General features: G+C 49.6%; 3 protein-coding genes, 1 long non-coding RNA gene and 1 pseudogene across 23 annotated transcripts in view; 2 read left to right on the forward strand and 3 right to left on the reverse strand.

Annotated features, from left to right (window-relative positions):
• Positions 1-45,100: 45,100 nt before the first annotated feature.
• LOC140849073 (uncharacterized) lies at positions 45,101-58,016 on the reverse strand. The gene is made up of 2 exons (XR_012130578.1): positions 57,736-58,016; positions 45,101-51,447 (listed from the first exon to the last, which is right to left on the reverse strand). It is a non-coding gene; the product is annotated as an uncharacterized lncRNA (long non-coding RNA).
• Positions 58,017-67,488: 9,472 nt separating this feature from the next.
• Positions 67,489-207,157, forward strand: KSR1 (kinase suppressor of ras 1). 17 transcript variants are annotated; one of them, XM_073235144.1, is made up of 21 exons: positions 67,495-68,038; positions 144,192-144,332; positions 166,766-166,913; positions 170,705-171,164; positions 173,339-173,343; positions 175,871-175,931; positions 179,412-179,495; positions 181,080-181,141; positions 181,239-181,345; positions 184,354-184,522; positions 186,637-186,678; positions 189,084-189,138; positions 189,940-189,988; positions 190,746-191,125; positions 193,267-193,363; positions 195,672-195,805; positions 196,584-196,715; positions 197,823-197,958; positions 199,879-200,012; positions 202,035-202,115; positions 204,019-207,157. In XM_073235144.1, the coding sequence occupies exons 1-21, from the start codon at positions 67,808-67,810 to the stop codon at positions 204,095-204,097; spliced, it is 2,787 nt and encodes a 928-aa protein (XP_073091245.1). In that variant the 5' UTR covers positions 67,495-67,807; the 3' UTR covers positions 204,098-207,157. The 17 variants fall into 17 exon arrangements, with proteins under 17 accessions (XP_073091237.1, XP_073091245.1, XP_036858098.2 ...); XM_037002203.2 differs by lacking the exon at positions 202,035-202,115 and having other exon boundaries at positions 67,498-68,038; XM_073235136.1 differs by lacking the exons at positions 173,339-173,343; positions 175,871-175,931 and having other exon boundaries at positions 67,489-68,038; positions 193,237-193,363.
• On the reverse strand, positions 197,965-199,870 carry LOC118969083 (integral membrane protein 2B-like; annotated as a pseudogene).
• A 25,305-nt stretch (positions 207,158-232,462) lies between the features above and the next one.
• On the forward strand, positions 232,463-247,818 carry LGALS9 (galectin 9). Of its 2 annotated transcripts, none has more exons than XM_017660251.3 (10): positions 232,463-232,614; positions 237,858-237,949; positions 240,605-240,806; positions 241,683-241,793; positions 242,889-242,984; positions 244,440-244,481; positions 244,921-245,009; positions 245,146-245,308; positions 247,084-247,230; positions 247,670-247,818. In XM_017660251.3, the coding sequence occupies exons 1-9, from the start codon at positions 232,576-232,578 to the stop codon at positions 247,228-247,230; spliced, it is 981 nt and encodes a 326-aa protein (XP_017515740.1). In that variant the 5' UTR covers positions 232,463-232,575; the 3' UTR covers positions 247,670-247,818. The 2 variants fall into 2 exon arrangements, with proteins under 2 accessions (XP_017515740.1, XP_036858207.2); XM_037002312.2 differs by lacking the exon at positions 232,463-232,614 and adding an exon at positions 232,730-232,924.
• Positions 247,819-249,277: 1,459 nt separating this feature from the next.
• NOS2 (nitric oxide synthase 2) overlaps positions 249,278-284,251 on the reverse strand; it is a 35,835-nt gene continuing 861 nt past the window's right edge. Inside the window, exons 2-27 of one of the 3 annotated variants that reach the window (XM_037002310.2) lie at positions 283,461-283,632; positions 276,170-276,254; positions 275,291-275,413; positions 274,281-274,429; positions 270,892-271,054; positions 269,988-270,079; positions 269,083-269,224; positions 268,850-268,989; positions 267,360-267,534; positions 267,166-267,267; positions 263,886-264,080; positions 262,804-262,886; positions 262,276-262,420; positions 261,299-261,403; positions 260,337-260,386; positions 259,803-259,977; positions 258,886-259,018; positions 258,047-258,125; positions 257,136-257,317; positions 254,839-255,002; positions 254,089-254,296; positions 252,448-252,535; positions 251,833-251,954; positions 251,384-251,532; positions 250,295-250,489; positions 249,278-249,732 (exon numbers count right to left, since the gene is read on the reverse strand). In XM_037002310.2, coding sequence (XP_036858205.2) covers positions 249,655-249,732; positions 250,295-250,489; positions 251,384-251,532; positions 251,833-251,954; positions 252,448-252,535; positions 254,089-254,296; positions 254,839-255,002; positions 257,136-257,317; positions 258,047-258,125; positions 258,886-259,018; positions 259,803-259,977; positions 260,337-260,386; positions 261,299-261,403; positions 262,276-262,420; positions 262,804-262,886; positions 263,886-264,080; positions 267,166-267,267; positions 267,360-267,534; positions 268,850-268,989; positions 269,083-269,224; positions 269,988-270,079; positions 270,892-271,054; positions 274,281-274,429; positions 275,291-275,413; positions 276,170-276,254; positions 283,461-283,570 — 3,432 coding nt within the window. In that variant the 5' untranslated portion in view covers positions 283,571-283,632 and the 3' untranslated portion in view covers positions 249,278-249,654. Of the gene's footprint in view, positions 249,733-250,294; positions 250,490-251,383; positions 251,533-251,832; positions 251,955-252,447; positions 252,536-254,088; positions 254,633-254,838; positions 255,003-257,135; positions 257,318-258,046; positions 258,126-258,885; positions 259,019-259,802; positions 259,978-260,336; positions 260,387-261,298; positions 261,404-262,275; positions 262,421-262,803; positions 262,887-263,885; positions 264,081-267,165; positions 267,268-267,359; positions 267,535-268,849; positions 268,990-269,082; positions 269,225-269,987; positions 270,080-270,891; positions 271,055-274,280; positions 274,430-275,290; positions 275,414-276,169; positions 276,255-278,970; positions 279,157-283,460; positions 283,633-284,251 lie in introns of those variants that run through there. The other 2 variants (XM_037002311.2, XM_017660238.3) reach the window with 2 other exon arrangements.

Genomic DNA, 284,251 nt, shown 5'->3' on the forward strand with positions numbered 1-284,251 from the left:
TCAGAGATTAGAATTTAGCAGAACTTAAAGAAGCCTGCAGAGGCAGCTGTGTGCTTCCTGCATTCTGATCCATTGGTGTAGACAGAGGACTCAGTCTCTACTTCAGAAGTAATGCCTTCTTTAATTACATCACTGGAGTGTTCCCCCTCACTGCCTGGAGGTGTTTATGAGTAATGAGGAGACCAAGAGGTGGCAAATGAGGCCTGCGAGGATTGCTAAAGACTCACTACCTGGAACACTCCAAGTCAGTGGTACTTTGGGTTTGTTTGTTTCTTGCTTCCTCAAACTTGTAGCTTACTCTGTTCAAGGAGGGACTCACATTCTCTCAGAAAAGTGTAGCTGGGGTTTCTCTAACTGGTGTCATGTGATTTGCTATTAACCAAAGCAGAGCCAATTCAGGTGATTCCTTCACTGCTAGACTAAAGGACATGGTCACCCAAACCTGCTTGAATAGGAACTCTACTTTCTTAGCCAAAGAGGACTGAAAAAGTAGTGATGCCATCAAGTAGCGATGAGGAGATGAGAAAGAAGCAGTTTTCTGAGAGCCTGTGATCCCAAAGGCCATGGAGGAGAAATAGTTGAGGGCTTAGGTGTTAGTGCTGTGGGTCCAAGGGAGTTAGTGGAACCTGGACAAGGGCTGTTCTGCTGTTCTGAGACCTTCCAGGCTATACCGGAAAAGGTATACGTATGTGTACCCACCCCCTGCAACCAACCATAATTTCTCCAAAAGCTATTATCTTAAAAAATCAGAGTCCCATGGTATCTGGCCTAGAGACATGATCCAGATTTAGTCCTTAGGGGCCCTTTCAGCAGGGTGGGGAGGGGAGAGGTGAGGGGTGTTAAAACACCACGGGGCTGCTTCCACTTTGCTGTCAGTTCTGAATAATCCTACAGTCCTGCATATGGAACTGGAGACCCTAATTAATGAAATCCCCACTGCACCAGGTGCTGGGGGAATGGGGGTGGGGTGTCAGACATTCTTCCTCATCAAGCATCATGCAGAGGCTGTTACCCAGCAGTAGAATGGCTTCTTTGGATTTCATTTTTTTGTTATTTCTCCTGATCAGAAATGGTGAAAGAATGTTAGGTGAGGAATGTGGGGGAGGAGGAGCTAGGTAATTTTTCCAGGACAGAATAACATGCCTAAGACAAATGAGTGTTATTTGCATTTCAATTTAGATTCTTGGATAGTTCATTTTCTTTTCATTTGCTCTATAAGAACAAGGCTAGGCTAAGATTATCCAAACCTAAAATTGTAACCCCAGGAATTCCCCATACCAAGCCTCAGATATGGCTTTTGGTAAACATCTCGCCTCTTTAAACTGCTTCGTTGTTTGCGAGGCCAGGATGGAGCTTCCTGTCAAAGCAGGTGCCCTCTTTCTCAATGACAAATTTAAATTTCATGGCAAAGCTCTTAGCTACACATGGCTCCAGATGTCCTATTGTAGTGTTTAACGGCCTGACCGAAACCGGGGATATTGGTCTGTAATTTTCTTTTTTTGTAGTGTCTTTACCTGGTTTTGGTATTAGAGTGATGCTGGCCTCAGAGAATGAGTTTGGGAGTATTCCCTCCTCTTCTACTTTTTGGAAAACTTTAAGGAGGTTGGGTATTAGGTATTCACTAAAAGTTTGATAAAATTCAGCAGTGAAGAGGAAATTCTCAAGATGGCAGTGTGGGTAGGGTGGTGGAAATCTCCTCCCCAAACCATATATATTTTTAAAATACAGCAAATACAGCTATTCCTAAGAGAGAGCCCAGAAGATACAGTACAACAGCCAGGCTACATCGACATCTGCGAGAACTCAGCATCTCGTTAAAAGGGTAAGATACAAAGCCATGACCTGGCGGGACCCGAGCACGCCCCCCACCCCAGCTCACCCGTGGGAGGAAAAGAGCCAGAGTGGGCAGGGAGTGGAAGCACAGGACTGCTAAATAACCAGCCCTAGTAATCTGCGCTGGGAGCACAGGCACATTGCATGGTGTAATGGATATTAGAGAAACAGAAAAGTAAAATCTGAGACTAAGACTGCAAATAGGTCCCCACAGCTGGCTGCCCTGGGACAAAAGAAAAGCGGGTGCTTTAAAAGTCTTAAAGGTGGGCCAGGCGGAGAGGGACAGGTATCAAATGATTTCACTCATTTGGGGAGCATAAGAACAAAGAAAAAAGCTAAAGGAACAAAAGAGCAGCAAACTCACAGAACCCAAGAATGGACTAACAGTTACCAAAGGGAAAGGGACTGGGGAGGGTGGGTGGGAAGGGAGGAGTAAGGGGACAAAGGGGCTTCATGATTAGCACACATAATGTGGGGGTCATGGGAAAGGCAATATAGCACAGAGAAGACAAGCAGTGATTCTATAGCATCTTAATGTGCTGGTGGAGAGTGACTGTAATGGGGGGGGGACTTGATAATGGGGGGAATCTAGTAACTACAATGTTGTTCATGTGATTGTATATTAATGATACCAAAAAATTAATTAATTAATTTTTAAAAAGGTCTTAAAGGGACAAGGGTTTAACAGGTGGACAAAATTGTCCTGGCACACTCAGCCCAGCAGGCTGGGAACTATAAGGAACTTAAGGTGCCCTAATCCCCTGGGTGGAAATGCAGCTCTGAAGCCCCTCATAGTGATAAGCAGCCTGCCATTCATTACTCCCTGCCAGCACTGCAAGCAAACTGGCTGACACGCCATTGCTGCGGAGTAGCTGGGGAGCAGCCCTGCCCACAGCAACCACACAGTCTTCTCCCAGCAAGCAGCTAACCAGGCCAGACCCAGAGGCTGTCCCCTGTGTGCAGCTTCCTGGCACAGACAGCAGAGAGACAGTGCAGAGCCTGGAAGGCACAAAGGGGCTTATTTTCACAGCAAACACATGCTGCTCAACTGCAACCCCCACCAGTGCCCTAAGCCATCCCAAAGGCCTCCTGCCCAGTGCAGCTCAGAGGATTAACCCAGAAGCTTCCCCCTGCACCCAATTGACTGACACAGGCAGAGGAAGCCAGTGCAAAGTCCAGAAGGCATGTAGGGACTCTGCTCTTGCAGCAAACACATGCTGATTGCCTGCAACTCCTGCCAGTGCCCTAGCCAATCCTGAGGACCACCCTGCCCATGACAGCTCAGGGGATTAAACCAGAGGATGCTACCTGTGTGCAGGTAATCAGCACAGGCAGCAGAGATGGGCAAGGTGATAAGCAAACAGGAAGAGACTTTGTGCTCTTAGCTGACATACACACGCCACTTGCCAGCAATCAATTCCATCACCAAGAAAAGGCAGAAGTATCTGATTCAGTCCAAAATCACTCAAACACCAGACAGAGGGTGTGGTGAGACTGAACTAACCGATCTTGCTGAAAAAGAATTCAAAACAAAAGTCACAACCATGCTGATAGAGCTGCAGAGAAATATGCAAGAGCTAAGGGATTAATTCCAGAGGGTGATAAGAGGAATGAAACAAACAATGGAAGGAATTAAGAGCAGACTGAATGAAGTGGAAGAAACTGTTAATGGAATAGAAATCAGAGAACAGGAATACAGAGAAGCTCAGGCAGAGAGAGATAAAAGGATCTCTAGGTATGAAAGGATATTAAGAGAACTGTATGACCAATCCAAACGGAACAATATTCTCATAGGGGTTGCAGAAGAAGAGAGAGAAAAAGGGATAGAAAGTATCTTTGAAGTAATAATTGCTGAAAACTTCCCCAAGCTGGGGAAGGAAATGATCTCTCAGACCATGGAGAGACCCAAGGAGGGGACCCAAGGAGGACAACACCAAGACATATAATAATTAAAATGGCAAAGATTAAAGACAAGGACAGGGTATTAAAAGCAGCCAGAGAGAGAAAAATCACCTACAAAGGAAAACCCATCAGGCTATCATCAAGCTTCTTAACAGAAACCTCACAGGCCAGAAGAGAATGGCATGATATATTTAATGAAACAGATGGGCCTTGAACCAAGAATACTCTATCCAAACCAAGAAATTGGTTATCATCTATGATCTGCCAGTTCAAAGATAGCTTCTATTAGTAACATATTTCCAATCTCTAATTCCTTTTTTTTTGGTATCATTAAGCTACAATTACATGAGGAACATTATCTTTACTAGACTACCCCCCACCAAGTCCCCTCCATACCACATTACATTCATTGTTCATCAGCATAGTAAGATGCTGTACAATCCCTACTTGTCTTCTCTGTGTTGTACAGCCCTCTCCGTGACCCCACTACATTATGAATGCTCATAGTAATGCTCCCCCCAGCTTTTTCCCTCATCCCTCCCTTCCCACCCATCCTCCCCAGTCCCTTTCCCTTTGGTAACTGTTAGTCCATTCTTGGGTTCTGTGAGTCTGCTGCTGTTTGGTTCCTTCAGTGTTTTCTTTGTTCTTATACTTCACAGATGAGTGAAATCATTTGATACTTGTCTTTTTCCACCTGGCTTATTTCAATGAATATAACACCCTCTAGCTCCATCCATATAGTAGCAAATGGTAGGATATGTTTTCTTCTTATGGTTCAATAATATCCCATTGTGTCTATGTACCACATCTTCTTCATCCATTCATCTACTGATGGACACTTAGGTTGCCTCCATTTCTTGGCTATTGTAAATAGTGCTGTGATAAACATAGAGGTGCATATGTCTTTTTCAAACTGGGCTCCTGCATTCTTAGGGTAAATTCCTAGGATTGGAATGCCTGGGTCAAATGTTATTTCTATTTTGAGTTGTTTGAGGAATCTCAATACTGCTTTCCACAATGGTTGGACTAATTTACATACCCACAAGCAGTGTACGAGGGTTCTCCTTTCTCCACATCCTCGCCAACATTTGTTGTTTCTCTTTTGGATGGTGGCCATCCTTACTGGTGTGAGGTGATAATCTCATTGTGGTTTTAATTTGCATTTCTCTCATGACTAGGGATGTGGAGCATCTTTTCATGTGCCTGTTGGCCATCTGAATTTCTTCTTTGGAGAACTGTCTGTTCAGATCCTGTGTCCATTTTTTCAATGGATTATTTGCTTTTTGTTTGTTGAGATGCATGAGCTCTTTATATATTTTAGATGTCAACCCTTAATTGGATCTGTCATTTACAAATATATTTTCCCATACTGTAGGATGCCTTTTTGTTCTATTGATGGTGTTCTTTGCTGTACAGAAGCTTTTCACCTTGTTATAGTCCCACTTGTTCATTTTTGCTTTTGTTTCCCTTGCCCAGGGAGTTATTGTCATAAAGAAGTTGCTCATGTTTACAACCAAGAGATTTTTGCCTATGTTCTTTTCTAAGAGTTTCATGGTTTCATGACTTACATTCAGGTCTTTGATCCATTTCGAATTTACATTTGTGTATGGGGTTAGACAATGGTCCAGTTTCATTCTCTTAGATGTAGCTGTCCAGTTTTGCCAGCACCATCTGTTGAAGAGACTGTCATTTTCCCATTGTATGTCCATGGCTCCTTTATCAAATATTAATTGGCCATATATGTTTGGGTTAATGTCTGGAGTCTCTAATCTGTTCCACTGGTCTGTGGCTCTGTTCTTGTGCCAGTACCAAATTGTCTTGATTACTATGGCTTTGTAGTAGAGCTTAAAGTTGGGGAGTGAGATCCCTGCTACTTTATTCTTCTTTCTCAGGATTGCTTTGGCTATTTGGGGTCTTTGGTGTTTCCATATGAATTTTTGAACTATTTGTTCCAGTTCATTGAAGAATGTTGTTGGTAATTTGATAGGGATTGCATCAAATCTGTAGATTGCTTTAGGCAGGGTGGCCATTTTGACAATAATTCTTCCTACTGAAGAGCATGGGATGAGTTTCCATTTGTTAGTGTCCTCTTTAATTTCTCTTAAAAGTGTCTTGTAGTTTTCAGGGTATACTCTTTCACTTCCTTGGTTAGGTTTATTCCTAGGTATTTTATTCTTTTTGATGCAATTGTGAATGGAATTGTTTTCCTGATTTCTCTTTCTGCTAGTTCATCATTAGTGTATAGGAATGCAACAGATTTCTGTATATTAATTTTGTATCCTTCAACTTTGCTGAATTCAGATATTAGTTCTAGTAGTTTTGGAGTGGATTCTTTAGGGTTTTTTATGTACAATGTCATGTCAACTGCAAATAGTGACAGTTTGACTTCTTTGTTACCAATATGGATGCCTTTTATTTCCCTGTGTTGTCTGACTGCTGTGGCTAAGACCTCCAGTACTATGTTAAACAACAGTGGGGAGAGTGGGTATCCCTGTCTTGTTCCCAATCTTAGATGAAAAGCTTTCAGCTTCTCGCTGTTAAGTATGATGTTGGCTGTGGGTTTGTAATACATGACCTTTTTTATGTTGAGGGACTTTCCCTCTATACCCATTTTGTTGAGAGTTTTATTCATGAATGGATGTTGAATTTTGTCGAATGCTTTTTCTAGCATCTATGGAGATTATCATGTGGTTTTTGTCCTTTTTGTTGATGTGGTTGATGATGTTGATGTATTTTTGAATGTTGTACCATTGTTGCATCCCTGAGATGAATCCCACTTGACTATAGTGTATGATCCTCTCTATGTATTTTTAAATTCAATTTGTTAATATTTTGTTGAGTATTTTTGCACCTATGTTCATCAGGGATATTGGTCTGTAATTTTCTTTTTTGGTGGGGTCTTTGCCTGGTTTTGGTAGTAGAGTGATGCTGGCTTCATAGAATGGGTTTGGAAGTATTCCCTCCTCTTCCATTTTTTGGAAAACTTTAGGGAGAATGGGTATTATATCTTCTCTATATGTCTGATAAAATTCTGTGGTGAATTCATCTGGCCCAGGAGTTTTGTCACGACGGACACCACAGAAATACAAAGAATTATTAGAGAATACTATGAAAATCTGTATGCTAACAAACTGGATAACCTAGAAGAAATGTATAACTTTCTAGAAAAATACAGCCTTCCAAGGCTGACCAAGAAAGAAACAGAAAATCTGAACAGACCAATTACCAGCAACGAAATTGAACTGGTAATCAAAAACTTCCCTAAAAACAAAACTCCTGGACCAGATGGCTTCACCGCTGAATTTTATCGAACATTTAGTGAAGACCTAAAGCCCATTCTCCTTAAAGTTTTCCAAAAAATAGAAGAGGAGGGAATACTTCCAAACTCATTGTATGAAGCCAGCATCACTCTACTACCAAAACCAGGCAAAGACACCACAAAAAAGAAAATTACAGACCAATATCCCTGATGAACATAGATGCAAAAATACTCAACAAAATACTAGCAAACTGAATTCAAAAATACATCAAGAGGGTCATACACAATGGTCAAGTGGGATTCATCTCAGGGATGCAACAATGGTACAACATTCAAAAATGCATCAACATCATCAACCACATCAACAAAAATGACAAAAACCACACGATCATCTCCATAGATGCTGAAAAAGCATTTGACAAAATTCAACATCCATTCATGATAAAAACTCTCAACAAAATGGGTATAGAGGGAAAGTGCCTCAACATAAAAGAGGTCATATATTACAAACCCACAGCCAACATCATACTTAACAGCGAGAAGCTGAAAGCTTTTCATCTAAGATTGGGAACAAGACAGGGATACCCACTCTCCCCACTGTTATTTAACATAGTACTGGAGGTCCTAGCCACAGCAATCAGACAACACAGGGAAATAAAAGGCATCCATATTGGTAACAAAGAAGTCAAACTGTCACTATTTGCAGTTGACATGACATTGTACATAGAAAACCCTAAGGAATCCACTCCAAAACTACTAGAACTAATATCTGAATTCAGCAAAGTTGAAGGATACAAAATTAATACACAGAAATCTGTTGCATTCCTATACACTAATGATGAACTAGCAGAAAGAGAAATCAGGAAAACAATTCCATTCACAATTGCATCAAAAAGAATAAAATACCTAGGAATAAACCTAACCAAGGAGGTGAAAGAGTATACCCTGAAAACTACAAGACACTTTTAAGAGAAATTAAAGAGGACACTAACAAATGGAAACTCATCCCATGCTCTTCAGTAGGAAGAATTATTGTCAAAATGGCCACCCTGCCTAAAGCAATCTACAGATTTGATGCAATCCCTATCAAAATACCATATCATTCTTCAATGAACTGGAACAAATGGTTCTGAAATTCATATGGAACCACAAAACACCAGAATAGCCATAGCAATCCTGATAAGGAAGAATAAAGTGGGGGGGATCTCATTCCCCAACTTCAAGCTCTACTACAAAGCCATAGTAATCAAGATGATTTGGTACTGGCACAAGAACAGGCCCACAGAGCAGTAGAACAAATGGAGAGTCCAGATATAACCCAAACATATATGGTCAATTAATATACGATAAAGGAGCCATGGATATACAATGTGGAAATGACAGCCTCTTCAGTAGCTGGTGTTGGCAAAACTGGACAGCTACATGTAAGAGAATGAAACTGGATCATTGTCTAACTCCATACACAAATGTAAACTCGAAATGGATCAAAGACCTGAATGTAAGTCATGAAACCATGAAACTCTTAGAAAAAAGCATAGGCAAAAATCTCTGGGACATAAACATGAGCAACTTATTCATAACATATCTCCCTGGGCAAGGGAAATAAAAGCAAAAATGAACAAGTGGGACTATATCAAGCTGAAAAGCTTCTGTACAGCAAAGGATACCAACAATAGAACAAAAAGGCATCCTACAGTATGGGAGAATATATGCATAAATGACAGATCCGATAAAGGGTTGACATCCAAAATATATAAAAAGCTCACACACCTCCACAAACTAAAAGCAAATAATCCAATTAGAAAAGGGCAGAGGAGCTGAACAGACAGTTCTCTAAAGAAGAAATTCAGATGGCCAACAGGCACATGAAAATATGCTCCACATCTCTAATCATCAGAGAAATGCAAATTAAAACCTTAATGAGATACCACTTCACATCAGTTAGGATGCCCACCTAAAGACAAACAACAGCAAATGTTGGCGAGAATGGGGAGAAAGGGGAACCCTCCTACACTGCTGGTGGGAATGTAAATTAGTTCAACCATTGTGGAAAGCAGTATAGAGATCCCTCATAAGATGCAAAATAGAAATACCATTTGACCCAGGAGTTCCACTACTTGGAATTTACCCTAAGAATGCAGGAGCCCAGTTTGAAAAATACATAAGCATCTCTATGTTTATCGCAGCACTATTTACAATAGCCAAGAAATGGAAACAACCTAAGTGTCCATCAGTAGATGAATGGATGTAGAAGATGTGGTACATATACACGATGTGATATTATTCAGCCATGAGAAGAAAACAAATCATACCATTTGCAACAACATGGATGGAGCTAGAGGGTGTTATGCTCTTTGAAATATGCCAGGCGGAAAAAGACAAGTATCAAATGATTTCACTCATCTGTGGAATATAAGAAAGGAAAACTGAAGGAACAAAACAGCAGCAGACTCACAGAACCCAAAGGAAGAGGAACTGGGGAGGATGGGTGGGAAGGGAGGGATAAGGGGGAAAAAGGGGCATTATGATTAGCATACATAATGCAGGGGGGTGGGCATGGGGAAGACAGTACAACACAGAGAAGACAAGTAGTGATTCTACAGCATCTTACTATACTGATGGACAGTGACTGTAACGAGGTATGCCGGGGGAACCTGGTGATGGGGGAGTGTAGTAAACTTAATGTTGCTCATGTAATTGTACATTAATGATACCAAAAAAAATATCAATCAGATGCATAAATAGAATGAGTGCCAGCTGTGGAAAACAAAACACACCTGGCTTCCATTTCCTCATGTGTGAACTCTAGATTAAAATGCCTCTTTTCGAAGATGACTGTGAGGAGTAAATGGAATGACATAACCTATGAAAACTACAGAGCACAGGGCCTGGTCTAGGGTGGTGTGCTGAGCACAGCAACCATGCTATCTTCATCATGTAGCTGTGCCATCTGGAAAATGTGGCCACCACCAGGCAAGAGGGACCAATGCTGGGTGCAGGTAAGATCATTTCAGAGTCCCAGGCCACTTCCTCTATCTCTGAAGAGTGGTGTGACCTCAGATGGGTCATGTCCCTTAGACCTTGGTTTCCATATCCCTGGAAAGAAGTGGTTGCATTTAGGGGATTGCTAGGTGCTCTGCTGGCTCTATAGAGATCTAGGGAGAGTCCTTGTCCTGGGATGGACACACACACACACACACACACACACACACACACACACACACACAGAACACACACACTTGTACTCACATGTATACACACCCAGTCATACATATTCATACACATATACACACATGCTCACACATACACACTGCAGAGAGGGAGTGTTTGCATATTTGCTTCAGACACTTGAGTCACCTCCATAGGCCACTCCAGAGTCACCTCTCCAGGCTCTGCTGGCCTTGAAAACAGTCTAGAGAACAATACTGCGTCTGGAAAACATTCCAGGCATTTCATGTGTGAAAGCTGTTTTCTTCTTAGGCCCCTCCTCTCTTTTGTCACTTTGTAAATGTCTGTGGCTGTTGCACCAAGTCTTGGGATCAGGCCACCTCTTTATCTTGAGGGCCAGGTCGTGGGGCACAGGGACCTTGAACGATCAGCCTGACACCTCCTTTCCTTATTCCCTTGTCCCAGCACCCCAAGAATCTAACTGACCCAGATGAAGAAGGAAGCTTCCCCCTCAACACTTGATAGGACTCCTAAAGTGGGGCTCCACGCTCCCGAGGCAGCCAAAGTTGGGACAAAACCGCAGGGCAGATGAGGCCTGGAGAGGCAGCAGCGTTAACCACAGAGGCCCAGAGGGAAGGCAGAGAGGGACACAGGGCGTTTGCAGCCCTGCTCCGGGCTCTGGGTCTTAGGTCCACAGGTGGGTCTTCTCTTGGTGCCCAGATATCTCAGGAAGACAAGAAATAGAACTTCGTTTCCTACTAACTGTGCCTCATTTTTGACTTCCAGTCAGTTTCCATTGGTCTGGTGGGGAAAAATATATAATTCCTTCCCGGAGTTCTGTCATGGTTCAGAGGTCTTAATGCAGTGCTGCATGGCAGGAGGGAGACATTTTGGTCTCTGTAAAACAGCCCCCAAGTCACTTCTGAGGCTGTCCCACGCTGTCCACAGGGCCCCTTCAGGTCTGACATTTTCCTGTCGATTCATCGCGGTCACTCTCTGGCCTAGATGCACCTCCAAACCATTTGTCTGGGCTCCAGCCTCCCTTGCAAACTGCTCTGCCCTCTGTCATTCTTCTTCAGGCCAGGGTCCCCTCCTGCTGGCCCAGAGGGGGTCTCCTCTCCCTGCTGCTCTGGCCAAGGTGCCTGGAACACTCGCATAAATCCCTTTCCCTCTTATCTCCTCTCAAAACTTACTTCTCCTAGGGGCTCAGGCCTCTGAAAGGGTTTGAGGTTATTACTGCTCCCCTTCCTCTTCCTCTCTGCTCGGCTACAACCCTCAGAACTGTTTGAACATGGGGAAGGAAAAGGAAACATGCAGGGAGAAAAAGGAACATTGACGGGTTTCTCAAAATGATATCCGGCCATATACATTATCCCATCTAATCTCTTCTCAGTCTTCTGATGTTATCCTCATTTTATAGATGAGAATATTGAGGCTTAATAACACCACATAACTGATCAGTGTCTCACTCACATATGTACCCAAGCCACTTGTAAAGTGGGTGTGCACTATGTCAGTGAACTAGATCCCCAACTTCTTGTTGTCGGTGTGCAGAAGAACGCTTTAATCAATCTTCCCTGGAAAACCTCAAAGTGTGTCACTGCTCTAGGCTTAGGACTGATGGCTGGGAATGTAGCCTCCTTCTCCCCATCACCCCTGGGAGGCACCTGGGGCACTTCTGGGATGTGGAGGCTCCAGGAGCACATTTGCCAACCCCCCACGCCTGGACGGTGACACTTCTTGTTGCCTGGCCAGCAGATTTCCTTGGAAGACACTGGCTTCATGGCACACACTGTTGAAACTTCCCGCTTGGTTCTTCCCTTGAGACTGTGGGGCTCCACTCCTGGATGCCCTGTCAGGGCCAGATCCCTGGCTTCCAAACCAGTTTGGAAGTCAGTCCACCCCCTGCTGCCCAGTCTCTCCACTGTACCAATGCAATCAGCCAGAGCTGCATGGGGCCAATTGCTTTAAATAAAGGTTAATCTTGCTCAGAGCTAGATTGACAGGGCCTTTGGAAAGGGCCAGAGGGAACAGGACTACAACTTCTCTGAGACAAATTGTCTTTTTCTTTTCAGCAGGAAACCTCTTTCCCAATCTCTTCATTGAGTTGGCTGTCATCTCATTTCCTTTGATTAATAAAATTGATGTTTCAGGAGACACTTATAGCCCTTGGGCTTCCACAGCTGGTCATTCCATCCATTCACTCACTGCATAAACATTAGGGGAGCATCTACTGAATAACTAGGTTCTGTGCTAAGCACCAGAGATGCAAAGGTGGGGAAGGTGCATCACCTCCACAAGCTGCAGGTCCCAGGTCCCAGGTCCCAGGTCCCAGTTCATGCCTCTGTGCTTTTCTAGCCCTGGAAAATAGGAGTGGACATTTGTGGCTCTTGGCCACTCAGCATTCATTTCCCCTAACAGCTCCCTGGTTTCCTTTCCCATGACCTGCCCCAACATGTACAGCCTTGCTGAGACAATAAATCGGTAAAACTTGCCCTCTCCTCATGGAAGCCAAAGGGCTGTCTGGAGGATCTCTGAGCCACAGTTGTTCCTCTCTCTGGAGGACCAAAGCCTGGACACACAGCCTAAGTCCTTCCAGTTAGACCCTTTCTCAGGCCTTTGAAATAAGGTGGGGGAGAGGCTGTGATGTCAGCTGGCTTCTTCACCCCAGCAGCATGACCTGGCTGCCTAGGAACTTCTCTTAGGCTTCCTGTGCTTCTTCCAAACCTACTTCTCCAGGTTTCCTGTGGATTTGGGCATCTCTCAAGTTCTCTGTTCTTTGGTCTTCTTTTCTTTTCTCTTCTTATCGCCAGAACTGATTTCTGTTTTTGCAATGAAAGAACGTGACCCACACACCAGTTTCCAGTTGTTACTTCAGCTGCATCCAACATGCTTGAAACATACGTTCCTGAACACCTGTTCTGGGCCAGGTGTTGTGGACACATCAACCTAGAGGAAGCTGGACGAGCCAAAGATGAGTGCTTACTGTGTGAGAAATGTCGTGGGAGACAGGGAACAAAGGAGGAAGAGGGCAGGAAGGGGCTGGGGAAGTGTCATGGAGCAGGTCATGCGGACTGAGATCCCTGCTCTTGCCCTGCCCCCAGCTTCACCCTCCCAGCCTTCTCACCCAGCAGCTGGAGGGATCCTTTGCAAATCAGATCAGGTCATTGCTGGGCTCCAAGCCCTCCAATGGCTCTCAATCTCACAGAGTGAAAGCCAAAGTCTTACAATGGTCTGCAGGCTCTGTCTGGCCTCGTTCTCCAGCACAGGACTCTGTCTCCCATTCTCTGTGGAACTGGGTAGGGCCAAGGGCCAACTGCTCACCAAAGGGATGGGACCACAGGTGGTGGGTGAATATTCCCACCTCACTTGCCTAAGAGGGAACGCTGGACTTGAATTTCTTCACTTCCCTTTCTCACCTCTGACTAAAATGGCCATAGCCAGAGCAACCTGGAAATCACAAGATGAGGGTGGCTCCTGAATGACCATGTGGAGCAGAGCTGCCATCTGTTTACAAAATGCAAAGCTGTACCCATAAGGGTCTAGAAGGTTCCACTCTGCTACCTCTTATATCCCTGTATACACTTTTGAAATTCGGACTTTTCTTTATTATATACTTAGTACCAGCATGCTTTCTTCTCTGCTGAGTTGGAGTTTTACTTTGCTGTAAGCTAGCAAACCAGACAATCAAGTTTCTTATATAGTGACTAGAGCAAAAATAAGCAGTTTCGGAGGGAGGCCTAAGGTTTCCTGTGACAAAAGTGTGTATAATTTACTGTGTAGATTCTGGGGTGTCTATAGTTTCTCAGGGACCTTTATACCTCTTCTTATTTTCTCTTATGTTCTAGACATTGGAGATTGTGGAAAAGTAACCTCAGAATGAGTGAGGTGTGACTGCCCTCTATCTTTTGGAAAAAAATGTGTTCTTTCTTCTTACTAATAGGGAAATTGTGGTCCACAGATAATACTAACCAAAACCCAACTCTGTTTTCCTATAGAAATGGACACATTTTCCTTTAATTTATATAAATAAGTAAAGGCCTAAAGTGCCAAGAATAATTAAGACACTACTAAAGAAGAGTAAGGAGGGAGGGGGCTGTCCTGCCATTCATAAAGATTTATTATTAGCAAAGCTAGACAGCTCAGTGAATTAAATAGAAGATCCGGAGATGGACCACATATTGATGGGCTGTGCTATTACTACAAATCAGTGGGAAAAGAAGAGACCGATTGGTCCAGATAGCAGAACAACTGGCTAACATAGACAAAATATAAAATTAGATCCCTTCCTCACACCGTACTCAAAGATAGATTCCATATACATTAAAAAAAATAAATATAAAAGGTCAAACTTTGAAACTTAAAAAAAAATCTGCAAGAGTTTATGTTCATGAACTTGAAGTGGTGAACTTTCTTAAATAAAACACAAAGGGCCCACATCATAAATGAGACTATTGACAAGTTTGACTACCTTAAAATTTTAGACTCCTTTATGATAAAAGTTGCCATAAATATGAAAACCAAAATATCTATAATTCGTTGCAACTTGTTTGTATCCAGAAAGTGTAAAGAGTTCGTATACATCAATAAAAGGAGAACAGTTTAAGAGAAACATGAAATTCATAGAAGTTGAAATCTGAATGGCCATAACCAAATGAAAAATATTCATCCTCACTAGTAATCATGGAAATTTAAATAAAAATAATGAGACTCTATTTCATGCCCAACAGATCGGCCAAAATTAAAAAGTCTGATAATACCATGTTGGTGAAGATATGGGGAAAGAAGAACTCATAAATTTCTGATGGGAATATAAATTGCTACAAGTCTACAATCCTTTGTCTGCTATCCCCAAATCCAAAAAGTTCTGAAAACTGTTTTTCCCCTCCTAAATTTGATTTAAACTCAGTTCATGACAAAACCTGATCTAGAATTGAAAGCAGATGTTTGTATACCCATGTTCATAGCAGCATTACGTGTCCACCAACATATGAATGGGTAAAGAAAATGTGGTATATACATACAACAGAATATTACTCAGCTTTGAAAAAGAAGGAAATTCTGTAATGTACTATATAATATGGATGAACCAGAAGGACATTATGCTAAGTGAAAAAAGACAGTCACAAAAAGACAAATACTGCATAATTCCACTTACATGAGGCACTCAGAGTTGCTAAAATAATAAAGGCAGAAATTATAATGGTGTTTGCCAGGGCCTAGGAGCAGAGCAGAATGGTGAGTTGGTGTTTCATGGGTACAGAGTTCTAGTTTTACAAGATGCTACGATTTTTGTGAGTGGATGGTGGTAATGATTGCACAGCAGTGTGAATGTACTTCAAACCACTGAACTGGACACTTAAAAATGGTTAAAATGCTAAGTTTTGTTATGTGTATTTCACCATAATTTAAAAAAAGAAAGAAGAAACAAAAAGCTGATCTGAATTAATTTGCAGTTATTTATAATCTTAATGTATCCAACTTAATGTGTTGTTTATATATTTTGCTGAAGAAATATTACTTTTTAATTATGTTGTGCTACTCTAAACCCCACTGGGGATTTTAGGTAATATGCAGTATATCCACCATATTAGATTTGGACATTTTTATTTTTTAAATAGTCATGTGGTAAAACTGACTATATGACAATTTTTCCTTTCCTTTTTGTACCGTCTTAAGAATTTTAAGTCATGTGTGGATTTATGTAACTACCATCATGATCAGCATACAGAACAACTTCAAACATTCCCTAGTTCGCTCCCTTTATAACCATCGCCTCCCCTCCTCATCTTTACCCCTGGAAACCATTAATCTGTTTCCATCCACTAGAGTTTTGTTTGTTCAAGAAGAAATGGAATCATTCAGCATATTGTATTTTTAAGATCAAAATCATTCTGAAATTTAAAACAATATGGCCCTAAGTGTTGCAGAAAAACACTGGAGAGAAATTTGGCAATATCTAGTATTAACTGAAGAAATGCATGTAATATCATCCAGTGACTGTATGGTTAGAAAAACCCCCACATTTGCACAAAGGACACGTACAACAATCTTCATTGTGGTGCTGTGTGTAATAACAGGGAAACAGCAGCCTATCCATAAGAGAATGGATAAATAAACTAAGGCTTATTCATACAGTGGAAAACTACATATATAAAGCTTTTAAAAAGAATGAATAAGATTTACATGTATCAACATGGGTGAATTTCAAAAACATAATCATGAGTGAAAAAGCAACTTTCAAAGGGATTTTCACAGTATAATACTATCTATAAGCACATATTGTTAATATATGTATTATTTGTACATATATTACAATTAGATAGTGTTTATGTAATATGCATGTTATTAATATAATATTGTACATATTGATACATAGCTATGTTGTAAAAGCATATATGAGTGGACATCTATTAACTTGAGAGTTAATTAACTTATAACAAGCTAATTGACTCTATTAACTTGAGAATAGTGGCTATCTAAACGGGAGGAATGGAAGGGACTTGGATTTATCACCGTTTTTTCTTTTTAAAGAAGAAATATGAAGCAAATATGGCAAAATGTTAACATTTGTTGTATCTGTGTGGGCAAGTTACATGGGTGCTGTTACCGTGTTTTTGTAACTTTTTATTGAAAATACTTTACCATCAACTTTACAAATTGATTAAAGAAAAAAGAAAGATGAAAATTTAAAACCAGGCAAAACCTTGGCATCTTGCCCTTTCCCCACTTTACAGACAATAGAGATATAGAGAAATTCTTCCTGGGAAATAGAGGCCCAGGAAGAGCAAGTCCTTTGTCCAAGGTCATGGAGTAAGTGCAAAACTGGAAAAGAATGCAGGTCTGTGGATTGGTTCAGTTTTGCCATAACGTATGCCTAAGGGTATGTGGGGTGTTCCTGGCCTAAGGCTGATGCTCAAATCTTGTGTCCAGATTTGAAGAACTCTGCTGAGCTGTTCACCCCACTGCACCAGGTCAGTGTTGTGTGTTTTTTGTTGTTGAATCACAGGAGTTCTTTACATATTCCAGATATTCCAGATAATAACACCTTATCCCATATAGAATTTGCAAATAGTTTCTTGTATTCTGTGAGTTGCCTTTTTACTCTGTCAACTGTGCCCTTTGATGCCCACCATGGAGATTTTAAAGGGTTGGGTTCCGAATCAGAGTCTGGGTGCCAGTAGAGTGAGTGAAAGCTGTTTCAGTCAAAGGAAATAGCCTGTGCAAACACACAGGAAAGAAACAACAAAATGTAAGAAGTTGAGTCTTACTAGAACAGGTGTGGAAGGGGTAGGGCGTGAGGAGAGGGGGCGCTGGAGGACCCGCGTAACAATCGCCCAGCCAAGTGCCTCGGCCTTTATTGTAAGGTGTTGCTGCTCAAGGAGTGGTCCCAGGACGCCTGCCTCAGCATCACCTAGTAGGAGAGTGTTAAAAATGTACATTCATGTTCCGAACGACCATCTCTAAATTATCTCCGGGGTGGGGCCGGGGTTTTAACGAGGCCCTGGGATTATTCTGATGGGCAGTCAAGTTTGAACGCCCTGTTAAGGGCAATGCAGCGCCACCGAGGGGTCCACCGAGCTGTTGGAAGGCTGACCGAACTGTCCTGCAGGCCGGAGGCCCGGCATCCTCCTCGCGCCCCGCAGGGCCCGGTCAGGGGCCAGGGCGGCGGGGTCGGGCCGCGCTGCTGCGTCCAGGCCCACATTCCTCTCGCTTTCCGCCATTGTCCCGGGTTCCTGTGGCCGCGTCTTCGCACTGGCCCCGGCCGCCGGCCGGCCCCGGGGGGCGGTGACTCATTTCCTTTCTCCCCAGTGACAATCCTGCGGCAGCTCGGCCAAGCGGCCGCCTCCCCGGGCGGGCTCAAGGCGCGGCGCTTCTCGGCCCGCAGGGGGCGCCGGAGCCCGCAGCGCCGTCTCGGGGCTCCTGGAGCCCGACTCCCTCGGCCGCCCGACTCACCTCCCGGGGGCCGGTTGGGGCCGGCGAAGCCGAGAGCCCTCCCACCCGCTCTGCCCTACCAATTGCCCGGTTGGCTCGGAGCCAGACCCGCGACTGTCACGGATGGGGAAACTGAGGCCGGTGTGGGGTGAGAGGTTTCCTGACCAAGGCAGTGCAGCCCAGCCTGGGGAGTGCGGGGACTGGAGTTCAGCCCTCTTGGTCCCCAGGCCCGTGGTTTCCCTACAGATGCGCAGGTGTTAAATTTATCTTCCTCGCCGCCCCCTCCCCCTGCCAGGTGTTTCCAGTACAAAGTTTGCAAACAGTAATATTCCATGAATCATTTGTGGGCTCTGAAACGTGGTCACCCCAGAGCCAGCAGGAGCTGAGGGCAGCTGAGCGCCACCAGGCGAGCACGTGGAGCCTGCAGTTATTGGCCTGTGCTCCCTTCCCCAGCTCTTCCCGGGCACCTAGCTGACTGGTTTTGTCCCGGGCACCCCCCGCCACGACCCGGACTCCCTGGCTCCTCTACCACAGTGCTGGCTCCTCTGGACCCGGTCCTCTCCCCTCTGCTTTCCCTCCAGGTTTCAGGGAGTCGAAGATTGGATTGATCACTCCAATCAGGGCAGTGCAGATATTTCACAAGACAGACAGGCATCCGAGGGTGTTCTAAAGACACAGAAGGACGAATGTGAAGTGCACACAGCGAGCTCGTCCAAACCACACCTGTCCTACCTCAGACCTCTTCACCTCCATCATGCTGCCCAGATAATGAGCACAAAATGCTGGCCCAGGGCCTGACATGGTGAAAGGGCACAATGCATGGTGATGGTGGTTATTACTCATTAAGTTATCTACTGCTCAGTGCCTTAGTTTCCTCACCTGTAAATTGGGTGTAGTAATAGTTTATCTCAGAGTTTTTATAAGGATTAAATGAGCTCATGCGTGGAAGGTGCTTCTAGCAGCGCCTGGGGCCTGATAAGCATCGGATAGCCTTCCGGAACTTGAGCTCCATGAAGGCAGGGGTCCTGTCTGTCTTTGTGCTCTGCTTTCTCTCTAGCACCTAGAACACTGCCTGGTACAAAGAAGGAGCCTAACGAGTATTTGTTGAATCAATGAGTATTAGCTGTTGTTATTGCCGAAGCAGCCCTGGTAGACTGGAGGGAAGATTCTTGAGGGTCTATTTGCACAAGCGATAGAGGGGTTTCTGGGGAGAAGTCATCCAAAGGAAAGAGTTGAAGAGCATTAGAGAGGCTTCAGGAGAGGGTGAGGGGAAGAGGGAGAGGGTCCTTGACGCGCACCCCTGAGACCCAGGAGCACTGCATACGGGCATGGACAACTCCGTGAATGTCCCAGAAGGAGCAGCAGAACTGCTGATCAGTAGTGCTTTTCTGACTGTCTGGTGGCCTCACACCTCCTATAGGCACTGAGGATTTGTTTTTCAAAGCCCCACACTTGTAATGTGGGAGGTGGAGATCTGGGAAGCGCTCTCCAAAGGCAGAGTGCCTGTGAGACGCCCGCAGGACATTCCCAGGAAGGTGTGAGGAACTGGGGGCACAATAGGATGTGTGCTTGGACTCAAGGTTACTGATTGGAAGCAGAAAAAGCAAAGCAGGGGTCACCTCTGAGACCACCCATTCCTGGTCCTACTGTCATGATGTCCTAAAGCAGAGGCTCATGGGTAATGGAGTTTGCTCACAAGCATTCTGGGGAATTGTTCCTGGCTTGTTTTCACTTCCTCCTGAGGGGCAGGACAGCTTTGACCCAACCTTGCCCTCCCACCTGGTGGTCTGACTGCTCCCCGATGAGACAGTGAGTTGTGGAAGGAGCCTCAAAGTCTCTGGAGTCAGCCAGATCTCGGTTCAAATCCCACCTCCACTACTTCCTACACAAATCCTGTAACTTCTCTGAACCTCCATTTCTTCAGCTATAAAATGAGAATGAGAATATCCACTTCTCAAGAGTTGTCGCAAGATGATGTGTATACAATGCGTGGTACATAGTAGGAGCTTAAAGAACATCCATTCCCTCTGACTTGCTTCAGCTCAGGGGCCAGGCTGTGCCCTCTTGGGGAGAGATGAGAGCATTTCTGAAAAGAATGTTGAATGTGGAACAGGTCAGGTGGGATCTTGGGCAACTCCCTTGAAGTCTCCAGCCCCAGTTTTTACACTTTTAATATGAAGAAAGTGGGAAGAGGATTCTCTAACACCTGCTTGAGAGTCCTGTAGACTTCCCTGATATGGAAGAACTTTGAAAATCATGAATGCTATAGGTCACATCTTAGCTTACCTCTCCAAACGAGTCTTTCCACTCCTTGCGGCCTCAGCCCTGCCTAGATTACTAGCATACTAGCAGTGGTGGGAGGACATGGGCTTTGGCACCTTGCAAAACCCAGACCCCCAATTCCCTCATCTGCTTGCTTTGCAACCCTGGGCAAGTCTCCAAGTCACAGTTTGCCAACCCCAAAATGAGGATAGTGACAGCTGTTTTGCGGGGTGCTGAGTCAAATGGGATTGCATATGCAAGGTGCTTGCCCTTACATAGTAGGTGCTTAATAAATGGTAATTCATGCTTTTAAAGTGCTTAAAATGGTGCCTGGCGCATAGTAAGTGCTATATAAATGTTTACTAAACAACTAGAAATGTAGATAGATTAAATCAGACAGATATAAATTGACAGATGCATAAACAGATATAGAGATAGCAGCTTGATCAAGCTTTCCCTTCCTACACCTCCGTGTCTTCTGAAAACTTCTCTGTCAACCTCTTCCCCTCCCAGTTCTGGCTCCAAGTTCCTCTGGCCATGCCAATGAATTCAAGTTTTGGGGACTCTAAAAGATGCTTCTTATTCACAAAGAAGTTGAAGATAGCGAGAGGTGACCTCTAAAGTGTGTTCCACCCCAAAATACCCATCTAACTGGCATAACTGGGGACCCCTCCTTTGTGATAGCATCTTTGAAGACATTTACTCACATAAACTCCTATTTGTGTTCTTCCAATGACCCCCAGAAGGTGTGGTAGGGATAAAGAAGAGCCACTGCTTTTCACAAAAGGGAACTGGAGAGACATGGCCATTGCTGGGGTTTCCCCACCTTGAACCATGAGGTCACATCCTAATAATCACCATTAGTTAATGGGTGGCCCCTACGTGCCATTTTACAGCTGAGGAAACTGAGGTCAGAAGGGTGGAGTGACTCAAGGTCACACAGCCAGTAACTGCCAAGTGGGGATTTCAGACCTAGGTCTGAGGACCCTGAAGCCATTGTCACTCGATTCTGGTGTCCTGACACTCTCTGCTGGGGAAGAAAGGCCTGGCTCTTCCTGGGCCAGGTTCAGACCCGGGGGCATGAGCCACTCAGGCCCCTTCATTCACCTTCCCCAATCCTGAATTCTGCCTGGGCTCTGCCTCTGCACCCTCCGAGGCAAAAGAGTCTGTATCAGAGAAGCAGAACTGCTTCCAGCTCTGTAAAGGTATTTGCTACGGCCTTTGATATTATGATTAATTGTGTAAACAGTCTCTGTAAAACTGTTCATGTCCAATGCTGGAGCTTTGTGTCTGCAGGGTAAGGCATTTAGGAAGGGACAATGGATGTAAAGTGGGGGAGAGCCATGACAAGCTGAACCCATGCGGATGGACTAGACCCATGCAGGTTCTTCTTGCCTCTGATCTTGATGGTGGAGGTACCCTGCAGCAGCTGACACTCTGTTGAGATGCTAAATCCACCCCGAGCCCGAAACGTGAGCAGCTGCAGGAGAAGCTGGGAAAGCCAAGTGGTGGCAGGCTGGGCAGCTACCCCAGTGTCAGCCAGCAGATAAGCCATAACTTGTGTAAACTACAAAAGTGCCTGCTCTGCCTCTCTCGGCATTGCATGGTGTTTTTGCACTAGTTGTCTATTGCTGTAACAAATCATCCCAAAACCTCGCATGCTAAAACAACGTAAGTTCACTAACTCACACAGTTTCTGTGGGTCGGGAATTTGGCAGTGCCTTAGCTGGGTGGTTCTGGTTCAGGGTCTCTCATGAGGGGACCGTCAAGCTGTCAGGCACGCCTTTAGTGAACTGAAAGCCTGAGAGGGGCTCGAGGACCCACATCCCATATGGGTCACGCTCGTGGTCTCGGCAGGAGGCCTCAGTTCCTTGCCACATGGACTTCTCCACAGGGCTGCCTGAGTGTCCTCACGACATGTCAGCTTACTTCTCCCAGAGTGAGTGATCCGAGAAGAAGTGAGACAGGAGCCATGATTTCTTTTATGACGTAGTTTGGTCATCATGAACCATCAATCCTGCATCCATTTGTTACAGAGTTCATCACTGTTCTGTATGGGAGAAGACTGTGTAAGAGTGTGAATACCACAAAGTGGGGATCACTGGGGCCATCTTGGAGGCTGGCTGCCACAAGGGACTCCAGGGCCCTACTGGGATCAAGAGGCCCCACAGAGTCTTCCCAGGTGCCCTGCCTTCCCAGCTAGCTGGAGAGCTCTGAAAGTCATGGACAGGCTCCCACGTCCTGACTTCTCCCCAGCACCACGGTGCCTCAGCATCTCCACTTGAAAGTCAGAGAGGCATCTCAAACAAACCTGCCCAACACTGAATTTCTCCCAAAACTTTCCCTCTCATACTTTTTCCCATCTCAGAAGGGACAACTCCATCCTTCCAGTTACTCCATCTAAAACTGTGATATGATTGCTCTTCTCTTTGTCTCATTTGCCACATCCAATCCATCAGCAAATCCTGTTAGATCTACATTCAAAGTATATCTGGGACCCACCTACTTCTTTCTCACCAGCTCGGCTGCCACAGCTGGTCCTAGCCCCATCCTCTCCACCTGGGTCGCTGTGATTGCCTCCTGATGTGCACCCCACCCCTGCTCCTGCCCCATAGAGTCTCTCCACACAGCAGCCAGTGTGATCCCATTAGAAGCAAATAAGGTCATGACACTTCTCTTCTCAGACCCTGAGACCCAGGCTCCCACTGACTCAGAGTAAAAGCCAGTCTTCATGAGGGCCTGCAATGTCCCGCACCATCTGGCCCCCAGTTCTTCACCTGCATGCCCTTGTTTTGACCACATCTCTTCCCTCCACTCCTCATCCTCCTGCCCCAGCGCAGGGGACTCCTCCACGTGCCAGGCCCCCTCCACTTAGTGCCTCTGCTCTTCCTTCCATCTGGAACCACTTCCCTCAGAAACAGCCAGGGCTCCCTCCTCCACTTCCTCAGGTTTCATCTCAAACGTCAGCCTCTCAGTGGGGCCTCTCCCACCACCCCATTTAACCCAGCAACCCTCACACCTCCCACACACCCTACCGTCTTCCTGATTTATTTTCTTCCACTGTGCTTCACGTTTCCCCATCTATTACCTAACTTGCTTCTTTGTTCACGGTTTTCCCCTCTGGAATGTAAGCTCAGAGAGGGCTGGGACTGCGGTTTGTTTTGTCCACTGTTGTGTCCCCAGAGCCTACAGTAGTGGCTGGTATGTGCTCAGAAAATGCTGGTCAAGTAAATGGCAGATCCTCAAGAACATTTCTGAAAGAATAAATGGAGGGAGATACTAGACAATGTACTACTTCCAAGCCTGTGGCATTTCGAGTCACCTCCCCTCTCTGATCCCAGGACCAGACACAGGCTTATTATCCTCAAGGATCTTGTGGTCTTCGGCCAGGCTCGGGGCTGTTTGGAGCCCTAGCTGCAGTGGCCCTGCCACTTGCCATAGTGAGACCTTGGGGAGGTCACTTCTCTGCCCCTTGGTGTTCCCTCTGTAAAATGGGGATAATCATAATAAACATCCTAAGACAATGTCCTGAGGATAACATGAGATTAGGGACCAGCCCAATACCTGGCACACAGTAGGTCTTCCCAGAGAGGAAGGTGCTCCATCCTGCGTACTCCAAAAGTCTTCCTGCCCTGGTTACAGGACAACTGTGCATCCAAGTCTCTTGGCCTCTGGAATTTTCCAGAACCTGGAGCAAGATCTATTATGATTTTCCACAGTGAAAACCAGTCCCTCTGAATTCTGCCCTTGGGCATTCAGGGAAGGCAGGAAAGGCTCACAGGGTAGACCTGTCCACTGACAGACTCTGTTAGGAGAGAAGGATGCCTCATCTGTGTGACTGTGGCTCTCAGTGACGACCTAATCACACACACACTGAATCACAGAAATCACTCTCTATCTTCAGACACTGTGGACGTAAGTTTGTTCAGAGGCTGCAAACTGGCGCCAAGCACTGGATGGGCCTCGGGGATGAGGCTGTTCTGTTTGGTCTGCACCACATTCTGAAAACAACAGAATCTCAATGCCCGTACAGTTTGGGAGAGTCAAGGCCCACAGACCTCACCACTCCCTCCTGCTTCACACCCAGTCAGATTCGCATATTTGCTTTGTTGCTTGGACCCCTGAGCAAGCCATCTGCAAATGTCACAGTGAGGCTGCAAGACTCCTTGGGAAATCACCTCAGCCTCTTGCTCCAGAGTCATTTTGGATCCCTATCTAGCCAGCAGTTAAGAGCACAATAGTCTGTATCATGTAAAACCATGAGTTATCACCAGACCCATTCTCTTCATTTCCTGACCTGTCCCCCTCTTTCTAATACTCAGCTCCTAATTGTGTCCACTTCTTTGTAAGAGGGGGGAGCTGGGCTGGCCATCCCCTCGGCCAGGAGTATCCTCACTCTGAAGCCTGCCTCATCAGCACCTGCTTGAGGCCCCTGCTCCTGCATCATTGCCTTTGGAAAGCCTCCCCTGACTATCCCCTTGACCTGCCCTGGTCCCCGTCCAGTCTGACCTGGCCACGTTGTTGCCCAGACAGATACCTATCAAGGCCCCTTCCCATCTAGATTTCACTGATTTGTTTATGGATCTGCTTCCCCCACCAGACTGTGAGCTCCTTGAGAGCAGGGGCTATAAATTACTTAGCTTTGTGTACCGATGATATGGGCCCTCAATAAATGGGTCCTGAAAGTGTGATAAAAGAAGGCATGAACAACATGGATGGAGCTAGAGGGTATTATGCTCAATGAAATAAGCCAGGCAGACAAAGACAAATACCATATGATTTCACTCATTTGTGGAGTATAACAATGAAGCCAAACTGAAGGAACAAAACAGCAGCAGATTCACAGACTCCAAGAAGCAACTAACAGTCACCAAAGGAGGAGTGGTGGGGAGGGTGGGTGGAAAGGGAGGGAGAAGGGGATTAAGGAGCATTATAATTAGTACACATAATGAGGGGGGGCACGGGGAAGGCAGCTTAGCATGGAGAAGACAAGTAGTGACTCTATAGCATCTTACTGTGCTGATGGACAGTGACTGCAATGGGGTGTGTTGGGGGGACTTGATAATAGGGGTGAATATTGTAACCACGGTGTTGCTCACATGAAACCTTCATAAAATTGTATATCAATGATACCTTAACAATAATAAAAACAAGAATGCATGAATAGATGAAGAAAGGAGGGAGAGCAGGTAGGAAGGGATTCTCTGATTAATTTGCTCTTTGCCTTCCACACATTTGCCTGGCAGGGTCTCGCTGCTGTAAGCACCCACCCTCATCTGCTGGGAGGGTGTCAACCACACTCAGGAGGAACCCTGGACCTGGGCCATCTGTAAATGACTCTCATCTCCCCCGCTACCCCCAACCACAGCATCACACCCACTTTCTGTTTGTTCTGGTTTTTGTTGTTAATTTTTTAATATACATGCCAAAATCAGCATACATTTGGGTGAATATTCAAAGTGAACACACCCATGCAAGCAGCACCCAGTTTGAGCGTGAGAATGTTAACAGCCCCTCCTGCAATCTCTTCCAGTCACTACTTCCCTAAGGGGCAACCATTATTCTGGCTCTTATCACCACTAATTTTTCTGCCTTGTACTTTATGTAAATGTGAAAATATAATGTATACTTTTTTGAGTCTGGCTTCTTTTACTTAATACTTTACTTTGGAGATTTATTCATGTTGTTTATTCATCCTTATTGCTATATACTATTCCATGGTGTAAATAGGCCATAGTTCATTTGTTTAGCTGCTGATGGGCAAATATTTGGGGTACTTTCAGTTTGGGGCTATTCAAACAAGTGCTTTCATGAGCTTTCTTGTACATGTCTTGGGGACCATTTGCACACCTTCAGTGTGTGGAAGAGCTGGGTCATAGGCAGGGCCTATGCTCTGTTTTAGTAGAGGCTTGCCATTTTCCAAAGCAGTTGGGATAATTTTCACTCCCACCAGCAGAGTATGAGAGTTCCAGTTGCTCTACATTCTCAGTGAGGCTTGGCTTTATCTATCTTTCCACATCCCGATATTCTGGTGGGTGGATTATTGCATTTTGACCACCTCATTGGCAGTCTGCTCTAGCTCTCTCACTTTGTATGGGCTCTAGAGAATCAGCTTCTCTGGTCCTTGACTCTCTCCCTGCAGTTTTTATCTATAGCTCATGCCTATGCCTGCAGATCTGTAACAGGCCTCTCAACTGTGTTCAAGGACTCCCTTCCATGGTGAGCACTCCGTGGTCAAATGATGGCACTCCACAGAGCTTGGAACACTGGTGATGAGGATGCAAAGGGGAGGAAAGGCATATGGAAGCTTTTCTTCAAAGCCTGCACAGGCCCTGCCCACACCACAGCTTACTCACTTGGCCACCTGTAGGCCCTTTATAGGTGTTATCATAGTCAAAACCTGCACAGGCCCTGCCCACACCACAGCTTACTCACTTGGCTACCCGTAGACCCTTTATAGGTGTTATCATAGTCAAAACATTGAGTTGGTATAAAAATAATTAAATAAAAGGCCTAAAATGGTAAAAAACTATACAAGAAAACAGGGTAAATCTTCATGACCTTGGATTTGGCAATGGTTAGATGTGACATCAAGAGCATATGCAACCAAAGGAAAAAATAGATAAACTGGACTTCATCAAAATGAAAATTTTGTGCTTCAAAGGATACTATCAAGAGAGTGAAGACTACCCACAGAATGGAAGAAAATACTTGTACTTACCTGATAAGGGGCTTGTGTTTAGAATATATAAAGAACTCTCAGAACTCAATAACAAAAAAGACAAACAATCCAATTAAAAAAATGGGAGATGGCTCTGTATAGACATTTCTCCAAGGAAACTATACAAATGACAAAAAGTAAATAAAAAGATGCTCAGCACTATTAGTCATCAGGGAAATGCAAATCAAAACCACAGTGAGATACCACTTCCCACCCACTAGGATGGCTATAATGGAAAAGATAGATACTATCAAATGTTGATGAAGATGTGGAGAAATCAGAACCCTCATATACTTTTAGTAGGAATGTAAAATGGTGCAGTCACTTTGAGCAACAACGTGGCAGATCTTCAAAAAGTTGGAGTTTCCATTTGATCCAGCAATTCCACTCCTAGGTATACACCCAAGAGAAATGAAAACAAATGTCCATCCAGAACCTTGTGGCAGCATTGTGCATAAAAGCCAAAAGGTGGAAACAACTCAGGTGTCCATCAACTCATGAATGGAAAAGCAAAGTGTGATATAATACAATAGAATATTATTTATCCTTATGAAATACTGAAACATACCACCACATGGATGAATCTTGCAAACATTGGCAAATCTATAGAGACAGAAATAGAATAGTGGTTGCCTAGGGCTGTGGGAGATGGGGGGATTGAGGGTGACAGCTAATGGGTACTAAACTGTTGTAATGGGGGATGATGAAAATGTTTAACAGTTGTGACAGTTGTGTAACTGTGAATATACTAAAAACCATTGAATTACACACTTTAAATGCATTGAATTGTATGGTGTATGAATTAAATCTCAATAAAGCTGTCACAAAAAAATAAGTTAAAAGTGATTGAAATCTTCACCATTGTCCACTGAGAAGATGCTGAAAAGAAATGTAGTGGGTTAAATGGTGGGCCCCCCAAAAAGATATGTCCACACCCTAACCCCTGGGACCTGTGAATGTGAGACCTGATTTAGAAAGGGGTCTTTGCAGAGTAGTTAAGCATCTGAAGATGAGATCAACCTGAATTATCCACCTGGGACCTAAATGCAATGACAATGACAAGTGTCCTTGCAAGAGACACATAGAGGAGAGAGACATAGAGAGAAGAGCCATATGAAGTCCTGTGACAATGGAAGCAGAGATCGGAGCCACACAGCCACAAGCCAAGGAGCATCTGGAACCACCACAGCTGGAAGAGGCCAGGAAGGATTCTCCCCTAGAGGCTTTGGAGGGAGCGAGGCACTGCCAGCACCCTGACCTGAAGCTTCTGGCCTCCAGCACTGTGAGAGAATAAATTTCTCTTGTTTCAAGCTGTCAAGATTGTGGTAATTTGTGATGGAAGTCCTGGGACACTAATATGGGAATTATTCTGATAATGCAGCAAAATGTTTAAAAGCCTGTTTCCCTAAGTGTCTCTGACCTTCTGTTTTTCTGCATGTGTCTCTATGCTCTCTTTGTTCTTGCATGTCAGGCCTCCTTTCTCCCCACCTCCCAACTTGAGCACATTCCATGGAAATCCAGCTGGGGCTACGGCAGTCTTCTGCCTACCCCCAAAGCCCAGGGACTGAGCCTGAGCTTTCTTAGCGGTGGGAGGAGGAGAAGGAGGAGGCCCATGCTTGCTTTCCCCGTCCATGCCTTTCTCAGGGAACAGCCACATGGTTCTCCCAGCCGCTCTTTGACTTCCACTTCCCTCTTTCCCAACTTCTTCTCCATCAGTGTTTTGACTGGAATCATCCTGTGGTAGGAGGCCAAGGAAGCCAAGGACATAGTTTCTGTTGAGGCTTCAGGAATGTAGAGGAATCACAGGGTGCTTGGGTGCTTGAGAGTGAAACAATGTAACAATGTATTCCCCCCCACCGGGACTCAGTGGTGTGGAAAAGCTGCTTGACCATAGTCACGGAAGCCCATTAGTTTGTAATACGGTATCCAGGTAACCTTTACAGAGATAGATTAAAATATAACTAGCATCGTGAATACACCTATAATGACCTAATGGCTGCCACTGCAATGGTTCCTGGGTGCTGACTTCCCCCTAACCTTGTAGTGGGTGTATAAAAGGCATGGCCCTGCTGTGCTCGGGGCTCAGCCTTTGGATAAGAATCCGCTGAGCCCCTACCGGCACTAATACTGCTGCTCACCACATGTCCCCGTGTCCGGCTCCTTGTTTGTAGTTCCCACGGTTCCTGCAACAATCCCACTTCTTTCCATCCCTTTGCCTCTTCTTGGCCCCAGGCTACCAGCAGCCCCCCTGGACCACTGCCATACTTCTGGCACACCACCTCCTCAACCCTTCTGTCTCAGTCCTTCAGGCTGCTGTAACTAAACACCAGAGACTGGGTGGCTTGTAAACAAGAAATTCACCTCTCACGGTTTTGGAGGCTGGGAAGTCCGATATCAAGGTGCTGGCAGATTCAGCGTCTGGTGAGGGCCTGCTTCCTGTCCCACGGACAGCCACACTCTTAGTGTGTCCTCACTTGTGGAAGGGACCAGGGAGCTCTCTGGGGTCTCCTTTGTAAGGGACTAATCCTATTCATGAAAACTCTGCCCTTATGGCCTGATCACCTCCCAAAGGTCCCATTTCCAAATATCATCACATTAGGATTTCACCAGATGAGTTTGGGGGGACACAGACATTTGGTCTACAGCACCATCCCTCACACTGCAGCGAAGGAGAGTGCTCCCAAATGCCCGCCTGAGTATGCGATGCCCTGGCTCCCACCCCTTCAGTGTCTTCCCTCTGCTTCAGGCCCACGTGCAGTCCTCAGGATGACTTGTGAGGGCCTCGGCCTCCATCCTTCCAGCCCCATCAGTGCCATATCCCCAGGCCCACTCCTCTCCACCCATGCTGACCCGGGTTCCTCAAATAGCTGCTTGCTTTTGCAGAGGGTGTTTCCTCTTCCACCCCAGTTACCACACTATCTCCTCCTCAGCCTTCAGCCTCACCACAAACACTCCCTTGGAGAGCCCTAATTCTCTGTGTCAGGGTTCGCTGCTCCTTCTCTGCGTCTCCGCAGAATTTATATTCATCTCTATGGTTACCTTATCACACTCTATAACTGCTGGGACTTCATGAAAGCAGTTTCTATGTGTCATTCTGAACTTCTACTGCCCAACCCTGGAACATTCTAGGCAGCCAGATAGTGCTCACTTATTTAATCAGCTGTGGGGGTGGGGACAAGGAGTGGATGGTTGATTCACTATCCAATTTGAGAAGGGCAGTATGGAACAAGATGAGATTGACTTTGCTGGAATAGTAATAATAAACATTCATTGAGAATCTTATAAACTTTAGGAGCATTTAAACACATTTATTCATTCCACAAACATTTGACTATCTGCTGCGGATCAGCTACTGAGCACATGCATATGAACAAGACAGTGCTTGTCCTCAAAAGGCTCATAAGCTAAGGATCTAACTCTGCTGAGCCCTACCATAACCTGCTGAATTGCGTATTATTAATCTGGGTTGATTAGGACGTTTTTGTTCCAAGTAACACAGGACCCAACTCAAATAGGCCTGAGTGAAAAAGAGAACAGACTGGGTTGTGGGATGGAAAAGTCAAGGGGACAGATCTGGCTTCAGGTGTGGCTGGGTTCTGGCTCAGACATTTTCCCTGGGCCACACTGCCTGGATTCTTGGTTCTTCCTCTGCAAGGCGGCCGCCCCAGCAGCCCTGGGGCCTCCTCTCATGGTCTCCATACTGCCGCAGGTCTGCACCCCAAGGGCTCCAGTGCGAGAGCACAAACCTCTTTCCCGGGAGCTCCTTCAAAAGTCCAGCCATGCACCCTGATGACCAGCTTGGTCACTGGTCTGTCCCCGAGCCTCTTGCTCTACCAGAGAAGGGCAATGTCCCAGTGGTGGAGGTGCCTACCAAATATACCCCCGGATGAGGATTAGGTCTCCCCAGACCTCACAGACTGGGAGCAGGGGAGGGGTGGGCCTTCTAAGTGACAATGGAGGGGTACTTCTATAAGAAGGGGGAGTGGAAGCCAGAGGGGTGGACAATAAACATTTACCAGCCTCTCTGCTTTATAGAGGTAGGGACACGGGCACACAGAGAGATTAAGTGTGCGGAAGCCACAGTGCCCGTAACCTGGTGGAGCTAAGACTTGAATCCCTGTCTGCCTGGCCTCAGGTGCTCTTGCCACAAGGCTACCCCATCCAAGGGATAGCCTTAGACACAGGAAGGAGCCTGGAGTCCCTACTCAGAGACCTTCCTTTTCAATCATAAGGCATCGGGCTGTCCTTCCCACCCACTGGGCTGTGGTCAGTGGCTCTGCAAAAGGAAAACCCTGTACTCTTTGCCCTGGGAGGCTTCTTCTATTTCTTTTCTTCTAAGAAAAACTCCTCTCCCTCCCACTTCCAGCCCCTGCCAAGAGTCCTTCAGCTCTAGACTGAATTGCTGCTTTAAGGATGGGGTCAGTCTGGCTGCGCTGGGATCCAGAGTGTCTTACAGAGCAATGCTGTGACCTGCCTGGTTCACTGCAAGTGGTTAGGACGGGCCTGGAATCTGCCGGCCTCTCTCCTGGGCTCCCTCCTCTGGCTGTGCCGTGAGCCCTCCTGCTGGCTAAGGACAGCCAGCGGCAGCCAGGAAAAGCACAGACAGTCTGGTGATGAAGCACAAACCAGGCTCCCTTTGGGGCTCTGTCCCTGTGTCTGGGACAATTGGGCCTTCTCCTCGGGCCTGGCCCAGCCCTCCATCGCACTCTGCATGAACAGTTTATACCCCATGTGCAGCAATTTCTGTTCAGCTTCCTCCTGCTGAATTAGTTTCTACTACAGTTGGTATGGGGGTTGCTGTGGGTCGAACTGTATCTGCCCAAAAGGTATGTCTTAAGTCCTGACCCTGGTACCCTCACTGAATGTGACTTCATTTAGAAATAGGATTTTGCTGATGTAATTAAGTTAGGATGAGGTTATACTGGATTCGGTTGGTCTCTACATCCAGTGGCTGGTATCCTTGTAAGAAGAAATTTGGGTGCCAAGACATCACAGAGGGAAGACCATGTGAACACACAGATATAGAGCAAAGGCCATGTGAAGAGGGAGGCTGAGACTGGAGAGGACTGCCAGCGACCACCTCAAGCGGGAAGAGGAAGGAGGGATTGTTCCCCAGGGCTTTCAAAGAGAGCAGGGTCCGTTGACACCTTGAGGTCCAACTTCCAGCCTCTGAAACTATAAGAGAATCAATTTCTGTTGTTTTAAGTCACCAAGTTTGTGGTAATTTGTAAACAAGAGCCTTCAGAAACACACAGGGGCAGAGAGAGTTAACAAAGGGGTGCTGAGCATATGGAACCACAGAAAGACCTGACAATCCTGGGTTCAGACAAATGTTTGTTCACTTAGATGTGTGAACTTGGGCAGGTAATCTTACGTCTCTGAGCCCAGATTTCTTCATAGTGATTGTCAGTAAATTTTAGGCGTTGGCTGGGGCACTTGCCTGGGAGGAAAGAAGATGGGGCGGGGGTGGAGTGCGGGAGGTGATGAACACAGTCTTCAAACACTTGAAGGTTGTTGTGAGGACAAGGCACTCAGCCTTTTCTGTGTGACAAGAACCTCAGGGAAGAAGTGAAACTGAGGAAGGACAGGCTTCAATCAGGGAAGAACTTCCTATCAAGGAGACTGCCCAGCAGGAGCAGGGGCTGCAGGGAGAGGTAATGAGCTCCCTGTAACTAGAGGAAATGACAATCATTGAGAAAGTTGCCCACTACCCGGAGTGACTCCCCTCTGTGACACAGCCAGGATTTAACCCTTAGCTGCCTGACTTCGAAGCCCATTTTTTTTAATCCTCCCCATCCCAATCCCATTTTCTTAACTATTAGCCTTGTCTTTCTCATCTGTTAAATGTGTGGACACAGTGAAAATTCAATGTTTGAGATCCTTCCTAGTTCTCAAGTTGTTTTTTTTTTTCTTGTGAAACTCTTCATGTTTGAGCCTCCTCTAGTTTATTCCACAGGTCATGGGAAGGGTGGTTATTTGGAATCTAGAACAAAGTTCCCTAAAGAAACAAGTCAATATTGGGTTTCTCAGGCCTCTCTTCAAAATTCATAACCCATCAGAGGCCTGAGCCAAAGCTCCAACCCCCCGAGCTCTAAGCCCTTAGAGGGGACTCCATGGGGGTCCATGATAACCCCCATCATGCCCTGGGCTCTCTCCTTCCGGTGTCTTCTGTCATACAGTGACCAATGGTCCCAGTTTGCAAAAAACGGAGTTCACTGGGACACAGGACTCTGAATGCCAAAACCAAGAGTCCTGGGCGCGCTGAGACAAGGCTCCCCAGCCGGGTCTCAGGCAGACTGGGAAATCCTGGAGTGGGTCTGCAGGTGGAGGCCAAAGGGGCTGTTTCTCCCACTGACTTTATGAGCTATATGGGGGCCCAAGTAGTCCTGTTTTGGGGTCTGGTGAGAAGTCCAGCACACACTTGAGGGAAAGGGGCTTCCTGTCCTTCAGCTGAACATGGCTTGGCTCCAGCCTGGTGAGGCCTGCAGAGCCAGCAGCTCCACGAGGCCTTGGGAGGCTCTGCTCACAGCACCAGCCGCCACCAGGTGTCTGCAGGCAGACACAGGGGCTCATCCTTGAATTCTCGTTAACTCCCACTTGTAGGCAGGGTGGGATCCTGTGGAGTTTTTTGCCAGGGTATCTCTGGAATGTTTCTGATCTTGTCCCCAACTGCTGCCAGGCAAGGAAAGGAGGGCTGAAACAGAGGACTGTGGGAAGGGACCTTCTACACTGTGGGAGCCAGGCAGGCAGGGTCAAGCCTGGGTCTCTGAGGTCATCTGGATGCGTAGAGTGCCCGTCCACTGTGACTGGCCAACATCAGCCCACTCCTGCGGGGCTGAGGGTGAAGCTGCCCCGCCTCTCCTCCTCCCCTTCCTCCACCAGCCTTATTCAGAGGCCCAGCAGCCACTGGAGTCTCTCTTAATCTCATGACAGCTCAGCACCCTATGTGCCACATGACTATGTGATCTCCACTTACAGGTGAGGAAGCCTCCAGCCCACCTTCTTTTGATTTATTTATTAGTGTGTTTTTTTAATTGAAGTATAATTGATTGATTGATTTGAATTTATGTAGAATTCCATTTTAATTTATCTGTTGTTCTGCATATTTTTAGTGGTTTCTCTAGGGGGTTACAATCCATATCTGCTATGAACTGAGTATTTGTGTGTCCCCTCCACCTCCTCCCCCCAGCATCCTGCCGATTCCTATGTGGAAATCTTTACCCTCAAGGTGATGGTATGAGCAGGTGGGGACTTTGGAAGATGATCAGGTCACAAGGACAGAGCCTTTATAAAAGAGGCTCCGAGACCCCTAGCCCCTTTCACCGCATGAGGTTCCATCTAGAAGGCACCATCATGACCCAGAAAGCAGGCCCTCACCTGACACTGAGTCTGCCAACACCTTGATCTTGGACTTCCCAGCCTCCAAAATTGAGAAATACATTTGTGCTGTTTATAAGCCACCCAGTCTCTGGTATTTTATTACAGCTGCCCTAAAGGACTAAGACAATATCCTTACTTTTTCAGTCTGCTTCAAGTTACTATTGCACCATTTCACATTTCCAACTATTTACCCTTACCATCATTCACCACCTTCCTGTCCTTTATGCTGTAAGTGTTGTATCACATCTACATACTTTATATACTCTACAAGATAACATGATAATTTTCTCTTTAAATCATATCTTTTTAAAGAAATTAAGAGGAAAAACTGTCTTTTTATGGTTACCCAGGGATTTGCTATTTCTAATGCTCTTTACTCCTCCCTGGTTTCATTTCCCTGCAGCCTGAGCACTTCCTTTGCCATGACTTACAATGCAGGTCTGGGGGGTTCTGATAATGTCTTTACTTCACCTCCATTTTTGAAGGGTATCTTCTTTGGATATAGAATTTTATGTTAAATTTCCTCCACCATTTAAAGATGTCCCACTGTCTTCTAACCTTCATAGTTCCTGAGACAGCTGTCCATCAAATTCTTGGTGCTGGGGAGGCAGCATTTTCTATCCTTCTGGCTGCTTTCTTTTTTTCTTTGGTTTTCAGCTTTTAGTTTGATGTGACGTGCCTAAGCATACTTTTCTTTAAATTTATCTTACTTGGGGTCTGGTGGGGTTCTTGAATTGTTAAATTTCTCTTTCATCATATTTGGGAATTTGATTTCCATTTTTGGCCATTTTTCTTCAAATACTCTATTCTGTCTTATTCCCTCTCTTTGCCTGGGACTCTGATTACATAATTACATGGATATTAGGCCTTAAGATATTGTCCCACTAGACCCTGAAACACTGTTGGGTTTTTTTTAAATCTTTTTTCTCTCTCTTCTTCAGATTGAATAATTTCTTCTACTCCTCTTCCTTCAAGTTCATTGGCTAGTTTCTCCTTCTTTTCCATTCTGTTGTTCAATCCATCCAGTTAATTTTTTTTTCTGCTGAGCTATTTCAGATATTGCATATGTATGTTATTGAATTTCCATTTGTTCCCCCCTTCCCTCCCCAATATGGTTCTATACGTATATATATTTTTCCATTTCTTTGATGAGGTTTCCTATCTTTTCATTCATTCATAGGCAGAAGGTTTTAATTTAATAAAGTTCAACTTGTGGATGTTTTATAGGTCATGTTATAGGTCTTGCTTTTGGTGGTGTCTGTAAAAACTAATCACCCAAACCAAGCTTCCTTAGATTTTTCCCCTGTGTTTTCTTCTAGAAATTTTATAGTTTTGCTCTGTATATTTAGGTCTGTGATCCAGTTGGAGAATAATTTTTGTAAAAGGAGTAAAATCTATGCCTACAGTCATTTTTTTTTTTTTTTGCATATGGATGTCCACTGGCCCAGCATCATTTGTTGAACAGACTATCCTTTCTTCATTGATTGCCTTTGCTCTTTTTGTGTGGGTCTATTTCTGGGCTCTCCATTTTGCTCCATCCTTCTCTGTGTCTGCAGGCGTAGCTCAGAGATACTGCAGTTCAGTTCCAGACCACTGCAATAAAGCAAATATCTCAATAAAGGGAGTCAGATGAAATTTTTGGGTTCTCAGTGCATAGAAAAGTTATGTTTACACTGTACTTCAGTCTCTGCATGCATTGTCTAAAAAAAAGTACAAACCTTAATTAAAAATGCTTTATTGCTAAAAAATACTAACCCATCATTTGAGCTTGCAGCGATTCATAATAACTGATCACAGGTACCATAACAAATATAATAATAATGAAGAGTTTGAAATATTGTGAGAATTACCAAAATGTGACACAAAGAGCCATGATGTGAGCAAATACTGTTGGAAAAATGTGCCAACAGAATTGCTCCATGCAGGGTTGCCACCATCCTTTAATGTGTGAAAAACGCAGTATCTGCAGGGCACTATAAAATGAAGTGTGCCAATACAGCAGCACTCCCTTATCTGCAGTTTTGCTTTCCGCAGTTTCTGTTTTGCGCAGTCGACCATGATCCGTGATCCGGAAGCAGATGATTCTCCTTATGACCTATTGTGGGAAGGTCAGTAGTAGCCTAATGCTATGTCACAACGCCGAAATCATTTGCTTCATTTCATCTCACTACATAGGCGTTTCATTACCTCACATCATCACAAGAAAGGTGAGTACAGTACAATGAGATTTTAAGAGAGGGAGAGACCTTGTTCATGTAACTTTATTATGGTATATTGTTATAATTGTTCTATTTTATTGTTATTGTTGATCACTTTCTGTGCCTAATTTATAAGTTAAACATCATCATAGGTATGTTTGTATGGGAAAAAACAATTATCTATGGTTTTAGGCATCCACTGGGGGCCTTGAAACATATGCCCTGGGGATAAGGAGGGAACCTCTGTATTATGCTTATTATTATGATAACTGTAGCTTTATGATAAGTCTTGAAGTCAGGTACTGTCATTCTTCCAACTGTGTCATTGTTCTGATGCTTTCTTTTTTGTTGGGTTAATTATTGATTCAATTTATTTAACAGATATAGGCCTATTCATATTTTCTGTTTTTTCCTGTGTGAATTTTGGTAGTTTGTATCATTCAAGGAATTGGTCCATTTCATCTAGGCTATCGTATATCCTAATATACTTTTATTATCCTTTTAACATACATGGGACCCGTATTGATGAGTCTCCTTTCATTTCTGATTATTAGCACTTTTATTAATACCCTTTTTACTTAGCCTGACTGGAGGCTTATCCTTTCTATTGATCTTTTCAAAGAACAAGCTTTGGTTTTCATTTACTTTTTCTATTTATTTTCTGTCTTCAGTTTCATTGATTTCTGCCCTATATTTTTATTATTCTTGCCTTCAGCTGTCTTTAGCCTTACCTTGTCCTTCTTTCTCTAGTTTTCTAGGTGGAAACTTAGATGATTTTTGTAATATGTTCATTCAATTCTATAAACTTCCCTCCAAGCACTGCTTTTGCTATGTCTAACACATTTTGGTAATTTGTATTTTCATTTTCATATAGTTAAAAATATTTAAAAATTTCTCCCAAGGCTTCTTCTTTGACCTATGTGTTATTTAGAAGTGCATTGTTTAATCTCCAAATACTTTGGAATTTTCCACCTATCTTCCTGTTACTGATTTCTCGTTTAATTCCACTGTGGTCTGAGAATGTGGGAGTAGGATTATATCCTGGACATTTGCACATTTTGTTGTGGGGGCTCTGGATTCTGTTTTGTTCTCAGAAGGTGTTGATTTTTTGTTTTATTAGACAGTTAACTTCAGACTCTGCTCATGGATGGCAGGCTGATTCTCAATTTAGTTTTTGCTTTCTTTTTCCCAGCTCAAGTCATTCTCATGCATTTGTGGATCAGAAATCAGCCAGAGATTTGAACCGAGTTCATACACAGGATCTGGGCTCTCCCTCCTTGTGTCTCTTCTTTTTGTTTCAGAAATGAAAGCCCCCTTTGCTTTTCCCAGTGTCTATGATTGGTCTGAATCTTGTCCGCTGGGTCTTCAGGCCAGAAGAACCACAGGTTTTCTGTGTGTGCCGTGATGACTGTGGCCTGCTCTCATGACCAAAGCCACAAAAATTGGGTAACTTCTCCCTTGCTGTACCTTCTAGAGTCTACTTGCTTCTATTCACTCTTCATGCCTTTCAGAGTGTGTGTATATGTGTTTGGGTGTTTTCTCAAGAGTTATTATCTGTGAGAGAGCCAATTTAGTAAGATCTTAGTTTATTATAGTGGAAGAGAAACACTCAAAACTAAGTCATAGAGAGGTAACAACCCAGCTCAAGGCCACCCCGCTAGCAAATTGAAGAACTGGCTTTCAGACCCAAGCGTAACCAGCTCCAGCCCCTGTGTACACTTTTTATCACACTTATCTGGCTTCCACCCCCTATTCGCCAGCTGATAGTCCCAGAACTTGTTACTGACTAGGTGACAGTAGTGGGGCCTTCCAGAGTCTCTGAGTTTTCCTTTGCAATAAAACCCATCCAAATTAAGAAGATTTTATTTATTGCCTTTTTTTTTTTCAGTTTGTACATTTTCTGTCCTGAGAAAGAAAAGTGATCAAAGTGCATCAGCTTTGAAGTTAGAGAAATCTGTGTTCCAATCCTGCCTCTGACATGTATGTGACCCTGGGCAAGTCACTTCAGTTTCCTCATCTGTAAAATGGGGAAACAATGCTTTTGACCTGCTAGGGTTTTTTCCTATCCTGAGATAGGGGAGGCCACCATGGGATGCTACACAAAGCATTTTTCCAAGAGAGAGGGCACAGCAGGGGCCTGAGCCTAGGACGCTGCTGAGAGGACACTGCTGACACCCCTGGCCTGGCAGGGCTTCTGTCGCATACCTGAGTGCCACAAGAGCCTTGAGTGGGGTGAGCTGGTCCATGCTTGGGGGAAAAGACAAACAAGCCCAGATTCACTCCCTGCTGAGATCTGAGCAGAGCTGGGAGGTCAGGCCAGCTCCCAGGTTCTGCTCCCTACATCCATGGGATCTTCACTGCAGTGAACTCATCGGGATGGGGGCAGGCAGGCTCTCAGGTGGCGGCCAGTGGATGCAAGGGCTTCTTGGAGTCCAGACGATGGGCTGTGAATGCTGCTACAGTAGAGGAGGGGTGAGGAGGAGGTTTCTACATTATTCTTCAGCAGGATGGAATGGTTTCTAGAAGGAACACAAAGAGGCAGGGAAGTGGCTAAATGAAGGAAAGGGATGGCGGGTGGGGGGAGCTGGTGAGGGGGAATGGAAGGCAGGAAGAAAGTGAGAGGCTGCAGCTGGGATGGGGGCAGCACTCGATTCGGGCCTGGATGCACTGGGAAGCAGCCAGCAGCCAGCACAGCAGCTTTTAGCTTGTCTTGGGGGAGCCTGCATCACACTGTGACAGGAAGAGAAGGCAGAGAGTGGCATGGGGCAGGGGTGGGGGTGTGCCTCTGCCCGCCCACCCCTGCCTTTCCAAGGAAATGCCCATGCAGTGAGCATAAACCATGTTATGCCCTTTACCCTTCTAACCTATTTAATTTTCAAAAAAGCCTCTGCGTAGTGGCCATTAGTACCTCTTCTTAGTAGATGGGTATCATGAGGCTCAGAGAGGTTAAATGAGGAGCCCGAGGCCACCCAGCTTGCAGGTAGCAGAGCTGGGACGCTCCTCGCCTTACACCTGCTGCCTCAACCATCCCAAGCTGTGGCTTGGCTAGGGGTGGAGAGGGCTGGAAATGACAAACCATGGCCTTCTTAGTCTTGTTCCTCTGTCCACACCTAACAGGCTTTCTCCAAAAGCCATCTTCTGTCATCATTTAGTCGCCCATTCATTCATTTTGAGCATTCTGGGAGGACCACATTGAACCATCTAGATAGTCCTTTTCTCCCAGAGCTTATAGGCTAGTGGGGTCCCTGAGGCTACACAGTCACTTGGGGTAAATTTTAAAGCCAATCCCCCTCCCCCCAACTTACACACACACACACACACACACAGTCCGCCTGCCCTTTGAGTATAATGAGAAACATAACCTGCTTTTAGCCCTCAGCCCGGCCGAGCATCGCTCCCAGGCCACCCGGCCACCAGGGGGCACTGTAAGGGTGGTGAGCAGGGCTCCTCAGGCTCTAGCCCCATTGGCGTGGCAGGCGCCCCTTCACCAGGCCCCTCAGGGTTGTCTGGGCTCCCCAGCTGAGCTTCATGCTGGCCTCTTGGGCCGCCCTTGCTTCTGCTTCCTGCTCCAGGCCTGTGGGGAGGGCCTGTCCACTCCATGACACTAGATCTTGATGTCACCACAAAGCCCTTTGGAGGCGGTGTCTGATCAGAGTTGGCAGGAGGTCTTCGGATCAGGCCTGGGCATCAACTCTCAGCTGGGGACTTACTTCCTTCTGAAAACTACAGACTTCCTCTCACAGGCACATTCTCCCCATCATCCCTTCTCCCCATCATCCCTCCTCCCCATCCATCCCTCCTCCTCCCCATCCATCCCTCCCCATCATCCCTCCTGCCCACAGGCCTAAATGTCTGTGTAACTCAGGCTCTCAGAGCTGCTGCTGCCCTTGATTAATAGACCAGCTCCAAACCCAGCAGTTCAGGTGGGGAGTCCCCAGTCCGCTGACCCTGAAGCCAAGGCTCTATTTCTCAGGTTGATCCCCTTTCCAGTGAAAAATCATGGGGAAAGCGGGAGGAGCTATGGATTCACACCTTCAAGCTGTGGGTCCAGAGATCGATGTTTCCGGGGAGGTAGAAGGAAGTCAGGCGCAGCAATCGCACGTCAGGTGCTGTGCTGCAGGAGCGGTATGAACTTTTTCTTAGTCCTGATGGTGGTCTGTGGACTATTTTTGTATCTTACCGGGTGAGAAATGGACGCTGGGAATACAAATGTTGGGCAGGGAGAGCAGAGTCCAGCTTGCTCCTGGGCTGAGAAACATGGAGTGGGAGTTGGGGGACAATAGCTGGTCGGGAACCAAACTTGAGGTTTGCTAGAAAGATCTGTCTCTAGCAGCAGCTGTGAGAGAGATCTCAGTCCTGAGCTGCCCTGGGTTGGGAGCCTCTGCAAGACCCTGCAATTCACACGTAGCCTGCTCTAGTAACCAAAGGGGCCCAACTCCATCCTGGATGACCATGCCCCCTTCCCCAGGGGAAGGATTCTCTGAGGTCTCTGCCTATGGGGAGGAAACTCACAGGCATTAAGCACTATAGGTGTCGGGCCCTGGGCATATCATGACATCATTATTGAAATAAATGCATGAATAGCAACCACCTTTTGAGTAGCTGCTCTATCAGGAAGCATGTTAAGCACTTTAAATGTAATGATAGTGTCATGTTTTGATTCTTAACCATAACGGTAACACAGGAACACTGACTACAATTTCTTGAGCACCTTCTATGCTTCAGGATCTGGTTTGAGCTTTGCAGATCTTCCTCATCAGGCTGCCATGTGTTATCTCAGAGCAGCTGTGTTCAGCATTTATTAAAGACTTCGATTTGTCTAGTTTAATTCAATCCTTACATCTCTCTTGTGAGGTAGGTATTCTTACCCCTATTTTACAGATGAGGAAACTGAGGCACACAGAGATTAAATGACTTGCCCAAAGTCCCTTGGCTAGGAAGTGGCAGGTAGAGATGTGAATTTGGGCCTCTCACTTCAAAGCCTTAGCTCTTCCCACCACATCTTTTTCCTATGTAGCAGAAGCTGAGAGCCGCTTGTTAGTTGAATGAATGAATGAACGAATGAATGGGCAAAGGAACATGCGTCTGCCCAAGGTGACAGGTGGAATTTCAAGCCCTGAGAGGTTAAGCGGGTCGTTTAAGGTCACAGAGGCAGAGAGCAGCAGAGTGGGTAAGGAGTCCTAGCTCTGGCCTCTCGCTGCAGGCTTCCCTCCCAAACCTTCTTGCTACTCGAAGCAGAAGCAGCCTCTTGGCAACTGGTTTGCCCTTACTCATGCCTTGGTTAATCAGTGGACTCTGATTTCCAGGCCAACTCACTTCCCACCCTTCAGAGGCCTGGGGCTTGACCCCGCCCCTCCCCACGCTGGCAATGGAGCGCAACTGGCCAGCTGGTCACGGAAGAGTCATTTTCTCATCTCCCCCTTTACTCGAGGTTCTTCCAGCAGCTGCAGGCTTGGAGTTCCTGCTGGGTGGGAAGGTGTCCCCTGGGACCTCAAGACTGGCTGGACACCACCTCCCCACCCAGTCTTCTGGGAAGTCCACCGCTAGTGCCTGTGCAGTGGGGTGGGGACAGATTGGTGGCCTTGGGCCAACCAAAGGCCCTTCTCCACGTGTCAGTTTTACCCATTCCCCCAATAGGAGGATCAAGTGACGCAGCTTTCGGGTCTCACTCTGCTTCCTGGGCTCTTTCTGTGATGAGCCTTCCGGGAACCATCTGCAGCTTCCCGAGCCTCACTCCTGCTTGGAAGCAGACCGGGAGGAAAGGAATCAGGGCCTCCTGCCAAGCTGCCTGAAGAGTGGGAAATGAGTCGACAAGGAAATTAGAATTTGCTGTAATCCAAGCACGAGTAAAGGCGAACCAGTTGCCAGAGGCTGCTTCTGTTCCAAGTTGCAAGAAAGGCTGAGAGGGAAGCCTGCACTGAGACCAGGCTCCTTCCCCACGGCTGCTGGGCTTCCCCTCTGCCTCCGGTGTCTGCAGGGAACAGAGTCCTTTCTCTTTCCTTTCAGTGGTGCTTCTCCAAAGACTGTCGTCGAGCCCTTCTGCACCTCCTCATCTACCCTCCCACCTCTTGCAGTGGAGTTACTGCCTCTGCTCTACTGCCCCATCCTCAGCTTCCCCCGCCTCCGCCCGTGACCACTCTGTGGCAGTTGACCTTTCTGACCCACTGTCACTATTGTAACCCCCGCTCTCCAATCTTGCTGGCCACATTCTCTCCACCCCTTCCCATCTCTCAAATATGAGTGTGCTCAGAGACAGTGTCCTTCACTCTCTTTCCTTATGCTTCCCCTACCCCACCAACCCCCAAGCCTCTCATCCAAGCCCAAGACTCTGTATTCAGCCCTCACCAGTCTTCTGGGCCAGGACCAATAAAAACCCCAATCTCCCAACATTTACTCAGGATGGCCCACAGCCCCTCAGACTCAAAATGTCACAGCCTGGACTCATCCTTTTCTTTCCCCAAACCTGAATGCCTTCTGCAGGCACCATCATCCACCTGGTTGCTGAGGCAGAACTGTTCGATACATTAGGTCCCTTCTCTGTACCCCACCACTTCCCAGCCCCTTACCCCCTCCCTTCTAATCTGTCTTCAGGGGTGCTTCTATTGCATAAGTAGCTGTTTGCTCCAGCTCCTTTCCACCTCCTCAATTCAGTCCCTAATTTCCTCTCACCAGACCCTTTCTCCACCTAGTGGCCCCAGTGACTGCTCTAAATACAAGTTGGATCATAACTCACTCCCAGCTCAAATCTCTGCATGGCTCCCCCTGACTCTTGGGACACAGTGCAAAGTCCTTAGGTGGAGTCACCCAGGACTGAGCTCTTCTCTGCCTTTGCATCTCCCTCCCCTTGCTTACTTTCCCCTACATAGTCTCTCTTCAAGGTTTTTAAAAAGTTTTATGAAGCATATAATTTATATACAGTAAAATGTACTCATTTTAGGTGTAGAGTTTGCTGAATTTTGCTAACTGTACAGTTACATATACATTGCCACTATCCTAAGTTTCCTTGAATCACTTTGCACTAGTCTCCCAGCCTCACTGATCTACATTATGTCACTATTGTTTTGTCTATTCCAGAATTTGATAGAAACGGAATTATACAGTTTGTAAGGTTTCGTGTTTGACTTACTGCATTTAATGTAATGTTTTTGAGATTTGTACATATTGTTACATGTGTTAATATTTCTTTTTATTATTGAATAATATTCTTTTGTATGAATATACTACAATTTGTTCATTCATTCATGAAGATTGGAGTCATTTACAATTTTTAGCTAATATGAATAATGGTGCTATGAACATTACTGTATCAGTCTTTGTCTGGACATAGGTTTAAATTTCTCTTGATAAATACCTAGGAGTAGAATCACTGGGTCATAGGTTAGTATGTGTTCAATCTTATAGGATACTGTTATACTGCTTTCCAAAGTGGCTACAGTATTTTGCATTCCCATTGGCAACATATGAACACTCTGGTTGCTCTACATCCTCTCTGACATTTGATATTGTCAGTCAATTTATACACTAGCCATTCTAATGGGTGTGCAGTGATATTTCATTTCCTGATGATTACTGATGGTAAGTGCCTTTTCGTGTGCTTATTAGCCATTCATATATTTTCTTTTGTGAGGACCTATTAAAATCTTTGTTTTCTTTTTTATCAGATTCTTCTTGTTCTCAGTTTTTGTTTCATTTTTTGAGTTATAACAGTTCTTTACATATGCCAGACACAGCTCTTTGTCAGCTATGTTTTGCAAATATATTTTCCAGTCTGCCACTGTAGTGGCTTTTAAACTGCTGATTCATTGATGAGTTATGAAATTAATTTCATGGGTCAGGACCAATACACATTTTTTAAACAAAGTAGAATTGGATAGCCACTTGCAGGAGGCATTGCACAGGATAAAGCTAAGCATTGCTTCACACACTTTCAGTGTGTGTGTGTGTGTGTGTGTGTGTGTGTGTGTGTGTGTGTGTGTGTAAAACACTGGTCATGAAGTAAGATGTATTCCTTCCTATGGTCATGAATGTTTGAAAGCCTCTGCTCTAGCTCCATAGGTGCTCAAACTATGTATATTTAATAACCAAAGAAGCAAATGAATGGACCGGCCATGGCCTGAGAAGGTCTTCAATCTCAAGATTCTTAACATTTTTAGCTCGAAGGACAGTCCTTCCAGTGGCAGCAGCAGGAATGGGAGCTGGAACCCTCTTTTGAACCCACTTCCTTTCAGTTGAGATTCCAACTTGGCAGCTTCTTTTCAGTCAAGTCACCACTGTTTTCCCAACCTTGACACACAAAGGACTTCTCTCTGTGAAGGGCTGTGAGGGAAATGTGGGAAGCACTAGGTCAAATAAAGGTAAACAGTTGCCTTTATTGCAGGACTTCTCAGAGCCTTTAATATGCTAAGAGACATGTGAGTATCCAAGAGGGAGACAGGGCTGGCATCATGTCCCAAATTTATTTGAACACAAAAACTTCCTTTGATCATAATAACCAAAAGGTGGAAATAATTCAAATGTCCATCAAATGATGAATACACAATCAAAATGAGGTATAACCATACAATGAAATACTATTCAGCCATAAAAAGGAATGAAGTACAGTAGTGATGCATGATACAAAATGGCTTAACTTTGCAAACATTACACTAACTGAAGAAGCCAGATACAAAAATACCATATACTATATGATTCCATGTATGTGAAATGCCCAGAACTGGCAAATCTACAGGGGCAGAAAATAGTGGTTGCCTGGGTTGGGGGGATGGGGAACGAGAGGCTGATAGCTGAAGGGCACAGAATTTCCTTTACAAATGATGGGAATGTTCTCAAATTGGTAATGGTGATGGTTGAACAACTCTGAATATACCAAAAGCCATTGAATTGTACACTTTAAATGTGTAGATTGTATGATATATTAATTATATCTTGATAAAGCCTTTCCTCTAGTTGCTGTTTGAAGAACCCATTTCCGAGGAACTTGGGACACAAAGATCTAAGTTGGTCCCCCTGGTGGCCTGGAGGATGAGGTTCACCTGTGGGTCTCGAACTTCCTCCCAAACCAAGTTGACGGGATTTTCTTTGCCAAGAGATCCAGAGTCAGAGTAATGGCCTGCACAGTCACACTGCCTCCTGAGGGTGCAGGGGCAGAGCCAGGGCTGGCTACATGTGAGGCACGTTTGTACCCCTCTTTGTGACCTGGACAGAGATAACGGGCCCTTCAATGCTTCTTTTCCAGCTTCACCTGGGAGGCAGCAGGCAGTGCCAAGCCGCCCCATAGGCGCCCTCTGTCCTGGTGGGGAGCTGGCCCAAAATAGCACAGTCTGGGACACCAGTTGGGAAAGCAAATGGGAGAGGCTGGGGCTTGGGAAGGAGAGATGTGGGTTTGTTCCCAGTTCTGCTGCCTGTCTATGTGACCTTCGGTGCAGCCTGGGCTTTGGTTTTCCTACTCTGGAAAAGAAGAGATGAATTTTGTCTCTTCTCCCTCAACAAGGCTTCCGGAGGAATCCAAGCTGAAGACTGTTAAGGTTGGGAAGGACTTTGATGTTGCATCTGCTCTGTGCTCTCCCTACCAAACCAAACTGCTTAAAGGCTTCCAATGCCAGGGAGCTTACTACCTCCTGTTTAATTTGCCCAATAGCTATGGCTGAGGCTGTCAGAAGTCCTTCCTTATGTTGGATTGACTTCCATAAGCTCCTTGCATTAGCCTGACTTCCCTCCTGAGGGCATCATGGAATGTGACTAACATGTCTGCTATGATGCTCAGCAGAGCCCACCTCTTTGGGCCCTCTGATCCCCTTAGGTGCCAGGAAGCCCCTCCCTACCCAAGTAAGCTTGCACACTCCTGCCTTGTTCAGAGCCAGTGTCCTGCACCATTCTAGCCCCTAATCTGCCACCCTGTCCTCACGTCCCTGGCCTGGGCCATCTGTCCCAGCCTCCCATCACCTCTCAGATCTGCTGCTGTATATATGCTCAGGCTGCTCCCCTTCCCAGAAGCAATCTGCTTGCTGCTTAGGAAAACACTCTTCCTGAACTCTGTGGAACCCTCAGCACCCACCTGGCCCCAGGAGACACCTCCCCACCCCACTGAGCCAGTAGCTGGCATTCCCTTGGGGCTGTCCCAGCTTCTGCAGAGGGAGTCTGACACAGTGGACAGTCCACCATGTCTTTGGAGATAGTGATTATGCGCATCTGTGTTCCTATCCAATGGTGAACCCTGAGTCCATTGCCCCCCCTGCCCTCTGCCACCAAGAATGCAGTGCCCTGAGCTGACTGCAGGCCTCCAACACAATCTGATCAGGTCAGCTTGGCCTCAGGAGGGCCAGGCAGGGCAAAGGAGCATTTCCTGTCTCCCCTTCCAGAAGTCACCTTCCCTTAATGCCCAGATGTGTAAGGTCACAGGTAGGGAAATCCCTTGGCACCTAGGAATACTATCCTCCGTAGGTGGGTCGGTGACCCATGTGGTGTCTCCCTTGTTCCTCGCCCTGATGGGTGTGATCGCCCACCAGATGAAGCCCCTCATGACGTGGTTCCCTCCCTCACTAGCTTTTACTTCCTAGCCCTCAGGCCTTCGTTTCCTTCTCTGCATGGTGAGAAGGTGGGGTCTACTGCTGGCAAGTCTCTCTGGTTCTTCCAGGCAGGTTGGTGGCCAGGTCATCCTCACGCCTACATCAGTCATCTCTGCTTGGTTGGGGGTCTCAGCCTACCACGGCCCCTTGTCTGGCTGGCTAGAAGCAGCATGTGCCTTGTGACACGACTGCTGTCTCAGTTAGTCACTGCACACGGCATGTTTATTAGGACGGTGGGAACTCATTTTGCCAACTTTGGAGCCACGGGAGCTGGCTAAGTTTAGAACAAGCCTTGAGCATGAGGACGTTGTGTTCCTTTTCCTTCTGGCAAAACATGAGACTGGAGCTATTCTTTTCATCTCATTCTCCCAGACAAGTCCTAAGCTTCATTTACCACTAGATCTGCCTTCTTCCAACACAAACTCCTCTGTAATTAAGGGGGGAAACACCCCCAATCATCTGAAGGTTGAAAAACATCAGCTCATTGAAATGTTTCAAGGAATATAACAAAGGCTCTGAAATATACTTAAGGCAGAAATACTTAATCCAGTTTTTGGAGGTGGGCTTCACGGGAGGCACAAACCTCCTAAATTCTTGTGTGACTGTGCTTTTCCCTGGGGAAAGGGTTCATAGCTTTTATCAGATACCCAAAGGGGTTTGTGATTCCTGCTAAAATTGACAAATCTCAGATTTAGAAAAGATGACTGCCTTGTGCTGGCTTTGTAGAGTCCTCCCCAGCTTTGGAGTTTCATTATTAGGTATTAGATGCCCTCTCAGGATCTGCACTGGGAGTGAAACCCCTAGGGCCTGGGTCAGGCTGAGCTGAAATAGCACTGCTGGGAGGAGGATCCTGGTCTGGTGGGATGAAGGGAGGTCTGGTGCATTCAATCTGGAGGCCAGTGAGGTCATCAGTGGAACTTGGGGAGTAGGTCAGATGGGTCAGGGTGAGCAATTCAGGACTAAGAGGTTAATAAAAGAAAGTAGACCAGCGGGGATGTGTTTCCAGCTAAGTCAGACAGTGAGGTGGGTCCAGTTTGGGCACTTAAAGGTCCAAGTAGTGTTGGCCTGTCCATTCACCTTCATTTATTCTAGTAACCCTAATTTGACATTTTCCAGGCTGGAGAACCTGCACTTCAGGCTTTATGGCACATTTATTCTCCTGTTGGCTGCTTTAACTCAACTGAGTTCCTTTCTGTCCCCTGATCCAACTGCCTTAAACTCACATGTCCTGCAAACATGGAGTATGTGGACTTGACATGAAAGTTCATGTGAATGTAACTGAGAACCTACATAACTGGGAAGGTAAGTCCACTATCAAAAGAAAATAAGTGATGTATTCAGGTGTCAAATGCCTGTGACCTTAAGTTTATCTATATCACCTGCATACCTCCCTCCTCCCCATAAAATTAATAGAGAGTTACAGGTATCCTGCTATAGGTCTCCAGGTGTGAAATGGGATACAGGGAGCATCTTCCTAACTAGTATCCATTACCGTCAGCATATGAGTCTCTGTGCTAACACCTCTGCCTTCCCCTGCACAGTCTGGCCGTTTCACTGGTGGCTTCTGTCTGCACTAAAGGCAACTTAGGCTCAAAAGGCCAGAACTCAAAATTGAGATCTGCCATTTAGGATGGCCTTGGGAAGGTCAAAGTACCACTCAGAACTTTATATTCCTAAAATAAAAAATGGGGACAAAAATAAACCCATGCCTAAACACCCCCAAGAAGAAGTATTCGGGAGAAAAAGGAACTAACATGTATTGACTATCCACTGTGTGTGTCAGGCTTTCTGTTTATAATTACTATTCTTTTTAAGCTTTACAATCTCAAAAAAAAAATCTCCTGGGATTGCTGTAAGAGCCCGCTAAGACCAAATGCTCAACAGATGTCTAGTAAGCACTTCATTCTTGGTCCTGGGGATACAGCAGTGAGCAAAGGAGGCAAAGCCCCTGCCTGGTGGAGCTCACATTCTAGTGGAGGAGGCAGACGATGAGTATATACAGTGTCAGGTGGTGAGAAGGGCAGTGAACAAAAATAAGGCAGAGAGGAAAGAGAAGGGAGGGCGTGTGTACTGTTCTCTGATAAGGGACATTGGAGCAGAGAACTGAAGACATCTAGGAGCAAGCCAGATTCTGGGAGAAGAGCATTCCAGACAGAAAAGAGCAAGCCCAAAGGCCCTGAGATGGGGACGTGACTCGCTTGCTTGAGGAACATCAAGGGGTCAGTGGAGCTGGACTGGAGAGACACAGGGGGAGGTGGTACAGGAAAAACTGGTGAGAAACTAGAGATCTTGGTAAGGGATCTGTGGATATTGGAACCATGGAAATGAAAATGTACTGCCAATAGTTGAGCACGATGCATAGTAGATGCCTCTCCCCATTCATCAGCCTTTGAGAATTTGGGAGTCTTCTAAACCTTTTTCAAACTTCACATTCTTTTTTTATAGAGGTATATTTTACACACAGTAAAGCACTACAGATTTTTAAGTACCATCCAATGTAACCACCATGCAAATCAAGATATAGAACATTTCCATGACCCAGAAAGTTCCCTGGTACCCTTTTCCTGTCAGCATCCCACTCCCCAGAGGCAACTGTTGTTCTGATTTCTATCACTAGACATGAATTCTCCCTGTCCTTCATATAAATAGACAGGAATCATGCAAGTGTATGCTTGCACAACTTCTTTCACTGGGCATAAAATGTTTTTGAGATTCATCCATGTTGTCACATACAGCTGTAATTCATTCCTTTTCATTGTTGAGTATTATTCAACCTACTCAACGCTTGGATTCTCAGTCTTTTTACTCTGACTCATTGTCAAAGATATGAAGTGGCAACTCATTGTGGTTTTAATTTGCATTTTCCTGATGACTAAAGATGTTAAGCACCTTTTTTATGTGCTTACTGGCCATATCTTCTTTTGAGAAGTATCAGTTTAACTCTTATGCTCATTTTTACTACAGATTGTCTATCTTTTTATAATTGGTTTGTTCTTTATGTGTTCTGGATATGAATCCTTTGTCAGATACGTCTCATGTGAAAATTTTCTCCTAGTCTGTTCTCTGCCTTTTTATTTTGCTAATTGAGCCTTTATGTTTTTAACTTTGAAGATGATATATTTATCTGCTTTTTGTGCTTAGTGCTTATTGTCCTGCCTAAGGGAAGCTTTTCCTATCACAAAGACAAGAAGATATTCTCCTATGTTTTCTTCTTGAAACTCTATTAGGTTTAGTTTTTACATGTAGATCTGTGATCCATCTTGAATTTATTTTTGTGTATGGTGTGAGGTAGGGATAAAGGTTCTTTTTTTTCCCCATATGGATACTGATTTATAGAAAATGGAAATCTTTTTGATTGAGTCTCACACATAAATCGTCATGGGTAAGTTACACTTGTCTTATAGACTCTACCTTCCAAAACTGATTATCCAGTTTCCTCTAAAGCTCTAAATAGGCTTAGAAGTTGAAAGATGATGGTGAAAGAAACAAGTTCTTAGATTGAGAACAGAATGATCAGGGGAAAAAAAACAAAAACCAATTGCCCATTTGTAATTTTTCCCAGCCTTTAGCATCTCTCATTGTCCAAGCTGCATTTGCCTTCCCATGGCTGGAACCAAGGAGAGCAGAGGTGAAAAGGAAGCAAAGCTTGGGGCAGGATGAGGACAAACGCAGAAACAAAGTCCCCACGGCTGAGTCAGCCTGGGTTGGAAGCTGGCTGGTTCTTTGGGGCCCTGAGTTGGAATACTGGTTGCCCAGTTTCTCTGTCTTTCCTATGATTAGCAGAGATTTAATATTACATCTCAGAGGTGTAAGGCATATGAGTGGGCTTGTGGGCCAACCCCTCTTCCTACAAGGCTGGATAGAACATCCTCTGCAGTATTCAACCTGTTATCTGGAAACAGAGTAGAAGGACCCCAATTAGTTGAACATCTATGCAGCAGATATCTTCACACTGGGGGCTTATGTGTATCCTCTTATTGTTTGCCCTACCCCCTTGGGAGGAAGATACAGATTCCTCCTAATTTTATAGACGAGGAAGCTGGTGATCCAAGAGGTGATGTACGCTTCCCAGGGCTTCACAGCTCATAGGTGGGGGAGTTAGGATTCTCCTTTCCAGTTTCCTCTCCACTGCACCTTGTTTCCACTGTGATCCAGCCCTTCCCAGTCGTGTCCTGCTGAGGAAATCAGACCACTGCATGCCCACAGTCCTTCTTCCTGAGGAACCTGCAAGCCAGCAAAAAAGGAATGCAAATGGGTCATTCCCTATTGACATTTTTTCCAAAATAACCTCAAATTCCTATGGTACAAATTGCCTTCCAGGCCCAAAGTGAGGATTTTTTTTTTTTTTTGGTAGACAATAAAATCCAATACAAAACTATTTCTGTGAAGTAAAAACATTTGGATATTCCTTTGGACTTCATTGACTCAACCAAACCTCTTGAGATGGTAATGAAGAGCTGCCAAGCTTTTTCGCACAATGCCTTAGTCCATTTGGGTTACTACAACAAAAACACCATACATTGGATAGCTTAAGCAGCAAACATTTATTTCTCATAATTCTGGAGACTGAGAAAGACTAAGGCGTCAGCAGATTCCATGACTGGGAAGAACCCACTTCCTGGTTTGTAGATGGCTGTCTTCTTGTATTCTCACAGGGTGTAGAACAGAGAGAAGCAAGCCCTCTCCTGACTCCAAAGAGCCCTAGTCCCATTCATGAGTGCTCTGCTCTCGTGGACTCATCTTACCCTAGTTACCCACTGAAGATCCCACATCATAATATCATCACATTGAGGGCTACGATTCCAACATATGAATTTTAATGGGGACATAGACCTTCAGTCCATAGCACTGCACCTCTGCCCACGTGGTGCCCCTTTAGCAGAGTCCTTCTATTCAGCTCCTCTTTGTTCATGTCTTCCTAGCTCCCAGTGCAGGCTGAGTGCTCTGATTTGTCCTTGCACAGCCCTTTGTCCAAACCTCAATTTCTAGCAGCTCCTGGGCTATACTTACTGTCTTCATGTCCCTATTCCCTTTCAGATTGTGAGTCATTGAGGCCAGAACCTGTTATCTTTGATTTCTGTATCCAAGTGCCTATCGCAGTGCCTGGCCAACTTGCCCTTAATCCAAGTTTGAAAAGATAGGTCAAAGAAGGTGCCAGAAGATGAGAAAGAATAGCTGAGTCAGTCCAGGAGAACTTCCTAAAGAAGGAGCTCAATTAACGGCCTGTATGTGTTTGTAAGATGCCAGGCTTCTTTCTAGCAATGTGGTGCCTCAGTTTCCTCATCTGAAAAAAGCAGATAATAGTGGTACCTGCTTTGTAGAGATAGGGTGAGGATAGAATGAATTAGCACATGGAAAGTCCTTAGAACAGTGCCTGCTATGTTTCAAACTCAATGAATTTTATAATTTTCATAATCTTTGTCATTATCATGATTAGAATGAGAGTATCTTGTTTGAATGAGAGTATCTTGTTAGAATGAGAGTCACAGGCTGTCGGCTCCAGCCTGAGTGGCTGACCATGGAGGGCCCACACCCCGGGCACCTTGCCATCGATTTCACCTGGAGAGGCACCTGGGCCCAGAAGAAGCAGTAGGGAAGGTGAGAAGGCATCAAGTGCCTCATGCCAGGAGGTGCTGAGTGATGCGCAGACCAGTGGAGGGACTAAGATGGTCTCACCTGAAGGGGGAAATGTGGGGATCTACAGCCAGGACATCCTGAAGCCCACTGACTGTGCAAAAGGCCTCAGGGCTGGCCAGCCACCCAGCCATGGACCAGCCTTCTTCAGCCTTTCTCCCATACTGGGACCCTACGTGGCTTTTGGTATTTCAGTACCTCAGATAACACTGGAACCAACATCTCTGAATATAAAGCTTCCATCCCTCCATGTTGGAATTACTTGCTTAAAATAGGTTAACAAAGAGTGGATTTACTGCATCAAAGGTTACAAGATTTTAAATGACTGAATTGTTCCCCAAAAGTTAGTGATAATAGTGCATCCTGAATGCAGTAGATACGTTACTTTTTTTGTCTAGTAACAAATCAACTGTTTTTCAGTCCATCTGATCCTGGTAGGCTGTTATTACAGCTGCCCACCCAGGTTCCCTGTGTCGGAAGCGGGCACACCACCCAAACTGGCTGACCAGAGGCCCTCCAGCCCTCGGCTGCAGTCATTGTTCTAGAGCAGATATATGTCCTAAGCGGGGCTAATGAGAATCTTTTTTGGGGTATACAAAAATTCTGGGGGCGGGGAACAACTTTAGATTTATAGAAAGTTACAAGTACCATACAAAGAACCTTTTATTCCCCTGAACCATTTGAGAATAAGTTGATGATACATTGCTCTATCATATACACTTCACGTACTCTCCATGTACACTTCAGTGCATATTTTCTACACGTAAGGACGTTCTACTACATCAACTATCAAAACCAGGAAATTAATGCTGATTCCTCACTACCATTGACTCTACAGATCCCATTCAAGTTTCACCAAGCATCCCAATAATGTCCTTTAGAGCGAAAGAATCAGTTCAGAGCCACACTTCACTTGTATTTACTTGTCATGACACTTTAGTCCCTTCAATCTGGAACAGTTCCTTCATCTTTCCTCAACTACCGTGACCTTGACTTGATCCCTATGTAGATTACCAGCCAGTTGTTTTATAAACTGTTCCTCAATCTGGGTGTGTCTGATGTGTCCTTATGATTAGATTCAGATTATGCATCCTTGGCTGGAATATTACGGGCAGACAGCAGTGTTCTTTTCATGACATCCTCTCAGGTGGTGCAATTTTGACTTGTCCCATTTCTGGTGATGTTCACTTTGTCACTTAATCAAAGTGCTGTTGGCCACATCTCTCCACTGTGAAGTTACTCTTTTCCTCTTTGTAATTAATAAGCATTTTGTGACAATGTAAATATCCCATTTCTCATTATTTGTTTATGTCTCTATGGACTCATTGCTTTCTGTTTTATCCAAGGGGTTATAACATCTTACTCTCATTATTTATTTTGATGCTCAGATGATCTCAGATTAAGCCAGTGGGAGCTTCCAGTCAGCTGCTGGTTCTTTTTACCCTGTCCCCCTCATTCTTTAAGTGCCTCCTTGCTTTCTTGTTTAATAAGATGTTTTAGGTTCATCTTGTACTTTCCTAGCCTTGGTCTTGGAATCAGCCATTTCTCTATGGAGTTCTAAGTCCATTTTACAGATTACATTTAAGAAACCAAGCTCTATGCTCTAGATGTGCTCTTTGTGGTTGGGGACACACTCTCTTTATATTAAAAACCATAAGTTTACATCTGTTTGGAAGTTATATCATGGACCCTGAAACAGATCTGTATCTGGAGTTACAACTTCTCAGACCATGTAAACCCGGAGCTGCTGGGAGCCATCTCACCACCGCTGAGTAAGATCCGGTTGGGGAATGAAGTCAAGCAGAGGCAAGTGGAGCTGAGAGATAGAGAGACATAGGGTCCCAAGACACTGGGCACATTTGTATGGTGCCCAGATCCCTTGAATTTCTTGGTAATATGAGCTAACATGTTTCTTTTTCTTTAAAGCTAGTATGAATCAGTTCCCTTATAATGCAGGAGTCCCAATCAATATACTAAATAGGTTATGGGTGACTAATCTGTAACTTTATGGTATGGGATCTAGGCTCCAGCCTTCAAGGTTTGTTCCCCTCCAGTGTTGGGGAATAAGGGGGACGATCGCTGCCTGCTCCCCCATCCATCAATGCTTGAGCCTTGACTACATTGTTATATGGCTCCTGACAGTCCCTTGCTGCTCCGCATAGCCCTCTCTCCTGTTGCTGCTAGCCTCCCTGGAAATGATACTGTACCGTCTCACAAGCCACGAGACTGAGGCAGTGTGGGGAGGGCCATCGGCAGCTCTGTGGGTCTGTCCCAAGGATGGACACTGGTTGCTCTTTAATGTCCCACAGCAAAGACTAGGCAGCAATGGTGCTAGTGCCTCATTCTTTAAGTGCCTCCTTGCTTTCTGGTTTAATGGAAATTTGTTGACAGCAGGAGGGAACCGCAAGGTTGGAGAAAAACACTTGAACCTGGAAGCTAATGATGACTGCTCCTGGAGAGGCCTCACCAAAGTCCCACCCTCAGCCCTGCTGCTAGCTTCTTTCACTCTCCTGGGTATCTGCCCTTTCTCCTCTTCCCCAGATACAGAGGTAGAGCCTCTAACCTCTCTGCTTTGGATCCACATTCTCTGCCTATAGATTTGCCCTTTTCTAGGATGACTGGCTGAGGGACTGGATGGCTGCTTCCAGAAACAAAACTACTCTTCCCAGAACAAGCTAGGAGAATCCAAGTGTTTGCACCCATATGTGACTAAAGCCTGAGGTTTCCCTCACCGTCTGGAATGACACCACGAGTCTCAGCATAATAGTCCAGGGGTGCTCAGCACTACCAACACAGTCCTGAAGGCTTCTGTCACCAACAGGAAATGAAGATACACCTCAGAGTCTTGCCTGAAAATATGGGCCTGACCCCTGTACAGAAGGCACTCCACTGTGCACACACATGTGCACATGCACACACTCACACACATATGTAAATACTCTTTTCCTAAGAACAAACAATTTTCAAAGGAGTGCAATCCATATCTATATGTCAAGTGGGGTAGGATGGAGGTCTGTTCCTAAAGAAAATGCCATGCAGCAAAATTCCCATCTGTGCACCTGTGGCTGCCCTGGTCCTCTGCAGAATATGATCTGGCCTAACCCCTGGTCAGCCAAGGCTCATAGAAGTGTTTCTCCCAAAACAAGAGGAGCCTGTGCCCCAAAGGATAATTTTAAGACTTTTCCTCCCCCCACAGAGAGAACAAGGAATCTTTAGAGTTAGTAATTTTTTTCCCCTAAGAAAAAGTTTTAAAAGTCTCAGTTAAATGCCTTAGACAAGGTTCAAGGGTAAAACAGCTGGTCTTCCCAGGGTGCCTGCCCCTCCTGTCCCCTCCATATGTCTCTGCAGGTAGGAAGCTGTGCCCAGCCCAGCCCTGCTTGGGGGGAAAGGAGAGGAGGGGGAGAGTGCACCCTCCTCTCCAGGGTGAACCCCAGGGCCTCGGGTCTCAGCGCCTCTGTTCGCTGTTTCCCCGATCTACCACCTCCCGTGTCAGGCTGTGCTGAAGGGCGGTACTGATTCTCAGATGCCAAAGGAGGCTCAGGACGAAGTAACCGAGGGTCACGCAGTTAGCGACAGGCTGAGCTAGGATTCCAACCCAGGGCTGGCTGACCCCAGAGCCTAGAGCTCTTCGGTTGAACCAGCAGCCTTTCCTGCAGCTGATGTCGGAGTCTGCAAGGCTCCTCACCCAGGCAGCCCACAGCGACCTCGGTCCTCCCCTGAAGGAAGCCTCCTTTGGTCAGCCTGACTTCTCCCTTGCTGTCCCCCTTGCCTGTTTCTCTTCCCAGAGCAGAACCACTCCTCACCTGGCAGCCACAGGCCCTTCTGACCATACCTACCTCTTGGCTCTGTCTCCCCGCAAGCAAGAGCTCCGGCCTCATGGCCAGGGGTTTCAGATGAAGCCTCCATCCCAGGCCTTCCGCTGCTCTCGCCTTGTTTCTCGGCACTGGCTCCTCTCCACCTCCACCAAGAGTCCCCCTGGCCCTGCTCTGCGCTGCTGTGGCCCCAGGCTTGCTGTGGCTTTCTCCTCCACCTCAGCCATTACACATCCTTGGGCCTCTAATTCTGTCTAATTCACTAATTTAAATTCTTCTAAAATTTTCTAATTTACATAAATCATATAATTCAACTGTTTTTTCCATTTGCTCTGTTCTAGGTTCCCAGAGCCCCCACCGTGAGCATGTCCTACAGAGGTGATGGTTTCTGTCTATCTAGGGCAATGGCAAGTTCTCAGGCCTGCAAGTTGGCCCTGAACTCTGCCTTGGCCTCTTACCAACTCTGTGGCTCTCAGGGAGTTGCTGACCCTCTTTAAATCAGTTTCTGGAGACTTGTGAAGATTAAGATAGATGTTTCATTCATTCCATAAATATTTGCTTTTTTAATGAATGTGAGCATCAGGCATTGCAGCCCTCCCTTCAGTTTTGTAGTTGACAGTCAGGCAGGTCAGGCACCTAGTGTAAGCGCCTGACACTCACGAGGTGCTCAGTAAGTGTGTGGTCCCTCCTCCCTCTCCAGATGGGAAGGGATCTCTATATTTATTGCACTGGAATATTTGCCATTTCCCTGCAGTTTCCCAGGAACAAGCAGTCTCTTGTGGGCTTTGCAAATGAGTACATCCCTCCACAGATGGCAGACCTCAGATCAGAGAAGTACACTGTGGGTACAAAGTCACATGGCAGGCTGGTGGGTGGGTGCCCACCATGGCGCCACATGGAGTTGGAAGACTGTTTCCCCTCTCCTCCCTGTCCTCTTCTGTCCTGCTTGGATAGTTCCAGGCCTTGCTTGCTCCTGATCCACCCTCTTGCCCTCTCCACCCTGGTGTGCCCACTTTTCTCCAGCTTACACCTGCACAAATCAAAAAGAGAATTAGTTAACATGTACCTGGGAAGTCCAAGGGCAGTTCAGCCATGACTGGCTCCAGAGCTCAAACAAGGTCTTCAGGGAGCTCCCAGTCTTAGGTCTCTTGTTTGTGTCCCTCTCTCCCCCTTTGCTGGCTTGAGTCCCCAACTGACTTTCAGGTGGCAAGAAAGATGTCCCAGCTCCAATTCTGTTTCCTACTCAGCACTTCTGTATGAAAGACCGTCTTTCCCAGTAGATTCAGCCTAAAACTCCAAGGAAGGCCCTGCTTGATCACCCAGTCTGTTCCAGAACAAGCGACTGTGGCTGTGAGGATGGCTGTTCTTATGGGACATGTGTCTACCTTTGGGGGTGGGGGTGAGGAAGGGGCAGGGCCAGCTTACCAGAACCTCAAAGAATGAATTTCCTACTGGGAAGAGGGGTGTGTTGCCAAAAAGGGGGAGGGCTGTGGCACAGATGAAAACAGGAGGATTGGCCAGTGAAGCCTTCACTTCCAGGCCTCAGTACTATACCCACAGCTGCTGGGGAGGCCTCTGCCTCTTGTTTGGAGAAGCTGCAGGGAGAAAAGCACATGGTTGTTGAGGTCAAGTAGATCTGGGAGCAAACTCTACTTCTGCAACCAGAACTTTGATTATGGAACTCTGTGACATGAATCAAATTCCTCAGCCCATTGGAAGCTCAGTTTCCTCACCTATAAAATGGGGATACCAGGTCCTCCCTCACAGACTTTGACAGTGTAATAAGCCAACCACTAAGTCCAGCACTTGGCATGGAGAAGATAATCGATCTACATCTGATCTCCTGGCTTTTGTTTCCTGACTTCCAGATTGGCTTCTGGGTCCTAGCTCCTGAACCCAGACTAGGTCTGTCTGTACTTTGGGGGCCCTACCTGCTTCTCCTGCCTGGATGGAATTCACAGAGGGGTTCATGCTGATGAAGGGGCATGTGGTTTTGTGTGTGTTTGCTGTTTCCATCTTGATGAAAAATGTACAGGTTTTACACTGTCACAGAACAAACAGAACCTTGACATATGGACCTCTATTTATGTGCCTGGTCTAATTAATAATGTTTCATGTTCCATCATCTATGTTTCTCAGGGCCCTTCCCTCTCTCCCTCCAGTCCTCCTTTCTCTCTCTCTTTCTTTCTACAAATACTCCCTTAGTGCTCACTTTGTGCCAGGCTCTGCTTGATGCTGGGGACCTGGTGGTGAACAATACAGACACAGCCCTACCTCCACCAAGTTTACAGGGGATTATAAATGATTACTGTCATTTAAGTACAATTATGGCAAGTGCTAAAAAGAAGGAAGGCACAGGCTTGTGAGAAAGCAGTTTGGACTAGTCTGAGGGTATCCTGAAGGGCTTCCTGGAGGAGGTGACATTTGAGCTGAGCTCCTTAAAATACGTGGGGATATCCAGTGAAGGAACTGATTGTGGAATTGAATATGAATCTCTTCACCTAGTAGTCTCTTAATTGGTCTCCCTGCATCTGTCCCTGAGCCATACAGTGGCTCCCCATGACACAGTGCTTGACAAAACATGTTGCCTGTGGAAAAACCTTCCTTGCTCCTGTGTGTGCCCTGATGGGAGAACTGGAGGAGGGCTGACTAGAAGCAGTGCCTCCTAGTGATTAGTTAGGGAGGCATGTTTGGCCTTCCCTGGTTGGTCCTGAATTGGGAGAAGGGACAAACATCAGGGGGGCGGGCAGTTACCACTCAGGTCCAGGCTGGTTGGGGCTGGCTGCTGCAGGGGCTGTGGTTGGCCTTCCTGGGCCCTTGCTGCAGGCTATGGGGCAGAGTTCTGGTTTTATGGATGGCCCTGCCATCATCCGTTAGTATATTCAGTCTGTTTCACACCAGACTTCTGTAGCCTCCTACCTGCTTTTACCTGCTCACCTGCCCCTGCCTATGGCTGCCCACCGCACTCAGCGCAAACTCCAGTCTCCACAGTGGCCGGCCTTCGGGCCTCCTGAGAAGTCCCCACATGCCCACCCTGTTCCTGTCAGAGGCACCGCATGTGTGCTGTTCCCTCATGTGCACTACGGCGTGGTTTTTCAGTTTGAGGATCATTTATTGACTTTACACTGTGCGTGACGAGATTTAGCCTTGCATCTTCCCCTCCCCCTCCACCACACACGACCTCTCTGCCCATCCTCTGAGTACCATTATATTCTAATTTTGCTTGGGTTGATATTCAGTACTTCTGTTGTTATAACTGTAGATATGTTAATCACAGCTGAATACAAGGGTAGCAAACAACAATTGCTTTTCCTGTCCTGCACTGTTTTGTTTTCTCTGGAGTTCACTGGCACCTCATTTTTCTGTTTGGTTGCTTTTAGTTTCACTAAATCCTTTTCCACTGGCTCATCAGCTTTTCAGTTTCCAACATTTTATAGCTGTTGTCCCCTCCCCTGGAGAGAAAAAAAATACCTTTACTGTAGTTCTAGCAGACTTGAGGGAGGGCATAAAGTTAAATGCAAGTATTTCCATTCCAGTCCGTAGCTTGTCTTTTCACAATTTCTTAAAAGTATCTTTGGAGAAGCAAACATTTTGAATTTTGAAAGAGCCAAATTTATCAACTTTTTCTTTTATTAAGTCATATTGGGATATACATATATATGTTTTAAGTCTAGCCAAAAGGATTTGCTACTGTGGGGGGGAAGAAAGGAATCAAGAATGACTCCAGTGGTTTTGGCTGAGCTAGTGGCAGGATGGTGTTGCCATCGTCTGAGATGGGGGAAGACTGTGGGGGCAGCAAGCTGTGGGGTGGGGATCAAGAGCTGCGTTTTGGACACACTGAGTTTGAATTTTTCTGTTAGAAATGAACGTGGAGATGAGGAGAGGCAGGTGGAAGCTGGACCTCAGGGGTGAGATCAGCTTATGGATGGGATGGCGGAGTGAGCCGGGCAGGAATGGAGGACCAACGCCTGCCCCAGGCCTCTGCAGACCCAGGAGGGAGGCTGAGGAATAGCCAGGGAGATGCAGTTAATCTTCCCAAACTTCAGCTTCCTTATAATAACTAGGGATTAGCAGTTAATACTACTTTGCTCATCAGGCGTTCGTGAGGATCCTGGACTATGCATTAAAGGCACTCAGAACAGTGCCTGACACATAGTAAGTGCTTAGAATATGTTAGCTAAAAATAAGCAGCTTATCTCTGACCCTTCAAAAGAATTGCTAAATTTGGTGTAGGGGAGCCCAACCCCACCAGGTCGTCCGAACACTTGTCACCCAGGGCTGGCCCAGGCTCTGTGATGATCTGGCGGGTTTGTACAACAGGCTTGGCTTCCAAAGGGGAGGCCTAGACACCCTCAGGGACAGGGCCTGGCTGAAGACTGTGATTAAGGAGGGTGAGTGTTGCAAGTCCATGTTATTGTGCTATTAAACAGAAACATGACCTCATTGTATGCTCCTGAGCTGTAAAGCCCTCTCAGATACTCAGGGCACAGGGTAGATGCAGGTAGGCTTGCTGCATTTCAGCCTCTGTCAAATGGGGATAATAGCTGCAAGTATAATTGTAGGAACTAAAATCTTCAGTAGTACCCTCCCCTCCCAGGTACTAATCCATGCACCTCACTCTAGTCCCATCTAGGAGAATAAGAATGACAGTAGAAGATGACAACAGACTATTCTCAAATGGTGGCATTTTAGGGATCACAGTTATCAGAGTCAGTGTTTTGTTTATGGGTGGGCAGAGGTGGTAGAAGGGAACTTCTCCAAGTCTTTTGTCTTTTGTCTGGACTTGGTTAGTGCTGTCTCTATTTCCAGTTAGACAAGTCCTCTCAGGATAGTAAATCCATCTTGAGAAAGATCTTTACATTAATGAAATTGCCTAATTTGACTCAACAATGAACCACAAACCTTCTGGAGTATATTGTGCTGTAAGCAAAGGTCCTTCCCTCCGATTGCCCCCAGTCCAGTGCAGAGGGCAGATGAGGAAACAATGTTTCAAGGCGGGTCTTTCATGATGCTGGGGAGAGTGCTTGAGGACTTTGGCAGCATGGAAGAAGCGAGCAGGTCCAGCCTGAAGGTGAGGGAGGGATTCCAGGAAGAGGAGGCCTCTGACTCCTGAGTGGAAAGTTGGACTGTACGAATAAAAGGTGAGTGGTCTCTAGGCAAACAGTAATTTGAAGGTCCTTTGGCTTGTCATTTGATACATCCAGGGACCAAGGGTACATTTCTAGTTACTCCGTGAATGTTGGGGCAACACTTAATTCCTCTGGATTTAAACCCAGGAGCCACCATCCACATCTGGAAGATGTGGATCAATAGGAATGTAATGCATTTTATTGCCATTAATTATATTATAGATGTGGGAATTATCTCTTGGCACTCAGATCCCAGGAATTTTTGAACCTGGGATGAAATGTGTGCTGGATGACTTTGAGGTCACTTGAACCATCTGAGTGAATTCTTTTACCTGCCAGGACCCTACCTGATACAGAGGGAAAATTTCCCTTCTTCCACCGTCCCTGCCTTTCTCTCTCTCTCTCATTTTTTCATGAAGGGAGATATTAGAATGTGTGCAAATGAGAATAACAGGAAAGAAATGGAGAAAATGAAGATGCAGAGAAAAGCAGGATGCTTGCTAGAGGGGAGGCCTCAAGCCTGCTGGAAGGGATGGATAGGCCCAGAGACCGAGCAGAAGGTAGCTGGCTGTAGGCTGGAGCGGGATACCCCTTCTATGATTGCAGGAGGAGGGGCAGGAAGCACAGACCTAGAGCTGGTAGATTTGGTCTCAGGGCTTCTAGTTTCTCAATGAAGCATGAGCCAAGAACATCAGCTGAGGCATGCAGGGCAGTTTGTAGGAGAGTTAGAATGATGTATGGAATGGCCATCTCTGGGAACAGGAAAGTGAACTTTCTAGGAAAGGTTGGTAGGCTTGCCAGGCATGAGCACTGCCAATTGAGGTTTGTGGTCATGAATTTAAAGAGCAACCCGTCAGCGGGGCTGTGTGCTTTTCTTCAGCATCATTCAGCTGCTCTGGCACAATGGAGAAGGTGCAGGTTTGGTTCTTACGAGGGTTCGGACTCAGCCAGATTCATGTGCTGGAAAGATAGGGGCAAGTTAATTGAGGGGATTCGTTAGGAAGTGATAGTCATGATGGAGCATGGCATCTACATGGGGTAAGGAGGGAAGGAAGGCCTGAGCAGGTGATGCTGGAAAAGGTGATGATGCAAATGGATGAGAGGTTTTGATGAAGTACAGGGGTGGAGAGGAAGGCGCAGTCAAAGTGACTGGGAGACTGGTACAAGAAACCACAGGTGGAGAGCATGTGTGCACCCTGATGGCTTCAGAAGGGCAAGGATTTGAAAATAGAGGAGGGTAAATGGTTTGGAAAAGGTAATTGGGAGCAAAGTTCAATTTACCCACATCACACCCTGTACCCACATCAGCCCCTGGCCTTCCTTGAGCCAGTTTCTCCCTGCACCTTGCAGAGTAGTTCTCTCTAGCCAGGTTGTCTGAAAAAGCCCATGACAACTGGTTTCAGGGTTGAGAAGTTTCCTCTTGGCTCCTTCTTGTGACCTGACCCAGAGCTGGTTCTGAGCACATGGCACAGTGGGTGGTGGAATCTTCTGGAATGAGCATCTACAGCCACACAGGCATCAGTATTCCTAGAGAGAGGCCCTGGTTTCCTCACCTGTAAAATGCAGTCCTTCATTTCTTTGTTCAAATAGAAAGCAGACCCACCTACTTTATTTCCTGCCCCCTCTCAGCTGCCCTCAAGGGAGAAATTATACTCATTTTCACAGATGAGGAAATAAAACCTCAGAGAGGTGAACAGGTTTCCCAAGGTCATATGGAGTCTATTTGAGTCCAAGAAGCTTTCTACCCAGTCAGGGAGACAAGTAGGGAAAGAACCCAAACTATGTGACATGTGCAAAGTTCTTTGGGAAAATGGAAGTTAGAAAGATTAATTCTGGGTTTTTTTTGGCAGGGAGGCATGCAAGCTGCATCTATAGGGTGAGTAGAAATGCAGGTTGGGGAGACAGGAGGAAGGACTGTGGGCAGAAGTGACAGCCTGAGAGCAAAGGCATGGTGACATGACCCTCCATCCTGTGACCCAAGATTGTGGAGCACAGGCAGTGGGGACCCATAGGTTCCTAATCATGTCTGCAGCCCTTGGGGTTCATGGATACCCTTTAGGGGGGCCCACAAACACCCTGAAGTTGTATCCCAATTATAAGCATATATGTATTATTCTTTTCTGGAAAGATACTTTTTATTTTCATCAGATTCTTAAATTGGGACATTGACTCGAGAAAGCTTTGGGTGGCAGAGGAGCTCGGAGAGGTCGGCAGGGCCTGGTAATAAAGGACCTCACAGGCCTTGTTCCAGGAATTCCTACTTTACTCTGAGGTCAACGGGGAACCCATGAGGTTTTCTCGCTGGAGTGCAACATGGCCTAAAGAAGACAACCCAGGTTCCTGTGAACTTGAATCAAAGGAAAGTCCCTTTATAAACTATAAAGTGATGCACTGTTTACTGCTCTATTCCCAGAGCCTAGCCCAGTGCTGAACACTTATCGGGGGCTTAGCTCATTGCTGAATGAATGAACGAATGAGCACAGGTGTATGTAATGATAATGGAGTTCATTTCTCCAAAGTGTGACTCCACGCATTTCCCGGACAATTTAACTGAAGGTGAAATGCAGGAAACCGAAACACCCTTGCACTGCATTAGGTTCTGAGGAAGAAGGGAATTGGGGTAGAGGGGAGGTGGCACCCAAGGGTTTGGCCACACCTGACTGCAGGGGAGGCTCCTCCCACAGTGCCCAGCAGTGCCTTCAGAGGAGCAGGGGCTACACGGCCCAGGTGGCCCAGATCCTGCCCCTGCCTACCATCCATTTCCCATGTGGTGGCCAGAGGGGTCTTTAAAAACACTTAAGTTGCAAGAACTGTGGCTTTCTTTCCATGTACTTGGCTATGCTTCTAAAACTTTACCATACATTTGTGTCATATGGGGATCTTGTTAAAATTCAGGCTGTGATTCAGTTGATCTGGGTTGGGGCTTGAGATTGCATTTTTAACAAGCTCCCAGGCAATGCAGTAATCTTGGACCACATTAGGAATAACAAAGACTTAAGAGAAAAATCCAAACTTCCTGCCCATGTCCTACTTTATCTGGCCCCTGCTCAGCAATCCCACGTCATCGCTAACCAGTTTTCTTTCTCATCATGCGGTAGCCACATTGGCCTTCATTCTATTCCTGTAGTGTGCCAAGTTGCTCCTGCCTCAGGGCCTTTGCATATGGTGTTCCCATTGCACAGAATGCCTCTTCCTGGGGTTTCCACATGACTTGCTCCCTTTCTTTATTTAGACCTTGGTTCAGTGCTTGGCCAGAGTATTTCCCTGACCCCTTTGTCCAATGAAGCCCCTCATATCCTGGGACTTGCCATCACTCCGCTTTTTCCCTCACTCACCACTCTTGCTCTTCTTTGAATTTATTTTGGTGATATATTTGCTGACTTGTTAATTTCCTGTCTTGACTTTCACACACATGAATAAGGACTTTGTTTCCTTCACTTGGCCTATCCCAGAGCCTGGCACGTGGTAGGTACCTTCTCCATGTGTGCTGGCTCTGTACGTGTACATGCTTGCATGGCTGCAGTGGTGTTGAGATGCCTGCAGCAGGGTTCAAGCTGTGTGGACACTAATGCAGGTGCCTGAGGCAGAGCGGAGGGAGAGAGGAAGGAAGGAGCAAGCTTTCTGTCCTGAGAATGCCACAGAAAACGTTTCAAGAACCTGGAGATAAAATTGAACCTAAGAACAACACATAATAGATGATCTCATCTCACTAGAAGAGATTCATTCTGGAAGGTGGGGAGGAAAATAACTAATATTAGTGAACTAAGACATTTGGAGCACTGCCTGCACAGAGTAAGTATTTATCAAATAAATAAAAATATGGGGAATCCTTATTCGGGACCATTACTCTGCATGATTATCTTTGTGCATCCTCACAACACATAACCTCTATCCTGCAAGTGAGGATCAGCAACATCAGCATCACCTGAGAACTTGTTAGAGATGAAATTCTCCAGCCCCATCCTCAGCCTACTGAGCAGAAATGCTGAGGCCCATCGCTCTGTGTATCAGCAAGCCCTCCAGAAGATTCTGATACACACTCAAGTCTGAGAACCACTGTTACAGTTTGTCTTTCAGAGCATTAATTACCCTGCTGCATGGGGGTGGGGTGGGGTTAAGGCAAGTCAGGGTTGGGGGCTTCATCCACACAGTGTGGGGCATCCTCTTATAAACTGAGGACTTGATCTGTGATTCATAGTGAGAAGGGTCAGGAGTGGGGGAGGAAGCCCCCAGGGTTTCAGAAAATCTCCAAATGAGAGCTTAGTTTGCAAAAACACATTTTAAAGTTATCATAGGTTTGCTTTTTAAACCGGATATTTAGTATATTGTGAAATTTCAAATGACATTAAAGGAAGGTGTAATATAAACTGCCACCCAGTACTGCCACCCTGTATGTAGCATTCAGGCAGGATAATAATGCTTGGACCATACCTCCTGTTCAATTCTCATTTTCCAAACAACAACAAAAGTGTATTTTGAGAGAGACAGAGACTGCTAAAATGCCTAGGCCTGAGCTGGCCAGAAAGATAGGAGAAACTCAGCCAAGACCTGCCTAAAAACTCGTGAAATGGGTTGCACAACTTCAGGGAGCCCCACCTGTGTGCCAGCTACTGTATTTGGCTCTGTGAAGAGAATAAAAGGCAAATTAGCCAGCCACTTCTGCAGCCAAGGAGCTTAAGAGAAAAGTCAGAGGAGAGGTGTTTCTTCTGGTTGACAGACATTGGAGGTGTGGATGTGTGGGACCTGTGATCAGAGTCTTGGCTTTTCAATTTAGCTGGGTAACGGAGCACATAGGAGGTGAGAGGGTAAGGGAGGGTATGGGTTGGGGTTTGAATGCTGAGTTAGGAGGCACAGAAAGGCCCAGACAACTACCAGTCTAGTATTGTACGCATGCCCTCTGAAGGGTCTGGGGCCACACTCAGTAGCTCTGAGGCTGGATACTGCTAACATTTTTCCAGAGACTACATGTGACAGTAATCAGTCTAAGTGCTGTATGTACATTAACTCATTCTTTGTATGAACTCTATGAGATAGGTACTATTATCACCCCATTTTTACTGATGAGGAACCTCAAGACACTCAGAGGTGAGCTAACTTTGCCCAAAGTCACACATTAGGCAGTGGTAGAGTATGAATTGAACCCAGGCTGTCTGCTCCTGGCGCTCCCGAGAGCATGACAAATCCGGGCTGGCCTGCTGGACTGGGATAGTGGAGGATGGGGCACTTATTAGGTGGGCATATAGGATTCAGAAGTAAGCCCTGAGGTCTTTCTCCAAGCCTGAGCGTTCCCTTTGACGTAGGCAATCTAGAGTCCAGTGCTTCGCGAAACAGCTCAGGACAAGTACTTTAGGCCCCTTCCCACTAGATGGCGGCCCCTAAACCCACGCAGAAGTTCTAGAACCGCCACCGTCCCCATCTTTCGGGGTTGGGTTGCGGCTGAATTGAATAGTTGCAAGATGCACCCCTCCTCCCGTCAGGGGTCCACCGACCGCCCCTTGCCCCTCCCCAGCCGGGGATCGGTGAGCCCCAGGCTGGAGGAGGAAAGCTGGGAGGAGGAGCCAGGAGAAGAGGCTCCCCAGACTCTGGGTGCGCGGGGTAGGGGCCGGCGCGGAGCAACCGCTCCGGGGGCGCGGAGGCGGGGCGCTCCCGCCCAGCCAGCTACCAAGAGGAAGGCCAGGACCACTAGGCGCGGGCGGAGCCGCGAGGGCGCGGGAAGAGCGGCAGGTGCTCGGCGAGGACTACAAGTCCCAGCATGCCCAGCTGCCGCGGCCCGGCCCCCGCCGCCGCTTAAAGGCTCCGGGAGCCGCAGCCGTCGGGTCGCCGCGGCTTTCACTTTGCCGCCGCGGCTGGGCGGGAGAGAGCTGCGGGCTCGGCGGCCGACTCTCCTCGCGTCCCTGCTTCCGTAGCGCCGAAGGGCGCTCCTCGCCCGGCCCTGCCGGCTCGCGGATTCCCTTCTGAGGCGCCCGCGGGCTCCCCGCCTCAGCCACCCCGCGGCCCCGATGCCGAGGCATGGATAGAGCGGCGCTGCGCGCGGTGGCGATGGGGGAGAAGAAGGAGGGCCGCGGCGGGGGGGGCGCGGCGGCCGCGGATGGGGGCGCCGGGGCCGCGGCCAGCCGGGCGCTGCAGCAGTGCGGGCAGCTCCAGAAGCTCATTGACATCTCCATCGGCAGCCTGCGCGGGCTGCGCACCAAGTGTGCCGTGTCCAACGACCTCACCCAGCAGGAGATCCGGACCCTGGAGGTAAGGGGGCCTCGGCGCCAGGGGGTCGGAACCCGCGCTGGGCGCTAGGACACAGAGGTCGGCGGCCCGGGAAGCAGCCCCCAGCCTCTTCCACGCTACCTCAGTCGCTGGTTCCCAGATGCATCCTTGAGCCGGGGTCGCTCCCTTTGAGGCTTCCTCCCCTCTTTTCTGGCTGCTGCGGCAGCTTGAGGACCCAGGACCAGCCCCTCACCTTGTGCGGGATTTGCGGGGAGGGGTGGAGTGGGAACGAGATGGAGCACCGAGGAGCCCGTGGGCTGGGTGGGCTCGCGCGGACGTCGCCTGCCTCCCCACCTCCGCCCCCACCCCATCTCCAGTTTGCGGGGCCGCAGGACTCATTCTGCCACTGAGTCACGCGCTGGACTTTTCCCTGTGTGACTGAGCCGAGCAGCCGTGGGCCGGGGTGCCGTGGCGGGGGTGGGGGCAGGTTCCCCTGAAGGGTGAGCACGGGCCCACCGCCCGCTGCCTTGCCCTCAGTCCGCAGGCTCCGTCTTGTCCCTTCCTTTCCTCTCCTCCAGGTTGTCTGCCGCTTTTCAAAAAGCATTTGCTGAAACTGCATTTTTGTTGTTCAGGCATTTGGTGCTTTCCTTTGGCACAGCCACAGCAGTTCACTGCTGAAAATGTAATTTCCCACCGATTCCCCCCATTCCTCCCCAAACATTGGATTTGGTTTAGGAAGGATTGTGCTGGGGAACCAAAGCCTTTGGTGGGAAGATGACACTATTTAAGGGGTTCTGGTGGAGACAGCCTCTAGTGTGAAGCAAGGTATGCCACAGGCCCTCTTCTCTCAAATTACAGCCGGGAAATGCAGTATTAAAAGGACCTGAGCAACCAGCAAAACGGTTGTTGTATTCTCAGAAGGGGGCGTCTCCCACTCCCCAAACACAATGGAGGGAAACTAGTGCCTTCCCAACTTGCTTTTGTCCAGAGACTGGGGAAGGCTGTGAAATTCCAGGGGCCAGGGGATAGCTGCTCAGTCTTGAGGAAGGGGGCGTCTTTCCACCTTGCATTGTCACATCTGGCCTTCTGCAGATCTGGGGATGTTTTGTTTCATTAGAACCTTAATTTCTCATTGCCCTGCCCCCCAAATTGCTAATTGCCTCAGCCAGCTGTCATAGGGCCAGCCAGTGATTTGTAGTAATTATGAGACCCAATCCTCCCTCTTCCCTGCACACCACAAGCCTGAATCTGATCCAAAATGTTTTGGGGGTGACTTCTCTCCTTCAGTTTTCTTTTCTTAAAAGCTACCAACTCAGGGACATTGGAAGCATCCAATCAGTGCTGGCTGTTATTATTTTTGTTATAGTTGCTATAGCAGTTCTGACCAGGCTTTGCATAAAAAGCAAACCAACTAACAAAACCCCCCACAGCTGTCCCTTCTGCATGCATGCTGCTGTTTTCTAAGTGGTGAGAGACACTGGTTTCCTGAACACAGCCAAGAGTGTTTGCCCAGCAAAGTTCAGTTTTTAAACCGACACAATAGGGGGCCTGTGTGGCTTAGTTCCGGGAGGAGGGGTTGTTGTCCAGCATGTGTCTGGTTGGGCTGCTGTGTTATCGGGATGAGAGAACATTCTCTGTGCTCGGATTGTCCCCATGTCACTCTGAAGTGCTCCTGGTTTGCACGATGAATATAGGAGAACCGTTTGCTGTTCATTTGCTGGAAATGGCTTTACCCTCTAGGTGTCCTGACTTCCAAAGTCACTTATTCTGACCAAGGTATGATAGCATGACACCACAAAGCATCTAGCTGTTTAGGTCTCTGACTTGGGTTTATTCAGTGGCCTCCCTTCTGAGTGTTTGTTGGATGTTTGTCTCTGGCAGCTGGAAACCCAACTGAAGGTCCAAAGGGGATTTGCAGTGTAAACAGAAGCCAGTACCCTGCTCCCTGCCTCTGAAGTGTGATGTGGATTTGGGTCCACCCACTCCCTGGAAAGGCAGGGTCTGGGTTGTGTTTGGGGATGAGAATTTAGACCTCTGGAGCTAGTTCCCTGGGGCTGCCACTAGCTAGTGTAGATGAATCACTTCATTCTGTAGGCCTCAGCCTCCTAACCTGTATAGGAAGATTGGAGTAATCATTACAGGCCTCTGGCAGCTGCAAATTCTGTGGTTCGTTGAAGGGGCCTCAGTTGGGTTGAATCAAATTTTTGTTATACATGTCTCTTTTTAAGAATGGTGTTAAAATCCAGATTGACCAAACTGATAACTTATGGGGGAAGTGTATTTGTTACTCAAAGAATCCTGATGACAGTGTGGCAGACGGAAAGCCCACAACTTTGAATTTGAGCCTGCAGTCTGTCTGTGTGACTTAGGGCAAGTCTCATGACTTTTGATTCTCAAGCTTCCCAATCTGTAAAATGGGGATGAGACTGTATAGCTCTGCAATGTTGTTGTAGAGTCTGTAAGTCCATGTCTTACTACTATACTAAAAGATTTGCTTATAAACTTTTCCTTAGTGAGAGTCCAGTGGCATTCATGCCACAGGCCACCTTTAGGGGATGGTACCTTCATATAGCTGGCTTTTATCTCCTAGAGGTGGGTGACTCAGGCCAGCAGACAATCCCAGCAGCATGTGGTGAGGTCAGACAGGGCAGTGATGATGTCCATTCTGACTTTCCGTCCTATTCTGCAGGCTCCTCTCACATACCAAGCCAGGGCCCCGAGAGACAGTGCTTACAACATTGGATTCCTGGCTTTTGAAGAAGGGGACGACCAGAGGACAGGCTTATGTAACCTCACCAGACTTCTCCCAGAATCTTGGGAACCGCAGTCCACTCTGGCCCTCCTTGAATCAGCAGTTAGTGGGAGAGTCAGCACATGAGATACCCCTGGAAGTCCCTGACCTGGGCCCAGCTGCTGGTGCCCGGGATGGCAGGTTGTGATGGTGTGCGTGTCTGTCTGCCCTGTGGTGACTGTTCTCTGTACAGTGGTCCAGTTTGGGTCCAAAAGATTAGGAGGAGCCAAGAAGGTTTAATGTTTGCCTCCTAGCTGCCAGCCTGTGCTGGACCCTTCTCAGTCTCCTAAGATTTTTCTAGAAATTAACCAGCCTTCATCACACACATTTTTTTTCTCTGCATGGGAAGGGATGGAAACAAAATCTGAACCCAGAGTCTAACTAAATTTGTAACCAGAAATTGTGAGTCTCTTTCATCCTAGCAAAACCTGGTGCCCTGTCTCCATCAGACCCTCCTACGGGTCTGAATTCCACTGAGGCAAGACAGAATGTTCTCATTCCCCAGATGTGCTCACACAGGGACCCCTAGTTGGCCTCACAGCTGGGCCTGGAGCTCCATGCCAGTTCATTTCTTTATTTCTTCATCATCTGTAGGCTGAGTCTGTGCTGGGTGCTGGGTAGACAGTGGTGCCTCATGAATGTTCATGTTAGTGGATATTGTAACTCTCCTGCCAGCCTACAAGTACTTTCCAGAATAGGCCCTGCCACACCAAGTCTTCCTACCCTGTACTTTTAGAGAGAGAAATCCCTTCTAAGCAAACTGACCTTGAGCAAGGGGTCCCCATAGGACCTAGTGCACAGGCCCTGACGGGACGGTACACTCCAGAGCTGTGGCCGGCACAGTCTCTGTACTCTGGCCACTTTCCTAAGGAGTTGCCCTGGAGCCAGGAGGCAACCGGGGGAGGGGCTGCTGCTATGGAAGATCAGGGGGGCTTGCCCTTCACCTGGCTTATCTGTGGCAGGTCAGAGCTCTGCTGTGTGGAGGACGTGAGGTCTCCTTGGGGTCCCCTCTCCTGGCCCCCTATCTGGATAGTGGAAGTGCTGGGAAGGGAGGGGGTGCCATATGTCCTCGCAGACCATGTGCTTGGGGCTTGCATGGGTATGTCTTCACTCAGTAAGTCTTTAGTTATAACTGGCTTGCCTGCTGAGCTTCTAGCTGCAGCCACACTGGCAGGGACTCAGAGGTAGGTAGGATGTGCTCCTGGTCTTTGTGGACACTTTCTGTGTAATGGGGAGCCAGGTGGGTGAACAGGAGTGACTCCAGGAACACAGCCTGCTGAGTGCTTAGAAATTGGGAATATGACCAAAGGGTTGGCCACTCTAACCTCTTAGTTTTATGGGAAATATTCCCAGCGTCTTGGTGGTGACTTGTCCCGAGTCATACGTCTCTGGCAGAACTGAGAGTGAAACTTGGTTTCCCTTTCCCCACCCAGCCATGGCCTCAGAGCATGGCATTTCTCTCTTCTGCTGCCCCACCATAGTTTTAACCTCCTGCCAGAGGGATTCACCTCCCAGCCACCCTAAAGGGCTGCAGAGATGGGTCACTGTCCCCTTTAGTGTCTGCTTTCACCTAGACAACTTTTTCCCTGGTGAAACTCACTACCAGTACTCCCTGGAGGCAGCCTGGAAGGGGAGCTGCAGATTCCTGAGGCTGGGGCAGGCTGGGCAGTGTTGCAGGGAGGCCTTAACACACCTGCAGCCTGGGTTAGTGTAAATGCCAGGGGGCTGCTGGTCTGCTGCCTGGGGGCAAGGATGGGAATGGCCTCCATCCCCTGTGGGTTGGCTCAAAATCCAGGAAAGCTGCATTCCCCCCACAAGTATTCTGGACTGCCTGTTGGCTGTGGTCTGGAGAGGGACTGCAAACGCCCTGGTCCTCGGTGGCAGCTTCTGTAGTGAGAGGGAAGTAGCAGCCTGCGGCCAGGTCTCCGTAAGCTGAGCTTTCTAGAAAAGACGTCCTTTCAGAATTGGCTAATTGGAGTCTTTTTTTACATTCAGTTTAAAGGGAAAGCTGTGTAGGTGCCTTGGAGGTTGTGGGATGACGTTCGAGCATAGTGAGGGCAGACATGGATGAAAAACATTCTTGGCCACCTGTTCTGTGCAGAATACTCTGCTAGGCCCTGGGCATATGTTGACCCATTTAATGCTCACAAGGACCTCCTGAGGTTTTATGCCCACTTTGCAGGTAAGGATATCGTGGCTCAGAGGGATTAAGAGGCTGAGTTAGTAGATGCTTGAACCTGTCTTGACTGGGTTCAGAGCCTAAGTTCTGAACTTTGCAACTGCCTCTAGCAACTGTGGTGGGGGGTTTCCAGTCAGGGTCATGGCTGCTGAGCCCCAGGTAGTGGCCAGTAAACAAAAAGGGCTGGTCCAGGGGTATGTGGGGGCTCAATTCCAGATGACTGGGCCTACTGGTGGCCACCCCAGGCTGTGCAGCCTCTGAGCTCAGGCCTGGGGCTGCTTCCCTCAAGTGCAGCCCAGCACATCCTCAAAGACAGGTCTCTGCCAGCAAACTGTGATGCAACCAGCTCTGTGTTGGTGCCATTCTGAGAAACGAGAAGCCGCCTAGAGATCAACTTACTCATAATTTTTTTAATGGATACTTGCCTTATTCTTTCTGAATAACTCTTCTTATAATAAATACATTCATTAACTTTCTACTTTTATAAAAGTATTTTTAAAATACTCATAATGACCTATGTTCACTATAAAAAGGAGACAGATGAACAAAATTGAAAAATCACCCACAATGCCACCTCTTGGAGTTAATCCTCATTAACATTTTGCTGTATATTCCTGTAGTGTTTTTATCCTCTGCATATGCATACAAATGTACACATATTTCTTTGTGGAGCATACCGTGTATATTGCCTTACAAGTCTTCTGTCTACGTCTGTACATGTAGGTATTCATCATCATTGTTAGTGGCTGTGCTGTGTGGTCACACCGTCAGTTTACCCGGCCAGTTCTCCCATGTTGGCCATTCAGCTGTTTCAAGTCCTGCTGTCATAAACCATACTGCAATGAGTCTCTTCCTAGAAGTGGAATTTGCTGGGTAGGAACACGTGTATTATCAATGCTATTCTTTAAAATCTTCAGGACATAATACATTGCCCCATCCCCAGCAATAACGCCAGGATTCATAAAATGGCAGCCTTTGGGCATTTACCCCTTTGCCGTTGTATCTGTATCTGTATCCACCTTGAAGGCAAAGAGTACAATCTGGAAGCAGGTCATGTTCCCTGTGTTCTCACTTAGGTGTCATGAATTATGGGTTCTAGTTTTACGGTTGCTTGTGGCAGACGTTCTGAGTTCTGTGTTAAGGATTATGGGTTCTAGTTTTGTGGTTGCCTGGTGCAAAGTGGGGGTCTCCTGGGCCAACCACTAGAAGAGGGACCTTCCTTTGCTCTAAGACACAGGAGGCAGCGCATAGCCATACAGTTTAGGTCTTCACTTCACCTGCGGCGAAGCTCATGAAAGGCTCCTCACTGAACAGTAGACTTGTTTTCTTCACCAACTGAAAATAATAATCAGAGAGCTATTTAGGTGCCTTGGCTCTGGGGCTGATTTGGTGGAGTCCTAGATTCGTAGGGTAAGAGGGCTTCAGAAGATTTTTGGGGTTTCATCTGGCCCACCCCTCTCATCGTGCAGGTGAGGAAGGTGAAGGTCCAAATGGGGAAGTGACTTGCCAGGAACCCTCATTAGAGAATGACTTAAAGGATGGAGAAGGGACAGGAGCACACAGCTGGGCGTCACACTGGGGGCTCCTGCCCTAGAGTGAGACATTACACCACCTTGGCTGACGGCAAGCAGCAGCCTGCCGATCACCTTCCTGTGATGGTGGGGGCCTTGGCCTCAAGGAGTTCCCTGCAGAGGAAGCAAATGGATTTGAATTCTCAGCCCCATCTCAATGTCTTGGGGACCCTGGGGACTGGAGAGATTCCTGGGGAGCAGTCTGGGGTGTTGTGTTTGAGGGGCCTTTTTTGAAAGCCAGCATACTCAATGCACTGGCCCAGCCTCAGTGGACTGTCTGAGTCTTTGAACCTGACTGTGTACTTCTAAGGGTTTCTCATCCTTCCCCTGAAAGATCCCCTGGGACTTAGGTGTGTAAACATTTATTCCTATAGGACCTAGTGTCTGTCTTAAATTTGTGCAGATTGTGCATTCTATATCTCCATACATTGTTGTTGGTTTTAAAGTGAAGATAATGTTATAAATGGTTTATGATCACTTCTAGAAGATACCACCTTTTAATCCAGTGTCTTTGTGTTCACCTTGGCCTTTCTCCCCCAATTCCAGACCCCGGGTGGATATGCAAGGATATATATATATATTCTGGGGACAGATGTTGGGATCGAAAAATGCTTTGTCATTTGTTCCCAGGCATGAGTGTTTTTCATCTGCATTGAAGAAAAGTCTCAATTCTGCTGCCACCACATATAAAACCTATATGTTTATTTACATCTGTCTTTCTCTGTTATCCTGGTCTTGGTGGGCGGCAGTGTGTTTTAACTGAGTGGATTGCTTTTCAAAGTAATGGAGCTGAAGTCGTCCTGTTTGCTTGCCATTTGTCCCCCTTCCTCTTTCATTTTTCCACCCTCAGAATAATTGCAAGAGTTAATTAAGACTTGTGTTTAAAATTTAAAAAAAAAAGGGAAAGAAAGCATAATGCAGTGTATAGAATAGACCAGCTATGCTGAGGAAACTTTTCACACAGAGCATCAACTATACACTTGAATCTGCAGCGTACTGATCATAAAGGTTTTGCTTTCTGCAAATCTAATGAGATAAGCTGCTTTTAGAATGGTAGGCATTCTTTGGCGTGGCACCTGGAGGTTTTCAGTCCCAATTTAGCCAATTATTTTGGGTTTGGTTATGATATGGATAAGCAGCACCAGCTTCTCTCATGGTGCAGTTTTGCTAGCTGGAAATAAAATTACAAGTCATATTTAACAAGTGACCTTAGCGTTCTCAGTCATTGGGTACTCTCTTGAGGATCCCCTCACCCCTGCCTGGGACTCCCGAAAGGGCTTAACACAGCCTTTCCCATATTATATTCTGCCAGGTGCTCATGTTAGAAGAGGGCTTCAGGTCATTGGGAATGTGCCCCATCATCCATCTCCCTCCTGGACATTCCTGATGATGAAGATTAATGATTTAAAGACTCCGAGAAGTCCTGCAACAAGGGTTCCCAAACTTGTTTGTCCAGGGGATCTTTATTCCACTGAACACAGCTGAAGAAATACTGCCTTAAGCCATGAACAGGGAAAGAGACAAATTGTAGGCTTAGTTTCAGCTACTGCTGTTTTATGTTTTATGTTTTTATAATACTGAGGTCACACATGAAGTTCCAGTTAAGATCAACTGGGTTGAGGGGAAGCTAGTGACACCATAGACAAAGCAAGCCATGCGAGGTTACCTTTTGCTAAGGGAGGTGCTTTACAAAGGAAGATAGTATGTGTTCTGGGCACCACACTAGCATTTAAAGCAAGACGAGGTGAACATGCATGGAGAGGTTTGTGTGCCTGGAGTCCTTGCGTCTTGCCTCCTCTTGGCCCTGGGTGCTAGTTAGACTGGTGCCAAGGGCATGCTCACTAGGGGTCTAGTAGGAACCTCCTGACCCCGCTGGTGAGCAGGAACAGTCCCAGAGAAATGCAGATGGCTGTGGGTGTGTTTGAGCGTCAGGCTGCTGAGGGCAGGGGAAGGGCTGGGCTGCAGACAAGGAATGCTTTTTAAAACAAAAAAGGAAACGCTGGCTCAGAATGGAAAGGAAAGGAAGCAGCTTCCTGTTTCTGGTCTGGCTTTTTGAAAAGAGGAGCTGAGCTCTCTCTAGCCCCTTGGCCAATGAGGCCTGGGCTGGCTGGGGCCACTCTAGGTACAATGGACCGGTGTGGCTCCCACACCACTGCCTGAGATCTCAGAAACACCCTGCTAGTTTCACCCCTTCTCACTTTCTCCAGGTAACTGACCGAATGTTGAGTGGTTTCCAAAATGAATACCTGTGTATGTTACAGAATGGATGTTTCATAGTATCTGACATTTACTTTTACTTAGAGCTTACTCCATGCCTACCTGCCTTGTTAAGAGTTTTATGTGGCATTTTACTCCTCACAGCAACTTTGTCAGGAAGGTCCTGTTGTTATTCCCATTTTACAGGTGAAGGAACTGAGGCACAGAGAGGTTAAGTGACTTGTGCAGAGACACACAGCTGAGGAGAGACCAAGCTGTGACAGTCTTAATTACCTGCCTGTACTGCTTGACTTGCATTTGCAAATGCCTCTCCCAGCTGGAAAATCAGTTAGCAAAGGATAATTACTTAAGGCTTTGATAGCCTTTGTCTGGGGTCAGGAGGGTAGCCCCAAAGCCTGGTCAGGCCCTGGTGATTTTTACGTGAAATGTCTGCATCTGAGTTCACATTTTTAAAAACTCTGTCATGGAAATGTTCAAACATATACAAAAATAGAGAAAATGGTATGATGAACCCCCATGTAGTGATCCCCCAGTTTCAGCAATAACCAGCTCTGGCCAGTCCTCGGTCGCCTATGGCATTTACACGCCAAGTAACCTGGTCTTGACAATGGTGGCACCACGTGGTCAGCCTTAGGGAAACAGAGTGACCCCGGAGGTCTTCTAGTCCAGCCCTCTGCCTCCAGGAATCTCTATACCTTTTCCTTGAAATGACCTCTGCAGTTTTCCCCTAAAGCTTGTCTGGCATGTGGCAGCCTTTAGAGAGCAGTGAGGCCTCCCCACTATCTAAGCCAATCTCCTGCTGCATCTGAAACCTGCTCTCCATTGTTGGAGTCAAGAATGGCACATCCCCTTCCTTATTCCCACAGCCCTGCCCGAGACTGACGTGAGTGGCTTTAACAGCAGGCGGGCCACCAGACCCTGCAGAGGCGCCTCATGATGGTCCCTGCTTCCAGTCCACTCTTCTCCCTGGCTCTAGGATCTCTTCCTCTACCTTTTCTCTTGCTCTGTCCACGCATCAGGACACATGTGTATTTTAAATGACATCTGTTGAGTGCCACTGCACGTGGGCCCTGGGAGAAGAGCCGAGAATAGGCAGGTGTCTAGCAAACCCTTATCTGGGTGTCCCGGTTGGGAAATGGGGTTCAGCACCCGCTGAGGGGCCGCCTTTCTTCTCATGGTTCCTCCCTCACGGCTCTGCGCAGTCCTTCCCACGGCCTGGTCTTGCTGAGCCCTCTCATTTCTTCTCACCGTGGTCTCTTATCCCCAACAGATGCTGTTTGCTTTCTTGTTTTGGTTTGCTTTGCTTTTTGCTGTGTTCTTGCTAGTGTTTCTCAGGTGCTGTGTCACTGTTGACTAGCTGCTTCACATCCCTGAGTTCTGGCCTCCTGAACATAATCGTGGTGTCATTACAGGGAAGGACAGTTTCAAGCACTAAGTAGGACATTGAGGGCGCAGTGAGGACTCGGTGTGCAGGGGCTCTGCCAGGAGAAGGCCATGTTCACATCTGGGCTCTATTCTTTGCCAGCTCTGGGACTGGGGGCAAGTTCTGAACCTGTTTTCTTGTTAGTGAAAAAGGGGTAAGAATAGGTTTGTTTTTATTTTTATTAAAGAATAGGTTTATTTTAGATTCTGGTGAGGAGCTGCTGAGATACAGAAGGAGTGTTGGACAGTGTCTGGTACTTGGAAGGTATTCAGTGTTTTTTAAACCCCTCCCAGCATTATTCTCAAATGCTTTCCTGTGTTTCCCTATTGTCTTCCCTTTTGGTAACTTTAATTGCTGCATGATATTCCATGCCATGGATGTGTTGTAATTTGCCAAAGCATTTCCCCTGTTATTGGACATTTCGGTTGTTTCCAGATTTCTGCTGTTATAAACAGTGTGACTGGAATCATCTTTTTATAGGGATCTCTTTATTTTTGTTCCTATTCTGAGTTCATTTCCTTGGGATAATTCCCAGGAATGGAACTCCTGGGTCAAAGAGCGGGGATATTTTTTGTGATGAGAGTTGCTAAGCTGTTCTCCATTTTATGCTTTTTGAATGATAGCCATTTAAAAAAATGTACACCCAGGTGAATATCTCATATTTCTTTGCAATCTTCTTTGGCCTCTGTGCCTTTCTTCTTCTCCCCTGATCTGTTTTTTGGGGAGGTGGGGGGACTATTAAATTATTCTCCATCTTTCTTTTTTTTGAACAAGTATAATTGACAGGAAAATTGTAAGCTATTTAAAGTGTTCAAATCATTCCCCATCTTGAATTTGCTGTTTATTTCTCTCCTCTGTCCATTTATTCAATGACTATTTATTGAGCATCTCCTGTGTGCCAGGCACTATTTCAGGTACTAGGAAAAGGGCAGTGAAAAAGACAGAGCAGTTCCTTTAATGGAAAGAAAAAGATAAAAAACAAGCCAACAGACAGAGAAAAGTAGCCTGAGAAAAAGAAAACTAGAAATGGGTCAGAATGATGAGGGTGGGGAGAAGGTTGCTACTTTAGATTGGGTGGCCAGGAAAGGCTTCCTTCTGAGAGAAGGGTATGTTTCATCTGAGTCTTGACCGGTGAGAAGGCAGCAGCCTTGTGGAAACCTGGGTGAAGAGCATTCCAGGTAGAGTGACCAGCATGTATAAGAGCCCTGAGGCAGCCATGAGCTTGGTGTCTAAGGACTGGTAAGGAGGTGGGCATGTCTGGAGGTTGTTGGGGAGTGGTGGTGAGGACTGTGGTTGGCCTTGAGGTCAGGGAGTTAGGCAAGGACGCTTGTTTCCCTAAATTTATAAATTTCCCTAAATCCTTGGGTAAGAAATTAATGCACTAATTCAACAAATAGCTGTTGCTCCCCTACTTATGTGCCAGGCACGATTCTGGGATAAGTCAGCTTGTGTGGGGGAGTCTGTAGATGAGTAAATCAGTAGAAGGTACTGGTAAGGTGTGAATGAAGGCCCGTCTTGCTGCCCTGCTGACTCATCTCTACATCCTGAGGTGTGCAGGGACTCGGGAAGTGTTTCTTGATTTGAACCAAGCTGTGTTCTGTGCTGTTGGCCTTCACCGTGTTATCTGAAACTCAGTTCCCTGTTCTAAGGCCTGGCAATCTCAGCCTACCGGGCAGGGGGACCCTGGGCCTCTGCCAGGGAAGGGGCCCTGAGAGCTGAGGTTGCCAGCTCGGATGTACGGCTGCTGGTACCAGTACCAGGTATGAGTGTCAAGGCACCACTTATGGGAAACAAGCTGAGAATTGACATGGGAAACCCCCTTCTTACCGAGCTGCTCTGCCCCGCCTCAGCCTTCCTTGACTAGGGACTCTCATCTGTGAGTCTTTTTGGAAACACAGACTCGGGGACACTGTGCTTTTCAATATTTTCTCCCCTCAGGGTGAGCACAGAGAGGGGTTGTGAGGCCTGAGTAGTCGACTTTGGGAGAGCCTAGAATGCATTCACATAGTGAGCTGTGACCCTGCGGCAGTGCCAGGAAACGGGCTGGTGGAAGGTGTTGGCTGCCATTTGTTTGAAGGGGACTAGATGACTCATAAGCTGTAGGGTGCTCTGATACCATGAATTGGGGGCCAGCTTTGGCCAGAGTTAACCAGCCCCCTGGGTTTTTGGTATGTGAGCTCATTGCCAAATGGGAAGAAAAGGCCAAATCCTAAGAATCTAATAACTTGAGCTCCCCACATCCTCCTCCCTCAGTTACAGCTAACCTGAAATAGACTCGCCCCGTTTTAACAAATCAGGCTTTTTACAGGTGTTCTCTCAGTGAACTCCTCAGGAGTGATAACTTTATCATCCCCTTTGTGGGTGAGGAAATAAGGAGCAAAGGCACATAGTAGTTGGGGGAGCTGGAGTTCAAGTCAAGAATTATCTGAATTCACATCTGTGATCATTTCATTGTACTCTTCAGAAATCTGCTTGACCCTGGGTCTTGTCCAGAGCAGAGGTCTTGTCAGAAAGGGCTTTGGGAATGTTTGGTATTTTGGAAGAAATAATGCCGGGTGGGAAAGGGTTTAAAAACCTCCTCTTTCCCACCCCATTTGAATGGGGTTACTTCAAAGTTGTAAACAGGGCGAGATGACCAGAGTATTGGAGTTGGATTAGCTGGTGAACCATTTGCAGAAGAAAGGAAGCAGAGCAAGGGGTGGGGCGGCTCCTGTTTGAGAAGGAAGATGGGGAGAAAGCATCCTTGTGTTTGAGGTGGAGGAGGGGCTTCAGTGCAAAGGCTCTCATATGGTTCCTTCTCAAAGAACTTGGCTTCTGTTTTGAAGAGCTCTGGTTAGGAAGGAAAGTAGTCAGTAGCTCTTGGGCCTGGTGGGGACAACTTGCAAGCACAGTTGTATTTTAAATGTTGGTGGCGTATCTTAGGAGAAAGAAGGTGACCAGGCCATGGGGAATGTCCCCTCGGGGGCCCTGATTCACCCTGGCCAAGGGACAGACAGAGCAAGGAAGAATCCATCAGCAAATGGAAAACTTTTTCTGTGTGGTTGGCCTGGTGGTTTATGAGGAGAGGTGAGCCTTAGAGACAAAGCGCTGGGCCAGCCTTTTTTGAAAGTTTTAGGAAGCAGTTAAAAAAGAAAGAAAAAAGAAACCAAAAGCCAAAGACGTCGTTTACTCACTGATACCTGTGTGCAGACAGCCATGTGCGCTATGATTTGCCACGTGACTAATGGAAACTGGTCCATTTGCACTAGTTCATTTTGCGCCCTCCCTCACCTAGGCCCCTAAGCCAGACGGGGCTTCTGACTATTCTTACAAAAAGACTTAGGTGGCCTCAAATGACCAGACCTTGTCTCAGGCATCTAACAGCTTAAACTAAACTTCCTTTCTGGTCGTATTTGGTTTAAGCAGTTTCCTGGTCTGGCAGGATTTGTTTTCTTAGCACCCTGCTTGTCAAAGCCCCAGTCTCACCTGTCAAACAGCAAACTGGCCCCTGTCACTCAGGGCTGCCAAACTAGGCTGGACCTGTGTTCTGCAAGGCAGACACGCTGTTCCCCTGGGGAAGTGGGGCAGGAGCGGACTCCTGGTGTCCGCCACCTAGGCATGCCGCTCCTGTCTCTTCTTCCCCATTTTGATCACTGGGTGGGTTCTTGGCCTTGTCCTGGAAAGTTCTGCCATATTTGCAGAGACTGCTCCTGTATTTGGATGAAAGGCCAGGATGGTGAGCAACACCCTGTAGTAGGAACAAGCATAGATTCTGGCACTCGATAACTTGGGTTCAGACCGTACTCCTTTCCTCGTTAGCTTTGTGTCTTTGGACAAGTTGCTTAACCTGTCCGAGCAACAGTAAAATCCATCATCTGTAAAACAGGGATTATAGTAAGATTGCTGTTCCCAGTAAGTGGGATGAACCCTGCTAGGCAATTCAATGCCTGGCACGGAGTAAGAATCTTTTTATATTATATCACTATTTGTTTCTTAAACAAGTATTTAATTAATGGGTCGGGTACCCACTGTGGGCTTGGCATTATTTTAAACTTGGGGAAATAACAGTGAACAAAATGGACAAAAATGTCAGCTTTTTGGTTTTGGTGTTGGGAGATGTTCAGACAATAAATAAGTGAATAAGTAAAATATGTTATTTGTTGAGTGATGAATTGCTATGGAAAAACTATGAAAGCAAGGAAAGCACCCAGGTGAGGAGTGGATAATTTTAAATGAGGGGTCAGGACAGCTTTGCAGAGAAGGAGCCTATGTGGAAGAGTAAAGGCCTGGAAGGGTGGAGAGGGAGGCCACGGGCATGTACCTGGGAAGCTGAGGCCCAAGGAAGGGAGCCTGGGCTGGTGGAAACCCTTAGGAGGCTGGAGGGGTGGGGGGACTGGGTGAGATACTTGAGAAGCCCAGCTCTCAGGTGCCACCTGCACGCACGTGACCCTGAGCCTGGAGAGAGTGATGAGAACAGGTCGTGAGAGGGTACCAGGGCCGTGGGCTCTTCAGTGGGCCCTGCCTCCGTCCTATAGAATCCTACAGGGATTTTGAAACTCAGCCCTCATTTCTTACTGAAAAATGGAGTTTGGAGCTGGTATCCTCACTGACCTGCTACCAAAAGCCTTATTGCTGACTTACAGAAAGTACACTTGGGAGCAAGTCCTGTTTCTGACCATGTGGGTGGGTGGCAGCGTGCTTGCTGGGGCAAACTGCGGCCACTTTGCTTCATGCCACAGGCGTTTATTGAGTACCCATGAGAGTGGATCATGCCTGCATGCTCCTGGTCCTCCTCTCCTCATCTATAATGTGGGGACTATAGATACCCTTTGACTCAGTCCTTCCTTCTAAGGGAGCTTATCCTAAGACAATCATTCAGTAGAAAAGAAAGACAAAATGTATGAAGATTTATTTGCATTTGTTTGCAAAATTTATTTGCAGTATCTGTAATACAGATAAAAAAAAAAACACATGTCCAGCAGTGAGGGGATGGTTAAACATTCTGTGGTATAGCACACAATGAGCTGTTATGCACACAGCTGTTCACTAGGAAGACTGGGTATAAACATGACTGTATTATGATATTACATTAAGTGAAAATATACAGAATGTAAAATTCTGTGTATGCAGCATTTATAGTTTACATAAATATGTAAAACCATGTCTGCAGATGGAAAAAAGTAAAAGAGAAATTAGTTGTGTGTGTGGGGAACTGTTTTGGGGAAAATTTATATTTACTATGGTCTCTCTTCCATCCATTAAAGTAGTGAATATGTGAGTGCCTGCCATTCTTGAGGCACTGAGCTGGTGCTCAGATAGGTGATGGACCCAACCAGAGATCCCTCTCCCTTGAGGTCACTCTTGGAGGCCCCTTCCCTCCCAGTGCTTGAAGGCTAGCAGTGTGGTGTGGTGCAAAACTCAAATCTTCTGGAATAAAAATGAGAATTGGTCCTGCAGCTTCTCCCCCAGGGTGTTCAGGCCTCTGTTGAGCCAGTCCTGGATCAGGTGAAGAAGCAGAGAGGTTTCCAGAGGTCCCATCCCTTCTGAGGATAGCATGGTATTTCTAGTAAGCAGTCCTGTGGTAGTGGAGCCTGCCTAGCACAGAGAGGGCTCCCCAAGTCTTGACTGCCTAACTAGAGCAGCGCTGGGGCACCCAATCAGTGAGTTAACATCTGGCCTTCCAAGGGAGCACCCCATCCTTCTGACTGTGAGGCCCTCTGTGTGAGGGGTTGTCCCAGAGAAAGAATGGCTGCTGTGGGCTTTGTCTCCTAGGTGCCAAATGCTCACAGGGTAAATACTGCCAGTGACACTGCCCCAGGAAGCTGGTGGTTGGCTCAGAGACACTCATGTGGAAATGCTGGGTGACCCCTTATGGTTCTTGCAGCCCACATTCTGAGAAAAGTCTTTGAGGTGTTTGGTTTTGGATAAGGAGGACATTTATGACTAGAGCAAAGATTTATTGAACTCTGTCTGGGCTCCAGGATAGCCCCTAGAATACCATACCCCACCGGTTCAGGACCCCCTGGGAGGGTCATGCAGTTCTCACCTCCATTGCAGAGGAGGGAACTGAGGCCCAGAGAGGTAGCTGAGCCTCCTAGTGTTGCGGCGATGGGGACAGAGGTGAGATTCAGAGGTGGGGTCTGGCTGATTACAGAGGCTACGCCTTTGCATTTTCGGTGTCATGGTGTAACTGTGGTGTCTCTGGCTGCCCAGAGAAGAGTCCTGGTCCTCCTGGCAACCAATGAACTCTCTCTGCCTCCCTCTCCCCCTCCCCGCCTGCCCTTCCCCAGGGCCACTGCCTCTCCCCTTGCAGCCTCCTCCATTCACCACACAAATGCTTCCAGGACAGATGTCTCTTCTCTAAGAAGGATGAGGAGAGCCCTTTTGTTTTAAAGGAAGGATTTCCTGTCTTTTAAAGGGCAAAGACAGTGTGTGACTTCTTTATCCAGAAGTTTCAGGGCCTAGTCCAGTGCTTGGCACATAGTAAATGCTGAGTAATTAAATGAGGGTGCATTGTAATCAGTGCTAAATTAACCTCATGACATTCCTAGAGAAACAATGTGAATCATTGTAAAAGACCATCCAGGGCAGGAGTTGGAAAAATGGCCTCTGGGGTCAGGCATCCTGGCTTTGAATTGTGTCTGTGCCATTACTGTTTCTAACCTGGGTGAAGTTACTTTAATTCTCAGGGTATCAGTGTCCCCATCTGTACATTGAGGACAACTATAGTACAGTTAGGGACGCTGTGAGGATTAAATGAGTAAGCAGGTAAAGTATGTAGAACAGAGCTTTGCACACAGTCATCACCTGATAGATAAATGCAAGTTGTCATTTACTATTGTTATGGATGTGCACAAGGTCAAGTAGGGCTGGGCTTCAAGGGAGACTCCCCAGCTCCCAGGTGTGGGTTCTTACCCTGTCTGTGGCTGCAGAGTACAGATGAATGCCTCCAGCCTCCCTGCCCTTTGTCCAGCCCTGGCATGGAGCCCTGTTGGTAGACTGGTGTGGGGGGCTTGGCTCCTCAGGAAGACTGGATGTCTGTGCAGATGGGAAAGTCTTGGGCAGAATCAGGCCTGAATCTTAGCTCTGTCACTATGACCCTGGACAGGTCCGGACAGGTCCATGCCTGTGGGGAGCCCATTTCCTAATGCAGGAGATGAGAGCCATCATAGCTGCTTTATGGGGTCATTACTGGGATGACGAGAGGGTCATTACCCATGAGACACGGGATGTCCAAGCACTCAGCAGGTGTTCCTCCCTCCTCCTGGAGAGCATGAGCCACCCTCAGGCCTGCATGCGCCCCCAGAGCCTGGATCAGAGTGGGGAGGATGAACGGACAGCAGGAGTCCAGCTGCAGCGCCGGAGCTGAGCCAGCCTCTCCTCTCACCTCTTGCCTTTGCTCTTTCTTTAGTTTCTTCTAAGGCAGGCGCAGTGAGGTAAGGAAGGCATCTCCCTGTGCAGGTGACAGAGACGGGCTGCTCTGAGCCTCCCTGGCCCTCACCCTGCTCTCCCAGCTCAGACTCCTGCCCCCCTCTTGCCTCAGAATGCAAAGGACGGACACTTAGATTATGGTTCCGGCTTCCCTTCGAAGGTGGTCACCCCAGCCCTGTGCTGGGGGTTTCTCCTGCTGGAAGGAAGTGGGATGTGAGCTGCAAGTGCAGGAGAGAGTAAGCACAGTTCCAAACTGTTGGAAGGAGGGTCGTTCCCAGGGCCCTGCAAGCATAGTGTGTGAGACCCCCACTCAAGGATCACTGACTAGTAGAGGGGCAGCTGCACCACACCCGCCAGGACTATGGCTGGGGCATCTGCTGCCGTTAGGGTGGCGGAGCTGCTGGCAGCCTTGGGTGGGAGGACATTCTCTGCAGGATGCCCGCCATGCTGGTGGTGGGGGTGGGGATGTCGGGGGGAGGAATCCAGGACATGGGAGCCTCTTAGCCTTCCTTGGCATGTGTGTGTGCCTGTGTGTGGTAGGCCTGACATGAACAGGATCTTGGTGAAGTTCAAGGGAAGATTTAGTGATAAAGGGTTCCTTTAAAAATGTAAGTCAGCTCCTGGCAGCCCTCTGCTAAGAACTCTTCAGTGACTCCCGTTCCACTTGGTGTAAAAGCCAAAGCCAAGGCCATGGTTTCTCTACTCCCCCTTCCCACTCTGCCCTCACCCCATTGGCCTCCTTTCTGGTCCTTGAAGGCACCAGGCACAGCCAGTGTTCCCACCCCAGAGCTTCTGCCCCAGGTGCCCATGGAGCCTGAGTGAATGAGGCTTTCTCGGACCACTGCCTGGAAACGCCAACCCTGCCTGCTGTCTTGTCATCTCCCTGGCTTCATTTCCCCACACCTTTCCTACCTTTGCTTGCTTGTTAGTTCTGTTTGCCTTCACTAGAATGAGAGCTCCAGAAGGGTAAGGATTTTTATCTTTTTATCCACTGATGTGTCCTCAACACCTCAACAGAGAGGACTCTTATACTCAAAGAAACAGAAGAAAGAAGAAAGCAAGTTGTGAAGAGATCTGCCATGCCTAGGGCAGTGTGGCCATTGCCCAGTAGGACCCATTGAGTAATTTTCCAATTTTCCAAAGTTGGAGTCATTATAACACCAGCCAAACCTCCAGTGGATCTGGGTGAGAACCATCTCCTGTGCATGTGTGTGTGTGTTCATGTCCTTTTGTGTCTGCCAGGAAAATGTTGGGTGTGTCCCAGCCTTCTGTGATTAAGATTGTAATGATCCTCTGATGTCAATTTACAAAACAAACAACCTTTGACTAAAACAGTTTTATCACCTCTTCAGCTGTAGTGGACATTACTTACACCTTGACTTTTTTGTTTGTTTGTTTGGTCAAATACACCAGACATATTGGACTGAATCCTGATCAAAGTCTTGTAAATTAGACAGTTTTGTTTAAAATCCAAGTAGGTTTTTTTCTTAAGCTAGAAATTTTCTTCTGGGTCCTTAATGGAATTCTCCTGCATTTTGTGTTAAATATACCACTGTGCATTATCTCTTGGTCCACCGACTGGGGACCTGGCTGGAGAGTGGGATCTGCCTTTAGCTGCTTTGTGACCCAGCTTGCTTGAGCCTCAGTTTCCTCGTCTGAGCCATCTGAGGACTTGGACTGGCTCATTTCCTCTTGAGATCCCTTTCAGTGTTCTCATTCTCTCTCCGATGGGCCAAACTAACAGAGATTATAATTGGAGTTCATGGCACCGTGAGCCTTGTTTTAGCTAATAAAAGCATGTTGCCCTCTGTGCATAAGACACTGTTTATCTGCTGTGGCCCCTCAGTCACAGATCAGCCTCATGCTTTCCTGTCAGTGTGGTTGGGCCCCAGGAGCCGCCATCCTTCTGCTTGTCTCCCTGGTAGCTGACAGTGTGATGTACTAAGGCCACCAGCATTTGCATAGTTGGTGTATACTGTCCTGCCCCAACTCATCCACGTGGGGGTTTAGCTTCATTCTCCTGCACTCTCCAAAACTGTAGATTTTATTGCCAAAGTTTTAGTTGACGGCATTGGACTTTGGAGTTTATGTGACCTGAATCCTGAGTGCTGTCATGCTAGCTATGCACATTAATTGAATTCCTAATTTTGAACCTCAGTTTTCTCATCCATCAAATGGGGTCAGTAATTTCCCTCAGACTGCGTTTGAGGGTTAAGTGTGACGGTACATGTAAACTACTTATTAGGAAGTGTAAATCCCGCTGATGGTGTTGATGATCAGGAACCACTGTGACGTGGGGGGAAAGGCCATCACCAAAAACTGACAAGAGATGATGGAAGCTTGGGAAATCTATCTAGAAAATGAATTTTTGAATGTCAGAGATCTAGAATTAGCTGTATTAATGCTATTCTGCTATAAAGTAGGTCTACCATCAGATGGGTTTCAAAGGAAACCTGGGGAAAGCCAGCTTGCTGTTGTGTGGGCCAGTGCCTCAGGGTATATGCAGCTAACAAGGCTCGAAATGCTCTCCTGGGGTGGTTTGGCTCCTCAGCCCATCCTGGGATTCCAGGAGTAGGTCTCGTTGTTGCTGAGGCCAAGAACCAGCTGGCATGTCCTTCTGGGGTGATAGCTCTGTGCTGCAGGCAGAGGAACCCCCTATTTAGGCTCCTAGGATGCAAGTTCTGCAATGTTACGTGAGTGTAGTCACTGGGAATTTGGGTTAAGGAGAAACTAGGATTTAAAAAGAATCTGACCCCACAGATGTTCAGTGCAGCATTATTTATTCAGACGACTTACAAATAACCTAAGTATCCAATATCTTAAACATACAAGCTTGGGATATTGCATAAGTAAAACTGGAGCACATTTAAATCTATTGGCCTTTAAAAACACCAGAAACATGCTGAGAAATTCCTGCTTGAAAATGTGTTCATAATACACAGTTTCACTGTTACTAAATTGTGTGACTCCAGTTAATTACTAAGAATGAAATACACGGAGGCAAAAGAGAAGGATAGATATGCTTATACTTGTTAATGGCGGGTTGGCTTATCCCTGAAAAGTGGGATAATAATTAATTTTTCTTCTTGGTGCTTTTCTTTCCCAGTTTTTCTTTAGTAAACATGCATTTCTCTTGCGTTGGGGAAAAACTCATGTTATAAACATAAAAATATTTTGGGTGGATTTTCATGTACTTTAAAATGTGACAGACATTTCTCATGTCTTATTTTAATGCCCACTGTGAAGTTTTAATCATTTGATTACCCAGGCCTTGTTCCAAACTTAATGTGAATATCTGCTCATAGATACGGCTTGAGTCTACAGATCAAAAAATAGATTTTTTTCCCCTCAAATGTGTGAACTAGGAGCTTGAGAATGATGAAGGATAAATGGAAAATTCACAGAACAACCCGTTGATGGGTTCTTTGAAGTGGAATTTTGTGTGCTTAAAAATAATCTAAAGCCAGGAAAGAGAACGTTAGATCCTATCAGCTCAGTTATGAGTGACACACAAAGAACAGCCGAGTGCTTTTCCTTTGTGAATTTATGTGTCATGTCATTCTGAGATCATTGAACTGATCTTCTGTTCTACATGAAATTCTTGTTGAGGGAACCACTTGAAGAAGCTGAGATGCTTCCAAAAGGCTGTGATGGGCTGCCCAACCACCTTCAGAGTTCACTGCCCCATCGCAGCAGCTGTGAGTGATGGCTGCTGACAGCGTATAACTGAATCTCTCCCCAGGCACTGCCTCAGCTAAAGGGAGCTTTCTGTTCCAAGGTAACTCCTCACCCAAAGATGGGGTGCATAGGCTGACCGCGTTGTCTCTGTTTGGGACAATTCTGATGGGCTGTCCCGAGTTCCCCATGGGTCTGGCTGAGGCCTCCATTACAAATGATTCATAACCCCAGTGCTCCTCTGCCCAGGCCTGCTTCTCTCATGGGTGTTGACATGCTCCTGCATCCATTTCAGAGTCTTCTGGGGAAGCCCTACCTCAGACCCCGATTTTACAGTGAGCTGGTTGTGGAGAAGAAAGTAGGACACTCCTTCCAAGCTCAGGCACTCCTGGTGACACAAGGAGGAGGGGAGATCGGCTCTCAGGGTTGCAGTCTGGTGTCTTCTTGCCCCACCCAGAGCCAGTGGCTTAGGTGCTTGGGGTCCTCAGTAAAAACTGAAGGCTGCAGACGCTGGTGGGGACTGGCGAGTCTGCTCACCTCTCCACCTGTGCCTCTCTCCATGTCCACTTTCTGTGCCTGATTATGGCTGCCCCCGGGGCCTGGGACAGGCTGCCTGCCACAAGCTGTGCCCACCAAGGCATTGTGGGTCTGGACCTGAAGGGCCTCCACCTGTACCCAAGCAGGTCTGTGCTGCTGCTTGGCCAGAATCTTTGGCAGCCCTCTGCATGATGCTGTCTGAGCACTGGGCTTTACTGCTGCCCTCCCAGCTCCCAGAATGTTTCCAAACCAGGTGGCCTTCTATCAATGCCTAGACAGACAAATGGAGGACAGGAGCTCCTAAGCATTTGGTGGAGGCCACTCCTCATGCCTGCAGGACACAGTTGTACCTCATCACAGAACTTTGCCTACTTCTGAGCCTCCTGTCTGGCTACCTGTCCCCTCCCCTTGAATCTTAGTGCACAGTTAAACTGTGACCTCTCCCTGGCCTTGCTGTTTCATGCCTTCCACCTCCTCTCCCTGGAATGTCAGAGTTCCCTCTTGTCTCATTGGATGGCTTCTGTCATCTGTTTCCTTTCTCTTTCCTGTACTATCTTTCCCCAACAGAGAATGTGCTAGGCCCTGGGCTCTAAGCATCTCATTTTTGAGACTTCCCCCATCTTTGATCCTTTGTGGCCCCTGCCCTGCGTGCACTGGAAACTTCTCTTCTCCTGCCCTTTCCTCGCTGTATTGGTTTGGTGCATTTCCTAGCTGTTCCTCTGGCCCACAGACTTGCTCTCACATACCTGTCAGGAAGGAAATTTTGATCATGTGTTCCTAGCATAGGTATTTTCACTTACAAATTATATACATATATTCTGTCCCTCTGCACCATGCCCACCAAAAGAATACATCTGTACAAATAGACCTTAGAAAGGATGAGGTAAGGAAAGTTCTGTTTTCTTTATGTAGCTCCCATCTGGAGGTGTCTGGATTGGAATTCCTAGATGGAGGATGACTTGGGGCAGGGGATTGTGGGAGCTTGTGTCTCCCCTGCATCCTCAGTGGCCAGTGCAGATGAAGAGGACTTTGCTTCACGGAGGGAGTTAGTCATTGGGTCAGTCGCTGAGAAGCATCTTCTGAGAAGCAGGCAGTCCAGGAAGTTTGGGCGTTCTGGTCTTGGTAAGCCCCAGTGCTGGGGGCCCCGTGAGCAAAGGGCTGGAGACCAGAGGGTGCTTGGTCTGAGCCTGAGCATTCCCAGTCAAGAGCATGGGGAATATTCCACGCAGAGGGTGGGCATCCCTGGAGTACATGTTGTTTATTGTGATTGGAGTGTCCTGAGTGGCACCTCGCAACTGTAAATGTGTCCCACGTTTTCAAGACCTTTTAAGCTACTTATGTGACTGAGTCCTTTTAACATTACTCTTCCCTGTGGGACTTAGGGACTTACCCACACACCCCAATCATTTACAGATGTGGAGACACCCTAGAGAGGTTTAGGGAATTTCCCGAAGAGGGCTAGTAGCCAAGCCTAGATTAGAGTCCTCTCAGCCTCATGCCCAGCCCCCTCCTAGCCCTGCTGCACTGTCCCAGCCTGCAGGAAAGTCCCGCGTGACCTTCACAGTGAGGTTGTGGGCAGGGGTCCACTGCTCCCCTGGGCCGTTTCGGAGCTGGCGCTCTGTCAGTGGGGGTGAGGGTGCCAGGTCCCCTCATGAACCCTCCTCACCCAGGCTGTCACCCTTGGCTTGGTGTCCACACGTGGGCCACTAGGGCCCTTGGTCTGGAGCTGAAGCAGAGAGAGCAGTGTTCTAGATGGATCCCTGGCTCTGGGGAAATGCTCCCATTTTGGAGTCTGGGAGGGAGCAGGATGTTACAGGCTGGATGGGCTCCTTTCAGGCAGAGTAGATTTAGAGGAAGCGCAGACCCCTATGGGTGGGAGAGCTCCTGCGGACAGGGCTGGGTTTCGCTCTGTGAGTGGAGGACCAGCTTTGGAACCAGACAGACCTTGGTTTGCCATTTGCTAACTCTGTAACCTTGGACAAATTCCTTACCGTCAAAGCCTTCACTTCCTCCTCTGTAAAACGGGGTAACAGCAGACTCTCCCGGTAGGACTGAGTGAAGCCCTGTGTGCTGAGAGCTCCGCAGCCTGCCTGTTATGTGTTAAGTTGTATAGTAAATGTCCTCTGAATGTCAGCTGTTCCAGTTCCCTTCTGTGCTCCCAGTGAGCCTGGCTCACAGTAGAGTACTGTTTATTGAAAAGAATATATGAACTCAGGTTTGTTAGCATTTGTTAAATAAGGAAGCATTAAAATACGAACTGAGTTGTTTCTGGCCTCCAATAAATGAAGCAGGCATGGTGGATTTTGACTGCAGGAAAAACCATCCAGTTTTCTTTACTTCCCCTGGCTCTGAGGTTTTATAATCCTTCTACACAGCCCTTAAGGATTTTCTTCAGTGTAAACACACTGACAAGGGTGGTATTTTAAAACTGGAGTCTGGTTTGGCTCCTGGTGCCCACCCGCTGGCTTGAGGCTGGGCTCTACGCTTGAGCTGGTACTTGGGTGCCTAGTTGCTGGCATGGAGACGTCAGAGTAAGTGCTTTCCCCCAGATGTGGCTGGGACTGCAGAGTGGCCAGAAAGCGGAACTCTTCCAGTGGGTCTGCTGGGTGGCAGTTTGCCAGGAGGGTGACTGCTGAGGACACAGGAGTGGCCATGCAACTGACAGTGCCAGGAGCACCAGGATGCAAGGTGGGAACCTTGGAGCCCGCCAGCCCACACATAGGCTGGAGGCAGCAGCCCAGGGCATGTGGAGTCAGGAGGCTCCAGAGCTGGGGGCTCCAACCTTGACTGTGCCCCACGACTCCACACTGGGACTTGTGCACCCCCTCCCCTGGTTCTCCCTGCCCCATCTGTGACTGGGGTCTGGCAAGGGGCTGCAGGAGGGTTTGAGCAGGCCAGGGAAGTGGTCCTTGGGTTTGAGCAGCCTGGGAGTCCCTGGCTGAGAGAGCTGAGGTTAGAGAACACTGGCCTGCATCAGATACTGGGCGTCTCCTGAGTCTGCCACTCACTTGCTGCGGGACCATGGAGGACACCCAGATGGCTCTGAGCTGCAACTCTTTCAGCTATAAAATGGGGAAACCAGCCCCTCGGGTACTTTCCCAATCTATGATGCCAAAATGCCCTGGAGAATTGCCAACAACTTTTTTTTTTTAGATAGTCAATTCATGCGTGTGGCAAAAGATACTGAAAAGTTAGGGATATACAGTCAAAGTAAATCTTCCTTGTACCCCACCACACTGCCCCCTGGTTTTCCTTCTTAGAGGCATTCACCTAGAAGTTTTTTAGAGAGATTTTCAGTGCATATGAACTCAGAAATGTTTTCTGTGCATATGCACATGTATGTTCCATCTTTACAATTTTTCATTGTGAAATAAATATGCAAATGAATGTACAAAACATATCTATAATTTAAAGAATGATAAACTTAACATCTGTATCCACTACTCAGATTGCTAAATAGGAAATTCCTGGTGCTTTAGGTGGGAATCATCCATTTACTGTGTTCCTTATCCTATTTACTCAAATGAGCATGCTATTTATGTTCCTCTGTACTTTTTTTTTACTTACTATATCTGGGAGATTGGTTCACATAAGGGCAAAGGGAAAAAAATAGCTTTTTCTCCTTAATAGCTGCATAACATTTCCTCCAAGTGGATGTGCCATTATTTAATTTTTTTGCCAATCCCCTCTTGATGGATATTCAGGGTGTTTCTAGTCTTTGGCCATTACCAATAGTGCTGCAATAATTTTCCTGGCTTCCAGGAACTGACATTAATAAAAACAAACTGTAAGAAATCCTATTGCGTCAGCCTCCCTGAGCTGCCAATCATTTTCAGAACAACATGGAAACACTCAAAACAGGGAAGCCCTGCATGGCTCTGGTCACCTTACACATGGACGCTCTGTGCCACTCTCCTTGGATCTTCCTGGAGCCAGCCTGATGCCACTGTCCTGGAAGCCCCTCAGGCCCAGCTCTCTGGGGGAGTGTGGGATCCCCAGTTGGGTAGATGCCATGGGAGCTGAAGTGCACTGAAGGGAACTCAACTGCAGGCTTCACTCCAAGCAGAAAAGTTCCTTTTCTTTTGATTATGCAATGTCTCTGCAAGGGACCCAGGTCTGCTCTTCTGCTTTTCTTCTTCTTTCTGCAGATGGGAATGAGCAGGGGGGCTGGTTTGGGCCTTCAAGCCCAGGCCACTTGTGTTTTTGAGACAGTCCTCCTCACTTTCCCTGCCCCATCTGCCTCTCCCTCATTGCCTCTTTCCCTTTTCTCTCTCCTTTTTGTTCTTTTTTCTTTTCTTCATCCCCATACCTACCACTTTGGACTAAAATTCCTGGTAAGCTGATTCTTCTATCCATACGTGCAAAAGTTCTGGCTATTCTTTCCTTTCTCTTCCGGGTCTGAATGTGCACAGTCCCCACTGTAGAAACTGTGGGATGGTAGGTGTTCAGGTTGGAGGTCAGTGGATTGGGGGCCCTGGCGCCCTTTTGCTGCTTCTTTCTCCTACTGAACAGATCTTTAGCCACTGATCTCTTTACTTCCTCCTCCTTCAGACTGTGCTGCCGTGAAATGGGGAGGGCACACATGCCCAAGAGGGGGTCCTGAAGAGTCAGCAATAGGGATAATGGCCTCTGGGTTTGGCGGAAAAGGCACTGGTAGGTGGAGGGTCCTCAGGGAGAAGAGGAGGTACAGGTACCTTGTCAAAGTGACAGTGTTCCCTTAGTTCACAGTTTGGGCTGGAATGTGACAACCCAGAAGCTTGTCAAATAAAGTAGGTTCAAAGAAGCCAATAGGCCTAGACCTGGAAGCATTTTTATATTTGTGGGTCTGTGTGTTTCTCAGCCCAGCCCCCTCACTGGAAGCCAGTAAAGTGCTGAGTAAGTGTGTGGACTCCAAAATGGGGTGACCCAGGTCTATCTAGGCTCCAGCTCTGATAAGGGACACTGGAGAGACCTTAGAAAAATCAGTTTTCTAGGTTTCAGTTTCCACATCAGTAAAATGGGGCTGTTGAAGCATTAAAGGGGAGTATCCTTATAAAATGTGACGCACATAGTAAATGCTGCATAAATGTTAGCAATTAGTATTTTTCAGATGGTTTTCAAACATTTCAGGCAGAGCAACCCTCCTTTCTCTCCCTTCAATATCTTCTGGTGGAAAGCCAATGTATAAAGGAGATGGAATGGAAACGGCCCTGGTGAAGGGGGCCCTGGAAGTGATAGAGTGTGAGCAGCAGAGGCCCAGGGGGTTTTTGTTCTGGGTCCCTGAGCCTCTTCCCCGTGGTGCAGGGAGCAGTTTGCAGCTCTTAGACATCATGAGCTGTACAAATTGGTATACCTTTCTAGATGGTACTTTGGCAATACTTATGAAAACTGAAAATGTATTTTCCTTAGAATTCAGCAGTCCAACCCCTGGGAATCTGACACATATAAAAACCATAGCCTATATACATACAGGTATCTGCACAAGGTTGTTCACTGTGCAGGTAGCATTGTGTATAGAAAAAATAGTTTAGAGATGCCTAAGTGTCCAGTAGTAAGGGAAAGATGAAACCAACTGTGAAGTACACATGACTATAAAACAGACAAGGTACTATGGATTATTTTGGACAGATTTTCATGATATATCAAGTATGAAAAAAAATCTGATGCCAAGTAATATATGTGATGTGTTCCTATTTTTTAAAACATGCGTATATATGTCTATGCACAGATACATGCAGATGCATGGAGCACCCCATTGCTCCCTCCTTTAGGAACCTGCTGGGGTGGGTGCTGATCATGCTGCTAACAGGACTTGACTTCAGGGGATGGAGGGCAGGCTGGCATTTCTATATGGAGCTCTTCCTTGCCCCCAAAAGGCTAGTATTCAGGGTACTTTTACTTTCTAGTTGGTGTTTTCCTCCACGTTATAAAGAAAGAGGTCGCCCTGGAGGCAGGAAAACACCGCCACAATGGTGGAGGCGGGGAGTTGCCTGGGGCCACACCGGTGTTTGCAGGGGGCGCTGGGCTTGGGTACCAGCTCCAAGGTTCTGAGAGCCAGCCTGCACTGCGCAGGCCCCCTGCTCCAGCCTTGTTTTTCCCTTGGCAGACTGGCTCTGTGGGCTGTGTTCCTGATACACTCTGCTTGCCATCTGTTGAGGAAGCAGTTGTTAGGCTGTGAGTGGTGCCTCCCCCCGCCACGTCTAATTTAACAAACCACACTTCTGTCAGTAGGCCTCACCAAGGCTGTGGGATCACCCTTTAATTATTTACCGGGGTCAGCTACCTGATGAAACTCCTTAGTCGGAGACAGACGGTACTGACAAGCAGATTAGTTGCATGCTGGGAGGAGGGAAGAGACTGGGAGGGTGTGTGCAACAGCTAAGAGTGGGTGGCCTCAAAATAGAAATTCATGAAGCATCCAGGAAGGTAATTTTAAACACTGATAATCTTGAGGTTGTGGTTCAGGGGTGAACTAAGCTGAAGACAGCCAGCCTGGCACACGTAAGACAGGCTTTGCTTTCCTGTCAGTCTGGGGAGGGAGGGGGTCTGCTTAGCTCACCTTTGCATTGTTTTGAAATCTGTTCAAAGGTGCGCTGGCTTGTTCCCACTGCTGGCTTATTCCTCTAGGAACTGTCCGCATCCATTGGCAAGAGCCTTCTGCGGAGTCAGTAGAGTACCTGCCTTGCCTCTGACCCATCATGTGACCTTGGACAAGCCCCCCCCTCCCCTCCCAATGACTGAGTTTCTGACAGTCCTAAATGGGATTGGATGAGGTGAGTCCCATGGTCTCTCACAGCTCTAGAACATTCTGTAATATGCCCATACATGCCATTCACAGGGAATCTTGAACCCAGGAGTTGAAGCACCATGGTCTAGTGCTTGCCACCAGCGGGACCTGTGTGCAGATCTGATCTGTCCCATCTGCATTAGGCTAGCCTGGAATTGGGAGGAGGTGGAACATGTTCTGAGTCTGAATTTCCCCACCCCCCTATAAAATGGGCTGACAATACATGCCTTGCAGAATGATGGGGATTTATGAAATATGGTTAAATTCTTGTCACATGACAGGTGCTCATTAAATGGTATTAGACACTTTGTCTTGGCATTCTCAAACCTGCTTTTGGTCTTAGCTGGAAAATATATTCCATGGAGGCAGGGAAGTGGGCATTATCTTGCTTTATAGATGCCACTTCATAGAAAGCACTGGTCCTGGGCCACACTAACCTTTCCCAAAGCAGTGTGTGCCTTCACCATTCTGATTATAGTTAACATTCATTGAGCATTTACCATGTGAGACATGGGGCAGCTCTAATCTCCTTTAATCTTTGTGAAACCCTGTGAAGTAATAGGGTCTATTGTCCCTATTTTATAAATTAAGAAACCAAGGCTGGGAAGTTAAGTGACTTGCCCGAGGTTACGCAGTCAGCAAATGGTGCAGCAAGGACTGGAGGACATCGTTCAGATCTTAGCATCCTTGCCCTCGAACACGTGTGTTTTGTGGAACAGGGGGGTACATGAGAGGGCCCAGGAAAGCTGTAAATTACCTGAGGCAGACAGGAAATCATGCATGTGATAGATTTAATTCATGAGGTAGAATTTCTGAGCAACATGAACGATCAGCTCCATCCAGTGCCCCTGGCTCGTCAGATCCTCGAGGTGGTGGAGCCCCAAGGCCTATGTGTGTCAGATGATTCCATTTTTTCTTGTTTATTGCAAGTGACCTTGAATTACCTAAAACCCATGGAAATGTGTTCTTAATTTTCTGTTAACAGTGTGATTTCCCCCCTCTAACTCAGATTTAAATAACCCTTCCTTCTATGCTGTCATGCACTTAAAAAGCAGCATCATAAAAAAATCCCAACCCTAAACTCTCTGTAATTATGGGGTAGGGTGAGGAGGGAGGGGCCCTGAATGAGAAATAACGCCATCGTCGGAGCATTCTAAGTTGCACTGGTTATAGTCAGTGCAGGAAGACTTTTGCCTGCTACTGGGAAAATTGCAAAGCAAAACAACCCCTGCTTCAGCCAAGAGGTTTGGCTGCTGACTTTATACTCCCTTTAATTTGGGGCACCTGTCCCATTCTGTGGTGCCATTGGCTGGGCTCTCACCACCTCTTCCTCTGCCTGATGGGCAAGAAACCTGGGGCTCCTGAGGTGGTTTGGTTTCGTCCCACCGCTGGGTTAGCTGCCATCAGTGTAGGCCTTTGATGTCTGCCTGGGTTTGAAGGAGAGGCCCAGAAATGCTCGCAGGTCGCTGTGAACTGGAAACAACAGGTCTTCTCCCCCTCCTCTGATAGCAGGGAGAAAAGTAAGAGAGCTTCCAGGAACAAGTAGGCATCGTGTGTTAAGACCTTTAAACAAACACTCGAACTCTTGAGAGTGGAATTGCTGTGGGTTCGTGTGGGGCATAAGTAGGCTTATTCCTGGGAAGGTGGGTGTGTGCAAGGAGGTGGGTGCAGGAGGCACCTCTTGCCTGTGGGTACGCACTGTAGTCCTATTGAGAGGGAAGGAGGGAAGGTAACAGCAGGTGGGAGTAATTTGGAAGCTCACCTCTGAGTGAGGTTAAGGAAAATGTATCTACATCCAGGTGTTCAAAAATCAAGGCAGCAAGAAGGCATTCACATGGTCAGTGCTTGATTGGACCCAGGAATGTGCCCTTGACTTGCCACCAGTCCAGCCTGCCTCAGCTCTGCAGGGTTATGTTTTCTTAGGGACCAGTTGAGGGACTGATATTTGGGATTCCGGAGACATGCGTGAACAAGTCTTTTAATTTACATTTAAAAGCAATAAAGAGCAGAAGGGAGATTTCTAGCATTTGCATATTTAAAAACCAACTAGATTTAAGAAAATCTTGATGGGGCTGTTTCCAAGCCCTCTCTGCCAGTCTTCTCCATGGTGATGTCCTGATAATGGAGGCTGCTTCTCTGAGAGCACCATGGGGTGGTGTCCCTTTCCAGTCCTCCAGGAAGCCGATTTTGGACCCTGGCCGCTGACTCAGTGTGGCCTACTGGGTGGCTCCCCATGCCTGGGAGGCGGCTCCACAATGTCCCTGGGCCCAACCCAGGAGCAGGTGGCCCAGGTAATCCTGCTCTGACTTGGCAGCCAGAAAGACACAGAGAAGGGGCTCCTGGGCAGCGCAGGTCCCCGGTGGATGCAGCTGGTAAGCAGGGTAGCCAGGTGGGGAGCAAGGAAAGGCTTCCTGTGGGTGAGGCCTCAGGTGTGTGGAGTGGGTGTGAGTTTTGCTGGGAGCTGGAGGCAGGGGTTGTTTAGTGGCTGTTGTCCAATAGAGGCAGGGAAAGAAGTTGGGAAAGTTGAGCTTGGTTTTGGAGAAGATGTCTGTTGGAAGGAGCTTGTAGGTTTGAAACGAATACGCACGCCCCTTAGAGGCAGAGAGGTCCTGGGGGTGTATTGAGGAGCTTCTCCTCTTCTTTATCCCACCCCAGGTCTCTTCCTAATTTCTCACTGGGCCACAGAGTCTTGGTTGGCAGAAAAACAGTTTCTATGTACGTTTGTCTTTGTGTGACTGTATGCCAGTGTTTGTGTCCATGTGTCTCTAACTCAAGAAGAGGGAGACCAAAGGTGCACTCGCACAGGGGGTGAGGTGCAGCAGACAGCCTGGACCAGGGACTCAAGGACGTCAGTCCTGGTGGCTGCCCAGTGATGAATTAGGCCTACTTCCTAAGTCTCCTGGGACACAGCCCCTCAGCTGCCCCCAAGGGTAGAGAAGGATGACAGGAGGGAGGCTCGATGATCATCGCTAATGTCCCTTGCTGCTCTGACATCCTCAGAACAGCCTTGTCCAGTAAGACTGTCTCCACCAGGTAACACATGACTGCCAGGGGGGTATTTTAATCACTGCAGTTTCAGAATACCAGGGCCCGTCTCACAGACGGTTCATTACTTCATCAATCATGCAATCCCCGTGGAACGTGAGAGGATGGCAGCTCTACAGTCGGTTCAGTTTTCTTGGTGCTGTCACTGACTGGGCACAGACATTCTTTCCAAAGCCTAGAATCATCTTTTAGGAGAGATCATGTTTGCCCATGATGGTTGGTAAGATTTTGTTTCCCAGTGTTGCTCCTGGGAGCCCAGAGGAGCAGTTTGGAAAATACATCCTTTTAGAGATGGGATGCCATTGCCTAATGTATGGCTGGGTCTTATGTGGGTCTTACAGTAAATGCCTCTAGAACCTTCTGGGCTCTACCTACTGCCCCAGGAGGACCCCTGGGCTCTGGCTTGTTGCCTTATGGGCCAATGGTCCGGCTTGGCGTTTTGAATCCACCTCAGCTGAGCTCCCAGGATAGACTTGTCACTCCTTCCATAACTGCGGTAAGAGACTGAGGCCCGGGGGGGGGGGGGGGACACCCAAATACGACTGGAAAGAAACAGATGTGAGGCTGCTTTTGTTTGTCTCCAATTGTGTTTAATAAGATGAAAGGGGATGGGTGTGTATAAGAAATATTTCTAGTTAACGAGACCCCAGTTTCCCTTAAAATTAGAAATCCTAAAATCCATGAGCTGAGTAGAGAAACTCAGATCATTTTGCTGCTCTCTCTGTTCTGTCCAGCCTTGTGGCTAATTCTGCCTGATTTTAAGCCTTTGAAATCTATCAGAGCCACATTTCCTGGTTCTCTATCCTCGCACCTCGGGACACAGGGGAAGCCCTGACATGACATGGGTGCTGCCCAGCTGGGCCTCTGGCTGGCAGAGCTGAGAGTAAGAATCTGGGCTGAGACCTGGGTGCCTTGGTAACCAGCAAGGGAGAGCTGGGGACCTCAGGTTAATGATCAAGTCCTTTATGTCATTTCAGAGGAGTCAGTGCTCCTCAGGATTCGCAACCCCCAGTCAAACTTGGGCACCTTTTATTTCCATTACTCTTTCCTACTGAGTGAAGATGAATATCACCCTGGAGGGATCCTGAGGGGCTAGCAGGATAAAGGCTGGGAGGGATCATCAGCGGGGATGATGAATTTGCAACTAGGCAGCCATGACCTGCCATGCCGTCTTCTCCAGGTGAGTGTCGGCAGGCAGGGGGAGAATGCTGGACGTGGGCCCCTCAGCCCGCTCTCAAGTGCAGCTTCTGATCAGATAGTTTTAAAAGCCTACGTTTGTTTTTGTATTTGCGTAAATAGGAAGCATCAGATCCTTACTGATCTGGTATTTTCTAGTGGGGGGGCAACAGTAAGTGGTCTTTCCCTCTTCCCTTGGGAGAAGGGAATGGAGCTGCTTATTGAGGTCAGCAGATGAGCACATACTTGGCCTTCTGCTTTTCCTGTTGTACCTTCATTTTCATATGGGGACAGTGGACATTCATTTGGGGCTGCTGTGTGCATTATTGATAATCTCATTCCCCCCTTAAAGGCATCTGCATGAGGAAGGACTGTCAGCCCCCTGGAAAGACACTGAAGCCGGGGGAGGTTGAGTAACCAGCCCCGGGGTGGGGTTTGTCCTCTTATCATCACAGGTCAGCAATCACAGTGTCTTTCACTTTGCACTACTGCAGTCCTTTCTAGAAAATTCACCTAAGGACAAAAAGCAGGGTGGGTGCCCCTGATGATTTTAGGGGATGCCCAGATGTGACACTACCTTCCTTAAATATGATAGCAAAGAAGCCATCTCCTTCCAGCCTCCTTCCAGTCGGTCAGTGGCCTTCAGGAGAAGGTCTGAACGCCATCTCCCTTTTTAAAAAGCAAGGAGCAGGACCAAGAGGAAATGGGCCTCAAGATCCCAGCCTTCCACAGGCAACAGGGTCTGCTAGATCTAATAACATTATTTTGTTTCAGTTATAATTGTTTTTATAGAAATCTTCTCTATGTATCGCAGATAATGGTGTTCCCTTTGTGGCAATGCATACTAAGTTAATTTTTTTTAAGTGAGTAGATTTAAGAAAAAAATAATAAAAGTACTCGTGGCAAGTGCCAAAAGTGAACAGCCAACTTTGAGAAATTGTGCTTGGCCGTGGCAACATGTATCCCATGAACAAGCTCAGCAAGTGACCAAGAGGGAAATACATCTTTCTGGAAAGTCTGGCAGACTCTATGCACGCGCACACACAAGACTGTCAGAGTGGCAGTTTCTTTCTGGCATGGGCAGATAGGTTTGTACAGGCTTTGCTGCAGAGATGGGGAGAGTGTATGCATGCGTGCATGTGTGTGCATGTGCTGGTTTTGCCATAGCGGTAGGATTACTTTGCCCTTATAGGTGCCTACTGGCTCTACTTCACCTGCTTCGTGTGGCCATTCAGTTTAGGTGATTTGCACCATAGGGAAGCAGCCCCAGAGTTGCCAAGGAGAAGCCTAAATGGCCAAATCCCTTTTAAAACTGTTCTCATGTCCTGTTTTCCAGAAAGTCTGGTGGCTCTCAAACTTTAGTCATTACCAGAATCACCTGGGGACCTTGGTAGGGACAAAGGCTCGGGACCTGCCCCACCCCACCTAGCGTGTGTCCAGGTGACTCCAGTACTCAGCAGTGCCCAGGCTCACAGTCTGGGTTGCTGGTCCCAGCTCTGACTGCCCATCACAGTCGCCGGGAACACTAGTGAACATTTTGAGGCGTGGACCCCACTTCAGAGAAGCCTAAACAGGATCTGTGGCAGTGGGCCTGGCACCAGGATTTTTTTACTGCTCCCAGGTGATTCTGTTGTGTGAGCAGGTAGTGACACACTGGCCTTGATAGGCACCTCTGGGGGAACTTTATGCCTGGGGATGCTCATGATGAAGAAGCAAAGTCACCCATGAGGCATTCAGAGAAATTAGCTTGGCTGCAAAGGAAATCCTCAGATCTGAGTTCAGGTCTTAGGGGAATTCTACAGAAAAATAGAGGTAGAAGGCGAGTAGCCCAGGTGAGTGGGAGAGTGGCACCTACCTGGTCAAACAGGGCCAGGAGAGTTAACAGCTCCAAAAGATGCAAAGGGCATCAAAAGTACTCTTGAAGATTTGTTCAGAGTGGGAACAAGGGCTGATAAGCCTGCAGCTCGGCCAAGTCTAGGCTCCTGAAGACTTGAATGGGGACAAAGTTGTCCCAGCTTTTAAGAAGTTAGGAAAAAGGTGAATTCCAGAAATCATAGTCTGGTGAGCTGGGCTCCATTTCCAAAAAACTTCCGGAAAACATTACTAAGCAGCTGATTTGTGAGCAGGTATGAAGCTCAGTCTGGGTCACCTTTCCTGTTCTGATAGGGAGCTGGCTGCCAGATCGGGAAGTGCCTGAGGCCTCTCAGCAAAGTTCTCACTGTGTCATCTTCATGGGCTCCCCAGAGCAAGCCAGGTCTGACTCAGTAGGCACTTGATAATGCATCTTGTGAAAATCCTTGTGGAGAGAGGTGGAAACAGGGACTGGATGGGATATAGCTGTGTGGCTTTGGAGTAAAGTCATCAGCTACCCAAAAAGCCCTGAAATTTGATGTGGGAAGGGGTCTTATGAGGCTTTCTGCTTGGAATGAGGCAAAGGGGACTTGAAGCATACAGTTCATTTATGTGACCTGTCGTTATCTGAGAGTGGTCTAGGAGGACTAGTGGAGATGGAAGCGGCTTAAGCCATTTGCATGTGTGTACCACCTCTGCCCTCATCTTGGTGGATCTGTGTCAGTCTGCAGAAGGCACGTTTGACCTTTCCCATCCTGCATCATTGCAACACTTAGATAAAGACATGTTTCCTACAGGCCCAAGGCTGGGAGGACTGAGACAGGGTGGGTGACAGCCTATGAAGAGTGTACGGTCAGTAGGCTGATCTGCACAAGGGAGATGTCCTGTGATGCGTGGATGTAAAGCTTTGCACCTGGGTGGAAGACACCTAGCGGTGGCACTCCTGAAGCCTGTCCTTTAGCATCAGAGTCAGAAATGGCCCTGGTGAATGTCAGTTGAGGTTGGAGAGGTGTGGTGACATTCCCAAGGCCACCTAGACAGTAAGTGGCAGCTGTGGTACACATGGAACAGTCTAGGTTTGGTGGTGTGAAGAAGACTCAGATTTCACTTGTGCCCTGACTCCAGAGGTGAGGTGTGGCTGCCAGCAAGGCAGGGGCACCTGGGCCACACCAGGTGAGGTCCGGGGCTCAGACATCAGCTTCATCCACCTGGACTGGCCAGGCCCCATCTGGACATTCATGTCCTGCCCTGGGTACCACATTTTATTTTTTAACTTGTTTAAATTAGAAACCATTTTAAAAGGAATATTTTTAGGTTCTAAAAATAACATTACAACAACTGAAAATTTGGGGCTGCATTCTGGAAGGGATATTGACAGACCTGTGAGTGATTAGGGTTTGGAGGTATGAGAGGCAGGAAGGGAAGGCCGGCAGGGCCAATCTCTGCCTTCAGGGATCTGGAGGCCTTCCCAGAGGAGGAAGGCAAAGGGGGCTGACGGGTCCTGACTCTGACCCTGCCATGTCTGGCACCAGCTCCTTCACATAAGTTAACTCTGAATCCTTGACCTAACCTTTCCAGTAGGGCACACTTATATGAAACCCCAGGATGCAAAATTCAGACCAAAGGATGTATAAATTGTGTAATAATAGTGGCTGACATTTTTTGAGTCCTATGTGCCAGGCATTGTGCCAAGATTTTACTTGTGTGATCTTCAGGATGCAGAATTCAGACCAAAGGCTGTGTAGGTCTATAATAATAATTGCTGATGTTTATTGAGCTCATCCTATTATGCTAAGCTTCCCTTGACATTATCTCATTTAATCCTCATTGTAGCCCCATGAAGCAGCATTAGGTTTGTTCTGGTTGCTTTGGAGGCAGGACATTAACCAGGGCTATAAATTAAGTCGTTATAATTATTATTGGGAGTTACCATAATTTTCATCACAACAATTGCTGAACACTTTCTACATGCCGGGTATGCATTGCCATTAATCCTGGCATGCATTAAGCACCTGGCATGCATTGCCATTAATCCTCATAATAACTGTGGAGCTTTGGAGATGATTATCTTCATTTCCAGGGAGAGGAATTGAGGATCAGATAGGCCACTGTGGCATTTGCTTGTACATTTCATGCAGATTACTTAAAGGTGTCCCTCAGGGTGGAGTAGGCCAGGATGCTGGGGCTGGGGAGGGTTGGGTGGGCTGGATCCCTGCCACCATGCCTGCCTGGTGCCTTGGTGCAGGGCTCAGCCTGTCCAGCTGTAGGTGAGGGCCCTGAAGGTGAGAGAGGCTGAAGAAGAGCTCGTTAAAGCCGCGCAGTGAGGGAACCGCAGAGCTGGCCTTCCTTCCAACTTGGTCTCCTGATCCTGGAGCTGGTGCTTCTAACCAGCACCAAGGAGAGGGAGAGCTATGTATCCAGCAGAGCCTCCAGGCTCTGCTGTACCAGGCTCTGCTGTACCAGGGTTGGCCCCTGGGAGAGGTCCTGGGAGACTAGGTGGCCGTCTGTCAGGGGAGGGGGGCAGGCTTAGTGACGACAAAGGGCCCCCTTCACCGATTCTGAGAGCCTGGGACCCAAGTAAGACATCCACGAAAACTTAACATCTTAAAAACCGACATTTCTCCTCCACATTCCCTACCTTTTGTCACATGCAAAAGAATGAAACTAGACCACTATCTTACACCATACACAAAAATTAACTCAAAATGGATTAAAGACTTGAATGGAAGACCTGAAACCATAAAATTCCTACAAGAAAACATGGGCAGTAAGTTGTTCAACATCAGACTTAGTGACATCTTTGTGGATCTGTCTGCAAAGGCAAGGGAAACAAGCAAAAATGAACAAGTGGGACTACTTAAACCTGAAAAGCTTCTGCACAGCAAAGAAAAGCATCGAAACAAAAAGGCAATCTACTGAATGGGAGAAGGTATTTGCTAACTATATATGCAACAAGGGGTTAATATCCAAAATATACAAAGAACTCCTATAACTCAACAGCAAAACCAAACAACCTGATTAAAAAATGAGCAGAGTATCTGAATAGACATTTCTCCAAAGAAGACATACAGATGGCCAACAGATAGATGAAAAGATGCTCCACATCACTAATCATCAGGGAAATGCAAATCAAGACCACAGTGGGATATCCCCAGACACCTGTTAGAAGGGCTCTCATCAAAAAGACAAGTAACAAGGGTTGGCAAGGATGTGGAGAAAAGGGAGCCTTGTGCACTGTTGGTGGTAAATCGGTGCAGCCACTATGGAAACGGTATGGAGATTCCTCAAAAAACTCAGAATAGAACTACCATATAATCTAGCTATTTCACTGCTGGGTATTTATCCAAAGAAAAAGCAAACACTAATTTGAAGAAAACATGCACCCCTATGTTCATTACAGCATTATTTACAACAGCCAAGATACAGGAGCAACCTAAGTGTCCTTTGATAGAGGAGAATAAAGAAGATGTGGTATATTTATACAATGGAATTTATACACTTAGCTGTAAGATAAAGAATGAATTCTTGCCATTTGCGACAACATGGATGGACCTTGAGGGTATTATGCTCAGTGAAATTAGTCAACTGGAGAAAGACAAATACCGTATGATTTCACTCATGTGGAATCTAAAAAACCAAAACAAATGAACAAACAAAACAAAAACAGATACAGAGAACAGACCAGTGGTTCCCAGAGGGGAAGGGGGTTGGAGGGTGGGCAAAATGAGTGAAGGGGCCAACTTACCGTCTGTATGGTGGCAGGTGGTGACTAGACTTGTGGTGGTGATCACTTTGTAGTGTACACAGATGTCACATTATAAAGCTGTACACCTGAAACTTTATGTAATAAAAAAAAATCAACTCCACCTTCCCGTGCCCTCCAGCCCTCACTCCAAGGGACTCTTTGGGGGCTGGTGGATGCCAGGAAGGGTTGGGCTGGCCTCCAGCCATGTACAGCCTCACAGTTGGTCACTGTAGGCCAGCGGGTGGCCACGTCGCTGGTCAGGAGCCCTTCTCAGGGCAGATGCTTGTTTATCATCTTTCTGTGCTCGTCTGTACTTGTGCGTCAGCACATTCTGCCCTGACAGTCCGGCACAGTCATGACACAGATGTTTGACTTCAGGCTTCGGGGGCTGGAGTGCACATGGCAAGAATTCTGCAGCAGCCTCCCAGCCCTGGACTCCTGCTGTGGGAGAGCATGCAGGGATGACCTTGGGTCCAGTGAGCGGCTCTGCTGCTCTCCCAGGAAGGAATCTGTGCCTGGCCGTCCCTACGTCTTCTCACGCTGACGACACTGGCAGCCAGCACTGTAGTGGTAGTAATCCAGCAGGTCCTTAGTACTCACAGGCAGCATTAGTGCCGGCTCACCCGCAGTGTGTGCCAGCCCTGTGCTGAGTGCGTTGTGAGCATTTGCTGGTTTAATCCTCACAATGACCCCTTGAGATGGGTATGATGATTACTCCTATATTGCAAATGAGAAAACCGTCTCTTAAGACAGCCGAGTAGAGTATCTTGAGGTAGGAGGTGCTGTTATTTTCTCTTTAAGAGAGATGATGCTTCCTTTAAAGCACAGGTTCTCAGCTGAGGGCCATTTTGCCTTCCAGGGGACATTCAGCGACATGGGGGGCCATTTCTGCTTGTCACAGTTTGCAGAGGCTTTGGCTGCTGTCATCTTGTGGGTGTAGGCCAGGGATGCTGCTCAACTTCCTACAGCACACAGGACAGCCCCCCACACAAAGAGCTATCCAGCCCCAAACATCAGTAGTAGAGGGTTGAGAAACTGATCTAAAGAGGATAAGAAACAGTACTCAACCTTTCACCCAGTTTGATATCATTAGCTTCTGCTCAACCCCTGCTTGTGCTCATTGGTGCAATTCACCATCTATTTCTGGTTCTCCCACTGAACATGTGGCAGGCTTGGGCTTTGCTAACTTCTTGAAGTTAGGAGGAGATGTGACTTGTGTTGGCCAATGAACTGTGAGTAAGAAGTAATGTGACACTTCGAGGTGGCAACCTGCAAGAGCTCAGGTACAATTTGCCACATTCCTTCCCCCGTCCTGTGGCGCTCACCAACATTCCCAGATGTGGAGGCACCACTGGCTTGTCCTGGAGTGAGGAGGCCAAGGGCAGAGCTCCTGGTCAATGCATGTGATGTGCAGTGTGAAGAGATAACCTCTCAGAGTTCAGTGTTGCCTGTTCCCACAGCATAGCCTGTCCGATCCTGACTGATGTATTCTCGACAGAACAAAAATAAGGAGAAGTTAGGACTTGGATTAGGCAAGTGGTATGTGTTTTCCTTTCTGTCTGGGTACTGTGGATAAAGCTCAAGCATCCAGTATTTGTGGACTGCCTGCTCTAGAGTAGATATTGGGCTTACCTGTGGGAGGTTTAGAGTTGCCAGCCGAATACTTCATAGAAGAAATGGAAGGGAGTTTAGAAGATGTGCTGCGACCCATCTAGACCTCTCTGAGATCTGGACTCTCAGAGCTGATTATTACCCAGCCATCTGTGAGTCCCCTGCTGGGATCCTGCAGCCCCACCCAGACTGCAGCTCTGCTCACCCAGCTCTGAACCCGTTTAAATCAGTTACTGGTCTGGGAATGCTTCAAGGGCAAAGTCCTTTTTTAGCTGCCTCTTGTGACATCTGGCACAGTAATGTCGGTTGAGTAGGTTGGGATGGGGAGATGGGGTGAGCAGTATCTTAATGGGGTGCAACTGGAAGGCCTGAGGGCTCTGGGGGAGACGTGACCTGAGGTGGCTGGCAGGGACAGCAGAGCCTGTGTTAGAGGCGGGTGGGGCCAGGGCAGGGAGGAGGGGAGCTGGGCAGTTTTCATTTTTTTCTGGGTTTCAGACATGCAGGAAGCACCCCAGTCCCAGGGTCTCCTTGGAGGAGTATTGTAGGCTGGGGTGTCATCCTCCTAGCTGGCCCTGGCGAGGCCTGGTCTCCTTGGCTTGCCTGAGCAGCACATGCCCTTGGAGGGGGTGTCACTGTACACGAATCGCTTGGAAGAATAGTCAGTTGTGCTCATCTCCCTCAGAGGCTCAGGGATGATCATTTAGTGCCAGGAGCAGGCTTACCCTGGCCCAGAGCCAGAGCCTTTCCCAGCAGCTCAGAACAAAGTCAGCTTGACTCATGCTCCCAGGCGCCTCAGTGTTCCTGTCGACAAAAGGGGCCGAATCGGGAGAGCTCGCCCTATGCATCTTTCACTGAAGTGGTCACGTCCGAGGGCTCTGTCCTTAAAGCCAGGGACGGATACCCTTACAGGTCAGCAAGGGAGGAATGACACGTCACTCGCCCCTCAGGTCAGGTCTTCAAGGGACTCCTGCCTAGAGGGGGACAGGACAGGCGCTTTGGGGCAGCTCTGACAGCACCTGCTGAAGGGGCTGTGGACAGGGACTGCGCTGAAAATGCTCTTCAGTGGGATCGTCCCCATGGATCTCTGGCCGCTGGCCGGAGGGTTCTGTCCTTTGGCCTCCCGGTTCTGAGGGCTCTGGCCTCAGGAGCAGACACTAATTTATGGGGGCTCCACAGTACACCCTACTTCTCCAGCAAGACTCCTCCCCCACAGCTCCTGCAAGCCTGCAGGGGCTGGGGTCGCGTCCTGGACATCTGCCCCTTCCCCCTTGTACTGCTCTTTTTGATCCAGAAGGGATTGGTTCTTAATCCAGCAAGGTGCCAGCAGTCTCCAGTTCTCCAGGTAATTCAGGCAGCAGAGGGTGATTATTACTGTTATAACGGAAGCAATATGGTATAGAGGCTGAGGGCCCTACTGTGGAGCCGGACTGCCTGGGTTCGAATCCCAGCCTGCCAACCTCTAGCTGTGTGATCTTGAGCGAGTTATTAATCTGCCCATGACTCAGTTGCTTTATCAGTAAAATGAAAGTGATAACAACCCGCCTCAATAAGCTTGGTTTAATGAGCTAATGTATTTGGTACTTGCAGAGTGTTCACGGCAGTGCCAGTACACTATAAACACAGTAAGTGTTAGTATTTGTTGCTGTTTGTCTCATTTTGTGCCAGGCATTGGTGTCACCAAGGGATTACAATCGGCCATGCCTCTACCCAGTTTTCTGATGTAAACAATTGTCTTCAGTCTCTCTGGAGGCACCAGGCAAACATAGCTGAAGTCTTGGCCCACATACTGTGGTGAGGTAAGGGACTCACACTCCTCAGGGGTAACCAGGGACTGCTTTGTATGTGCTTGGCTTTCTTGGTGCTTGTCCCATGTTTTTCTTCCCAGAAGATAGCTGCCTTTGGAAAAAAAATGATGCATTGCATAAACAGCATAACAAAGTTAAAAAATTGTTGGCTCACTGCCCTTGACCTAACCCAGAATGTTTTCATATCTTCACACTTGCTCTCTCCTCTCTGTCCTTGTCTGCAGGCGTCTGGCAATGGAGATTGTAATAAAAGGAGCTTTTTCACAATCTTATCATCCCCACTGCACCCCAAACAAAACACACCTTAAGGCAATAGGATAGTAATAAAATTGGGGCCTGAGGGCTGGTGGGCTTTGGCTCAAGGTGGCCTTAGCCCCTGCTGGCTGGGCTGTCTTGGGCACGTCAGTTTGACTTGGGGGAGCCTTACCCGCTTTTGTATAGCATGGGAATAATGCCAACCTAACTCATAACTTTGTAATAATGAAAAGAAGTAGTGCAGGTAAAAATTGTAGTTAGGTATGTTTATTTAGCAAAGCATACTTTTTATCAGAAAAGCTGTATGGGTTCACTGTAGAGTTGAACAGCTGATATTTGGTTGAATGGGTACAGCCACAATTAGGCAGCCTGTGTGTGGGGTTGGACATTTTGATTATTTCCACCTCCCTCCCTTCTTGGTCGTCTCTCTGGAGGCAGCAGTCCTGGGGACTGGCAGCCGGGAGGCCCTGGCCTTAAAGCCAGGGACGAATACCCTTACAGGTCAGCAAGGGAGGAATGACCTTTGCCATTGGTAACTTGGTGTTTTCAGGGATTTGGCTGAGAGGCTGCCCAGAGCCCTGCTGAGGATCAGCCTTCATCTCCTGCCCACAGCCACCTCACCAGAACCTCCAGGTTAGATTTTTCTCTAAGTGGTCTGGGTATTGGTTCAGTTCCCTGGGGGACAGTGTTTTGGGTTTGCATATGTCATGGAAACCCCCCAGCCCTGCCCAAGCCTGAGGAAGAGGGAGGGGAAAACTTTCTAGTAGCTGACAAACAGGTATATCCTGTCAGCCCCCAGCTGTCAAGAAATCAGCCCCCCTGGTAATTCAGAAAGAGGAGCCCCACCCATGCCACTCCTCACCCCCCAAGAGCCAGAAACTCCCAAGATTTAATGCAAGGGGACAGCTGCACTGGCCAATAGAACTCTGTGCAATAATGGAAATGTTCATTCTGCTCTTTCCAGTATGGCAGCATTAGCCACGTGTGGCGGTTGAGCCTTAAATATGTGGCTAGTCTGAACTGGGAAGTGCTCTAACTATAAAACTGCATGGCAGATCTAGAAGACAATACGAACAAAAGAATGTAAAATTTCTGATCTTTTACATTTTGTTTATTTTATATTATACATTGAAGTGATATTTGGGGTACATTTGGTTAAATATGTATCGTTGAACTTGACAGCATCTGTTTCTTTTAATAATGTGGCCACTACAGAGTGCCCAGTTCCATAGGAGCTGGCATTATACTGCTCTAGAGTGTAGACTGCTGCTGTCCTGCCGCACGAAGGGCTGGTTTAGCTTGGAGGGGGAGGAGCAGAGCCCACCTGGGCACCCCCTGCTTCCCATGCAACCCAGTGCCTCCTGCTCTGGGACCTGCTATCTGGGGGACGGAGGAACAGGGGCTTCGGGGCAGAGTGGCCACTAAGGCAGCCTCCCTGGTAATACCTCTGGGGTTTGGTCATGGGGAGTCAGGCCACTGAAGGAACTTCTCGTCGGGTGGAGTGGCTGGCTTAGGGTGGATTTGAGGGGCATGGACACGGGCTCAAAGTTATCAATGCTGGACATAACATCATGAGCCCTGGTTGGAATCCTGGCTCTGGGCAATAAGAATAACGGCTACCATTGACTGGGTACCCTATGCTTGACACTTTATCATCCCAGTGAATCCTCCTCTCCCTGGCTGGGAGGTTCTGCGATGCCCATTTTGCAAGCGAGGTGACTGAGGGCCCAGGTAGTAATGTATCGGTCCAGAGTTTTGCTGTTTGGTAGGTGCCAGAACTTACAGAGAAACCCTGACTTGGGCAGCTCTGCCCCGCACCACCCCTCTCTGGGCGAGGTCCCTCTCTTTCCCTCATCCCTGGTGAAAACAAGGGGCTGGCCACTCAGTCACAGGAAGTGGAGGCCAGGGGATAGATCAGGGTGCCTGCCCTGGAGAGAGGATGCCTGCATTTGTCTCCACTGGATGCTTCTTCCTGTGTTAACTGAGTTTTGGCCCGAATTTTGAACAGACCTGTCAGATAACCCAGGTGCCCAGAGGCTGGGCAGCCAGTTAGATGCCCCAAGAAATCCTCTGCAGAGTGAGGTGGGAAGGCCCAGGTTTCTGTGTTCCAGGCATCTGGGCACAACCCTGTTTCCCAGGCTGAGTGCCTCTTAAACACTGAATAAATATTGGTTAAAGAGGCTAGAGGCCTCTGTTAGGTGTGTGTTGGGGAGGAGAGACAAAGCCCAGCCTGGGCCACAACCCCCTTTTCCTGGTACCAGGAGTGGGGCAGATTTGGCTCATGGGCAATGGAGGGTCTTCAATGCCTGCATTTGGGAGCCGAGGAGGCCAGCACCTCCATCCGCTTGCTGTTAGCACCCAGGGAATTGGGCAGTCTCTGTCTCCACATAAATCCACCTGGGACACTTCCTCACTGCTTGGTCCACCCTGACCTGAGATAACTTTTGTGGTTTTCGCTTTTTCCATGGACTTCCGACCCTTCCTGTTGAGTTGTGGCAGAACCAACAATCCGGAAAACCATTCCTGATTAGCCTGCAGAGGTAGCAGGAGCTGCCCTCCGCATGGCAGTCCTCACCTCAGTGACCTTGTGCGAGCCACACTGCCTCCCCGAGCCTCAGTTTCCTCATCTGGAAAAGGACAATGTTAGTGATGATAAATGTGCCCTGAGGAGTTGTAAGGATTGAGAGAGAGCACTAAAAGGGCCCAGTGAAGTATGGGTATGGGATACCAATGTGAGTGGTCATTTTGTATAGCTTCATGGACATTTTTCAGACACAAAGGAATTGGAAAGGACATGGGAGCTAGAGAAATCTGAGCTCCAACACAGAATAGCTGAGTGGCCTTAGCTGAGGGAATTCAGGCAACGTAATTTCCCAAGCCGCCTTGCCTGGTCTGTAGCGTGAGGTTTGAGTGAGCCTCTGTGCACCTGTCATGTGCACATAGATGCTCTGTCACCTCTCTTTTTTTCCAAACGCTTGGGCAGCGCTATGATCTGCTTAGCTGAAGGCTATCAAGAGAGTGCTTGTCTCGTTTCTTTTTGAAGTGTACAAATACCATTTCCTGGCTCAATCCTTTGCAGTGGATGAGTGTTAATCCTTTCAGCATCCTGCAGTGCCTCCCATGCACACTTCTGGGCCAGTGTTGTCTCAGGATTGACAGCTGCTCTTCCCCAGTAACAATGTGGCGTCTCAGTACATCACAGAGAGCCTTCACGCCCCTGATCCTCACAGCTGTCCCTACAGAGTGTGGGATAGCCATGGTCCCATCTTAGAAGACAGGCTCAGAAGGTGGAGGTGAGTACACCTGTGTATACACAGCCCTTGGAGGAACAATGTGTGTGCGTAGAAGCTCTAAAAAAAAAACCTTGCCATCAGCTTCTCTGCTGTTCACTTCTGTCTTAGAAAAAAAGTAAGAAAGGTGCTATAGACATTTTAGTACATTTTGCTCTTGCAGAATGGTTGGCTGTGAAGAGGTGGACAAAAAGCATGGTGTGGGGACAGAAAGCTGGCTGGGGCTGGAAACCTGCCATTGATAAACCCCATGCCACCTATGGAGAGCTGACTGTTGGGTGTAGACACCATGACGACTCAGAGCCAGGAAGGGTCCCTGATTTTTGTCTCCCTCCAGCCTGAGAACTTGGAGGACTCTGGGACGGTGGTAAGCAGGCCCCCAGGAGGAGCTTTGCTTGCGAAGGGGTGGGAGCAATGGAGTGCCAGGGACTACAGGCTGCCTGTTCTCTGCTGGGAAGACGCTCAACATCCATCAGTGGGGCAGGGGGCATCAGTGGGCAGTTGGGGACTAGGACTCAGAAAGGGAGGTTAGATTCCACTCATGGAGGGGTCTGGGGAGGTTTAGGCAGTGTCCTGCAGGACCCTGGAGGGACTGGCTGTGGCTTGGTTGAGGTATCTCTGTTAAGAGAACATGTGACTTAAGGGCAGCTTGGTCAGCCACAGAAGCTGAGGAAAGGGGAGAGGCCCTGAGTCAACTGTGGCAGTGCCCCAGCCAGGTTGCGCAGGGGAGAAGCGATCCCAGCCATTAGACTCCTGTGCATGCCATCAGTCTGGTTAGTTGCAGGCGTCCAGATTTTGTTTTGTTTTCTTGATGCCACCATTCACGGCAGTTTTTAAATTAGGTATTAGGTAAGGACAAGCTGACCCAGAAAACATCTGCTTAAGTGTAAGTTGCTCACCAGGAGAGAATATACTGATTTACGTGGACTTGCTAGGATAGCAGAACCCAAGATGGCACTTTCTCACTATAAAACAAATTTGTGCAACCTGCAGCAGTCCTGTGTGCATAGAGTTAGCTTGGGTCCACTCTCACAGCTGGGAGTGGACCAGACCCTGGATCCCTTGTCTCCTTATTGACATCCTTACTACAGACTGAGCTCTAGCCTTTGCTCAGATGGTCTAACAAAACATCCACCTCTCTCTCCTGCAGTGACTTTTCTAGTGCTTTCTGAGCTTCTCCTATCTTAGGTATCCATCACTTATCTGCAAATAAATGTGTATTTCCCAGTCTGTTTCCTTCCTCCAAAGAGCTTACAATTATGGCTTTGGGAGATAGACATGAATATACTTGAAGCATCTGAGGAGGGATGAAATGCTCTACCACTGCCAGTTTCTGGCTGGGTGCACATGGGAGCACCCCTCACCCCCTGAAAAGAAGGGTGTCAGGCACCCTGCGGGGGGCTGGTAATAAGGTAGCAAGAGATTCACGTTCAGTTAAGACATGTACAGTAGGCTGGGTTTGTGATCTGGGCATTCTTTTTCATTTTTATTTTTAACTATTTTTTTATGTAATTTAGTTTTTTTGAACTTTGTATAAGGTATGTATCGTATGTATGTATGGCTTTGTATTTGGCTTCTTTTGCTCAACATTATGTTTGTGAACTTTATGTATTTTGTTGCATGTAGCTATTATTTGCCCATTTTCACTGCCCATAATCATTCAGTAGAATGATTAGCAGGTTTTATATCCGTTCTCCTACTGAAGGACGTTTGGTTTGTTTACAGTTTAGGGATGATACCAAAAGATGCTGCTATGATCACTTTTGGAACGTCTCTTGGTGAGCCTGTGTGTGCACGTCTGTATGCTTTGTGTTGGTGGAATCATGTCATCTTATTCCATTGTTGTATCAGCCTTGTCAGCAGGTGGGTATAGTTGGCTCAGCTCAGGATGTGTGGGAATCTTGGCTCACTGTCCTGCCTCTGTACCCCTTGGGTCATCTCTTAGCTCCTACTGGTGCCACATCGCTTTGTCAGGTGTGAGAATTAGACACTAAAGCTTGTGTGCTGCACATAGGTAACTCCAGGCAGGATATGTAAGTGGTGTGTTGGGGGCACAGTGTGTACCTCACACTCCTCCAGGTGGATCCAAATGCCTAGCCCCTTAAAGCTTTGGTGTCTCCCTGCAGCGTTTCCTCCCAAGTGGCTTTGGTGCCCCTCCAGCATATTGAGTGGAGAATGGTCAGGAAGGCAGAGGCCACAGCCGAGTCTCCTGGCCCCTGCTTGCAGTGCAGCTAAGCTCTTAATGTGTTTTCATAATCAAAGCAGAAAGGTCCCATTGTGGCACTAACGCCTTTGCCATAAAGCGCTTTCTGTTTTCTAACAAAATTCCAAGTTGCAAAAGCAAGTCAGCTTAGTAAGGACACAATACCAATTAATGGCCATTTGCCACTTGCAGCAGCTAAGCAAGCTCCTAGTAAGTAATGGTTGGCCAGCCTGTGTTTTACTGCAGCACTCCAAAGACACAAAAGGACTTTGCAGGCTACTTGGAGGAACACAGTAAAATACTAGGAGTCATTGTTATCATCCTGGAATTATAATCTGATATTAATGTATCAGGGTTCACTTAGCTCCCTGTTTAGAAAATCCAAATAACACTGGGTTAAATAAGTAAGAGGTTATTTTTCTAATGAAGCAAGTTCAGAGGCAGGCTGTTCTGGGGCTCCATGTTGACTCCTTATATTTTTTGCTCCGTCAGACTTAGCATATGACATTTCTCCTTGTGCTCTCAAAACAGCTGCTGCATCTCTTCACTTCGCATCTTCATTCCAGGTAGGACAAAGGGGAGTAGGAAGCTGGCTTTTGCCAACTGACTCATCCATTTTATTGAGGATAATTAAAGTCCTCAAAGTACCAAGAGGTAGGCTTCTCCTTATACCTCATTGGCTAGAACTGGGTCACATGACAACTACCAGTTACAAGGGAGCCTGAGAGCCAAGCACATTATCACTCTGAACAAAATCGGGGACCCCCAAAGTTCAGGAAGAAGGGGAGAAGAGAGATGGGTAGGCAGCTAACATCAGGTGCCACAATTTACTAGATAGCATAGGGAATGAAATGTTGCAAATAAAGTGAGTTTCCTTGGTGACAGAATTATTCCTGTGAAGACTAAAATGTATTTTAATCATTTTAAATTGTACAAGAAGATACATGCATTTTCTCTGAAATAGTCTAATGGCGTGTCTTTCACTGAGGCCGGGAATCTCAATACCTCTCTTGAGGTAGTATGAAGGGCGGCTTTGCCTCTCACATCACAGTCTCAAAACGGGACACTTTTTGGATCTTGGATCTGCTTTGCAGTTTCCTCCATTTGTTCCATTATTGTTATTCTGTCTTGTGGTCTCTCTGCAATTACGTCTGGGAACTGTGTTTCTTCTCACTTTCACGTTCTCTGGTTTTGATCTTCTATGACTGGAAGATGCCGGGACGCGCGAGCGGCCCTGGGTGAGAGCAGGAGGGGCTCTGGTTAGGGAGCGTCTTCACACGCAGCTGCGGCGTCTGTTTCATCAGCTCAGAGGTGTGGGATCGCTTCTGGCCTATGAGATAAGAGAATTAATTATTATAGTAAAAAAAAAAAAAAGAGGGAAGTTTCCAGTTTCCAGTCATACCCTCCAGACAAGGTGACATTGCAGTTGGTTTTATGTGGCTGACTTAAAGCTAATTTTCCCATTACCATTCAAAATAACTCCCCCCTTGTCTCTCCTGTCCCTGGGAGTGTAAAGCCCCATTTTATAAGCACAACATCTATAAAATCTAGATTTATCTAATTAAGAGACCCGTCACATTCAGGCAGTAACCAAAGGTAAAAATCAAGACTAGGTAGCTGACTTTGGGCAAGTTACCTCATCTCTCTGTGCCTCTCTCCTCATCTGTAAAAGGAGGATAATAATAATAATTGCCTTGGAGTCACTGTAAGAAGTAAATGAGAATAAGTTAAAAAATGGAATAGTGCCTAGCACGTAGTAAGTGCTCAATAAAAACTATTATTAATATTGTCATCATGATAGATGGGGTGTATTCAGTGTGGGATGGGGCCTCCTGGGAAAGTATGTGGAAGCTAGCTTCCTATATGAGCCCTATTTACCTGATGATAGAGATAAATCTGTTGTTTGGACAACCCCGGGGAACCAAGCCCAGACGTCTTAGTTCCCTTCCTGTGACAGTGCAGAATGCAGTTTCTTTTCTTCCTTCCTTTGTTCCAGGAATGATTTTTATAACTGGTTATAGAACTAGTAGATGTTACTTGTGGAAAACTTGGGAAACATAAAAACATAAGAGAAATATTTTAAACCCTTCTTAAAAAACAGGTACACATATGTGTGAGTGCAGTACACACCTTTATATATGTAGAGAGAGAGCTTTGAAGAGGCGGGCCATCCTCTGCCTTGTGCTCTGTAACCTTGTATTTTCATGGCACAGTAACTCATTTGTTAAGCATAGCTACATTGTGGTGGTCTGTTGGGTGGATTTTTACCTGGAGCTAGAAGAGCCCCCTGAGGATTTTTGTACACTGACTGGCTTTCCTGGGTGATTTAGGGAAAACTCCCTGGGCCCACTTCCATATTGTAAAACCTGCTTCTGTCCGGCTGAGGGATGGAGTGAAGTGCAGTCTGGCCTCTGTGCTCTGTTGTCGTAGATTTGTAAGCTGAGAGTGGGAGTGGAGGATTTGGGGGCCTGCGATGGTTTCTGATACAGGCAGGTGTGTAATCAAGGAAGAGGAACCATTGTAACCTAAAGCAGTCAAGGAGTTCAAGCTGTTTACCCTTGAGGCCCTTGTGCGGGCCCCCACATCAGGCTACATGTTCTTGATACTGAAATAAGGCAGGGCTGGCCTCTCAAGGAACTTCCAGTCTTAGTCACAATCTGTGGGCAAAGGCTTGGAAAATCAGTTGGTGGGTAAATTGTTAGGGCTGCTCTCCTCAAAGGGAGCCCTGGGGATGGGGAGGTCAGTCTTCCCTAGGGGGTGAGAAGGAAGGTGGGGGGGCATTTGGAGCCACAAAGACTTGTGGGGGCAAGGGCATTCCAGGCCAGGGAGCCTTGGGAGCAGGACCCTGGAAGTATACACCACAGCTCGCATGGGTGAGGTCAGCAGCAATCACTATATCTTTTCAATTTTCAAACTTTTTAATGCTACTCAGGAAAGCTGCACTTGTGAAATGTAGTGTGAACTGTAATATTCTTAAAGTGAAAAGAAAAGGCCAAAGTTACTCATTTTGAAAACACCTGAAGGTGTTCATTCCGTACTTTGGGAAGTACAGTGTTCCCTCAGAACATCACAGAAGTAGTTTACAATAATTCCAGTGGCTGCAGTCCACCCACCCACCCACCTGTCCACCCGTCCATCCATCATCTGAGCACCTTCTCTCTACTAGGCACTGTGCCGGGGACCCAGAGCCTGCCCTTGCTGTGCCTCTCAGTGTGGCAGGGAGGTGGATGGCTTCTTAACAATTGGTGTTCTGTGCTGCCAAGTTCTGTGGGAAAGTGGAAGTGGGCGCAAGAATTTCGTCAGCTGGAGAGGGAGGGGAAAGCTTAGGCCTGCCACGCTCAAAGGGGAGAAAAGGTGTGTCAGGACTCCCCCCAGTAACAGGGCGTGGTCTTAGTAGTGCTGGGAAAGGCCCACAGCCTTTGAGGGAGCTGCTGTGCCCTGGGGCCTGCCCTGGCTGGATGCTGGTAAGATATATGTGTCATTACCCCTGTGTAGCATTTCAGAACAGAGAAATTGTGGCTCAGTTGTTGGGTGATCTGTCCTAGTCACATTGCCTAGTAATGGTAGGGCTGGCATGTACCCCAGGCTTGCTTGATCCTGAAGCTGCGGATCTGGCAAAACTCACTCCCGGGCCTTGCCAGCTGCTGCTGCCATCAGGTGGGGGTGCACTGCCTGACCAGAGGCCTCCCCAAAGGATGGCTTGTGGTGGTCAGCACTTGGAACCCCTGGCTGCAGTCCCCCTGCAGAGGTACAGTCCCCCTGCAGAGGTGCAGTCTGGATGACTTGGAAATGAGGTTTCCGTTTAATCAATTAGTAAATTATCTGGATGGCCCCCACCCCTTAACAATCTCCAGCGGCTCCACACCCCTCAGACATGGGAATCTAGGAGCCACTGCCCTTCTTTACGCCTTGGTTTCCCACTCTGGTTTCCCACTCCCCAGATGCAGGTCCAGGCCTGCCCTCTGGCTCAAGCAGGGGTTAGTGTTGGGTTGAATCAACCACAAAAGGACAGGAAAATCCCTTCAAGGTGGTCAAGTTTGGCAACATTCTTCCCCACGCCCATTTTACAGCTGAGGAAACTGAGGCTTGCTTAGCCCCAAGCACTTGGTGCTTCTGTGGTATCAGCATGATTTCCTCTCCGACTTTCTGGCCAAGGCAGGCTTGGTGCCAAGAACAAGTAACTGGGACGGTGACAGTTAGTCTGCCGCACTGAATGCCATGGGACTCCAGCTGTGCCTGGAGTGAGCGCTCCCTTCTCTGCAAGGCCTCGCCTCGGACACCTGAGTGGGGCCAGAACCGAGGTCACTGCTCTGTGGGGCCTGCAGTGTGAATGTCTAGGGCTGCCAGGTCATGGGGCAATTTTTGACATAGTTAAAACCAAAGCAAACCAAACAAAAAAGCAGGTGTACACCTGAGCTTTAGGACTGTTTAAACCCTAGACTGGGTGGGAGGGGGGCAGAGGTGAGTGATCCAGAGTCAGGATCAGAGGAAAGTCTGTGGTACAGGCTTTGAATGTGGGCTCCACCGCCTGGGGAGAAGCTCTTCCTCCAGGGCAGCCTCGCTTTCCCCATCTGGAAATGGGGAGAGTAACACTGAATCCTGCAGGGCTGCTGCAAGAGAGTGGGTTTGAGGCAGAGTGAGGGCCCACGCCCAGCAGCAGTGGCGCTTTGCGGGTGGGGAAGGGAAGGAGCCTGAGGGCGATGCCCTTTGCCGAGCTTTTTATATCTAATTATTTCATTTCGCTCCTAACACCTCCTCTGAGGTAGGTGGCACTGTTCCCATTTTACAGACATAGAGGCAAGGTTCTGAGAAGGGATGCAGCTTGCCCACATTCACATAGCAAGTGGAGCTCGACTCAAATTCTTCCTTCCTCTCCATGACAAAATTTCCATTTCTCCCGAAGACAGCCTTCCATAAATTGCAGCCAAGGGGTTTAGGTCACACCCTGGGGGTGCATTCCTACATCCGAGGGGTGTGGGTATCGTGTTGCAGGCCAGGCAGTAGCAGAATGCAGTACATTAATGTCATCCTTAGATGATGGTCCCTGTGCCTGGAGAGGAGGGAGGATGACATTTTTCCCCTCCCTGGACACTAACTTTGGAACAGCATGATCAGAAACTAAGTGAGTTAATGTTTGGCAGGGCTTTGGACGGTGCCTGGCCATATGCTAAGGGCTGTGCCCACTAAGTGTGTTAGATAAAGGGAGCCCAAATAAATAAATGAGTCAAATGCTAATAACACCCCATTGGCCCTGAAGTCCCCTTGTCCCAGCTGGCTGTTCTGTGTGGCGCATGTACAATGAAGCTTTGTTCGTCTGCCCCTCTGTCTGAAAGAGGCCTCTCCGTGGCTGACTCATGGGCAGGAGGCCAGGCCATGCCTGCCCAAGTTTCTCAGGCCCCCCGCTGCCTCCAGCCCCTGCTGTTTTCCACCAGGGGCTCCCCTGAGGGGGAGGTGACCCCCGTTCAGTGGACAGGAGGGGAGATGCTACCTTCACCTCTTCTGCTAAAGGGCAAGAGGAGAGAGCAAGAACTGCCCTAAGAGGGGGCATCTAGCTGGCTGAGAGCAGGGAAGAGGGTGGGCATGGAGATGGTGTGGTTCTCCATGTGCCTGTCCTCCCAAGTGGGCTAGAGAATTTGGCCTTGAATCATTATATCCCTGTGAGAGGAGAAAAGAAGAGGTGCTCGGGCTGTTTGGCTTCCGTCTGCTCCTGACTTGGGCAAGTTCTGAGTCAGTGTGTGAAATGGGATTTCCAGCCCTCAAGCACTGGGGGCTGCCACCACCCTGAACACTTGATGTCGGTGGTTCTTAAGCCTGCCTGCACCTCGCATCACTTGGGATGCCTTTAAAACATACTGATGTTGGGTGCACAGCCCCAGCCCTATTGACTTGGTATTTCTGGGGTGGGTCCTGGGCACCTCTGTTCCTGTACTCCCTCCCAGTGACTCCAACCCAGAGTGTGGGTGAGGACTGCCAGTTAGAATACCAGAGCCCAGGGGACTGTTCCGAGTCACATGTCCCACTGTTGGGTGTACCCACAGAAGGACAGTGAGTTGGCCGAGGCTGCTCTGGAAGAGGCAGATCGGGTTAGGACCTGGTCCCTGTGGTGCAACCCAAGGTTTCCCCCAGACGCGGACTACTGCGTTGTCAGTCCTCGTGTTCATGGTTGTGGGAAAAGAAGGCCGTTGGTTGGGATTAGGATGTTGATGATGTGTGGTGGGGAGACCGAGTTTAGCGTCACCTCGCCCAGGAGGGCTTGCCAGAAGCTCCCAGCTAGTGTTTAATCTTTCCATTCTCCGTGCTCCCTTTATCTTGCACTTTATTTACCATCGATTCTTTTCACGTATATCATGATTATTTATTTTCTAGGCTGTGAGCTTCCTGGGACAGGTTCTGGGTTATAGCCAGCCATGTAAACCGGTGCCTGGACAGAGCAGGCATTCAGTGAATGCGGAGCGGGAGGGTGAATACCTGTCCAGGAGGGTTTTGTTGCTCTTCTGAGCCCCTGGGTTAAGTGGGCCAAGGCAACTACCTTTCTGCATTTGAGGCAAGTCCAGATGAGAAACACACAGCCAGGCAGAGTCAGGAAAAACAAGACTGAAAAGGGACTGTGCAGCTCCTCCCGTGCAGCCCTGGTTCCGCCTCCCCCCAGCCCTATCGCCCGGCTCCCTTTTGCATTAGGCAGATCCAGTGCACATGTCACAGCCGGACTCTGGTTTGTTTTTGGAAAAAACAACTTGGCCCCTTTCTCTGCTGGGACTTTATCAGGAGATACTCACAAGCCACCATCTGAGATGAGGTGTTCCTTTGCAGCAGCTGGAGAACTCAGGAGCAAAGAGGGAGGGCTTGAGGTGGCTCAGGTACTTCTACATGGTTCTCTTCTGTCTTCACGTTGGTATCTGGGGAGGGCTGGGGGGAGTGGGCTTGATATGAAACAATTTGGATGGGGGGGTAGATGCAAAGGATTTTTTTTTTTCCTTCAAATGCTACAGGAGGGAAAGGCCTGTCTCAGTCTTGCAGGGGCATGTCATACAGGGAGAATAACGCATGCCATCACTGTGAGTGTTGGCCGCCCAGCTAGACTGCTTTTTATAGGGTGGCCCATCCTCAGTACAGCTGGGAGAAGGCTCTCGGGCTGAGGGTATTCCTGTATTTCTGCTGTGGCTAATTCAGAGTATTAAGGAGGAGGGAGGGAGACATGAATAAGGGACCGGGAATGGGAATGTTTCCTGCCGCCTTCATTCCAGGTAGGAACTGGTGGTTCAGAAATGAATATGGCATGGCAGGGGGAGAGGCCCCTCTTTCACAGGACTTGGAGGCAGTGTAGGTTGATACAGCCACTCTCAAGAGGAAGTTGACTCTGTGTGGTAAAGTTGAGGATACACATGCCCAATAGCCAGAAATTTCACTTCTAGTGTCTGTACTAGAAAAGCTACTCTGCAGGTGCTCAAAAGAGAAATAGACAGAGATATGCATTATAGCATTTTTTATTATGAAAAGCTGGGAGCAACCTAAATGCCTCTCAGAGGGAAAGATATCAGTAAGTGGTGGTATATTGACATAATGTAGAGCTATTCAGAGGTTAAATGTACCATACATGAATCAGCCCCACTACATTTAAGAAAAAGAATAGTAGAAACGTTGCAGAATATGTGTAGTAATGATAACCATTTGTGTAAATTAAAACAGCCAAAGCAATGTAGCGAAAGTATAAAATCCTAGACAGGAATGGTACCCCCCAGCTTCACCATAGTGGCTGCCTGTGAGGAGGGAGGGGAAGTAGAAGGCTCTGGGAGGAGTTTAAAGGGAACTTTAAACTTATTTATCATGTTTCATCTTACAAATGTCTGAAGCAAATGTGATGATTTTAGTATTTGTTAAATCTGGTGGCAAATGTTATATTGCTCTCTCTTTTTTTTTGGAAGTGTGAAATATTTTATTTTAAAAAATGAGGTACGTGTTCCTGTCATTTAGTTGCTTATAATCTAATGGGGAAAACTGGAAAATGAAAAGGGGCCCCAGATATGAATGTTGATATTATTGATCAAGACAAAAAACACAAGAGGAGACTGCTGTGGGTGGAGTATTAGTTAAAATTAAGTTCAGCTTCATTCACAACATCAGCAAAGTAAAACAAGTGACTCAAACAAGTTACTTTTTCTTACATAAAAGAAGTCTGGAGGTGGATAGCTCGGGGTTTGCATAGTGGATCCACAAAGTCTTAAAGAAGGCAAATGCCTTCTAGCTTACTGCTTTGTGATTCTTTGTCCTCATGTTCCAAGATAGCTACTACAACTCCAGCTATCACATCAACTCCAGGCAGTAAGATGGATGGAGGCCTGGAGGGGAAGGATGTGTTCTTTAAATATTCTTTTTGAAATTACCACATGACGCTTGCATTTACATGTCGTTGGCCAGATGTTAGTCATACAACTACAGCTAGCTACAAGGGAGGATGGGAATGGCCCAGCTAAGCATCAGCATTCTTTAGGAAGAATGGAGAATGGGAGGTGGGAGGCAGTAGATGATGAGAGGCAAGAGAACATGAGGGTGGCTCAGACCTGTGGAGTTGGAGGTGCCTCTGGGCCCTGCTGGCAGACTGTCTGTTTGGGAACTGGGCCTGGAACTTGCGAGTTTCTGGTCTGGGAGGCATCAGTATATATGTGGTGGCACCTGGGAGGAAGGCTGCTGAGCTGTCAGAGAGGTAGGACAGCTAGGAAGCCAGGGGCAGGTATGTCTGGGAGGAGGAGAGGCTCCCTGTGCCAGATGCCCTAGTGAGGTCAGCAGGGTGAGCACGCAAGTATGAAGACTGCGGCTGCTGGGGCCACCTGTGTGGGCAGTTTAAGTGAATCGGAGAGACTGAGGCAGACGGGGGAAGAAGTAAAGAAGTGAACAGCTGAGAGAATGTCCCAAGCCTTTGGGCCTGAACAGGAGGAGACAGAAGGTGGGAAAAGGACTCCTTCCCAGCAGTAAGCTTTTCCAGGTGCAGCTGCTTACTCTCAAGGCTTTTAGGGTGCCTTCCTCATCTGAAAGAGGTTGGGCTGGTTGGGGCCAAGCACACCTCAGGTGAGCTGGAAAGACTTTTGGTCCAGAATTTTGCCTGAATTCTCTCCCTAAGTGTCAGACTGGAACAGTATTAGGCCGGGTCCAGGCAGGCTGAGAGCAAAGCTCTCCAATCCAGAGCTGTGGCTGAAGAGGGTGGGGACTTACCCCTATGGCAATCAGGTCTGCTTAGGAACTGAGCCTGACTTCTTGTCTATTTCCTCATTTTGGACACAAATCAGACCATAAAAGAAGCAAGAGAACAGCATTAATGTCTTGGGCTATGACCAAATGCTTCCTGTTGGTAATCACCATCTTTAGAAGAGAAATTTTCATATTTTATTGATTTTTACAACAGATATCTTTGTAGTTGAATATTTCTGAAATTGGGATGCATTGTACACTACCTTTATTATTTATTCTCCCCAAATGCTTTTCATTTTTAAGTTTTGGGTTTTTTTTTTAATTAAGGTATCATTGATATACAATCTTATGAAGGTTTCACATGAGCAACATTGTGGTTTCAACATTCACCCATATTATCAAGTCCCCACCACCCACCCCATTGCAGTCACTGTCCATCAGCATAGAAAGATGCTATAGGATCATTACTTATCTTCTCCATGCTGTACTGCCTTCCCTATGACCTACCTACATTGTGTATGCAATTATAATGCTCCTTAATCTCCTTCTTCCTCCCTTCCCTTTGGTAACCGCTAGTCCCTTCTTGGAGCCTGTGAGTCTGCTGCTGTTCTGTTCCTTCAGTTTTGCTTTGTTGTTATACTCCACAAATGAGTGAAATTATTTGGTATTTGTCTTTCTCTGCCTGCTTATTTCAATGAACATAATACCCTCTGGCTCCATCCATGTTGTTGCAAATGGTAGGATTTGTTTGCTTACTATGGCTGAATAATATTCCATTGTGTATATGTACCACATCTTCTTTATCCATTCATCTATTGATGGACACTTAGGTTGCTTCCGTATCTTGGCTATTGAAAATACTGCTGCAGTAAACATAGGGGTACATGTGTCTTTTTGAATCAGGAATCTTGTTTTCTTTAGGTGAATTCCTAAGAGTGGAATGATATTTCTATTTTTAGTTTTTTGAGGAACCTCCATATTGCTTTCCACAATGGCTGAACTAATTTACATTCCCACCAGCAGTGTAGGAGGGTTCCCCTTTCTCTACATCCTCCCCAGCATTTATTGTTTCTTGTCTTCTGGATGTTGGCCATCCTAACTAGCGTGAAGTGATATCTCATTGTGGTTTTAGTTTGCACCACATGCTTTTCTTACATGGATGGTGTATCTTATAAATGAGTGTACCTACCTCACCTGTGTGTGTGCACTATGGATTTTGTTTTCTTGGTCAGTAGAAAGGGCTCTAACTTTGTTTACTTCTGAGAGAGAGTTAATGGGGGCCAATGTATCAAGTAGATGCTCCGTAGTAGTTAAGGCAGTTAGTCTTTGAAGGAAACTGAAGCTCGAGAGTGGGTCAGTTATTTGTTAAGGTCACATAGCTAGAAAATAATGGATCCAGGATTTGAGCCCAGCTCTGACTTTAAAGTTCATCTCTCCTCCACAGACAGATCTATATTTCTCTGCTTCTGACCTATGCTGTTTTCTAAGTCTGCAGTGCCCCCTTATCCTCCCGTTGAAATCCCACCTATAATTCTTTCATTTTGAATAATAATATTTTGTGACTCTAAGAAGACCACATGTTCTTTGTAGAAAATACAAAAAAGTAAAAACATCAAAATAAGGTCCTATATTTCTAGTGTTTAAATTTTGTTATATGTAGTTTGCTATAAAATAGAAATTGACCTCAGTAAAGCTGAAGAAGAAAAAGTTTTTGAAGGATAAACTAGGATGATATAGTATATGTAGTTTTCTTGAGTTGTTAACTTACTCTATCAAGGGCATTGCTCATGTCATTAAATAGTCTTTGCAAGTGGGGATTTTTTTTTTGGTTGCTGCATAACTTTCTGCTATAGAAACACACCAGAATGTAGTCACCCACTTCCCCATGATTGTCTATTTTAAGTTACACTTCTGTGAATAGCCTTATGCTCAATGCTTGATTGTTTCTGTAGGATAAATTCCTAGAAGTGGAATGACTGGCTCAAAGCATGTCCCCTCTTGTCTCTGCTACTGTGCTGTTTGGACTGCCCTCCAGGAAGGCTGCACCTCTCAGTGCTCTCACAGCAGCGCACACTAGGGCCTCTCCCAGCACCGCCAAAACACCATTTGTTTTCATTTTGCATTTCCTTGAGTATTATGGTGGAGAGGTTTGTTTTGATTGCTTGTGTCTGTAACTTTCCTCTGAGATAAGTGTGTGTATTTCCCTGGCCTATTTTCTTAACCCTTTCATGGGCTCCCACTTGTGCTTCAGGACCCAGGTCAAAGCCCACTTTTTCCACAGTCCCTTTCCTGCTACTTGTCATTTCTCTGAGGCTGGAAGTTATTTTTATTTTCACCCCTGACTTCTCACAGCAGCTTGTATAGGAGAACAACTTGTAAAATATTCCTTTGCATTGTAACTTGGCATCTTTGGCCCCTGCTAGAATCTAGTCTTTAAGGTGAGAAATGGCCTAGCACAGTGCTGGTAATTAGTTAGGTACTTGATATTCTTGGATGGATGGATGGTGGATGGATAGATGGACAGACCCACACTGTTCTTAAATTTTTTTTTAATTTGGCAAAATGAATCTCATGCCAGCTTACCAAGTTGTGTTCTTCCTTTCCTCCTCTTTTCCCTCTGAATCAGAGAGGGTTGCTTCATCTGAGACCCAGCAGGGCAGGTGGAGTAACCGGCCATGCCACCCTTTGTGGGAAAGGCTGGGCATGGTGGCCCTAAGCAAACCACTTCAAATACGACATGGATCGTTGGCTACCTACCCAGACTTTTCTCCTCTTGCTGGAAAAGAATCACCACCACCCTCCATTTTCCTCCTTTGACAACTTAAAATATATTATTATCACTAATCGCCTTATAAAATCAGTACATGGTAATTATAGAACATTTGGAAAACAGAAAAGTAGGAGGAAGAAAATGATTATCTAGAGCTTTCCCACTCAAACTCAGTTCACTTGCGGCTGACATTTCTGTTCCCCTTGCATTCTCTAGGCAAAAGTGTTTTGAGTTTTTCCCCCACATAGTTGTAGCTGTTTATCACATGGTTCTTTTGTCTGCCTTTGTCACTCAGTAGAACACAAGAAACTTCCCATGTTTTTGTAAATTCGCTCCATGGTTTTGTAATACTTCACGTGGTTTGACCGTAACCACTCAGCCTTGCTGCTGTTGTTGGGCTGTGCGCTGTTCCCACTGTGTCACTCTTGTGAACCAGGATGGTCACAGTCACGCTCAGTGTCCCCTTGACGTTTCTTCAGCTGCACACCCAGGTCGACTGACCCATACGAGCCCTCCCCTCCCTCCTCCCGCTGTGGCCAGTGCCTCGTTTGCCTCTTGGTTTAGGTTTCTCAGTATCCGTGTGTAGCAACATATTGAGAAATGGGTTCCTTTTTCAGGACGAAAACTCAAGTGCTTGAGCCTCGAGAAAGCCACACCGGAGTGCAGAATCATGCCTGTGGGTGAAGGCCTGGGCACTGCACAGCCAGCCCCTCCTCTCCTCTCTTAGGCCCAGAGCTGCAGAGCCTGCAGGGGAGGCATGCACAGCTTCTGGAGGGGCCACAGGTCAGGGATCTGGTGAAGCTCTTCTCCCCAACAGTACGCTCTCGTCACACTTCCCAGGTCCCCATAGGAGTTTATGGTGAGCACCTGGGTCCCCTTGCAGGCTGGGCCCGGACTCAGATCCTGCATGGCGATCCGTTCCCTGCCTCCCCTGAACGAGCCCTATGGGGGCTGCAGGGACGGGAGCAGTCCTGGAGTTGTCTGCAGTCCCACTCCTCTAAAGAGCTGCTCAGGGCATGCCGCGGAGCTCGTATACCCAACTGTCCCCCTGGGGGGCTGCAGTTATGAAGGCAACATTGCCCAACAGTCCAGGGCTTGGACTTGGAGGAACACTACTTGGGTTTACAGCCTGCTCTTGACAGTTACTTAATAATCTCTGTGTCTTACTTTCACCCCCACGCAGATATGATAATAATACCTTCTCCAATGAAATGAGGTAGCACTTATAAACTTCTTTAAGTAGTCTATGATTTGCTAAATTAAAATAAGGAACCAGAGGCCCAGCTAAGCTTCTTGCTCTTGCAGCAGGTTGAACCAGGCCTTCTGCCATCCAACATGGGGGGAAGGGCACTGGGCAGGAGCCAGGAGACTGGGGTTCTGTCCTGGCGCTGCATTTTGACTTTCTGTGTTTCTTTGACTAAGTCACTGTCCTGCCCTGGGCTTCAGTTTCCTCATCTGTTATTTATTGTATATGTGAGATGACCTTAAAGGCCCTCCTCATTTTAGAACATTCGAGGATTTTCTGGTGTAAAGGTACTTCAGATATTGCAAGAAGTGTCCAGTCCTGCCAGTAGCCCTTCCTGGTCAGCCTGGTCCTCAGTCCAGGTGACTGCAAAGACTGGCAGGCAGGAGACCTAGAGACTGTTAGGATTTGCCCAGGTTTTTCCCTGCATTGGTGAGCTCTCCTGTACCTGGAGGGTGAAGTAAATTATCTGCGTCACCTGGGAACAGGCTCTGGGAGAACCAGCCACCTCAGCAGTGTGACACGTGTGTCATCCTGTGCAGTCAAGCAGGCCTGAGGTGTGGCCGCCAGTGCCTCTGCTCTGTCTGGCCACAGGGTACCCCAGCCTGCAGAGTCACCACTTGCCTGAGGTCTGTGTGTGAAGGAAATCAGGTCTTATGCAAGAGCCTGTGTGTGTGTCTCTACCTTGAGTTACATCAGAAGGCTAAATATGCAGAGCCCTTATGATTGGGGCCCAGCAGTAGGCTCTTGCTCTAGATCTTCCTGCAGACAGATGGGAAGGGGTAGTGTGGATGGCAGGCCCAGGAGGAGATGACTGTGGGTGGAGGCAGGGGTCAAGGCTGCTGGGTTTTCTCCCGGCCTCTACTGGTCCTCCAGGCCTTCTAGAAGGTTCTGGCCTCCTCTGGGCCAGATGGCAGAACCTCCCCTGAGTTCTTGTGCTGTCAGTGATGCATCTGCACCACTGGTGGAGCACAGTGGGAAGCGTGCAGAGCAGGGTCGCCTACTATAAGGTCAAACCCAGTGCCCCAGGCCGGGAGGGGCAGCCCGGATCATGAAGCCTCACTGTGTTGAAGTCGGCTCCAGCACGTACCAGACGCTGGGCTGGCTCCCTTAGCCTCTGGGTCCTCCTTTACAAAGGAGGATCTTCATTCCAGGATGCCCAGCATGAACTGGCTCGCAGTAGGTGATCTAAACATCACAGTCAGTCAGGAATGTGATGTAGCCTATGGTTAGAGTGTGGACTCAGCAGTTAAACTGACTGGGTTTAAATCCTTGCTCTGCCACTTACTAGCTGTGTGACTTGAGACAGCTCCTTGGCCTCAGTTTACCTCTCTATAAAATGGGGGTGGTGTAGGGCAGGTTTGTTATGGGGATTAAAGCTTAAAGTGATGCCTGGCACATACTAAATGCCTTGTCAGGGTTACTATCTAATTATTCTATTATCTAATTTCTTCACGAAGTTGTGCTTAGTTGACTTCTTGGGAGGTTGGCAGCCCACTGGCTACATTTATTTCGAAATGGGGCTTCTCTCTGTTCCACTGGAGCTTGTCCAGGGTGCCAGGTGTGCATGGTGTGTGCATTCTTGCCTGTTTGTATCCTTGAGCTGTGTCAAAGCCCAGCCCCTGTCACAGTACAGCCGTGTGCCCAGCCTGGTGGCTGCTGTGCCTGCCCCGCCTATGCTGTCCTCGCTTGCTTCCTCAGCTTGCCTGCATCTTAATAGCTGTCCTAGCGCGCCTGGCTCTTCTGCTCTGCCCACAGGCAGGGGTTCACATAGCACAGGTGGGCTTGTGTGTTGCCCTCGAGACCTCCCAGGAATGAAAGCAGGGGTCAGGAAAGCCGCCCTCAGCCATGAGTGTGCTCCAGCCTTCCCTGACCTCGTCTGCATTTACCTCCTTTCAAGGAACACACGAGACTAGCTTGAGATTTGCCGTGTAAATGGACTCATTCAGTAACATGGTTAAAAATCTTAAAGCAAAAAGCGCATGAGAATTTAACTGCTTTCAAAGATAGCAAGATACTGGAATTCTCATGATAAAGATGGCTGTCGATGAGGGTTAATCATCCGTCAGGCCTAGTGCTAAGTGCTTTATATCTCCCTCCCATTAAGGATGTATTATTATTCCTCCACTTTACAGGTAGGGAAACCCAAGTTGAGGGGACTGGGCAGCAGTACAGTTGGGATTTGAACCCAGGTCTTTTGGACTCTAGGCCCAAGCCCCTGACCTCCGCTGACCATACGGCTGGCTGGCATTCCTGGGACAGCTCAACAGATACTCTATTCTCTGAGCCCTTTCTCACTCTCCACTGATGATAGTGTTGGTGATGGAAGCCCAATTACAGCTGTGTCAACTGGGGTGCATGGGGCTCAGGAGGAAAAATCCTGTAGCCTTTGGCCATTGTTTATTAGGATGGTCCCACTCCTTCTGTCTCCCAGAGCTGATGTCACCTCAACCCCACTGCAATTCCATCTTAAACCCCCTATTTCCTTACCTTCCTCTGCCCAGATAAAATAATCCCTTAAGAAGAGAGCTTTGACTGTATAATGAAGAAGGTCATAGGTAATTGAATGGCCTGCAAGATCCCTTATGAAAAGATGTGTGGATGTCTTCATCAAGCTGTCCCGCACCCTCCCTTGCCTAAGAGGCATCAAGGGGTCCCCAACTAGGTGTGACCCCAATGGGACTCAATGCTTTAGGAATGGTTGGTTTTAAGCTACTAACTTAAAATCATGCTGTCTGCTCCAGGGTTGGGGTACGAGGAGAACATCTTGTGCTCAGAGCTCTTTGTTTCTATAGCTGCTCATTCTTGTTCTATAGGGAGCCTGCAGATGCACCGGCAGCTTAATAATCCACACCTGCATTCGGGCACTTGCCTTATGAGGTCTTCCGCACCCTGCTGCCCCAGTCTCCCCATCAGCTGTCAAAGCCTGGCCTATTTCCACAATTAAGGCTGCAGAGAAGGGAGATAGGAGACATGCATTGTATCATTTTGCCTTCAGAGTGATTTTTTGAGACTGATCTTTCCCCCTTCGTTTACAACAGAGGAAATAAAGGCTCAGAGACATTGCCCACAGGCTCTGTCAATTGCCCACATTCCCATAGCTGGGAGGAAGTAGGGGTCAGTTTGAACTTGAGTCTGACTCTAATCCCTGTGACCTTTCTGATTAAGATAGGGGGAGCCCTCTCTCCCCAGGAAGCCTGGGCCCACTCTCCTTTATGGGGTAGCATGCTGCCTGCACATGTGAGAACAGAACGAGTAGCCCGTGGCTGGCTGGAGAAGTCACCTCTGGGGTCTGGCCACTCTGGCAAATGCTGCGTCTCTCCAGCCCCTGTCTGACCTACCTTTGGGGGCTGCCAGGAAAAGTGGGAGCTGGGACTTCTGTTATTGGTAAATGCAGGTTTCCCCTCTGTCTGGGAGGATGGGGAAGGGGCTCAGGAGCGGGGATACACCTGGGCTGGGAGCTGTTTGTGGGCTGAAATACCCTTGCCAAGTTGGACCTTCAGCCAAAGGCTTCTGCCAGGTACAGGCCCCCTCCCGCGTGAAGTGCCAGGTCACAGTAAGTGAAACAGTTGGAGCTCTCGGCTCTCTTGGCTCATCTGTAGGAGAAACTCAGCCGTTCAGCTTCCTGCATTCCAGGGCGCTGGTATGCCAGAAATTCCCTGGACAAGCCAGCAGGGAAGTCTGGTCTTCATAGTATAAATGCCAATAAAACATCTCTAGAATCTGCTCCTTCCTTTCCACCCACATTGCCACTAACTAAATCACCTTTTGTTCTCATCATTTGCTAAATTGCCGTGGCTTCTTAATTGATTTTCCTGTCTCTGGTTTCTCCACACCCACTTCAGTCTGTCCTCCACATGGTTTCCAGAGTGATGATTGTCAAAAATGCAAATCTGATTACGTTTCTTCCTTTGCTTCCCTCCCTGCGCCTGCAAGAGTGAGTGCAAACGCTTTAGTGTGGCCTCCCGGGACCTGCATGAGCTGGCCGTGCCCGCTGGCTGACTTTGCTCTCCCACCCTTTCCCCATCCCCACTAGCTGCCAGCTACTTGCTATATCCTTTAAAAAAAAAAGTTCATTTGTGACTCTGGTCTTTGCTCATGCCTGACTTCCAAGAGTGCCCTCCCTGCCCCTTACTCGATATGTGCCATACCTTGTGTCCCACCCCAACCTGTTGAGCTCATTTTAGGGGTCACCTCCTCTTTGATGCCTTCCTGGGGTCTCAGCCACCCCACTGCCTGGTTAGACCTAGTCTCCTTGGGATCCCGCAGCAAGTACACAGACCTCTGTTGTGGCACTGAAGTGGCATATTTCATGTGGCATCAGCTGTTGTGGGCTGGATGGCCCAGAAGGCCCTATGATAATACCATTCACAGGATTAATGTGGGTATTAGCTGAGACAGTACCCAAAACAATGCATAACACAATGCCTGACACATAGGAATATCCAATTCAAAAAAATATCACTGTACAGTTGTGGTTAAAAATAGTCCTGGAATACAAAAATTGCTTCAAAGTGAATCAAACGACCTATACAAAAAAGAGAAAACTATAAAACTTCTAGAACATAGGAGAACATCTTTGGAAATGCGGGCTTGGCAAACATTTCTTAGAAAAGAAAAAGAACAAACCAAAAAATAAAAATTGATAAAGTGGATTTCATAAAAAGTGGCTCTTTGAAATTTGGATAGACTTTTAGAGGAATGCTTTTGGATGGCATGTGGTCCCAAGAAGAATGAAGGGATACCTTCTTTTTCCTTTTGTACACTGTCTGGAAGCCAACAGGAAGCTCTAGCCTTAGAAATGATAGCCTTAGAAAGAGGTTTGCAATAGCATCGGGCTTAATAAATGTCAGCAGAAAGGACTGCTTTGGTTGCAAGTAACAGAAAATGTGACTTCAACAAATAGTCCATTGTGTTTCTCCCACAATGAGCATTTTAGAGTTAGGTGGCTCACATGTTGGTTCAGCAGCCAAACAGTGCTGGTGTCTCTGGTTCGCTGGACCACTCCGGGCAGTTCTAATCTTCAGAGTGGGAAGAGGAGTGGTGGGCAGCCTCAGAGACTGTCCCACCAATAAGGAAAGCAAACACCTTCCCAGCAGTTCAGTGGATGCGTCCTTGTGTCTCATTGGCCAGAAAGTGGGGACTGGAAGTGGGGACTGGACCATCAAGGGAACCATGCTGGGACCCTAGCCCAGGTCAATTACGTGGGAATCTCTGAAGCTGGGGCTTGTGTTACTGTGCTGTGAAATTGGGGAAGGGGACCTCTGACCCCAGACCAGTGCTGGCCAAAACAAAATTGGCCTGTGAGCAAGGAAGAAGTCAGGAATGGATATTAGGTAGGTAATGCAGCACCAAACGCAGTGCCCATGATCATCCAGGGAAGCTCGTCATCGTGTTAGTTGACCCTGGTACCTGGGGCACTCACCTGCCCTTGGCCGTGCCCCTGCACAGCCCTTTCCCTTTTTCAGTGATGGCCTGAGCTGCTGGGCAAACCATCATGTTCCTGAAAAGGAAGACTTTTTCTCTCCTGAGCATTTGGCACAATCTCCTACTAATAGCAGATGCTTTCAGATCAGAGTTCACAGTGCCTTACCTCCCCCCATCCCTCCCTTCTAGTGGTTTCCAGGGGACCAGGTCTTCAGGGTAAGTAAGGGGTAGGGGCCCATGGACAGGAGTCCTCCTTGGCTGTTGGGCGCACCCTCTGCCTTTTTCCCTAGGCTTCCACATGGTAATTCACACGCAGGTCCCTTCTAATGCATAGTCTCAGGACTTCTCTGGGATTGCCTCTTATGGACAAGGGACTGGGGGCTAAGCTCTGCTCCCTGGGCCTGGCAGACTTCAGACAGGCACACAGAGTTAAGTGTTTGACTGGGACGTCTGGTTTCTGGGTGACACTACACCTGTGGCTCCTGACATCTGCTGTACTCTCAATGTTCCAGCAGAAACCCTGGGCACTGGGGCTGCGTCTGGAATGCTGAGGGCGGGCATACCTACTGCTTTTCTTTGCCTCCCACAGTTCCCTGGTAGGGTCCATCTGGGGACACATCTGTCGCATGCACTGTATGAGCTCCTCAAGCTTACAGACTGGGTTGCTTATGGCCACATCCCTGTGCCTAGTCCATTTTATCCTCACAGCCCCCAAGAACTGCTGGTTCTAAAATACACACGGAGTGTTGGGGGCTCGTAATGGAATTGAGGCATGAAGCACCACTAGAAGGGCAGCCACGAGACAGTTCATTCACCAACTTTTCAAGGTAAAGATTGCTTCCAGAAGAGCATTTTTGTTTGACGCACCCTGGGCTTCTCAGGTGGGAGCTGTCTTAGGATATTTAGGTCAGGGAAATGCCTTCCTCTTGAAAATCTTTCCTGTTGAGTCTCATGGCCTCAGTGGAGCCTGAGATAGGGTATCAGATGTTGCTGAGAAAACTCGGGTTCTTGGCCATCCATTCTGGCCCAGCTCAAGCTCTGTCTTTCCCAGGAAGCTTTGTAAGTGCTTCTAAGCCACATGACTCTCTCCTTTCCCAGCACAATTAGAATGTGAGATGTTATCTGATGGGGGTGCTAATTGCACAGAGGAAGTTAACTAACTTGTCAGTGCTTCTGGGCAGCATCTCCTGTGGGCACTGCTGTGCTGGCCCCATCTGCAAGGCCAAAGACTGAACCCATGCTGTCTCAGCCTGGGTTTGAACATCTGTTCTGCTGCCTGTTGTCTTAGCCCTGAGCCCGCAGCCCCAGGGGAGCCACGGAAGGGCGGGAAGCCCTGAGTTCCCAGCCCTGGCTGCTCACCCCTGGCCTCCTTGGGAACGGCTCCATTTGTGGTCAGGCAGACTTGTTTGTTTGTGTTTGAAGTTCCCTGACTCCGAGTTTGACGTCAGGGCAGGGTTGCTGGTGGGAGGCTTGGCGGGGAGATGGTCTCCGCACAAGTGCGCACATCTGGCAGCTTCCCCGGGAGAGCACGGGCTCTGGGCAGAGTCGGCAAAGGGTGGCTGGTTGAGAAATGCCTGGCTCGAGGATGGAGGTCACTTTCTCCTCTCCTCACCCTGCCTCCCCTGGTGCTGTTGCTTGTCTACCCCTTGCCCTCTAAGGGCAGCCCTGCTGGGTACCCTTGGCTCCACAAGGCGCGGAGTGCTGGGGCCAGGGACCAAGGCTGGCATCTTGAAGCCAAGTGCTGTAGTCGGCCCGTGCCTGGTGGTCGGGGGGGGCACTGTCAGCTGCGTCACAAACTCCAGGGGCCTCTTTACATTCTCAGAAATCATTTTGTAACACATTGGCCATGGCAGCCAGACCAGACTGCTTCACTGGCTGCACTGGCAGGAGGTCCCCAGAAGCGAACTCCAGCTTTAGGGAGGAGGCAGAAGTGGCAGGGACAGCCCTGACCCCTGGGCAGAGCCGTGGTGCTGGGGCCGATGCGGCAGCCTCAGGGACACCCGGGGAAGGCTGGAGTAAGTCGCGAGGACTTTGGTGACTTCCTGAAGTTTGGGGCGAGGTGGATAGGGACCTGTCACTAGCAATGCCTGCTGTGGATGTCCTCTTAAGAGTACAGTGCTGCCTAGCTGGGAGGTGGGAGTTAGGGCCTCCTAGGTGTGGGAGAGCTGAAGGCAGGACCCCAAACTGTCTGCTGGCTGGAGGACTGAGTGAGCCGAGGGGAGGAGAATGGGTGTGTGGAGTGGCCATCCAGGCACCTCACTTTACTCTGCAAAGCACTCTGGGGTCTCTTGGGAAGTGGCAGACCCAGGTACCAGGCAGAGTGGTGACTAGTTTCAATGCACCCAGAGCTGGTTTGGAGCCAGGGGTTGGGTGTAGCCCAGAGGACAAGGCACAGCAAATCAGGACCAGCGGCAGTGGCCCATTGTGTGACTGGACACATTTGGAGAGTGTGGGGCAGCCTGTGGCTTTTATTCAGAGCATTCGCTGCCTAGAACAGTCTGGGCACTGCTGGATTTTCAGCCTCAAGCTGCAAGAGAGGTAAACCCTGCTCACTGCCACCCTGCTTGTGTCGGTCAGGATAGCTTAGATAGGCTTTGGTGCGGGGGGGTGGGTGGATAGCAGGAGTCATTTTTTGGGGGTGGTATGGTACATAAAAACAGAGTACTGGGTTAAGGTCTGAGTCCTTTCAAGATTTGAGAAAGTTACAAGGTTCTTGGTGCCTCAGTTTCCTCACATGTAAAATGGGAATAATAAATACACTTTAAGTGACATGCCTTAGCCCATGGGATTTGACTATTTGTGAATGACCCTGAGCAATGAGCTGTACTTGTCATTGTGCTCGGGCCTGACTCAGAATTGCACATGGCTGTAGGGTGGGTGGGTGTCCCTTAGCCAGTGAGTGGGCCAAGCAGGCTGCCCAGCACTGGTATCTCAACACAGCTCTGTTTTTCTCCACTTGCTGTTGAGTGCACAGTACTTCCCATCAAGTGTCTGGAAGGAATTGTGACATTTTCAGTTGTACACAACTGTGTTTTGTGGGAAGAATGATATGCTTAGGGACCTGGCTAGCTTTGGGGTTGTGTGAAGGTTGGGACATCACTCTTGTGTTGTTGGGGATTTACTGCAATTCCTTTCTCCTGGAGTTTCATTGAGAATCCAGGGAGAGAAGATGATAAGGTACTATGTCATGAAAATCATTATTACTGCTAGGGTTGATAACTGAGTATTGACATGATATCCATAATTGAGAGTCTACTGCTGTACATGGGAATCTGGTGTCCATCTCTACCTGTACCTGAGATTAACTGTCTTTATAATTCAACATCTGTAACATCTGCCCCATAGACGGAACTGCCTGCCCTGCTTGAGATGTGAACACCTGGGATAGGGACAGGGGCAGCATTCTGCTCAGGGTCCTGCAGTGCCAACGTCCGGTCAGACTTAGGTTGACAAGTGTCTTGGCATCCGGCCACTTCTGCAGCCTGTATCTGGGGGCCTCCCACAGAAGGGGATTTTCCTGACAGACACTGCAGTTTTAGGGTGCAGCTGACTTTGTTGGCAAAGTCAGTTTTCCAGAAAGATGTATTTACAAAGGTGCAAAAGCCTGGGTAAGGAGTAATCCAAGTGGCACCAGCTAAAAGCCTTTATGTTCTTCCTCGTCAAGGTTGGGCTTACAGGCTGAGCAGGACGGCCTAGCTATGAAGCCCTGGCTCCTGCTGGCGGTGGTGCAGCGGGTAACAAGTGGTCGGCGCGGACCCCAACCCGTTGGAGCAGGTGCTGGGTGGGATGTTTGCCCAGCCATCACCACTGCACCGCCTGGCCTGTCCAGCACAATGGCTGGAGGCAGCTCTGTGGAACGGCAGGTTTCTGCTAGGGAAACTGTTTCAGCCTGCATGTCTGCCCCTCCCCTTTTTTCCTCCCCCTCTCTCCCTCTCCTCTTCCCCCTCCCCCTTTCCCGCTCCCCTTCCCCCTCCCGCTCCCCTTCCCCCTCCCCCCTCTCCCGCTTCCCTTCCCCCTCCCGTTCCCCTTCCCCCTCTCCCACTCCCCCTTTCCCTCTCCCCTTCCCTCTACCCCCTCTCCCTCTCCCCTTCCCCCTCCCCCTCTCCCTCTCCCCTTCCTCCTCCCCTCTCTACCCCTTTGCCTCTCCCGCCCCCCACCCCCCTCTCCCCTTCCCCTCCCTCCTCCCCCTTCTCCCCTCCCCCCCCTCTCTCCTCCTCTTCCCCCTCCCCCTTTCCCTCTCCCTCTCCTTCTCCCTCTCCCTCTCCCTCTCCCAGAGGCAGGGTAGCTCCAGCTACAGTACCACTGTGGCTGCCTCCAAGGCATGTCTATATCCTCCAAGGTTTCTATAGCCTCCAAGAAGCCAGCGTCCCAGATCAGCCTGGCCTGCGGGTTGCCTGTGACAATGTGATTCACTCATCGGTGAATCTGGGATCCACGGGTACCAGCCACCAGGAGGCAGGTTTGGGCCCAATGGAAAGGGCCTTCCCTGGGAGGCTGTGGTCCCGGTGCTGAGGAGCTTTCAGCAGAGCAGAGGTGCAGGCCTCTTGGGGTCCTGTGCCCTTTGCAGTTGTGGGAGCTGCTTCTTGTCCCTGTGGAAGTTTCTCTCTTTCAACGGCATGTACTTCAGGAGCTCTGACGGGTGTCTGTTCTTCAGGGATGTCTGACGGGCCTCCATAGAAGTGATGCCCAGAGCAGCCTGGGAGGCCTATGTCAGTCCCACTGGAGCAGCTAAGGTGGCAGGTTATGCGAGGTTGATCGGGGTGCCAGGTTAGGGGTGCAGGCGCACTCCAGCTGTGTCCTCAGGTGCTCACGGTGGGGGCGTGAGCACTCTGAGGAAGTGGAGGACTCAGGTTCCCCAGAGTCCACCTGTGAGCTGGGCCTAGGCCCTCTTGCTTTAAAATAGACGTCCCTGACTGTGAGTTCCACCAGCACTTTCCTGAAGGCCTACACCAGCTTTGGGTGTCCACGGTAGCCCAGCTCAGAAATGGACCTGATCTTTCCCACATCTTCCCTGTTGCCCAAGGAGATTGTCACAGAACCTGAAGACAGCTGGGCAAGGACACCCCCGACTACAGCCACCACTGGACATGTTGTTTCCCCTTGTTGCAAGCATTTTGCTGAAAAGTTTACATCCGTATGTCCTCATGTAAATCTTCACAACAGCCCTTTGAGGTAGATCAACCCCATTTCACAGGTGGAGAAACTGAGGCCAAAGGTTAAATCTGCATTCACCCAAGGAGGGAGTGTGTTAACGAGGGGCTTTGAGGCCAGGTCTACTGTCTTGAGGGGCAGACTGCCCCACAGAGCCGTGCTGCCTCCTGTATATGGTTGCAGTAACCAACAGTAACATGGTGGGACCTGTATATTGTCCCCTCTTTCAAGCAGTTTTGCATATAGTGGCCCCAACTTCCATAAAATGATATCCTTTTTATGGTGAGCTTAAAGCTGAACTAAGGGGTATTTCACCAAGATCCTTGAAATTAAATGTCAAAGCTGGAGCCAAAGCCTAGATCTTCCAGCCGAGGATGCTTAGGGAGCACCTGCTGTGTACCATGTGTCTGTGATAACCACCTCTCTGGGGGCTGACTGGGTTTTCTATAAAGCAGGCAGAGCATGAGGGTTGGGGTCGGGCACATATTCATGGAGCAGAAGAATACTGGGGTGGGTTCTGAGACTTAGTTTCACCCTGGGGTCCTCCCCTGTGGCCAAAATACTAGTGATTCTTTCCTTCCTGCTGTTGGGCCAGGTGAAAAACTGAACCCCCAGGTGTTTTTCTATTCTGGAAAATTTATATCTTGCGGTTTTGTGGTTAAGAAAAAATGATACTACTCATGAAAGGCCCCCTTGTTGTCCCCTGGGGCTGGGCTGGCAGGTCCCGCTGTGGTTTGTCTGGGAAAGTAGCCCTTGGGTGCATCTGTGACTGTGACTGACTCTCAGAAAAGTGAGAAGTTTGCTTGGATGGGGGCTGCTGCACACCAGCCACCTCCATCCTGCATTAATGAGGGCAGCTCTGCTCCTTCAGAACCTGAATCTGCAGGTATCATTTCTTCTTTAAGAGCTCCAGGAGATAGGACACCAGACCTGCTGGCAACTGGGTCACAGAGTGCTGCTTGTCTGCCTCTTTGCCTGTCCCGGCTCAGCTGCCTTGCTTATGGCCCATTACTGGGGCAAGTGAGCAATCACTTCAAGTTCTGCACAGTCCTACCCACGGGCCGGCTTTGTGCTGTCTAGCGGGGGTCTCTGACAGCCTTTAAAAAAAGAACCTATTCACTCCTCTTCTGGGGACCTTTCCCTAGTTTTTGAGATCCTAGGGCTCTTGAGCTATCACTTGCCTAATTGGCATTTGTTTTCCACTGTCATTTTGGTAAATATGTGCCATCGGGGCTAAAATGTATCTTGTTCATTTGTTCACTCATTCAATTAAGGTTTTACAGTAGCAGACTATGTACCAGGGGCTCCTGGTTCCGAGGCATCTAGCGGTGGCCAGACACAGACCTGGCTTCACAGAGTTTGCAGCCTAAAGCTGGACGCAGACAAGGAATAACCAGAACCACGATGGGTGTTCTTCAGGAGGGGAAGGGCAGGGGGCTGAGAAGCAGGCTTGGGGGAAGCTTCCTGAAGCTTTCTAAGCTGAGTTGCGGAGGCTGAGGGGTTGCTGGGAAGAGCCTTCTTGGCAGAGGGCTGAGGGCATGGAGGCTGGAAAGGGCTGGACATGTTGGAGGGATGAGCTAGAGAAAGTCCTCCGGAGAAGGGACATTGTTAATCGTCTTCCAGAGGTCTGGCATCGTGCCCGAGATGGGCGGTTCACTGATGCTGCTGTTTGCCAGCTGCCCCGACCGCTTTAGTTCATGTGGAAACGAATGGTCTTGACTTTGCAGTTCCTTGATTTATTGTCCTGTCTTTGGTCTGCTCTTTGAAGCTGCAGTCTGAAAGCAGTTTGGAGTGGAGGGAAGGCCTGGTTGTGAGAAACGTTTTAATGTTGGGATAAAGCCCATGTGTTTCCTTGAGCATGTGCTAATGTGCCAAGTGCAGTCATAGGCGTGTGGGCACAGACATGAGTGAAGTGGACAGTCTGATAAATAATGCCTGATATATAGTGACGGAAGGACTAACATGCCTTTGGGGGGTTTCCATACTGTGTAGCTCAGTCCTCTCAACAGACCACGAGCCAGATAGCATCATTCCTGTTACAGACGGGAGAACCAAGACTCAGAAAAAATTAGCAAACTTCCCCAAAGTCACATAACTGTTAAATGGCAGAACCTAGATTTGAACCCAGATTCTGTTCAAGGAGGACCACTGTGATAGGGGCTACCATAGAGGTGTAGATAGCACACTCTGAAGGGCAGATGGGGAATTCTAATTAGGCCTGGGAAGTCTTGCCAGGTCAAGGACACTGTGGCTGGAGGAGGGAGGGATTTCTAGTCAGAGCAGACAATTCGAGTAGAGGCCCAAGAGGTCAGAGAGTACTGGAAGCATTTGAGAAATAGCTCCTAGGTGAGTGTGCGCGTGCTGGAGGGCAGAGTGGGCCACGGGTGGAATGGGGTGGAGATGGGTCTGGGAAAGACGGTTGGGGCCCTGAGTTTGGAATTGCCCTCTGGTCACACTGAGAGGGACAGATCGGCCGGCATAGGACATGAGTGCCTCTGCTTAGCTCTGTAGGGTAAAAGCAGCACTCATGTCGTCACATTTGTTAGCTTCATACTCCGAAGGTGTCCCCAGGAACGAGTTAGGTTCTGTAGTGGGACAGCAAATGTGCTTCTTGTGTAGCAACATGGAGTTGCCAGCCTCAGCAGAGTGTTCCATTAGCAATGTCTGCTCAGAGGGGTAAAGCCTCAGCGGAGAATGTTTGATTAGCAATGTCTGCCCTGGGTATTCAAGGGGCATGTGGTGCAGGGATGCCATGGGTTTGCCTCTGCCTAGGTTTCACTAAACCTCAAAAACTTACAATTGAGGGGAATTACTTTTATTCCAACTGAGCATTCCCTCTCTAACAATTGTCCCTACTTGCCACAAAGCCCTCTGAAGATAGCAGGACGTAACAGAGCTCAGGGCCACAGGAAAGGGCCAGTGCCCCTGCGTCTAGCAGATTTTGAGCCTGGGACAAAGTTTCTGGGGAGAATTTCAGAAAGGCTCACAGGGAAGCAATGGTTTTATTGTGATCATGGGTCTCATTTCACACCTCACATCCCTCTAGCTACAAGGGTTCTTTACCTGGGGTCTGTATTCTGGGGGTCCTTGAATTGGGAAAATAATTGTACCTTTATTTTCATTAACCTTAACTGAAGTCTAGTATGTTTTCCAATTTGGATGTAGTCAACAAGGCACAGTCATCTTAGCAAATATGTGTGACTCGGTCACTAGTAGAAATCGCAGCTGTTTTCATATCATGTTACAGTTCTGGCGATCTCTGAAAAAGCACTTTATACTTATCACAACTTCAGAGTTATACTTATGAGACCCACACTTAGTTACTAAAGCTTACTTAAAGAAGCTTTTAGTATTTGATCACAGTTTTAGTAATATTTTGATAATTATATTTAAATATAATTGATTTAAATTTAATTGTAATTCTAAATATTTTGTTAAATGCATTTTAAAAGCATAATTTTTAGAAAGGGATTATGGACCTCCCCAACTGCAGGAGGGGGGGTCCATGGTCCAAAAACGGTCAAGAGCTCCTGTTTGGAAATTGGCTGCCTATCTAGATAGTTGAAAATATAAATTATTAATTATTATTATTTTTTAGTATTGTGACTGTGCTAACAAAAAGAGTCTTCACCTTTTAGAGAAATATACTGAGATATTTACAGCTGAAAAGTAAAGGAACAAATTACCTACAACAAAAACTCAAGCCAAGTAGCAGAGAAATGACTCCAAATGGCAGGGTTCCTGTGCGAGACTTGGGAGGTGGTGCTCGCCTTCTGGGCAAGCTCACCAGCAAGAGGCCACAGGAGTCTCACCAACGTTCTGGCAGCTCTCACAGGGTCCCTGGGGCATTGGGTGGCAACAAGGCCAGGCAGCTCCCTGGTCCTCTTCAGGGTCTGTGCTCATTTCCATTTGTTTGGGTCAGCTCCCCCTTCTCTTTACTGAGCCCCAGGCTGTGCCCTCCCTTCACACCTTGCCCCCTGTATTCCTCGGTATCGTGCAGGACACCTGGCCGGAGCCCAGTGTTTGTCAAAGAGAACACTGAGCTGATCTAAGCCAGGCTGTCCTTACTTAAACTACTTTATTTGCAATCGTAGGCTTTTGAAAGTCTTTTGAAAGCTGTGGACACCCTTCCCCTGGAAAATGCACAGACTCACATGTCTGAAATGTGCATGCATTTCAGGGTGTGGGTCCTGAAAGTCTATTGGTGGACCCAAGTCCTGGCCCCTTGCCAGTCATGCTGCACAGCCCAAGAGGCATGGGTGGTACTCTGGGTGCCCACTGTGTGCCTGGCACACACTGAGTGCTTCATTTCTCCTCAGCATCACCAAGGGGGAGGTTCTATTATTCTCCCCATTCTCTGAAGGAGGAAACTGAGGCTTTTCTGGGGCAAGGGAGGTTAAGTAATTTGTCCAAGGACATAGGGAAGGTGTGTCCAAGGTCACAGGGCCCAGGAAGTCTGATTCTAGACTGGAAACATCCTAAGTGGAAGATTACTCATCTTCCCCAAACCCCTAATCTCCCATGTCATCATTTACTGACACCCCCCAACCTGATCCCAGCAGAAAACCCTTCTTACGTTGTAACCCCATTCTCTATTGTTGCCCATTAGCCTCTGAGGATCATGACCCAGGGGTGAGATAGTGGGTGTGTGTCGTTCTCCAGGTGTCCTGCTGGCTTTCCCAGCCCCTTCTCCTCTCCTCCTCCTTCCCATTTCCTGCCTCACTGCTGTTTGAAGCAAAGGGGAATCTGGCAGGCTTCTGTCCTTATCAGATTGCTCACGTTTGCCAGAGCTCCCCGCCCAGTATCCAGTGTGCTTGCGGCTACCATGTGCACATGGCCCAAATGAACAGTCTTTTCTGGACTCCCCACAGGCGAAGCTGGTCCGTTATATTTGCAAGCAGCGGCAGTGCAAGCTGTGCGTGGCTCCTGGAGAGAGGACTGCAGAGCTGAACAGCTATCCTCACTTCGCCGACTGGCTGTACACCTTCAACGTGAGGCCGGAGGTGGTGCAGGTACACGGGCTGTGAGGGCCCAGGTTGGGGGATCAAGGAAAGAGATCAAGAGCTCCACTGTGGATGACTGAGGGGTGATGCAGGGCAATGGCCACAGGAGGGACCCAGGGCCAAGGTGGCTTTAGTGTGTCCTGGTCCCACTGCCTTATGAGCCAGGCAGCCTGGACACAATAGTTGTTCATTGGCTCATCCTGAAGACAACAGCCAACATTTCTGGAAACACTGGCTGTGCAGCTGACATTGTGATAAATACTTGAGTTCTCACCAAACCCTGGAAGGAGTTACTCTTATTATTGACTCTTTATGCTTGAGGAAATAGAAGCACAGAGTGGTTAAATAACTTGTTTAAAGTCATACAGCTAGTGATAGCTTTGGGATTTGGGAACAAGGGTCTGAGTTTAGTTTTCTCTTGTAACTGCTATGATATTATATACTTTTCCCTCCTTTTTTCCCTCTTTCCACCCACCCAGCCTACCTACCAACTAACTAGCATCACAGAGCATGCACCCTGTACGGGTGTTAGGCTACAGGACTGCCCTCATGGGGCATAAATCAGTGAGGGGCAGGTTTGGTTCACCTAGTCACATCTCTTAAATCCCTTCTATTCTAATATTAAAAAGAGGGACTCTTGCAATTGTTTTGGAAGTAACATGAATTCACTATATATTTATCTATCTATATCTATCTACTTATATATAGAGAGAGAGACAGAGAGATTTTTGGAAAAAGAGGAGGAAAAAAATCACATACATATTCCCACCACTCAGAGAAAATCTGTGATCATTAAGATTTTGATATTTCCTTTGAGTCTTTGTTTTTACCTAATACTTAAGTCTTCTTTAAAATTTCTAATAGGTTAGACCTATGCCATCTAGTAAGGTAGTTACTAGTCGATATGGCTGACTTGTTAGGTACTTGGAATGTGGGAAGTACATATTCAGATATGCTATGGTTTCAAAGATATAAATTCAAAGATGTGCTGAATTCTGAAGACTTGGTACAAAAAAAAAAACAAAGTAAAATAATAATAACTTTTATGTTTAGTGTATGTTGAGATTACACTACTTTGGATATATTCAATGAAATAACATGTTATTTAAATTAATTTGATATACACTTACTTTTAAAAATGTGGCTACTCCAAAATTAAAATGTAAGTATATGGCTTGCATTTTATTTCTTATGGGCAACACTGGTTTATACAACCCTGAGTAAACAGTTTTATATTTTTTCATTTGCTGTGCTGACCATGTTTTCCCTTTATTTGCACTCTTAGTAAAGCCTTTTTTTTCTTTTTTAAGTGGCTGCACTGCACAGTGTTCGATTGAGTGTATGCGGTGTAGTTTCCCAGGCAGAGATTAATTCCAGTCGGCTATTATACATAGCATCATGGTTAATATTATTTATGAAGCTACTTGAATATTTAGGAATTTTCTTAGGAGAGACTGCTGGACAGGAAGTCCATGGACATAAAAGGTTCCTGTCATGAGGGGCGGGGCTGGGGGCAGTGGGAGGGGGGACCCCCTGGGGAGCTCTCAGCGCCTTACATGCTCCAGCCCTGGCAGCCCTTATGTTCCTGGTGTGCATTGCCGTCTCAGAAGCTGGCGGGAAGGAGGTGGCCAAAGTGAAGGCTGAGAGAGACTGCTGTGTGACATGGAGGTTCTTTGAGCATTATTAACAGCTGTGGGCATGCACATATGTAATATGTACAGTGAGCTACATCTCCCCACCGACCGCCTGCCAGGGTGTTCTGCCACGCAGGAGGCAGGTTTGAACATGTAGTGGTCAATCCATGGTGACAGATTTAAAATCATGGACTTGGAGACTATGAAGATTTGGGTGGCCCCTCCAGCCCCCCAGGCCAACCCCAGCCTTTCCCTCTCTCCTCCCTAAGACCTGAGAGATCGAAGGCAGCTTCTCCTCGGGCTTGTCGCTTACAGTTGAGGACACCAGGGCCCCACAAGGGCGGTGACCTGCCCAGCATCTCGTCGCTGTCATCCCTACTGAATAGATGAGGACCGTTGGGTTCAGAGGGGCCAAGGGACGCGATGAGAGTCTAGCGCTTCATGGGGACAGACTTGAGGTTCAGACCCAGGTCTGCTGGGACCCCAGATTGTGCCTCCTGACTTTCTTCCTCAGGCCTCAGACATTGTTGGCAGAGGGCTTAGCTCCTCGAGGGATTTCCCTCGGATCTCTGGAGGTCTGAAGCGGGCAGGAGGCCCAGCTCCACCCATGTGTGTCGTTGCGAGGGGAGCCAGGTCTGCACAGGGCAGGAGCCTGTCCTGTGGAAGCCGGCTGCCAGGGGCTTTCTGGACCCTAGAGCACCCTGTGGTGGCAGCTGGCACGGGGTCTGCCAGCTGGGCGGAGAGGTGTAGGTGGAATACTGAGTCAGCTGGTGTTTGATCACAGAGGCATGAGTGATGCACCACATCTGGGTGGTAAATGAGGGGCAAACTCATTTTGTGCAGGGCTCAGGCAGGTGGGAGAGCCCAAAAGCCAGATGTGGTTTGAGAACCAGGGTGCTACCTGGCGGCCATGGAGGGGTGGGGCGGACCTGGGGCCGAGTGTGGACAGAGCACTCTGTGGGAAGGGAGGGGTCAGGGCGAGACAGCAGGAAGGTCTCCAGCCGCCCAGTGAACTTCCAGTCACTTGGAGGTCATGAGGTGGCTCATACACCAGTTCCAGGCAGAGCTCTTGTCCTTCCCTCCCATACTCATAGACATATTTTTCTTCCCATCTCAGAAAATGGTGGCATTATCCACCCAGTTGCTCAGGCCACAAACCCAAGAGGCACCCCTGAGTCCTCCGCTGCCCTCACTCTTGTGCAATCCCTTCACGAGCCCTGTGGGCTCTGCCCCAAGACACAGTGCAGACCTGGCCACCTATGTCCATGCCCATCTCCAGCACCATGGTCCAGGCCACCAGCCTCTCTTGCCCCAGCCCCCTGCAGCAGCCCCTGAACTCCCTACTTTGTCATTTCCCCCCTCATGACATTTTCCATGCAGCAGCTGGAGTGCCCACTGGGAAACATAAATCGGATCATGTCTTTTTCCAGTGCTTCCTGTTTCTTTCCGCATAAACATGAGATGCCTCACACGTTTTGGCCTCTGCCTGCTCCCTCTGCCCTCATGTCACTCACCCTCCCCTTTGCTCTCTCTGGTCTGATCTTTGCACTTGCTTTTCCCCTCCCTGGAATGTGTTTCCTTGGCTCATGGAACGTCAGTGTAGTGTCAGGTCCATCAACACCTCCTCCAAGCAGTCTTCCCTAATGTTCGGATCTAAAGAACAGCTCCTACCCTTTGTTCTCTATCGGTGCACCTTGGCTGATTCTTGCAAAGATGCTGACCACTTTCTGGAGTTTATCTAGCTTATTTGTTGTGTATGATCTGCCTACTCTCCCGCTAGAATACAGGCTTTGTGAGACAGAGACCTACCTTCTCTGGGTTGTTTGCCACAAAACCCCTGCTTGTGACCATTGCTTGTTTGAGAGGGAGGAAGGTGAATCCCATCATGACATGGGTCCCCAGGAATCAAGTGTTTTGTCCTGAATGGGTAGTGACACAGGTTACTCCTCAGCCTGGCTTGTCAAGTCCTGCAGAGCTGAGACCATAGTCCCCAAGTCTGTGTTCCCAGCCGTGCCCAGCTGCCCCCAAGTCAGCTTCTAGAAAGAGCGCTGGGGGAGTTGATGCCCCCAGGGCAGAGGGCCTTCTCCAGAGAGGCTCTGCGGGCCAGCGCCACAAGGAGTCCCTGGGCCGCCTTGGCACCCCCTTTCTGACCATGGCAGCACCCTGTCATTCATTGAGGGGTTGTGCTTCCAGGAGCCCAACCAGCCCCCGTCTGGTCATTGGGCTGCACCAGGACTGTGGTGGGCTCCATGGCCCCCTCAGAGCCCCGCGCTCACTTTGCCTCCAAGCTAACATGTTCAGCACGTGGCTGGTGTGGAGCGCTCAGTGCTCTGCATGCCCTGTTGCGTCCAGTTGTCCCGACACCCCTGCGGAGCAGGTACCCAGGCCTCTCCAAAGCTGCCCTCAGAAATAGAATCCTTTGGCTTCTGAATGTCATCTCAACCATTGTTTATTTTCTTACCCCCCTGTTTCCCCCACGGTAAACATGGGACATTACCATGGTACATATGTCAAAACTAAGAAAACAAGGCTGGTATGTTACTATCAGCAAAACTCCAGACTGTTTGGATTTCACCAGTTTTTCCATTAATGTCCTCTTTCTGTCATTCTAGGATCCAATCCAGGGTGACACATGGTTTTTTATTTACATACAAATTTGTTTCCTTTTTCTTTTTTTTAAATAGTTGCCAAAATGGGATTATACTGTATGTATCATTTTGCAGGTTTTTAGTCTTGATCTCATCTCTGTGTTAATCCATACAAATCATCATTCTTTAACAAAATAGTATTTCTCCAGGCTGTCTCAGGAAGGACTGTGTTTGAGGGGGTGCCCACCTGTGCACAGGGGGGCACACATAGAAGGGATCTTGATGGTGCCAGTGGCTCAGCGCCTGAACAAGCCTGAGAACTCATGCCCAGAAGAGGCCATGTGCCTGGCAGCAATGCGCCTGGCCTCTGGGATCCCTTGGCAAGTATTTGCCAGGTAGAGTGAGGACTGAATGAAAGTCACAGTGAGGAGGAGGCTAGAGATGCCAGGCTGTAAAGCAGGGTCTCTATCTGTGCTTATTTGATTGGCTGGTTGGTTTTGGGGGAAGGGATCCAAATCCGTGAGGTCCGGCAATTTCCTTTTGTTAAGTAGTCAGTGCCGAGGGCTCCAGCACTGGTACAGTCTGTACCTGAAGAAGATTTGCCCCTGCGCTGCTCTGGAGGCTTCTGGGGATGGTCTTTGTGTGCTGGGACTTGTCCCTTTGTCCTCTGAGTTCCCTGCTCATCTTGACCCTTCACAGATTCGTGAGTGGGCCCTGATTTTTCCCTGTGTAGCCATTTTTGTGTGCGTACTCTCCTTTCTTTTCAGTATTTCTGTCCAGGGGTCCATCCCTTTAGGGCTATCTAAATATCATTTCAGCTTTTAGCCTTACATTGTGGTCACTAGTTTGTGGTTATAAAGATTCTAGGAATTAATGCCTTTCTGTTGCATGAAGAAAGGAGACAGACGTGATGTGTCCACAGAGCAGGAGGCACATTTTGTGGTGTCTAGTGAGGATGGAGAGACTGCACTCTTCCTTCCCGTCCTGCGGCAGTCAGATCTCTGCCTCCTGCAGCCCCAGAGCCTGCTGTGGATGCACCCGGCATGTGTGACCTCGGATTTCCCCTCCACGGATGCTGGGGACACACAGCTTGTGCGATGCCTTCAGATGTGTTCACCCACTCGTCAGACCTTCATCTAAAGTGACACTGTCCAGTAGGACTTTCTGTGACAATAGAAACATTCTACACTGCCCTTCCAGTGTGGCAGCCACCCGCCACATGTGGAGCACTCAAAATACACATAGTGCAACTGAGAAAATGAAATTTAAATTTTATTTTATTGTAATGAATTTTAATTTAAACAGACACATGCTATTGCTGTATCAGGCAGGGCAGGTCTGGCACCTGCTCTGGGGGAACCCTGCCCTGAGAGCAAGGGATGCTGAAGACACTCGCCCCGGCCCCAGGGGCTCACAGGTGGTGGTCAGGTGTACAGGTTGAGAGCTGGCTCCGGGTGCCCTGACAGAAGCCCACCTGGGGTCTGGGAGCAAGCAGACACTCACCCTGGGAGGACAGGGAGGACCAACACCAGGGAGGACTTCCCTGAGAGCCAGGAGCTAGCAGGCAGGAAGGGGAAGAGCACATGAGACGGAGGGAACAGTGCCTGCAAAGACCCTGAGGTCTGAGAGAGCTGGTGGTGTTGGTCCTCACAGGGAGTGTTTGAGAAGGGCCTGTCTGGGAGGAAACTGGGTTGGCCCATAGAAATCTCCAGGTGTGGGGCATGGGGGTTGGAGTTTTATCTGGGAGAGCATTGAAGTGTGTGTGTATGAAAGAGAGAGAACATTAGAATTGTTTTAAGGAAAATAAAACTCCTACCACTGAGAAGGCTCTTCTTCATGGGGATGGGGGAGAGGTGAGACTGTGCTCCTGGCTGGTGTGGGTATGAGGCCAGGCCTGGAGCCCTCAGGGATTAGGGAGTGAGCAGGGGAGTGGGTTTGGAGGCAGGGCCCCTTCTGCCTCCCTGGACACAGAGAGCCACAGGCTGTGACTATTTCCACCACCGCCCTGCCCCCACCTTCCCCAGGTTAAACCCTGAGAATTGCAGCTTCATGTTACGGCTGCAGCTGCGGGGGAAATGATTTCAGAGCCTGGAGACATTATTTTCTTCAGCAGTTTCCCTGTTGGAAGTTGTTAGAGGAAGTGGCGGGCGCTGGCTGGGATCAGTCCTGGCAGAGAGGTGGGTGCTGCAGAGCCGGCACTGCAGGACCCAGCCCCGCGCCTCCGGCTCCCTGGATAAGCTCTTGCTGGAGGCAGTTTTTGAACTGAAGATGCAGGCAGGTCTGGTAAGGGATTTTTGCTGTGGCCCTGGCCGGGCGCGTTTCTTGGTCCCCTGCCCTCTGTCCTTGTATCCCCATGTTTAGGATCAGGCTGCCTTTGGGGGACAAGCACCAGTTGCTCTGCCACCATCTTGGTCTCCCAATTGCTGGGAGTGACTGGAGCGCTGTGTGGGCCCTGGGATGTAGGCTGTGTGAAGCGGGAGGATGTGTAAGTTTGAACCAGAAAAGTGAGCTGGTACTTGGCTCCTGAGTTCAGCTTCAATCAGCATGAATCCTGCTGCCCTTGCTCGCAGCCCCTCCTCCCATTCCTCCTCCCTTTGGGAGCCAGAGGCCCTGCTGTTCTGACAGCCTCCATCTTTAGCAGCTGGGGGCCCCCTCAAAATGCAGCACACACCCTCACCCGGCTGCATGGAGACATGTGCACTGGCGTGTCAGCCCCAGTGGCCCGGGGCTGCCTTCGTGCCAAGGCCTGAGATCTCAAGCCCTGGGTCTCGGTACCAGCCCAGTGTGACAGGCCACGGAGCTCTCCCCACTTAGGGCAGGGAGATGGAGGTCTGGGTGGTGGTCTGGCATGCCTGCGTCACCCAGCCAGGCAGGAGAGCTGAAGGTGGGATGGAGTTCACTCAGGCATTCAGTCATTCATGCCTGTTTGATGTCAAGAAAGGGGGAGACACTATGATCCTCTTTTTTTTTTTAAATTTTGGTATCATTAATCTACAATTACATGAGCAACATTGTTTACTAGACTCCCCCATCACCAAGTCCCCCCCACATACCCCATCACAGTCACTGTCCATCAGCATAGTAAGATGCTGTAGAATCACTACTTGTCTTCTCTGTACTGTACAGCCCTCCCCATGCCCCCCCTACTTTATGTCTGCTAGTAGTAATGCCCCCTTTTTCCCCCTTATCCCTCCCTTCCCACCCATCCTCCTATGATCCTCATTTTATAGCTGAGCAAACCGAGGTTCAGAGTTGAGTGACATGTTAGCAACACACATTGAGCAGATAGGTGGGCCAGGATTTAAACTTAGGTCCTTGTGACTCCAAAGCCAGGCTTCCTTCCCCAGCTCAGTCAGGTCATCTAATGTCTTACCCAGAATAGCCCAGCCTAGGGCGACTGTATATAGTTGTGTAATTGAATTGATCTTTCTCCCTTTCCCACCCACCGTCCTCCTTCCCTCTCTCCCCTCCTTCCTTCTTTCCTTCATCCCACTCATTCTACATCCACTGATCACTGACCCAGATTAATGATCACAGGGGTTAATTGATGAACAAAATAGAGTCTGCCCTGTTGTGTGCCAGGTCCTGTTCTAGGTCTGTCCTTACGGAACTTGCATACATCACTCTCACCAACTGACAAAGTGATTGATTTCTCTGGTGCTAAGCCAAAGTGCCCTCCTTTAAGCTTTCAAGTGTGGGGGTGCCCCTGGTTTCTAGAAATCTGAAAAATCATGAGCATGACTATTCTGCTTAGCCCTGCCCTGGCTGGCACTTTTGAATGGCAAGCCCATCTCCTTGATCCTCTGAATGTCTCAGTGGCCAGGTCTAGTGAAAACCAAGTATCCTGCAAGAGTCGTGTGCAAGGGGACCTGGCTGTTTTGTTCACTGCTCTGTCCCCATTGCCTGGCATGTAGTAGTTGCTCATATTGAACAACAATTCAAAGAAGATTATCCAAAGAATTTTGGACCCTTGGCTGAGGCCCTAAAGAGCACTCTCGTCTGGGGTAGCTAAGGTTGAACTGCAGGGGGTGTGGGGGCTGCCAGTGGCCGGCCGAGGCCTGGGGTTCCTGAGCTGCATCTGGTTTCAGTTGGTGACTGGCTGGACTTGAGCAAGGCCGTGTGCTTGCAGCTGCTTTGCAAGATAGCTTTGACTTGGTGTGTGCCTGGGCCCCTCTGGGGCCGCCTGGCTCCTGGGCTGTCGGCGTATATTAGGTCTCTCCTCTGGGGACTGCCTGTCAAAGGCAGGAGTGCTCCAAAACAGAACAAGGACACATCTAGCACCACCAATTTTACCGGGAAATTCTTACATCTATACCATAGTTTTATCTGAGGTTACTGGGGGATGGGGAGCAAAATAGATGAAGGGGATAAAAAGGTACAAACTGCTAATTATGAAATAAGTCACAGGTGAAAAGTACAGCGTAGGCAATATAGTCAGTCATATTGGAGTAAGTTTGTATGGTGACAGTTGGTAACTGCACTTACTGTGGTAAGCATTTCATAATGTATATGATTGTTGACTCACTGTCATACCCCTGAAACCAATATATTATATATCAGCTATACTTCAAAAAACTACCAGTTTTAATTATTATAAAGCAAAAGTTCCCTCTCATTAACGCTTCTTTTAAAAACAATGAACATATAAATTTCAGTGGCCCTTGTTCCCCCTGTATGTTTTTTGGGCAGGTAGCAAGATTGGAAATAGACAGCCAAGAACCTGGTGTTTGTTGGCAAAATCTTGATTTTGCCACTTGCTAATAGTGTGACCTTAGACAAGTCCCTTGTCTCTTTGAGCCTGTTTACTCATCTGTCAGTTCTCTAGCCTTCAAAACTGAGGAGTCATTTCTGATTCCTCCTGCTTCCTCAACTTCCACATTTAATTGACTAGCAAATACTGCTGGCTTTATTTCCAAATATTCTTCTCATCCATCTATGCTTCTTTTTCACCACTGCTGCCTCCCGAGCCCTAGCTACTGCATGGACTTGTGCAGTCACACCTGTATTGCTCTCTGTATGCAATCTTGTCCTCTTCTTAATTTCATTCTTCACGAGCCAAAAGTGATTTTCCCTAAAATGCAAATCTGATCATCTCACTCTTCTGAGTGTAGTTCTTCAGTGGTGTCTTGTTGCACTCAGCATAAAATCCAAACCCCTCACCTTGATCTTCAAGGCCCTGAAGTACTCTTGTCAGCTGGCCCCTTTCACATTGTCTCCTTCCCCTCCTCACTCTTCCCGTCATGTTAGAACACGTCAGATTGTTTCCTGTCACAGCCCAGGGCCTTTGTATGTTCTGTTTCCCCTGCCTGGAAGTTTCTTCATCGCTAGTGCCTTCTTATCCTCTGACAGGAGCTTAGAAGTCTGCTCTTCAGAGAGGCCACGCTGTCTAAAATTAGATGTCCCCCACCTGTCACTTTATCTCAGCTCGCTGTTTCCTTTTACTCACTTATTCACAAGTGATTTCAATTACAGCATGTTCCTATCATAATGTAAGCTCCCCAAGGAAAAAAACTATTTATTTTGTTTGCTGTTCTAGTCCCAGGGCTGAGTAAAATGCCTGGCACACTCTTGGTATTCAGTAGCTGTCTGTTGATTGGATAGATGGATGGATAAGTAGGTGGAGGAATCACATGGTACCAGGGCACATAGTAAGTACTTACTAAATTCAAGCTATTATATTCTCCTACTACTAGTTAGAACTTTTCCCTAGCAAATTGCAATACTAACTGGCTTAAACAAATCAGAGACTTTTATCAGCTTAGGTAATACAAGTCTGGGGGCAGGGACTCAGTTGATGCTATCAGGCCACACCTCTTGGACAGGCCTGTTCCATGTGACAGGCATGAAGGCACACGCAGCTAAATAAGCCTCTTTTCTTTCTGGCATAGTAGTAGTGCTTCGCTATGGAGAGTTTCTTCACCTAGAACTGTAGCTGAAAAAGTCCCAGGGAAGGCTCTGATTGGCTTGGCTTTTGTCATGTGCTCATCCCAGAACCAATCACAGGACCAGGACCCAAACTGGGTCATGGGCTCAGCCCTTTATCCTCACGGTGGCGGGTCTGAAGGGTCAGAGATACCTGCCCTGGGGAAACGGGTTCCTGGAGGAAGAATAGCCCTGCTGGGAGAAGAGGAGGCGTGCACAGACACCCTCCCTCCCCAGACAGCAATAACAGTCACTACTGTAGCTGCTGAGGTGCCCATCCCCACCCTCATCCAGGGCTCACTGGGGGACGAGTACCTGTCTTTCTCAGGGGCGACCATTGCGCCCCATTTTCCTTCAGAGAACAGAACTCTTTGGTCTGTGTCAGAGGCAGAGGCCTCAGGCTCAGAGATGCTGCCTAAGGCCTAGACCCTGGGGTGGGGCGGTTCTGCAGAGATCTTGTTTCTAGAATATAAGAGGTGAACCTAGCCCTCAGTTTTTGTTTTTAAGAACATTTCTCATTTACTCTACTATGAAAGTTATTTATTTTAGAAGATACAGAAAAGCAAGTAAAATAAATCATCTCTAATCCTACACAGAGATAATAGTTACTCCCTGACCTTTTAGGTTTGCTTTTTTTTCTTAATATCTAGTAATTTATACATATGTTCATTTCCAGAATGGGAAAAATAAGGAAATTAAAGAAAACAGTTATACCTCTGGTTATTGGTGGTTTACCCATTATTGTACTACTCCATGGAAATGCTATAAGTATTTTAATGTATTTCCTTCCAGTCAGCCTTTTTTGATTCTTGGTTCTTTGTTTTCTTTTATGTAGTTTGTGATTTATGTTATAATTCTTTAGTGAGTGCCCCAGTGTGCTTGGGACTGAGCTGTGAGCTTCCCTTGGAGTGTCATTCAGTCCTCTGAGTAACCTTAGGAGGTGTCTCAGTCCATCTGTGCTGCTGTACCAGGAATACTGCAAACTGGTTGGTTTATAAACAACAGAAATTTATTTCTCACAACTCTGGAGGCTGCGAAGTCCAGGGTCAAGGTGCAACAGATTCAGTGTCTGGTGAGAACCTGCTTCCCAGTTCACAGACAGCAGTCTTTCTGTTCTGTCCTCACATGGTGGGAAGGGGCCAGGCAGCCGTCTGGGTCTCTTCTAAGGGCACTAATCCCATTCATTGGAGCTCTATCCTCATGACCTAATCACCTCCCAAAGTCCCCACCTGCTAATACTATCACAGTGGGGATTAGGTTTCAACATATGAATTTTGGAGAGATACAAATATTTATTCTACAACAGGAGGCAATGCTTTTATTTCCAATATACAGTAGAGATAGACTAAGTGACAGTGCCACTTAGCAGTGGTCACCTAAATGGTAAGCGATAAAGTGAGGATTGATATCCAGAAAGTCTGGCTTCAAAGCAGGGGTCACAAACCACACACACACAGACACACACACACACAGTTTAAATTCTCACCTGTTGAACGAGGTTGTACATTCCCTCTGTGATGCCTAAGCATCTTCCCTTTTTAAAAATTTTATTTCAAAGTAACATTTTCTAAATCGAATTACAGATGTTCGTAGTAGGAAAATCTGAAAATAGAGAAAAGCTCAAAATAAAATTATCCCACAATTCCACCAACCACTGATATCCTTAATATTTTTCACCATCTTTTACATTTACTTATGGCAAAGTTCACTGTTTAGGGTGTACAGTTTTATGAATTTTGACGGCTGAGCTTCACTTTTAATGGCTGTCTTATGTGCCATCCAGTGCATTCACTGTAGTTCATATGACTCTTCTGTGGGCGTCCAAACCACCCAGCCCCAAATGTGTGAGAACTGCAGGGGGTTGGGGGCAGCTGGAGTTCGTGTAGGGGTGGGGGTTCCCCAGATGATTCACTGGGAGGAGGGAGATGATCTTACTGACTCATTCAGACTTTTCGGAGGTGGACAGGGAGACCTCTCTGTCTGTGGCCGGGTATCCTGGGTGCTGGGTCCCAAACCCTCTCTGTCTGTGGCCGGGTATCCTGGGTGCTGGGTCCCAAGGCCCCTGCAGGGGGCCCACCACAGCCTGCGTGTCTCAAGCCCAGCACCTGTTCCAGGAGGTATGTGCTGACTCCCCAGCTCCCAGGCACAAACTATTTTTGGCTGTAGTGACTGTTCACTGTAGTCATGAAAACAGAAACTCCTCTCCCTGCCTCGTCCTTCCCTGGGACACCACACCAGGGGCCAGGGCTGCTGGGGACCCTGGGTTTGGGCGCCTCACCATGCACTGCCTCTGGAGCTGGGTCATGGCCAAGGCCTCAAGGAGCACAGAGGTCCCTCCACCCGTGGTGCTGCGGAAGGCACAAGGCCTGGACCAGCCCTGGCCAGAGGGTTGTGAGGTAGGCATGGGGCCTGGCTGGGATCAGGTGGCCTTCCCATGAGTCTTGGGATGCGTACATTTAGCTGGGTTCTCAGTTCTTGCTTGGCCAACTGTCTACAGATCACGTCTGGAGAAATCTGCATGTTGGGGTAGAATGGGATTTCCATTTCATTATTTCATTCTTGGTGTTTCTTGCATTAGTGGCTGGGTAACTGTCAGAATCTTCCTACAACAGATCTTTTCCATCCTTCTAGTGAATGGTTTTTTTGCCTCTTTATGTTTTTGGTTTGAACAGAACACACACTTGTTTTGCAGTGAGCCTCTGCAGTGAGCTTAAGAAACTGGAGCCAAACAGGCAGATGCAGCCCTGTGTCTCAGGGCTCCTGGTCAACCAGGCCAGGAAGTCCTAACCGAGCAGAGGCTACGAGTGCTCGCTTTGGAGTTACGCGGACCAGGGTCCAATCCAGGCTTCCTTGCTCACTTGCTGCATCTTGAATGAGTAACTTAATCCCTCTGAGCTTCACTGTCCTTAGCTACCAAGCAGCTGTGCCCAAGCTGCTTCACGAGTGGCAGTCGTACCACTAGCTGTGATGTGAACAGTTCGACTTGTCATGGAAAAAGGAAGCACATGAAGAGGCGTAGTGAGAGTCAGTGTGCCCTGGCCCCCGGTGTGTCTAGTCCGCGCTCATAACCTGGGTGTTTGGGTGTAGCTGGTGATGTGGGATGCGCTGCTGCTTTTCAAAAAGAAGAAAAGTGTGCATTGTTGCCACAGTGGGTGCGGGTAGGGGTAGGTGAAAACATGGAATTGAGGGTTTCTGCCCACCCACCATCTTTTAAGCCATCAAGACATTAGGGACTTGCCAGGCTGGTGATGAAGCCATGAGCCCAGAGTCCTGTTGCCTCTGGATCCCGAAGAGCTCAGGGCCCACCAGGCAGGCACACGGCTTGCATCGCTCAGGCCTTGCGCCTTTGGAGGTGAGTCTCGGGGCAAAGCTCAGGGAGTCTTCCCCTTGGCCCACCTCTTTGAGCAGATCTTAAAATTGGCAGGAATGAAGCCTTTGCGCCTAGGTAAGGAAGGCCCACCGTGGAAGATGGCGAGCTCCCCCAGGGGTGTGCTATATCCTGTGCTCCTGGGCACGAGTGTCACGTAGCCTGGGCCCTGTCCTGGTACTGTTCTCCTGGGTGACTTTCCAGTCCCCTTCCCTCTGGGCCTCGGGTTCCCCCCTCAGAAAAAGAGCGTCAGGCTAGATTGTGTCTAAGATCCCTTCAAACTCTGCCCCTTGGCCTTAGCAGAGGAAGGATTTAGCCTTCCTCTCTTCTCAACCTCATGAATATCTGTTGGCCCTTCATGCCCTCGGACCCTGGTAACACTGCCGATGGCCCCCTGGGCCTGAGTCCTGGCCGCCCACTCAGGCTCGCCACTGGGCTCCTGTACTCGGAGGCCCGGTGCTGCTGTGGGGCAGGAGTTACTTACAGGGTGACTGGAAAACTACAGAGAAGGGCGGCCTGCCTCCAGGACCTCCCGAGAGATCTCAGTCTCCTGGTCTGGACACCCTGGGGCAGCTCTGAAACAATGCGGCCCTGTCTGCAGGCAGGTTCTCGGGTCTCCAGCTCTGGGAGCGCTGCCTGTGGCCCGGTTCATCCCCACCCCGACAGACAACCCCGAAGGTCAGACCGCACTCCGAACCCTGGGATGTGCCCCTCTGGCGAGGGGTCTGTGATTTGGGTCTGGGCCCTGAGGCCGGGGCTCTAAGCGAGGTCACTATGCCTCAGGCCCGTGTGCCTGTGCAGGTGTGCTCTGGCTGGGTGGGCCGGACTTTCTGAAGTCGGAGCTCTCGCCCTGCAGACGTGGAGGAGGCAGAAGTAGAAGACGGAATACACGTGTCTAGGAATCCTCTTTAATGGTGTGTTTGAACAGGGAAGAATTGAAGGGGAAGAAGTTGGAGACCAGCAAGAATAAGACAGCCACAGATGTGGCCACACCCGAGAGCCCATTTATTTCTGTCTCTGCCTCTATCCTTGGGAGAGCTGGGGTTCCCCTTGGGGAGGCCCAGTTCAAACCAGACCCTGCTCCCTGCACCTCTGCATAGGATTAGCAGGCATGCCAGTTTGCTGGGGACAATCCCAGTTTAGGGGGCTGGGGAAGGTGGCAGGTACTCACAGCTCCCCCTCCCTCTCAGAGGTGTCCCTGTGGGGATGGCGCATCACACAGCTGCCCTCCCTCTGGAGCCCTCCTCTTCACCCGGTTGCTGGCCTGACCTCCGTCCGTATTGCCACCCTGCTCACCGTCTCCTCACCTGCTGTCTCAGCCAGGGACCCCAGGAAAGGCCTGCAGGTCTGAGGACTCTGCTGCCCTGGTGTAAGGCCTCTGGTCCCTCCACGCTGCCCTGCTTGTGCAGGGAGGGGCTTTCCCATTGGCCCCTTCCCCAGAAGCCAAGCAGCTCCCAAGGGTTAGTGTAGCTCTTTGGCTACTGGCAAACCCATGCCCTGTCCCCCTGAACCCCACTCTTAACTTTTCAATGTTCTCTTGTCTGTGTCAGGGTATCCCATTTTGACTTGAGTTCTACTGTGAAGTCTGGTAGACAATAGTGAGATTTTTCCCCACAGTCAACAAGCATCCTGGGTGCAGAGAACCCCTTGTAGAAGCCTACCTGCCCCCCTCCCCATTTGGGGAGCAACTTGTACTAGGGGAAAGCACATGGCCCCTAAGCTGTGTGTGTGTGTGTGTGTTTCTCTAATGCTGGACATGTCTGGCCATTTTCAAACAGCAGCCAAGAGGAACAATTTAGGAGATGGGCGTTGATAACACAGAGAAAGGTTACAAAATGCAGCTGTGCAGGAGACATCGAGGTGGCAGATGTGGGCCTGCCTTGGAACATATTCTCTGTGTCCTCTTCTGCTTGTGTTGGGGGTACACGGGGAGAAGACATGTCAGCACAGTGGGAGGCAGGAAGGAGGATGCACTGAGGCCCGGGGCTACAAGGAGATGGAGCCCGACATAGTTGATGGGTGTTTATTGAGTGGCTGAATGACCCACTAGACCAGGGGTTGCCAAACTATGGCCCATGAAGGCCAAATCCACCCCACCACTGGTTTTTGTACAGCCTTGCAAACTAAGAATGGTTTTTACATTTTTAATGCATTTTAATTTCCTGTACTAGGTATCTCAGGGTTTACAGAAGGAAGAATGGAGCCAGGGAGGTAGCCCCCTGGGGGGCTGGTGGTGGCCATGGTTAAAGCAGATGCCACGAGACGTGGAGATCTGGTGCCAGGCAGAGGTGGACAGCACTTGCCTCCTCCAGAAGGGGGAGGGAAACCGAGGGGAATGGAAAAGGTATGTGGAGAGAAGACTGCCAGGGGCCCTGCTGCAGCTGCCTTTACCCCACAGCTGCAGCCCGCCCCACTGAGGGTGGGCGAGGGCACGGTGTACAGCCAGGGAAGCCAGAGGTGGCCTGGGATGCCAGGTAAACTCTGCTCTGGGATAAAGAGCCCATTTAACAGAGCAGAGAAGGGAGCACCAGCCGAGGCAGGGCCAGCTGGCTGGGAATAGGTGGGGATGGCCATGCCTCCGCCTCACTAGTCGGACTGTGTGGACTTGACCAAATGTCCTGCCATCTCTGAGCCTTCCCACCCATCTCAGGATATTGTGAGGACTGCCTGCACTGACCTCCATAGTTCATCTAGCAGAGTGCTGGGCACCCAGGAGTTGTGTAATACATGCTCATCACTTGCCCTTTCACAACCCCCTCCTCCTTTGACCTGTGTCCATCCACTTCCACACCCACCTCACCCCTGCACCATCTCTCTGAGGCTTGCAAGCCCAGACATACCAATGCATAGAATGGAGACAGCTGCTCCTTGAAGATTCCAGCTGGCTCCCACTCTGTGAACCTCAACCCTGCCTCATGCTAGTGAGGGAGGCACCATTGTGTGGGAGGGGACATTTCCTGGGCCATCTTGGGCTGGGCTGGGGTTGAGTTGAAGGCATGTGAGCCTCTAGAGAGAACAGGTAGAAAGTCAAGCCCCAGGGTACAGCCTGCCAGGCAGACCTGTCTACTGAACTGGGCATTCTCACACCCTTTCTGTCCTGGGCTACTTTGACTGGACTAAGGCCCTGTAGCCTATCTGCCCACACAATGCCCACCCATAGAAATTCTGATTCAATTGCTCTGAGGTGGGCCTCGCATCAGGATCCTTTTTTAAAGCCCTCCAGGTAATTCTAGGGTGCAACTAGCCAGGGTTGAGAGCTACTGATCTGATCTAGCCAAACCCCCATGCATTTTATAAATTATGAAACCAAAGCCCAGAGAGAGAGTCAGGGACTGGCCCAAGGTCCAGGGGGTTCCAAGGACCATGTCTGGCCTCTCCTTCACTGCATTGGCTGGCTGGGAGGTCGGGGAGAGAAGCTGGGCTTTGCCTTCTAGCAAGTGGCTGACTTCTCCCAGGAGGGACTTTTCTTGTTTCCCAGGGCTGGGATAGTGACCTAAACTGCTGATCTTCATGGAAACCCAGGAGGCTGCCTGGCCCAGGCCCTTACCTCCTCAGTCCTTCCTGTGCCTCCCAGAATATCCAACTACTATTTCCCAAGTCTCACCCCCACTCCCTCAGCCCCAGCAGTGCAGGGAGGGCTGGAAGGAGCATCTGTCGGGTACTCCCTTGCAAGCGGGCTGCCTGTGAAACCCTGCTCCTCTCCCTCCCCTTCTCCAGCCTCCCTGGCCTCAGAGGGGGGTGCAAGGTCCCATGCCACCATCCTCAGGATTCAGGGGTCTACCTCTGGTCTCTCTGCTGTGACCAGTCCCAAGGAAGTGTCTGCGGTGAAGGACCCTGGCCCCTTCATTAACCCCCAGGTGGGGGACACCACTGCCCACACATGCCGGCAGTCCCAGTTCCACGAGTGGGCCTGAAGTGGGAGCAGCACCGATGAGGCCATTACTGACCGACCCATCCTGAGCTCGAGGCCTAGGCAGCCAGACAGGAACAGATGTGGGTCTGCACCTTGTTGCGGCCTTCAACCCAGGCCTTCACCCAGGTTCTTGTACGTGGCCCACACATGGCTGAAGCCCCTGGCCTTTCCACAGACCACCTGACTGACTGCAACAAGTGTGGATGGCTCTCAGTGTCAGCCAGTACAAGTTTCTAAGTATAGACCCAGGCAGCCCCATCGCTGCTGGGAAGTCCCAGGACACCATCTGATACCCAGCCTGGCCTCTGACACTAGCCGCTGCCAGCTGCTGAGGGGAAGGGTAGCTGTGTTTAACCCAGCCCATTCCTCCTGCTGTAGAGAACATACTGGGAGGGACCTCAGTGCCTGACTGGCCCTTTCTGCTCTCTAATTATTGTCAGAAAGAGTAACTTAATGTCACCTACTGGAGAACATAAACTATGGCTCGAGGGAATGGGCAGAGGCAGGGAGCCGTGTTCTCACTGCCCCACATCTGTGCTCATGTGCTGACCGGAGGCTCACAGGAGCCAGGGCTTGCTGTCTCCCGCAGTGGGCTGGGTGGCCATGTCTTCCCCTCCTGGTTTCTAGTTCATATTCTCTTCCTTAGACAGAAGCTGGGGTGGGCAGTGATTCTCCTTGAAGCAGTATGACTCTCAGGCTTCATCCCTTCTGCAGATCTCCAGGGTGTGATGGGCCTTTGGCTTTGAGACCACTTGGCCTCTTCTGTGTGCCTCCAGGCAGGAGGGACGCCCTCCTAGGGCCTTGGTGCCTCTCAGACCAGAGGGTTTCAGAGCAGCTTCACTTTCCAGGTTGCTGACAGGCCTGAGGTCACCTCCACAGGTGATGGAACTGACTCCCTGCTTTGCTTTCAGCTTAATGGTTATCCAGGAAAGCTGCACATGAATTACTCTGGCCTGAAAAAACTTCCCAGCTCAGCCCTGGCTGTGCCTGTCCCTGTGGGCAGGCAGGTCACTTCTGTGTGTGAGGTTTGGGGGTGCTGAGTTGCTTGGGGGCACTGCTGAAGTTGTGATAGGAGGAGAAATCAGCCATCCGGGGCCTTCCCGGGCACAGCCACTAGCCCAGCCTCACTCTTGTCTAGCTAGAGGCCCAGTTGAGAGCGGGAGTTGCGTTTTCTTCATATTCTGATTCCAGCCTGCCTGCCTTGAGGACTTGTCCCTCTCGACTGAGGTAACTTTGGGTCTGAAATCACCAGTAGGAGCTGGAAGGCATGGGCACTTTGTTCCTATGGTGGGGTTCCAGAGCCAGGGTGGGCACCTCACCGAGAAGGCCTGGCTACCCCACCATATGTTGCCTAGGGCTCTTCCCGTTTGCCTAAAGAAATGAAGCTGCAGCAGTCACTGATCAGACAGACCTTTGGAAGGTGTCAGATTCTTCATACAGGGTGCCTGTGCTGGGGCCTGGCGGCTCCATGTGACCCAAGGATGTGATTGTTTGGTCTGCACAGATTTGCATTAGTTGCCACCATGTGGAAACCAGCCATTTAAAAATAAAAAGTCAGGTGTCTTTATAATAAAATCTGCCTCCCCACCCAAGCTTCCCCACTTACCCCAGTGCTGAGTGAAGGCACAGGGTGAGTTTCTGATTAGCATCGCCATTGCTGCAGTTGACTTTCTTGTCCAGTAAAGAAGCAACAGAAGTGTTTCTAGTACATGTATCTCTTTCAAAAGATAGATGAAAGGACCACATTTCGCACTTGTCTCTTTTCTTCCCAAGGCCTGGCCGTGAGGTTGTGTGTTTGAGCCCCTTACTCTACCAGGTAACCTACTGACCAGTGGATAGCTTTATTGACTGATGGCGGCCTTTAGGTAGAATGGGGTGGCCCCTCCTCACAGGGCAATGATCCAATCCTACAGGCAGGAGGAATTCAAAAATGGAAGGGGCAGTCAGAAATAATAGCAGTGACATGCGCTAAGCTCTCTCCTTCCACCGACTTCCTTGCACAGGTCACACCCCAGGGAGCCATGCTTGTCCTGGGAGAGATGGGAGCAGCTCCAGTGTAATGGACCCTGGATTGGCTCTCTCTTCTGTCCCAGTACTCCCACCTGCCCCCCAGTTTTGTGTTGCCAACCCCTGGTTTGAACTGAAGCATAATGAGGGGGCAAAGGAGGGAAGGGGAAGCAGTCCCTGCTGCCCAGTTCCCGGGGTGGGGTCGAGGGATGGGCTGATCTTGGCTGCAGGGGAGTGAGAGAAACTTCCCAGCTAATTTGAAGCTGTAAGAGAGTACCTTTTTTTCATTCTTTTTCTTTTAAAGGAATGGATTTGAACATACTGACTTTTTTTAGGGAGTTACTTCACTTGCTAAAGAGTGGAGAATTTCCATTTTACCGTATAGTTTGTGTTTTTTTCTAGAAAGCAGATAGAAATTAATTCTTTTAATTTACTTGGAAAGAAATCATTTCCCCCAAAAGGCAGCTGCTGCCTCCCACTGCTTTGCCCGGTCAGCGACAGACAGCAGGGCATAAATTGAAGGAGGTCTGGGACCTGGCATGCCTGGGTTTTGGTTCTGGCCCGAGCATTGATTACGTTGCCTGGTGTGTGAGGTATCAGAGCCTTCATGGGCTTCAGGGCATCTTGCTGCTGAATTGTTTTGTGTGGAGACAAAATACAAAGCACACGAGCGTATCGTCCTGGCAAATTGTTTGTAATAGTAGAATTACTTGGTTTGAGAAACTGAAACTAGGTGTGGGTAGAAAGGAGAGGAATTTTATAAAGGAAGAAAAAGATCCTATTTTGCATTAGATTGGGGATTGGGTGTCTAGGCTGTGATTCCCCCAGCCCCGCCCCTTACCTCCATGGCCCCAAATCAGATACAGGGCTCCCTCTTTGAAACACTGCCCATGTGGGTGAGACCTGAGGACCCTCCAGGGAAAGGCAGAGCCCAAGGCATTTCCTTGCAACTTGGTGAGAGACAAGAGCACAAGCTTTGAAGTCTGTGGGCCTTGATTCAAACATTCACTCTTTGTGTTCGTTTTCTGTTCCTGCATAACAAATTACCATACACCAAGTGGCTTAAAACATCCCCCACTTACTGGCTCCCAGTTCTGTAGGAGGAAGACTGGATGTGCGGTCTGTTAAGGTCAGCCTCACTTCCATTTGCTCTTGACAATATTGCAAAGTGGCTTTTCAGTTGTAAAATGAGGGGAATGTCAATGAGGGGAAAAGATTTCCATGAAGAGTGTTCCTGAGGGCAATAAAGGAAGACATGTTGATTTATGGAAAACTTCTGCCCTGGGACCATCATCTCAGCCTCCTCTCTGCTGTCTTATCAATGGCTTCCTGTGACGACCTCTCTCATAACCTGGGAGGATATCTGACAACCTAGGGTTTGTCCAGCTGCTGATGAGCTGTTTGGCGTTTCTATATGTCTGTTTATTTCTAATTTTGAGTGTGATTTCTAAATAGCTAAGAGATTCTTGTCTGCAACCTGGAGCGTGAAGACAAGAGACACAAAGGTGGGAAGGGAGGGACATTGCCGGCAGCCAGGGGCCCCACCCCCAGGCACTCCCCCCAAACCACTGCCCTAGTGACTCATAGCCAGTATCTTCCTCAGGCCCAGCTCAACAGATGAGTCTAAGATTTACAACAGTGTGGATTAACCGATAAAAACCTTACTCTTTTAAAATAAAATTAAACACAGCTGGCTTAGTGACAGTCAGCTTAGAGTCTCAAGAGCTGTGAGCTTTATATGAATCATTTGATGTGGGATGTCTGGCCTTCCCCACTAGGGAAAATCTGGAAAATATAGAAAGGGGCCTAAGAGGAAGAAATCCAATCTCATCACAGGTCCAATAGCTCTTCCGGCTTCTCTATGCAAGGCCACCACTTACTGCATTGCAATGACTTGTTCATATGTCAGTCACCCTGCAAGCTACTCGAAGCCAGCGAGGTGTCCCATTGTTCTGTGTGTCTGTTCCAGGCTTGGTATCACATGTGGCTCAAAGGTACAGAGCCCAAGGCATTTCCTCGCAACTTGGTGAGAGACAAGAGCACAAGCTTTGAAGTCTGTGGGCCTTGATTCAAACATTCACTCTTTGTGTTCGTTTTCTGTTCCTGCATAACAAATTACCATACACCAAGTGGCTTAAAACATCCCCCACTTACTGGCTCCCAGTTCTGTAGGAGGAAGACTGGATGGAGGAGTCCAGGTGGGCTCGACTAGCTTCCCTGCTTAGGATCTTACCAGGCTGGACTTAAGGTGTCAGCCAGGCTGGCCTCTCACCCAGAAGCTTTGGGAAGAAGCCACATCCAAGTGCCTCCAGGTTGTTGGCAGAATCCAGATCCTTACGGCTGTAGGTCTGAGGCACCCTTTCCCTTGCAGGTTAGCCAGAGGCCACTCCCTCTCCCAGAGGCCACCCACATTCCTCCTCACATGTCTCTTCCCTCTTCAAAGTCTACAGTCCTTTTCATGCTTTGAGTCTCCCCCTTCCTCTCAGTTAACCACAAACCCTTGTAAAACTTTGAGAAATAAGGCAAGGTAGTAAGTGCCCATACAGAGCTCAGGGAGGATTATTTTTACTCTTTCTCTGGTTAAGCCAATTTTATTTGAAATCTGTTTTGTTCAGATACAGCAAAATTGTGAAGGGCTGTCTTTATCTCAAGCACTTTCATTCTAAAAAGTTGTCACGCTTCATTTTTCTGTGCAAAGGAATAAAAAGAAACGAGGGACAACATGCCCTGTCAAAACTTTTCCTTGTGTTTTCCCTTCCTCCCCCAGCCCCCACCCCCAAAGCTTTGTTGCCTCCGCTTCATCAGCTGCCGCCTCTGGGAACGCGGGGCGGGGGGGAGAGCCGGCTGCCTCTGCCCTCAGACACGTGCTCACTTTTGGTCCGAGGCTGGCCCGCCAGCAGCTGGCCCCTGCCACTCAGCGGGGAGACCGGCCCTGACCAGGAGGAGGATGAAGGGGGCGCTGGGGCCGCCGGCTGCTCACCCAGCTCTCTGCCTGTCCCTTGCTTCCTCAGGAGATCCTCCACGAGCTCACGCTGGATGCCCTGCTGGACATGAGCGAGGCCAGGGTGAAGGAGACGCTGCAGCGCTGCGGGGCCAGCGCCGAGGAGTGTGGCCGCCTGCAGGCCGCCCTCGCCTGCCTGCGGAAGGTGACAGGCCTGGGTAGGTAGGGCCTGCCTCCCAGTGCCGAGGCCCAGCCCCATGGGTGCGCTCTCCCTCCACCTTGCCTGGCACCAGCCTTCTGTCCCAGGCCTGGCCTGGTTCCCTGGGGGTGGGCCACAGCCTTTGCTGAGGTACATGATGGGGTGGGGCAAGTATGGCTCAGGGTTTCTGGGGCAGCCTGAAGGCCAGGGTAGACATTCAGAAAGTGTGTGGTGGGCCTGACTCCAGACGGAGGCTTGGATCTCAGCTGCTCTGGCCAGTACAAACCTGGGGAGGCTTTAGTCATTGTTAGGAACCCCAAGGCGGTCCACTAAGCGGGGCCTGCAGAGTTCTCCTCTTTTGAGCACATTTGTTGAGCTCTGTGACCCCTCCAGCCGCTCCTAGCCTTCCAGCTGCCGCCTCACTCCAGGTCACCCCCATCCCTCTCCCCTGATTCCCCATGGGCTGGCAGGGCTACCTGCCCAGAAAACAGAGGCTAACATGGGCTTAGCCTGATGTTGCAGCTTGAGTGTGTACATGGCTGCCCCAGGCTAAGTGTGTGGTCCTAGTGTTCTGATGACCTCCTCAGGAATAGTTGGCAGGCTTTCTAAATCTTGCCTTGGAAGCAGCTTCAAATGCCCTGACTTAACACTCCCACTGCCATGCAGATAAGGTTTTAAATGAGCATACTGAATGGAATTAGCCACATTTTTAAATTATCTGAGCCACCTGTCTTACATCCTGCTCCCTGAGGCTTAGGAAGGCACTGAGGTTTATGTTCTGCGTGATTTCATTTTGCCCCCAGAGAAGATTGGGCCCGTGGTATCTAGTCCTCCTCTGAACACAGAGCCTAGTGTGGAGAGCTTCACTTAGTTGAAAAAATCTCTATAGGCCAGGCCTCCTGGCAGGTGCCAGGGAATAAACATGACATGGTCAACATTCTCATCCCCACATTTTGTAGAGGAGGAGACTGAGCCCAGAGAGGGGAAGAGGCTTAGCCAAGGACACACAGCAGTCAATGGCAAAGCTGGGATTCCAGCCTTGGTCTTTGATGGCAGTCGGGTAGTTTCCACGTTGTACAAGCCATCCAAGCTGCAGTCTTGGGGTACCTTGTCAACCCTTCCTCCTTATGCTGGAATTGTAAAGAATTGTGGAGGAGCCAACTGTCAAATGATGGTGACCCATCAGTGTAGGAAAGCTGCTGTCTGCTTGTCCTGGATGCCAAGATAGGGAGATCACTAACATATTAAGTATTAATTTGTTGAGCCAGGCACGTGGCATGCATGTGGCAACAGCCTTCTGTGACGTGGTGGCCAGCTCCTTTTTTAGCTAGAGCATCAGAGGCTTTGGGCGAGTTGTCTGGGGTCCCACACCGAGCATGTGGCAGTGCTAGGCTTTGAACTCAGGTTTCTTCCTAAGAGGGTGTTTTTCCACTGTGCCCCACAGGAGGCCCCTAGGGAGAGGGTCTTTTTCAGGCCCTTTTCTCTCATTCCATCTCAGTTTGTGGTTCCCCCACATTCCCAAGAGGGTCCTGGCCACACCTCCCCCAAACAGGTCTGCCCAGTGGTGGCCACACTGACAGGGCACCTGCTGAGGACTGGGTGGGTACCAGTGATTGCCCTTTCTCTGAGATCATGTGGTTAGAGAGTCGTCATTGCACCGATTGGTGGGAGCAGCCTAGTTGCAGTACAGATGGACTGTGAAATCAGACTGCCCAGGCCCAGCACTCTGGCTACTTGGAACCTGTGGGATCTTGGTCAGTCACTTATCCTCACTATGCCTCGGTTTCCTCATCTGTAAAATAGAGGTAATAACAACACTCTCGTAGGGTTGTTCTGAGGCTGAAGTGAGGTAAGGCCAAGTGCTAAGACCCAAGCCTGGCACATATTAGGTGCTTTTTTCAGTATCAAGCTTATGGGGTGATGGGAAATGTTGAAGTCATCTCCCTTGTGGTTTCTGGTCTTGAGAGAAAGGGGAGTGAAGGATGGTTCTCTGCGCCAGTTTTCTGGTGAAGATCGTTTAGGGAAGATCATTCCTGCTGATGCTCCTCCTCCCTTGTACACAGCAGACATCGCTAGTTCGCTAAGTTTGATTCCCAAACTTGTCCTACTGACCCCGGGGTCATTCTCAAGAGCCACTGCCAATTGACTGGTGTTGGCTTGCATGTCAAGACCCATTTGCCATCCCCGACCCTGCTCAAAGCAGTGGTGATTAAATAGACAATTTGAAGAATCTGGTTCTTGTTGCTTCCTTTGGTGGCAGACTTGGGTTCATGAAACTCATTTGTTCATCCCCTCAACGCCAAACATGTCAGTGCCTCCTGTAGGCAGTGTATCCATTACAGTGTAAGTCACAGCTGCAGCTCCAAGGGAGCAAGCGCAGGACACACGGAGTAACTCATTCTGCCAAGTTGATTTGTGAATAAAAGTCGCCAGTGAAGTAGGAGGAAGGGTATTTGAAGAGGGATGGAATATTCAAAGAAGCCCTAAGAATTGTGAAGGCTTATCTCTCTCTGTCATCCCTGACAAATGGCTGTGTGGGCTAGGCTTGACCACCTCTGGTGGCAAAGAGCTCATTACCTCCCAAGGCTGTGCCACATAGGTTGTGCAGGATTGAGACCCCTGTGGAAGGAGGCCTAGTGCTGTTTGGGATCCAGGGCTCGGTCCCCATCCCACCACTTGCTTAGGCGTCTGATCTCAGCAGTGTACATGGCCTCTGATCTCAGCGACCTCCCATGCTGAGAGGATTAAGGGAGGTGAGGTACAAAGCACAAAACTGAAGGATCCCAGTACGAAAGTTCATTTGGTCTTGAGTCAAAATCTACCTACCTATGCTTTCTACTCACTGATAAATACGAGGAGTGGGAGTGTCTCCTTCCCCGTGACAGGGGCTCTGTAGCTGGGGTCCGTTCTCCCTGCCTGCAGCTCTTCGGTATCTCTCCATCTCCTATGAGGTCCTTAGGAAGGTGTCCCAGGCCCCTTCTGAGCTGGTCCCAGGTGGGTTCACCCTCCAACTTCATGTCTTACACCTCCCTGGCTTGTCCTGGCTTCTCAAGGCACACAGAGCTCTTTGTAGTTACCAGAAGGTGCTGTGTGCTCTCTGCCTTTGCATGTGCTGTTCCCTCTGCCTGGTACACCTGTTCTACCTTCTTCCTGAGCTGGCTTAGCCCAGGTGCCACCTCCTCCGGGAAGCCCCCTCACCCCCAGGCTGTGGAGGGTCTGCACCCTCACAGGGCTCTTCAAGTGCAGTGGAGGCACCTTTTTTACGCCTTGACACTCAGCATGACATTTGCCTGAGTGAATGCACAGACTGTACTGCTGAGTTGGAGTCCCACAGAGCCTCCAGGTCACTGTGTGGGCAGCTGAAAGTCACTCACAAATTTCCAGGGCAATTTGCTATTGGAAGGTTGGTGTAGCCCCTTTTCCTGATGTTTGGGTTTTCTTGATACGGAGTTATCCCCTCACACCCCCCAGCTTCCCTTTCCTTATGCTTAAAGATCAACCACCACTTCTGTCTTCCTCGCTCACTTCTGGGGTGGGTTTCCCAGCTTTTCCCTCTCTGGGCCTCATTGTCCTTCTATAACATGGGGACAGTAACATCTGGCTGGTGCCCTACACAGTCCACCTAGATAACAGGGAAGATAACATATGTGCCTGAGTGGCTTTATAAACCAGGTGAAGGCTGGTAATTGATGCCTTCTACTCAGATACTGTGCAACCTTGTGCAAAGTGTTAACCTCTCTGGGCCCTAGCCACCTTGCCTGCAAATTCTTACAGTCCCAACCACCCGTGACTCAACCTGTTGGTCCACAGGAGGGGAGCACAAAGAGAACTCGGGCTGGAGTTCCTCGGATGCCCGGCGGGAAAGTGGCTCAGGGCCTTCTGTGGACACCCTCTCGCCAGCCAGCCTGCCCTGGCCCCTGGGGAGCTCCCAGCTGGGCAGGTTGGGCAGTGGTGCCCCGGGCCCGCGCTCTGTCTCCGTATCAGCTCTGCCTGCCTCGGACTCCTCCACCCCTGGCCCCAGTGAGGGCCTTGTAGACACCTATATCCCCCTGCATGCTGGAGGCCGGCTGACCCCCCGTGCCCTGCATAGCTTCATCACCCCCCCAACCACGCCCCAGCTGCGACGGCACACCAAGCTGAAGCCACCGCGGACACCGCCCCCACCCAGTCGCAAGGTCTTCCAGCTGCTGCCCAGTTTCCCCACACTCACCCGGAGCAAGTCCCACGAGTCTCAGCTGGGGAACCGCATAGACGAGGTCTCCCCCATGAGGTGAGTGTTCCTGCCAGGGCAGGTGCTTAATTTGCTATCTACTGAAAGTTTTGACTCTTGTTTTCTCATTATAAAGATAATGTAGGCTCCATTTTAAAAGGACAAATAAAATCAACAAGGAAATGTGCATAGTGAAAAATGAAAGGTACCCCCATCTTTCAGTCCACTCCCCAGACTACCTTACCAATTTGGGCTGAATCCTACTCGATTTTCTGTGTACACACACACAAATGAAATGATGCCACGTATCAGTCAGAATAGACTAGGTTATGCTGCAGTAACACGAACCCCTGATCTCTGGGTCTTAAAACAGATTTTCTGCGCATGCTACCAGCCCTTCATGAATCAGCCTCATTACAGGACCCAGGCTGCTGGAACAGCCACTGTCCAGAACACTGTCTAAAACACCCCACTGTGACAAAGGGAAAAGAATCTTAGACATTACACACTAGCAGATCAATGCTCTTTCCTGAAAATTCCACTTGCCATTCCCAGGCCCACCTAAGCAAAGGAACCAAGAAATGTAATTCTCCCATGTGCCCAGCAAAGGAGAACCAGAATATCTGGCTGGAATTTCTAGTGATTATAATGTATATATAATGTATACATTATAATGTATAATGATTACCAAATACCAGGCACTCTGTTCTAGCACATATTTTTTATACTTACCGTGGTATCTCTGAGAACTTCATGTCAGTACACCTTGAAATACCTTATTTTATTTATAAAAAATGTTGATCTAAGTATATTAAGTAGGTGATAACAGTCACATGGTCCAGAATACAAAAGCTTTGTAGTTCATGTGGTTTGTCTCGGGGGGTGTCTGCAGTATGAAGTCACTCCTACTGTTTTCCTCAACCATCCAGTTCCCCTAGTAGGAGCCAACCAGGCTGTCCGTTTTGTATTTATAATTATTCAAACTACCTCATCTTTTTAACTTGTTCATATTATTCCATTGCACAGTTTAACTCTTCCCTTCTTGATGAACATTAACTCATTGTGCTACAAAAATCGCCCTTTTCAATACGCCCATGTAGGCAGGGCAGAAGGAAGGTGGGAGTTTTCACCGGGTGCTTCTTACCGTCTTCTGCCTCTGAGGGTTGGTGCACCCGGCTTCTCTCCTGACTTGGCACCCCTTTGCTGGTCTTGGGAAGGCTTGTTCCCCTTGTCCCAGAGCAACCTGTCTTGGGCCCCTTACGGGATGGACCCTGGACGTCTCTGATGGCTCTGAGTGTGTCACCCAGGGAGAGAAAGCCATGCTGGAACCTACCCTGCCGCTCCCCATCAGGCCATCCTGCTGGGGCGTGGATCCTCCCTCAGGGACAGGTGACTTCCTCCCCTCTGGATCCTCTTCTCTCAGAGAGCGCGGTGATGACCACCACATGGACGCATGGACGTGGGCCGATCGGGGGCATCTCGTGGGAAAAGCCCAGTGCATCTGTTTCTCATTTCCTCCTGAAAATAGCAACAGGAGGACTCTGCTGTCGTGCTGGGCTCTGGGCAGAGAACACTGCCTCAGGCAGATGATACCACTTTTCAGATCCCCCTGAGCCGGTCCCCACCACCAGAAGTAGCAAGAGCACTGCCATGGGTGCTCAGGCCACCTCACTGCCCGTGGTGACTGGCTGCCCACTGCATCCCTGAGAGAGCAGCAGCCCTGGGAAGGCGTTGCTGGGGGCTTGTCCCCACCGGGCCCTCCTCGGCGGCAGTGGGGCCACCTCTCTGCTCTCACAGCTCTTCTCTGTGCCCTCTGCCCTCTTCCTCTCTGGCAGACTGGCCCCTTCTGCTACCTGGACCCCGAGCCCCCTTCCTCCCAGGGTCCTAGGCAGGGCTCCCCGCTTACAGGCACACGACCTTGGGAGATTCTGCAAGCCTCTCTGTCTCCTCAGCTGTGAGCTCTACCCTGCTGGGTGGCGGGAGGCTCAGAGAGGCTGATGTGCAAAAGTGCACAGCACAGGGTGTGACATTAGTGGGGGGCCCAGGGAGGGCACTTCCCACCCTTCCATTAGGAAATGTCCTCACAGTCACTCAGCCAGCCTGGCCCCACAGCCCAGGGTCTCAAGGCCCTCCTCTGAGCACTTTGCCCACCCCCTCCTGAGCCTTGACATTCTGGGGAACACCCTGAGCCGACATAGTGACAGTCCTGCTTTCTGTCTTTTTGTCTCTTGCAGGTTTGGTAAGAGTGATTCATTTTCATCCCCTCTGGCACCCAGGAGTCGTGTTTGTGTCGTTGTCCCGGTCAAGAGTGGATTCCTTTGACCCTCTCTTAGTCCACTTGGCCTTTCCATTGTCCAGAAGCAGAGGTGCTGAGAACCGCCTCAGCAGATAGTGCTGACAGGTGGCCTTAGGATGACAAGGCGGCCTCAGCCCAGCCAGCAGCTGCTCTTTGCAGAGCAGGGACCTTGAGAGTGTCACATCTGCGGGCAGTTCTTGCAGCGGGCCCTGTCTGCACCTTGCCGTCCCCAGGTGACCTCTGGTAGTGGGTGTTGCCTGCTGGCCCACCAAGGTAACGCAGTGCTCCCAGGAGGGAGGCACCATCTGCCTGGTGCAGGTGGACATTGGCCATCTGCAGAACCCAGCTGATGTCTCAGGACCCCTCCCTTCAGGAGAGGGATATCCTCAGAGGTAGGAATGCAGCTCAGCTGTGGATGAGGCCCTGAGAGGCTGGAGGGTGAAGATGCCCCCTGGGGAGGAGAGAGGAAGCCCAGGCAGCCTCACACCCCTTTTTCCACCCCTCTGCGTCCAGGGTGGGAGCCGGGTCTTGCACATGGTTGTACTGGGGAGCCTCTCTTCCTGAGACAAAGCAGAAGGAAACAGCAATGCCTCTGGGACTTGTTTTTAATTGTCTCAGTGGAAATACAGAGATGTCTGGTTTTTGCCTGAGCAAAAGAGCAATTTATTTTTGTATTATGCTGAGCTGGCTAAGCAGAGGGATGAGGCTGTCGGCAGGGTCTCAGAGATGAGGACAAGGATAGCAGACAGTAAGTGGCTGTGCTAAGAGGCAGCTGGCTGTGGGACCACAGGGAGGCATGGAGTGAGGAAGGAGGGAGGCTATACTTCTGTGTCTCAGGGCCCTTGAGAGAGCCCAGTGCCCACACCCTGTGACAGCCTGGCCCTGTTGTCCTCCCCATTGCAGTAGTAATGCAGGGACCATAGCCTGTTGGGAAGGGCGGACGAGGCCTTCAGCATCAGTGTTCGTCTAGGTCAGCAGCAGTCAGAGCCCGCCCACATACTATCTCACTTCCCTCCTAGCCCCTGCCTGTGACAGACATTACAAATCAATCACAGGCTGCCGTGTGTTCAGACGTAGGTGGTTGAAATCTTGTTTTCCCATAGTCTTTCTCTTAAGCTGGCAGGCTATCACCTTATAGACCCATGTATTTTGATGGCTGCTGGCTGGGGTGGGGTGGGCCTCAGGAAGGAGTTGGGATGAGCCAGCCCCATGACAGGGCACCAGAGAGAGGTGCCAATGGTATGACTGTGGGCTCCCCATCATCAGAGGGCGGCAGAGGGCCTTCTGGATGCAGTCAGACTCCCCTTGGCGGGGGAGGAGCGCCCTCCCCTCGCGGTTGAGTATGTGGTATTTGGCTTTAAGTGAACCATCATTTAATAAGCATGGCTGTGTGCCAGATCAGCACCTAGGGCCCAGGGAGGGTGCAGGGCCCTTGTTGGGGTGGTTGAGGTGAAGACAGGGCCACAGCTGCTGACTCAGGGGACACGAGATGGCCACAGACCCCTCGAGCACTGGGCTCCTGACCTTTCTGGGTTACAGGTCCCTTTGATAATCAAATAAAAGTCTAGACCCTCTTTCCAGGGAAAAGCAACAACATTCTGCTTACCAGTCCCCAGGGTTCCCTGACCCCCGAGGCCCATGCCTGCGTCAGGTGGACCCCCTGCTCTGAGCAGAGATAGGGCAGTGCAGAAGGAGGGTGGGAAGGAGGGGAGGAGGGAGCTGGACATGTGGGCTGCCGGTGGAGAGATTGTTCCCAGCTGCTCCTCACTGCCCACCCTGTAAGGCTACAAACACTGGGGACACCTCTTCTTATCAGGAAGCCCAGGACTAGAAGAGGGAGTCCGGGGTGCTCTCCAGGAAGGCAGGCAGAAGGCGTATCTCAAAGCTCATGAGCCGAGACTACCCTGGGGCTCAGACTGGGCACCTGTGTGGGCATGGTAAAGCTGCACCTTGGCCTCGCTGTACCTGCCAAGATCTAGCAATGGTGGCCCTCAGAGAAAAATTCTCCAGGTGCTTCTGGATGGAAAGGTACTGGATGTGTTACTTGGCTAACCAGCTTCAGACCCTCTGCCAAGCATCAGGTAGCTTTTACCCACATAACAAGAGGTGACCCAGATTGAGCCCTCAAACAGTTATGGCCTTTAGGTGCGTCCATGAGGGTGTATGAGAGGGAGGTGTGTGGACACGTCTGTCCTCACCTTTGCTTTGCTTCCTGCCTCTCAAGCCTGCTTTCCACCTAAGCTAGAAACCCCATGAGGACATTCCTGAACCATCTGCAGAGGCTGGGAAGGAGGGGAGTCCCCTTAGTCCAGCCTGGCCTGTCCCTATTTTGATAAATGCAGGTTCAGGGAACCTCTCTCCACCGTGCAGTATCCACACCCCTCTAGCCCGTGAACTCTGAATCAGGTCATAGGCCCAGCTGCCTGGCAGGGCTTCCTCAGCCTACCCCACCTGGCCTCTTTCCCTGCAGATCTCCCACACGGATCCCCACAGATGGTACGAAGGGACATTGGGCTGCCGGTGACTCACAGGTAGGCCTGGCTGGGCCGGGCAGGGCATAGAACTGGGTTGGGACCCCCACGTGCAGAGCCCCCACTGAGGGGTCGCTCTTCACCACCGGTGGGAAGTCTGCCTTGATCCCTGTCTCACAGAGCTCTCTGCCTCTGGTCAGTCTGTCCATCACCTCTGTGGACACAGCCCTGCACCCACCTGCAGCCCCACCCCTCCTTGGGTCTCTTTGTCACTCTGCTGAGGAAGAACACAGGTCCCAGGAGAAACAGGGTCACAGTCTTGGGGGAAGTGGAGCCAAGAGCTTCCTCCCAGTCTGGCATGATATCATGTGGGTCCTAACAACTGTCACATCAGAGTCCCGTGGAGCTTGTTCGACCCTCCAGACTCCCAGGCCTCATCCGTCAGGTGCCCTTGCCTGGCAGTCAAGATTTCCAACAACCTCCAGGGACTCCGGTGCTTATGCATGTTGGCATGATGCGAGCCCATGACAGGGACCGTCCAGAGGGCTTGGCTTCAGTGCTTGTCAGGCTAGCGTGTGCTGCAAACAGCAGTTCTGGGTATAGCATCATCATCTCTGATGACTGGCCAGACCTTGTCTGTGGTCTGGGGTCCCAGTTAGAGGCTACTGTGCACACAACAGGCCGTGCTTGTCAAGCGCGCTCCTACCTGCCAGGGCCCTCATTGCCCCCAAGAGGAGGCTGATCTGGGATTCCTGCCCAGAGGGCAAGACCCGGCTCTGGCTCTGAGGGGCTGAGTAATTTGCCAGAGGTCATGCTGCCAGTAAGACAGTCCTTGAGCCCACTGGCTGGTGCCCAGGCACCTCTGGAGCCTTGTCAGGGCTGGGATGCCTATACCCCAGAGCCCCTGGGGTGGAGAGTCCCCAGCACCACAGACAACCAGGGTAAGCCCTGCGAGTGAAGGTCTGAGAGCCTCCCTTGGCCATACCAAGGTGCTCAGTGCAGCTTTCCAGGGCCAGCGTGAGAGCTGCTGAGAGCAGGATCTTTCAAGACGGGAGCACGGTAAAGCTTCACCTTGACCTCACTCTACCTGCCAAGATTTAGTGATGGTGGCTCTCAGACCAAAATGCTCCAGGTGCTTCTGGGGAAAGGTACTGGATGTGCTACTTGACTAACCAGCTTCAGACCCTCCACCAAGAATCAGACAGCTTTTACTCACATAGCAAGAGGTGACCCAATTGAGTCCTCAAAAACTTATGGCCTTTGGGTGCAGCAATCTCTCCAAGCCTCAGTTTCCCTATTTGCAAATGGGAGTTCCGGCCCTGTCATGAGGACACAATGGGGCAGTGTGCATCTGGGCTCACTTGCCCAGCCGAGGGGAGTGCTTGGTATCTAACCACAGGCTCTAGCCCAGGAGAGGCTGATGTGATCTGAGTGACAGGAGGATTGACAGGTGCTGCATTCCATTTGTCTCAGCTGCCCCAGGGAGTTTGAGGCTGTGCAGCCTGCCCCAAAGTATTTCCTGCTTCCTGCCCCAGGGGGCAGCTCTTTGCAGAGGCTGCCCTCCCAGTGGACAGGGGTGGACCCTTCCCTGGTCTGGGAAGGCTTTTACCTCCATTCAACACCCTCTCCCTAGCACCTGCCCTTTCCCAGGCCCAGACCTGACTGTCATTTTGCCCTGTTTTCAAGATTTCCTCATGGAGATCATCTCAGATACCACTGAGCTGCTCCCCTTACCCCAGGTGTTCACATAAGAGGACAGTAAAACCCAGAGAGTGAGACAGAGAATGCGGATGCCAGGGAGGTGGGATCAGGGCTCCTTAAAAGGCCTGCTGCTAAACCCCCAAGCTCCTGTCGTGACTGGGTAGAGACAGTAATTTCTTGAGCCTCTTCCACATTCCAGGCCCTACACATTTACGCAGCACACATGTATCCTCCCCAGTCCCGGTGATGGGGAAATGATGGCCTCATTTGCAGAGGCCCCAAGGTACATCCCACAGCCAGCAGGATTGAAACCCAGTGGGGTTTGACCCCAGAGCCTTGTGCCCTGCCCCAGTGGTCTTTCTATCCCCGTGTCCTGCCTCAGGGGTCTGTCTTGCCCTGTGTCCTGCCTCAGGTCTGTCTTAACAGAGAAGTTATGCAGCTCTGAGTTCAGAGACCTGAGGTCTGGCCCCCGCTGAGCAGTATCCCAGTTCAGGAAAGTGCGCTAACCTCTCAGAGCTGGTATCCTTGACTGTGTACTAAGAATCCTGGACCTGCCTACTCCCAGGGGTGGTTGTCAGATTGGAATTTGTGAATGCATTACAAATGGCTCCCCAATACTGTTGCTGTTTGTTCTGTGGTTACTGTGATGGCACTGTGCTTATAAAAACCTATTCAATGTGGTCTTTGTGTCCTTAGGCACTCCCCACCTTATGGACTCACCTCGGCCTTTTTCTCTGAAGTATACCACCCACTCAAGCACCATCCTTCCTTTCAATCCATCTTTTATACTTTAGTATGACTTAAATTTTTATTTCATTTGAATTGAAATACTTTCATGCGTTCAAAATTCAAGAGGTACAAAAGCATATATACAGAGAAAGCTTCCTTACCCCCCTGCTGCCATCCCAGCCCCTTAGATCTCCCTGTAGGCAGATCTTGATATTTTCATACATGCAAATACATATGTATATTATTCCAGCTCCTTTTTTTGTTTTCACACAAATACTGCATATATTACACACGCAGTTTTATCGTTTGCTTTTCCTTTTTAAAACAGAGGCATAACGAATGTATATAAAGCTAAGCACACAAATGGATTTTTACATGTGTATGCACCCATGTCTACCACTCAGAAATACTCAGAGCATTCAAGTACCCTAGATAGTTGCCTTTGGTCCTCTCCAGTTGATAGAGCCATCACCCAGAGGTGACTATCACTCCTGTCATCATAGGTTAGCTTTTCCTATAAGTGAGCTTCATGTAAGTGAAATCATACAACATTGTACCTTTTTCCCTGACAATATAATTTGGAGATCATTCCATAGTTGCATAAAAAGAGCTTCCTTGCTTTATTTTCTGGCTGCATGGTGTTCATTCATGTGTGGATGGACCCTACTTTGCGTAATCAGTTAACAATCAGCTAAACAACGTGGGGTGTTTTCCAGTCTTCCACTGCCACAAACGTGCTGCAGCGTGTAACCTGTCCACACAACATTTGACACCTGTAGGGCTACCTGTTGGATAAATTCCCTAGACTGAAATTGCTCAGTATGCACGCTTGTAATTTTGATGACTGTTGCCAGATTGCCTGCCAGGGAGCTGGCACCAGTGGCCACAGCTGTTCTGAGATTTTGACAATGGTTACTTTGTGGCTGGGACATCTGAATGCCTGGGGAGAGCAGTGGCCCCTCTCTGGGTGTCGGCCTTCCCTGGGAGAGGGGCCTGGGGCTCTGGGATAGAACCAAGTCTCCAGGTTTCCCTGGGGCAGTGTGGGAACACTTCTCTGCCTGGCTCTGGTCTCCCAGCCCACAGGAGCATTTTCGTGTGTCCCCCCTGTAGGTTCTCCACCAAGTCCTGGCTGTCGCAGGTCTGCCATGTGTGCCAGAAGAGCATGATGTTTGGGGTGAAATGCAAGCATTGCAGGTGATGAGGAAGGGGGGAAGGCCGGGTGAGAGGGGCAAATGCCACACCTAACAGTCCTGCTCCTTGGTTCTTGGCTTTAGGCTAAATCAGAGTTTGAAGGAACTCTTTTGAGAGTTCCTAAACCTGCTATTCGGAATCCCACTCAGTATCGCAGGGAGTGATCAGCCCTCACTGGGGAGATTGAGGAAGCACCACGCAAGGCATTCCCAGAAGAAGGGAATAGTTGAGGTGGGTTTTAAAGGATTAATAGAAGTTTACAAGGTGGACCAAGGAGAAAAGAGAATTCCAGACCAGGGGAGCATCTTGTACAAAGACAGGGGGATTGGGAGGACTGTTCCAGAAACTGTAAGTGGTTCTGAAGCTTAACTTTACATTTTAGTATAAGGGGTAGGGAATTGGGGGCAGGCAATGGTAAGAATCAAGAAGATGGCTCATGCTACTTACAGAAGTGGGGAGAGTAAGGGGAGAATGTAGATTCTATAGAACCCTACCTTTTCTGCACCACTGTCCGTTTCTGATAGGAGGAAAGGACAAGGATAGGGAATAATGGAAGCAGAGTCTTTACCCTGCTGTCTGGCTGCCCTCACCTTAGAGGATGGACCTGGAGTCTCTGCTCCTGGCCTTCTTTGCCCCTGCATTGCTGTGTGACCTGGGGCAAAGTGCTTGCCCTTTCTGGGCCTCATTTTTGTCATTTATACATCAGGGAAAATGATTCCAGGTCTCTCTCTCTCCATCAGGATTGCTCCAAGAATCTGAGCTAGTGGGCAGGAAAAATTTGGGCTCCCCGCAGACTGGAGGTGATGGGTCTCCTGTGTATCAGTTGCATAAATTGTGTTTCCCTGATGACTCTCCTGACCATCAAAAAGATGCCAGAATTTTCTCACCAATCTAGGTCTTCTGTGGCTCCTGGGCATTTGGTTTTAAACTGAGACCTCCAGCTCCCTTCAAGTAATGCCTTTCATACAGAAAGCACAGGATGACCTCTGAGCCCCACACTGTCCTGCGACTGCAGTGTGAGGTTGGTCAGGCCCCGGCAGGCAGCCCGTTTGGTGGATAAGAACCCCCAGATGTGGTGCAGCAGGCAGGAGCAGACTGAGAGCCCCGGCCCCAGCTGCTGACCACAGGCCACAGGGCCGGGCTGGACAGTAGCAAGGGGCTGTTCCTCGCATCCCCGGGATCCTTTGGCTTTGGGGATGCGAACCTTCTCCTTCTAATTCATCTTTTTTGTTTAGTTTAGATTTGTCTGGAACTTTCTGAATGTGAGTAGAGAGTCTCCTTTTCTTTGGAAAAGAGAAATAACTATGTGACCCACAATAGGTTAAAGTGGGAATAACCAGACCTGCCTTGCGGTGAAGATGGGGCACGGCAGTGGGGACAGGGCAATGCTCAGTGGCCAGGAGCCCTAGTGCTCTCTACAGGTGGAGTCCTGCACTCTGAAACAAATGTTTGTGGAGCACTTTGTGGAAATCAAGGCAGTCAGGAGCGAGTGGTGCTCAAAGCTGCTGAGCAATGCCCTTGCACCCCTGTGCGTCCTGGGAGTACCCGGGCCAGCTCCGTGTGTGCTGACCCCACCTTCTTTCCCAGGTTGAAGTGTCATAACAAGTGCACAAAAGAAGCTCCTGCCTGTAGAATATCCTTCCTTCCGCGTGAGTGTTCTACCCTTCTCTCCTCTGCCTTCTGTGTTTGGGGTGAATCTTCAGCTCTATCTGTGCCCTGCTGATCATCCTCCCTCTTCTTAAGCAGTACCCAGGCTTCGGAGGACAGAATCTGTACCCTCAGACATCAACACCCCGGTGGACAGAGCAGTAGAACCTCACTTTGGAACCCTCCCCAAGGCGCTGACAAAGAAGGTATGCTGGGTGGCCACCCGCGGCTGCTTCTGCCGGGAGCACCCACCCGGGATTCCCTCCTGTACGGCACCCCTGGCCTGGGGGTCCCGCAGGGAAACATGGCGCCGCAGTCCAGGATCCGTGGCCAGAGGGTGGCCTTCGGGGAGCCTATCGTTAGCCATTTCATACACTTCAAATCACACCGATGTCCAAATCGTAGTTACGTGGCCATGACCCCCGTGCCCTCTTGACCTGACGTTTCCCAAGTGCTTACTGTGAGTTGGGGACTTTCTCCATTGATGCTTCGTTTGTTCCTCACAATAGTTCTGAAGTCACCTATTGGTATTACTTCTATGTTACAGATGAGGAAACTGAGCATGGGGTCCCCTGTGAGTGGGGTGCAGGTCCGGAGCAGGAGCCTCAGTGGCCACGCAGGCCCAAAGCCTGGGCCTTAGTCCCAGTGTGACACATATACACCTTCAACAGTCATACATAAAAGTGCATTTCTTTCCATGACCAGGGGGCAGGCTTCTCTGCTAATGCAAACAGGTGACCTCTGCAGCCTGTGTCCCCCAGGAGGGTCTGCACACTTGTCATGGCTCCTGCACTCGGGTGTACATGGTCTCTGCAAGTCGCCCATGCTCATGGCTTCAGATGGCAGTCCCCATGCTGGGGACCAGGCCTTCCCCGGGGCCACTGTGGGTGTGGCTGTGTGTCTTCAAGTGTGTTGTGTCCCAGCTCCAGACCAGGGCTTAGCAGGCACTTGCCACCCTCCTGAGGAGCATGTGGCCTTGGCTGGCCTTCAGTGGCTTGGGCCAGCCTGGGTGGCAGAGAGAAGAGAGACAAGAGGCCTGGTCAGTTAACACCAGGGACCCTGAAGGTGCAGCTTTGGGAGCTGCTCTGGGAAGGTCCAGGCCCACCTCTCAGCGTCAAGCACAGGCCACTGCTCCAGACACGGCGACTCTTGTGGGCCCACTTCTCCCCTACCTCTCTCCGCCTGTCATTGTGTTTCTGCTCTGCTGGGGGCGTTCCCACCAGGAATGGAGAGGCTGAGTGGGCAGGGGCAGGACCCACGGCCCTGAGTTCAAGTCCCTCCTTTCCCTTTCTTGGGAGAGTTCCTTCACCTCTCAGAGCCTCAGCTGCCTATTTTGTTAAGTGGGGATAATCTTTCATGGAGGATTGTAAAGGTAATGAGATGATGTTCGTGCATGAACGTGCTTGTCAGGAGCAATTCGGTCTGGTCAACTAGTGCTTGTTGTCCAGCTGTCACTGAGAGGCACGGCTACTCGGCAGGCACAGCAGCCCCTGATCGGCCACCCCCACCTAGCCAGCACGGTTTTCTCGCCTGCCCTCTTCTCTCTGGCTACGCCAAGTGCACTGCCCACCCTATACCCCTCCCCACCCCCTTGCTCACGTCCTGTCCATTCGAGCCCTGGCACGTTTGCTACTGCATTTCTGTCTGTGTGGATATCCCGCCCCCACCCCGCCCTCCCTCCAGGTCTTCAGACCCCACTGAGAGTCGCTCCTGCGCAAGCACCTCCTGCACGCACCCGTTAGCCCTCCACCTTCACGGTTCTTGGTGCTCCTGTCTCATCCCTCACTGCGGACAGTTGCTGGGTATTGTCCTTCCAGTATCGCCCCTGTGGGCACTGTCATCAGACAGGCTAACAGTGCCTGAGTTGTCATGGGTGCCAGGCATCGGCTGAGGGCTGTGCATTTAACCTGTTTCTCTCCAAAGGCCACCCTCCCGGCTCCTTGCTCAGACAGGCTCTTGTGCCCACTGTTGCCCCACATGAAACACTTGTTTATACCATCCACTTCCTCAGGGAGGCCTTGAAGGGACACCGCCTAAGGGGCTTCCCTTCCCAGCAACCTGATGTCACATGTTGCCGTCACCTGTCTGCCTGGCTCCCCATGTGGTGGGGGTGCCCAGGAGGGCAGGGCTATGTTGTTCTGCTTCTGCTGGGTCCCTGCAGCCACCTTGGAGCCTGGCACACAGTAAGTGGTGAGGAAATGTCTGTATTGAATGGTGAACGAATGAGCAACCTTATGAGGTGACAGCTGATATACTCTCTGTATAGACGACACACTGTGGCTCAGAAAGGTGGAGTAATGGTTAAAACTTGCACAGGTGCTGAGGGAGGGAGCTGGAATCCAGTTGGCCTCATAGCCACTCCCCCGGCCCCAGCTGGCCTGACCACAGGGACAGGATGGAAGGTCTAGGTGCTTGGAGAGTGAGGGCTTAGTGGATGCAGCTCCCCCCCTGACTTTAGCATGGCACCAGGTGGTGGCTGTCCCTGGCTGGTATGGCCCACTGGTAGCTTCGGTGGGTTCTAGAGTCAGACTATTGAACCTAATTTGGCCCCAACTCTTTTGGCCAAGGAATTCCCTCTTCCCCACTGAGGAATGGGGTTTGGGTCTAGGAAACACCAGTCAGGTTCAGAGTCCCACCCAATGTAGACTCCCCTGATAGTCCCCTCTCAGGTGGTCCTCTGGCCTTGCTAGGACCCAAACCACTAGATGCAAAAGAGAGGGAGGAGCATTTATGAGGTACCACTGTGTACCACACACTAAGTAAACACTTGTCAGAGTCTGAATTTAATTTCTTAAAAAACCCTTCCATGTGCACAGCTCAGAGCCAGGCACTGGGTGTGAGGTGAGCAGGCGTGGCCCCTGCCCTCACAGGACACACGGTTCTGCTGGGGGCGACAGTCTTCAGAAAACCGCCCAACGTGCCTGCAGTTGACAAACCTCAGCTCCAGTGCCCTGAAGGAAAGTGCCAGGAGCTGTGGGAAGATAGGAAGGACGTGGTCCCAGAGGGGCTCAGGGAAGGCTTCTAGGAGGAAAGCATGTCTGAACTGAAGAAAGATAAGCAGGAGTCCTCTGGGGGTTAGGTGTTGAGGTGAGGGGCTCTCGGTGCCATCCTTCCCTCAGATATCAGACCCATAACACATCAGTGTCCCCGTGTTGAGTGGGGGCTGGCAGGGCAGCAGCCGTCCCCACCCACTGCGGTGTCTCTGGCCCTGCAGGAGCACCCGCCAGCCATGAACCACCTGGACTCCAGCAGCAACCCGTCCTCCACCACGTCCTCCACGCCCTCCTCGCCGGCGCCCTTTCCGACATCGTCCAACCCGCCCAGCGCCACCACACCACCCAACCCCTCGCCCAGCCAGCGGGATGGCAGGTTCAGCTTCCCAGGTACCACGCCTCAGCGCTTTCTCAGGTCCTCAGGGACAGAGTCACACCCCAGCAAGTCAAACACTGTCACCACTAAGAGCAGGGGGCCAGGCACTGTGCTGAGCCCAAGTACACTGAAGTATTTAAACGTGGTAACAGCCCTGTGGCAGATGATGCTGTTGCACCCATTTGACAGATGGGAACACTGAGGTTCCAGGAAAGGAGGTGGCTCGCCCTGCACTGTATAGCATGTAAGCGGTAAAGCCAGGATCAAAGCAAGTCAGCCTGATGTAGAACGTGGTTTCTTGATGTGGTCCCCACGCTGCCCTCCCGTGCATGGGGTGGCTTCTGCTGGGTGTTGTTCACTCATTTGGGCTTCCGAACTCCCTGGAAGCATGGCAGGCAGCACAGGGAGCCAGGGCAGACCCAGAAGGGCTGGGAGAGAGAATCCGGGGCTCTGCCACTTACCCAGTCTGTGATTTGGACAAGCTGCTCAAGGGGGAGCGTTCATTCCCTTTTCCATAAAGCAGGACACCACATGAAGTTGGAGTTCAGGTTACCCCCACTGTGTGGATGACAACAGGGAGCCCCACAGGGGAGGGTTTGCTGGGGCAGACAGGAGCCAGAGCTGACTTCTAATGGCACCTCCGCCCAGCTGCTGCCTGGGCCTGAAGAGCCAGGAGCCCCCACCTGTCCATGGAGCAGGACGAGGTCCACTCGCCCATTTCAGGGCTGAGCCACAGCCGTGGCCTGCCTGGCAGCTCCTCGCAGTCAGCCTCAGTCCTTGGTGTATTTCAGCTGGCAGCCCAGAGGAAGGAGCAGCCGCCGGGGTGCCCCAGTGTGCCCTGGGCCCAGGCCTCACTGCCAGCTCCGGCTGAGGAGTCCAAGTCCGGCTCACCTGCCACAGGGCCCTGGGGCTCCAGGCCTAGGAGGACAGGCACAGCTCTGGCCTGGCTGTGACCACATGCAGCCGGCAGAGGCCTGGCAGCCTCTTTGGGCCCATCTCCCCTGAGTTCTAGGGACTTTTTGGAGGTGGTGAGAGATTGTTTTTGTAGGAATCTTTTTTCTCCTTTGTCTGCCCTTTGCCTTAATGCACACATGGCTGAGTATCTCCTGCATCACCCGAGCACACCCACCCACGATGGCCCATTTGATTAACTGCCTCTCCCTTTCAGCTCTGTCATTATGCTCTGAAACTGGGCCTTTTGCTAAACCTCCTAGTTCGGATTTTTACCAAAGGAAGGGCCTGTTTGAAAAACAATAGCCATAGAAAAAGTGTGTTTTGTAATGTCAGCCAGAGCCTCTCAGCTTCCTTTGATGGCACCAAGCTGGGCCATCATTGTCCCCTGCACAGGGCACTCCCTCTCTCCAGGATGTATTATCTCTTTGGTCAGAGCAGCACGGGGGGCTGGGCTGGCCCAGCAGTTAACCCAGGGATGGAACAACTCCTACTGTCCACCCACCTGTACCGTGCAGAAGCATTTCAGCTTATCTTTGAGGATAAAAATGGAGAAAGGTTTTTGTACCCCCTTTTTATAATAGGACAATTGGAGGGGGTAGCCAACTTCCCAAGGTCCCAGAGCCCCTTGTCAGTGGTAGAACTGAGGTTAGAAGTGTGCTGTGTCAGAGTCCAGATCCCCAGCATGCCCCGTTCAGTTGCCCTTAAGAGAGGGTTTGTTTGTTTTTGATGGTGGGGTCAAGTCGCTGAGACCTCAGCACCTCTGGGGGTGACTGTGGAGCTGAGGAGGACCCTGCCTCTACGCACAGCACAGTTAAATGTTTCTAGAATCACTGTTTTTCTCCCCATTGTTTTTCGACCTCCTGGGTTCCTGTACATTGCAGAGAGATGGGCCTGGGAGTTGAACAGAATTGTCCGGGGCTCAGCAGCCAGGTGAACCCCAGTCCTCCAGCGCAATCCCCATTACTCCTGGGGGCTCCTGCCAGCACCCATTTACTCCTGGCTCTTTTTCTCCTTCCTGCATGCATTGCTGTGTCCTGGCCAAGCCTACCTGGGGCAGGCTGCACCCCTACACCCAGTAACCAGCCCCTCTGTCCAGAGCCCTTGCCTGTGCACCTGCCTCCCCTGCTGCATTTGCGGTTCTGTGTGTGTGACTCACCTCCTCTTCTGTTTAAAGCTGCCTGCTTCATTCATCATAGACAGCAGTTTATCTTTCCAGGTGAGTCCTTTGCATGGTTCCACTAACTGCCCTTTGCCATGACCCACCCTGCACAGCCCACCTGGGCACCTGTCCCTGGGCACCTCAGAGGCTCTAGGCTCATGCCCACCTACTTAGAGAGCCAACTGTTTGTGGAGGCTGGGTAAGAGGGCAGGGAGAGTAGCCTCGAGGAGGGCCCTTCACAGGGGAAGTGCCTTGGCTAGCTTGGCATCCATCCTGTCTAGCCTCTTGCACAGAGATTGCAGGCAACTTATCCAGGGTCACACAGCCAGGAGGTGGCAGAAACCCAGTTCGCAGAGCAGGAGGAGACACTTTGCTGTTGCCTTACAAGCGTCTGTCACAGTACCTTCCCCTGCATCATGACAAGGAAGCTGCTAATGTATCTTACAGAAGGGGACACCAGTTTGGGAAGGTCTGCAGGCTCCACTTTACTCAGTGGGCTTCACCTTCCCGAGCCTTACTGCACCGTGCCATCTGCTGGCAACGGTTGGAAGTGCATCTTTATTTTTGAAAGGGTAAAGGAAATCTTTTAGTCTGGTAAGACAATTCCATTGATTCTCTTTCACAAAAGTTGTTTTGCACACCCACTGTGTGCCAACCTTTGAATTTGTCCATATTCCTGCCCCTGGGGAGTTTATATATTTAGTCCTATTTCCCTAGATGAAGGTGACAAGCATTAGTATAATTTCTCTTTAACTTTAATTCTTAATTTAGCCATACGCAGGTTCCACGTATTGTAGGCAGAGTGTAACTAATTGGTTTTGTCCTTGGTTAAACAGATGTGTCTTGAAGTCATGGTGTTTTGGTTAGCCCATGCTTTTCTATTCCCTATTATGTGAGTGACTTGGAGTATTTGTTAAGTTCACCCAAGACCATCCATATGGCATTGCCCAGGCATGTGCAGGCTGGCAGGGGCCTGGGACCTGCCCTGAAGAGCTGCCTCTGGATTCACACCCATTTTGTTTCAGTTCCCCTCCAAGAGCCTCCCCGGGTTACTAGCTCTTGGACACTATATAGGAGAGTACACAGAAGCATTGGAGAAACATAGTTCTTCTTCCAGAAGGATCTGTCTTGCTCTAAAGATATGTTGGGAGGGAAGGAGGGCTGGATTTTGGATCAGAATGAAAAATACACTCTTAATGTTGAAGGAAAAGTCTGAGGCTTCAGAGACACTTGCCCTTCCACTGGGGTATTTCTCTGCAGCCCACACGCCTACCCCCAACTGTACGCATGCTCATCTTTTGTGGAAACCACAGCGTTGGATGGGTAGAAACGTCAGGCCTCCCTGCCCCTGGTGGTGTGTGGGCACGATGTGGTGGTGTCAGGGGGAGGCCTTCGCAGAGGCTTCCAGGGCCCAGGACCCCCTGGAAATTATGCACAGGATGTCAGGTGCCTAAGAAGGCCCACAGCTCTATCAGATTCTCCAATCCTGAGGTCCCAGAGCTGATGAGAACCTCTGATTCAGATGACTTGTAGGGGGCAGCCGGGGAGAAAGCCCTACCTGGGAGTTGAGGGAGATTTGATGGCCAAGTGGGAAGGCTTTTTGTCCTAGAAGGCAGGGAGAGGCTGCTGACAGCCCGATCCACTGCCACCTCTAGTCTCTCTCCTTTTGCTGAAAAAAGAAGATGGGGTAAAGGGGCCCACCCAGCCCTGGGGCTGCCAGCCTCCTTAGAGGGACCAGAGAGAACAGGAGGAGGCAGGCAGTGAAGTAGCCGTGGAAGGTTTCACCTGTAACATGTTGGTTCCACACTGGGCTGACCATTGTCTGGTGTTCCCCGGACATGGAACTTTTACTGCTAAAATGAGGAAAGCCACAGGCTCAAGGACCAGCTGCCCAATCTTGGGGCCCCCTGAGGTGTGGGCTGTGCATCTCTGCCTCTCCCTTGAGAGATGCTTCACCAATTACCCAAGTCTTGAACTGAGGGGTGGGACCTCTGGCTCCAACCAGAAATTCCCAGCAGACATGCCAGGCACCAAGTGCCACTAACCAGGCACCTTGGGGCCTGCCTTCACCCCCTGCTAGTCTGAGGGAGAGAGTAGCAGTACTTTGAAGGGTTGTTTCTGCCTCTGAGCAGAGGGTCTGGCCCACATGTCCAGGAAATAATACCCAGTTTTCTTTACCACGTGCTTCTGGGGGCAGTTGGGCCACAGGGGAATAGTGTTAACTGAGGTGTCCTCATGTAGTTGGAGTCTCTCCCTGGGACAGAGCCGTGTGGCAAAGCCAAGTGTGGTAGGGGCCGCGTGCGGGTTCCCTTTCAGGAGTAGAAGTGGCCTGGAGAGTGCGCGCAGCCCTCCAGGCAAGGACCCTTCCCTGCGTGTTTCCCTGCTGGGTTTACAAGGTAGCGCTCTGTGAGGGGAGTGGAAAGAGGGTCTCATGCTGTGTGTTTGCTTTTTGTTTCCTCCAGACATTTCAGCATTTCCACAAGCAGCCCCACACCCTGATGCAGCGGATGGTACCCGGTAGGCATCCTGTGCTGTGCCCCCCTTCCCTGGGGACTCATTACAGCTGGGCCCACATCCCTGACGCCCTCCGTTCCCCACTTGTAAGTCTCTGATGTCCCACTCGAGACATTGTCATGAACCTGGGACAGCCAGGTGGGACATTCCTCGGGCTAGTTGACCCTCTGGAGCAGTGAAGTCAGCCAGAAGGGTCTTATTTGCCTCCTCTCGGGGCATTCAACATTGGGTGGTGTTGTACGTGAAACTGGAGCTGTCCCATGACCCAGGAGGGGTGGGCAAAGGGCACTCAGAGGAAACTGCGAGAAATAGTTCCTGTGTTGGGAGCCCTCTCTCTGTGTCAGGCCATGCTGAGCACTGGACTCACACTCCCTCAGGAAGTAGTATCAAAGCCATTCTCAACATGCAGATGAGAAAGCCGTCTCAGCGAAGTTAAAAAATGGCAAAGTCACCTAGCTAGGAAATGACAGAGTCAGTTCACAAGTAGAATTTCAGGCGCTATGCGTGTGTCGGCACCTATGGGTGTCAGCTTTGAAAGGTCTTTGGTAGTTACTGCTCACCCCTCACCCCCGCCCCACCCTCAAGTTAGTCTGGAGAAGACCAAGGCCAGAGAACAGAAGACTTTGTTCTCAGCCTTCTGACTGTTTACACAGCATCCAGGCTGCCTTTCCCCTGCCAAGCAGGTCAGAGTAAGGATCCAGGCCTGGTGGCCCTTACTCAGACCTCTCCCAGGGAGTTCCCTGCCCAGCTAAGAGGAGCGGCCCACCCTCAGGGTCTCCTTCACAAACCCTGTTTTACTCTTAGGCTCAACGACCAGCCAAAAGCAGACATGTCGGAGGATCATGGAGCAGAGGTAAGTAGGGGTGGTGTGCTCCACAGATAAAGCCTGCACTCTCCTCTCTCTGCCCATCTCAGCATGTGGGAATGTGTGGGCACCTGTCTGGCCAGGGCCTCTCAGGTGCCTTCTGCAGCAGGTATGGGCAGATGTGTGTGGGCAGGTAAGAACTATATGTAATACAATGAAGCCACATTCCTTTTGCTTTTCTGTTCTGAGCAAAAGCAGGTTCTTAATTCCCAGAGGCCTAGACCCCAGTCTGGGAGGTGCTAATTGAGTCAGTCTGCATTGAGGGTGAGGCATCTGTATGTTACCAAAGCTCCCCTGGTGATTCTGATTGTAACAGAGCCATGAACCACTGTCTTGACCCTTGAACCAAAGTGTCAACTGAGCCTGGCTCCCTGCGGTACAGTGTGGTTCAGAGGATGTTATCAGACTGGTTTAATCCTGTCCAGAGTAAGGTCAGAAACTGTGTTACACAAAAGAACACCCAGAAAGGATGAATGCAGTTAAATTCTTCTATGCAACACTCTTCTCCATGGGTAGACCTTAGAGTGCCAAGGGAAGGTCAAACGCCATATTTTGCAGATGAGAACATTGAGGGCCTGCGTTGCTAATGACCTGCTCACTGTCTGCAGCAAGCCAGCACAGAGCTCGGTGGAACCGGGTCTTCTGACCCTTTTCTTCTGCCTTTCCTGGCCTGGGCTCTCGGAAAGGGAAGCTGGCTGAGCCCGAATCCACTGCCCTTCTCCATTCCTGCCTCCTCTCCCTCCAGGCCGAGGAGCCCGAGGCCAGTAAGTCGGAGGCAGAAGACGACGAAGATGAGGTGGACGACTTGCCGAGCCCCCGCCGGCCGTGGAGGGGCCCCATCTCTCGCAAGGCCAGCCAGACCAGCGTGTACCTGCAGGAGTGGGACATCCCCTTTGAGCAGGTGGAACTGGGCGAGCCCATTGGGCAGGGCCGCTGGGGCCGGGTGCACCGTGGCCGCTGGCACGGCGAGGTGGCCATCCGCCTGCTGGAGATGGACGGCCACAACCAGGACCACCTGAAGCTGTTTAAGAAAGAAGTGATGAACTACCGGCAGACGCGGCATGAGAATGTGGTGCTCTTCATGGGGGCCTGCATGAACCCCCCCCACCTGGCCATCATCACCAGGTAATCCAGCCCCCAGGCTTCTCAGGGGCCCTGTTGTTGGGGCCACTCCCTGGAGGGCATGGACGTTTTAATGTGGGGGGCACAAAGAAGAAAAACAAAAGTGGGATATCGTTTCCCCATTGTATATAACCCCGTGGGCCTTAAAAAAACAAACAAATAAAATAATACCTAAGGATAGAAAAAATTCAAATGTTTCAGAAAGGTACAAAATGAAAACCGGTCACCTCCCACCCCAATTGGGTGCTTCTCCCCGAAAGTGGATACTGGAAACAGTTCCTTATCATGCCTTCCATTAAAATACAGGCGTTTATATATACCCATATTTTTAGAACTGTTTATTTCTTTGTAAAAATATACAGCAAAGATCTTACTGGCTCGCACCTTGCCATCTTCGCTTGAGTGCAGGTCTGAGATCCGTGGTATTCTTTTGAACACCTGCACAGAATTCCTGCCAGTGAATGTGCTGGCATTCGTTTGACAACAGCTCTACGGTGGTGGGGAGGGAAGCCTTCCTTTGTGGCATCTGTCAATTTCTGTGGTGTAAATACTCCCACCACAGCTTGATTTCAAGCGACCCGCATGATGTCACTGCAAGTAGAGTGGAATTAGGGAGCGGGTCACACAACTGGGCTCTGGGTTCTCTCTCTCGGGCCAAGCATCGGCCATCCCCTAATTTTTTAACCAGTCCTCTTTTGCTGGACACCGTCATAAGTGTGTGTGCTGGGCGTATGTAATGTTTTCACAGACACCATCCATTTCCAGTCCAGAAAGGGTTCACCACTGTCCCCTCCCAACATCAGTGTATGAGTGCCCCCGCTCCAGCCCAGCAGCAGGGGCTGTGAAACTGAAACACCTTTGGCCCTGGCATTGAAAAAGTTGTTGCATCTTTACTTCTAAAATCGGGGAAAGCAATATGGTTAGTGAAGAGATTTTGTAGTGAATGTGAAGTCTCAAGAAGAAACTAAAAGTCAAAAAAAAAAAAAAAGAAACTAAAAGTCACTTTAATCTCAACAGCCAAGAGAAACCTCATTAATATTCTGTTGACATTCGCCATGCTTGTACCCTGTGCTTTGGAACAGCTTTCTCCTCACACTATATTTCCTAAGTAAAAATTAATTTCCATTTCTCTTGTTTATCAGAGACATAACCACCCACCAGAACTCTTGAGCAGTGTTGAGATCACAGGTCACAAAATTCCAGCCCAAGGCACGACAGCATGATGCTCACGGAGCCTTGTTGCGGCTGCACCAGCTCAACAGCCCCCAGGATCCCAGACCCCATCACTGTCCACCTTCTGTCTGTCGTCCACTCAGTTGCATGACAGATGGGAGACTGCTTCAAGGGAATACATATAATAAAATAGGGAAGCATTCATTCACAAAATTCAACATTCTAGATATGCTGAGGGGCCTGGAACACAGATAAGGAACCATCAGCTGATATTCCAGACCCCTCGCCCAATTCTCAAAATCTCTGCGGCTCCAAGAATCTTATCTCCTTGGAGATGGTTTGTAAACACCAGCCCCTTCCTCAGATGGTTTCAGTCAGCTGCTCCCAGGAACCAGGGAATGAGCCACACATTCTCTCTGGGTCCTTCCTCACCCTGGGGTTTAGGAGTCAGTGCAGGTGGAGACCCTTACCCAGTAATCACTCTGATTTCCCCCTGGCAGCCACCCCCACCTCTCCCCCTCCTCCTGCAGTCTTTCTTTGTGATAAAATCCCTGTGATCAGAAAACAATACAAACACTCATGAGACTCACTGTGGGGAGCCCCAGAACCCTGTTACAGCCCAGAAAGTCCAGATTCTTCCCTGCGTTTGTGTGGACATGTTCCTGCCTTCAACACCTTGAGCCTGGGCTGCTGTGGATCCCCAGAAGCCTTAGTAAACTGACTTTCTGTTCTAGGGTGGGCAGGCCCTGGCCTCAGGAAATGAGGTGCCCTTGTGTGTGGTTTTGTCCCAGAAGGAATGGGCATCAGGCTTGGTTAAGAACAAGGATTCTGGTGCCCACAGTCCAGGGATGGAGAGAGTCCTCCAGAGGCTGGGGGGTACAGCTCTTCCCATGGCTCCTCTGAGGCTCCCCAAGAGCTGGGGTCAGCTGCACTGACCCCAGACCTCTGCCTGACCCCCCGACTCTTGACAGCTTCTGCAAGGGGCGGACATTGCATTCATTTGTGAGGGACCCCAAGACATCCCTGGACATCAACAAGACCAGGCAGATCGCTCAGGAGATCATCAAGGTAAAGAGGCGGCCAGCTGGTTCCCGAGCTCCTGGCCGTCCCCCTGGTCCCTCTGCCCATGTCAGCGTGCTGTGGCTACTTTGTCTCTCCCTTTAGCTGGGGTACCTCAAGGGTGGAAGCCTGCCTCCTTCCCTCTGTCCGTGTCTCATCCAGTTCGAGCTGGAGGAGCTGGACACTCCATTGTTGATGGACTTGAATTGGTCAGGGAGGAACACAGCAGGCTTTAGAGACAGTCTGTGAATCCTGGTCACACCAGCTGTGTGACTTTGGGCAGGTCTTTTAGCCTCTCTGAGCCTCGGCTTCCTCCCCTGTGAAATGGGGGTACTAGCATAACTTCCCTCATTGGAGCGGTGCAAGGGTAAGTGGGATAATCCAGAGAAAGCATGGGGTACAGAGCCTGGCACTTGGAGAGGGGTTCCTACTCCAGGGGACATAAAGGTACCTGTAACTTCTACCTTAAAGTGGCCAAGTGAAGGTTTCATGAGAACAGGGCCCAGCCTCACTTCAGGCAGCCTTTTCTTTTTCATCTTTTTTAAAGTGATTAAATACAAATGAAAGAAAAGCTTATTTGTTCATTAATTTAGCAACAAATTGGCCGAGATGAAAAAAGGAATTCTGTCGGGTACGGCTTCCTCTTTTCTAGTTTCTGTTGAAAGGCTTTCTCCTCACAGCTGCAGGCTGCAGCCAAGTTTATGCCCCTTTCCTGTCTTTCTTTCCTTCCTCTTCTCCTGCCTTCTTTCCCTTTTTTCTCCTTCTTTTCTTCCTTCCATCCATTTTCCATGTGTGTCTCCAGAAAGGAAAAACATAAAAATCACAGTGGATTTTATGATCAAACCCAGATTTCCACATGACATTTCCATGTGGCTAAACTAATGAATTAAACTTTTGAGGCCCCAAAACCAAAATACCACATGTTTGCCTTCATTTGCGGTCGGTCTCATTTCAGAGAAGTTGGGGGCAGGGGCAGAATGTCACATCCACTTGGTGCTGTCCCCGAACTGGCTGGGCCCTGTACCCCTTGTGTCCCCCGCTCTGCCCTCCTTTCCCAGACTTCCTACTTTCCTTATTGCAAGAGCACTGGGTACTCTGCGTCTGGCTGCTCACTGGCTAAGTTAGGATGAATGAGCCATCTGGAAGATTCCAGGCAGAAGAGAAAAGTTACTGAATGGTCTTGGAGTTGCAGAGCCAAGAGCTGCCTCTCTGATGTCTCATTTGGTTTTCTTTATGCTGAAAAACTGTCCCCTTTCCCCTTCTGCTGGGAACTTCTAAGCCACTTCCTTTTGCACTCATCTGTGATGTTTTGAGGCTCAAAATATAATAACAGAGCCTGACTTTGCAATTTGGGGGTCAGTCTGAAAACACTGAAATTATGGTAAGGCAGGAGAGTCTGTGCTCCAGACCCAGGCACTTTATATCTTGTCTCTTTAAGCTGGCTTCTTAAAGCTGTGACATCTCTTATCAACAAGGCTCAGAGAGGTACAGTTACTTATCCTCAGTCACACACCTGGTCCCCGGCCAACCTAAGGTGGGGTCTTTGGCTCTCTTTTGCCACCGAGGAAGGCTTGTGCCTTAGTTTGGTTTGGGAAATGGACAGATATTTTAAGAAGGATGGTCTTACATTCAGAACAGAGTTTTGGGAAGAAACAAGTCACCCTTTCTGGGAACTCCCTGCTTCCATGGCAGGACTTCTGCAAGAGGCAGAGCCCATGCCCTCCTGTCTCTTGCAGAAAAGTACCTGCTTTGTGCAAGTTCTTTTCTGACACTCTCTGGACCCACTTCGACTAAGCTGAACTGTGTCTGATTCTGCCTCACGGTCAATTCTTTCTATTTCCTAAACATGGCTTGTCATTTCCCTTTCTACCCCTCACCCCAAGATGCCTTTAAAGCCAAGGAGATGTCTCATAATGTGGGGAGCACCCTCCATGATGGGCTTACATGTGCCTCCTGAGCCAGCAGGGATGGCCATTCACAGCCCTGGCGTCTTGCCCCCAGTCCCAAGGGGAGTCCCACACCATACACATATGAGCCAAGTATAAGATGGATGCCGACAGGACGGTGACATGCAAAGAGCACAGACTGGCCTGAAACCAGATCTTAACTGCTTAACTGCTCTGTGGCCCAGGGCAAGCGACCCCCCTGTCTGAGCCTTGGTTTGCTAACCTGCAAAATGGAGACAGCTGTACTGCACTGGATGGTGACAATTAAATGGGGGGACTTGGGAAAGACATCCAGCTCGTGCCTGGCCCAGAGAGGAGCTTAGTGACTGGCTCATCTTCCTCCTCCTCATGTGAGGCTCCCTGTCTTCCAGGGCATGGGATATCTACATGCCAAGGGCATCGTGCACAAGGATCTCAAATCCAAGAACGTCTTCTACGATAACAGCAAAGTAGTCATCACAGACTTTGGGCTGTTCGGGATCTCTGGTGTGGTCCGAGAGGGACGGTGAGTTGGCCTTGGGTGTCTGGGCCAAACAGGGAGAAACTGGGTGGTGCCGGGTGGGCCTTAGGGTCTGGGAGGGCCTTAGGGCCTGGGAGGGCCTTAGGGTCTGGGAGGGCCTTAGGGCCTGGACATGCTTACGATATGTTGCTGATGAGCAATGCTCCCCACAGGAAAGGTCAGGTCTTGCCCTTGTGGTTCTGATCCAGGATCATGTTTGGGTGACATTTGGGTCCCTCACAGCACTTGATTCTTAGGCTGACCCTATGGAAGCTGACTTCCTTCACTCACATTTGCCTCCTCTGCTTCCCAGCTTGGGCTGGAGACCAGAGTTCACACCCCCAAAATGAGGAAGTGTCAGGTTTTATTTCCCTATCTTGAAGTGGTGGGCTGGGGAGAGGGGCTCCTCCCCAAGCATCTGGGAGACCCCCAGGGGGGGAGAGTGGCAGCTAGGCTGGAGGGCCAGCCCCAGGCCAGCCTAGAAGATGCACAGGCAGATCTGATTTCCTGCACAGAGAGTACCCCACTCTCCAGGGTCGAGAATCAGCTTCCTTCAAATGCAGCCCCCTGCCAATACCCATTTGTGGCCTGCTTTCCTGGAAGAACCTGGTTACCGCCTTGCTCTTAACATTCCGTCCATGCCTTTGCAAGAGCAGGTCTGGGCACTGCTTTCCTGGGCTGAGCGTGGGTGGCCTGCCCATCGTGGGATGGCTGTGTGCCCAGCAGGCCTCTTTGCTGTCAGCTGAAAGGCCTCATGTCCTTGGCCTGGTTTCTTGGCCTCCAGGCGTGAGAACCAGCTGAAGCTGTCACACGACTGGCTGTGCTACCTGGCCCCTGAGATCGTGCGCGAGATGACCCCTGGGAAGGACGAGGACCAGCTACCGTTCTCCAGAGCTGCTGATGTCTATGCTTTTGGGTGAGGAGGCCTCTAGTACTCCTCCTCCTGGGGCTCCGAGGCCAAATGTAGCCAAAAGAGAGGGCCCTGCTTGGGGGCGGGGGCAGGGTATGCTTTGAGTCCTGGCTCTGCCACTTGTTGGATGAGCAACCACATTCTCGACTTCTTCTTTCCCCACCTGTAAAATGGTGCCTCCCGGTTGGGTTATTTCATGAGGGCTAAGTGAGCTCATTTCAGGGCATCAGCCTCTCCCGTTGTTCTGTGAGGACCCTCGCCAGAGCTAAGAACTGGCCTTCTGGGAGAATGGGGGAGCCCTGCCATGCAACCTCTACTACCCCACAAAGCTCATCAGAAGAAAAAGAAATATAGAAATATAATGTGAGCCAGAAATATGGCTTGATATTTTCTCTTAGCCATATTAACAGAAAGAAAAACAGGTAAAATCAGTTTTAATACTATATTTTAGTCAACTCAGTAGATCCGAACTATCATTTCAACATGTAATCAAGGAAAAAGTCAGGAGATATTTCATCTTACAAAGTTTCAAAATCTGGCGTGTAGTTTACACTACCCCACACCCCAGTTCCACTCTCCACATTTGAGTGGCTCACCAGCCCACGCTGGACGATGAGGTTCTAACAGAGAAGCTCCCCATCCGAATCAGCTGGGAAAGGCGAAGGGCTTGGAGGGGCTGAGGGCCTCTCCCTGGAGCCTCTCCAGGCGTCCTCCCCTCAGGGGTGGTCTCCTCCTCCCTTGGCCTTCACCCATCATTTCCTGAGCACCTGTGTGTGCCGACACCAGGCCTGGCGTTTTTGTTACTCCACAAACAACCGTGGATGTAGGCATCAGCCCCACTGAGGTTAAACAGCTGTATCAGGGTTGTTGTTCAGAGCCTGGGCTGCCTCAGACCTTCCACCACAGTGGAAGCACAGGGCTGTGGATCCCTTAGCACCCCGGAGGAGCTACCAGAGCACCATCCCGGCATTCCCTGAAGCCTGGCGTGTGGCAGAGGCTGGAGTAGGGTCCTGGATGCTCTGACTGGGCTCCTGGCACTGTGGCCGCAGGACCCCCTGAGCATGAGCTGGCCCAGTGGCCCAGGAGCTAAGGCTCCGTGGATGGTCTCCACAGGACAATTTGGTATGAGCTGCAAGCAAGAGACTGGCCCTTTAAGAACCAAGCTGCAGAGGCCTTGATCTGGCAGATTGGAAGTGGAGAGGGAATGAAGCGTGTCCTGGCCTCCATCAGCCTGGGGAAGGAAGTTACCGTGAGTAGCCACCTGTTCTCAGAGAGGGAAGTAGGGCTAGAGGGTGGGGCTTGGACACCTGACCTGGCTGCACTTGAAAAGCGCCACGTGGACTCAGAGCTGGACCAGGCAGGCCTCTCTGCTACTACCTAAAGGGCCTATGTCCTTTATTACCTTGCTGGTAACCCTTTTCTTAAAAAAAAAAAAAAAAAAAAAAAAAACTTCCGAAATTAAAAAGACTGGAAAGAAATAAAAATAATGGTTTTAGTTGAATAATGATTTGGAAAGATATGAAGCCCTGAAAGATGGTAATAGGATGAAAGAAGATAATAAAAAATTAATTGCTGCACAAATACAAATGGCAGGGTTATGTTATGATATCAAATCGTTCTCCATGTTTTTTCTTAACTGTTCAAGAACAAGTTGAAGTTTCCACAGCAAGTTTGTTTTCAACATGCCAAATTATAATGCACTTCCTGACCTTACATTTCTGAATACCTTTAATGGTTTCTCTGCATTGCAGTTTGCAAGTTTCCTGGCCCTGGCACAATGACATATAAGGGAACCTAGGGGTCGCTGTTTTCAGTGCGGTCAATGATAACCATGTGCTCATGAATGAGGTAGAAGTGGAACAAATAGGTACCAGGCTGGATGTTACTAAGTAGCTCCCACAGGTATTTGTAAAGCGTAACCGTAGAAGCATCTGGAGGGATCACCTACTACTTGTCTAGGTTAAAATCTAACTGGGCTGTAAGTTTCTTGAAGCCATGAACAATGTCAGCAGGGTCACCCTCTGCAGACTCTGGGCTAGGCTCAACCTCGTCTTCCCTCAAGATCTTAAGAGATCTTAATATTTTCCTCCTTTGACCGGTAGCAAGCAGCTAGGGTATCTGTGGAAGGCTCGCTTGTGATGTCGTATTTGGTGTACGTTATTCCTCAGTAATACATGTCATGCGGTAGAAGTACATGATATTGCGCATGATTGTGCTCCTCTGAGAATGACACCAAACTGCTGGTCCCCAGCAGCGCCAGGCTTTCCTTTGGCCAACTGATGCCACTTCACTGGGTGATGGTGTGCCTCCCCCCACCCTGGGCACGCCCTTTCTGGCCTCTCTCTTGAGCGGTGCCACCTTCAGTGTGGCTCAGCCTTAGATGCCTTAGGGGAGTGGTAGGAGGGGTTTGGGTTCCTGGCTTTTGGCAGCTCAGATAGCAGCTAAACTGGCTACTGCCTTCCCATCTTTTTATTTTTTAAAAACATGTATCTTAAAGTCAAGATCATAACAGGTAGCTGATTTTTTTTAACTGTGACTTTTTCTCTTACATGGCACCTGGCTTGTTACCTCGTGTGTGCAGGCCCCTTTTCTCACAGCTCTCCTGCATGCAAAGGCTGGAGGGCTGTGGTGCGTGCACGTGTGGCTCCTGAGAGGAGGCACAAACTGCCAGAGGGAGAAGGGCTTCACTCTGGGGGCAGCTGGGGCAGCTCTTCTGACTCTCCATGCTGCCCTGTGTATAGTCCTTGTCACTCCAGCCTCCATTCTGACAAAGCTCAGGCTCCCACCTTCCTTGCAACCCACTCCACCTATTCTGGGCATCTTGCACTTCACCTCTCAGCACACTGCTTTCTGCTTTCCATTCTAAAAACCAATGACCCCATTTCTCGTCTCTTCCTTATTACTCATTTGTTCAACTCTGTCACTGTGGTTCTATGGGGGTCTAAGAAGGAAGGAGTGGACAGAAGCTCATGTACTTTGTTTGAACTGGAAGTTGAGAGCTCTTCTGGAATTCAGTTATTTCTCATCCTACTCCAGAATGGCCAGTTTTTTTAATGTCAGCAGGATGATCAGGGGACCACCAGCTGAGGGGTACCTGGGATGATCAAAAGGGCTGCCCCTCTTCCTCCCAGCCAGCTCCCACACCCACTGACATCATCTCCACCTGCAGGAGATCCTGTCTGCCTGCTGGGCTTTCGACCTGCAGGAGAGGCCCAGCTTCACCCTGCTGATGGGCATGCTGGAGAAGCTGCCCAAGCTGAACCGGCGGCTCTCCCACCCTGGACACTTCTGGAAGTCTGCTGAGTAAGTACCATCCTGAGGAGCCAGAACTGCCAGCCAGGCCTTCGTGGCCTCCCCTGGCCTTTTAGAGGCACCAATTACTCTGTCTGCCCTAGACTTGGATCTGAGGGCTACGCAAAGCAGACTGGAGAGGTGACTAGTCCCCTCGCCCAAGCTTTAAAAAGGAGAGGTAGGGTTGGGCAAGATCAGGGGTGGGCAGACGTTTAAAGGGCCTCATGGTAAATACTTTAGGCTCTGCAGGCCAAGAGATACAGCTCTTATTACTGGGTTCAACGGTGTGCCCAGCAGTAGCACCAGGCGATGGCACCTCCAATATGCAGGCTCTGCCACAAGGACTCAGCTCTGCTGTTCAGTGTAGGAGCCTCCACAGTCCAAACCAGTGGGCTGGGTGAGCTCTAATACAGCTTTATTACAGATGCTGAAACTTGAATTTCACATGTCATGAAATAGTCTTTCAATTCTTTTTCCCCAGAACCATTTAGGAAGATAAAAACGATTGTTAGTTTGTGTATTATCCTGAAACTGGTGGTGGGTCAGCCGTTGGTGGCAAGACCCCTGGGTGAGATGAATAGTTATAAACTTTTTTAAGGCAAAAGGTGCTTTCTAAGAGTGAAATCTCACACAGAGCCTCAATATATAGAATATATAAAGTGGTGCTGCTCTTGACAGTTGTGGAGGCAAGAGCCTGTCTGTCCCCCAAGGTAGCCCCTGAGGCAATGCAGTCATCGCGCACACCTATGGGGCACCTACAGCCACATCACTGAGCCCCAGAAGCTGCACCCAGATCTCACATCTGCTGCCCAGCAGCATTCCACCTATTCCAGAAAGGGCCAAATGGGAAATTTAGGCTGTGGGTCATACAGTCTCTATTGCGTATTTTTTGTTTCACAACCTTTTAAATCAGTCAAAATCTTTTTGTGGCCAGCTTTAGCTTACACATAGTTTGCCAGCCTATCTTGAAAGTAAGCCAAACTGGGCTTCACACGGCAGGAAAGGGGAGGCCCAGCATGGGTCAACTGACCAGAGGATGCAAGTGGGAGAATTTGTTGAAGAAAAGTGGTGAATTTTGCTGACTTGAGCCATTTGCAGGGACAGTCTAGAGCATGACAGTTTAAGGAGCTGTAAGTACAGTTTAAGCTGTAAGGAGTTTAAGGACAGTTAAGATGCTGTAGCTTATAATGCAACATTACTTGCAATATTTTGCTCCTAAGAGCCCAAAATAATAAACGGAGTAACAGAATGTTGCCATTAGAGGCATTACCCCACCATTGCTGAGTACTTGCTACACAACTGGCGAGACAGAAGGGAAAGGCCGGGCCTCCTGCAGCAAGGAGTTTACAACCTAATTGGTAAATGGATTAGTGACTGAGTGACAAGATGCTGAGTGCTGTAACAGAGCCTCTGTAGGAGCTCAGGCAGGGGCCTCTGCCTACCCAAGGAGGTTGAGGAAGGGTCTCCAGGAGAAGGGTCACCAGAACTGGGTTTTGAGCAGGAGCTGTCCTGGCAAAGTTGGTGAGTCTGGGGTTCTCCTGGCCTTGCAAGAAGTTCAAGGATCTCATTTATCAGACTTTGGGTGACTTGTTTAACATCCTGGGCTCTGGACCACCAGAGAAGGCTGTACTAGGTGGGTGTTGGCATTTAGGAGATGACTCCAGATTCTTTAGAGACTGTATAGCTCCACCTTCTCATTTCACAGGTGGGAAACTTGAGTCACAGAGAGGGATTATTTTCTGCCCAAGGCGATCAGTTTTAGCCCCTTACAGGAAAGAGTGCCAGCATCTCTGAATGAATTTCTGTCAAAGCTTCCTGTTTATAACTTTTACTCCTACCCATTCAGCTTCTAACTCTCATTTTCTCTTCTTCTCCATCGGTCTTGTTGCTTTTTTATTTTTGGGGGGTGGTGGATGCTCTGTCATTTTCCCCTCTCCCGCCACCTTCCATCTGTCTGCGCTGGGTGCCCGACTCCGTCACCTGCTGGACTGCATTCTTCCCACATCTGGTGAAATGGCCACGGGGTACTGCCAGTTTCTGGCGGAGCCGCTACTACGGGAAAGGACGTTACAGCCCCCTTGACTTGAAGAACGCCTGCCCGGTTCTGGAGGAGTAGTGTGTCTTCTGTTACGCCCTCGTTCTCTGCCTGTTCGCTCTCGTCCCTTGGCCCACCCTGCTCCCTGTTCTGTCTGCATACAGCTTCCCCCTCTTTGCATTGTACTCCCATGAACCAGTGTGAGTTGTTGCAGCTGAAATGGCCACCAGCAAGGGCCCAGCAGGCTCGTGTTTCTCTCACTGGGTTGAGAGGAGACCCACGGTGTGCGGCAGGGCCTGTATCCACACACTATGGCAGATGGTGGCTTGTCCCTGGGTAGGAAAGAACTCCAGTCATTGATGCGAGTCCCCAGGGTGCCTTCTGGCCAGCGCTTGAAGAAGGGGTGCAGTAAGCAGAAGCAGTGAACTCCAGGAAGTCAAGTTTTCATAGTCAAGGGCCGAAGGGCAGTGGGCCCATTGACCAACCTCTGTCAAAACATTTTGTGACTGCGTCCCTGGGGGAACTGAGGAGAGGCTCTTTGTGCCAGGCTCCCTTCCAGCTCGCTCCCCTGCCAAGCCTGGAACAGAGCAGGGATGTCCTTGTCTCTGCAGGGGAAGAGGGCCCCCTGCCCTTTGCCCTGGCCAGGCCTCTGCCACTCCCCTTTCCCCTGACCATGGGGCTCAATTGTGACTCTGCTCTTCCTGTTTTCTTTCCTCCCTTAGGTTGTAGGTCTGGCTGCCTTGCATGCACCAGGGGCTGCTGCCTCCTAACCGACACCCGGCCCTGCGACTCTACTCAAATGCACACTGAGATGCGGGCGCTAACCCCGGGATGCGATCTCTGCTGCACCAATCTCCTCTCCTGAGACTTCTTTTGCTTTGATTGTTTTTAAAACTGGCCCCCTCCCTGCTCCATGGCCTGCGTGTGCCTGAATAACTGCTCTCCATAGAGGCTCCCTCTCACAGACACCCCCCGCCACCAGAATTGCTTTCCTGGGCATGGCATCCTTCTCTCCAGCTCTTCTTCTGTGGGGTGGGATCTTTATATCTGAATGGTCCTGTCTCCCTACTAACACCTCAGTGAGATGTGCCCCCCACTGAACACACTAGGCTCCCACTGGCTGTGCCTATGGGCAGGCGTTGGTGGGAGTGTTGCTTGGCTGTTAACCCGAGAGGATCTTATCCAGCAAGGAGTGGAATGATCTCAGGGCTGCCCACAGCCAGTCTGCTCCGTAGGGCTGGGGGTGGTACAAACCAAGTCCTGTTGCCATGAAAGACACCAACTTGAAAGGGCTGTGTCAGTGACACCCTAAGGAGAGTCGCCCTAAAGCAAAGGAGGGGCTTGCCTCCAAACAATTTGACTAATGAAAGCAAAGCTTCTGCCCCAACGCATTGCTCCCTGCCCATCTGCCCAGCACAGCCCGAAAGTACGAGGCCCAGAGTCCTCATTCGGGAGTGCGGCTGACAGGCCGTGCACAGAGTCCCAGCACTGCTCGCCAAGTGCAGACTCCTGGGGCCCCCAAGAACCGAGTCCCGACTCTGGAGGCAGGCTCCAAGCTGCATTTCAGCCTGCTTTCCAGGTGGCTCTGATGCACCCCCACATTTGAGGACCGTTTCTGCAAGGAGCAAGCAAGGCCACCCCCGGTGCTGGGGGCAGGTGTCTCTTCTCTCTCAATTCCATGTGGAGCACGAGGGTCCTGAGCTGCAAATGAGAAAATAGTTCAAATGAGCCCATGCTGGGTGCTGGGAATCCCAAGACCAACAGATCACTGTCATCCTGGAGGGGGGAGTGGCCGAGCTTAGCCCCAAGCAAGCCCTGAGGAGCAGGAGCAGCTCTGCCAGGGCTGTCAGCCGAGCAGTCATTCTCACTTCTTGGTGGGGCCTCTGCTGAGCTGCTGGGATTGGCCCGTTCCTTAGCTAACATTAACCTAATTCCCAGTCAAATCCAACAGGGTATAACCCTTGTTTTTATTCCTCTTCGCAGCATTAACAGCAGCAAAGTTGTCCCCAGGTTTGAAAGGTTTGGCTTGGGCGTCCTGGAGGCCAGTAATCCAAAGATGTAACCAGCTGTGCAGTTTTTTCTGCCATTTTCTTTCTTAATTGTGTTTCTAAAATGGCTGAACAATCACCACGACAAAAACCCTTCGAAACTTCAGCCACCCTGGGAAGCGCTGCAGAGCAGGAGCCCGAGGCCTCGAGTCGGGTTGTTTGTCCATGAAACACTGTGTGTCCCGGAGGTGGAGTCACTTCGGCTACTGCTTAAAATGACATCAGCATGCGAACCAGTCCTGACAGATGGCAAATGTTTACATGTCCATTTCTGCAGAGTGAACTCTATTTACAATAGATAATAATAAAAGCAGTCCATGCAGAGGAGCACCGGCCCCTTCAGTCAGGGTTGCAGAAGTGGCCTTCTCCTCTGGAGGACCTTGTATGCAGTGAGGAGCCCATGGTGGGCTGAAAGGAGAAAAAGCATCGTCGTCGTGGCTGTTCTTGGGGTCCAACGGGAGGATCACAGGCTTGACTGGCCTCTGCCTGGACCCTAAGTGCCGTCAGTGGGGGATCTTCTTTATGGAGGGTTCTCCCCTTGTCCTTTCAAAGGGACACCATCCCTTCCTCCTCTGGCAGAGGAAACCCTGGCGAGGACCCAAGCTGGATTATGAGGGTCTGGAGTTCCCATAGAGCTTGGGTTCCCCTCTGACCCCTGTAATCCAGCCTGTATCTGCTGGAAAAGTAGAGACAGTTAAAATCGAGATAACATCAGGACTGATCAGTGCTTCCTGGCCAGGGTTCCTACTGCTTATAGAGATGTTTCTATCAGGAAGGCACCAAGGAGATGGGACTCAGGGCCTCAGCTTTTTAGATACATCCCATCCCTGACTTGCATCTGAGGCCCAGCACAATGGCTGCGTGTATCATGAAGGCTTGATGGGTGAGCGCAAAGAAGGTGGTGGGGAGGGAGAGGTGGTAGGCGGCAGGTCCCTGAGCCCACCTCCCAGCCACAGGGTGACCTGGCCCTATAGAAAACTTATTGGCAGTCATGCCAGGGTTCTGGAACTGCCCACCTCTTGCACTCCTCTGGTCCTGCTGAAACCCCTTAGCCCACTCCTGCCACTCCCACTGTCCATGTTGGAGCTCTTAGATGGGAAGCAGGTACCCCCTCTTCCACTCAGACCCACCCATCAGGGTTTTCCCCAGCACTGAGTCAGGCCTTCTACTTGCGTACTTTGCACCAGAAGGAGGAGCTGGATTGGGGGAGTCCGTGGTGTGAGCATACTGCCGGTGTTCATTAGAAGCTGTCACCTAGAGACAAATGTCCCAAATGGCAAACGTCCTTCAGTGGACATCACGTTGTATTAGGTGCCAAAGCCAGAACTGACCACAGGTGAGGAGAGAGCTGTGCTTGGAGTCAGAACCTGGGTCCCTGCTCTGAGCTGAGAGAGGAGCATGTGGCCCTCCACCCCCTTTCATTTAGACCCATTTAGCGAAGCTCCCAATCTTTAGACCCATCTCCAGAGTCTGGCCAAAATGTCCTATGAAATGGGCCACTCTACCTAGAAGCTGTGGGGCTGCCCTCCATGGGGCCAGGCCTCCCTTGGCTGACCCCTTCTGGAGGGCACAGCTGGGCGGAAAGGCCAGGTATGCCAGCTCCGCTGCTCACTGCCCCCCAGCCGGGAGCGCCTTATCCTTTCCCAGAGAGGATGGAGACAGGAGCTGTAGGCCCGCTGGGTGCAACTCCGTGTGAGTCTGGTGTCCTCGTGGGCCTCACCTCCTCCTCCCTGTGGCTTCCCAGCCAGCTCTCCGCGATCTCCCTCTTCAAAGCCACGCGGTGTGTGCTGAATCTCTGAGCCTCCTCCCCACTCCTCTGCATACTTTCCCAGAGGTCCCACTTTGTGCGCTGGGTCTCCCACCTTTCCCCTCAGGACCCCCAGACATGCCGGGGGGCCTGGAGCTTGGACAGTAGCCGAGCAGGTCAGGCCCCACACCTCCCCAGCCCTGTCCCAGCCACAGGCAATCTGGTTGTGTTTTCTCATGTTACACTTGCAGGTCAATTCCAGAAGCTTTCACTGAGCACTGCTGGCATCTTGTGCAAGTGCTGGGGGCCCTGCGATGGGAACAGTGGCCATCCCTGCCCTTAGCAACTAACAGTTCTGCAGGAACCCCAGGGGAGGAACCAGGGGACCCCTCTTCCTCTTCCAGGCCCTGGGCAGCTTCCCAGCCTTTGGCCAGAGCCTCTGCGCTGCCTGTCGTTAAAGAGAAACACCAGAGGAAACGCCCCCCATGGTCCCCTTCTCCTTCTTTCCTTAAGTGACTGTGAATTGAGGTTGGGAAGATATGTATCCTTCTCTGTGCTCTCCTTGTCTGTCTGGGAAACACATGAAGGACGGTAGATACTGTGAATTCAGCCCTCACAGCAACTGTGAAGCAGATGGAGAAGCTGGGAGGGCCTTCTTGGCAAGAGCTCTGGGGCTGTGGATGTCCCAAGCCTTGGCCCTCCACGGGCCCCCCCAGTTCCCAGCCTCTCCTCCAAACCCTAGGGTCGGAGTCTCTGATGCCTTTGGCCACCAGAGCCGCAGTCCCTGGGTTTCCATCCCGTGAAGTCTTGAGTCCTAGCCAGTTCCCATTAGTCATGAGCAGCATGTAGCAAAGTTGACCTCTTCATGTCACCAAATCAACAATGTGTGCAGGGCCCAGGGATCCCTCTGTTCTCTCATGCCATTTCTTCTTGTGATCTCAGAGGGGAGCAGCCTGCCCTGTAAGCTGTGTTGTCATTGTTCAGTATTGATTTGGGGGCCGGGGGGAGACATAAATGTGAAGCTGATTAAGGAGCTTGCACGGTGCCGCAGCATCGTTAGCTGGGGCTTCATCAGTGTGTGCAAACCACGCGTCTTCTGTGGCCGCCAGCACACACTTGCTTTTTGAATGTGATGTAAAATTTGTACAGTTAAAGTTTTTATATTTTCTATCAACTGCATTTGTCTTCCAGAAATACTATTAATTTAAATTAAAATGGTTGGTATTAATGAAGTGCTGTATCACTTTTTTGCCACTGGCAAGAATACACCCTCTGTGCCAGGCCCGGCCTGGGTGTTGGCGTTTGTGAATAAAAGTGTACCAAGGTGTCCCGGGCTTGTGTCTGCTTGAGTCAGTTCCAGATGCGGGAGAGGGAGCCACTCGAATGGATGGCATGGAAGAATGGGGATGGAGGGGGTCAGGGTGCGCCTTCCTAAGAAATAGAGGGGGTCAGGAGCTGCTTCCTAAGAAAGAAGTTATGCATGGACCTCAAAGGCATGTATGTCTGAACAGAGGGAGGACTGGAGACAGAATGGACAGAGGCCCAGGATGTACAGAGGAAGCTTGTCCAGCCCCCCAACAGAAATAAAGCCTGTGAGCAGATCCGTTCAATATCTCAGCTGGAAATGCCTCTGCCTTATGAAAGCCTTGGGAGAAAGGGGCTGGAGTGGTCATTTATCAAAATTACATTTCTAGGAGCCTCTCCCTGCATGTTAGAAGTTTTGGAGGCTGAAGTAAGCAGAACCTGTGGAGAAGGAACCAACATTGGTGAAGCCCCTACCCTGAGCCAGGGAGGTGATTTCTTGTACATCTTGTATAATCCGTTATCTAATTCTTATAACACCATGAGGTAGGAGCTATGATATTTCATCTGTGGAAACTGAGGCACAGAGAGCTTAAGGCATTTGTCCAAGAGGACACAGCTCATGGGTGGTGTAGGGGCTGAGGGCAGGCCTCCTTAAAATGTGCTGCTCTGACATGCAGATTATGTCTAGCTGAAAATAGTCAAGGTCTAAAAGAATCTTTGACTTTCACCATCCAGCTGCATTAAAAGAATTTAGATAGAGGCATTGCTCCAGGAAGGGAGCTATCATAGATAACTAGATACATAGTACCATAGATAACTATATTATAATATGAACTAGGGGTGGTAAACAGGAAGGAATTTAGCAAAGTCTGTTTTTTAGAATTTCTCTTTATGTCCCATTATTTCTGTATGGTCCAGCAGATTTTTGTTTACCAAGCATTTACTCTTTCATATTCCTGTGAATTGCCTGCCTTTTGAAATCTCAGACCCCTACCCCCTCTCCTTAGTTCAGGATGACATATATATATATACCTCACTGTCCCTGACTGTGTTGAGTCTCATGTCTATGGATTCCCATCAGGTAAGTGAACTTTGTTTTTTTCCTCCTGTTAGTCTGTCTCATGTCAATTGGATTCTTAAACCAGTTAGAAGAAACTTGAAGGGTAGAAGAAAAGTCTTTGTGGGTAAAATTGCAGTATTTCCAGAATCTCTGCCCAGGCCTTAGTGCATCTCCATGTCAATAGGTGTTTGCAAGGGGTGAAGAGAAGGAGTCCATCTCCTTATCAGTGTGTAACTACCTGGGCAGAGAGGGTATATCTGGACCTGAGAGGTTGGGTGATGTCCCTTTTTCCTGCAGCTGGGTCACGCTATACACAGGAGAGCAGAAATGGACAACTGCTTGTAAGCAATAAACAGATTTCTCCCACTTTATTTCTCTCTTTGGCTGATTTCTGTTTCAGAGGTATTTTGCCTCGGGCTTGCTCCCTGGAGTTACAGTCTTCCTCCCCAACATTAGCTAGTCCAGGACTTGGGCTATGGCTTTGACTCCAGGACCTCCCTCTCATCTGAAGTTGGGGGACTTATTAGTCAGACATTTATTTTGAGTACCTATGTTCAAAAGGTATTAAGCGCTGAAACACAGATTTAAAAAGGTAGAAGCTCCTTGCCTTCCACAGTAAGCCAGTGAGTGGTCCAAGGAGCGGGTCCCTCAGGCTGCCTGGCATGCTTCATGGAGGAGGTGGCATTGGAGCTGACTTGAAAGGTGAGTAATGTACCTGGTGCATATAAGCAAAAGGAAGGCATTCTACCCTGCAGGAATAGCATATGCAAAGGCTCAGAAGTCAGAACACATGGTGTGCTTGGGAAATCACAAGTATTTTAGCTGTTGTAGAATGGAACATGGAGAGTAGAATGTATCTGAGGAGGCTCCTGTAGCTGCCAAGCCAAGGAATTTAGACTTTAATATAGCAGCATTGGGGAGCCTTGAAAGTGCTTGAGCAGGGGAGGGCCATATCAGATTTATGTATTAGATACGTAGGGTGGGTAGGAGTGGGGCTAAACTAGATGCAGAAGGGATATGAACAGAGCTTTGATAGGATGTGAGCATCCAGGATAGTTTCCCAGATGTATGCCTTTGTGAGTGACAGGGTCATTCAATGAGAAAGCTTATGGACAAGGATCAAGGGAGGGGCTGTGCCTAGAAGATACTCAAGTGAGATCCTGGGAGATGGGGCCTGGGAGACAGGGTTGGGAAGGTAGACTTGGCAATTAGCAGCATATTTGAAGTCATGGGAATTCATGAGATTGATAAGAATAAATGGTGGAGACAGCACGTGCCAAAGCCCAGGTGTTTCTAGTTTCTGTTCTTGGACACAGGCAAACCCAGTGCCCAGCCTCCCCTGCAGCCTAGTGAGAACATGGGACCGAGACCTACCCAATGGAGAGGGACTGCCTGGCCTGTAGAAACTTCCCACAAGCACATACCGGTCCTCTCTCCCCCTTTTGGGGGGGCCATAGTGGAGACTTCCAAGAACGGCTTGGGGAGCCTCTTGTTGAGGATGGCAGCACCACAGCAGCCTGAGTGTCCGACCTGTCATACCTGCCAGGACTGGTATGCAAACAAGAAAAAAGCTACTGGGTTTGAGCCACTCTGCATTTGTGTGTCTGTTGTAGTCGGCCTACGCTAAAAACATATTATTTGGTGGTAGTCATAGCAAGCAAGTATTAAGACAATTCCAGACATTGTACTAACCCTAAGAGTGATACCTGATTTAATCCTCATAATAAGTCTAGGACATGGGCGCTTTTATTTATTTTGCAGTTGAAGAGACTGGCCCAGAGAAGTTGTATCACTTACCCAAGATCACACAGCTAGTAAGTAACAGAGGCACAATTCAAACTCAGGCTTGCTTGACTCTAATACCTGGAATCTTCAAAATGTTCTACCTCTATCAGATGTTTTTTTATATTAGAAAAGTCATTCGGGTCCATTGAAATGTCAAACATTCCTGAAACAACAGGAAATATGTTAATACCCTTTACTCACCTGTATCCCATCCATCCCTCCCACCTTGTTCTAATCCTTTTCCTGACATAAGCAGCATTAAGCTTGGAGGCTTTTTTTTGTGCCTCTGCTGCACGTAAACACGATTTGGGATTTGTGGTAGTTTCAGTAAACATCACATATATGGCATATATTATATGATACGATGTTGTATATATTTGTCATATTTATTCCTGGAACTTATTTGTGAGGATATCAGGTCTGGTCCTCCCAGTCCACACATGTAGATCTAACAGCCTTTTTAATAGCTGCACGATCGCCCACAGGATACACGGGCCATAGTTCATGTAACGAGTCCCCTGTGGATGGACAGTGAGTGCCCAGACCTCTGAGAACCGCTTTCATTGAGATCATCAGCTTCACCGCTGCACCCTGGAACTGGCCTCCTCCTGCCCCCGCCTGCCTTCCCCCTCGCACATCCTGCATGCAAGTCTGTCCGGGCCCAGGGAGACAGACCGCTGCCTCACCTGGTCAGACTCTGCCTGCTCCGCATCTTCAGCTGTGCTTCACCTGGTCTCCTCTGAGAAGCCTCTGGTCCCCTGCCTCCCCGTCTCCCTCAGCACCAGATTTCTCCTCAAGGCTTCTGGAGCCTGAGCACTCCGGGCGCAGCGGCTTCCAGACTTGTAAACCTCTCTGCAGTCATTCTCAAGAGGCCCAGACCTTGCCTGGGCTCCAGGGGGCTGCCCTGGGAGGAGGGAGGCGGCGAGGAGTGCTGGCTGGAGACCAGCAGGGGGCAGAAGCCCCGAGGCACAGGGGTCCTGGGCCCCCCGCCAGCCCCGTCCCTCCTCCTAGGACCCTGTCCCTCCCGTCACTCCGCCACCTGCCCGAAGCCTCACAGGAAATGTGGCGAAGGCAACGGCATCAGCCAGCATTTGCACAGCGCTTTTCAGGTTACGGGCGCTTGGCCCGGCCCCGTGCTGTCCTGAGAGCCGCGAGACGCGGGGATGCGGCCGTTCCCGATGAGGGCCCGGAGCCCAAGGAGGCGCTGCGCTGCGCGGGGGGGTGATCCCCAAATCGGCGTGCTGTCTGCTCTGTGGTCTGGAATGAAACTGCTTGGCCCACGCGGCTTCGCAAGGCTTCTGCCGGCTCCTGTCGTCCTGCTCGTCGGCATCTGTAATGCAGCCTCCGTGCGGATGTGTCCTTTCCCGGCCTCTGGACACAATTGTCTCCCAACTCAGAGGACCCCACCTGCAGGTGTATTATTTTGGGCCCGCGGAGTTTAAGAAATGTATTTTTAAATTAGTTACCAAAATTTAAAAACAGGAAGAGTTCACGTAAAAATCTATTTTGGCCTCTTTCCGCGATGCTGGGCGGGGCTTCCCGGAGGCAGCCTGAGCCGCGCCCAGGGTTGCCCTCCCCGGTTGCCCTCCCCGCCCACCCAGCACGGCTCCCCGGGGTTGGCAGGCTCTGTCCTGTTTAATTCCTGTTCCCCTTCCTGCTGGAGCCTAGGTTTCACTGCCTTGAGCTGTGTCTTTCCTTAGAGCAAAGAAAAAGGGACACATTCCTTGCACCTGTCAAAAGTGGGAAGGTGACAAGCTAGACTGAGAGGCAGTACATTTTGTCGAGCCCACTTATTTTCATTATTTACCTGGCCCCTGGAGGCAAGTGCGGTATTCAAAATACTTGAATGGACACTAAAAGGACTGGTAAGTCCACAGGTGCGGATTGACCCTTTTATTAGCTTTTACTGATTTATTAGCAAAGTTTATCAGCCCTTTGCCAAAGGCCAGCGGTTCTCCAATTGGGGTCTCAGGACCAACAGCATAGCATCCCTTAGGAACTTGATAGAAATTCTCAGGCTCCACCCCAGACATATAGCATCAGGAACTTTGGAGGTGGGACCTGGCAATGTGTTTTAAGAGTCTGTAACCCTGATCATAGTCTGAGTGCAAGAGAGGGATTTTGTTTGGTTTTCTTCTGCTTTGTTCATGTCAATATAAATGTCAGTCTTGAGTCGGATACATCTGCACCTTCTCTTTGTTCCCCTGGACTCCAAGCCACAGATGCTAAATGGCAAGGGGGCAGTGAAAAGGTTTTGGTACCTCCAGCAGGTTGGGGACGTTAAAGAAAAGGAAGTAAACAGCAAGCCCCAAACAGAATCATTTGTCCCTCAGGACAGCAAACCAAGACTCAATACCTGTTAAGTACATCTTTGGTCAATCTGAAATTTCCAGATCAGCACTAGTGAGGTGATCTACATGATCAAAAACCCCGCTGTTCCCTTCTCCCAAAAAGGAAGCCTTCTGGTCTGAAACAGTCTTTTCTTTTGCTAATAAACTCCTTGTCCCACCTTCCTGCCTATGAAAACCTTCCACTTTGTACGACTCCTAGAGCATCTCTCTACTTGCCAGATGGATGCTGCCCACTTCATGAGTTGCTTAATAAAGCAAACACATCGTCAAATTTACTCAGTTGAATTTTGTTTTTTAACAGAGGAAAAAGCAGAGTTGGCCCAAAATAAGCCGGACTAGGCCGAGGCTGGGGCAGGAGAGCCAGCCAGGTCCTGCTGCCAACCCCCACCCCGCCCCACGCCCCGTGACAGCCTAAAACCTTCTAAATCATGCTCACCTATGCTCTTTGGATACTTTCCTCTTTTCAAGTAAATTTCTGGGCTATTTTGTACAAAATGCTACTTAATACCTGGTTTGGGTGGGGCTGGGAGGTGCTCAGACTCTGCCCTTCATGCTGAGAGCACAAACAGTGGGAGAGGGAGATGGGAGATAATCCGGTGATAGCCAGGATTACTATTATCACCAAGAGCACAACCCAGTGGGTGAGGTGGTGGTGTGTGGTTCTCGGGAGGTACTGGAGGACTGTGTTGGGGCGGGGAGGAGGGGCAGAGGAGAGGTGAGGATGGCTGGGGGAAGGGAGAGGCTACAGGGTAAAGGACAAAGGGCAGGGTGAAGCCTGTGTGGACGTCCCAGTCCATGGTGTAGCCCCTAACCTCCTCCCACCCCCACGCCCACCTCGAAGGGAGACATTGGAAGTTGAGAGGTGCAACAGGCTGGAGTGAAACAGCCAGGAGATACTGCCCCACGTAGAACTAGAATGTGGGCTTCAAAAGTTTTCACTCTATAAAAAAGGACAACAAAGACTTTAGTTATCAATTTATCTTTTGAATTTGTTAAAGGTTTCCACTTGCAATTTTTAGAATATTGTGCAGGGAAAGGAGATGGCATATGTGGGTGTGTCTGCTTCATTTCTCACGTTCCAAAGTGGGAGGTGAAACCCCAGCCAGCAAAGCTGCCATCACTACCCAGGCAGGCTGAGCAGAAACTGACCATCTGGGCAGCCACGGGGCGAGAGCCCCTCCCCTAACAGCATGATTAGCTTGTTCAGTCTGAAGGTCAAGTGTGGGTCCGCCCACCTGCTGGGATGTGTGGCAGAAGTTAGTGTTACGGAGCTCCCAAACCCTGATTCACATGCCTAGGCACAGCAAGCCGATTTCTGAGTCATTGGGATTGAAGCAGAAAAAGCTTTATCATCAGAAGGGCAGCCCAGTGAGAAGGCAAGGGGCCTCTCCCAAATCTGCCTTGCCCAATCGGACTGAGGGTTTGGTTATAGACTATAGTAAAGGAACATGGGAGTTAGGGCAGAAACTGGAAGGGCCTTGACACTTCTTGGAATTGTGCAGCAATCTTGTCTTCCTGGCGCCCCCTGAGAGGCCCTGGCGTAGTTCATGTTATTAGACATTATTTCTGTAACATAGACATTATCAACTAACACCCCCCCTGGCCTATAGCCAGCTTCGGGGAAGAGGACAGAGGACAAGACTAGGTTAATAGTCTTGCAGCAGGTGAGGTGACTGACCTTCAAAAAGTGTTTGCTGTACAAATGAATACAATGGGTGGGAACTAGGAAATTTAACCATCAACATTGGAAATGCAAATTGGGCTTGATTGATCCTAGACGCATTCCTCGACTTGGGTGAATGCTTAATTTGGCAAATTTAATTCTAATGAAAAGGAAATGTATTGCCAAATCTCATTGTTTTATGGGACGTAAAATGTTTAGGAGAGAATATGGACATACTTAGCATTTGCAAAGATGTGTGTTTAGCTTTAAACTGCTGTGAGTTGTCCTAAAGTGGACCCGTTACTGTTTCATCACAACACGTGTTTTCGGCTCTGTGCCCCGTGGTTTTGTGACCTTGCTCTCAAGGACCCCACAGATAAAGCTGAGGGTCCCCAGTTAGGGAGACTTTGAGGGGGACTTGTTTATAACTGATATTCAGCATGTTTTCCTTAATGACTTTTGACCTAACATATAGCACCTGGATTTTTTTTTCTTTCTTGGTGGGCCATTTTTATCTTTTGAAGAAGTGCTAAACAGAAGCTTTAGAAATTTATTTAGCAGGACTAGAATGAGGGTATGTTAGATCCCAGGCAATTGAAGTCCTGGAGGGCGTCCCTCTGTCCTCCCTGGAATCAAAGCTTCCCGGTTGTCACAGAAAGCATGGCAGGGAGGGAGCATTTGCAGACAATGGCTCTCTTTGACCCTTTGCTCCACATCTAAAATTCCCTGGTTACCTTTGCGCCCTGAAACGAGATCATTGTAAGCTATTCCATTCAAGTAGGTCCATGGTCTCAGAAGGAATAGATGGTTCCAGATTTTAGCACAGGAGACAGGACCTCCCTGGGATATATTGCGGGTGGGGGTGGTGCTGGCAGGGGCTATAGGCTGATCGATGGAGAAGGAGAAGGGAGACCACCACCTGCCAAGATCAAAATAACACCAGTGCAGGGTATCTGGGTCCATGGGGATTAAGTTTAAAGTTTTATATTTGGAGGAAAATTTTGTACCTGGAAAAATGAACTCTCTTTCCCATTCCCTATTGCTGGACTGAAAGAATGCAAATATAATCCAGTCTTTAGGAGCCTACCTCTCAAAGCATTGACAGGATCTCTGTGTAATTAAAAGTGAGACCATCAGAGGTGTGTGTGACTCTGAAATGGGCCACCTTCCTCTGCCACAGGCCCAGAGGGGCCAGTTGAAAGCAGTGGTTGAGGTGAGTAGCTAAAACATGTTCAAAGGGCCAGGTGCCAATCCATTTGCAGGAGAGAGGTATACTGCCAGCTAGCCGACCAGGAGACAGATTTGCCTGACTTCCAGGATGGAGAGGCTACTCAGAATTCATGTGTGTTCTTGGGAGGTGTGTGCATGTGTGTTTCAGTGGTTAATGTGGTTCAGTGTGGTTATATCTGCACAGTCAGGTTTCAAAGGGCAACTGGATGTGGAGGATCCCAGGCTTCCTGGACTATAAGATGGGACTCTGTTTCTGTGGACACCACTGACCACCCTGCGGAGGCCCCTCTGTGCTGGGGACATCACTCCGGACCAGAGGATCCTTTCTTGTAGAAGTAAGTGGCAGGGGAGGCAGGGATCCCTGGGGCAGGGTCCAGCTTAGCCACAGTAAGTATACGAGTCTCACGAGCACTTACTGTGGGGGTATTCATCCCGAGCTGGTGCTAAATCTTTCTTACACATTTGCCCATTTAATCCCAACAACCTACAGGGTTCACATTCGCCTCATTTCATAGGGGAGGAAACGAAGCTTGGGGAAATGTAGGCGCCCCTGTAAAGAGAAACCGGGCCAGGTGGGGAGGAATGGAAAATAGAACCTCAAGCAAGGAAGATGACTCCTGGAAGCTAGGGGGTCAGGCTGCCTGGGGTTCATACTGTCTGGGAAATGCGGGGGACGGTGAGCAGCTTTGCGGTCTTGACCTGTCTCGACTGTGTTTTGCAGCTTGCAGTGGGCACAGGAGGGCAGGCCTGGGCCACAGGGGAGGTGAGCCGTTCCCAGTGGCCACCCTGCTTAGAGATCCATCAGGCTGCTTACATGATGCATTCCTCTGGAACGGTCCCCCTGGCAGTGCTTGTAACCACAGCTGTTTCTGTGCTCAGTTTACTTGTGGACCCAGAATAACGGAATCAACTATCAGGAGTTGTTATAAGTTATAGACAAGGGGTCACTTAAAGTGCAGTGACCATATCATCCAAATTGGGACACTTTGTGAGTAGAAGGTGGTGCTAACCAGCAGGGATGCCAGGGTATCAGGCATAAACTTGGGACTATGCCACATGAGCCAAATGCAGAAGCCATGCCTGGACGGACCCCTTCAGCAAGGTGAGTGCCTAATCTCACTGGTCCTCAAGAGACAGGCTCATGGAGGCCGGGGTCTGGGAGAATCTTTGGTTCCTGCTGTGGCTACCGTCCCCTCACAGGCATTCTCTAGAGATCAACTCTGTTCATAGACACACGTGCAGATCTGTGCTGCTATCCATCTGTGGTTTGGGTTTCACTGTAAGAAGTCTCTAGAACATGAGGCAAGTGTCGTGGCACCCACAGTCAATTTCTTGCCTTCATTTTTCTCACTGTTGGATAGAAAGAGGGAAGCTCTCACTGTCTTCTCAGACACTGGACACTTTCATATGCCTTCACAACCAGAAAGAAGGCTGGACTTGATTATTTCTTCTCAAACCACCAGTGACTTTGGACTAGCTGAGAGATTACAAAAATCAAAGGCCTATGGAGCCAGGAGATATCAAGCAGGAGTGAAATGGACCAGGTCCTTGCTTGTTAAATGTATAGGAATATTCTTCATTTCCACAAAGAAATACTTTCCTTCCCCTTTTTGGTAACAAATTTAGGCCCTTTCAGTTCATCCTTTGTTTTCTCACTTATGGCAGAGACATAGGTATAGAGAAACACTTCTCTCTTGTAAGCAGCACACAATAAAAGTGCAGTGACAAATGGCCACTGACACTGGTCCTAGGTGTCAGAGAGACATCAGGGAATGGTGAGGATTGTGGCTAATGAGAGAATGCATGCTCTAAGAGGGCAGCTGGCACTCAGCTCTGGTGAATTATTGCCTCATGGGGAGCAGCCTGGTGTTGCCAGATCTTCCTTTTTGTATGTCATTCTTTTTCTTAAGAGGCTCTACAAGTCTGGATTTTTATTGAAACCTCCCAATTTCTAAAAGTTGGCTTGTCCTTTTTTTAAGCAGTGTGTAAACCAAATAAAACAAACTTGCAGACTGGAACTGGCCTGCAGGCCTCCCACTGGCAGGTTCTGGCGCAGCTCTGGCTGCCAACAGGAAGCAATTAGAACCCATGATAAGCTGCTCTGCCGAGCATCTGGAAAGGTGATGCGTGCTCACCCTCCTGACTTTCTGCTGCTGCATGCTCTGCTCTGTGACATGCTCCAGCTTACGGCAATCTCCGGGCCTCTCCCCAAAGCTGCACTGATGATGGGAGCCTGACATGATGTCAGTGGGCTTCAGCATCACAGAGGTCTGCTCTGACACCAAGACTGAGGGGTGGGAGAGGGGGGCAGCTCATTCACATACCAAGGCTCAGGAGTCAGTCCACTCTGGCTCAAGTCTCCTCCTTGGGTACTGGACAGTTCCTGCACTTCTTACCAGGGCCACCCAGTGAGCCTGATCCTCTATCAACTGTGTGTTCTAGAACAAGCCTTCACTTTTCTCCCAGCTGAGAGCTTCCTGGTGCAGGACCTTCCCGGGGGATTCTTAGGATGTCTAGGCAGAACCGAAACACAAAATTAAGTAACCTAGAGTCACACTGTGAGAAAATTACTCTCTCTTCAAGTAGCTTTCAGCCCCGAGGCCCTGAGGAAGAAAGGCTCCTGTTGGTGCCAGCGTTGCCTACCTGCCAGGGCTGATCTCCCGTTTGAGAGGGCGAACTGCAGAATCAGAACTTCCGGTGCACATTATCCAGCTGGAATTTAATAGCCTCCCTTGCCCTCTACCCCGCCTTTTTTTATTCTATAACAGACATAGAAATTTTCATTTTAACCATTTAATTGCATGGCCTCTTAAGGCCTAAGCCTGGAAATTGAGCGATGTTACTTTTCTGCCTTCTGTTGGTCACAGCAAGTAACAGGCTGGCCCAAATTCAGAGGTGGGAAAAGAGATGCCATCACTTAAAGAGAGGAAGAGAAAGTCACACTGCAAAAGGCATCAACACAGGAAAGCATGACTCTTTGGGGCTCTTACTGGAGCAAACTGTCATAGGAAGAGTATTTTTAAAGCTCTTTCATGCCTGGGCCTTTAGAATTTAAGCTGTCAGTGGGGACAAGCTCTTCTATGGGAGTACGTGGCACAAGGGAGAATAGACAGTAGGACACTGAGCAAGATTCAAATCTCAGCCTCTCACTCATTGACTGTGAGGCTGTGGCCCGGCCCGAGTTCCTGCACCTCCTAGAACCTCAGCGTCCTCATTGATAAAGTGAGGTCTTGCTACCCAGCATGTTAAGATGAGATGAAGGAAGTGTGCGGAGTGCCTAGCACACAGTCAATGCTCAAAGCCAGTGGCTGCTCCCACCAGCCAAGATCCACACCCCTCACTTTCCAGAGCCTCAGACCTATTCCCTGGAAGGCCAACCCCAGTGACTTCCTTCTCTCCAAGGAGTCTCCGGTGGATTATCTTCAATGTTCCTACCCTGTGGGTGGCCCACAACACTCTCTAATGTGGAAACCCCCATCCCACCTTTAGATTTTAAAAAATTGTCAGTTATTTCTGTAAGTCTGTAGGCTGGAGGCAGAGCAGTGCTGGAGAGGTACACGTGTAGGCTCATTCATCCTGTCCCCAAGCAGGGGCTGAGTGTCTGCTATCTGCCCCCTTGAGCACACGGCTCCTTGGGAACAGAGGTGCTCAGCGAGGAGGCACTGGGGCCAGGGGTTCTGAATTTTACCTGGTCCCTTCTTTGTTGGGCGGATTGGTCGAGGCTTCCGTGGCAGTGTGGCAGGAAGGCCCGAGTCATGGGAGAAGTGGCCTGGGATTTAGTATATTTCTGGAATACCACAACCACCCTTGTGCAACCGGGGCTATTATGACAGCTGTTGGGAGGGGATGAGGAGCAGCTATTACATACATTTATTCTGGCTGCCAAAAATAATACAATCATCTTAGGCTTCATTACTAGAGGTAGAGTGTCTAGAAACAAGGGAGGGGAAAGCCCCACACTGTTAGGAGTTCATTAGACTCCTTGGATACAGGGTCTAGTTCTAGGCACACAAGGAGACCAGGGCAGAAAGAGAGCATCCCTGAGTCCCACTGTGTGGCAGAGCCATGCAAGATGCTTTACGTATGTTCGCTCCTATCAGACAGACTACGTGAGACAAGTACTGCCCCCATTTACAGAAGAGTAACTGGGGGTCACTGAGATGAAATAACCTGCTCAGGGTCATTCGTCCAGCAAATGAAGAAACTTGGATTTGAAGCTGGCTGGTTCCTAAAGGGTGTGCTCTTGCTTCAACACCTGGGCTCTGCTATGAGGTGATGCTAACTCCGAGGAAAAAATCATTACATTCCACTGTACATTCTTCTCAGGAGGTCCCTGTACACAGAAAATGGACTCATTGTTGCTTCCTGTTGGGCAGAGCAGCCTCCACTCCCCACACCCTGCCGCCCCTGGCATGGGCGTGGATGAGAGGTGCTGGCAAGACCCACTGCTGAGCCTGGTGCATGGCTTCCTGCTCCCTAGGCACAGAAAGTACTGACCAAAGATGAGACTAGTAGCTGGTTCTGGCTGAGCCCTTCTTGCCACTGGGGCACAAAGCACAGAGCCACATGGGCCCATGTTCCCTGCAACAGATGTTGGGTCCCGTGAAAGGAGCCCCTGAAGAGAAGGTATCTGAGAAGCGAGGCAGTGGTCAGCATTGTCGGCTTCACTGCAGCCCACCTGGGCCCCAGCTCTGCTACTTTCTAGCTTGGGCAAGTTGCTTCACTTCTCTGTCCCTTCGTTTCCTCTCACAAAGGACAGGCATAATCAATTGTACCTACCTCATAAAGCTGACAGAGGATTAAATGCAGAGCACCCAGAATGATGCCAAGCACATAACACCATGCAAGTATTAACTTAAGAGTTTCTCTGTACCACTCCCTCTCTGTCCGTCTGGCTCCCAGCTCTGTATTGTCTTACCCTTTGGAATATGAGCTACTCAAGGAAGGGACTGTGCACAAGCCCTCTCTATACCCAGTGCCCGAAGGGGCCCAGCACTTGTTTCTTGACTGTGGCAGGCATTTTAACTTCCAAATATTTCTGGCCCCCGAAGGCTCTTCCAGAATCTTGGTGCACCCCATCAGGAGGTGAGTTTCCTCCTCTTCCCTTGAACCTGGGGCTGGGGGTTTTGGTGGGGGGCTGCTTTTGGGATTGCCTCACAAAGGGAAGTGGTAGAAATGGCACTGCATGACTTCTGAGCTTGGGTATCAACGGGGTGTATCTTCCACTTGGCTTGCATCCTCAGACAGAGATGAGCTTGCCCCCCTAGCCCTGCCCAAGTTCAGATTTGTGAGCCAGCTACATGTCATTGTTTTAAGCTGCAAAAGGGTCATATGATCTTGTGTGGTGGCAGATAACCAGAGTACAGACTGGATGAATTCCCCCTGGTGGTGTCAGCTCAGCAGGTAAGTTAGTAGCTGTTTGCTGGCTGCTCAGGCATCTATTCAACTAACACCAAAACAGAGGGAGGCAGCCGCTGAGGGTCGGGAAGCATACAGACCTAGGAGCCAGGCTGACCTGGTCTTTATCCTGGTTCTGCTGCTCATTACCTGTGTGGCCCTGGGAACTTCTCTGCGTCTCAGACCCATTCATTATTCAGCCAGGAGCTTGAACAGAGATGGCAGAAGTCAAATCCCTGGCCCAGGGCCAGGCAGAGAGCAATCTGCTGTTGGTCAACACTGGTTCCTTTCCTGAGGAGTGTTTACAGTGATCAAAGAGGGACTTTGTTCCTGACAGCACAGAGTGGGGAAGGAAGAAGGCAAGAGCTGCCCAGAGGGAGGGCATGGGCTGGGGCCATGGGCCACAGCCAAACCAGGTCTCCTCTTCTGGCAAACACCTCTGGCCATCAGCCCATCTGGCTTCCTGGCTGGCCTAGGAACCCAGAGGTGGGTTCCCCTAGAAGCTTGAACCTCAGGGCCCTTCCTGTACGGGCAATGTTTTTGCATGGTCATAGGAGTTTGTTGTATTATGAAAAGGTGAAGGTGTATGAACTGCACTGTCACCTTCCCCTCTGGCTTCCCCTCCATTGCGCTTCCTCTTGAGTCAGGTTGTGTGGCAAGAGGCCGTGCGCATTTTGGAAATTTGGCTAAAGGGGGGTTGAGTTGGGCATACATTTATTCTAGGTTGAACGTATATCTCATGTGGTTCACAGCCACTTCATGAATATTCCCAGCTGTCCCAGTTTAGGAATGGCTTCTGGAACATTCTTCCTGCTCCTTGCACCAAACCACCTGGTCCAGATGCCAGAGGTACATCACAATAGAATATGTCTCACATTGCCTGGTACCCAAAGTATACAGTCAGTGGAGAGGAAGCAGGCCATGGGAAAGACAGAATGACCTTTCTCCATAGACAACATGTCAAACTTTCATCACATGGAGAAGCAAAGAGTTATGTGGCCAAAATATAAGAAGTAGTATAGTGTCAGGACATTAACTAAAACAAATATTATTTTTTACAGTTTTATGACATTTGGGGCATTTATCAGCTGCTACAGTCTGAACGTTGGTGTATTCCCAAATTCACATGACTGCCTACATCCATTTTGCTCACCAGTATTCATTTATGGAAGTGGTAATGCTTTTCACTTATGGTCATGACATGAAGTTTGCTTTTAAAATAAATGCATGTGAGTCAATTTAAAGGAAATCGGGAAGTAAAACTAGACTCAGGCTTGTCACACAAGGAATAAAGGTAGAGGCAGCTGTGTGTCTGGCTACTTAACTGATAGGACCCTAACCCTTTGTGCCTCTGGGAGTGAATGCTTGCGCACATGGGTTCCCAGCGAGAAGGTGACCAGTGACTCTGAGTGTGCTTGATCCTGCAGAACTGCATGCCCTTCTCTGTGCACCTGCCATCCAAGGGTGGGATGCCACCAGGCCATTGAGACCCAGTCCAAGGGCCATCTCCTCCCTGACGTCTATCCTGGCTTCACCACCCACAGGTAAGCTCTGTGAAAACACAGATATAATTTATGGAGTGCTCACTCTATCAGGCATTGACTTAAGTGCCTTACAAGCATTAGCTCATTTAATCCTCACAACCTTCTGGAATGAAGAGATTAGCTCCCTTTTCCAGGTGAGAAAACTGAGGTATAGAGAGTTAAAGCAACTTGGCTTCACCCAGCAGCTGGGCCCCGTGGACAACTAATAACATATTAGCGCATTTAATCATTTGGCTCACCACCAACTCTAATGGTTTATGAGCCCTTGGAGGGAAGTGTTGTCTTCTTGGTCTATGGTCTCCAGAGCCAAGGGCAGGGCCAGGTGCTCAGTAAATGCTAGAGGCCAAGTGCTGGTCTGTGCCGCCTCCAGAGAGTTTCACTTCCCCATATTGCTCAGGGGTGAGCTCACGGACAGGCCCACCAGGCTTAGGCTGCCGGGCCCTCACTGTGTGGACCCCGGGCAGGACCCCAGCAATGGGTTTGTATGGTCGTCTGTTCTAGTAAAGTAAGATCTTTTTCTTAAAATGCCCCCCAGATTTGTAATCCAGGTCCCACAAAACCTAGATACTTGTTGAAAATGCAGATATCTAGGTTTGCCCTCAGACCACCTGATGCTAGGCCTCAGGGGAGATTCTTGACTCACCAAAGTTAACTCGTGGTGCTAAATGCTTCCTCTTCCCCCCAGTGCCGGGCCTGTCTGCTTTAGGCCTCCAAAGAGTGTAGTTCCAGTGGCAGTGCCTGGACCCTCCCTTTTCCTGGAAAGCCGCTGATTCCAGTAGAAGGGTTTTCTGAGCTCAGCAAACCCGGCCTTGCCCCTTTTCTGCCTCATAAAGAGTCCTGTCTCCTTCCCCTTCCAAGCCCAGCATCCTCCTCAAATCCTTCCAAATAAGTATTCCGTTTGGATTCCACTCAAACAGCAGAACCCGGGGAGGAAGTCAGGCCTGGGGTGACAGTGGAGCCACCACTGGGCCTCCCCGGGGCTCCTGGATAGCTTGGCTCCAAATACAAACCTGGTGCAACAGACCAGAGTGTGAGAGCTGGAGGAGGGGCTTCACCGGGCAGTGGAGAAATTGTTTAGTCCCTGTCTATTCAATATAGTTATTAATTTGGTTGGATTTAAGTTGACCATCTATTACTTGTTTTCTATTTGTCCTTTCTGTTCTTCCTCTTTTGCTGCTTTCTTTAGAATTAAATGGTACTTTTTTTTTTTTTTTTTTGAGAGGGCATCTCTCATATTTATTGATCAAATGGTTGTTAACAACAATAAAATTCAGTATACGGGGGTCAACGCTCAATGTACAATCATTAATCCATCTCAAGCCTAATTCTCGTCAGTCTCCAATCTTCTGAAGCATAACGAACAAGTTCTTACATGGTGAACGAATTCTTACATAGTGAATAAATTCTTACATGGTGAACAGTACAAGGGCAGTCATCACACAAACTTTCGGTTTTGATCACACATTATGACCTATAAACAATCAGGTCAAATATGAATATTCGTTTGATTTTTGTACTTGATTTATATGTTGATCCCACATTTCTCCTATTATTATTATTATTTTTATTTTTAATAAAATGCTGAAGTGGTAGGTAGATGCAAGATAAAGGTAGAAAACATAGTTTAGTGCTGTAAGAAGGCAAATGTAGATGATCAGATGATCAGGTGTGTGCCTATGGACTAAGTATTAATCCAGGCTAGACAAGGGCAGCAAGACATCCACGGATGCAGAAGATTTCTCTCAAAGCAGGGGGGGTGAGGTTCTGAGCCTCACCTCTGTTGATCCCCAAATTCTCACCTGATGGCCCCCCTGCGACTGTGCCTGTCTTAGGTTGTTCCTCCCTTGAGGAATCTTACCCGTCTCTGGCTAACCAGTCATCTTCCGGGGCCATACAGGGAAATGTAAAGTTGGTAAGTGAGAGAGAAGCCATATTGTTTGCAAAGGTTAGCTTTTTACTTCTTTGCAGATTTATGCCCTGTGGCTTCTATGCCCAGCACTTGTCTCGAGGTATCTTTACCACCTGGAGGAATTATGATACTCGGTAAATTCGATATGAGGCACGAATTCTATTTAAGGGTTGTAATTAGGAAGGAAGAAGAAAAGCTATAGATGTAGCATATGAAGGAAACTTGGGAGGATTGATTATTTCTTTGACATATCTTCTTGTAGAGTACCTTAAGTATGTATAGGTTTTAAACTACTAACTAATTTGTACACACATATTAACATAATAGGAATACGGTGACATAAACAAAGCAAATCTATAATTACCATCCATCTCCAGTGAAGCCAAGAAAACCTAAATGGTACTTTTTTTTGAAAGTCTATGTTATCTTTGCTACATTTTATCTTTTATTAGCTATACTTTTTTATTTCTTGGGTTGTTACTTTAGAATTTACAATACACATCCTTCAGGAACGAACCCTAGGTCTGTCTGCTTGCAAAGCTTGGGAATTTTTCACCAAACTAAAGGGAGAAGCAATGCAATGATGTGGCCAAGAGCATGCCCTGGGGCAGGCAGGTAGGAACAAGCAGAGAGAAGGATAAAAGAAAGAAACTCATTTATATGTAAGTATATTTACATAAACAGGAGTTTGGAGCCAACATCATTGAGAATCTGATCTCTCCATCACACTCAGAAAACTGAGGGAGATCCGTGGACTTTTTCAAGGTTTGGAATGTGGTTTGAGACAATCTTATCTAGGTCATAAAGTAAGAGGTCCCCCCTTTTTCTTGTAACCCAAGAAAGATGGGAAGGAGGCAGGCTAACATTTGTTGAGTTTCTGTTCTGTGCCAAGCACCTTCCTTACTACAAAACTGTAAGGTGAGCCCCTGGCCCCCTCTACTGATGAAGCTTCCATATTTCCTCACACTGAAGTCACTGTGATCCCCCAAAACATACATCTGATTTAGTCCATTACAGCTAAATATGTGTACCTTATGGCCCAGTGATACCCAACAGAGAGCATGCTTCTGTGCACCAAGAGACACATACCCACTGTTCAGAGCAGCTTAGTCATGAGAGGTAAAGCTGAAGACCACACAAATGTCCATGTGGATAAAATTGTAATATTTCCAGAATATCTTGCCTGGCTTTAGTGCATCTGCATCCTCAGGGGTGGAGAGAGGTATGGCTTTAGTGCATCTGCATATCAATAGGTGTTCCTCAGGGGTGGGTAGCAGTTCATCTCCATATCAATGAGTAATTACCTGGACAACTGAGGGCTTATCCAAACTTGAGAGGTGACGGGGGAGTGCTGGTTGGCTTCTGCTGGGGCAGGAAAGAGAAATGGCCTGGACTACAGTTTGTAAGCAATAAATGGGTTTTAAACTTTATTTCTCCCTTTGACTAATTTTGGTTTTAGAGGATATTTCGCCCTGGGATTTCCTCTCCCTGGACTTACAGTCCATCAGCTGAAGAATGAGTAAATCAGCAAAGGTACTGTCATACAAAGTGTTGTTGGGCAGCTGTGGAGGTCTCTCCCTTTGTGCTAGGTGGAACTTCAATCTGGGCAGGGGAGGGTTCTTGACTCTGAACAAGAGAGAATTCTCGAACAGGTCTGAGGAGTGTAGGTAAGAAAGGAATTCATGGAGAGTAGAAGCGAATGGCAGTAGGGTCCAATGTCCGCTTGAATCAGCACAGCGCATGGGAACTAAGCCCCTACCATCCCCATGATTTGGGGGAGTCACAGAACACTGGATGGGGTGAGATTATTATCTGAGGACTTCCCAAAGGCAAAGGAGATTTTCATGCAGGCTACAACTAAAGAGCATGACTGTACAGCTGCAGTCCTGTCCGGGTCACCCAGGCAACAGGAATTTGCAAGCCCAAATCAGGATCTCAGTAGCCCTTCCCTACTTGTCTGGAGTAGGACAGAGAGTGAAGACTTGTGCTTAAGTCTAGAAAATAGAATGAAATAGCACAGGAAAAAAAACCCTCACCACTGGAAAAGCTCAGAGACAATTATGAGCAATGAGAAGTCTTTATTTAAGGCATAGTATACACTCGAAGAAAGGGGAGTGCGGGCAACCTCAGAGAGGAGGTGCACATAGAGGCTTAGGATTCTGTCTCTTAAGGCTTTCAAGAATAGGACAAAGGGCAGTGGGGGTTATGGTAGGCTTGGCACGTGGTCTCCTGATGTCTATCCCCAGTGAGAGACAGTATGTCATCATCTGTAGTCTGTCCTCTAGATATTCTGTAAGATAAATTTAGCACAAGGAATTTCTTGATCCTGTTCTTCTCCAAGGTAGTGATTATCCTCAAGCAATGGGGACATACCATTTAGATCTGCTTGCCCTGCCTTAAGATAGGGTCAGTTATTGGCTGATTACTATAAAATATGTTAGGAATCTTACCTTTTAACTCTCTGGTGTTTAAAATGGAATCTTAGCCTTAAGATGGAGTCCCTGTTGTTATCTTGGCATTTTTCATTATAGGCAGGAAAAATTAATCGTGATGCTTGTTCCATGCCCCTACCCCACCTCAAAAGGAACACTATGCAGCAAAGACATACACTGATTCTTGCAACAGCGTAGATAAGCCTCACATAATGTTGAGTGAAAGAAGTCAGACTCCAAAGTGTACATGCTGTATGATTTCATTTACATGATGTTCAGAAATACAGAAAAATAGTTTGTAGTGCTGGAAGCCAGGATACCAGTTAGTTACTCCTGGGCATACTGACAAGGAGGGGTCATAAGGGAGCTTCTGGACGCTGAGCTGTCCTATCCATCTTACCGCTGGTTACATAAAGGTGTACATACACAAAATACACTCACCCTGTACACTTACAATTTGTGCATTTTACTGTTTGTGGCTTTCCTCTCAGTTAAAAAAATCAGCAACTTCTGAAGTCTCCCCATTGCTTATAGAATAAGCTCCGGACCCTTATAGGCCCACTAGGCCCTGTAAGAGCGGCCGTGCCTGCGTCAGCTTAGCCTTCCTCCTCTCTCCCTCTTGCTCTGCACTCCAGATAGCCTGTATCTGTCAGTTCCTAAAACTGGCCACATTCAGCTCCACGGTTTTGTCCGTGCTGGTCCCCTTGCCTGGGAAGCAGCTCTCCCACCCCACCATCCCTGGCTAGGAGCGCCTCTCCCTTAGCGGTGGGGAGACTGTGTGGCTGGGAAGCCTCCCTGCGTGTTCTGCCCTCCTCCGTCCTCTGTCTTCTCTTGCATCTCCTTCCCCTATTGGCCCCTCCTGAATCTCTCCTGAAACTCCTGGCCCTCTGAGCAGGGAGGCTGCTTGCCCTGTTCCCTAGCCAGAAGTGCTGTGGAGAGGGCCTGGCGATGGTGTATCCTTAGCCTGATAGTAGAGACCATCAGACTCACATTTTTAAAAATCTTAATGGTGGTAAAATACACCTAACATGCAATCTGCTATCTGAGCCATTTAAAAGTGTTTCGGTCAATGGCATTAAGTACATTCACATTATTGTGCTAATATCCATTGTGGGTAAAATTGTAATATTTCCAGAAAATCTCTCCTGGCTTTAGTACATCTGCATATCAATAGGCATTCAGTGGTGGAAAGAATGGCTTTAGTGTATTTGCATCATTCCTCAGGGGTGGAGAGAAGTTCATCTCCATATCAATGGGTAATTACCTAGGCAAGGAGGGCTTATCTGTACCCCAGAGGTGAGGGGAAGGCCAGTTTTGCTTCTGCTGGAGCAGGAAAGAGAGAGGGCCTGGGACTGCAGCTTGTGAGCAATAAACAGATTTTAAACTTTATTTCCTCCACTGACTGATTTCGGTTTTTAGAGGTGTTTTGCCCCAGGATTTCCTTTCCCCGGACTTACATCCATCCACAGAACTTTCTTCATCTTGCAAAAATGAAACTCTGTACCCATTAAATGGTAACTCCCAATTCCTCCCAGTCCCCAGCCCCTGTAACTACTATTATACTTTCCTTCCTATGTGTTTAACTTCTCTAGGCAGTTCATATAGATGGAATCATACAGCATTTGTCTTTTTATTGGTGATGGCCTTATTTCACTTAGCATCATGTCCTCAGGGTTCCTCCATATTGTAACATGTGTCAGAATTACCTTCTTAAGGACGAATAATAATCTATTCACTGTGTGTACATTTCGTGGATCCATTCATCCGTGGATGAACATTTGGTTACTTCCATCTCTTGGCTATTGTGCATAACACTGGTGTGGACATGTGGGTACCAATATCCTTCAAGTTCCTGCCTTCTATTCTTTAGGGTGTGTACCCAGAAGCAGAATTGCTGGGTCCTGTGGTAGTTCTGTTTAGGATTTTGAGGAATCACCATTCGGTTCTGTTGCACGGGTCTCAGCCTATCAGTAGTGGCACTGTTGGCTACGAAAGCCTGGGGCACTCACCTGGCCCCATCCTACATGTGGCAAGCTCCTGTGGACATTTCCCCTGCCAGAACCAATGCTATGACTGGACCAGCCCTTGTGATTCATATTATGAGTGCAAGAGGCACCTTTACAATGACCATCACGGCACTCTGAAAAAACAAGGTTTATTACTCAGAGGTCCCAGAGGGTGCACAGCGCTCCTGGAGCCACACAGTGAGGTTGCGGTTAGAAATAGTACAGACCTGGGGTTCTGCCTTTCTTGGCATCTAATGGCAGGGTAGCTAGGCAGGAATTAGGGCATGGGAAGGGCAAAGCAGTGTTACTCAATTACCTGGCATACCCAAGGCTTTCCGAAGGCAGAGCGTAATGGGCGGTTTTGGCATGGTTGCATATCTGACTGTTTCACTAGAAGGAGTCGTGCAGCTGGCAGTATGTCTGTTCTAGGTAGACAGCTTTGAAATGGATGCCTCCTTGGCCATCAAAAGCTGAATGCCAGGCACTTACCTTTTCCATAGCAGCCTCCCCATCTTCATGCCCCCCTAGAGGCCTTTCTCCACATTGTCCTCCACACTTGCTGGTTTTTTATGAGTCTAATGGATTGGCTTTTTGCTTTCTTCTTTTTCTTAATTCAAGTATCATTTATATACAATCTTATGATGGTTTGACATACACAACACAGTGGTTCAACATTCACCCATATTATCAAGTTCTCATCCCCTCCAGTGTGGTCACTGTCCATCAGCAGAATAAGATATTAGAATAATTATTTATCTTCATGCTGTACTGCCTTCCCCATGACCTACCTATATTGTGAGTCCTAATAATAATGCCCCTCAATCCCCTTCTCCCTCCCTCTGCCTCCCCACCCGCACCCCCTCCCTGCTCCCCTTTGGTAATGGCTCATCCCTTCTTGGAGTCTGCGAGTCCGCTGCTGTTTTGTTCCTTCAGTTTTGCTTTGTTCTTATACTCCACAAATGAGGGAAATCATTTGGTACTTGTCTTTCTCCACCTGGCTTATTTCACTGAGCATAATACCCTCCAGCTCCATCCATGTTGCTGCAAATGGTAGGATTTGTTTTCTTATTATGGCTGAATAATATTCCATTGTGTATATGTACCACATCTTCTTTATCCATTCATCTACTGATGGACACTTAGGTTGCTTCCGTATCTTGGCTATTGTAAATAGTGCTGCGATAAACATAGGGGTGCATCTGTCTTTTCAAATCAGGTATCTGGTTTTCTAGGGGGTAAAGTCCTAGGAGTGGAATTCCTGGGTCAAATGGTATTTTTATTTTTAGTGTTTTAAGGACCCTCCATACTGCTTTCCATGCCTGTTAAACCAATTACAGTGCAGGGCTGGAGGGCTCCCCTTTCTCCATATCCTTGCCAGCATTTGTCATTTCTTGTGTTTTGGATGCTGGCCATACTAACTGGTGTGAGGTGATATCTTATTGTGGTTTTAATTTGCATTTCCCTGATAATTAATGATGTGGAGCATCTTTTCATGTGCCTGTTGGACATTCAAATTTTTTCTTTGGAGAAGTGTCTGTTCAGGACTTCTACCCATTTTTTAATTGTTACTTGTTTTTTGGGTGTGGAGGTGCATGAGTTCTTTGTACATTTTGGATGTTAACCCCTTATTGGATAAACTGCTTATGAATATATTCTCCCAAACCATAGGATGCCTTTTTGTTCTGCTGATGGTGTCCTTTCCTGTGCAAAAGCTTTTGAGTCTGATGTAGTCCAATTTATTCATTTTTCATTTTGCTTCCCTTGCCCACACACTTGCTATTTTTTGATAGCAGCCATCAAATGGGTATGAGGTGCAGGCTCAAATTTTGAACAGGTCCTTTAGTCCACAGTGCAGACAACAGAGAGTCTCAGTCAGTGTTGGGGACTTTGAATAACAGAACTCTGAGAAGGAACTTTCCCAAGGGCTGCCTCCCTCCTCTTCAAGATCAGACCTAGGCCCTGGGAATGGAGTGTAGTGAGTGCACGGAGGTGCTGGGGCCCAGCTGCAAGGGCCCCTGTACCTTGGTTCTTGCCCCTCCCTGCAGGGCAGGAGCCGAGGGCCCTGGGGCTCTTCTTTTCTGGGCCAGATTCACTGTGACTCACCTGCAAGGCACACAAGGAAGCCAAAGTACTTCTTTGCTGGAATTCTAGCTGTTTCTGTGTCTCCCTGGGCTCCGGGAGTTATTTTTGTTTTTAAGCAGTACTTTATTGAGATAAGGTTTACATAGAATAATACGTACATATCCTAGTTTGCTGGATGAGTTTCTACGTATGTAAACAGCTGTGTGACCACCATCCATATCAAGCTCCAGAACATTTCCAGCATCAGGAAGACTCCTTCGTGCTGCCCCCTGCCACCCTGCAGGCAGTGCCCTCCACAGGTCATTGCTATTCTGACCTGTTGCTGGACTTGCTATAAATAGAATGATCACAGCAGGTGCTCATTTGTAGCTGGCTTCTCCCACTCAACTTGGAGGTTCATGATGTTTCCTATATTTGTAGTACTTTTTATTGCTGAGGGCTGCATTGTATGAATTCCACAGTTTCTTTTTCCTTTTTCCTACTGGTGAGCATTTGTGTTGCTTCCAGTTTAGGACTATGATGAGTAAAGCTGTAATGAATTATGCATATGTTTTCACCTCTCTTGGGTAAATATCTAGGAGTAGAACAGCAAGGGCAGGGGAGAGGTATTTCACTGTGTTACAATCCACCAAGAAGTTTTCAAAATCGCATCACTTTACACTCCAACCTGCAGTGAGAGCTCCAGTTGTTCAATGACCCAGCCAATGATGAAACTGTCCCCGTTGTTCGAGAGGATTGCAAAGAACTTCCCTTCCTTTCTTCTCCCCTGTGCCTTAAATCCAGTCAAATTCTGGTTGATCGGGAATAGAGTTGGGGCTAAAGGTAGGCAGAGGGGACACGTAGCCTCAGTCCACGGAGCATCTCAAAGAAGTCAGTCTTTGCAAATTCATTTAGGCAAAGTGTAAGAACTAAGAAAGGTGCAGACATCTGTATGGGTCCCGAGCGACTCTACCCACTGGTGCCTGTGAGACCTTCGCCTGCTCCTCCAGGCTTCTCTCTAGCCCATCGCAGGGACTGGCTGCACTTTAGGGAAAGTTAATGTTTTTGTTCCCTCCTTCCCTCCCTCCTCATCCTCGCAAGCCTATCCTGCTAGTCCCTGTTTCTGTCATTTTTCTTAGGTGCTGAAACCAATTAAAGGTGGTTTATTTAACATCTTCCCCCAACCCCCATGTCACTGGAAATACTCTATTATGTTCAAGACTTCACTCCTCATTTTAAAGCCAAGAAAAAAGGGAGAAAGAGGAAGAGAAGAAAGATTAATTCAAAGAGTGGGGGACCCAGCGCCCCCAGGACACTGCCAAACTCTGAGAAAATACTCTCCATTAAGACGTTTATGTTTTCTATTCACAGAACGTTCCTTCCACGTGGCTACATTTTCCTGTGAGGGATAGAATTTTGAAAGGGAGGAATACTTTTTTGAGACCCTAAGTATCCTCACATAGTTCAAGCTGCCTCTGGTGAGCTGTGTGACCTGGGATCTCAGGCTTAGACGCTGAGCCTCACTCTCTCTGCGTGTAAAATGGATATAAGCAGGCCTTCCCACCACCACCTTGTACACAGGCCATGCCCAGCCTCCAGCCCTGTCAAGCAGCCCCGCTGTTTATGGACACTGTGACTGAGCAGGCTCAGGAGACAGAGCCACACTTAGGGACAGTGTTATCTAGAAACTCACTCTCCTGTCAGGGTGGTCAGGCTCTTTGGACCCATATGACCCAAATGTGGTTCTGTCTGCGGGATGAGCCCAGGGAGGAGAGAGGAGGGACGGTCACGGGGTGGAGGGAGGCGCCCACTCCCCTGTCCCTTGGCACCCACCCCCAGCACCCTACCTTTCTATTTCCAGACCCACTCCTCTTCCTCGTGGCTCCTCCCCATTGAACAGCTGCCAACTTGCTTTGGTTTCTATTTCTCGGTAAGTGCTTCCCAGTGCAGAGGACCGCCTGGTTGGTGTGGAAAGTACCGGTGGCCACAAGGCAGTGCAGACATGGCTTTCAGCAGCACCCAGCCTTGCTACGTGAGACCAGTGAGTTCCAAGGCGGTGGGCACGGGTGGCACGCCAGCTGCCTCAGCCAGGGAGGCAGCTCTGGGCCTCAGGAAACAACTCCAGGGGGCGAGGGTGGAGGCGGCACCCCCAAGAGGACACAAGGGCAGGAATGCATCTCAGAAGCATTTACCGAGCCCTGCCAGGTGCCTGCCATGTCCTGGAAGGCAGCAGAAGTGACACCTGGAAGAGGGGTGGTTTGCCTGTGTGTGTGAGTGGTCCTGGAAGCAGATGTCTGGGCGCTGACTCTGGAGGCAGCCTCCCTGGGGCAGCCATTTACTCCCTTGCACAGGCAAGTTACTTCTACTTCTCTGGGCTCCAGTTTCCACATCTGTAAAGTGGGAATAGTCCTCGAGGCCAGCTCCCAGAGCTGAACTGGGATGGAGTGAGGTCACATGCTCGGAGTGCTTGAACGGAGCCTGCCGCCCTGTGGGCGCTTCAGAAGGGGCTTATATTGTTAGGAGTCTGGGGACAGCCAGGTGGGCTTCCTGAGGAGGTGTCTACTCCCTCGGGGGTGAGTTAACAAGGTGGGGCAGGTCGAGGGTGTCCTCAGAGGGATGCTCTTGGGGCTGAGGGTGGAGTGGAGCTGCCCTGCAGTGTGGGGTGTAAAGGGCTGCCGTTTGTACCTTTTGCCACATGTGTGTAGACCCTGTCTGTAGGTGGCCTTTCAACCCATGAGCCTTATTATCACATCATACATGGGAAACCTGGAGCTCAGGGAGACCACTTGCCAAATGTCCCCAGGTGGTGCCAGGAGAGAATAGTAATGAAGGGAGGCAGGCCCATGGCAGCCCCTGGCCGGAGGCCTCTGTGGCCACTGTGTCCCAGCACAGCCCTGCAGGAGCCTCTCTGGCCTTGGCAGGACGCTTTGTGAGGGGTCAGGACAGGCAGGCTGGCCGAGCCCTTCCTGGGTGGGCACATGGGGCGGGGTGGGTGGGCAGCAGCAGGGTGCTGGGAGAGAAGCTACTAGGGCTTCGCGTGGGACCCACCTCAGCAGGGCCCCTGGCCTGGCCCATTCTTCATGGCAGCCATGGTGCCACTTGCCCCGCCGTGTGGAGGCTCCCGAAGTGGGGCTGGAGGACGCCGGGCCAGCCTGGCCGGGGCCTCTGTGGGGCCTTCAGGGTCAGGATGTGTTACCAAGGCTCATTCTCCATCCAGTGCAGGATCCCAGAGATCCTTCCAGGCCCTGACATTCATTTTATTATTCTGGCGACTAGTTTTTACTTTCCAATCCTTGGATTCAAAAGCCAGCTTTTCAGATCAGAAGGAAAAAATCCTCCTGTGGGCAGCAGCAAGTTAAGACAAGGCCTTGGAGTCCAGACGAGAAAGGTGCTGGGAGGACCCGGGCACCCTTGCAGTGACCCAGTGACCTCCTGCAGTCGGTGGATGGCTTCCTCCAACTTTCAGAGGGGAGGCGGGGCGGCCAGCTGCTCGTTGGAGCCACGCCCTGCCGGGCAGGGTGGAATCAGGAAGCCCTGGGCGAACCGGAGGAGCCCATGCTCTGTGCTTGCCTGCGTGGGCACTGGGGTCAAACACGGATCAGCTAGCTGTGTGGCTGTGAGCAAGTCACCAACCTTCCCTGTGCCTCAGTTTCCTGTAATGGTCACTAATAATGGTCAGGGCTATCTTGGGGATAATGAAATATCACAGACAGAGAAGGCTCATCACCCCAAGTGCCTCCTGAGCTCTGGGGCAACAGGGCCCTTTGGCTCAAGGCCTCTCGCTGCCTCCTGCTCACCCCTCAGAGGCGAGCCCCCTCTGCCAGCTGGGGCTGGGTGCACTTGGTGATGCCAGGCCTCCAGGAGGAGGCCGCTCACCGTCTGACCTGTAGGGCCAGGCTCTGCTCTCTGCACTTATGGAGAGGAAGAGGAGGACAGAGCCTCAGCCTCCAGGCACAGCCAGGAGCTGGGAGCAAGTTCTGACCCAGCAGAGGGATTCGTTCATGCTAATGCCAACAGCTGCCATGGAACCAAGGGCTTTCCTCAGGGCCTCTCCTCTCACACTCTCAGAAACACTGCCAGGCTGGCACTGCTGTCCCACTGCTTCAAAGAGGGAACTGGGACACAGGCCAAGTGACTTGCTGAGTATCAGAATTGCCAACACGCAGGGCTGGGGCAGAGTAAGGGTCCACCCTCCCGCAGCACACAGAGCCAAAGCAGGCACGTGCACTCGCTAATGCAAATTCAGCAGCAGCCTCGGCCAAGCCAGGCTTAGAATCACACAATTTTGCCCTCTTATAATTCTGAAGGTCAGAAATCTAAACCCAAAGCGTCAGCAAAGCTGTTTCCTTCTGGAAGCTTCAGGGAAGACCCTGCTTCCCTGACTTTTCCAGCTTCCAGATGCTGCCTGCTTGCCTTGGCCTCGGGCCCCTTCCTCCAGCTGTGAGGCTAGCAGCTCTGGCTTCTGTTGGCTCATCTATTGTTATCCTCTCACTTTCCTGCCTCACTTTCTGAGTAATCCAGGATAACCCCCCAGTCTCAGATCTGCAAAGTCCTTTTTGCCATATAAAGAGATGTATTTGTAGATTCCGGAGATTAGAATGGGGGTGTTTTGGGCAGGTGGGGGTGGGCGTAATTATCCAGCCTACCGTACCCTCCGTGTTGTCAGTCAGTTTCTTTGAATCCCTCTGGAGACATTCATGCGTAGGAAGTAAATGGACATTGCGTCCCCGACGCAGTATTGTCCAGGTGCCGTTATCCTGTATCAGTTCTCAGAGCTCCCTTCTCCCTCCTTCGCTTGTCTCCATTAAGAATACCGCAATTTATTTCACCATTTTCCTCTTGGTAGACTTTTAGACTCTTTCCAATCCTTTGTTATCATAATGATGCAATGAATAACCTTGCCTGTAGGTTTGTACTCAATTTAAAATAACCTTGTCTTTCAGAGTCTCAGGATACCGTTTGAGGCAGGTTGAAAGCTCAGACACTTTTGGGGGGGGAATCATTATTTAAGATCAACTTGAACCGCCCTGCCCCAGGGATCTACACATTTCTTCCTCCATCCCTGCTTTCATCTGGGCACTATGACCCCCTTCAACACACACACACACACACACACACACACACACACACACACACACACACACTGCTTTCAGTCCCTACACCCCAGTGTTTAATGCCTGATGGAAGGTCACAGGCTTGCCAGGAGTGTTTGCATTTGAGGCATTCTCTCTCATGGCCCTGTGAAAGGCTCTCACGAGTATTTTTCAGGGTAGTGTGCCATGCTGGTCCATAACTGTGTTAGGCTGACTCCAAACCACGGGCATGGACAGAGCGAACCAAGAGAACTAAGAAACGCAGAGAAGGTGTGACTGTTTCAGGTCACCAAAGGATTTAACGGCAGAGCTCAGATCTGACCCGAGGAGCACAAATAGGTGCCTCTCCAAATGGTACTATTCAGCACCAGGATGGGAGTCTGTCTAGATGAGATCCTGGCATCACTGGTTCCTTCACGGAGCCGGGTGTGAGCTGGGTTGGATTTCCCTGGCTTCTGAGAGGTCGTCCATCTCGGGGACTCAGGCTAGGAAACAGTGGACTGAATTTGGCTGGTGGGTGTTTTGTGTTTTTTTTTTTGGCCTGCATGGTGCTCGTTTTAACTTGTTGCTGTAGAAAATTCAAAAAATGCAAGAGAATATTATCAAAAACCACACATACCCATTACCTGATAACAGCTGCCAACTCATCACCTATCTTGCTTCATCTCTACCTGACCCTCCTTCCCTTTCCACCCTTGGATTGTTTTGAAGAAAATCCAGATATATCATTTCACTGCAAATATTTCATTACAGATCTCTATAATTTAGGAACCCCTCTACACAATCCTTTTTAAAGAATTTCCCCCCCACCCCAAAATTAGAAAGTTTTACAGAAAAAGAAATCCATATTTCTGTCTTCTCCAAAAAATTAGAAGCCTTGTCAACACTGAGTCTGGATGGTAATCACTGATCAGAGTTGAGTGGACACTGTCCCTTTAGATGAGGGAAAGGATGTCCACTTTGTCCTATAGTCCCCACCACTCCCTATTGTCCCCTACCTGGCCATCTCAAACATATGACCTGCCTGGCTCCTGTAAACATTTAAATTTTTGTAGGGAACTAACTTAAAGGAGAAGTTAGAGAAGACATTAACAACTTGAAAAATGAGAGATTGGACTAGGAGATGAAACAGTGTAATGCCTGTTGCAGAACCACATTAGATAAAAGGCATACCAGAGGTAAGCTTTGAAAGTTGAGAAGTAACCAACTTGGGAATTTTGCTCAGAGAGACCAAGATGGAAGCAGTGGGGTGGCAGAGAGATACTGACTATATACCAGCCTCTTCTGCAGACTTTTTCTAAGTCAGCTATCTTACACAGAAGGTGGCATTTAGCCCTAATATACAAATGAGGAAACTGAGGTGAAGAGGTTTAATAAGCTTCCCAAGGCCACTCAGGTAATGAGCATTGAGTGAGGGCTCAAACCCGGAGCATGCCTGGCCCCGAAATGATGCATGCCTCACCAAAACACTTCTCCACTCACCTGGCCCAGGAAAGAGGATTTGGCAAAGTGGGTGCTGATGGGGTTGAGCAGGAGTGGAGATCTCCCATTAGGGCTCGGAAGGCTGCTGAGGGCCTGGGGAAGGAACGGGGGACCCAGGAGCAGGAGGAGAAGAGGGGGCTGCTGCGGCCATGAAGAGCAGCAGAAAGAGGCGCTACCAGGGTGGCCAGGAGGGCAAAGGTCATGGTCATCACAGTCCTGTGGGTGGGGCGGGCAGGAGAATGGGAGGGTGTCTTCTGGGCCCCTCAGGTAAGTGGAAGGTTTTTCCTCTAGAATAGGTTGGTGAGCCTCTTTGGTCCCTTGGACTTACTGGTCTTCGCCAGGGCCCCGGGGCCTTTGCTAGGAGTGTGGCCTGGGGCCCGGCAGCCCCCATCGCCACCCCGGTTCCTCCCCATCTCAGTGCACGTGCTACTTCCTCCTCCTGGAAGCTGTCACTTTCTCTCAGACTCAAGGAAGGCCAGCTCCCCATCGCATCCTCTCAGAGCCTGGCGGCCTCCCTATCGCAGTCATGGAATGTCTGTGAAACTACCTACCCTAACTGGAGGATCCGTGAGGCTGAGACCCGCTCTGTCCCGTCCACAGCTGCCCCGGCCCCCAGCACGGCCTGTGACATCAGGTGGCCACCAGCAAAGGCTGAGGGAACGAACAGTAGGAGGCAGGCCCGGTGACTGACACTGTCTTCTCCCTGTAGGCCGTCCCCTTCTACGGGACAATCAAAGGGGGTCTCCAGGATGGGCATCAGATCACTGTCTACGGGACCATCCTTCACTCCACTGTAACCAGGTAACTAGAACTGTGGTTTCTCTCCACAGTTCTCTCCAGCCTTGCCCCTTAGCAAACCAGGGCACCTGTCAGCTCAGGTCGGTCCACCCGACACCCTCCGAGCTGCCTGCACCTGGCTCGGGATGCTGGATGAGCAGGGCCCTGCCCCTGCTGACATTGCCTGGGCCATGCCCTCTGCCAGTAGCATGCTGCACCATTCACATAAACTCCCCCCAGACAATGGACCACAGGAGCTCAATCTGGGGGAAGCAGATAATTATATTCTGGGATCAAACTTGGCGCACTGTGAGACAGAGTTGCAAAAACATCAATTCCTTTATTTCTCATGACTGTGCTTACCTACTTGGGAGCCCTCGTTTGGCTGATGTGGAAATGTTAAAACTTGTCGTCAAATGCAATTTGGTCTTTTTTGGTTTTAAGGTCTTTTCTGAAAAACACTAAGTCAGTTGAAAATACAGATATTTTCTCTGTTTCCCACTGTCTCTTCCTTCCCAAGAGAGGACTTCTGGGAATGAGGAGGAGCGTGCACATCCTCCCAGAGGTTGGAGGGCCCACTGATGCTCACACAGCCCTGCTGACCTGCTGAGGTCCGGTGGCTCAGAGGTGTGGGTCTCTCGCCTGCTTTGGGTGAGGTCTCCACATGTGGAGGCAGCCGGCTGAAGTCCCCAGTGCCCCCAGAAACCCCTCTGGATGCGTGCCCATCTCTCAGAAACCTCTGTCTCAATCCCAGATGTCTGTGTCCCCGGGGGGGGGGGCCCTCCTCACTGTGCAGGAGCCCAGGGGACCTTCTGGATCCTTCATGCCACTCCCAGACCCAGCCCTGCCTCAGATTCCAGATGACTTCCTTTACTATTGCCTTCCCTGCCAGGTGGGCATGGCCCCATGCCCCTGGGGCCTCTCTCAGAGCCCTGAGCACCCTCAAGAGACACCAAGGGAAGTGAGGCAGCCGGGTCCCTCTAAAGCCTGCAGGGCCGGCGGGGGCAGGGCCTCTGAGCTTCCAACCCCTACTCATTCCCTTTCTGTCTGCCAACCCTCCTCTTAGCACCACCAGGGCCTTCTCTCATCCCTCTCATAGAAACTGTTCTGAATTTTTCCCATGGGAGCTGGTGCACTCTCCCATCCCTGGGGCAGGAATTTTCAAAGGACTGCAGGAATGACACTGGAGGACACAAGGAGAAACTACATCCGGAGATAGTTCAGAAACCACATTCTTCATTGTAAGAGGAATGTAGACTTAGGTTTCCCAGCTGCAGGGTCACGCGGAGCCTCCTTGCCCCTTAGTACCCCCAGAGGGAGAGCTGGCTGGGCTCGGGCCTCAGCAGTACCCTGTGGGGCCTGCTGGCTGGGGGGTCATGGAGCCCCCTGGTGTTGAGGACGGCATCCAGAATTGCCCTCCTCCACAGAGAAATCCAGGGGGCTCTGCAGGAATGTGCTAGAATGCCTATCAAGGGCCACCTCTGGGTTGTGGTGGTACCTGACGCAGGGGGATGTGAAAAACGTGAAAACACACAGGGCCCTCCCAGGCTCTGTGCATCAGGTGCAAGAGCCCAGGGTGACCTGGAGAAGCAAGCCATGCCCGTGCCCATGCCCATGCCTGGGCTGAGGTCAGGGAAGGCTCGAGCAGGCCCACACCTCAGTGGAGAACCTCAGACTGGAACATGATTCTTCAGGACAGGACCGAGCTGTGTGGGAAAAAGCAGAACAAACGTTTACGGCACCCCTTCTGTGAGCCAAGCTCTTTGGAAAGATCTTTTAATTCCTCACCTTAGAGCTGTAGTGATACCCAAGGGAGATTCTGATGGTGGGGGGCTTCCTGAACGCTGCCCATTACTCATCACCTCAGGAAGGGAGTCACCCCCTTTCCTGGGTGGAACAACCTGAGTGTACTGTGGTTCAGGCTTGCCACAAATGAGAGTGCGAGCCGGGATCCGGGCCCAGGCCTGCCGACGTCAGGACCATCCCTCCACACCTCACGGGTGGGACGCACTCCAGCCCCCAAGGCAGGGACAGACTGACTGACGTGCTTGTGCCTGAGAGCCGGGATTCATTCTGTGCCTCTTCTTCTAGACACCGTCCTTGTCAATATACCAATTTGCCGTCGATTTCACGTGTTCTTCAAATCTGCTCTCTTCTTTCCCAAGTGAGCAGAGATGGGCTGACCTCCAAGGGTCCACTCAGTGTGAAAGGGTCTTCTAGGCACATTTCCTGACTTCCATCCTTTCTTCCTCCCCTTTTTAAAATTGAAATACAGTTGATATACATTATATTGGTCAAATGGATGACCTAGTGACTCCACAGTTCCACACATTACTAAGCGCGCCCATGAGAAGAGTGGTTGCCATCTGACTTCCATCTCTGATACAAATTTGTAACCAGTTTCCAAGACCTAGTCTTGTTGCTAGTGTCCACCTTTTGCTTCACCCATTCTCTACTTATTTTTAGAAAATCACACTGTAAAGGCAAACTGAAGTAATTGCACAGAAACACACTAAGTGCTAATTAGGTGAACAGGAGGGATGGCAACACGGTAAGGATGGGGGCAGCCCTGCCGCGCCAGCTGTAAGCCAGTCCCCAGACAGACGTGATTCACAGGCACGAGGCCCTCCATCAGCAGTAAACAGGCTGCAGAACACCAACTTACTTTCCTTGGCCTAGGTTCATTGTGAACTTCCAGACTGGCCGCAGTGACAGCAACATTGCCTTCCACTTCAACCCTCGGTTTGAAGACGGTGGGTACGTGGTCTGTAACACAAAGCAGAAAGGATGCTGGGGGCCTGAGGAGAGGAAGATGCAGATGCCCTTCCAGATGGGGGGATCGTTTGAGCTCTGTTTCTTGGTGGAGACCTGGAGTTTCAAGGTGAGCAGAGGCTCTCCTCTCCTCCCCACTCCCGTGCCCTGTCCCCCAGCCCCATGAGGTGTGGCCCTTCACACGAGCAGCACCCTTGCACAGATCACAGGACCATTTCTCCGTAAGGACGTTGCCAGTGGCTGTAGTCTCCTCCTAGGCCTTTACCAGCAGCTACAGCTACACCTGTTGCTTGTTTTACTCAGGACACAAGAACGAGGAATTCAGTAGAATGTCTGCCAAGCATCCTCTGGGCATGGTGCAGTGCCTGGCACTGTGGGCACCATGATGCTTTTCAGCCTCTTGCGTCTTGAAAGCCCAAGTTAATTCCCTTCCTCTGTGGCAGCCATTCCTTCTCTGCAGGCCCCTGATAACATTTGGTTGTTGGTAACATTGTTAGAGATTTATCCAGGTGCCATTGTGGAGTGGCATGGCATTACGGATGGCGTTTGCAAACAGGGTCGCCTCTCTGGGCTTGGGGCAGTGGGTGGGATGAGTAATCTGCATCTCTGCCTCTCTGTGTGAACACAGATATTCCATCACCTCACTGTGCAACTCGGGGTCCTCTCTCCTCTGCCCACCTTGAATTTTTGTGCATGTTTAAATAACGCTCTCCATGTGAGCTAAGATCAGGAAGACAAACCTACTGCAGTAAATAAACAACCATCATAACTAAAAAGCCCCTACCTGGAGCCCCATAGAGACCGGGTTTGGTTTGGTTGCTCTTTGGGTCACAGGCACGGTCCTGTAACTGACACAGCCTGAGGCCTGCAGAGCTGGATGTCAAACCAGAGGTGGGCCTTCTCTTCTAGAAGCAGGGGTCCCTGAGGCACAGGGGTGCTGCCTGGCCTGGGCCCGTCTCCTGGAACATGTGCTCCCCCCTGGCAGGTCATGGTGAATGGGAGCCTCTTTGTGCAGTACTCACACCGAGTGCCCTTCCAGCAAGTGGACACCATCTCCATCACTGGTGCTGTGCAGCTGTCCTACGTCAGCTTCCAGGTCAGACTGTCCACCTGGCACCTGTCGCTGGGGCTGGGTGCCTCGGCCTTTAGGTGGGCCCTGAGGTAGCAGGGAGTTTCCTACCCAGGTGACTCTGGGGGCCCATCTTGTCCTTGTGTTGCTGTCTCTGTCCAGAACACCTGCCTCAGTCTCCTGAACTCCTAGCCCCTCCTCTCTGTCCCTTTTATTTCCACCCTGCTTAGGAGGCCAGAAGGTTCCAGAAGGAACCCAGGCTTAGGAACCAAACTGAATCCAGCTTGGATATCCCAGCTCTGCCGTTCCCCTCAGCTGTGAGATCTGAGACAAGTGACTTCACCTCCCCCAGCCTCAGTTTCCTCATCCGTGGAAGAGGCATGGTCACTGCTGCCCATGGGTTATTGTGTGAATTCAATGAGACGATACATGACAGAGGTCACACAATGACCTATACGAGCCCACATCCAGGCTCTTTGACCCTGTCTGTGTTTTTAAATTTTTTAATGTGTTGCCACCAACTAAAAGATCAGAAGCATCTTGCATCCTGGAGATGGATGATAACCACTCGCTGTACAACAATGTGAATGTTCTTAATGCCACTGAACTGTGCCCTTAAAAATGGTTAAGATGGTACATTTTATGTGTATTTTACCATAATTATTTTAAAAGGTCAGGCGAAATCACATGGAAATCTGAATTTCTGGCCAGTTGTGAAAACTGGGAGGAAGGGGGTGTGCTGGTCCCACACCCCCACAGTGCCCGTTTGCAGGCTGGTGCGATTGGCACCACTTGGGTGTTTGCATGGCTCCCTGAGATGAGAAGGGTGCACAGTGGGCCCTCAACAAATATGAGCTGCTTTCTCTTTGGTCCTCATTCCAAATACCCTCCCTGGCTGGCTCTCGCCTCTCCAGGGTTGGAGTCAGGTGGGGGGAGCCAGCCTGGTGTCACTCTGGAGCCTCGTCCTCGGCCCGCCCCTCCCCGTGGTGCCGAACACCCTCCCGCCCCCACCTGCCTGGCCCTCTGCCTGTTGCCCTGGCCCTGGCTTCTTCACTCTCCCCTCTCTTTGGCTCCATTATTGCTTCTTTTGTTTTCATCCAGTGGCACCTTTTGTTTTAACAGAACACCTGTGCAGCCCCCGTCCAGCCTCCCTTCTTTGGGATACAACTCCCCCAGGTCTCCTTTCCCCTGTTCCAGCCTCCACAGCGATTACTGCAGGTGAGTTCACCGTGGAGGCCTCAGTGGGAAGCACAGAGGGTCTGAGAGGCAGTTGCCAGTGAGCCAGCCGGCCAGGGCCTAGGTTCCCTGCCTGCACCACGGCGTCCCTGGGTCTTTCCTCCCCTCCCCACTATCTCTCCAGGGCCCTAAGGCCCCACCTTCCCAAAGCCACTGCCCTGGTCCAGGCCATCTGAGCCCTCACCACACACACCCACCCACTGTGACCTTCTGATAAGCATGTCACATCCTCTCTCGGCTTAAATATGCTGAGGGCCCCGAGCCCTTCCAGATAAAGCCCAAATTCCCAGCAGCACATGCAGAATCCTCCCCAATCTTGTCCAGCCACCTCCCAGCCTCACTCTTCACCCTGGAGGCTCATGCAGCCTCCATAGCTTACTTGAGGCTCTCTTGGGACCCCACACTTTTGCACCTTCTGTCCTGGTGCCAAAAGTGCTGTTTACGACCTCACCCCTAGCCCACCCCAAATGGACCTCGATGCTTTCCTTCAGGGTCGCTCCTTGGGGGCATGGTCCCTGCCAGAAGGTTGCTGGGTGCTCCCGTACATCCCCTTGGCCTTTGTACATATCTGTGCAGTGCCAGTCACCACATGCCATCATAACTGTGCTTACATGTCTGTCCCTGTCACTCCTCCCTTCCTTCCACACCCATAAGCCCTTTGTGGGCTGGGGCTGTGACTTGTTTGTGTATCCCCAGCACTTTGCACAGTGCCTGGCATGCAGCAGGGACTTGATTAACGAGTGTGGAGTGTGGTTTGCACAGCCAGTCGAATGGGAGACCAGTCAGGCAAGAACAGTCTGCTGGGTGGGGGCAGGGTGGGAGCTGGGCAGAAGGGCTGTGTCTCCACGCAGCCGACCTGTGGCCCATCGTTGTACAGCGGACACGTGCCTCCTGCCACGCTGACTTCAGGACCAGTGTTTGCAGGGCAGCCCATCTTTGGCCCTGGTCTGGGGAGGACAGGGTGCGGTAGATACAATCAGCCAGAACTGGGTATCATTTGGGGCTTTATCCCTTGCTACCAGGGTAAACTTGGGCAAGTTGCTTAACCTTTCTGAACCTGGTTGTCTCACTGGTGAAATAGGAGCCAAGGATCCTTCCTTCATAGGGCACCAAAGCCAGAGCCTGGCACGCAGGAGACCTCAGTAAATGCTGGTTCCAACTTACAGTGGCAACGGTTGTATCTCTGGGAACCGAGGGCGGCTATGTGGTGTATCTAAGCCACTGTCCTCACCCTCTGGGGGAGCCAGTGAGGACTCTCCCCTCCTGCTGGTGCACCTGAGGAGGCCTGGGGTCAGTGGGGCTGCCCGCTGAGGGGCTGAGAGGCAGGTGACTGTGAAGGGGTCTGGGCACATAGCAGGGAGTGCCACCAAGGATGACACAGTGGGGAGCATGTGGGTGTACACCCCCACACTGAGTCTCCTGGTCTCTTTTCAACAGAACTCCACAATCCCACCTATGGCGTACCCCGACCCGACCTACGTAAGTGGCTCTTCGGGGAATGGTGGAGGGGACTGCTAGTATCGGGCAGGGTGGGAGGTGCAGGGCAGCTTGCAAAGTGGAAGGCAGTCATCTGGGGAGCTCAGGTTCCTACGACACCCAAGGAAGTTAGCATCCTGTCAATAGGAGCTCTCACCCTTCCAGTGAGTGGCCTCCCCTCTCAGCCCAAGGACTTTTGTGTCTGGCTAAAGCTCTTCCCATGACAGTCTAAGCCTCTTAATTTGATCAACACTGGCAAGTTTTTCTTTGGCATTTACCGAACCAAGGGAAGATAGCATGGAGCTCTTTCTTGAAAGTGTATTGCTCACAGACACGGTTGCCAAACAAGGTGACTGTCCAAATTCATGGAAACTGGCATACAGCTTCCTGCAGCTGCAGCTGCTCCAGGTGCTGCCGACTGACCTGCCCCTTCTCCTGACAGCCAATGCCGTTCTTCACCAGCATCCCAGGTGGGCTGTACCCCTCCAAGAGTATCATTGTGTCAGGCACTGTCCTGCCCAATGCTCAGAGGTAAGCCAGGGTTCTTAGGGAGGAGAGACACCCCAAGGTCATTTTGGCCATTCCCCTGGCTCTGGGCAGGCTGGGGAGGATCGGGGACCCAGGGCTCAGTGGGCACAGGAGGGTCATGCGTGCTGTCCACCCCCAGGTTCCACATCAACCTGCGCTCTGGGAGTGACATCGCCTTCCACTTGAACCCCCGTTTCAACGAGAACGTTGTGGTCCGCAACACACAGATCAACAACTCTTGGGGGGTCGAGGAGAGAAGCCTTCAGAGAAATATGCCCTTCACCCGAGGCCAGAGCTTCTCGGTGAGGTGCTGCAGCCAGGAGCCCAAAGGGGCCCTTGAGGGACAACAGGAGCCAGGGGTGGGGGGCACTGGGGGCAGCACCGTGAACAAGATGGGGGCCAATGCCTCTGCAGGGGGGCTCAGCCCCAAAGAAGAGAAAGTGTTCAACGAATCATCATTATTGTCATTTTACTATCACTGCCCCACGTAAGGTAGGTGGTGGCGCCAGCAGTTTACAGATGAGGAGACAATCTCATATGTGCAGGTTCCTGGCCTGAGGTCACACAGCCAATAAGGGCCAGACTGAACCCAAGAGTGAGGTGTCACTCATTCACTCCCCACTCATTCGACAGTTGTTTCTCAGCTGTTGTATCACAGTCACTTTGTGCAGGAAGCACTCCAGGCTCTGGGGGTACAGCCTTGTCACAGACAGGTGGGGTCCTGCTTCCGCGGAACTGACAGATTTGGGAGAGGGACAAGGAGGCAAAGCACAGGCAGATCATTGCACATAAAGACATGCAGAAAGCAGAACGGAATAATGGGCTAGAGTGAGCACCGGGACAGGGGCCAAGCTGCCTCCAATGGGGACAGCTGTGGGAGGGGGAGGCCACAGAGCAGGTGAGACCTCAGGGACAAGAGGCTTCCTGGTAAAGATCTGAGGGGGTGTTTCTGGTGGGCAGTGGAAGGAGCAACTGCTGCAACAGAGGAGAGTCATGGGCATGGCCTGTGAGGCCGGGGGGCTTCTGGATACAGAGTGAGGACAGCACGGTGTGGGCTGGTGCGGCTGGAGGCCTGGATCGTGTAAGAGTGTTCTCAAACCTGACCGCACATTTCAAATCACTTGGAGGGCTTAAAAAATAAAAAGTAATGCCTGACTCCACCACAGACCAATGAGGTGGTGAGCCTGGACATCTGTATTTTAAAATTTGCCCTAATATTCCTCAGCCAGGGTTGAAAATGACTGATGTAGGGCCCTGAGGGCCATAGATGGGGTATTTGGATTTTAATGCAAATTAAAAAATGTTGGTATGTTTTAAGCTAGAGGCCAATATACTTTGATTTATAGATGGCTGTGTGACTTTGAGCAAGTGGCTTAATTGCTCTGTGCCTCAGTTTCCTCATCTAAAAAATGGGACTAATAATAGTATCAATTTCATAGAGATGTACGAATGAAATGGTGTTTGGACATGCGTAGGATGGTGCCTGGGCAGAGGAAGGGGGCTGCATGTGTTAGCCGTTGTAGTGCGGATAGTATTTTAACAGAGGGGCTCCACCTGCCTCCTGGAGAATATTTGGGGTGGAAGAGACAAGGCTGGCTGCTGCCGCAGGAGCCCAGGTGCAGTGCACTCCTGTGTGCCGGGTACTAGGGACATGGAGGCACAAGCCAGCATTCCCGCCCCTAGAGGCTCCAGGTGGAAAGGGGATGGGGGATGTGGCCTCGGGGGCTCCTGCCTGGACCAGGAGGGACAGGAGGTGGGGAGAGGCCAGGAAGGCTTGCTGGAGGGGGATGGCTCCAGAAGGGTGATCAGCAGTTATCCTTGTGGGCAAGGCACCCAGGCTGGGGAGCAGAGGGTGGAGGGCAGTCTGGCCAGGGAACAGAAGATGGGAAGTGCAGGGGAAGGGGAGCGCAGGACACGGTTTGTGAAGAATGCCTCCTTCCGTGTGTGCCTGGACTGCACGTCTGCTTGCTCGGTTCCTGTTTGAGGTGGGCAGGCAGGAGGGAGGGAGGCATGAGCCTGCCATTTCGGTTGGAGGGCTTCCCAAGTGGGGCACAAACGACTCCGCCTCTCTGTTCAGGTGTGGATCATGTGTGAAGGCCACTGCTTCAAGGTGGCTGTGGATGGTCAGCACCTGTTAGAATACAGCCACCGCCTCAAGAACCTGCCTGCCATCAATAACCTGGAGGTGACAGGTGATGTCCAGCTGACCAGTGTACAGACATAGGTGGGTTCACTGTCCCTGCCCCAGCCTTACCCAGCCTGCTGAGGATCTGGGGCTCTTCTGGAGAGAAAATGTCCTTGCGTGGCCTGATTCTAGCTGTAGTCAGCCTGGAGTGAAGGCAGCTGGTCGGGACTGCCTTCCTTAGGGTAATACCTGGGCTTGCAGCAGCCAAAATCCTCCCACCCGGGGAGAGGAGTGGTCTGTCAGACTGAAGCCCGGGGCCAGGCCTCTTGGCACAAAGGGAGGGTCCTTGTTCTTCCAAACCTCTTAGCCCAGGGCTACACCCTATGTGCTTCTCAACCACATTCCCATCCCTGCCATTTAATGCCACCTGGGTCCTAAGCCATCAGTTGTTCCCTAGGGAGGCCGTCTCCTTGGTCCCTCCCCTTTCTCCAACCCTTAACCTGTCCTGAGTCCTGCACCAACCCTTTCCCTGCTCCAGGAACGCTGCCCTGATGACACCCTGCTGCTCTCCACCGACTGGACCTTTCTTGGGGTGGCTGTCCCCTTTCCCAGCATCCTTCAAAGAAAAATGCTTGTTGGCACACATGCATGGAATGATTATGCTTATTATATGTATTTGGAGACATTTTGAAGTCCCTGGAATTGGAGAGGGCCTGGCTTATGGGTGTGGGAGGAGGGAGCCTGGGCTCCCCTTGGCCAGGGGCAGCCCCGACATCCACACCTGCTCCCAGTGGACCCCCACACACCCCACGAGGTTTAGAGGTGAAGCAGGCTGGGCTCAAGTCTCTTGGGCAGGAATCTCTGACACAGTAAGCGTGCAGCAAAGAAGAACCCAGGGAACAGCCCCACACTTGACATGAGCCAAGGGCTGGGCCAGAGCCTGGGAGGACCTCGGCAGGAGGTGCCAGGAGGCCAGAGGGCGTGTCCCAGCAGGAGGATGCGGCGGTAGGGTAAGACGCTGATTCGGAAGAGCCCTCGTGTTCCATGTGGGCACCCCAGGACTAGGGTGTGGTACGGAATGTGGCTCCATGTGCGGGGTTCTGCCAGCCTCTGGGCCAGTCAGGGGGGCCGGGCTCTGCATCCACATCCTAACTCCATCAAGAATCTGTTGCCTCGGGAACCAGGGTGGGGCTCACAGCATAGCCCTTGGTCCTGGGAGCTTATTAGAAATGCAAATTCTCAGGCCTTGCCACAGACCTCCTGGATGAGTCTGCATTGGAACAAGGGCCCAAGTGGTCTGCATGCACAGCAGAGTGCTAACCTAGGGGGCGCTGTTCCTGACCATGGTGTTCTGAAGAGGCACTGCTGGGCTGATGCCGGCTGGCATGGCCCTTGGTCTCCCCACCACCCCATCTGCGCAGCACAGGTGGAGGGGAGACACGGGCCAGGGAGCCGGCACAAGAGAGGCCTAACGCAAGCTGAGAGCTATTTTGCCACACCAGCTTATCCCCTGGATGAGTTCCTTGTTCTCAATGGGAGAAGGAAACATGGCTCATTCCCTTAAGAAGCACTTCCCTGAACCATGTCTATCTTTCACTCGCTGCCAAATCCTTGTCACCCAGGTGCCTAAGCATTATTGGCCAACCTCTCATGAAACAAGCAAGTAAAATACAGTGACTCTCTAAAACAGGCTGTGGACAAGGCCTTTGCTAAAGAACTGACACGTGCAGCTTCACCTCTCTGCCCAACGCCTGTGTGGATGCTTCCTGTGGGAGGCACAGCGCAGACCCTGCAGGCAAACCTGTGTCCCCTCGCTCCCATCATGCATTTCAGATGTGCCCAAAGCCCCACGTGCTGCCCCCGTACCTGGAAGCCATTTCGGAAGCAAGGATGAGCTGGTTTGTCCTTTGTGGGGAACTTTTGTCCAGGCTGTGACACCCACCAGTCCCAATTCTATATGTAAACTTAGCGCTGCTTTCCCTACAAAACAGCCACACGCACACCTACAATGTGGTTAAAATAAAATGTATTTCACATAAATATCTCCATCAAGGAGTCATACAAGGAAGGCCCAATTGGCTCTAAGAAGCATTTGGGCTTGTTTTTTTAAATACAGAGACATAAATAACTGTACATGGAGGCCACTAAATACAGGGTGATGCGACAGCGCCCCCTGTTGGCTGCTCAAAGTGGTGCGATCAGAAGAAGGTTCACCAGGGGCCAGGCCTGGCATCGCAGGTTTAGTCTTCAAGGGATCAGGGAGGTCCCAACTCTCTATTATTTGGGGAGGGTGGGCTCAAGGGGCACAAGAGTTCCATTCAGTCTGGGCTGCTGCTTGGTAGCAGACTGAGTAAAGGGTTGAGGTGAGAGGAAGAGATAGGGAAATTAGATGAGAGGCTTGGGGATATAGTTCCCCTCCATCTCCTCTGGCCCTGGGGGCTTCAGATAATCGAAAGTTGACTCCATCATTAAATTCCGTGGCAGCAGCTTCAACTTTTCCTGTGGGCTGTTGGAGCTCTGGGCTCACTGGGATGCCCCACCCTTTTTCACCTCATAGGGAAATACAGCACCAAAGATGTCTTCATGGTAGCGCTTCTGGCTCTGTGAGAGAAAACGGAGCAGAGCGTGAGCTCTGCTGTCTAGCTGCATCACTCATCAGGGCAGGCCGAGGTCCTGCAGCTTCCCCATCACACAGACACCCGTGAACCGTTTGCCTTCCCAACTGTCATACTCAGATTATGCTTGGACCTCACTTAGGCTCTTTAATGCCCACCACCACCTGCTCTGGTGTGGACCCCCCAAAACATCTCCCCAAGCTTTATGATAGTAAAGGCTGTCTCAGGTTTGGCCTAGAAGATACACTAGGAAATGTGGACTCTGAGATAAACACATTTGGGAAATGCTGTGTACTGTCTCCCAGGCTTCAAGGTCAGGATACACAGTCGCATGTTAGAGGCTCTGAGAAGTCTTGTAGGAAAACAGCGCATTTGCCTTTGTGTAACTAAGCAACCAGACCCAGTGGTAGAGTCAGGCCTTCTGACAGCCCATCCAGCTCTGACCTCCAGCCCCCTCTCGGATTCCTCTGTTCTGAGCCTAACTGCCCTAGTCCTGGCTCCCTGGCCTGTGCCCTTGACCTGCACCCCTAGCCCACCAGCTGCCATACCTTAAGCTGGAAGAAATAGTCCTCGACCTGCTCCTCACTCAGGCTCAGCTTTGCAGCCACCAGCTGCTTCAGGGTTTGGGCCACATCCCGGGCCATACGCACATCCCCACAGACGTAGAGGTGGCCTTGCTCCTCGTGGAGCACGTGGAGCACCTCACTGGCCAGCTGCTGCCTCAGGATGTCCTGAACATACACCTGAAGCCAGAGGAGATAGTGGGTCAGGACCCTGCTGCTGGGGACAAAGCTTCCAGTCAGGCCCGGCCATGAAAAGGGGGGCATGATAGGCTGCAAGGCGTCCTCTCCCAGCCAGGCCTTGCACAAGGACTGGGCTCAACTTGAGGAGGGGCATTGGGTACCCGGCCAGCCCAGGAGAGATGAATGTTGGCCACAGCTCTGCCCTGAGGAGCTACCACTGGAGGACTTATGATTTACTCTGAATTCCCCATGCTTCAAAGAGGTATCAGTCAAGTCACTTCCCCCACCCAGGGCTCTGAGGGCCACCCGCCTACACCCCAGAAAAGGAAGCCTCTCAGTGCAGACTGTCCATGGGATCCACACGGTAGTTCCGAGTCAGGCACAGAGGCCCCGGGCTCCCCAGTTACACAGAAATCCAGGAGTCAACTGGGGACTTTGCTCTTACTCCACACAAGATGTCCCGTGACCAGAGCACTAGGTCTAGGAGGGGCCTTAATGGGACACCTTCACAGGAGATGAGCCACGAGTCTCTCCTGACTCCCAGGCTCATGGGGCAAAGTGCCCACCCTGCCCCCTCTGGAGAGCAGAGCCCATCAGCAGGCCATGTTGGGAGCAGCAGCCGATCACCTCTCCCTGGCAGCTGTGAACCCTGGGGGCGGATCTTTAGGCTGGGCACTGGGACTAACCCACTGTATGACCTTTAGTCCTGGACATCTCAGACCTGTCTCTTCTCTTGGAAGAGTGACCATAATAGTGTCGCAGCATTGTTTAGACGGCTGGGTAACTGCCTCCAGTTCAGAAATCATAGGTGGAGGCTCCAAGAGGCAGGGAGCTTAGGAGCCAGGGCACCCACCAGTCTGCCCCGCCAAGTACACGGGCAGCTGCCACATTTACCTTGGGCTGGCCAGGCAGGCGAGAATAGGCTGTGTGCACCTCATGCAGCACCCCATTCCGGGCCATCTCCAACATCTCCTCCTTATAGATGTGGTCCTCATCCGGGCGGCGGCACCCAAACACCAGCGTCAGGCGGCTGCCCTGAAGCCCTGCGAGACCCAGCAGCCTGCAGTTGCCACTACGGCCACCAGAGGGCGGCCGTGATCAAGGCCTGGGAGCCCCGAGACCAACCTGAATTCTCATTCTCCCAAGTACCCTGTCTAGTATTGTCCGCACTTTACAGATGAGGAAACTGAAGCCCAGGTCATTTGTCCACACAAGCTGAGGCAAACTTGGGAGCAGCACCAGGAAAAATATTGTGGGGTGGTGCAACAACGCCCCTGCAGCTCCAGATGTTCTCCCAGGTAGGTGATGCCCCTCCTCACCCACTGGGAACCCTCCAGCTGTACCTTTGTGCTGGACATCATGGAGTCGCTGCTGCCAGAAGCTGCGGAAGGGGGCGATGCCCGTGCCTGGCCCGATGAGGATGCAAGGATGGGAGGGGTCTTCCGGGAGCTGGAAGCCATTGGCACTGCAGGGACAGAAGAGAGGTCTGTGTCTTCAGACACCCTGGGATGGACGCACACACAGATGAGGACCACATCTATAAGGAGGAGATGTTGGAGATGGCCCGGAATGGGGTGCTGCATGAGGTGCACACAGCCTATTCTCACCTGCCTGGCCAGCCCAAGGAGCTAGGAGTGTTGGGGTGGGTCGTGTTGGAGGGGTGGAGAAGACAACACCTCAAATTTGACTTCCTAAGTTCTCAGGTTGCTTCATTTCCCCTATCCAGGCACATATCATTCCCCTCACTCTGGGTCCTTTTGAAAAAGAGCTTTACCACCACTTGGCCATGCTGTATAGCATGGGAATAGAATGGAGAGGCTCACTGTGACCCCAGTGTTGTCTTTATGGGCCAAGGGGCCCAGGTGGCACCCAAACCCCATATGCTTCCCTTTCAACCCAGAACTCCCAGGGGCCAGTGGTCATGGTCCCAGGATGGACAGACTGGAGGGGGTGTTTACCTTCGCACAAAGCAGGGCACTGGGTCTTGGGGCTTCAGGTTGTTGAGCCAAGTGCTGCAGACACCATGGTGCAGGGGACCCTGGCCATCTGCAAGGACAGCAAAGACCTGACCAACATCGCCCCTCCACCTGTGTAAGGACCATCCCTGCAGCTCCTCCTGCACTGATGCATCTCTGACTGTTGCTCACACAGGCCCTCTAGGCACTGATGAGGGCACTGTGTTTCTCCTGGTTCTGAGATCCACGCTGTAGCCTCCCCGGGCTGGTAAAAGTTGAAAGGGACTCGGAGAGGATGCAAACCTCTCCTCTTGCCACTGCAGAAACAAGCCTCAGAAAGGGCAAGTGACTTTACAGGTTACTCAGCTACCAGTAGAAAAGGGTCCCAGCTCAGCTTCTCCGACTCCCACGCCACTGTTCCCTCCAAGACTTTCCCCAGGGACCCTCCCAACTCACCATTCAGCTCCAATGACAGCCCAAAGTGGCCCCTCAGGGTGGCCACTGTCACTGCCCCTGGTAGGAACCCTGGGTGGTGGACAAACTCGTGTGCATTCTGGTCTGCGCTGACATCTGTCTTCCCCAGGGGCCCCTTCTCAGCTTGGGGAAACCCCAGCTTCCCTTCGGTTTTGCTTCCTTCCCAAGGGCCCAGCATTTGAGGGTCCTCCAACCAATCGAGAAGTCCCCCTGCTGTTCCTCTGGATGGAATCTTGCTCTCCCAGGATGCACCTGTCTCTCCTCCCCCCACCCCAGGACTGAGACTTGGCCTGTGCCAATGTTCTCTAGCAAAGCAAATTGAGAGTCTCTTCCCAGGGTTTAGAAACTGTGTGACCATGCTTCTTGGGGCACAGAAGGCCGTGGGGTGTGGGCCCGCTTCCCAGCTCTGCCAGCCCAGGCAGTGCTCAGCCACAGAGGGCCGGGCAGGGGCACATTCCGTGCAGGTGGACCTGGCTTGGATCTCCCAGTCTACAGTGATGCCTCCTCATCCTCTGCCCTCATAGAATCCTGCGCTTTTCCGTCTGAGCACCTGCATAACAACTGTCTATTCCTGTGTATCTGTCCCCACTGCCCCCTCTAGGTGAGAAGCTCTATGCCAGCAGGGGCCATATTATACTTCCACACCCACCACAGTGCCAAGGAGAGAGAGGTATGAAACAAATCATTGCTGAGTGAGTGAGTGAATGAATGTGACCAACCAAGGCAGAACCGTCCCTGTGTTCAGCCTGGACTGTCAGGAAGACTGATAATGAATGGGTTCCCACTAAGTGTGGGGTGATTTCCACATTGAGTCTCATTCAGTGGTCCCGATAGTAGAAAGTAGAGTGCAGTAGGGTGGTTAAGCATTGGGACCCAGCAGTCAGACTACGTGGGGTTGAATCTCAGTTCTCTACTTCGAACAAGTAGACTTGTTCAGTGTAACTTTGAAAAAGTGTCTTAAGCTCTTTGTGCCTGTTTCCCCACTTGGACTAAGCCCAGGAAGCATCTCCTGTGGTTCCCGATAGTACATGTACACAGGCGCTAGCTCGGGGCCTGGCTCATGGTAACCTCCCCCACGCGCCTCCTGGAGCTGCTGGGTCTGCAGCTGATGAGACAGGTTCATCATTAAGCAGCAGCCGGGCCGCTCCCAAGCCTCTGCGTCCCCCGTACCTCGGGTGCGGTACACGAGCACAGCCACGGTGAGGTGCACCTCCGACGGCGTGCGGTCCCTGGAGGAGCTGATGGAGTAGTACCGGGGCCGCAGGAGCGGGAGCTGCGAGAGCAGGAAGCTGGCAGGCACCTGCAGGGACGGGAACTGCTCCAGCAGCTCCGGGAACGTGGGGCTGTCGCTGAGCTTCCACCGGCTGTACTCCGAGGGCTGGATGCAAAGGGCGGTGTGAGTGGTTCAGGGGGCTCCGCATTAGATTTTAGGACAAAGCAAGAAAGCCTCAAGAGGTTAACTCACAGGCTGAAGGCCACGTGGCTCCTAAGTGATGGATCAGGAACTTGACCCATCAAAGCTCACCATCTCATTATTTTACTGATTCAGCTACCTGTCTGTCACTATGCCTAATAACCTGCTCATCCACACCACCCCTCCTCCAATACTCCTAAACTCTGGGCTTGTTCTGGGTTTGGGGGATACAAAGACAGGCAAGACACAGTAGCTCTCCTTTTCCAGCTGATTTCTGACAAAGTGCACTTCGGTTGCCTCCTGTAGATAGAAAAATTCAGCTCACTCAATGCGCCTGCGCCCTAGAGAAGGGGTGGGAGAGGATGCCCGACTTCCCACCAGCCTCTGGCAGGTCTCACCTCAGGAAGATGGGGCAGATCCCCTTGGAGGTGAACGAGCAGCCCTGGGCTCTAGCTACCCCCAGGCCTGGGGCCCGCCCCTGCCTCACCACCAGCCCCGATCTTCACCTGGCACAGGGTCTCCAGCCTCTGCTTCTCCGCCTCCTCGGTGGCCAGCTGGGCCAGCTTTCGGAGCAGCAGCTGGGTTGGCGGGGTGGTGATGTCCAGGAAGTAGGTGAGGGCCTGGCTGAGTGAGCAGGGGGGCAGCCGCTTGTCCCCCACCCAGTATCTGCCTGGATAGGGAAGGGAGGAGTCAGCATAGAAACACGGCCCCATTTAGTTTCCCAAAAGGTGATGAGACCTTTGGGGCTGACACCCTCCACCCTCCAGCTGTAGGGGAGAGAAGACACTGAAGTTCTGGCTTCAGGAACAGCAAAAGGACTCATGTGCCCAACTCATGTACAGGAAGGAGGTACTCAGAGATAAGGCTGCCAGGGAAGGCTGATCAACAGCTCTCCAAAGGCATGTAAGTGGACACTGTCCTACAAAACTAACTGTGCACCAGAGTAAGTCCCTTTCTGGCCCAGACCTGAAGTTTAGCAAAACACCCCCAGGTGAATGACAGTGACAGTGACTAAACCCACCCAAGACTGATGTACACACCAGATGCCTGTTGCTCATTTAGAGAAAAGCCCATGACTGCAGTCCCCTGGGGTGCTCTACCAAGAGTGGCTGGGCGAGCAGCACATCAGCCCAGAGTGCGGTAGGAAGTCTCAGGGAGCCCCGGGAGGCCGCACGCAGGGCAGTCACAGTGTGGATGCTGGGCGGGTGGGCCTGGGCTCAAGCTCTGGCTCCCCACTTCCCATCTGGGTGACCGAACGCTCTGAGCATCAGGTTCTATCTCTGTGAAATGCATGTGATAACAAAGCTGGCTTGCTGGGTTTGTAAGAGCACTGAATGAAATGGTGCATGTGTAATAGCTGGTACAGCGTCTAGTACACAGGTGCTCCACAAATATTAGCTGAAACATTAGTATTACATTTGTTCATCTGAACCCAAGGCCTGACCAACACCATCTGTCTCTCTACAATCACAAGGACCTCTCTGTCTCCCTCATCCCCAAGTTTTAGCCTCGCTCGTGTTCCCCTGGACAGAGGGGCACAAAGCCACTTTGCTTCTCTGATCCCCACTTTCCTGTTTGGGTCTCTCCTTTAAGGGGTATGCACTCTTTGGAGGCATCACTGTCACAGGGCGCTAAGGTTGGGGGCTATTCCTGTGGGCTGCGAGGCCAGATGTGTTGACTCCTTATGTTACCTCTCCTATGCCTGTCACCCTGTATTGTGTGGCCATGCTCGGCATGAAGACTGAGAGCCTCACCTTAGCACAGGAAGGGATGGCTCTGAACCCTTCCTAGGGCAGGTCTCCCTGGTGAGGATGGCCAGGAGGAGCCACACTGCCTGGTCCCCCACTGCCTGCCCCTGCCCATTGCCCAGGGAAGGTGGGGAGTGAGACCCTCAGTGGAAAAGCAGTATGAAATTCAGATGCGTGAAAATGCAAGAAGGTTAGACATTTTGGGACCCAAGGAAGCTCCCGGGGCATAGTCACCCCTTCTCTGACCTTCTAGACAAATGTTCACTAGCCTGTGGGAAATGGACATGGCTCCACTCCTGCATTTATTTGGTGCCAGGAATTGTGGTGAAGGTTGCGCATGCACCTACTCATTTGTTCTTCACAGCAACCCTACAAGGCTCAGTTATGTCTATTTTAGAGACAAAGAAATAAGTCCTTGAGACACTAACTCATATGGCCAAGGCTACACAGCTAGTAAGCGATGGATCAGGGACTTGAACCTTCAAAGCTCACCAGCTTTACATTGTTTACACATTTCTCTGTTCTGTCTATGAGCAAGCTGCACAAGGTCCGTTGTGGGAAGGAAAGAGGCAGTGTCTGGCAAATGCTGGCACACAGTCATGCCCCACCAAATGCTAGCTGCTGCTCTTGGTAGATAATTATTACTCTCATGAACACTCTCATACATCTGCCTCCTGTACTAGGTAGTGAGCTTTCTGAGGCAGACACTGAGTCTCATTCATTTTTGTAGCCCAGGGCCTGCCTGATATATAAATACAAGTTAAAATATCGATGGAAAAATAAATCATTTTTTTGTTGGCTAGGCGAGCAACAGAAAAATGAAAGGAAAGCCTGTGCGGCCTCTGGTGCTGGGTAGGGTCTCCAGGAGGCACCCCTCCTTGTTAGCCTGCCAGCCAGCCAAGGACTGCTTGCCAGGCTGCTTGCGCCCTGGCGTGGGCGGTCCACCCACCCAGCAGGCCGGGACAGGATTAGCTGCTGCAGGCTGAGCCCAGCAGCCAGGCTGGCAGATGAGCAGGAGGATGCTGGGTTGCCCCAGGCATGGGCATGCGGCTCACCGTTCTCGCCCAGGGTCTCCAGGCGCACAGGTTGGTGGGGTGCAGGGCCATCCAGCACTCTCCCCAGGACGGCTTGGACCAGGGCCGGCTGGTTGCCTGGGAAAACCCCGAGGTGCTCTCCAGGCAGGTAGCTCAGACCTTGGCTGCCCTCACAGGAGAGTTTCACCAGGAGGGTGGTACGTCTGGAGAAGGGAAAAAGAAGCCTTTGGTGACGCCACCAGGATTTCCTCTAGAGCTCCCTAGCGGATGGGCCGATTTCCCCAGGAAACGTGCCCTCCTCTCATTTTCCTGCCTGGTTCCATGAGCTTGGGGCGCTGGTGTCCCCTGGGGCTGACCAGGCCTGTGGCTTCTCTATGGGGAAAGCGAGGGCCACACCCCTCCCTGTGCAGCCGTCCTGAGCCCACGAGGGCCAAACCACAGACTCTGCCTGAAGAGAGACGCCTTCTGGGAGATATGTGAGCTTTGGGACAAGCCTTTCCTTGTCTCCAGCACTAGTCTGGTTTCTGTTAGAGTAAAGCCCGTTTTCCTAATGAATGGTTGTGGGTGAAACAGATAAGTGAAACCCATGGGAATCCACACACTCGCTTACCCTTCCCCCAAAAAATGTCCTTCCCCAAAAAAATTTCTCCTGAAAGTTCTCAAGAAAGAGCCAAGTGATGTGAATGTCTTTTGCCCTCCTGGTTTGGTGAGAGAGCAAAGTGATAGGGAGGGAGCAGGTGCCTAGTTCCCAAGCTCGGAAACTGGCGCATGGTTAATGGACACCAGACTTAAAGGTCATGCTGGTCCTGCCGATGGGTCACTGCTAATGCCAGCAGATACTTCACTCCTCACAGACGCATTTACCCTGGTCTTTCCTTCATTAAAATAAAATCTGTGGGAAATCACACAGGAAGCCCTGTATTCTCCCCTACCTGGATTTTGGACTCTGTAGATTCTGCCTCGACTTGAGCCTCAAGGTGAACACCGTCTTGGCATGCATGCTGCCGAGGGCTGTAGAGACAGAGAAATGGCAAAATGGCCAAGTAGCCCTTCAGTGCGGCGGAGGCAGGCTCTACGTGTCTGAGTCAATTCCACCCAGGCGCCACCAGGGCACCCCGCTGTGGTGGTGCTGGGGTTTCCTTCCTTCTTTCCTACTGTGTCTGAATCACAAGACTGTTGGTCTGACAGAGGCTGGTTGTCCTGTTGCTAGAGGTTGGAAATGCAAGGTAGATGCCCAGATATACAGATTTCTAGGACATCCCCTGACTCAGGATCTGCAGGTGAGCACGGCTGAAGTTGGGAACGTCCTAAACGTTCAGGACCTGAAGATGCCTTCAGGACTGCAGTACTCGTGGTACAGGATGGAGGCCCTGCATCCAGAGAGCGCTGTGGAGCGCTCACGGCCGGCAGTCTGCAACTGCCTCTGCAAAGTGTTCTTTACCGGGCTGCCATTGGAGCTGGATGGCTTGTTGGGGGCCGGTGGGGAGAGCCCCGCACAGTGCCAGGACCACAGGGGGCCCTCAGTTGGCACTGGCTACCTTTCCACTCCCCACCACCCTCCCAGGGCTTCCTCCTGAAACAGCCTCCCTCAGACAGTGCAGGACCTCGAGTCTCACACCCCCACAGGCTCTTGGAGAGAAATTTCTGGCAGCCCTAGGCCAGCGGCCTCTTCAGAGGGTCCCGTGGGGTCCTCGCTAACAGGTTCAGGGCTGAGAGATTCCACCCCATCAGGAAGGGCCAACAAGCCCGTGGGGTGCAGGGGGACAACCACCTTTGTTGAGGTCCAAAGGCTGTGAGTCCTGCACGAGCCTGTAGTGGTGCGGGTCCCAGGTCACATCGGAGGTGTAGAGCTTGGGGATCTGGATGCAGTGTCTGCCTTGGACACTGAACGTCTCACAGGCTGCCTGGAAGAGGATGAGCCAACCGGTGTTAATAATCAGCATTGGCATGAGACCACCACCACTGGGGCCATTTTCAGGGCCATTTTCAGGGTCCTTAGGACTGAGCTAAGTGCTCATCTGACTGGCTGTTGTGAGGACTTAACAAAGCTGCCAGGCTTGGCGCACAGCAGCTGTTGCTATTATTATGACGATTAAGATCGACACTATCTCATCGGTATGCCCACGCCATGAGATAGGTTTGATTACGCCCATTTTCCTGATGTGGAATCATGAGGAGGAAGCCTGGGCTTGGGAACCATGTCTGCCCCTGACCCAGCTGGTCCTCCTATGCACCACTATGGGGTGAAATGCATTGCTTAAATGAGGAGTTCTCTAAATCAGTGAAATCAAGCCACAGGAGATAAAGACCTACAGAGATACTGACACAGGCCCAAAGAACTTAACTGCACGGTCCCTGTGCCCAAGCTCTCTGAGGCTGGGAGACTAAAACATTTTTGTAGGGGGTGACCTGGATAATCAGAGGGGACAAGATCTTAAACCGAAGCACCCAGAGGGCAGGGAGGTGTCTGAGCCACTTTTTCCCATGCAGGGGACACACGCTTGAAGTGGAGCTCCAGGGGCTGAGCGAGAGCAGCAATGACCCAAGCCCTCAGGCCCATGTCTGGGACCATGCCTGCAGGACAGGGCAGGGGACGTGCCACCAGGATGCTTGGCCCAGATGTCTGGGGCACGAACGCCCCGCCGTGTCCCTTCCCACGCTGTGGGGCAGCCCCAACCGTGAACTGACCTTGAAGGTTTGCACAGCCCAGCTGCGGAAGGCCTCCTCCTGCCCACTGAGCTCATCCCCTTCCCCTGTCAGGGTGAGCTGGGAGGCACCCAGCTGGGACAGCTTCTGGTCAATGTCATGAGCAAAGGCGCAGAACTGAGGGTACATGCTGGAGCCGAGCCCAAACACAGCATACCTGCCCAAGGAAGACACGCACATAGGGACGGAGTGAGGCCCCCCAAGCAGGCATCGCCCAGCACCCCCAGCCTCGGACACTCCCGCGCCAGCCGGGCACACAATCCGCCAGCACAGTGCTCGCCCCCTCCATGTCCTCCCTGGCTCTGAGCCTTGACACCAACTCCCAGGACCAAACCTACACTGGGTTGGCAGACCTGTGACAGGGACTTGGTGTCCCCCACTCGGCCCCCAACGCACTCTGAGCTCAGGCTCTCTCTGTGCCTGGACGTCCCAGGGAAGACCCAGTACAAGCCCGGAACCCAGCCTCTGGGCCCAGAAGGCAGGGCTCGGACAAGCGGGAGTGGAGGAAAGCCTCACCTGAACTTGTTAGTGAGCTCCTTCAGCACGAAGAGGGATTTCTTCAGTTTCTAGAAAGATAGAACCACAGAGTTCTCAGGATAGGATTGATGAAAGCACTGCTTTTCATCCACTTCTGGTGGCCCACTAAAGAACTGGCCACCCTGGCAGAAGGCTCAAGAGCCACAAGTGGAAGTTGGTTTATGGGGGAGCCGGCTCCGGGGCCCAGGGACAACTCCTGCAGGCCCGGCCCTTGGTGGGCAACCCCGACCGCCCAGCCCCTAGTCCACCCAGCTCTGGTAGAGGGGGCCTGCCTTGGAGCAGGACACCTCCAGAGGCTCTCCTAACATGGGGTCAGCCTGTCTTCCTATCTGGAACCTGGTAAGAGTGACACGGATCCCTTGGTCTCTGACTTCCCAGCAACTCCAGATTATTTCAGATGGTCCAGACCCAGTGGAAATACTGTCGAATCCCATGGTAAGAAAGTATTCTCTTTTCTGTAATTCTTTTCAGGTTATTCCTGTTTCGATTGTTACTTTTTGTCCTTCTGAACACTAGGGAGAAAGTCTCAGATTGGTGCTAATGGAGCCTTAATATATCTCTAATACCTGCTTATTACTCTTTTTAAAAAACCAGGCATGGTTAGACAATCGTGTCTAGCCAAAATTCAGTAACTTTGGCTTTCATTGGATTTATTTTTTGCTGGCTTCTCATTTGTGAGAGAGATAGAAGTGTTCTTTAAACATAAAGTTTTGAACTTAAAAAGGCAGGTCAAGCCACTGACATATAGTAAGAATGTCACAGGAAAGGCGGCGTACCCACGCGGCAGTAATCACAAAGGAGGCCAGCAAATGGCTGACGTCAGGGCAATCCAGAGTGATCCGAGCGCTCACTCCTCCTTCGGACACCCTGAACCCCCAGATCCTCTTCCTGGTCTCCTCAGGCCCTCCATCCCTGGGACCACTGGGACCTGGGCCACCCACCTCGCCATTGCCGGGGGAGTCTCCATTCCCAAACGTGCTGGTCACCACGAGCAGAAGCTGCTCCTCCTCCAGGTTGCTCAGCCTGTACTCATCCATGCAGAGAACCTGCATGGCACCCAGAGCGGACATCAGCCCTCGGTTCCCAAGCTGGAGCCCCCCACACCCTCCCCAGACACCCTGTGCTTCCCTCCCCCACCCAGGCCTGGAGCCCCCTTTATTATCTCTGAACACCCCTCCCCGCCCCAGCACAGGCAGGTGCAGAGGAGGTAAGTGCTCAACAAGTCCTGTCAAATGAACCTACTGAACAATCCTCCTCGATTCTCCTCCCCGCCTCAAGGCCCCCCAGGAGCCCAGATGGCCTGCCTCCAAAATACTGCATGTCCCAATCCAAGCACTTCCCACCACTTCCACTGCTAGTTGGAGTGTGTGGACATACTTTCCACAAACAAGGGATGAGTGGGTTACAAAAATGATCACTCCTTTGGTGGCTCAGGGACCCGAACCCTTTGCCCAAGGCTAACCTCAGTGGAATGTGTCGCTGCCTCGCTCTCTACCCAGGCCTGCTGGCTCCGGAGGCCTACAGCCATGAAGGAGAGAATCCAGCACTGCTGGAATGCATGGCTCACCCCCGGGGCTCTGACTTACTTGTCTGCATCTTATTCCTCCTCTGCCCTCTTCACATGTAGCCCTACACCCTCATAGGAGGCATTCAGTAAATGTGAATAAAATTCATCTAGGGCAGCTCGTGTACACTGAGACTTGGACTCACTAGGAAAGTGTTTCTCAAACTGCATCCCCTTGGAACACTATGAAAAACTTACTGTGTGAGTTTGGGAACCCCTGGACACAAATCTACCCTTCCACCTCAGATTTACAATGTGCTCTGGGACATGTGGGAGCAGAGCGGTCATCTAACTCGTCTCAGGCCTCTCCTCAGATGGCAGAGGGAGCAGCATGTGCCCCACCGAGCTGCCTACCTTGGGGTTGAAGGCGCAGCTGAACAGGTTCCCTAGGTCCCGGGCCAGGGTTTCTGATTTTCCCGTCTCGGTGGCAAAGAGGATGGTGGCTCTCACTCGGGACGCCATGGTCTTGCGCATCAGCACTGAGGTGAAAAGCACGGCTCTGTGGGGACAGACAGACCCTGAGCGCTGAGTGGGCCGTGCAGGGGAAGACGGGGTCCCAGGGGAATGGGAAGGGGACAGCGTTTAAAGTGGGGCAGGTCGAGGAGAAAGAGCCCATGTTTCACACGGCTGTCAACCCCGACTCTCCACCCTGGTCCTTCCCCGCCCACTCAAGTGGCTACTCAATGCCTTTGGGAAAACAGAGGGGAGGGAAGGTCGGGGCAGTGGTAGCAGGGGACACTCAGGATTGGTGTCCAGACTCTGGGGGCCAAACTCCATAAAGATTCTCTTTCCTCTCTGTTCCTGCCCTTCCAGGCCTAGAAAGCAGGCTGATTAGAAGGAAGGGCTGCAGTTCAGATGTCAACACCGGCCGCGCCCACGTACTTAACCAAGACTTTGAATTGAATCTCTCTTTTCCGGGGTCTCAGCTTCTCATCCTTCCAGATGTGGGTTTTCCAGGCCTCCACCTGTAGAAAAGAAGACAGATCTGAGGGCAAGTAGGACCTGGCTTGGCTTGGGCTTGGGGATGCAGGAGAGACAGAGAACCCTCCATGTCTTTAGTGAGCTGGGGGGTGAGAGGCCCCGTCCCAGCCCTGCTCACTGGAAGCCCTGCAGAGAGGGCTGCACCTGTCTATCTCTTCCTCAGAGCTGTAGCTCCAGGATCCAGCATGGCACCTGCAGATAGTCAGCTGGTTTTATTCCCATCAGTGTCCCTCAGGAAGGGAGAGGCCCCACTTCTCTTCTAGCTTATCACCTGGAAGACTATATAATGTATAGTCCAAATTGGGATACCATTGAAAGTAAAAAGAGGTGTTGTGATGATAGGTATAAATTGTCCCAGGCCATAAGTCACCCTACTTACCACCTTTAGAGTAAGGAAGCTCTTCCCCAAATCTAACCAAAGTCGTTTTTGACAAAAAGTGAACTCATTTCAATAGGTAATGTTTCCTGAGTGCATTCTGTGCTGGGCACTGGCTGAACTGTTCCATGCACCAACTCATGTAAGCAATACAACCTCCTATCATGGAATTAATGTCCCTCCCTTTCAGAGATGAGAACACCAGGGCTCAGGTGGCTGAAATGACCCACCCAAGATAATACAGCTAGCAAGTGACAGAATCATCCCCGGGTGTGTCTGACCCAGGAGCCAAGCTCTTCACTGTTACACTGTGTAACTGTTTACAGCCTCCCACGTAGGCAGGTGTGATGCTGGTCACGGTCAGGAGCTTAAACCCCTTCAGTCCTACTCTCTGGGGAAAGGGACAGTAGCTGCTCGGCATCCCTGAGTGAAGCCTGACATCATTAAAGATATGTCTCTGTGTCCCCGATCCTCCCCCACGTGTCCTACATGAGTGAGCAAGCACATGCACACACGTGTATACACACACACATGAGTCACATGCAAACATATGCTCTTTCCATCCCTGAGCTCCCAAGACAGAGAGGGGAGGAAGGCCCTCCCTTACCTGGTAGTAATAGAAAGGGGACAGGACATAGTTTAACATCTCCTGATGGAACACAGGGGTGATGCTGCCAGAAATCGGGGGGACCAGCCAAACCCAGTCAGCTGGGCAGCCCCCCCGGGACCGGTACTCATTCTGCATGTACTTCATGAAGGACTCTGCGGCTGAGTGGTGGTCCATGATGGTCACATTTTGCTTCTGTATCAGAAAGAGGCAAGATGGGAGTTGAAACAAGGGATGGGGTAATCAGGAGATAATTGACTGCAGGGTTCCCGGATGACTATGGGGAGGCCTGGCAATCTACAAAATGGGACAGTAATTCCTCCTGCTCCCCACCCTGAACACTGCTGAAAATAAATATTCAAATGAAAGGCACTTTCAGAGCCTCTGAAGGAGCCCAAGAAACCGCCATAAAGCCACAGTCAGCCCACTGGGGGCAGAGTCCAGCTTCTCAGCCATGCCCACGAGTCTCCCCAAACTCCCAACAAATGGTGCACTCTGGGAGCTGAAAGTCTAATCGCAGTGCCTTTGTGCCACTTGTTGGCAGAGTTGGTGTGTGCGTGCATACAGTCCTGGAAAGGAGCCGCTTCTCCCAAGGACGTGGCCCTCCCAGCCAAGAAGGGGCCGGACACGCTGAGGAAGGCTGAAGCCCCGTGGGAGCTGCAGCACACAGAAGACCCTCCCACAGTGAGCCGCATCCTAAAATTGGAAGCCAAGGGGGTCTGAGCCTTCCTGGGATGACCTGCAATGGCAACCCCACCCCTCAATGCCTGGGGCAACTCAGTCAGTTAAGTGACTTCTGTTTAATGTAGCGGTTCATACCTTGGCCTCATACCTGCGACCTTAACCTCACTGAACCTCAGTTTCCTCATCTCTAAAATGGGGACCCTAACAGTTTCTATATCATGTTGTTGTTGGAAGGATACAATACATTAATACAAGCAAAGCATAGAATGTGCTCAATAAATGTTAGCTACTATTATTATTTCGATCTGCCAGGCATTGTATAAGGCACAGGCATTATAGAAATGATGAAAGATGGGGCCTTTTCCCTACATGACATCACATTCTAACTACAGGAGGCAGAAGCCAGTCTGCTATTTCATGTGGTCTGATAGAAGTTAGCCCATGGTGGGGGTGAGTGTGGGTGCTGATGGGGGTGCAGGAGAGATGAGGGATTTCAGAGGTGGCTTCTATGAGGAGGTGGGTCTTGAGAGATGGGGACAAGTTAGGCAGGGGATGGGCACTCATGGAGGAGACTCTGCATCAGTCAAGGTCAGGAGAGGAACCCGCTAACGGAGAGCCCAGAAGGCCCAGTTACATCTTCTAGAATCAACGTATGCATGTAGCAGCCAGACCAGTTTTAAGCTCCAGGGCTGATGATGATAGCTGTGATAATGATGGCAAAAATAATAAATAGAAATAACAGCAAAACTAATCCTTACTGAATGGTCACTTTGAGCCAGGCAGGGCACCTAAACATTTTACATGTATGTTCATTTAATTTACAATAACCTAGTGAAGGAGGTACTATGATTATCTCCGTTCTACAGATGAGGAAACAGAGCCAAGTCTTCTAAAGTTTATCCTGAAGGAGGGACACAAGGAAGTCCTGGAGATGCTCAGGCACTAGAGGGATGTGGTCAGCAGTGGTCAGGAGACGGCTGAGGATCAGCAGATTTTCTGGGACATATCTACATCCTGCCACGGTCAGGGTTGATGCTGGGAGTCCCCAGGAGTCAGGATGTGTGGTCCATGGCCGGCCGGCCTTCCGGAGCGAGGCCGGCCCCAGGGGCTCTTCCTGTGCCTCCAGTCAAGCACTAGCCTGACCTGCCTATGGGGTGACCAGCCCCTGGGAACAGTACGTGATCATATATATTTACTGGGTAATCGTTTAATGTCAGTAACCCACACCATCCCACAAGGACAGGGTTTTTGTCTGTTTTGTTCACCATCCAAATCCTTGGCCCAGCCTACTGTGTGGCACCTGGAAAATGTTCAGTAAAACTTACTGAATGAATGAATGAATGAATGAATGAATGGATGGATGGATGAATGAATGACTCTCTGCCCAGGGGTGTAGCCTCCAGGGCATCTGCCAGATTTGTAGAGATGGTCTTAGCTTCTAAAGTAATATCTTTATGCCCACTCCTCCTTCCCAAAAGGAAGGAGGGTGCTTATATGAGTAAGAGCAGCAGACAGACAGAGGGCTCAGTCCCCCACAGGAACGACCTGCTGTGTTTGGGCCCAGGGGCTGGCCATTTGCTCCATGTAGGGAAGCAAGAGCAGCCACTGTTCATGTGGACATGGACTCTCATTCGTTTATTCAATACAGATTCTTTTTTAGATCTACTATGTGCCAGACACTCGTCTAGACTCTAGATGGACAGCAGTAGACAAGACAGCCAGGCCCCTGCCCTGTGGAGCTTACATCTTAGTGGGAAGAACAAAGAGAGAAGTCGATGTACTATGTCATATTAGGAGCTGATAGGCATTATGAAGAAAAAGGCAGAACTAAAGGACTAAGAGACAGGAGGGAGGTGGAGTGAGAGTGCTGTTTTACATGGTGTGGTCAGGAGGGCTACCCTGAGGAGGTGACAGTCAAGACCTGGATGAAAGGAAGGAGCCAGTCATGGGGTGATTTGTGGGAAGAGTGTTCTAGGCTGAGGAAAAGCCAGTGCCCAAGCCTGAGGTGGGAACCATCTTGGTGAGTTTGAAAAACAGCAAGAATTCCAGGATAACTGGAAGATTGGAGGAGAAAGGCCAGACCGGAGCAGCTGGGGGATGAGGAAGAATAATGAGCTCCTTGACAGGCTTTGCTGTCCAGAGCTTAAAACAAGGTCATAGCTGGGCATCTGTGGTTAGCTAGTCATCATTTCTTTGAGGTAGGAACCACTGCAGCCTACTGATCATTGGCAGGCATGTTCCAGCAGAGAGGGAGACATGGGTGACACGGAAGAGAGGGTGGGGATTTCCAGGAGTAGAGCACTGGATGAACTGAGAGAGGACAGGGTCAAGTGCTCAAGTGCCGGGAGGGAAGGGGCTGCCTGCTGCTAGAAGCATTCAAGTTTACACTAGAAACCTAGAGTGACTATGAGGGCTTATTTGTCTCTGCCTCCCCAGCACCTAGCACAGTGCCTGGCACAAACTGGCTATTTAATGCTTGTCAGATGTATGAATAAATGAACAATGCTCTGAGGGGAAAATCACACACGAGATTAACAGCTGGACCAGATGAGCTTCTAAGCAGAAAGTCTTCAGACCCACAAGACACAAAACATACCTGAAAACTGTGAAGCACAGCGACATTAATCTCAATGACAGCCCGGTCTTTCCAGAGTGACGCCAGTTTGTACGTGTCCAGGCCCATCCTTCTACCCACTTCCTGCAGAGGCAGAGAAATGGGGGTGAGTCAGTCCTTGGGACCCCGTCCACAGGCTCACACCTCCAGCTGGCCAGCTGGGTGGTCCTCATTACCTCCAAGATGTTGTAGCGCTGGACATCACAGAAGTCCCGGACCCCGATCTCCGTGCCCATGTACCAGCCATTGAAGGGGCACCCTGGAAACTCAAGGCCACCCGCCTCGAGCAGCATGTTGGCCACGGCAGGCAGGGCATACCACTTCAGCTCCAGCTCCTGGAACCACTCGTACCTGGCACAGAGGCAGAGCCAGGGGCAGCTGGGGCCTGCACTTTTGCCCACCCTTACCCCCCAGAAAGAAGCTTCAGAGAAAGTTAAACTAAGAAAACTACTTTCCAAAGTGTTGATCTGTAAGTTCATCCCACCTGGAGGGTTGAACTGGGCCCACTAGATATCATTCATTAATTAGGCATTCATTCATGTAGACACATATAAGCATCAAGTATGTGATAGACCCTTGCTAAATGCCGAGAACCCAAAAGAACAGTGTAAGAAAGCCTATGTTTAAGTTCTGCCTTACTACTTCCAAGGTGTGTGACCAGGGGATGTGTTTTAGACTCTCTGAGCCTCAGTATCCCCACCAGCAAAAGAGAGATACTAGCACCAAACTCATGGGATTGTGAAGATAACAGTATCATCCATTTGCATATTAATTTATTTCAAGAATATTTAAAACTGAGCACCAATTATAGACCAGGCACCCTGCTAGGTGTGCGGGATATACAGCTGAATCAGAAAGGCAAGATCCCTATTCGCATGGCACTTAAAGTCCGAAGTCTAAACAGGTAAACAAACAAGAAAATAAAAACAAGGTGATGTGTTAGAGATTGAGGGTGACTGCTGTAGACTGGGTGTTCAGCAGAGGCTTCTCAGCGGGGCAACATTCGAGAAATACTTCACTGACAAGAAGAAATGAACCCTACAAAATTCTGAGGAAAGGGCATGTCAGGCAGAGGGAACGGCAAGTGCAAAGGCCCTAAGGTAAGACTGAAATTAGTAAATTCAAAGGACAAAAGAAGAGCCCAGCTCAATGCCTGATGCATAGGATATATGGAGGTATTTTTGTACCCCATATACCATTAATATATGGAGGTATTTTTGTAATTATGAGAGTTGCCTGGAGCAGGGACTGAACCAGATGAGCTACTGAAATCACCATGGCCCTATAGTTTCACCAGAAGAGTGACAGCTAAGATTATTGGCAGGAAAGCGAAAGAGGCCTGCACTGCTCAGTGTGAGAATCTCACAGCCTTTCAAGGGTTCCTTTCCCAAAGTCACTGCTTCCCAAATACCTAGGACCCATCTGTCCAAGCCTGTGCTTCACCCCCATCCTCACAAACCCTCATAAATCTGAGGCCCAAGACACTGGTGCAGAGGTGCTAAGCAAGGGTGACAATGGGGACCTTGAAAGTTAGCTCTCTGGGCATCACCTGCTGCTGCTGGGCCTCGGGGAAGGGGTGTGAGGGGCCTGAGGGTTGAGGTCCTACTTAGAGAAAGAGAGGGGCATGCATGTTAACTCATGCCCCCAGCATTCTCAGCCTGCTTACTTGGGATGGTCCATGGGCACCTCAAGCACGAGGTCAGGTGGGATCTCGAAGAGCTCAGGGTCACGGCCATCAGCCTGAAGGACCAGAGGCACCACATCAAAGCGACCATACTTGGGCTTCCAACCCAGGTCGATGCACAGCTGGGGGCAAGAGAGTCCCAGTGAGTCTTCAGATCCAGACCCCTTCACCCTACTGGGCTCCATCCCACCACCCAGCTAGGCTGGATCTGGTACCTGGGTGAACTCCACCGAGGCAGGGTCCCCTCTGATGGTGCCGTCAGGCATCTGGTAGCCAGCATACCGGATAAGCTGAGCATTCCAGACCCGGAAGTCGTGTTTCCCATCACTCCGCTGGGGGAACACTGTGATAGCCGACCTTCCCCAAGACAAGGACAATGCTGTTTACCACCTGGTTTTGGTGGGGTCTCCCGGCCATCCCGACTGGTTGTCCTCCCCAATCCCATCTTCCTACTCCCCACCCTCCTCACCCAAGCTAACTGAACCAAATGCTTGCAGCTCCCCAACATGCCAAGCTTTTGCTGGCCTGTGTCCCCTGCCCCACTTCCTAACATGCCCTCTCCCTCCTTCCCCTCCCTCCAGCCCTACCCTTCCTTCAAGGCCAGCATGGGGACCGCCCCCTCCAGGGAGCCCTCCCCATTCCTCCGGCAGCATTAGCTGCATATTTCTTTTGGCAGCCGTGGCACTTGGGTGCTCGACTAGTGCGAGCTGTAGGTTCAGAGCAGCACCTTAGGGTCTTGGTCACCTCTCTACCCTTCTACCCCACTCCAGTGTAGTGCTGTGCTGGATCACCCTGCGTAGGCACTGAGTATTTGCTGAGCAGAAAAATGAATGATTGAACGCTCAGTGCTATCAGCCTGGATCTCTTTGGGTAGGGGTAGGGAAAGGTATGGCAAGCGATGGGTTCCAATGAGCCATGACCTTCCCACCTCTACGAAAACTACAGCAGGGGACCACCTGCTGCAAAACCAACATCTCATCCTCTCTAAAATGCAGGAGGCCCTAACCCATAACAGTCAAGAAGTTGCTTCTTAAAGATCCCCCACCCATTCCCTCCACACAGTTCCAAGTCAATGCATCTGCATCTTTTGGCAAAGACTCAGGGGCAGGGCCCCACCCACCTGATGTTGCCGCTGTTGGTAGCGTACCGCAGGTGCCTGCAGATGTGCTCAAACATTTCCTGGGCAGTGGAACAGCTCCGGGCATCGAAGACCTGCATACAGCACCCCCAGACCACACCCATCAAGGACGGGGAGGACAGAAGCCTCGGGGTAGATCAGAAGCTGAGTCCTAAGGGACCGAGGGAGTGGCCTGAATGCCCCCCACCAAAACACCACACCAAGGAGTGCGCTCTCCTCTCTGCACCAACACTGCACGACTGCCCGTCTGTCCTTTCTCCCACTCTCCTAGAGGAGCCCAGTCCACCCCACTGGGAAGACCCTATGAGAACCCAAATCCCAAGAAAATCTGATGTTCAAACACCATGAATCAGGATTCCCACAGGCCCAGCCTAGTTCCTTTACAACATGAGCACTTTTCACACAGGCCTCCAGCACATTCTATTCCAGCCAGAGCTGGTTTCACCAGCATTTCTCATGGATTTCTCTGTCCAAGTGCTTTCGATTTTATCCAGCTGTAAATGATACCCCATGTAAAGATGGCCTAGGAGGCCAGGATAAAGAAAGTGTTTTCTAGGAGTAAGAACTGAAGCAGTTGAGGTAAACAACCCCTCTTGCGGCACCAGGGCCTCAACAATAACAAGGTCGTTTGGTTTTACATTGGCTTTTTGTCCCCCAAATTTAATACAAGAGGGAAAGATCAGCTGGAAATGCTGGTGCTGAAATCAGATTCTAGATTTCTAGAGGGGGGGCAGCCCCATGACCCCCATCTCATTTTGGGAATGCAGAAAGAAACCCCGGGACCCCGGTTTCAGCGTGGGGAGCCCTGCACATAGCTCTGCTCGGCAGTCCAGAGCCCTCTGCTCGGGGCCTGCCTGCCTCCCCCCTCCCCTCCGGCGCAGCCCACCTGCAGGTTGGACCACTGGATCCTCCCAATGCAGCGGGGGGCATTGCGCCAGGCCTGCTTGGCGGCAAAGATGAGCTCATCTCCCGTCAGCTGGTAGGTTCCTGTTGTTTCTATCTCCTTTGTTACTGCCTCCAGCCTGGCCAGATGTTCCTCTATTTTTGCTCTGGGGGACAGGAAGACATCAGGAAGATCAACAATGAGATGGCTTTAAATGGGGATAATTCAATCTACAGAAGCAGGAACTGAACTAGGACACCAGGAGGGCAAGATGTCACTCATGCGGACTGTCTCTTCCAGGGCCAGCTTCTTGAGTATGTGATTCAGGCCCTGAGCTTACAAGGGCCCCACACTTGGTTTAATGCTCTGCTGTCACCATAGTCTTGAAATTTTTAATCATTTTTGAAAAGGGAGCCCACATTTTCATTTTCACCCTGGGCCCTGCCATTTATGCCGTAGGTCCTGACCCCTCCCCCACCCTGTTGCTTCCAGGTGCTCTTGACCAAGGAAGCGTCCATCTACCTTTCCATGATTCAGAGGTGAGTCAGGCCCTCCCACAGCAGCTCCTGTGTACTGAGTTCTTTCTTGTTCTGAGCCAGGCACTGGGCAAAGCTGCTCATCGGGGGCGCCCTGAGTCCGGGAGGGAGGCTTCTTTGTGCTTATTGATAGTCTGCTATGTCAAGACTCTAGGAGCTAAGTACTGGCCCAGGGAGCATAAGTGAGGGAAAGAGCAGAATCAGGACTCAGGCTCAGTTTGCCTGATGCCAAGCCCAGGCAGGTTCTTAAACTTCCGCCTCCTACCCTATGGGGGATTGCGAGCCCAGAGATGTAGAGGGCCTGCCCACACTTCCCTGGGCAGGCCTGGACAGGACCCAGGCCTGGAACATACTTGGCCCCAGGGCCTACTCGGAAAGGAATCCTCTACAGAGGGGTCCAACATCTCAGGCTCTCTACAGCATGTTGCTTCTCGATCTTTCCACCACTCAGCCAGCAATCCCATGTGAGATATATAAACTGGCTTTTCCCCTCCACTTCCAGGTTTCAAAAATATCCCACAGGGAGAAATTCAGTCAGAAAGGCTTTAAAACACACACACACAGCAACCTTGAGATTCCTAATCAGCACCAAAGATGTTTGAAATGGCAATAAACTATTTAAGGAATGAATTCCTGATTAAGGAGAGTAGACAACTGAGAACAAAATGGCCTTTTTGTGGATGAAGAGTATCTCGACAACTCTTCCTTGATTAAAGAAAAAAGCTCAAAGACAAAACACTTGGCACTATTTATCTTCAAGGACACTCCTGGCATGAGGACCTGCTGGGTGAGGTGGATGTGGCCCCACCACCAGAAGCCTGTCCCCTGCAAGCAGAGCTTCCAGCAATGAACGTCTAGCAAGCTCCACGCCTTGAACATAGATGCCTGAACATCATCAGAACACTGGTGTGTGCAGCACACCTGGTAGTGTCCACATGTGACTACGTAAGGAAGGACTGTTTTCTACATTCTTTTACCTAATCCCTTCAGAATTTTATATTTTACTACTGTTTTCATATACTCACATTTCTGAGGCACTGCAAATGCTATGACGGATGCCTATTCTGAAAAAAGAATAGCTTTGGCAACAGTGAACTGGATTTGAACAGAACGTTTAGCAAATTACAATTTCCAGCTATGCAATCCTTCATTCGCAAGTGGCTGAACCTGCCCAGCTGTCTGTGACTGTGGCTGCTAGTGTAATTGTGGGGGTGGACTGCCATTTGTCATTCATACTCCCCAGGACCTCCAGGGCATCCAAGGTATGGACTTGTGACTGGGAAGAATGGAAATTCCCTCTGTGAGAAGCAAATGGGTCCGAACAGCCAACTGGAGCAGCCTGTTGTTTCGCCAGGCTGACACCCACCCAACTGCCTTCCGAACACCAGCAGGACCTCACAGGTCCAGCATGGAGTCAGAACCTTCATGGTCAAAGAGCTGGACACCAGGACACCGAGGTTCAAATCAGGGGCTCTGGTGCCAAACCTCTTGGGTTCAAATCTCAGCTCTTGGCCTTCCGAAGGTGTGACTCTGAGCACGGTACCTCTCATCCATGGGTTTCAGTTTCCTTGTGGGTAAAATGAGGAGGATAATAATAACCTATGCAGGGCCCAGAACATACCAGCACTCAGTGAATGTTAGTGTCAATACAGTGACCCAATGAAGCCCATCAGGAAAATTGGTGCACCTAAAGAGGCTTATTAGTGGATGATGGGGCTGAGAGCGGAAGGATCCTGAACCTTGCAGTCACAAAGCCCTGCTGTGAAGGCTTTAGTTACACAGTAGGCAACCTCCTAACCTCAGGCTGGCTGCACATTAGAATCACCTGTGGAGCTTGGCAAGCACATAGGTGTCTGCCCCCTCCCCACTCCCTGAGATCCTGATGCCCTTGGCCCTGGGTCCCCTGGCATCACTATTTGTACAGCCACAGTTGAGGATCACTGGCCCTGGAAGATAAGGGCCTTTTTCATAGACTCAAGCCTCCTCAAGCTCAGGCACTTCAGGGTCCTAGTAGAAGGGATGTGGGATCACCAGAAGTCACCCTCTCTGCCATGGTTGTCCCAGGTGCACCTCTGTGGATCACTTCCTGCAGTGAAGTGCCACGTGGTATAGACCATAAAAGTCACTCTCTCCTCCCCAGCAGATGCATTCCCTCAGCCATTCCGTCTTTCAATCCATTTGTGTATTTTTATTTTAAAGTTATAAATGGGCCTAAATTAATAGTCATATATTTTATGAAACCCAAGAATATAGAATTCCACAGAGTTCAGTGCAAAGAACATGGGCTGCCCTGCCCAAGTCAGGAGGCCTGGATTCTAGCTAGGACTGCATGACCTCAGCTATGTTTCTGGGCTTCCCTGTGCACAGCAGTAGGAGGGGTTGGCTAGGTGGTCTTAAAGGTCCTTTTGTATCACAAACATTTCATAATAAAAGGGTGCAGATCAATTCATAATCAAGGTTACCTTGTGTCAGGACTTATTTAATCCTCACAACAATCTCATGAGCCAGGTTCTATCACCACCCTCCTTTTACACAGGAGGGCATCATAGCACAGAGAGGGTAAACAGATTTCCTGAGGATACAGGACTGGTTACTGGTGGAGCTAGGATTCAAACTCAGTTTACATATGGGTCAGTTTACACTCCTGACCCATACCTTTAACCGCTAGTGCTAGGCCTCTTTGTCTTATAATTACAGGAACCCACTCCAGGGTCTGCTCCATTCCATAACTATTCTTTAGCCCTGGATCCACTAGGAATCTGGGAAGGAAGAGGGTCTGGGGTCAGAAGGAAACGGCTGGAGACAGGATAGCTTAGGGTAGGGGAGAGGTGCGATCCTGCAGGAAGCAATTCTTACTCTTTGAAGGAGCTGTAATACTGGTTGACAAATTCAATAGCTTGAGGTAGAAGCTCATCTGGAGGAGTAGGCTTATCCCTGGGTCCTCTGGTCATGCTTCTGGGGTTCATGATGGCTCCCAGGCAAGACTTGGTCTTGCAATGGATGTCCTGGAAAGAGAGAAGGTGGACCCCTTGGCCCCTCGGCGATGTGCTGAAGGCCATCCTCCTCCGGGGCCTGCTCTCCTGGCCCCCGCCTTCCCCTCTGGCTGTTCCAGCTCGCTGCTGGCCCACTCCACCCCCATGGTGTCTTCTCTTTGGGGTCAACCAGGATTGCTCCCAACCCAGATCTCCTTTCCTCTACTAGCTGAACCCTAGGAAAAGTGAGCTCACTCTCCCCAGACCTAGAGTAAAGTCAACAGCTCGATTATGGGGGACAAACAACTACCTTCTCATTTAAAGAGGTGGTCAGCCCAAATGATTTGAAACAAGAGGATGCAAACCTCAAAGTCAGAGGATGGTACAAAAAAAATACAGGCAAGAAGTACACCCCAGTTTTAACTGTGGTAATTTCTGGAAGGATTCATTCTGCTTTCGTGGTCTTGAAATTTTCTATTCTTTCCCACTTTACAATCTTAGAATGCATTCTGTAGTTAGAATAAGAAACTTAGAGGATAGGAAAGAGTCCTTCTAGTGACAGGGAGCTCACCACCTTCTAATGTAGTTCAGTCCAGTTTGGGCAGTTCTGTGAGAAAATTCTCCCTGATGCTATGCTGAAATGAGTCTAAGAAAGAATGAATTTGTTTCTGTTATCATTTATCTCACCTTCTGGATTATCCATTATAAGTGGGTTAACAGGGAGTTGGCATCATTTACTTCCTACTGTTATTTGTGAGGAACATGAGTCTGCGTCCCAGAACTCTTTGCCCAAGCAAACGACTGTTTAGCTTGCCCGGAGGCATCTGTGTGGTCCACGAAGGCTTCCCCAGCCTGGGATAAAGGCGGTTCTCCCTGAAGCCCCAGACTTCTTACCCTCTTGGCCTTGTGGTAAAGAGTGTCTTGGAAAGTCATCCCATTGTGCCAGTTTTTGATCCTCACATGCTGTGGGCCAGTCGATGGGGGCACATCCAGCTTGACCAGGGATTCTGGAGATGCCTGAGAGCGAGGGAAACCAGGGATTTCCAAATGCCTCCAACCCCAGCACCCCGGGCCCTGATTTGGCTTTGTGCAAGCGGGGGGCTGTGGGCTGGCACGCAGGTCAGGGTGTCAGCCCATGTGCCTCCTGCCTTCCCAGCAGCCGGGCCACCTGGGCCAGTGCCTGTTAAGAGCTCCAGGTGCCTGGGCCACTGGCCAGGCTTCTCTCCTCACCAAAGACCCTGCCAAAGACTTCCTCAGAGGAACATTAACAGGAGAGACTAGGTCAGATGTGAGGGAGACACTGCCATAGTCAATAACGCAGAGAACAGAAAGCAGGACAAGGAGGCATGTCTGCACCACTGCCTCCCACAAAGGCATTCAGTAATATGAAACCATGTTCTCTCTCACCTCCCTCTCATTTCTCTTCCCACTTTTCCAGAACTCTGAGGTCCAAAGCACTTACAGAGGACGGAATGGGTTGGAATAGAGGCTGGGCCCAAAGGCTCAACTGCTGAACCTGGGATTATTTTGGCATGTCCTACCCTGGCTCCACGGACAGGGCCCTCTCACCCAGGCCAGCCAGCCCTCACAGGGAACATCCAGGTGCCTGGGCCTTGCAGGCACCCCCTCCTGATCACCACAGACCAGCCTGCTCACCCACCTGTGCCCACAGTGTGCCCTGGGGTGATCCCACACCTCAACCTCCACCAGGCTGCTCAGCCTGCATCTGCCTGGGGGAGGAAGGGGCTTCCCACACCCAAGGGAGTCACTGACCTTTGTGGTCCCCGAGAGACACTGGGGGCACTCATTCTGGTGCTTGCTGAGGCTGTGACACTTGGGGTCATCCTGTGTCACTGGACTGCAAAAGGAAACAGCTATCATGAGACAGAGTATCTGTGGGCAGAGAGGGATCTTGGAGTCCCCTCTGCCAAACTACTGTTTGTCAGATGGGGGAACTGAGGCCCAGAGATGGGAGTAAATTTCATGGCTTCCAGTCACATAGGATGTGTGCATGTGGTGGGGGAGGCAGGCAGGAGGACCCAAGCTCCCCCCCATCATGACCCGCCCTCCTTCTCTTGTCTTGCTTTCCCCCTACAAAGCCACAAGATGTAAGGGGAGCTGAGCCAAAGTCAGCGGCCAAACAGCACTGCACAGAGCTCTGGGAAGACACCCCCCGTGGAATCCCATACAGATGTGGCAAAGGGCTGTTTGGGCAGACCAAAGCCTCCTTCAACCCTGCCCACCATCCACTTGTTTTGGGAGGACTTAAGCTTTTTTATTTAAAATACTTGGTTTACCTTGGTTTATTTATTCATTTAAAATTTATATTATGCAAAATATTAAGCACACATGAATAGGGAGAACACTTCTCCTATACCCCATGGGTCCCTCGCCCAGATTCAACTCCAATTCAACAACTATCAGCCCAGAGCCAATCTTGTTTCGACTCTGCACTCCCAGGCCCCACTGTCATTTTAAAGCAAATATAAGATGCCAGGTCATTCATGAATATCTCAGTAAGTATTTCTGGAAGAGAAGGACTCTTTTTATTGTATTTATTTCAAAACAACAGATTTAAAGAATGTCACCTATCCTTTGAAGAAGAAAAATCCCTATCTGTCTGAAATCACTCAGAAACCACTGGTTCTGGTTTAGGATTTCAGGTTGGCCCTCCTGGCAAATGCACGTGACTCCCCTCACCCACAGGAGAGCACCATGCCCCCTCCTGGGGCGCATCACACCCCAGGGGCAGCTCAGCATGAAAGCTTGACATAGTCCATGCTCTTTGCAGTATTCTCTGGGGTGTGTGTGCATGTGCACACACATCTAAGGAGAAAGGAGGTTAGTGAGTGTCACAAAGGTCTCTCACTTTCCACTTTATGCATATCGGTGATGTTGGAATATGATAAATGGGTATGTATGGCTTTTACTATTGGAAAAAATAGTGATTGTATATCTATATTATACAACTAACTACATACGTTACATAGAAGCATTATATGATTTATAACTACAGAATGCCCCCTTCAGAGAATGTACATATGTATCACAAATCAACTTCTATCTGAATCAAGTGCTTCAGCAGCCCTGGAGAGGGCCCTTCATATGACCTGCTGTCATCACCCCTCTGTTCTGAACTGGTGTAGCCCACCAGGAAACAAGCCAGTACAGGGTAATGTGGACATTTAAAACAGGCTGAGCAGTCATCATGGGGGTGCTTAAACTGGAAAATGTTTTGAGGCTGGGGTCTCGGTGAGGCATTGCCTCACTGCTCTTTGTAATCTTTTGCCATTACCCTTCACCCCAACTCCCCCCCTGCTTGTTTTTGCTTTCTCTTACCTCTTTGTGCCATAGGCCTGGAGGATTTGAGAAGTTTACTGGTCCACAATAACGCTGAGATTAAGAATCAATGTCCTTGTACATTTAACATAAATAGCGCCCCCAAATATTAAAATGCTACCAAAAAGTCCACTATACAGATGGGCCACATTTGGCCTGAGTCCATTACCTATGACTGGATATTTAGGTTATGTCCAGTTTCTATTGTAAATAATGCCTCAAGCTGTATGCAGGGACTGATGCTGTGTGTGTGTGTGCGCGAACACACACGTGTGCACACACACACAAGCAGAGAAAAACACCTGGGGGAAATGCAAGTACATATTACCAGTGACTAGCATTAAGTGATGAGAGGATGAGTGATTTGAATTTTTCTTTATATTTTTTGCATTTCTAAACTTTTACAGTGACCATGAATTCCTTCATAATTGGACTTTATTTTTGAAAAATGAATAAACAAAGCTATGTACAGTCACTCCCCGTTCTCCCTCAGTTAGCAGATTTCTTTGGGCTAGCTGCTGGGAAACAGGGTGACCAGAAGCCAGGTGAGCATATTAAGGATCTGCGTCCTTAATGGCCAGGTATTAATTACATGATCTATTCAGACACTCACGCAGTTTGACTAAACGCACAGCTTGGTCCTGTTTGGTTCTTCGTAGGGGCAGAGGACCCTTAAGGAATTGCCATCAGAAGGAATGTGGTGCTTACTTAGACCCAGAACTGTCTACAAATCCTTGAATGATTGAGGTCAGCTGAGGCCAGAGCAGCTTGGAGTTAGGGTGGGGTCGTGATTTTCCTGTGGTTTCCTCCCCACCTGCCCACCATGCCATACACCAGTGTGGGGCGTGGTGGTGGGGGTGCGCGCTGGGAAATGGGTCTTATTTGTAAAACCAGAACCTCTTTGAGCTCTTAATCATATCTGTGCGAGAGGGTGGAGCAGCCCCAATGCTAAAACACCTAGAAAACTCCCCAGTGCTGAAGCACCCGCAATTCCTACTCCAGCCCAGAGACGCCTCTCGTAGGTGCCTGTAGGGCTTCTGAGTCCTTTGTGACTAGTGAACTTCAACCTTTTATGCGTTCTAAAAGAGTAAGACACTTTAATGTTCAGCAGCATCCTAGAGAGCGAACATCTGATGTTCGCGGAGAACTGAGTCTCAGAGCAGGGCAGTGCCGTGCCCGGATTCGAGCCTCCCGCGCGCCTCCCTCCCAGGGCGGACCCGGCCCGGCAGGAGTACCTGGCTCGGCGGCGGCTGGGGGAGGGCTGCAGCCGGAGGATCCTACGCAGGAGCCGGCAGAGCCGGGGCCGGGCGGCCTCGCACGCCGCGCCCAGCCCCTCGCGCATGGCCCCGGCGCGCAGCCTCGCGCCGCGCCCTCCTCTTTATCGCCGCCGGCCCCCGCGGCCCCCGCCCCGGGGCGGAGCGAGCCCGAGGAGAGCCCAGACTCGGCTTCACCCCGTGTTTGGCCCCGGGCCAGAATGTTGCCCCGCGAAGGCCGCCTCCTTGGTACCATCCCGGCCCGCATGCCCCATCGGCCCCCCAACCCCGCGGCGTCTGCAGGGAAGACAGCCTCTTGGATGCTACCGGGCCGTCTCTGCGCCTGTAAAGCTGGCCTCGGGCTTGTTTATTTCGCCTCTATACAGTGCTTTACACTTTACAAAGCAAACTTTCCTTTCCGTTGTTTCATCTGCCTTACTAAACATAGTCAAGAAAGCAAGTCTGTATTGTTATGCCCACCCTATTGAGTAGGAAGCCCGGGCGGTGGAGCGCAGAGAGGTTAATGGTCTTGCCCAGGGCCGCACAGCAGCTCCAGAGGCCAAGCGCTCTCACTTCACAGGGCTGACCCAGGAAGTGTTATTTCTTTTCTTCAATTCTGTGATTCCACGAAGGAAGCCAAAGAAAGCACAGGGCTGGGGGTGACTTTTAGTGGGGTCTTCGAGGGGGTGGTGGCATGAGGGAAGGGGGGTGTTGGACCAGAAGCCCCCTGGGGCCCTTTCTAAGGCTTCTGGTCCTGGCTACCTGTGAGGCACATGGCCCCTGACATTGTTCCATTTGCAAGCTGCTTCTACAGTGGAAGCAGGATAACTCTTAGGGTGCAGACAGGGACAGGGCAGCAGCCCCCCGCCTCAGAGCACCTCCTGGACATACTCCAGACAATTTAATCCCACACCCAAATTAAAGTGGAAGGACAGAGGGCACACACTTGTTCTGAGCTGCCTGCACCCCAGCTAGCAACACTAAGCTTGACTTTGTTCAGAATTCATATACCCTTACCTAGACATTCCCACACTTGCCTTTGTCTCTAAAACACACGCACAAGCACATCACACTCACTTCCTAATCATTTGTTTACATAAAATATAGAATCATCAGTCACAATGGTCTTACACCTGAATGCATTGGAGAATTACTTTTTAAAATCAAAATATATTAATTGACTCCCATTGCTTTCAGGATAAAATCCCCTCTGTGCTGTTCCCTCTTCCAGTAACATCCTCTTCACCCCCTCACTGTACCGTCATGGTCCAGCTGTGCCTTCTGACTCCCGAAAGCCTTCTCCCACCCCATTCCTCCCCACACCACAGCCAGGCCAGGCCCCCTGCGGTAAGCCCAGAAGAGACCCTAGTGTGCCCACATTCTCCTGAACCTGTCTGCCTCTACCCCACCCCCCCACCCCCACCCCAACTGCTAAGGCTCTTTGGTGTCCCAGTCTTCATGTACTCCTCCACAAGCCAGTGAGGCAGTCATCGTTTCCCCCTTTCCTCCCTGACAAGAACTGGACCTCTTTTCTCTGTCCCTCTCTCAGCCCAGTAGGTGGTAGGCGTTGGGGAAAGCCCATATGATACAGAGGTTATGAGTTTGGACTTGGTTCAAACCTCAGCTCCACCACTTTGCAGATGTTGACTTTGAGTAATTCACTCAACCTTGTTAAATAAGGGTAATAATATTTCCTGAAATATTATTGACACAGAAATAAGAACTGTGTAAATGGTATTCTGCTATTTTTAGCTACTGTATATGCAATTAATAAATGACTCAATTTATTGTTTATTTAACTGAAAAACAGAAGGGTTTCCCTGACATCTCCACAGCACTCCCAGTAGAGTGCCAGGTGAGTAGCCCTCAGCAAATAATTGTTAATGGACTGGAACATGCCCAGGACCAAAAAAGCAGCAGCCTGATGTAGTCATGACAAGCTGGGCTCCTGGTTTAGCTCCTGGCTCAATCATTTGCTAAGTGTGAGGTCTTAAAAATTACTTAACCACTTCTAGCTGTGTCCTCATCACTACAGTAGGAGGACAGCGTTCTTTCCTCATGGATTGTTGGAAGGGTTAATTAATGTGTGATATTTTCTCTCGTCTTCTTTGATATCAGTTATTTCTGATTTGAGCACTTCCACCAGCTGTCCCCAGCTTAAAAAGATGGGTCAAGTCAGCTGGTTTGCCTCGGATCGTCCTACAGCTCAGGCCTCCCGAAAGGTCCAAAAACACAAGTCGGCAATAACTGTCAGCACAATTAGAAAGCAAGGTTATAGGCCACACAGTAAAGGATAAGGGAGGAGGGGGATTCAGGACAATCTTGGAAGGTGGGGAGTGGGTCGGGTCTGAATGAACTGAGGGAGGAATGTGCTGTTTAGAGGCACTGGGGGACTCAGGAAGGCTGGGCTGAGCAAGTGGGATGGGCCCTCTTTCTGGAAAGGGTGATCATATAGAACCCTACAGTTAAGACTCACTGGGGTGACTGGCAATGGGGAGCCACTGAAGACTCCAGAGCAGGAACATGACTTGCTAGAAGTCAGCCTGAAGTGAGAGAGGTCAGAGCGAGTATGGGGGGCTGTAGCTGGGAAGGCCAACCAGAGGAGCTGCAGCCATGAGGTGAAGAGAAGGACGGGATGCATGACTTGGTGACCAAGCAGAATCAAAGTAGACCCCTGGGGTTCAGGCCCTCCTGAGATCATAGAGGAGAGATGAAGCTTCATCCGAAGCTTCATCCGTGAGTGTGAAGTGCCAGGGGGATATCTAGAGGCTATCCAACGCTGCAGTCTCATCTCTTGGTCTCTTGACCACCTTGGCCACCACAGCCCAGACTGCCTGGTTTCAAACATTCTTTCCTCCAGTTCAATCCACACACCACACCTGCACTGTTTTGCTCAAGAATCTGCAATGGCTCCCTGCATCCAAGCACAGCAAGTCCACACCCCTACCCCGCACTCAGGCCCTTTGTGCTCTGGCCCTGCCTCTCCTATCCCAGGCCTAGCAGGTCAGGCTCCCCTGTTGTCTGTCTGAGTCTTTGCCTCTCCTCCTCCTGGAATGCCTTTGCTCCTTCTCTTCACCTCCACACATTCCACCCACTCTTCCAAGTCCACTGAGAGCACCTGACTTATGTGAAGCCCTTAGGGGGAACTTGGTAACATTGCCCAACCTCATCCTAGCAGCCAACAACAATAACAGCAATGCCCACTGTAACAGATGACACTTACTAAGCAAGCACTTACTCTCTGCCAGGAATAGGGCTAAGTTATTTACATGTGAAAACTAATTTAATTCTTACCACATCCCCAAGGAATAGGCATTACTACCTTCTTCTTACAGAGGAGGAAATTGAGGATCAGAGGCTAGGGGAGTTGCCATAGATCACAGGGCTGTAAATTCAAAGCCACCTGCTTACCCCCAAGCCCACATTCCTAATCTGGCTGCTCTTCTGTGCCGTCAGGTACGCTCAGCATAGCCATGGTGCACACCACCAGGGGGCACCCTCCTGCTGCAGTCCATGGGAAAGGCTCCTCTGGCCCCTTGGGACAGCCCTGTGTACTCCGGGGCTTTGGTTTGATTCATACTTTCATGTTACTGCAGATGGGCTTGTCTTTCCATTTAAGCAAGCCTCAACCTCTAGGTCAAAGCTATGAACTCTTCTAGCATGTTCTGGAAGCCTGTCCTCTCACTGGATGGTTGACTGACTAATTCTCTCAGTTCTGCTTTTCCTACAGGCAGGGGGTTCAAATTCCAGCTCTGTAATTATCAGTCATTTGACTTGGGGGAAGTCACTCCCCTCTTAGAGCTTCTATTTGCTCATTTGTAAAATGAGACAATAACTGGTACTTCACAGAGCAGCCCTGGAGATCAGTTGACTGTTGCCATGTGCCTGGCCCAGAGTGGGCGCTCACTAAACTACAAAAAACCGTGACATTTACGGGTTGCCTGCTGCGTGCGGGCACACTGCTGAGTGCGCTGCACACACTCTCATTTCAGCCTCCACATGCTATGAGGCGGTGCCCGTTGGTGCCCTCATACTGCATCTGAGGATCAGAGTTTAACTTGTCCTAGGTCACACAGCTGATGAGAGACAGCACAGGGTCTGGAGATAGTGTAATATCCTGGTACTCTTCACCAGGTTGATACTCAAAACACCCAACAACTGGTGAGTCATATGCACAGACGAATCAGAAAAGATGCCCGCCAAGATGCCACACCAATTCTAACCGCTGGGCTCTACTGCCTCTCATTCTCTGTTCAGCTATTTACTCCATAGTTCGCTCCCATATTCTTCCCCCAGAGACTCCGAGCACCTTGAGGGCCAGGACTGTGCTAGGTCCCTTCCTTCTTACATAATGTCACCGACTGGCTGCATCAAATTCCAACAGGTTCATCCAAGAAACAGCTGGAGAGGTCAGAGGAGGGAATGGAAGCCCAGAGGAGATGAGCAGGAGGTGGCATCCAGGAAAAGCCTACCTGGAGGGAGCCTGGGTGGCCTTTCCCACATTGTTGTTGATGTCCGTTTTCTCAGTCATGTCATACTGGTAGGATTTGGCCTTGAACAGGAACTTCCAGGGACAGGCCATCTCTGTGACTTTGCAACAGGTCACTTATCTGGACTTAAACTCAGAGGTTATTCGCTGTGGGGCTAAGGAAGGAGATGGTGACAGAAGACTGAGGAAGAGTTTACGTCATCAGGTCCTCTCTGTATGGCTAGGTTACTACAGAATCAGTACAAAAGCCAGCATAAGTTGGGAATAGCCACTTCATCACTGCTTTGCAACTTCTGTTCCCATTGTCGGATTGGATCTGGGGAGCCTATGGACATAGACTTTAATTCTACAAAGCCACATAAAAATCTGAAGGGAAAACACTAGTCCTGTAGCTCCACAGGGACAAAGCACACACCCTGTGAACCTCCTTAATGAGACTTGCTGGCCCGCCTGACCAGGAAAGCTTCATTGATGACCTGAGGCAACATGCTCAGTAGATAGTATCTGTTGTGTTATCACTGTTATTGCCATTGGTCACTAGGAGAGGTTGAGCAATGTTGAAGTTCCTTCTAAGGGCCTCACAGAAGCCCTGGTTATTGAAACATGGATGCCTTTGCCTGGCCCTGCAAGACTGTTTTTGCTGTTCTAATTAGCAACTGTCAGGTTACACCTGTCACTGGTGCAAGCACTCAAGTTGTAGCTGCCTTTAAGATTTTGCAATTGTAAGATACTACCACCTGCTCCTTCTTTAGTATATGGATGTTGGGGGGAGAT

The sequence above is a fragment of the Manis javanica genome, chromosome 4 (assembly GCF_040802235.1).
Source record: "Manis javanica isolate MJ-LG chromosome 4, MJ_LKY, whole genome shotgun sequence".
NCBI classification, from domain to species: domain Eukaryota; kingdom Metazoa; phylum Chordata; class Mammalia; order Pholidota; family Manidae; genus Manis; species Manis javanica.

What these genes read in the sequence shown, in the direction of transcription:
- KSR1 (XM_073235144.1), top strand. Translation starts at nt 67,808, where the DNA reads ATGGATAGAGCGGCGCTGCGCGCGGTGGCGATGGGGGAGAAGAAGGAG. An exon ending in GCGGAAGGTGACAGGCCTGG is followed by an intron (nt 166,914 to 170,704) that starts GTAGGTAGGGCC and finishes GTTGGTCCACAG; the next exon opens with GAGGGGAGCACAAAGAGAAC. An exon ending in GGGCTGCCGGTGACTCACAG is followed by an intron (nt 175,932 to 179,411) that starts GTAGGCCTGGCT and finishes TCCCCCCTGTAG; the next exon opens with GTTCTCCACCAAGTCCTGGC.
- LGALS9 (XM_037002312.2), top strand. Translation starts at nt 232,745, where the DNA reads ATGCATCTCAGAAGCATTTACCGAGCCCTGCCAGGTGCCTGCCATGTC. An exon ending in CTCCACAGCGATTACTGCAG is followed by an intron (nt 242,985 to 244,439) that starts GTGAGTTCACCG and finishes TCTTTTCAACAG; the next exon opens with AACTCCACAATCCCACCTAT. An exon ending in CGTACCCCGACCCGACCTAC is followed by an intron (nt 244,482 to 244,920) that starts GTAAGTGGCTCT and finishes TTCTCCTGACAG; the next exon opens with CCAATGCCGTTCTTCACCAG.